At 39.9% G+C, this 288,358-nt stretch overlaps 1 protein-coding gene and 1 pseudogene across 2 annotated transcripts; one reads left to right on the plus strand and one right to left on the minus strand.

Annotated features, from left to right (window-relative positions):
• The first annotated feature begins 44,690 nt into the window (after positions 1–44,690).
• On the plus strand, positions 44,691–155,878 carry tafa5l (TAFA chemokine like family member 5, like). 2 transcript variants are annotated; one of them, XM_030140027.1, is made up of 5 exons: positions 44,691–45,849; positions 79,040–79,189; positions 105,923–106,050; positions 147,790–147,837; positions 154,561–155,878. In XM_030140027.1, the coding sequence occupies exons 1-4, from the start codon at positions 45,753–45,755 to the stop codon at positions 147,811–147,813; spliced, it is 399 nt and encodes a 132-aa protein (XP_029995887.1). In that variant the 5' UTR covers positions 44,691–45,752; the 3' UTR covers positions 147,814–147,837; positions 154,561–155,878. The 2 variants fall into 2 exon arrangements, with proteins under 2 accessions (XP_029995887.1, XP_029995886.1); XM_030140026.1 differs by having other exon boundaries at positions 147,790–147,833.
• Positions 155,879–218,544: 62,666 nt separating this feature from the next.
• LOC115422486 (uncharacterized) lies at positions 218,545–219,589 on the minus strand (annotated as a pseudogene).
• Between the last annotated feature and the right edge of the window lie 68,769 nt (positions 219,590–288,358).

A 288,358-nucleotide genomic window follows, 5' to 3' on the forward strand; every position in this document is an offset into this window, starting at 1 on the left:
ACAATAAAGCCATCTCCTATTTTTTTTGCCATCCTCCTCCAGGTTTCTTCCAGGGTTCTTGTCTACTAAATGGGTTTGAGGACAGAGTACTCAATCAGTGACTGCTACCTTCTCCTCCTCTGATGCCCCCCCCTAACAATAGAGCCAAGAGCTTTCTAATTAAACTGCAGCCTGTTCTTGTGAGTAACCAGAGTTTGAAAGCTGTGAAGTGAATATACACCTCTTGGCCATTAATTCAAATGAATATCACTGATGTGGGACTGAAACATGCCCCTAGTTTAGCTTTTATCTAGAACCTTATCGACAGTAGACTTTGTCCCAGTGTAGATCGTTGTACTTTACAAATTACCTAGCTGTTATATTCATGAACTACAAGAGAAAAATCTCTTTGAAGTAATGGCCCATTAACAAACACTCAACTAGATTAGAATGGAGACTCTGCCACTGTAGTGGTATTATGCAATCCAAAATTTGTTCAGTAAAAGAGATTCTGTTTTGAAATAAAAAAGAAATGTGCATGGTACACGCCATGCATAGCCACTTTTAATCCCACCAGAGCTTTGAACTGTAAAATAACTTTGCTCTCCTACTGTTGTCTTTACCAGCCTTTGTTTTCTTGTTACAATTATCTGAACAAACCTTTAGCTAAACTGGTTTGTTCTAAGCTGTTTATTCATTGTGGATGAATTGGCAAACTTTGCATTTTAATCTTTTCCAACAGAAAAAACCCAGTTGGACAGAAATGCATCACTATAAGTCAGAGAGAACCAGTGATTTTTCATTGTATTTGGGGCATAAGCAACAAAGCAAGCTCAGTAACAGGGTATAAAAGTCAGATGCAAAAGACTATGGACTTCATCAGGTCTGCTCATACCATCTGACTTCTAGTGTCTGTTGATTTCTACAATACAAAACCTAATCTCAAAAGCTCACATGGCTATGTTTTGCTCAGGCTTGCAGAGTACGTTTTAAATTGGGTTTGGATCACATTCCTATCACAAGGTAACATCTTTACGGTTTCTGAACAGATGGAGAGCACTGTAAAGATCATTATTTTGATCATCAACTGAGTTAGTTGTAAGATCCACATGTGCCAAAATGAACCTTAGTAAAGGTCCAGTGTAAGATTCAGAAGATGGAAGATCATGTTCACAATTACTATTCAATAGTGGATAAGCACACGAAAATGCAGTCCATGTTGCATCTACAGTAGCTCAGAATTGACGACTTCTTCTTTTTGCTGTTCTACAGCAAGGTACATGTAAAACTAAGGTTCCTGTCACATCAATATTAGAGTGTTTTATTTGATCATAGAGTTCATATCCCTTAAAAGCTGTAGGAACCCACCACCCACCTTTGATAACTGTTTCCTCTTCCTCCTCATCCAAATAAAACAAAGATAGATGACCTGTTCTTTCATGTTCCTATGGAAAAGTGAAGCAACTTCTACTAGTTTCTGTGTTGAAACAGGGTGAAACAGCAGAGCCAGATCCAGTTGTATCTCATATACTTATTCTGCAATTTGTAATTACAGATATTAGTGTGCAACAAAGGTTTGGAAATTTGTGGAGTTCATTGGATACAGACCATGCAGCTCAGACCAAATCTGAAGCTTAGTATTGAAAACCCTCAGTGTTTTTTGACCTCTGGACTGAATCTCAGCTTTGTGGTGCTGTTTCTCCACTGGGCATGGCTGCTGTTTAAAAGCTTTAAGCGCAATTTGTTGTTCTAGAGGATCTTGCCCAAAAGATAAAGTGTATGATGCAATGGAGCAACAGCTGCTGTTAGCCAGGGTGGATCTGGATCACTAAGGTGAAGAAACAAGTAAGAGTGAAGACAAATATTGTATCTCGGTCTTTATTCCGGTCTTTTTAGGCCAGTTCAACTTAAAGTGTCACAGTTTTGCAATGTCAAAACATTAAAAACATAGGTTTACATAAAAGGTTCATGAAATTGTACAGTAGGGATTCGACGTCCAATTCTTTCAGTTCGTTCATATGTTGCTAATTGATTCCCCCATGTAAAAACATCCTACAGATGTTGGCTGCAAACCTGCAGAGCTTGATCACCAAGCATTTGCTGATACCACTGCACCACTGATCATGTGAGGTCAATAAGGTCTAACCCTTAATTCTCCCTTTTCAGTCCATGTATGAATAATCTGGTTTGCTATTTACAAAACTTAATAAAGATTTTCCACTACTTTATCAACATTGTCAATAGTTAATTCTATCTATCATCTATCTCTCTCTCTCTCTCTGTCTCTCTCTCTCTCTCTCTCTCTCTCTCTCTCTCTCTCTGTCTGTCTACTTTATGTTGCTTAAAATAACTTGTGCTATGTGTTTAATAAAATTTTATTAGTGTGTTTTCTTGCAATTAAACTTTAACATTTTAAACATTACAAAAATAGTTGAGTGCAGATCGTACATGTGCTTTGTTTGTTCATGATCTAATATGGTTTCTGTCTTCTTACAGTAGGAATAGCTAGTCTTGTTCAGCAGTTCAACTGACTCAGTGATTCATGTACAATTCAGCAATTCGTTCACGATTCAGCGAGTCAGCGATTCATGAACGATACAGCAAATCAATTCAGTGACTCAGCCCTACTCTTTCATTCAGCCGTTCCCTACCTTGGCTCAGTCTTTCCTTTGCCAGCAACTAGTCTCACGATACAATTAGAGATCTTACTTGGAGACTACCTGCTGCATGGTGCACACAGCACTTCCTCCGAGTAATGAGTAATTCTGACTAGTCTATGTGATAGAAGATATAATATTGGTAAAGTGCTGCTGAATTGATTCAGTTCCATTCACAAATCAATTGAACTCCCTCACTTAAATGAATCGATTCTTTTGAATGATTTGTTCCTGAATCGCCTATCATTATTGTACAGGGTTCTAAGTTAATCTGATTTTTGTGACTGGTGTATGAACTGTAACATGGTTTTTGGGGAAGATCACTTTTTCCCCTTTTTTGCCAATAGAAATGACATTAAATGCATAAAGTACTTGACTTATCTTTAACAACATGAATAATGAGAAACTGAAAACAGATGAACAGTAACTGTTGTGAGGACAGGAACATGGATTTTTCAAAAATAATAATAGTACTGCATTTTATTTTCTGATTCAAAATATATTCCATAAAGAACAGTATTTTAGTTTTTTTACAAAGCCATTATGGAAAATTAATCGGTATATTAACATTGTATCTTTTGACCATGAGAAATGAATTCTGATCTTTGAGTGAAAGTGAGTGAAGTTTATCTGGTATTAAAATCTGAACAAACACATTACCATTGTCAAATACAGGACAAACATTAAGCCAAGGGTGTAGTCACAGTGTTTGCATATTGTGGAGGACTTTTTTCTGTGAACTATTTGCATAGGGATAAATGAACCCTGGAAGTAAAATGGCTAAAAGTATGAAGGTTGCCACCATTGTGCAACCTGAATTTTCATCAAAACTTATTGTTGCTTAAATGGAGGTTGTTGTTATTTTAGAAGGGGAGTAAATGGAGTAAATAGTGTGTGCGTGTGAGTCTGTGTGTGTGTGTGTGTGTGTGTGTGTGTGTGGGGGGGGGGGGGGGGCAGTAGCTTCAGGACCTGCCTTCTACATGATACACCCTCATAGAAAACAGGCTGAAGTAGTCCACAAGGATGCATCGCAACCCTTCCTGCCAAATAACAGGCTTTGCTCAAAGACTAGTTCTTATAATGAGACTAATATAGTCCTACCATGCTTCAGTGACAACGATCACAATGATTATTAAGGTAAATTAGTGATGAATTGTCCTCACACATAGCTGATACCTATACAATAATTTATTGTACATTTACATGATTCATGGGGATGACCATGTAGGAAATGCATGAAAACTGTGACATACAGCATCTTCCATTTGTTGGAAATTCCTCAACTTTCCACAAAGCACATCTTTGGATTTCACTTCTTACAAAGGGGAGACAAGACAAAGGAAGAATTCTTCATTGTCCTTATACATACATTTCTGAAGCCTCCTCATGAGGGTTGTGGGGTGCTGAAGCCTATCCTGGCTAACTATGAGCAAAGGTGGGGCCCACCCTGTACACATCACCAGTCCATCACATGGCTGACATATACAGACAAACAACCATTCACTCTCATATTCACACCTATGGGCAAAGGTTAACCAGTTAACCTATTAGTGTATGTCTTTATATGACTGAGAAAGCCAGAGAACCGGGGGAGAACATGCAAACACCACATCGGAATAAAACATAGGACCCTTATGCTGTTAGGTGATAGTGCTAACCACTGCACCACTGTGCCACTCTCTTCTGCATAATGCAATTTTATTTGGCTTCACCTTTACAAGCAATGCAACAAACATACAAGCTCCCCATTTTGCTCTCTCTAGTTGCTCTCTCTTTCTAGCAGGTTTTCTGTGATCCATCATTGTGTAATCTATAGTGACATCTAGCGGTGAAGTTGTTAACTGCATTCAAGTATCCGTTGTCTCACCCGCCCCTATGGTGGCCATAAGAAACCTTGCAAGTTTCTTCCTTGAGATGGTGTTTGTTTTGTCTGTTTTGGGCTCTTTTTTATGTGATAGAAAATGATGAAATTCTAGTTCATGCTCAAACATGGCAGTAACACACCTAATACTGAATGCCACCCACTTCAAAATTGAGCTTTGCATTAGTCCAAGTAGGTAGAAAGTCAATTCCTGTTTTGTTCATCATCTATTTACAATTTCAGTCGATCCTAGCCCAATCACCATGCTTTGTCATTGAGGCTGTGTCCATTTATTAGACATGCTCTGCCCCTTCGATCTCTTTCATCGCCTCAGCCTCTCCCTGCATTAAATAAAAAAATCATTCTTTAGGCATATATGTGTATCTGTTTACATATAATTTGTAATTTCAAACTGTGAAACTCTGAATCTGCAGCTCTGTGGGTGGGTTTGATTCATGTTTGCACAGATGTTCCAGAGCATCACTCAAGCAGAGACACCTCCAAATGCAAATGTGTCAGTCCTTATAGTTATAACTATATAATAGTTAAAAATTATGTAAATGTTCTGCTTGAAATGGGGAAAAAAGAAGTGTGTCCTTAGATACTGTAGAAATATGTACAAAATGGTGGACTCCATATAAACAGCTCATGTTAACATGACAAAAATCTGATTCAGTTTCTGCAACTTGATATTCCCAAGTCTTACACTCTAAACTTTTATCTGTGATCTATAGCATATTTTTATGTCTTAAGTCTATGCACCAAACTGCTTTGTAGAGTTATTCTAGACACATCCATCTGGGAATAGAGCCCAGGGGCAACTGGGCAATATTCCAATGTCCCACCTGGAATCTGACCTCAGGACATCCCTGGAGGATGTGAGGAATGGAGTTGCAGACAGAGATGGTAGAGCTGCTTTTTAGCCTGCAAAGACCTGTGCACACGTTTCAGATTGTTTGGCTGGATCATTTTGCTGGAGTGCAGGTAAATGCCATCCACTAAGAGAGTTCATTAGCCAATTAAATTTGTAAATACATGTACAATAGATGGACTTTATCTCTTTAAAGCTCAGCAGAGCCTTTGGGAAATTAAATAGAAGAAAAATTAGTGCTGTAGTTCCTTCTTTTGTCTGCCTTGTGGGCTCTTCCCAAAGGGATGCTGCTGAAAATTCCGGGCCCCATGGAAACCGCTCTCTTGGGAAACTGAAACAGTGCACATCTATAATCTTTGGCAACCCCATCTCCACATAAGACCACTGAAAACGGGTAAAAAAATATTCCCCCAAGACTAAGTAAATGGATATCAACAAATCACAGATTACTATTTAAAGAAATTTCAAATGGTGCAGCAGTTTGGGAATTGGATTAACATGCCCTAAAAATAAAAATATCCTTTTTATTCTTTCTGCGGTGTCTATCAATTCACATTTTACTTTTTGCCCTCTACAATTGAAACAATCCCTCATGGCAAAGTGTCTTCAAGGCTGGCTGCTCAGGTATAGTGGAGATATGCTGTGTGTCCTGTGACGCAGGTTTCATTTGTGCACTATGCAGCCTGGAGAAGCACTCCAGAGACAGAGACGAGAGGCACAGCAAGACAGAGGAGGGGGGGTAGCATTGACAGAAACACCCACCAAGCATGGACTGTTCCTGGCAAATGAGAATCTGTTGTGCATCTCTTTTCATCCAGATGCCAGGACTGTGGGAATCTAAATTATGGTTGTAAATTTTGCACAACTGTTTCATGCTTGATTACCCCCTGATCTGACTTTTTGCTCTTCCATTTTCATCACTGCTCCTTTTTCATTGTGTCTGTTTTACTTTGTTTCTCTTTTTTTCCTCATTCCTGGCTGCTGCTTATTATTCCTTCTGTCAATTGATGTCCTTGATTTTAACCATTTTCTGTGTACCTGTACTGTGGTCTCCTTGTTTTTTCTCTCAACTTCTTAACAGATCACCAGCAATTGCCAATTTCAAGATCAGGTGTACCATTTCAGGGTCACTGAGGTAACATTTTCAATATCTTGTAGGATATTTTCAAATGTGTTGTTATGAAGATCAGCATGTCTACCTCGTTTGTGCCGATGTTTGTAGCACAGGAGTACACAGTGTTCTTTTTATACACCTTTTTATGAGTCGTGTCTAGGCTGTCCATGTACACAACATATTTTTCATAATAATATCATCTTCATCAAATTTTCCAGCAATATTGAAAGAGAGTGTATCCCTCCTGTTTAAAATTGGGTAGCAAATTATCTGAAGTTAGAATGACCTCTGGTTAACACCTTTCGCTAAAAAATGCACTGTACAACATTCATTTCAATGTTCATGTTTGTAACGCTTAAATTGTAGCCTATATGTATCCCACAGACCTGTATGTCAACAACTGAGTTCCATCCTTATTTAATATTTTCTTTGACAAATTCCAACTGAAATGACAATGTTTTTATTGCATATCATCACAAAAAATGCTGCTTTCTGAGCTTTCAGGATAGACATCCTGATTATTTTTTTTTAAATCGCATTTAATATAAAATTATATATGTGAAATTCTGGACAAAGTTGGTCACACGATGCACATGTAATCCTATCTGTTCATGAAGTAGTCTTTCAAAGAAATTGCTTCAAAAACACCACATCATTGTCAACTGGCCACTGACTATTGTTGCTGTGAATTGTCACTACATGTCTATGGACACAAGTTTGTACATTTGTCTGCTAAGTTTTTATTAATTATGAATACGCTGGTGCTACTTTTTTTATTTTTAACTTCAGTTTGTCCCAAACAATAAATACATTCCAAAGTATCTGTGGAACATACATGCAATTTATTTAAGATAAGGTGTCTATAGGCACTATTTGATATTCTGGAAAGTGATGACTTGTTGACATCAACCCATATTTGGATTTAGAAGATGTAAATACCTGGTGTTTTTACCAAAATCCATTTCATCAATGTTAAAGGGAACACATTACAATGTAAGTTATAGTTATCCTCATAATTCTTTTTTCTGGACACAGTAAATGGTGGACAAGATCATGAAAAATAGAGAAATTTTCACAAGAACCAAAGTTCGATGTTTTCACGAGAAGCATTTTTCACCAGGTTCATTAAATTTAAAAAAGACAAATTTTCTGAATATTGGACATATTTCATTATATAATATCTGATTTTTTAATTTGAAAAATACCACCAAAAGTATTACGTTCCTTTCAATGGTCCCTCCATAACACAAAAAGAGATAGTTTTTGGCAACTAAAAATGCTGTAACTATTTACTCGTTTATATTGTCAATCTGTTTTCAGTGATATGTGGTTTACTGCTCTGCAATAAAGGGGTTTATTTTAACAACTCCTCCTGAAATGTGCTATCAATTAAATTAAGCATAACAGTTCTGTAGGAACTTTGGTACACGTGATCTGTTACATTTGAGCAGAGTATGAACTAAGTTTGGCCACATGTGAAAAAATGCAAATCAAATTAAAAATCTACATTGTTTTCACACTAAATGCTGTTTTTTTTTTCATGCAACGGATTTGTGTGTGTATATATATATATATATATATATATATATATATATATATATATATATATATATATATATATATATATAATTATTATTTATATCATGAGTGCTTTCACACAGAATGTGAATATTACACAATAGCAACAATAATGGAAAAGTGGACAAAAATGACCAAGACAAAGATCATGAAATGATCTTTGTCTTGATCTTTGACAAAGATCATGAAATGATCTTTGTCTTGATCTTTGACAAAGATCATGAAATGATCTTTGTCATTGTTTTCACACTAAATGCTGTTTTTTTTTTTCATGCAACTGATTTGTGTGCATGTATGTATGTATGTATGTATGTATGTATGTATGTATATATATATATATATATATATATATATATATATATATATATATATATATATATATATATTATTATTATTATTTATATCATGAGTGCTTTCACACAGAATGTGAATATTACACAATAGCAACAATAATGGAAAAGTGGACAAAAATGACCAAGACAAAGATCATGAAATGAAGAGCAACATGTGGAGCAGCATCAGTGAGCAAGTGGATTGAGAACATTGACATATAATGCTAACATCATATGAAGGAGTTCCAGGTAGCTCTATGTGCCTTTTTACCAGGACACTACATATAGACTGAAAATAGAACTGGAGACACTGGAGAAAACACTGGAGCTCATACAAAGTGCAGACAACAGCGCCACATATGGTTGAATCCATTATTATTGCCATGAATGTATTTGGACCTCCCCGCCTTGAATTGTCACCTTATTATGATGGAGGGATTTGAGTGCACAAATGATCCTAGGAGCTATGTTGTTGGGAGCTTGTAGCCCCTGGTAAGGTCTCCCAAGGCAAACTGGTGCTAGGTGATGAATCAGACAAAATGACCCCTATGATGTATGTAAAATCAAGGATCCGGTTAGACCTTTTATCAACAGCTGCAACAAATTTGTATCACTGCACCAACTATGCATAGTTTATTAGCAAAACTGTCTTCTTCTATTGTTTATTCATCAAGTCATATGTTTATTGATGTTAGTGTGTAAAGGCCTTCACCTTGTGTTAGTCACAGTGCACAGTTAGGGTCTATTCACACCTGAAAAGTCCTTTGGTCCGCTTATTTGATTCGGATCAAATGTGGACTTTATTTTTTTCATTTGGGTCAGATTGCATTCTCATTACACTTTTTGGTATTAGACCAAAATGCCCAAACAGAAGCACGCATGTGACGAACTGCGCTGGCATTGGACAGGGAAGTCTGGGGCTAGGTGAAGCGGAGACAGCCGGTGCAGGCCGGTGTTGATGAAAATACACGTGGATGTCCTATGTACAGTTATCATTTTCGGAAAATGTATTCTACTTTACAGACACAAATTTACGAAAGTAATGTTAACTGTCAAGAACAGCTAATTCGGAGCCAGTTTCATAATATGGGCATCTGACTAAATGTCAATAGGGCATCTGACTAAATGTCAATAAGAAGTTCAATCTCCTCATTGCTCCACGTCTGTCCATGGCTCATGGCTGCTGCTATCAGCTCTGACCACCCGTATACCTCGGCTACTTCCAGTGGCTACAGTGGCTCGTCAAAGCACAAAAAGGCGCAAGATTCTTTGGTTTGTTTTGGTTTGAGGCTGGTTATATTCACACCAGAAGTGAACCAGCCCAGACTCCATTTGGAAGCAGACCGAGACCCCACTTGTTTGATTTGAATCAGAGTTTGCATGTTTGTATTCACACCTAAAAAAAAGTCAGGACTTTCCAGGGAAACGAACTCTGGTCCGTTTTAAACAGACCAAACGAAGTAGGTGTGAATACACCCTTACATACATACAAGTTACAAACAAAAATTGCTTATTTGGTGAAGTAAAGCTGATGTGATACTTTTTATTGTCAGTAGCTCAACCTCATGTATTTTCTACAACAGGAGAGCATCCTTATTGAGTATGACACCTCTTTGTGTTCACACACAAACTGTCCTTGAACCAACAACTACAACTTCACAACTTCTCCACATCAACCACTTGTGATCTGGATTATTGTTGTCATTTGTGGACTTCTGGAGCTTTGAAATTCCATTTCTGTTATGATAAAGAACAGTAATAAAGTTTGGAGAAATGTGATTTGAACTGTAGGACTGCCTGGTAAGTCAAGGGACAAAGACCTCTGCTCCAAAGTGAAGTCAATTTGGCAGTATCTGAAAGTGTAATAGCACAAACAGCCACTAAATGCTGGCTCCAAAAGCCTTGGCTCCCATAGACTTACCTGAACTTCAGAAGTCAACATTTTTTAACAGGACTCATTCTGGTGTTGCTTATTTTGAACCTTTAACCAGTCTTTCAGTTGATTGTTATTTTTTGGCCAAATATAAGACTTCAGGTGGAAAACAGCTCTGATGTCTACCATGTCTGGTTTTGATTGACAGATTTGTATTACAGTTTACCCTGCTTGCCAAGTTAGATATTCAGTTTTTTTTCCTTCAAAATTTTTTCCAGACAGACAAGCTCCACTGTACTTGTGGTAAAGAGGTTCCACTTACAAGGCTGTGAAATGACTTTTTGATTAATTTTACTATTTTAGAGTCACTAAGCCAGTGTTTAACATTAACTCACTCAGGACCCCTCACAGATGACTCCAACCCCTCTTTGATTCTGTTCCACTTGTCCAAACATGATCACTTTTATCTCTATCTACTTAAATCGATTGTTTGCTTCCAGATATTGATTGTACTTGACAATAAATCATGTTACCACAGCCATTTGCTGCTATAGCATTCATTTCCAACAGCTGTTAATACCAATATCTTGCAAAAAAATAAATGAGCATAACATTCCTATGGCTATACATTAGCTTCGCCACACTTCTTTGCAAGCCAATGGTCAGGGTTCCATGAAAAATTGCGGATGTCAAAAGGTAGATAGATAGATAGATAGATAGATAGATAGATAGATGATAGATAGATAGATAGATAGATAGATAGACAGATAGATAGCATGTATTTTGCATGACTGATAGAAAACTCTTGCTTTTGTCTACATTTTCTGCAGGAACTTGCTTCCATAGCCTGCATGGTTTCATAAAACACTGTTGCTATCAGGAGTTTATTCATTGCCTCTGATGAGGCTATGTCACTTACACTCAGAATCTCAACATGGGCAAGATCTTGTGGCTTACCTCCCTCATCTGGTCTAAATGCTTTAATATTTCATGCAGTTCAAGGCCCTCTTTGTAATCTGCAGGCACAGCACTTTTTCCGGACAGTATTTGAAATTATGTGCCTGCCGGCCATTCTCTGATTCAAGCAGGAAGCAGGTCGTTTCCATGAAAAGAAATAGGGGTCACTTGTCATATGGTGGAACACGTTTTGCTAAATGGATGCTAAGTTAGCTCTTCTGTAAGAGGATGAGTCATTATAATCACTATGCAAAGTAAAGGAAGCAGCCATTCGACATTCAAGTGGACACTGCTGTGATTCCAGCAACAATAGAGCACAAGCTCCTGAGGGAGGGGAACTAACATGAATGGCAAATGTCCTCGGCGTTGAAATTTTCCACCACAAATTCTAATTAATCTGACTTTTTTTTTTTGGCAGAAAGGGAGGGGCGTCCATTGACTTCTTCCTCCATAAAATGTTAATATGTGCTGCTGAGAGCAAGACAACATGAGGAGAAGCTGCGGAGACAAGACTGCCTGTTCCAGGACTGTGGAGTCACTTTGCCTCCGACTGCTTGACAAGCAAACACAAACTTCCTGCTGTGGCTGTGTGTCTGGCTGGCTGCCACATTACAGTTTAACTCCATGACTGAAAATAAACAAATATAGCGGGCTGGAAGTCTACTTTTCGAGGAGAGCTGATGTTTTTTAGAAATATAATCTTCACATATCTACTTGGTAAATTGCTGATTCACAAAAGGATTAAACATACACAAAAAATCTACAAAAACTACAACAGTGAGCTGATGTCTAAAATGAGCATCATAAAGCTAGACTAATCTGTTGTGCTAAACACTGTGCTGCTATGCATTCTGATCTGCAAAGCATAACCTTGCACTTAATAGCAATGGAAACTAAGTTAACAAATAGGCCTACTTGCTTTGTTAAATGTTAGTGTAACCTTAACAGGTCAGTTCACACAAGTGACAAGAAACATAATTTTACTATAGTGCTTTCACTTCTTGTCAGCACACATTAACCTGAGCATTGATTTAGCAGTTCATGCTGCTACCTTAGATGCTTCAGCAATGCTAGTCAGCTATGCGCTGCTTTCCATTAGGGGAACATCTATATATCACTGAGCAGCTGAGTGCAATGCAAAATAAACCATGTTGTCAGGCCAATCTGACTTACATGAGCGCCTTGGCTGTAATGAAAATTTTTATTCTGATTTGAACAGAGATATTTGGATATATTTGGATTTACTATTGGGACAGCTGTAAACACATTGTGACATGTTACTTTTAACATGCTGTGAAGGATACTTGTGAAGGTTAAAGTTCAGTGTGGAATATTAATATGTCTACTGGTGACATTACAGATTTGCAGCCCACTGAATCCCCCCCCCCCCACCCTCTCTTTTGATGGTCCTAGAAATGTTTAATAGTGACCAGAAACATAGCAGTGGAACACAGTTGACTCAATGGAGATGGCCTTGTTCTTCTACATCTATAAACTTCTCATTCTAAGGAAACAAAAACACAACGCTTCTTATTTTATCATGCAAATATGACTGTGAAATTATTTTAAATTTCTGCCATTAAATCCTCCAAAACCCATCTAAGTCTTACACAGACCTTACACCAGGGCCAATTATATTAATAAATTAATAAATAACAATATTAAATAACAACTAATAAGGCTTTGAAAGATGCTTATGTGTCATTTGTCTCAGTAATACCACTATCAATCAGAGCTTGCCGGGATGACGAAGGCTCTGACATAGGCTCTGTGCCCTCCCTACGTAACTGAGTTCTCCTCATGTTCAAGGCAGGCACACATAACAATACATGAGGCGTTCAGGAACAATTAGAATGACTAGGAAATTACAAACCACTTTTCAAAATCGTCAAATATTTCAGAATATTCAAATAAACGCAAAAAAAAAAAAAGAATGGTGGTGTCTGTGAACATGTCTGGGAACCATGTATCACAATCCTACATTTTAAACTCTGTAATTATCTATATTTCCCACACTTGCCCATGCATCGCGAGTCACAACACTTTGCACCATGTGCTCAGGTAATTTTGCCGATGAGGTCTGAAGTTACATTTTGGTGCATTATGGGAAGTGAAGTTCTTCTCCTGCAAGGTTATTATCAAATCCTCCGCACTTTAAATCATATACGTTCTTGAATAAGGCCAAAAGTAGGCCTACTTGCAAATGCCTTTGTTTTTTTTTTTTTGCTTTTTTAGGTGCTTCGCTTACATTTCTGTCAGCGCCAATTGATAGGACAGTGCCCCTTCTCATAAGCTGAAGGTATTTATCAGGCTGCATGGAATTAGTTACATCACAGTCTAGGAAAAAAAATCTTATCATTATTAATCTCTCACAATCAGTACTAATTGGATATTATTATATAATAAATAGGCCTAATAATAATAAGTAGTTAGTTTTCTTCTTCGGTGATTTGACCACCACATCTTCGCGTTTTAGGGGGCCTCACTTTACTTTTCTTGCCTAGGCCCCCAGATATCTTGAAACGGCCCTGCTATCAACATATTTATATGCAGTCACTTGTTACCAGTTTTTAGACTGCTGAGGAACATTTATAAAGACTTTGAGTATACTTTAATTGTGCATAATCATGTTAAAGAAAAAGATTAAATACATTATTGAGTGTAGCTGACCTACCTAGTAGGTCACTGTTAAACCTGTACCCAGCATTTTTGCTGTTTTCTTAAATGAGGAATCCTAGCAGGTATCCATGCACTTATTAACAATTAACTACAGTTTCTGCAACTGTCTTTTGCAGGCAATGAATCTTTTTTTTTTTTTAACATTTGCTAACTCCATTTCTAATCTGACAACTGTCTCCACCATGAAGAACATGTACACTGATTTAAATGTACATGACCTCAGGTTAGACTTAGCAAAAAGTCCTTTCACTCACTTTCAGTTTCTTTAATGCCTAGCTCCATTGGCTTAGAGATGCAGTTACAGTGAATAACCAGCTACTGTAACAACAGACTTCAGCATAAGCATACAAGCACATGTAAATCTTCCATACTGAACCTTTAATATTACTGTACTGCTACCACGTAGTAGACATTTAATTTCTACCACACACAGTACATGTGTATGCATGTGTCAAGCATCAAATGAATATTTCTATAGTATTTTTGGCTACCACCTCCTCCTCCTCCTGAGAACACATGCAGCTCTCTAGGAATAAAATGCACTGCAATGTTCATCAGCTAGTGTCTAACTCTGCCATTTTGTGTTCAGGTAGCACAAAGAGGGTTTATCTGAGCTTTTAAGCTCAAGAACAGCTGTTACAACTCCAAATGTGGTTAATGAGAGTGAACCAAAACAAAGTTGCCTGGGCCATAAAACAAAACAGCAGCAAAGCTAAAAGCTTCATTTAACTGAGAGAAAGTAAAAATACTCTGTATGTCAGTACACTTACATTAGAAACAACACGGGACACAATCATTGATTCATAGCTACCATGAAATAGTAGTTGCTGCCGCTTTAAACACATCAGTTTTGTTTAATGTCACATCCAATGGACCATGAAGACTGTCACTGTGTCAGATTAGTCATGAACGACGTTATTCTAGGTAAGGCTTTTCATGACCTGTGTGATGACACAACTACACCATGAATCAAATAAAAAGTTCAACACACTTGTCTCTTTGGCAGAAGGTTCACCTCAGCTGGATTGTTATATGATATTATTATCACCTAACATTTTACACACTCAGTTATTTCATGTGCATAAATCATTGATTAAAGATGAATTGAAGTAAGAACATTAGTTATGATACATTTTAAAGATAAATAATGATAAAATATCATTTTTCCACAAAATCATCTGGCTCTGGAAACATTGCAGCCATCACTCAGATAATTCTATAGGATGTGCTCATGTTGTGACATTTTCATGGTATTACATGTTTACTCTTTATGAATTCTGTTGATAAGATATGAATTATTCACAAGTCTGAAAATATATGTGTTGTGGAATTTTACACATATTGTAATTGCGTTATTCACTTTTAGTTTGTGTCATGCACCAAATGCAAGACTCCTGTTGTTTTGCAAGATACCAAAAGACGTTGCAGTGGTCACATCTCATTTCAAAATCACAGCTTATTTTGGTCTATGCCTTAACTTCCAAGCTGGAAAATAAAATTTGCAACAAAAGGTTTCTTACCTGAGGCACAATCAGATTGTTATAATTTTCCAGCCCCAGGAAATCTACCCTAATGGAAGCCATTTATTACTCACATCCTTGTATTAAAACCAAAAATCTGTCCTCCTTTTGAGTGACATTAACTTGCTTATCTCCATGACCTTAATGATATGTATCTAATGATATGATTCATGAACACAACTGCCTTTTGTTTGAAATATCCTTCATCATTCAGTACTGCAGCTGCACTTTCCAAGACATTCAATTTATATTTTTTGTTTATACTCTGCATGAGTTGACTGTTTTGCACTATGCATGAAAAACATGTTGCTCCTCATCTCTTGGATATCACATCCTGTTCTGGAAAAATCAATGAAAAATTGTTTCAATAAAATCTCCATCTCAGCTCATTAGCCTGGGACAACCAAGTAAAGTACCCCAATTAAAAATCTTTTTAGTCAGTCTCTGATCAGATTTCTCCATAAGAGTGTTTCAGAATTGAAATATTTGACTTTTATGTCAGGTATTTGGAGGTTTTCTGTCCTAAATGTCCACTAATGACCATGACTATAATACATGGTACTGGAAGAGGAAACCTCAGAGGTATACCAACACCCACTAATAATGAGCCAAACCTGATCTGTTTCTACAAACATTAATACAGCTAGAAATAAGTTATTTTTCTTTTCTTTGTGGGTGAACTCAACCTTTAAGGTTTCACTGATACACTAATGTGCATCTTGACTTGTTTTTCCTGTTTTGAACTTTGCAGATCAGAGGTGCTGAATGCAGAGCCACAGGGTATTGTGCATCTAAATGTCATGTTTTTATACAATATAAATATTTGATACTGAGCCCGTGTACATGGCACACTAAAAACTCCATTCATTATCTGATTTCTGGAGTTATCAGATTATTCAAATGGTCATGCAATCAGAGCAATCAGATTAACACATCTGGATTTCTCCCCAAATTCCAATGTCTTCCTGCATGTGTACAAGTAATCTGATTTATTTCCTTCTTTTACATCTGCACGTGTAAACACAATGAAAATTGTAGAAAACAAAGATATGGTAGTCAAACTGGAGTGAAAGAAATAACAGGAAGTTTGAGTCTACCATCACTATTTACATATGTAGTCCGAAAGAAATCCAATAATGGACTGAAGCATCAAAACCAGGGTTTTTGATTATTGTATTCTGAAGTGCATGTAAATGCATCACATCTGATTATTATCTGATTTCTCACAGTTATCTGATTTTTATAGTCACATAAATAGGCTTAACAAATGAGAGTAGGTGGATTGATACACTCATGTCAACCCCCCCAAAAATTACCCTGGAGACATCGCACACTCTCTCACACCACACTTCTTCCTCACCACCACCTGCCCTTCTCTCTTAAGTGCAATTTCAGGAGAACAGATTAAATTACTGCCTATCATTTCAACCAGCTCTTACACAGACAGATAGCTTTTAAATTGCTGAGGAAAATCAGAAAGATCATCAGAAGTGTTTCTTGTAATTCACAGTTTTAGTGAAGAAATGATTTAGCGGGACCAATAATTTGACTTGTTACAAGAAGTCGAGAGGAGTGAGAGCTTACCTGCTGACTTCTCTGCTGCAGAGGAAATAGGTCCTGTCTTTGGCTGAAGGATATTAAAAATTGAATTTCTGTGTGACAGAGCCCACTTTCAGCATACTGAGTGACTCGAGGAACAGGGATGACACAGGTATAGGAGCTGTGACGTTTTCACTCATGACAGGGTGATGCAAAGGCTAAATACTGAAGTCATTTAATGTTCACAAAAAAACATGAAACAAAAACATTCAGTCTTGCCCCGGAAAATAGATGTTTACAAACAATAATTTGATTTAAGAGCAATCTCCATGTCAAACGCTTAGGAGAAAACCAAGAGATGTGGTTGTGTGGCTGGAAGGCTAAAAAATTACCCAGTAAGAGGCTGTGAGTTGGGATCATTTTTTCTTACCAAAATTTTTTAATAACATTATATTTTTCATACACAGTTACTTTGACTATTTGCTACACACCATTGTCAAATCAGAGCACTATTTAGCACAACAGGCTTTTAATTTCTTCACAATGGTCCTCTGCAGGGGTATCATAAAATGTTGTAAAGGTTTTTGTTTCTATGTGTTAACCATCCTCTAACTAAAACTGAGCTACACTCAAAAAGGCAGATAGATAATTTACTTTTAATTTATTTACAGATCACCTCTCAAGCCAACAGCCTATTTGAGAATTTCCAGTCAGGTTCTAGGGAAAACATAGTACAGAAGCAGCATTGGTCAAAGTTACCAATGACCATTACTAACTGCTTCAGATAAGGATCTTGTTCTATACAGATCTTATTAGACCTTAGTGCGGCATTGACAGTCAGCCATCACATTCTCCTGCAACGACTGGAACAGTCAGTTGGTATTAAAGGATCGGCATTAATGTGGTTTAAATCCTATCTAACAGATTGTTTTTAGTTTGTTATTGTTAATAGTTAGTCACGGATTTCCTCAAGGCTCAATTCTTGGACCAATACTGTTTATCTTATACATGCTTCCTTTAGATAATTTAATAAGGAAACATTTCTGTCAACTTTCATGTTACACTGATGATACCCAATTATATTAAACCTGATGAAGCCAATTAGCTAATTAAACTACAGGAGTGCATTAGGGATATTAAAGATTGGCTGACCAACAACTTTATGCTAATAAACTCAGACAAAGCTGAAGTCAGTGTGCTTGGCCCAAAAATGTTAGGGATGCAGTGTCTAGCAGAAGTGGTCACCATGGATGGAGGTACCCTGGAGCCCAAAAGCACCGTGATGGTCTCTAGGCATTATTTGTGTCAGTATTCATCAATTTAACTCACACATTTAAACTGATTTCTAGAAACTGCCTTTATTTATCTGCATAACTTTGCTAAAATCAGGCATATTTTAACATGAATGCAGAAAAAAAAATCCATGCTTTTATTACATCCAACTAGATCATTGTAACTCCTCTCAGGCTGTCCCAAAAAGTCTTTAAAGACCCTCAGCTAATCCAGAATGCTGCTGCCCTGTGGTGACTAGAACCAGTATCACACACCATATTTCCTTGTATTGGCTTCTCTGCACTGGTTCCCTGAAAAGCTAGGATAGAAGTACTTTTCTCTTACAAAGCCCTACATGGTCAGGCACCTAGTTATCTGAAAGAGGTTCAGCACTGAAAGCGCCAAGACAGCTCTGTTCAATGCAGTAGACCAGGGGTATTCAAATCCGGTCCTCGAGGGCTGGTATCCTTCATGTTTTAGGTATTTCCTCTTCCAACACACCTGGAAGCCATACATCATTATCAGGCTTCTGCAGAGCTTGATGATGAGCTGATCATTAATGAACCAGGTGTGCTAGAAGAGGGAAATATCTAAAACATGCAAGATACCAGCCCTCGAGGACCAGATTTGAATACCCCTGCAGTAGACACAATGCAGTAGAGCAAATGTGTAGCCTGAAGAAAAAAAAAAATTAGAAAAAAGTGTCTAAGCTCCCAGGTAGGAGTTGGCTCCTATCATTCACTTGACAGAGCCGGCTCCAAGAACTGTTACATTGGCGACCAACGCATCACGAATCAGAATACATGCTTTAACCTCATCTACTAACAAATGGAACTGACGGTTCAAACCTTTTGCCATTATTTTATTGAGCGACAAAAAATTCAACATGTTTTATTTTAATGTTACAAGATCACCATAATCATTCAAATTTAGAATTACATAAACATAAACTAAAATAAAATAAATTTAAATGAAATACTCATTATTCCATATTCACAAAGCCACAAGGAGACACAGCAGAGGGATGAAGAGCCACGTGTGACTCTGAAGCAAGACAAATTATGTATGTCCACTATGTATTAATATATATCAGCACATAGCTCAGTAGGTAACACTACTGGCTACGATGTGAGAGATCAGGGTATAAATCCTATCCTAGCAATAAATTTGTTAACTTCTGTCTTTTTAATGCCATGCGATCTACCCACACTACCTTCGACCCTGGTCTAAATGCATTGACCATACACTCAGTGGAAATGACACTTGTCAGAGACATGCCTGACTTTAGCAATACAGTCATGAAAAAATTTGTATGTTTGAAGGATAGACAGGTGAAATTTCCATATAAAAAACAAATAAATGAAAATACGCATGGTGCATTGGTTAGCACTCGTGCCCCACAGCAAGAAGGTCCTGGGTTCGATTCCAACTCCAGTCAGTGGGGGTGGGACCTTTCTGTGTAGAGTTTGCATGTTCTCCCCTTGTCTGCGTGGGTTCTCTCTGGGTACTCTGGCTTCCTCCCACCATCCAAAGACATGCAGTGATAGGTTAACTGGTTAATCTAAATTGCCCATAGGTGTGAATGTGAGAGTGATTGTCTCTATATGTCAGCCCTGTGATGAACTGGTGAAATGTTCAGGGTGTACCCCGCCTTCGCCCGTAAGTAGCTGGGATAGGCTCCAAGCGACCCCCGTGACCCTTGTGAAGATAAAGCGGGGTCAGAAAATGAATGAATGAATGAAAAATACATATTATGTGTTTTTATTTTTATTTAAATTAATATTTTAAAATAGTGGTGCATGTGTTTTGGTGTATCCTAGTGGTGGTATGTGGTTATGGTTTGTCTGAAAACTGACTTGCATACTGTGCCCCACCAAAAAATAATTTCACCAGTTGCCACTGGATTCCATGATTACTCCATTTTTGCTTTGGGCAGCACAGTGTGGTTACAACAATATGAATGCGGGCAAGTGGAGCAAAAAACAAACCAACATCTAAAATACCACCATTATCTTTTAAGATTTTTACACTTAAAAGTTACATCAGAGCCATGCAATACCTCCATTCAAGCTGCCACTACTCTTCAAATCCTCTGCAGAGAGAAGTTAGCTGATAGCTTTTGCATCTGCAACTTAACCATCCAAGTGGCTTTTCTTGCCTGCCCTACATTCTGCAGCCATATTGTTTTGCATTCAAAGGCAGTGCCCACACAGCTGGAGGATAAGCCAAGTCTCTCAGCAGATAAAGTACAGCGCCATTGCCTGCTGCACCCTCTTTTCATTTCCTTCTGTCTGCTGGGGTGTCAGAGGCTCCTGGCCACAGCTGGAAGATGAATAGTGCTGCACTACTCCACTTTGTCATGGTGTCCAAAAGGCTCTAAATGGCATTGAAAGACTCGCAGGCTCTCACAAATGGGATCTCTGCAGCCCTGCATAACCTTGTGTGTATGGCTTGAATCACAAAAAAAACAACATTCAAAATCAGTTGTATGTACATTTTGTTTCTTAGAAGAATGGACATAAAGCTATTTCTAAATTGTCCAGATAACTCTCATTTCAATAGAGGGTATACACCTTATGTCACAGTCACTGAAAATGCAATGTTCAGCTTCAGGATCATGTACGTCCAAAGTTTCAGAGTAGCAAAGAACCACTACTTTATTATTCTTAACTAGGTTTTCCAAGTGTCTGTGGGGTGTGGTGAAGAACTTCAAGGATGACTCCATCATAAACCACAGTCCGCTTATTTACACAACAAACCAAAATGTCACTCGGGCCTTTTGACGTGAAGTGCATTGTGGGAATGGGAATTCCACACAGCAGTAATTTTGCTGTCTCTGTGAGACAGTGTTTATGATGGAGTCATCGTCAAAGCTGAGGGAAGTGATTCAGGTGTGTAAGCATGGAAAGACTAATGGATTAGTAATAATTAGGCTGTCACTTGGGTTTACAAATTTGAAAAAAATTGTGATGAAAGCTTTCACTCAGACATTACAAATATTTGTCTTTATTTTTTTAAGTTGTTAGTTCCATCTTAAGTTGTTAGTAAATTAGTAAGTTGGATACAAATGTGTGGAAGACTGCTGTCCACATATTGTTTGTAGATGTCATTTGATTTTCATGCCTTCTATTTTTAATATTTGTGATTTTTTTGGTATTGTTCAGTGCCATAATAGCATCCCTTTGTTCTTTTGTTGCATTGCTGGCTCCCGTATTTGCCTTTTTTTTTTTTTCTAAATACTTTTGGAAACTATTGTAAAAGCACTGTGTATTGTTGTATTTCGGCTGGCTGGCTTGGATGGATGGATGGATGGATGGATGGATGGATGGATGGATGGATGGATGGATGGATGGATGGATGGATGGATGGATAGATAGATAGATAGATAGATAGATAGATAGATAGATAGATAGATGTACTTTATTGATTTTAAATTAAATTTTATCTTTTACGCTTGTAATACAAAATCCCATGTGTCTGTTAATCTATAAAATTTGCTATTTTACTAAAACTGAAACAGAAAAAAACCTTTAAATTATTAGAGGCACTGCATCCAGTTAACCCTGGCCACAGGACAATTCACAATTTAGCCTTGAAATGTCAAATAAGAAATAGTTGGCATAATATGAAGAATGAAAATGTTGACTTGAATTTCATTGAAGACAGTTTAAACACAACATAAATATTGATTCTTTCTTCACAATCATGCTACAATACATTAAAAATGAAGTTCAGATGTGAAATTTTAGAAATAATGAGTTAAAGTAATGTTATAACACTGTGATTTTAAATAGGTGACTTGAACAGGTTATTGGAAACATGATTTGGTCCAAAAGCAGTATCGAGCAAAGGTCAAGTCCTTCAGGAGCAAAGATAGGTTGAGGACCACCAATTTGTCAACAATGTATGGGGAAATTACTGAAACCTTTAAAAACAATGTTCCTTGAAAAAAAAAAAAGAAAAAAGGGATTTAAAGAGGTAAAGAGCAGATTTGAACATTTCAAGGAAGGTCAAAAAAAAAAAAAAAAAAAAAAAAAAAAAATATATATATATATATATATATATATATATATATACACAACACACACATACACACACACACACACACACCACATATATATATATATATATATATATATATATATATAATATATATATATATATATATCACACTCTTCTACAGCTCACAGAACTACATGTGCTGAGGATTACTGTTGCAAACCTTTGTCAAGCTCTACAACATGCAGTTACAGCCACAAATGCCAGTTCAAAACTTACTGAGCCAAAAGCCTGAGCCTTATGTTAACTGTGCCCAGAAGCGTTGTGGTCTCCTCTGGGCTCAGAGGCATCTGGGATGGACCAGCACTCAGTGGAAATATGGACTGTGCTCAGACCAATCAATATCCAGATCTTTACAGGAGAAATGAATGCTGTGTGATGCAGACAAAAGACAAAAACAGGACCAATGTCCCTGTATCTCACCGGCATGTTCTATTAAGAATCAATGCCAACTTCAATGTGCAAAGTTGTCAGGTTCTGCCATCATGTTTACAGTCCTAGATAGATAGATAGATTTACTTTATTAATCCCCAAGGGGAAATTCAAAATATGGTCACCACTCTACAGAAACAGTCACAACCACAGCAAAAATAAACACAGAATGTAAATAGCTAAAAAAAAAAAAAAAAAAAGTTACATTACAGAGAAAAGTAAGTTTAAAAAGACAAGGTATGTGCTCTATGTAACACATAAAACATAGAAACCCCTCCTGTGGTGTTGATGCAGGAGATCAATCTCCCAATAGAAGTGGATGGTACTTTCGCTTGAGGATAACTCAACAAATTAAATGAAAGTCCATATACTATGACTTCCTATCAGTGCTCAATATTGTGCAGTGCTATTTTCTTCTCTAACCCTTTCCATCTTATAAGCCATTAAAATATGGCCCATTATAAGTAAAGGCAAACGTTTAATATTTCAAGAACATGTCCAAAATTTAGAGATCTAAATTTCTTATAACAGTGAACAAACTTTGTAGACATTGTCCAAAGGAAGTTACATATAAATTTTAATATAAAAAAGGAGATGTTGAAATTGCTAATGACGACGCTGGACACAGCGCCTTCACAATAGTTCATGGACTATCCGGACTGTTCTCAGCAGCAAAGACAGAAGCATAGATCTGTCATGTCATGGTCAGTGTCACGTCTGTGATACAACATACATACATTGAAATTTTGGAGCTTTGAACTTTTCCAGTGATGTCCTTACACACTTGTCGCCTCTTGTCCCCAACAGAGAATGTATTAAGCACTAAGCAACCATATTGCAAATAACATATGTAAATATATATCTACAGAAAGTAATTTAATAGCTGATATACTTTTATATTTCCTGTTTCACTCTTATATGTTCTGCCTGTCTTTCTGCACTTTGTTTTCTGTATTTTGCTGCTATAAACACTGCCATGTTATAAAGTCTTATCTTATCTTATAATACCCCCAAAAAGATTTAGAGTGTCGTTACAGTTGAGAATAAAGAGTTGTGATGTTACACCAAATATGTCAGTGTATTGTACTCTGATCTTTCAGAGTCATGGAATGTGAGAAACTGATAAAAATAAAAACATTTCCATTGTTGCCACCAGTGGACACAGCTCTGTTAATGTAAAAGAATGGAGTTTGATGCTAAAGGAGCAACTTTCCTCTACATGGGTGAGTTTAATTATGAAGATTATGAAGGTGTAAAGTTACTATGCTGTGATGTTATGTTTGCTGAAATTTCATGATCCACATTTCAGACTAAACTTTTCAGACCAAACAGATCTTTAGTGCAGGCACCACAAACAGGGTGGAAAGAGGGTGATTTGTGGTTTTATTGTAGCTGTTTGCTTTAAAAAAAAAAAAAAAAAAACAGTGCTAAACTAACTGAACTTTACTGAATGAAAACTCAGTGTTATTCTGACCATCTTTTTCTCTATTGGGCATTACTCTTACGTGAGGCAACATGTGGTGCACAGAAAAAGGCTTGCCTTGAATTGCCTGCCATTCCTTTGGCTTTAGAGAGACTCCTAGCAAAGATCTTCCAGCACTGCTTCCTTTCTGTTAAATCTGGTTGTTCCTACACCAGAGGCGACAACACCTACCTGCGCTGTCTCACTGTTCTCATGGAAACACATCAAAGGAGCTGAAAGACAGACAGAAACTGAGAGCGAGAGAAGAAAAAAAACAACCCTGAGATACTTTGTTACTGTACTGTTCCACTCTTGATTGTTCCTATTGCCTCTCTCGCTGGTGACAGTAAGCTCAGTCACACATCTTTTCCCCCCTCTGTCAGAGGTGAATACCAAAGCAACACACCATGTAGGTGCTGTTTTGCTGTTTTGCAATTCAAGGCACCCAAGTCACCCACTCAACCATCACAAACTGCACATATTTGTCGGTTTCAGGGTACGCATATACATATTTCAGCAGTTTGAAGGCATTCCTCCACATTTACTTTTTCCCCTTGTGATGAAAACAGGGTTGACATAAGAGAGCCTGGGGCCAGTGGAGTTTGGAACCGAGATTAAACCAGAGACACCCGTAGGCCTACAGGCAGTGATTACAACAACCCCCATTAAAGGCAGCCTTGATGAAAATCTAAAGCGGCGTGTCTCGATGGGGAAAAGATGTGTAGAGGATGCATTCACGGCCACCTAGTAGACACAAGACAGTAAATGCCTCACTGTTAAGTGTTTGTGATAGTTGGGCAGACACATGAGTATCTGTTGTTGACTGTCACAACAGCTCCAGCAAAATGAATAGGACTCCAGATCTAAACTGGAGTTGGCAGGATGAGGCAGTTGAGTGCATAAATAATGGCCATTACCTCTGTTTAAGTTTATCAGTCTTGGTGGCAATTTCTAAGCACAAACCAGTTGTTCCTGCCAGAATTTGCAAGACTGGTGTTGATGGTTGCATGATGGATTCTTTGCCTCCACTAAAAGGATGTCAAATATTTATGAACTACTGGACAAATGCATATTCACTGCCCAGAGTAATCTTTTTTTTTTTTTTTTTTTTAAATCAGTTTGCTTCTGGGAAATTGCATTTTAGGTATTTAATCATATACCTTTTTCAATATTATTTTTGTTCATTATTTTTTAAAGCAAATTGTTTAGTTATTTATCTTTTTAACACAACTGGAAATGAATAGCTTATACAGGTGGAAATCCTCTTGTGAATCTTCTTATCATTTTTGGAACTTAGCTTAATTTAAGTTCCAAAACACAACCTCTTACCCTACATATTATATTACAGCCATCACATCCCACTGGTGAATCCAAAGGTTGAAAATTATCTTTAAAGGTATAATTTGTCGTATTTCTGCTTTCAAAGGTGGAGGTATGGAAAACATGTGGTACACTCAGTGTATGCCGTGGCTTTGTCAAACATGTAAAGCTCTGTGTATAATTTCCTGTTGGACTAAATATCTACAGTCTTGTTTAATGATCCACAGTTCAGCATTAAGGACCGTCCATACCAAGAATGATAACAGTAACTATAAAGATGAAGCTGTGAGCATCCGTGCAGCTTAACAATAACAGTCTGTAATCAGTAGTACCAAATGCTGCGCGCTGTGCACTCCAGCTGTGTTGGAGCAGTAAAATGAATATGGATTACTAGAATCTAAACTTTGAGTTAACACATTGCTTGCCATTTTTTCCATATTAAGTCCCTTTGAAGAAAAGGCAAAAAAAGTGTTTATTCATCCACTTTCTTTCATACAAAATAAACATGTTTTTATTAAATATTTAATATCAGATTGTAATAGCTATTAAGGCTATGCAAAGTAACAAGGCCCCTGGCCCTGATGGTTTTAGCGTAGAGTTCTTTAAGAAATTCCTAGATAAATTAGCCCCTCTTCTTATTTTAGTGTACAGTGAATCTCTTGAACGTGGTTCGCTACCACAGACTTTAACCCAGGCATCCATAAGCCTTCTCTTAAAGAAGGGCAAAGACCCTGAATCATGCACTTCATACAGGCCTGTGTCCTTATTGAATGTGGATGTAAAAATTTTAGCCAAGGTTTTGGCAATTCGCCTTGAAAGGATTCTGCCTTCCATCATATCAGAAGAACAGAATGGTTTCATCACAGGATGTCAGCTTTTTTACAATGTTCGTACACTTCTGAATGTAATTTTTTCCAAGGATCCCTCCCCAGTTCCTGAAGTTGTCATTTCAATCGATGCTGAAAAAGCATTTGATCGTGTCGAATGGAACTATCTTTTTGCTGCACTCCACAAATTTGGTTTTGGTGACACATTTATATCATGGCTCAAACTTCTTTATACCTCCCCCCTGGCTAGCATTCACACTAATGATATTCACTCGAGTTATTTTACGTTATCACGTGGTACTAGACAGGGTTGTCTTCTGTCCCCTTTATTATTTGCCATAGCCATTGAACCATTGTCTATTGCTCTAAAATCCCTTCCATTACTTCGTGGAATCTTTCGGTCCAATTTGGAACTTAAATTGTCTCTCTATGCTGATGACCTACTCCTATATATATCAGATCCCTTAAGCAGCATTAAGTCAATTTTGTCTTTGTTAAAGAAGTTTGGTTCCTTCTCTGGCTATAAAGTCAATCTCCTCAAGAGTGAATGTTTTCCCCATTAACTCTGCTGCTTTATCAATCAAACAATCGGATCTTCCTTTTAAACTTAGCACATTGGGTTTTAGATATTTAGGAATTAATGTGACTCGGTCTCTATCCTCTCTTTATATTGCTAATTTCGCCCCATTACTGAATCAGACCAAAGCTGATTTGCACAGGTGGAACTCCTTGCCTTTGTCACTAATAGGTAGAATTAATGCTGTTAAAATGAATATACTGCCTAAATTTATTTTCTTGTTTCAATGTCTTCCTTTATTTTTACCCAAAACATTTTTCAAGTCATTTGATCAAATTATTTCCACTTTTTTTGTGGGGTGGTAAACCTCCCAGGGTGAGATTTTCGCTTCTGCAAAAATGTAAGTTCAGTGGTGGTCTCGCCTTTACCTAATCTTCTGTTTTGTTATTGGTCAGCGCATATTCACAAATGTATTTTTTGGTGTAGATTAGAAGCGCAATCACTCTCTTCATCTTCCTTACTGGCCGTACTCTCCTCTTCTCTCCCGATGAATCCTTCCAAGTTCACAAACAATCCAGTGGTGCTTTCCACCTTTAAGATTTGGTTTCAGTTTAGGCGCCACTTTAAATTTTTGTCCACCTCCACCTTCATACCCATAACTAAAAATCATCTATTCCCCCCTTCACTTATGGACTCCACTTTTATGATTTGGCAGAACCAAGGCATTAAATGTTTCAGAGACCTCTATAAAGATGGTATCTTTTCTACATATTCTGATCTGATGTTAGATTTCAATTTACCAGCTAACCATTTGTTTCGATATTTCCAACTACGACACTGTGCCTCCACTCTTTTTACAGGTTTCCCTTCTCTTCCAGCCAAACAACCATGGGATGGTCTTCTAACTTTGAAACCCATAGAGAAATCTCTTATATCAAAAATTTACGCACATTTAATTTCATTTGATGATGATTTGATGACTAAAGCTCGAATTTCTTGGGAAGGTGAATTAGGCTTAAACCTCACAGACCAGCTATGGGATAAAGCTATCCTTAGTATACGGTCCAGCACACCATGTGCTAGATTACAACTTATTCAGTTTAAAGTGTTGCATAGAATCCATTTATCAAAATCTCGACTCTCTACAATCTATCCAAATATTGTGGACCAATGTGACAAGTGTCAAGGATCTCCCTGCAACTTAACCCATATGTTCTTTTCCTGTCCTAAGTTACTGAAATTTTGGGGTGATTACTTTATGATCATGACTAATATTCTTAGGAAAAATATCAATATTCACCCTTTTATAGCGATATTTGGGCTCCCTGTTGACTCCTGTCTTAACCAAATAGAGTCTGATATAATAGCTTTTACATCCCTCCTTGCAAGACGACGTATCTTATTTTTATGGAAGTCTCCTAAACCCCCGTCTATTTCATTTTGGCTTAGAGATGTTATGTTTTTTCTTAAATTAGAAAAGATTAGACTCTCACTACAAGGCTCCTCAACTAAATTCTTTAATAAATGGCAATCTTTTTTAGATTACTTTCAGTCTTTACAAACGTTAACTTCAGATTGATCTCTCACACCTCCACCCTACTCTGTTTTATTATTGTTTAGGTATTGTTGTTTTTTGTTGTAATTTGTTCTGTCTACCAATTATTGTCACATTTGATACATCTAGGTAATGTCTAATATTTAAAAGTAAACACAGGTATCTACAAGCTATGACTTTTTTTTTTTTTTTCTATTATTTCCATTAGCTCAATTAATATTCTTGTACACCACAGATTTGATACTGCTTGTACTTATTTGATTTTCTACTGCTCAGAGACTGTTGTGATGTTCTTGTTTCTGCTGTTGCCCCTTGTCGGAGGGCCTTGGGGTTGGATTGGGAATGGGGGAAAATGATATAAAAAGGCAATGTATAATGAATGCATTGTATTTATGCTCCTTTGTATGCTCTGTTACATTGCTCATAAAAAGATTAAAAAAATAAATAAATAAAAAAAATAAAAAATTAATATCAAAATATTGTCTCAGTTGTCCACAAAAATTCACAAAGGTCAACATAATCAACCAGGTCAGAGAACAGACTCTTTTATCAGTCCTCACTCTCACTGACTGTGCTGACTGTGTTTGCTCATTAATTTACTTGTTCATCGCTGTGGTTTTGTTGTACAGCTGTTTCCTGACTCCTCTTCCTCATATTCTTACTAATAATGATGTTAAGGAGCCACTGTTTGCATCACTTTGGGTTCAACCTAACTGTACAAATTGACATCTAAACATAGTGTACATTATTACTTTGCTTTTCCTGAATGTTTTTAACTGTTTCAATGGGAGGGACTTGAATGTGTGTGTGGTTGTGCTCACGTGGCTTTCAGGCAATAACATTGATTAGAGATGTGTTTTTCTTCAAGCTCAAACTCTGCATCCCTTCTTGGATGCATTTTTCATTTAACCCATCAAGACCTCCCATTTTGATTATTGGATCAATAGGCATTAAACATTTTTGATCAGGTTTTGGTCACCAACTGCTGTTTGGGTCTTCGAGGGTTAATCTGGCTACTGCAAATGCTTTTTCTTTGTAAGCTTTTCTTATTTTTATCTTCCTTATTAGGTGATTATTACTCTTCCTGTTACTCAGCTTTTATTTGCTGTAGAAAGACAACAAGAATCTTCTGTCAAGAGACATCTAGGATCTTACAATAAATACCTAACACAACAGATTCCAAATATCATCCTATAAATTGAATAAAATCTTGAAGCTGTACTGCTCCACATATTTAAGCTGTGAGAGGTGGTTTCTTTCATTTTGCCTTGAATGATCAAGTAGAAATGAACAAGCAGAGAAAAATGAGGAGGTGATTTAGGAGGGAGTGAATGTGACCCATGGAAAAATGCTTTTATTGCTTGCCATGGCTGGTGCTAATGGTATGTCATTGCAGGAAGGCAAATTGAGGTTAGAAGGCACTAGGTGCAGAATAATCCATGTTCATCTTTGACAATTCTAGGAAAATTAATTCTGACAGAAAAACTTGGCACATGGACTAGTGTGAATGCTTCTCTTCCAGTGCTGGTGCAAAAAAAGGAAACCAAGAGTCCCGGTACAGAACAATAGTCTGCTGGCAGCATGCCTTGTTTCAGCCTTTGAAAGCCTTTAACAGATCACTTCCTCTCTGCACTAACGATATGGTGAAGGCTATCATTTGATCCAGACTATAGAGAAAAACTATCCAGAAGAAGTCCTTCAATTTGTTTGGCAGCAAGTTCATTAAGTCCAGTTAGTATGAAGAGATAAAGAAAGGAACTGCTCTCCTACTGCAAGAAAAAAAAGAAAAGGCTGAAAATACTTTCCTGGCATTTGTCACATCATGCTGTGTTTAACTGAAAGAACAAATGCAGGCAGACAGAAGGTTTGACGTGCATTGATAGCTGAGATTGTCCTACCATTTGGCTCTGCAGGGCTACAATTTCAGTCACATTTCCTCGATAGCGATTCTTTGTGGCACTGAAAGGTGTATATGTGAAGCAGATTAGGTGTCTGCAGCTGCACAATGGTAAGAAAACCACAGGAAAAAACATGACTTTTCAGCTCCAACAGCAGCAAATATCTATTTAGAAAACAACAAAAATCTACCTGTCTTTTCCATGAACATCCAGTGTTATTATCTTCATCTGTCAAGAGCATGACATTTTAGTTGACGAGTTACTGTCATAAACATAACTGTGATTTACATTTTTCTGTTGTTTTTATTCCGCTTGTGTTACAATAGTAGTAAAAATGATGTAGTTATTTACACATACAGGAAACATTATGAAGATGAAGAAGAAACATTTGTTGGAACACATGAATTAAAATTACATTTGGTTCCTTTTAGGCTTATGAAACAAAAATTCCTATACAAAGCCTATTACTGGCATACAGTATTCAGAGGAAAAGTTATTGATAATGACAGGTTCCACTAGAAGTGACATGATTCAACATTATGTCATTAAGAGACCATCACTCAAGCCTCAAATGTTGGAAAACGATGATGAAATAGTGATGAAATATGACATCTTTGGTTCATCCCGCTGATGTTATGCAGCTAAATGGAGATAATTATCACAATTATGCAAAATAAGTGCAGCTGACTCAAATTATTACAAGAAGGTGATTATGTAATACTTGTGGCAGGCCAGCTGACTACGGGGCTATGTATTCACTCCTGTGTGTCCATCTGTCTATCAGCAGGAGCCACAGAAACTTCTGCACCTATTTTGATGAAACTCAGTGCTAGGGTGAACCCACACACCTGTGATCATCAATCCGTAGCTTGTGTCTGACATCCATCCCGTGTAGTATTTGGAAATTCACTAAATCAAGGGAGCAACAAAGGCATTCTGATATTTGTGGCATTTTTTTCTTATACTTAAGTAAACAAATGGGATAGAAACAAGTGGTGCCAGGCACAACAAACCCCGCCCCTCGCACGTATTGTAGCTTATTTTGGCATCATTATTTTGGCAGTTGTAATGTTGACTCTATTATGAATACAATTTTCTGAATGCAATGTTGAAAATCTGTATATTTGTCTTTATATAGATGTATGTATTTTTCAGACAGACAGACAGACAGACAGACAGATAGATAGATAGATAGAGCCACACAACTAACTAACCCTAACCCTAACCATGTGTCATAATTAGGTTTAGTAAAGTTGTGAAAAAGAGAGAAGAGAGGACCCCTGGCCATTGTGGAGGTCTATGCTCACTAATGAACAAAACCTAAGGATGAGCAATACAGCCCCCCCCCCCCCCCCCCCCAAAAAAAAGTGAAATTTAATAGGTTTATTTTCTGTCCACATAAACTCAAAACAGGAGTGAAAAGAGATTTCTTTATCCAAACTACACACTGTAATGTATGTGTGCAATATCATCAAACAATAACAATTGTAAGGTTGTCAGTGTGCATGATTTGTAAAGAAAATATTCAAATTTTAAGTGAAATACAGCAATAACCAGAGAGATATACTCAAAGTGAATTTTATTGCAATAAAAAAACAGGTTGCATTTTAGACCTTCATTAAGCAAGAAAGGTCTTGATTTTGCAATTTTCTCATTAATCAAAATAATTCAATATATTGCCCAGCCCTCATAGTACTTAAAGTAAAATGATGGCAAAGTTTGTGGTGGGATTGAAAGTCCCACCTATAGGAGGATTTAATTAGCGCTTTGAATGAATAACATTTCACCCATTTCTCTCTCTGTCCTTGGTAATCAGTTCTGGGCCATTAATGAGAGGATGACTATCGACTGGAAAAGCAGGCTGCTGATAATTGAATGTGGAGAGGCCATTAAACATTCCTAATCAAAACAAACACTCTAAACCCACAGTTCCTGCAGAACAATAAGATGCAACAATGGAAGCTTGTTAGTTGAAAGGCAGAGGAATAATGTGCTCTGTATCTATCTTAGGCTGTTGTTCTTTTTTCCCCTTTTGCCTATCATTGCTAACATTTCAGAATTGACAAGCCAGAAAATGAGCTGAATTTCCCGGGCATGACAACTTATTGAATTTCTCAAGTTGGTGTTTTGAGATGGGACTGACTAGAAAAACACTTTGTAATTGAAATGTTCTCTGACGCTCTATTCCTCATGCAAACAGGTCGGTAAATCACCAACAGTGACTATGGTCTTACGTTGGAAATCACTACTCTGCTATTGACTTAGCACAATTGATCTGGATTCAGTGTCACCACAGCTCATATGAAGTTAATAGCTCATTATACCTAGTTGCCAAACCAAACCAACAACCCTTTAGCTTTTGCTTGAGCTCATTGGAGACTGATGGTTGTGAACGGGATCAAATAAAATCCATTAAACAACGGGAGCAAAGTTTATTGTCAAATTTAGCAATTAAACAGTAATACACGTGATTTTACTACTATGTTTCTGTATAAAAATAAGAAGAAATCACCTGTTAATCAAATACACTCAGTGCCATTATGATATTTTGTTGATGAGTTGAGGGTTTTGTGCTTTTATGCCAGATTTAAGGTTGTCAACCATAATATCTAATTGATTCATGACATCGGCATGTCTAATTAATGATCTGATCTGCATTATTCTTATTCCCACATTACTCACACTACAATAAATATTCTAATTAATGCAAATGTTTTTATATGCAAATCTGTGGAGACCTGTTGGGCTTTTATGACATGCTGAAAATGTTATTGGCCTTGGGTGTTTGGAACAGTAAGTGTAACCGTCTCCATAAACAGCCTGTGTTGTATTTATTTGCATGACAAAAGCAGACATTTATGTGAAAATGTCATTGTTGATTTGACCTTGTTATTGTCTCATTAGCTATACACATGTAGACATATATGTAAACTGGTGTTCTCTTGAAGGCTCCCAAAGATTATCCATTCAAAGATAGTACAAACGAAGAACACTCCTCTGTGTGAATCATTATGACGAGCACGTTGCATCTTCAGTAATTGCGTGAGGGACCTTGCTGTTGCACTCGAATTTGTTTGTGTTGTTCTTTCAAGGTCCGCTGCACCTCAAAAGGACAGTCTCTCCTTTGCCTTTCTGTGGCGGCTTGACAACATGACTCCCTGTCCAGTAGAGCAGAAAAAGAGGACCTAGTCCATGTCCCTTCTGACTGGCATGTCGCTCACATTGTTCGGATGGATGGGGCCAGAGAGGAGTTACTTGTAAAAACCAGGCATACATTCATGTGGAACATGGGGAGTTATTTCAAAAGGCAGAGCCTGTGGCTACTGTAGCTCTCTTTCCACAGGTCACATTGATATAATGCTACTGGGGACCTGAACACTCAGCTGCTTTATAAAAAATATTTGTATGTTTATATACATGTAGTCACAGTATGTGTACAGGAGACCATTTTAATTTAGTGCAAAAAATTAAGTTATGGTTTACTTTCTGTCACCTAAATTACCATATTTTACCATACCTTTCTTACATCTGTGAAAGGTTGCAATTCTGCTTTTGCAGCAAACTTTCAGATAATTCAGTTAAACCTTAAAGAACCTCACTGAAAATGTCTTTGGGTACTGAACAATCTCCTGCTGGTTGAAAAGTGCATAGGTATGTTTTGGAGGATGTTCCAGTACAGTATGGCTTTCAGCATCTAGTCTGTTAACAGTGAAAAGAAATTCAACTGCTCCAACTTCTAAGATAATTGCTGCAGGAAATCCCCCTTCAACATGTCCCCAAAATTTTTATTTTGCCCCACATTGGCTATATTTTCTCAGTGTTTCCAGTGTAGTTAACTTCAATGCTAGTGTCAGGTTACTTAAACTTGGTACTTGGTACTTAAATGTCCAGTAGGTCATTTTGGGGACTACAACTTGTAGATAATGTTGTCAAATTGCATGGGATCATGGGAGTTTGATGAAAATTTATCTGATGTAACTCAGGCAGACATGATGTTTATGGATGAGTTAATGTAGCCTATGGAAAATTTATTTTTAGTGGTGTATATTCATATTAATGGTTCAGTGTGTATGATTTAAGACAGGGGTGTCAAACTAATTTTCTTTCAGGGGCCACATTCAGCCCAATTTGATCTCCAGTGGGCCGGACCAGTAAACTAATAGCATAATAACATATAAATAATGACAATTCCAAATTTTTTTAAATGCAAAAAATAACATTCAATTATGAAAACATTTACATTTTACAAACTATCCAAACAAAAAAGATGTGAATAACCTGAAAAAACAGAAAATGCTGATGCAAAATAAGAAGAAATAATACGAAAAATTTGATCAATATTCTGCCTCAACTCATGATTTCTACATGTGCATTACAGATCAGATCTACCAAGACACAAAACAGGCAGAATACTGTTAAAATTGCACTTATTTTTCTTCAGACATTTCAGGTTGGTCATATTTATTCAGGTTATTGACGTTTTATTATTAAAGGATATCAGAGTTTGATGTTCTTTGCAGTAAAACAAAGAGAAAAAAAATTGGTGTTGCCACTATTTATAGGCACAACGTCATTACTTTTTTCACATTAAACCAAGAAGAAAATTTGGAGTCATTATTTCTAGGTTATTATGCTGTTATTTTCAAGTTTGATGCCCGCCGGCCGGATTGGAACCTTTGGCGGGCCGGTTTTGGACCCCAGGCCTTATGTTTGACACCTGTGATTTAAGATGATGCATCTGCAGAAATGTGGTGTAATGTTTACTATGTTTTTGTTAGCTCTCTGAAAATGAGAATTGTTGCGTTTTTGTTCCCTCAGATTAAGTCCTCCATAGAAACAGAGAGAATGAGTGGCCTCTTCAAAAGTCGCTCAAAACAAGCTTCTTTGTCTTATTAAAGAACTCTACTATCATGTTACAGGTTTTCTCAGTTGCTTTGGTACATTTCTCGAATCATCCTCGACATTTGCAAAACAGTAAGTGCATTTCTCAAAACAATTGATTACAAATAGCAAAACACCATGGATTACCTGCGGAGGCCAGTCTCTTGCTCAAAATCCTTAGTTCATCTCTCAAAAGTAAATATCTGTGCCAATGAACATGTCAGTGCCATCAGAACGACAAGTTCTTGTGTCATTGTGTATCGATAAGACAGTCAAATTGCTTAGTCATGTCAATATAACAGTGTACTGTGGAGGGATGTTCTGATGTAAACTATGGCTAAAGTTTTGATGACAATTGTTGTAAATTGTAAGTGACACCTTAATGTATATGGGAGATTTATTCTAAGACACTGGACAAGATTCGCATTTACACTCTTGCTATTTGTTTTGTAATTTGTTGACAGACCATGTCATTGCAGAAAGGAAAAGACAGCACTGCATAGCACAAAGAAAAAAAACAAAAGTAGAAATGTGAACTTAGGACAATGTCCTTCGGGAAAACTGTATGCAGTGCTGAAGGAATTACAGTGCAGCCTTCCTACACCTCCTGACGTTCCTGGCTGTTGGGCCACAAATTCTCATCCACATCACAACAAATATGTTCTCTTTGTTAGAGAAAGTCAAGATTCACCTGGGAGCAATTTACCAACTCAGGACACATTCAGAAAAAAAAAGTCTAATGGAAATGTATTGAAATATGCCTGACATATTATGACAACTTGTTCAGCCATTTTGCATGTAAAGACTTATGTGATGAACTAATGCCTAAATGCTGTGGGGGGTGGGAATATTCAACAGAGACCCATTTTAATACATTTTGATCAACATGACAAGCAATTGATATTGAAGGAAACAGCAGAGAATTCTACCTAATCATTTACATGGATGTACCAAAGCATTTGCAACTTGTTCAAAGAAATGAGAAACTGCTTTTTCACCCTGGCGAGTCACTAGTTCATCGCAGGGCTATGACAAAAACATAAAAAAATTAAATAAAACAATCATAGCCTACTAACTAGGGTTGGGAATCTTAGTTGTAAGGCCGATACGATACACATCTCAATACAGCATCTCCGATCCGATATATTAAAGATACGTGTGTGGCATCTCACAATGCAATGCAATACGATACAATTCACACCCAAATCATGATACAGAGCAATTAAGCACATTCTGATTGAACAAATTCATTCTGGTTTAAAAAAAAATGCAGTGCAATTCAATGAGCTTGATTATTTATTTATCAAATAAGACCATGACTTTTTGCAAAGTGGCTTTAGTTCCATTTCCGAACATGTGCCTCATATTCAGTCAGGTGAAAAAGTTAGGACTTTGTTCCCAAAGTTGTTTCCCTGCATGTTTCTAACACTCAACTTCTTGCTCCGTCGCCAAATCCATTTGTAATGAAATGTATTTGTAATATAGGTAAAACAGAAAAAGGTTGTGTCACTTTAAGAGACACCTGCGCAAGGTATTCTGGGATGTGCTGTTGGATCTGTATGACACTGTTTAAGGAAATATCTCTAGTATGTCCTGCAGTATTCAGTACAGCTGATATAGTACTGTACACGTTCAGAAACCACATGTGGTCACCTCCTTCTGTGTCTGTCAGATTCACATACAGACATTACAGTATTCATCTGCGGCGCTTGTGCCCCAGGCCATCCACGGAGCTCAGATTGTGGTGTGCTGTGTACACATCAGAGAATCCACGGCACATGTTAACGTGGGTCTGAAGGAAAGAAGAACTTTACCCAAATAAATAGTAACACTTTTAAATGCAAGTAAAATATATTCTGTTGAATGGATTGAATTTTATCGATACAAACATTCAATAACCAATACATCGCAATATCATTCCAAACTTTTCATTCACTCGCAGCTTTTCTACTGGTGCACTGGGGTTGTGCATGCGCGTGTCAGCGTATCGATGCGTATTGGATAATCTTCCCATCCCTACTACTCACCAGAGATGCTCATTATTTATATACAAAATCCATCCTCCTATCTTTGTGCAAGAAAACTTCAATGACCCTGTCATAGAGGTGATCTGTGCATTTCAGTTCCATTAATAAGCTCTTTTCAATGCCATGGAGGCCAAGACTGCAAGTCGCTTCTGTCCAGTCATATTCTTGGCATAAGTTTCCATTCTCTTGAGGGCAGAGCATCGCTCAACCAACTAGGTAGTGTCAGGGTTGGCCAACCTCTCCTCACAATGTCCAGCTTTTCTGGAAAAGTCTGCCTTGAAAGTGGATTTTTAAGTATATCTGAGACCAAATCCTGTTACTTTCCTCCTTCAGCTATTGTGGGTGTAAAAATTTTACCTCAAATGTAATAATAGTTCAGTTCAATTCAATTAAATGAGATTTATTAGCATGAATCAAAAAGAATATTGCCAAAATATATCAAACAATAGTTTTGCGCTTGCCATCCAAACAGAGGAAGGATAAATACTGACAACATTGTGGGCCAGCTAGCTGGCACTGTGAGGTGAAATTGAAATCTGATTGGTTAAAGAAACAGTCCTGATACTTTACACTTTAAATTACATGGGCCAGCACTACTGATTTTGAAGGCCGAGGGCAGATTAGATTAACCCTGGCAACACATAGAGACTGAAATCTGATTGGACAAAATATCTTACATCCACATACATGTACTGGAAACAGTGCAGCCAAAAGAAACGCTTAGAAATGAAGAGAATAGTCTATCGGGAATAAATTTCCTAACATCTGAATTTCACGGTAGATTCTTTCTTCAGCTCCGTCAATTTTAGTGCATTTCCAGTTGATGAGTTTGTTGATAGTCCTGCAGACTGCAAAAACAGATTTAATCTCTCCACTAAAAAATAAGATTATAAAACAAGGGAAGCGGGCTCCCTGGTTTAACTCTCATACCTGCCAATTAAAGCAATGAATCCAATAACTTGAGAGAAAGTGGTGTTCTCAGACAAGACTTGAGTCATTGTCTTTGAGACAAAACAAGAGAAAGTGTCAGCAGTCATCTTGAATCCCTTACTTAAAAAAAATCAAGTTAGAAATCAAGGGGTAATAGTGGACTCAGACCTGAACTTCAACAGCCACATTAAATCAATAACATCATCAGCCTTTTACTGTTTCAAAAACATTGCCAGAATCAAAAGTTTATTGTCTAAACCAGACTTAGAGAGACTTATCCATGCTTTTATCTCTAGCAGGTTAGACGACTGTAACGGCCTTCTTACTGGACTCTCTAAACGAGCTCAGACAGCTGCAGCACATCCAGAATGCTGCTGCTTGGGTGCTGACTACAACCAGGAAGTACAACCATATTAGCCCTGTGCTCAGGTCTCTGCACTGGCTTCCTGTCACTCAGAGAATAGACTTTAAAACAGCTCTGCTTGTGTGTAAGTCTCTCCATGGTCTCGCACCAAAGTGCATCTCTAATATGTTGGTCCAATATGAACCATCTCGGACCCTGAGAATCTCAGGGACTGGTCTTTTGCTTTCGCCCATTATAAGAAAATGGGAAGATTTTAAAAAAATATTTAAAAAATTCTAACTTTGACTTACCTCTCCCAAAATGTAATGGCATCTATTCTGGGTCACTGACAATCTATAATCCCAATTTGGTATGAACTGAACCAATAGTTTTGCTGCTAAAGTGTTAACAAACTGAAGTGAAAACAATACCCCTTGCCTCCCCCAAAGAGGGGCAGGGTAATAACCTAAATAACTCCTCCAGAGTGTCTGTTTTAGGTCAGTTTGGCCCGGATAAAGGCTATTACTATTATGCAAATTAGGTGATGGCAAATTTTAGCAAATTCTAGTGACTAGGGCAGACAATAGATAGTTTCCTTACTCAGTCGTCTTCCCTTTAAATTCTTATTTGGACATTACATTGGGCACTTTCTTCATAGTATTTCTTGCTGTTCATATACCAACAGACAATATTTTTCAGATGCTATGCAACACCAAAGGCTTCTCTCACTACGCACGTCATGTCAGTGAGTAACAGGTGGCTGGAAGACAACGATTAAAGTTGTGGCTCTGTATGACTGTGGCTTGTCGTACTTTGATAAAAGCTAACAAATAACATTCCTGAGGTACCTTCGTATCCTAATGCTGATGCTCATAAATTTCAAGGATTCTAATTTACTTTTTGTCCCCAGTGATTTGATAAATGTTTCAAATTAACTGTAACAAATTGCCCACCTGTGCCCGTATATCCCTGTTTATGAGAGTGGGTATATTTAACCAAACAACATATTAACTGCAGCATCCAAAAGTATGTTTGGAAAGTTAGAAGCTAAATCACTCATTGCTAAAGGTGTTTCAAACCACTGCCAAAGTCCAGATATACTCTAATTACCTCTGACCTTCCCTCCTACAATACCTGTATCCAAACCTCAGTGCACCACCAGACACCCACATAATCTGTTTATATGAGATGGTATATGATAAAATATAAATATTCCATTACTGGGTTTATTTTCACATACAATGACACATGAGAAAAGATAATCCCTTAATGTGACCAGTGGCGGCTGGTAAAATTTTTGGCACGCAAGTCAGTTTTTGGATGCACTATAACCATAGATCACCACTAGGATATGCCAAAGCACATGCACCACTATTTTAAAAATTACTGATTTGAATTTAAATGAAAATAAATAGTTTGTGTTTTTAGTCAATTACTTTTTTTATTAGATACCAAACTGGAAGAAAAAACTCTGAGGCACTCTCTTTAAACAGCTTCAAGCCTTCATCAGGAAGATCAAACGTTTGACTTCTTGATGAAGGCTTGAAGTTGAAACGCGAAGAAATGTTTTTTAGATGTCTGATGTCAGCATATCAGTTGCCTCTGTATATGTGCCAAGTTTGAAGTAAATTGAAGCAAAATTGATGTTTTTATAGACATTTGAAATGCCGCCCATTATAAGTAAATGGGAGATTTTTTTTTTTTTTTTAATTCATTAAAAATTTGAACTTTGACCTATTTTTCCTCAAATGTAACCACATCAATTCTGGGTCACTGGCAATCTATAAACCTAATTTGGTATGAATTCTAGTGATGTCCCAATCTGGATTTTTTTTTGCCTCCGTTACAATCCGATTTTTTCTATGATTAGTTTTTCCGATACTGATCTGATACCGTTACTTTTTACTTTGAAATTTTGATTTAAATTTGGTGTCATTAATAGGTTATTATGCTGTTATTTTACTTGAGATAACAATTGTGCTGAATGTGGAACCTGAAGTAAAACAAGTATGACACCTTTGACTCTTAAAAACTTGAGTGTAATTTTTGCACTTTCCAAATAATGTGGGCCAAATTAGAACCTTCGGTGGGCTGGTTTAGGCCCACGGGCCGTATGTTTGCTACCCCTCCTACAGGTCAGTCCAGGGATTAGAAGGGATGCGTTTCGTGCCATATGTACCTCACAATGAGTACACGCATATCATACGACCGTACAAACTGAAAGCAAAACTTATAGATGCTTTACTAATTCACTAAAGGACCCCACAGAGTCGGGCACACTGTGTGCATACTGTGACCAGCGTGGACTCCGCAGACATTTGAGGTTTCATAGTTGAACATACCAATTTCCTACATTTGCATCATCCTACATTGTGTGACACCAAATACGTGTATACTGAATTGTAAAAACTGAGCCTTGCGTGGACGTGTCCAGCAGAGGTCATTTAGCAACTTTTAGGACAGACAACAGATACCATCCTTACTGAGGAGTTGGAAACACTGCTTGACTGTTCTGTCTGCACTGATGTCAGCTTAGTACACTTATTGTTACAGGTTGAAAACGCTGCAATCTGAACCCATGCTTCATCGTATTCTGCTTTTTCACAACAGTTCACTGTAAACGATTACTGTAGCTTCAACCATTTCTTTAAAAGAAAAATCTTCAAAACAGCTTTATAGAGGTGACTTTTCAGTGGAGAGTTGTTACTTAAAAGGAGATCCACAGGTAGTTAACAGTTCACATCCATGGAGTCAGGGGAAAGAAGAATGGTCCACAGAGAGCAGCAGCACAGACAAAAATATCTGACTTTTAGTTGGAGGTAGTTGGTCAAACTTTATGAGTCCTATACCTTCTATGATGCTACAACATTGCATCCAACTCATCAGATACATTTGTTTTCAGTTGTTATTTTCTATGTGCACATAAAAATCCCTGTGGAAACACAAAAATAAGTGCTAATGTTAGCGGCACAGCTGCCAGCTGACAAGCTAACAAACATCTGCAGCTCCTACCTATCACTGGCTGTTTCTCAATATGCGTTCTTGTCTGTTCTTTCGTTCTTGTGTTCTTGTGAAACGTCATCAGTTGCGGCCCAAGTACTGTTCCAATAGCAAGTTTGCATAAACCAAGAACGCATGGAATACCTGGATGTCGTTCTTGTAAGATAGCTAAAGCCAAGGATGCACTGGTTGGTGACTCGTGTAGACCTGGCTGAGAGATAATTCCCAAGATGCACTTCGTGCTGGCTTGGCTGGGAGCCGGGTGGTTGTGAGCCTGCTGGCTCAACTGGGACTGGCCCAAGACTGCCCCGGGGTTGGCATGTAAATACTTGTACTTGTATTCAGTCTGAAAAAAAGTGACATTGGTGCATCCCTAATTTTTACTGAAAAAATGCAAAACACAGAGGGTAATATTACAATAATGGTTATAAATCACTTCAGACAGGTTCAATTTAGAGGAAAATATCATATGGGAACAACCACAAAAGTTGCACTGGGTCTTTATGGGTTAATCCTTTACACGCATACTGCTCATTTTCTTTACATCGGGAACCCACAGAAGCATCAAGGGCTCAGTCCTTGGTAGGATTCCGACAATTAAAACAGTCCTTGAGAGAACATTGATGACATTTAGCACTATACCAATATAGCAACAAAGAACTGTTACCTCACTTGACATTGAGAGACACCAGGTGACTGTGAACAAAGTTGTGTACAATAGCAGAATAAAACAGCATACTATTAGAGTAAATAAATATACACACACAAGTTCACACACTTTGACACTGCCTTGACTTTGTTCAGATCTAAACTGTCAGGCAAGTAACATAGCAGCACCATTAATGACTGTCTTCACTACAAAGTCATAATTACATATATCAGATTTGATGCAACATATTCACTGAGTTACAGTATGAATAATTCACTAATCACAGTTTTTTTAATATATATTTTTTGTTGACCAAACTCGGCATAATGGGCTCTATATATTATTGGTAAACATGAAAATAAGCATGACAAGTAAAAATAAACTGGCAGCATTTTACAACCCTGTCATTCACATTGATGGATTATGATTAATTACACTGCAGCCCCTGCTGGGACGTCAGTCAGACCGACTGAAATGTGGTTCTTAATGCTGAGAGCCAGCTGAGTCGGGCTGCAGAAGAGAGGAGAAAACAAACCTGAACTCCCCTTGTAGCTCCTCCTCCACCACTGGCTGCACAGTTAAAGTAAGCTGCAGCAGCCTGATACAGTCATGCAGAAATCATAAAGACATGCTTTAGGCTTGCACAGCATAGGTTTAACGCTCAACAAATGCAGTGGCTCTGCAGCGAGAGGCCCAGTAATTTTTCATATATTACAGCGATGATATGACGGGCCTTGGCCTGTGCCAATACGTCATCATAAAAGCCATTCAGTGAAAGGCTGATAGCACAGCAGCGTACGGGGAGAGCTCCTCCATCTGCTAATAAAGAGCACATTTACTGGTCATGGAATTTGGTGTATATATGTGTGTAGGGGTGGTTGAATTATAGTTATGGTTCCGGGGTGGCAAGAGAACCTGTAATGGCGCTCTTTTAGAAGACAGACTAGTATCTGCAAGGCTTTAGCACACAAACACACATACGCATGCCATATACTGTATAAAAACTGGATGCAGCCACTGAGACACTGGTTATTACTGTTACTATTAAAGCATAGAGTTTGCACTCTGGCCAATGCCATGTTGGGTTTTTGGCACCAGAAGTGACCAGATTTGTATCCACTGCCAGTATGAATATGCCTTGCCTAGACTCGGCATGGCTTGGCTTAACTGCCAGCATGTAACATTTGCACCAGTTATCATAGTGATGCAGTGTAAACCTCTTGTTAACTGTTGCCACAAGTAAGGCAACATTAGAGTGCAATGAAACACAAAACTGTGAGTTACATTTTCTGAAAGGAAACGAATTAAGAATGTTTTTCATGAGAGTACATTTGTTTACACTTCAAAGATGGTGGTTGAAATAGGGGACAGAGCTAGCTGTTAGTTAACCCATAAAGACCCAAACATCCACCAGCGACCAAAAGCATCTACTAATCTAAACTGTTTCATACCTGTTGATCCACTAATCCTATCAATACATTTAAATGATTGAGGTAAAATGCAGTTCCTCATAATTTTCATGGTTATCAGATATGACCCATTTGGATATTCAGAGGCTCTGTAGTGAATGGGGAAACACCATCTTCTGCAACATTGATTTACCAGTAAAACCCATGTAGTTTGACAAATGACAGAAGTTATACTATAACTACTGTCATTTGTCAAACTATAAAATGCAAACCAGGGAAGGATGATATTATAATAAATGGTGATAAATCAGTTGGGAAAGACAAAAAATTATGTGGAGGTTGTGACAAAAATAGTTGTGCATCATTAAGGGTTTTAAGAGTGGAACAATTTACAAAAGAACCAGCAGCACATTTAATAGAGGATGAGACTAAAGCACACATGACCAGAATGATTCCCAAGAAAAAAAAAAAAAAAAAATCAATGTGTAGAGTGAAATTACTTTTTCATGGCAGACATTTGTTACCAGCATCTAGTGGTCGTCAGTGGTACTACACTTTCAGATGCTTCCACGGTTTGGATTTTTACTGGTTGGCCCTATAGGCATTTTCAGTGGTGTATATTCTTGTATGTGCACACTTGAGACTTGTTACCATGTTGGGGGGCACATAGTGGCGTAACTTCTACTTCTCTCAGGCAGTGCACATGTTAAAACTCCTGTCCTGAGGAGGAATGGACCACTCACTATTTCCCAGGATACTTGTGTGCTAAATGTTAACTGTAGTCCCCTGACCATGCAGACCTCAAGGGCACTTATGAAAAAGGGCATAAAGACGTGGAGAACAGTAACATGTCAAAATGTGGGGGAGGCTGGTGCTGCTCTGCGTCTCCCTGTGGGCTCGGATAGGACATCTTCATGAGTATAAATAAGCATCACCGTCTACAGTTTGGGATTTATAGCCCGAGAGCCCAAAGTTTTCTCTCACTTTGAGGAAGGAATTAGGACACAGTGTGTGTTCGTTCGTGCGTGCGCAGGCGCGTGTTAGTGTGTGTGTGAGGGAGGGAGGAGGGAGAGAGAGAGAGAGAGAGAGAGAGAGAGAGAGAGCAGATGGAAACATTGCAAGTGAAGGCAAGTTGGGGTGCAGCAGCAACAGCAGCAGGAGCAGTGTTTCCATCCGTGGACTGAGGTGGAGGGGGTGTCCTGCTCCTCGGCGTCGGCAGCCTGCATGCAAATAAGGCAGTCTTCACGCGCCCATCTGTAACCGGTACTTGACTTTGCGAGTCCGCGGGTCCGAAGAGCACGGCATCATTCACGGAGAAGTCTCCAGAGTATTTACCAAGGCTCATACAGGTGACAAGGCAACCGTTTACAACTTCGCCGCCTGTAGCTGTAGCGGTGCGCGCGGAGCGGTGCGCGTGGAGCGGGCAGTTTGTCTACATGAGACCTGCCGCTCATCGCTTGTTTTGACCTGACATTTTTTTCGTGCGCTGCTGTGCATATGTGGCCACATATGACGTATTTGCGCCCGTAGCTGTTTTCTAGACGAAGATTTGGACGATCGTGCGCTGCGTTTTCGGACAAGTTTCCGTGCCGATTGGTCCATTAGTCATGTCCGCCTGGTTTATTAACTTGTGCGTTTGTGTGTAGAGTCACACACACACACACACACACACACACACACACACACACACACACACACACACACACACACACACACACAGCTCAGCCGGCAGAAGTTGGTTGGGAATAATAATAATTACAGTGCGGGACGCGGGGGAGTGAAAAAGAGGGAGGCAGTGGTTGTGGTGGTCCTGAGCATCCTCAGCAGCGCCGTGAGAGGATCCCAACTGCAGGGGGGACCGCTGCTCACTCTTCCTCCCATATCTACTTTGAAAATTCACCAAACCCAGCCGGTGTGTGTGAAGCTCAGCTGTAAACCCGGCCAGACCTGCTGACATTAGAGCCGCAGTCTGTTTGTGTGCGTGTCTGCCTGAGTGGATGGATATGCGGCTCACCGAGGGAATTTGAAAACCAAAGAGGGGGATTACTATCAGTTTCCTCTCCGATTAGAACCTCAAAATGGATGCCGACGACAGGCTGCGGAGACGCCAGTGGATTAGCTTCCCCTCAGCTGATCTGCGTGACATCTGAGCGGCACCAGCGTTCAAAGTTTGGATAATCTGTCTGGAAAAGGAGAGGCTGAAGGTGTAGGATGCAGTCTGGAGTGAAGACGCTCTCCGCAGGTGGAGGTGCGTCACTCTGCTGCCTGCTGCTCCTCTGGCTCATATACTCCCATCTGCTCAGAGAGGGTAAGGACACTTCTACAGCTATTTCTTAGTTTGTCAGCAGCACCATTGTCTCTAAGGGATTCACACTGGGGATGCAGCTGCGCTTGATGCAGTCAGATCTGGTCAATCCCGAGGAGAAAACCCCTAACATGTCCAAATAGATCGCCTATGTCCATGGTCCTCAGCAGTCAGTGCATGGTGACCTTGTTGGACCTTATGGTACCACTGTAACATGGTTTGGAATCTCTGTAATAACATTCATGTAGAATGGTGACATTCTACACGAATCACCTCTGATCCTAACAGGATCAGTAATATTCCTTAGAATTTGCAAGATATTTTGGAGACATTTTGCACCTAACAATCTATGGAAGCCCGTTCCTCTAACTGTGATGGAAATAAGAACCTATAAGTTAAAATTAGAGATGGAGCAATTAATGATCAGGAGCTCAGTTAGCCCAGATAGGAGTTACAACAGTCAGTATCTGCAGATCTGGGCTGTAGTTTCCAATAGCTAATATTTTGCTTTGCAGCTGGGGTTACTGACTTTGAAGTTAAGATACTTTATAACCACACCTAGAAACACACAGTTTTTGCAGTTAGTTTGATGTTCATTTCAATATTTATCAATTAGGTTCTTTGACTTAGATGTTCCATTTAGAAGTTACCTAGTTTTTAATGAGGTCTGAGACTTAATTTCAAATACTTCTTTATGGCAGATATCATCTGACTAGTTATTGACTTTTTCCTGCTTCAAACCCAGACTTTAAAAATCCATCAATTGACCTTGACATGTCAGAATATTCAGATGCTTACATTTTTAGGTATTTGTCTGTAAAGTTCTTTGTCTGTCTGAATTACACGTCTGTAATATTCCTGTATATTCTTAAGTATCTCTTCCAGCTTTTCCTTCACCTTTTCTTCTCCACCTTGGGATTTCCAGGGAATTGTAATTTGTTGAAATTGTGAGACCACAAGCACCACACTTTGCCCATTTTGCTTCCCAGTGCAAACATAGAAATGATGGCCTAACTCCTCCCTTTGGAGGTCTCTAACTTCATTCTGGGTTGAGGCAATATCCAGTCATGCCATGCCTTCCTCTTGAATAATACATTCAGTGGTGCAATTATACCTTCACCCTGACACAGAGAAGAAAGCAAAAGGATGTTTCTCTGCACTTCCTCATTGGTCACTGTCTATGACAAAAACATTTTAGACTCCTGTGCTATCAAATAAAAAAGATGCAGAGAACAGGCTTAAAGTGCTAGAACTTGTTGGAAGATGTTGAACACTAAGTTTGCAGATTAGATCTTTTAATCAAGCATTGGCCGGCAGCATAATTACCACTGTGTAGGAGGGATAGTGCCTACATCAATGTCTTTGGCACTGGGCCGAGTACAAAAGTAGACAGTGATGTGATAAATTAACTGCCTGCGCGTTGAAATGTGCTCCCTTTGCCTCTAATTTACAGTGTTTTCCCCCCCAAAATACTGCTGTCACCAGCCTCTTATTGCAGTCCCAGAACTCCGTGTCAATTCCTTGCATAATATCCAAAGAGCTTCAGTGCCCCCCTCCCCTTCCCCTAAGCCATTTGTTATTGACTCGTTTTCAGTTGAGAATTATCTCATTATCGTGTTATTGTACACAATCGCTTAATCAATGTCTTGTGAACTTTACTACTCTTGCCATTCTGCGAGTAAACAAGGGCTCCTTGTTTGGCTTGTTAGTTCAAAAGCTGCAGTTATGATCAGAGCCTTGGCATTCTCTGCATGTTGCTCACTCCTCTTTTCCAGCCCTGAGCTGAATTTTAAGAATGAAGTGTGTAGTATTTTTTAATCCTTAGTTGTAATCTTCAAATCCTTGAAATCCTCTTTTGAAAGTTGCAGCTCTGACCAGTTACACTGTTGTAAACAGACTACTGACCATGACTGTTGTTCAGGCGTTTCATCAGATAGTAAATGCTCACTTTACAACACTGGTGGAGTGAGAGTAGCCCTCGCTTCCCACCACTAGAATGGAACTACACCTGCAATCTGTATATCTGCATCCCTGTGGGGCCCCTGGAACACAGACATGAGGGGGCGAACTGGTTGGCAGAGAAGGTGAAGCCTAGTGGTTGTGGTGGTGGTGCGCAGTAGTGTCGCCTCCGCCCTTGCCGTAGCTCATCTGTCATGGTGGTCAGGACAGGAAATCAAAGCACAGCAGACCTGCCTCCACCACGATGAATGGCCTGTCAGCCACTCTCCACGTTGCCAGTTTATTCAACGATAAATTTGGACATGTCTGGATTTCCTCACCGGACCACATTCCGGTTCAGTGGTGCAGTCAGAAAGCAGTGGCAACCCCTCTCTGCTTTGTCAACCACAAACCTCTGGGACTGTTGAGAGTATGTGTGAGTGAGAGTAAAGTAAGAGCATTTTAACCACATTAGTAAGCAGGAGGTGGACAAACAGTTGGCCTTTGCTTTAACCTCGCTCATGGAATTCTAATATAAAGAATCAATGCTGGACTGGACAAGAATTGTCCACACTTTGAAAAAAATATTGTAGGATCAAATAAAGCAAAGAGCTGCAGTCTAAAGAGGCTGCAGCTCAAACCCTAACCCTAATATTTGGTAGATTTTTGCAAACTACAATAGCTTTCTAGCCACCTAAAACATTTATGAAAAACTTAAAAAAATACCAAAATGTAAGTAAGTGTTGCTTATCACAAGTGATGAAAGCACAATTATTTAAGGCATGATTTTTTAATTTATAATTTGCATTGGTGATCTCACTTTTAAAATCAACAGCTTGGATAATATTCCAACCACTGTTTAAACTTATTACTGTTCACAATCATTTGGAGTATATTATTATGACAAAATTGTAGAGTTGACACTTTTCTAATAAAAAACATGCTTGCTAAAATTATTTTCAAATTTTCTTGAAAAAAGGCATTTGTGAATTCCTTTTTTTGTGAAGGCAAAAGGTACTTTTGAAGTGAAACTGAGTCTAAGAGGGTATTTTTGATTTGAGTTTTGATCATATTCCCTATGCATGAAGATACACATGATGCTCTCATCCCTGTCGTGTTTTTTAATCATCCCGTTCAAACAAGTTCTACCAGAGGTGATTGGTCTGTGACTGGAATTGGACAGTTTTCTGCTTTAATGGTCATGACCAGTGTTCAAGCAGTCACTTTCAGATATATGCCAATTCTGTGTCAGATTTACACGAATGAGTCAATGTGCAGTGATGCAGACGGTATTGTCCCAGCCACACACACGTAACATCTTTGAAGTCAGTCTGTGCATGAAGCCGCCATGTCACCATAAAGTGAGACTTGAGTAATTGCTTTTCTACTACGCTGTTGACGTAGCAGGTATATAGGGGTCCTGTTCAGACTCGGCATTAATGTGCATCTTTTGTCTTCCAGTGGTAAGTGGACAGCCTTAATATTGCTTTCTTGCCGACAGTATTGGCTCAGTTTGCATTTTTGGTATTTCCTCTTCATGAGAGTATAGGGACTACCATGTACAATTATATACTATTTGTACCATCCACTTCACTGAAGTTCCAAGAGAGCCAAAGTGATACTAAACATGATGTAAAATCATGCAGATCAAGATTGATGTATCCCGATTAATCGCTGCATCAGTAGGTGTATCAGTATACTGCCAAGTCAAGCTAGCCAGAAATGTCCAAAAACGTCTGAGCAAAATTTCAATTTAGCTCATGGTGAAAGATTTGAAGAATAACTACAGAAATTCTATCTTACAGTTTAAAATTTTCCGTCCTCCATCATTACCTTGCTCTTACCAGCTGTTGTGCTGAAAACAGTGTCACAATAATGTACTCTACATTGCGATGATGACCAGTGGTGCTGAAGGAGTACTGTACTTACAGTGGAAATGCAACTCGCTGGTGGCAAACCAAGTCAAACCAAGCTAATCCTTACTGAGTCATGTCAAGTCACGCTGAAAGAATGTCTGTTCAGACCTGACACTAAAATTTATTTAGATTCAGATTTTTTTATTAATCCATAATTATTTCATAAATTAATCCCAGAGGGAATTGTGTTACAGTTGCTCCATGCAAGTATAAGAAAATTAGCTGTGAAGAAATGATCAATTTTCCAAAAAATAAAATAAATATTTATATATATGTAAAGCTCTAAATCTATACATATATAACTCTAAATATATGTATCTAAATATGCACATTAAAAACTGTATTAAAACACAGTTAGAACAAGAAAATTGTACAGTAGCTAAGTAGCCTACTACACAAATATCAATGTAAGTATAAAAGGAATATAAATGAATGATCTGTCACTTTCTCAAATGACCAATCATGATTAAATCTCACTTCCTATTTTAACTTCAAATGAACAAGCTCATCCTATGATGTTGGAAAGTGCACTTTATTTTCCAGCAGACATCGTGGACTGAGCATGTATACTTTCTGCTGCTTTGTAGAAGAAAATAATTGAGGCTCCTGTGTTGCTCAAAGGCTACCTAGCAACTTCTGAGATGGAATGTTTTCTTTCATTGTGAATGAATCAATACAGCATCAATGTACATATGTCAACTCTGACCTTTCTATTCTATTGAATGACTGTAATACAGTTTCCTGATGATGAGATACTGAAGTATTGAAACATATTTACAGATTTCTGTCAGTGAACTGTGAATATTCTATTCCCTCATTTGGAGCAAAAAAAAGTGACTGAGGCAGCACTGCACCTTTGAAGTACTCATAATACATCTCTGTGGGCTTCTTCAAAATTTTACTTGTCTTTAAATCACTAAAATATGCACTTTGCTTACACAGAGGGCATCAGCTGAGTCGATGGTCCATCAGTGTGGCCCAGGACACATTCATGTTCACACTGCTAAATGAATGTGGACTTATGGAGTAGGGATGAACCAAGATATTGGCCCAAAATTGCTCTCAGCCATTGTTGGCTGATATTGGCCATTATCAGAATGATTGCAGGATATTTTATATATTAAAATATTAGCGATAATTTATAAAGTAAAAATGATATTGTTCCAAATACCATTCAAGATTTCTTTTAAATTAAGAGAGAGTAATTAATTTTTGTATGTACTAAAATGAGGAGAAATATGAAGTCTAGATGTATTTTGGTTGTGGGTGTGGAATTATAGACTGGACTTGATGAATTGAAGTTGTTCACTTCTTTGAAAAACTTTAAAAAATACTGTAAGTATAAAATCATTCAGAAAAATTAAGTTGAGATGGTAGATATGTTCTTGTTGTTGATGTTTTATGTTATAATGAGAATGCTCGATGCTGTACACATTTAATTTAATGTAAGCGGTGTATCAAGTGAAAAGGATAGGCAAAAAAAAAAGTTTTGCTGCTAGCCTGTTCCCTTTTTGGTTTTTATGTTTATTATAATTATTGTACTAAGTCCAATGATTCATGTACAAACCAAAAAAAGCATTCATTCATTCATTCATTCATTCATTCATCAATGTATAAGATGTCATTTCACAGATGGCACTGGCTGATATTTACCTGTTGTGCTTTATTAGAGGTTTAATTATGAAATTGCTATGATTGAATTAGTGCTCATTTAAAGATAATCTTATTGACATTTATTTCTTTTCCAAGCACGAAAGGGTAATAAATAACAAAATGAAGAGAAAATAATATTGCATTTTGGCCATCAATATTAATATCAGAATATTAGAACATTACAATTTTAACATCAGTATTAGTGATATACTGATAGGGACTCGTCTGATTGATTGGACCTAATTGTGTCCTCAATGTGTCTTCTTTGCCTTCACACCTAGAGCTGCTAGATCAAGTGAAATACTGCATACTGGCCAGCCTTTGATTACAGGATGAGTTCACTGTGGCATTGTTTATACAATGCCTATACAGTAAATGTTACATCAGTTATTTACATCCAGAGTTGCACTTCTTTTTGGCCAAGATCTAGTATTGATGATGGGGAGAGGTTGACTGTTGTATTAAGTCCATCCCATCCCATAGATTCTCAATGGGGTTCAGGTCTGGACTCTGTGGTGGCCAATCCATGTGTGGAAATGATGTCTCGTGCTCCTGAGCAACTGTTACACAATCTGATACTGATGAATCCTGGCATTTTCATCTTGGAAAATGTCTGTGTCATCAGAAGAGAAAAAACCCACTGATGTTCAGTCCTGGTCATTCAGCATATTCCACATATATACCTCATTTTTCTGGACACATGTTGTTGAACCACGACCTGTACGACTGAATCAACCTCAGATCATAAGACTGCCCCTACAGGCTTGTACTGTAGGCACTAGGCATGATGGGCAATCACTTCCTCCACCTCTCCTCTCACCCTGATACATCCATCACTCTGGAATAGGGTCAGTCTGGACTCATCAGGCCACACAATCTTTATCAATTGAAACACAGTCCAGTTTTGCTCACTTTATGATCTCTAGCAAATGCATACATGTATAATGTTTATTGCAGTTCATTATGAGATGAATTATAGTAGTGCAATGAATGAATGAATGAATGAATATCTATCTATCTATCTATCTATCTATCTATCTATCTATCTATCTATCTATCTATCTATCTATCTATCTATCTATCTATCTATCTATCTATCTATCTATCTATCTATCTATCTACCTACCTACCTACCTACCTACCTACCTACCTACCTACCTACCTACCTACCTACCTACCTACCTACCTACCTACCTATCTCTAGCATTTTATTTTTGAGATTAAGGTGGAGAAGGTCCTTTAACCTAATACAGTTTTGGAGAAATTTAAAAGTTATACATAGACACGATACTTATTTAGAATTGGGTTTTCTGTTAAAGAAGAGTCAGAAACATGTCTGTTTTCTCAATCATAATCCTAAGCAAAAAGAAAAGCAGAAACAGGCAGGTTAGACTTGAAAAAATCAGCCAAGAATGTTGACACAGCGCTAGTTTATAGATTAGTATGTTTTGTTTGTGGATTTCCAGTCATCAGTATTTTTCATATTTTTCCATTTTGTTACTTGATCAACTGACTGTGAAATGTCTGCGGTGGCACAAAGTGATGACACACCTGACAGTTACAGAAACTTTTTTAGCCTGTTTTGGGGACAGTGTTTTATTTTTGTGTGATATATTACTCTGTGTGCTACAATATTAGATTTATTTACACTGTTTGAGATGGTATGGCAGAATTATTAATTACATTACCAGGCATTATGGCAGAATGGGAATAATGGAAAAACAACTAGAACAGTGGTTCCCATTTTTTTTTCCTTTGAGACCCCCCTCTTTGGTTCTGAGAATAGCTGGCCCCCCTTGCCTGCACACACCGACAGAATAAAGTGAATCCAAGTCTCTATTATGTCATTAAACATTAGCATCAGTCAGAGTTTTCCCTCTTTGTCTGTGCTTCAGGGGTATAATGGTAGTTGGTGTACTTAACAGCCATTAGTGAGGACTTGTTAGTAATTACTTTCATTTCCTTATGTTCGAGCCCTTGGATGTGTAAAATACACAAAAACTTCATCTCAGAGGTTGAATTGAGTCTTTTTTCCCCCTTTAGTGGCCTGTAGTTATTGTCTATAGCCAGGAATGCAGCACACTTACCAACAGAGTTCCATCTTCAGTCAAACCTTTGTCATATTAGTGCCACAGGTTGTAAAAGAGCTTTTCACAGCACGTCACGTCATAATTAATGTGTCACGTTGAGCTGTGTGAATAAATCCAATCCGTGCTTCTGAACACAAATAACAATGTCCTGAAGATGGGGGGCATAAACAATGTATCTTGTCATCCTGCTCTGCTGTACAAGCTGTTGATGGGAGTGACAGAACATGTTTTATGAAATACGTCTACAGACTGTGTCACTAAATTTTCAAGTGACTCTCAGTGGCTTCAGCGTCACTGCAGAAGTTTCACTGATGGACTTCCAAGATTTTGTCTGACCTCGACATTGTGTGTGTCTCTGAGATTTCTTCTCCAGAGGTTGTAAAAGTACATTCATTCTGTACTAATGGAAAAAACAAGTCTGGGACTGATGAAAGTGCTTTACTTCAGTGAAAGTGAGAAAGTACAAGTAGAAATGTTCTCAAAGTGTGGAAGTAAAAAGTAAGCTTTTGGAGGGCTGTCTCAAGTATAAAACCATTGTAACTTAACCCATAAAGACCGAAACATCCACCCCGAAACTAAAGTATCTACTGATCTAAACTGTTTGATACCTGTTGATCCACTAATTCTATCAATACATATGAATAATCGAAGTAAAACGTAATTTGTCGTCTTGTCATTGTCATTAGATATGAGCAACTTAGAAATTCAGAGGCTTCAACGTGAACATGGAAACACTGCCATCTTCTGCAACATTGATACACCTGTAAAACCATGTTTGACAAATGACAGTGGATGTAGAGGCTTGTTTTTATGTTCAGATAATGATATATTTTGTTGAAAAAGTCACTTTTTCATAATTTCTTTCTGATTTAACCAAATAACCTTTGAATTTACTCTGAGCTTTTATGAACATCTACCTGATCAGTAAATTAAATATAGGAAAATACCTGATTTTCACTGAAAAATGCAAAATGCTGAGGATAATATTATAATAAATGTTGATAAAGTTGTGATAAAAATAGTTGTGGATCTTTAAGGGTTTTAAGGGTGGAGCAATTTATAAGATTAAATTATTTTGGAAAGACAAAAAAAAATCATTCAGAATATTTGGAATATATGTAGTGCTGTTTCTGTCTTATTTTACATTGTTTTTGTCATTTCATTATTATTTATGTAATTTTGCCATATTGAATCAGAACTTAGGCTATACATATTTTTTGTGTTACATGCAAAAAAATTAACAAAATGAATAAAATAAGCACAAAATCACATCTCTTATAGCACTTAGCACTACATAGAGAGAACTAACCTGTGGACCACTGGTGTGTCTCAGTGCTTTTGCTTGGGATAAGCAAAGTCTTGTTTTTTACTGAAATTTACTGACATAATTTCCCTGTTCTGATTGCAAGGGCAGGTTCACCATTTAACTACATGTAACATTTACCAAAAATGTTCTTTACTGTAGATGCCATACATATCATCTGTCTCATTTTTTAAAGATGTGGCTCTCTTGAAAGACTGAAGGTTGCTCCAAAACACTTTTATAAAGTTCACTTTATCGTCACAAGCACAGCCAGAAAAAAATATTTGATGCACATAGGAATTTTTTTTTTCCAAATCCCAGAAAAATTACAGAGCTCTCAATTCACAGAAGACTATTATTGTAACGAGACCTCTGTATTTGCTGAAATAGGATGAGTATTTTGGGATTTGCAATTTTTTTGCTTTACAAACTGCTGACATGGCTGATTCCAACAGGATCAAAACCACAGACTACCTCTACAGTTATTACAGAATACCTAATTTTTGTGCTGTTGAAAATAAGCACTAAAGCATAAAATCAGAGGCTGGAAGTGTTATGTCCTTTTGTTGCATCTGTATCATTTTTGTTTTCTTACGTCTTTTACATTTTTACCCACCCTCTGAAGGACAGGCAAGGGGTATGGTTTTTCGTTAGGTTTGTTTCTTTGTTTGTTAACACTTTAGCGGGAAAACTATTGTGTCAGTGACCCTGGATAGATCTCATTACATTTTGGGAAAAGTAGGTCAAAGTTCAAACTTTTTATGAATTTTTAAAATATGTTTTCACCCACTGACTTATAATGAATGAAATTTCAAATGTCTATTAAAACATCAATTTTATTTCAATTTACTTAAAACTTGGCACATAACTTAGCTGGATCAATACCAAAATTAGCTACAATATGTGCGAGGGGTAGGGTTTGTTGTGCATTGCACCACTTGTTTTCTTTTAGGGGTGGGTAATGTAGCCAAAAATGTCATATCAGTCCATATAACAGTTAACAAAATAAATGTCAAATCATTATTTGCTTCAAAATTAAAGGCTCGTCTTTGGTTCTTAGTGAAAAATGAATGCACCAGATGGTTATTTGCAGTTTAAAGTCTGCAAAAATATACTACAAGAAGAAAACAACATAAAAGATTCAGAGACACATAAAAACACACCTGTAGTCTCAAAGTGAGTGTTAAAATTACATAAAAGATGAGTACTTGTGGTTTTAAACTACTCCTTATGTCCAGAACACTTAACAAATAGTGGAAGATTTCAGAAATTCAGATTCAGAATACTTTAGTAATCCCAGAGGAAATATAAATATGTATGTATGTATATATAAATGTATGTATATATATAACTAGGGGTGCAACAGTACATGTCGTATGGTTGTACCGATTGGTACGCCCCTAGTGGTTCAATACGAGCATCTATTGAGCATACGAGCATGCCGATATAAAATTATACCATGATAATTATTATTGTTTTTTTCACGTAGCTCTAATTTTCCATCATGCTATATGTTGTATGTAATTTTTTTTTATCTTGTTATATCTTTAATGTTTGTTGTAAGTTATAGCTTTTGTTCCTTCCATTTAAGCTGAAATAAGACTTGATATTCAGCAGGATTCAAGATAATGTTTAAAACTGAAGTAACAGGCCTGTTTTTGTGTTAAAATGTAGAGTAAAAGTTTAAAGTTGTCAGAAAAGTAAATTCTCAAGTAAAGCACAGACATCTGAAAATTATACTTGAGTAAAGTATTTGTACTTCATTAGTTCCCACCTCTGTACCAGACTGATTTTCTGTATAAATTATTCCAGACACTATCATGGTTACTTTTTCATTTGGAACAGATCAGCCCCGGTGTGGGAACAGAGCAAGTCTTCATAGGGCATCAGCGTGATGAATTTCAAAATCTATGGCTGGTATTCTCTTTTAACTCACAGAGCAGGGCCTATCCATCCAAGCATTAAACTAATCAGAGTAAAAGAGATTTACTGACTTTTTGAAGTGAAAATGATGATTTCCATTTCAGTCTTCTTCAAGACGGCATTACGCATGCAAAGGGAGGCCCCGCTTTGATTATGACCTTGACTGTAAATTGTAAGCAAATCATCCGGGCCTTGCTTCTATAGGCTGCAGTGCTGTAAAAGTATGAGCGTCTTTATGGAACAAAATGAAAAGAATTTTTACTGCTAAATCAATTTGGCATCACACTAAGCTCATATTTCATAGTTTTGAATATGAATCTTTTCTCGCCATCAGTTTTGACCTCTCTCATGGTTGAGTATAGTGCACTGCATGGTGTGTTTGTGCATTATTTCCTCTGCAGAAAACACTGGGCCTGAAACAGCTCTATCATAGGCAGAATGGTGTAAATGATTTGAGTTATGTCCCCTTAGTGTCTTTTTCCATTTCCTGCCTGATACTGTGATCATGCTGCAGTTCATGTAATCTCGCATTGTACACAACTTATGGGGACTTAATGGTCTTGTGATACTCACCATTTTCTCTCTGTTTGCATGAAAATAGCAGGGCATCCTGGAGGGCCGCCTGAGTGAATTTAAAGTGAGTCACTGTGGCTTAACAGTCCTCTCTGCATCACAATGGGCACAGCCACAGTTTGCTTTTGCAAGACATATTGCACATTCCCTTTTTATGCCTCAAGCCTGGATTCACCCATAACCAATTGTCTGTGTACTCTACATTGTAATATCTTTGCAGCCAGGTCTGTGGTGCATCACTGCAATGATTTTAGACATAAATCCATCAGAGGACAACCCCTATCATGTGTGCTGTGTAAGAAATGTTGCAGACCAGACCTAAATTACAATGTCAGGCCCGGCAGGGGATATATTAAAGGAAATATTTCCTATTTTATGTTTATGTTTATGTTTACGCATTTGGCAGACGCTTTTTTCCAAAGTGACTTACAGGGGAAAACCAATTAAATCACTCAATCAATCAAATTTTATTTATATAGCACCAGATCACAAAAAAAGTTATCTCTTGACATTTTATATATAGAGTTGGTCAAAACCAGACTCTAAGTCAATTTACAGAAACCCAAAAGAATCCTCCAGGAGCAAACACTTGTGACTGGTGACAGTGGCGAGGAAAAACTTCCCTTTAACAGGCAGAAACCTCGAGCAGACCCAGACTCCTGGAGGATGGCCGTCTGCCTTGACCAGTTGGGGTTAAAGAGAGAGAGTAGAGAAGGGGAAAAAGAGAGAGCGATAGAGATAGAGACTGGGGGAGAGGGGGAGAAGGGGAGAAGGGGGGAGTAGGGGGAGATTTTAAAGCAGTCCTTGGCAATGTCACACAATAGCAGTTCCAAATGTTACAGCGGTAACTGCTTAAAGCTGAAGTGCAAGGAGGTAGAACTCTGGTAACTCCATACAGCATGCTCTGGCTTTCCAGCCAGAAAGGAAACAATGTAACGCTGTTGGGTTTGAGGTTTCTCCTGAGGGAGCACATTTTCACTGCTGCTATGAGAAGTTTCAATTTGTCATTCCCTGTGGGTGGAGTAGTGTACACACCTGACATCAGAATTAAATTTGGGCAAATAGAGCACATCTCTGGCGTCTCAGTCAGTGGGGGCGGATTGCTTGTCTTTCTATTCTCTGCAGCCCAACTGGGTCTGCGCATAAAAATGATGCTTGGTGCAGCTATAAAAAAATTTCGACATATGAACAAGCTTTTAGAGCTAGAAACACTATTGTCCTCTGAATGTGAGAACTGATGGTGCTACTGTGAAGAATAAATGGTGGGCCACTTATTTTGTGGTTACAGAAAATGGCAAAGACACAACATAGTCCTCATTTACTTTACTTTATTCAACATCATTCCTAACTCATGCCGATGTAACGGGCCAAAGTATATCCCCAAATGCCTAGGCCGCTTTAACCCCAGGTATATTCTAAGTGGGGGTATACTTCGGCCTGTTGCACACGGTCAGCTACAGATTAAATTGCATACTTAGATAGCATTACAGCTCCTTCAACTTCAGCAGAGAGTTGTTCATGAGCATAAATATTGATTGGAGTGCTGTAGAGTATTCAAATGGCATGTGAAATCAAGTGTTGCTATTCCCTCATAAACAAGCATATTAAGATAAGGCACATGATCTGCTTTGCTGCCCTGCTGCCTTACTCATTTAGCAGCAGAAGATCATGGTGGTGTCAGGAATCGTACAGCGTGGGGTCAGTCAAACATCTGTCTCTCTCACCTGGTGTCCTGTTACAGGCTACCTGCTGCGCTGCACGTGTCAAGTGGTGTTAAGGTAATGAGATGCATTTGGCTGTGGCTGCCTCGACCAACATATGCTCAGGTGAATAAGATTGCCGTTTGATGTCATCTTGGGTTGTTAATAACAGACAGGGCCGTGAGATCAGAACGGGCATGATGGGAACACAGCAGGTCTTAGCACTGCAGATTTACAGTCAGAGCAAGTGCTGGAGTGGAGTTTGAAATTCAGCTATATTCATTCAAGTGAACTTTCTTTGCATGACAATGTTTGTAGCAACAATTGAGAGTGAGTTAAAGCCTCTGGAAATTTGATGCAAAATGCTTTAATCCATAAAGACCCAAACATCCACAGCCAACGAAAAGCATCAACTGATCTAAAATCTTTAAAAACTGATCCTTACTAATCCAATCAATACATGTAAATAATTGGCGTAAAATGCAGTTTGTCATCTTTTCATGGTCATCAGATGTCATCAGATATGATATCTAATGACCCATTTGGACATTCAGAGGCTCTGTAGTGAACATGGAGACACTGTCATCTTTTACAACATTGAATCACCAGTAAAACCCATGTAGTTTGACAAATGACAGTGGTTATAGACCCTTGTTTTATGATCAGTTAATGATATAGTTTGTTGAAAAAGTCACTTTCCCCTCAATGTTTAAAATTTTATCTAATAACCTTTGAATTCATTTTGAGCTTTTATGAATGTCTACATGACCAGTAAATTAAATACCTGATTTTCACTGAATACAAAATGCAGAGGATAATTTTGTAATAAATGGTGATAAATCACGTGGGAAAGACAAAAAAAAACCATTTGGAAGTTGTGACAAAAATAGTTGGCTGTCTTTAAAGCAGTATATGACTTTCATCGCAAATTTTTCTTCAAATTTGTAAAACCCGAGTGATAGCCTCCTTATCACTAATCCATAAGTCTTTCCATGATTATGCACCTGAATCACTTCCCTCACAGTGAACAACTTCAAAGTGTCCGTTTATCACAAGCCGGCTATTTGTTTACATACCAAACTGAAACCAAACTGTTACTTGGGCTTTTTTGGAATTCCACGCAGTCGTAGTATGGCCGCAGCAGCAACAAACACAGAAACAGCTTCATTGCTTCTCTGCTGAAATGTGATCCTCCTTCGTGTTACCACCTCAATCTCTGCAGTAAATAACTTACTGTTTATCAGACACTCATGTTGATGTTAGCCTATTTAACAGCATATCATAGTCTTATAGAATTGTGCTCATCAATAGTTATAATGATTATTACTGATGGTCAACAAGTTGGATTTAGCACTGTGATGCTATCTATCACCATCAGAGAGCTGATGCAGGACTTGTAATTTCACACAACCTGTCATAATGATATGCATGTTCAGATGGTTTGAATAAATGAAACTGGCTTAAGCTCTTACACCAGACTGGACTGACCGGAAATGACACAACTCTAATTTTTTTACAGACACCTCATTAGCAAATACCATTAGGTAAATGTAAATATGGACTAATGGTAGGTTATTATTGTTAGCAAGCTATTAGCTGCTGGTTTACAAACCAGCAGCTAATAGCTTGCTAACAATAAGTAATAAGCCAGCAGTAGCTTGTGGATTTGTGTTGAAAAGTGACTTGGATTTAGAGTTAATAGCATAATTATTCTGACCATGTTCAGTTCAGAGTATCAGAAACTTTTCCAAAATTCTTTTGCATTTAAAAGTATTTCTGATATTTTGGGGTTTACTGTTTTGTGTGTAAGATATTGAAAATAGTGAACGTAGTTTGAAGGCTGTTGTAGATTTTGTGTTGTACATTGTTTTAGTTTTTTAGTATCTATTATGTTGTCACACTTTCGTTTTTTTTTTTACGTCATTTGTCTTTGATATTTTTTTTTTGTCTTTAAGTCATTCTCATGTCATTGGGCCTCTACATTTAGGTCCCTCCCCTCTACATTTTTCATGGCTTTGTTGAGGTCAACAATAAATTAAATTCTTCCAGAGAACACTCTTCTATATAAATTAGAAAACTACCTCATATTATTTGTATGTATTTTACTCTGAAACTCAGTGGTGCTCTGGAACCCTTTTTTGAACTAGATCGTTTGTTTCGGAAAGTCAGTTGTATTTCCAGAGGTTTCTAGGTCCATCAGTGATGGTCAAAGAAAACGAGTCTTTTCTTCACCATCGGTCAAACCAAACAAAGAACTTTTCCCATATTCCTTCTTACCCGCCTGCAGTCAATGTCCATGGGTCAGGGTTGTCCACTAATCACAGCATTGGTGGTTTGATCCAACCTCCTCTCTTCAACATGCTGAAATGTCCTTGAGCAAGACACTTAACCTTGATTTGCTCCTGATGACCAGGCAGGTTCTTCACTGCCATCGATAAGTGTGTGGGTGAACAAGAGGCCTTGCAGAGTACTTTGTTCTGCTTGGATTGAAAAGCACCACATAAATGCTGTTCATAGAAGGGTTAATTCATAAGTGATGATCAGTGGTAAATGTGTGTATTGTAGAAGTAGTTTGTAGCTGTGGTAAATTTGGGATTTGTCTTGATGCAAGTGTTTAGTCAATGCACATAACAGTTAAAAATTTGATAACTGCAGGCACTGCGAATCAATTTCTACTGATTACTTGCACCATTAATATTTATTATGTCTCACACAATGTTTTAAATCTCCCATAGAAAATCAGTTGAATTCGTATCTGATTTGCTACATGTTAATATGATTGTCATGCTCTCTAAAGCACCTCTTTGTTGGCAGCCCTACATTCTCGTCCTCAAGAACAGCACTTGTACCAAGAAAGACACATGCAATGGGATGAAGATAATCACTCAGACTTTATTATTGTATGCTAGTGTAGTGATTAGAGTCTGATTGGCTCTCTCAGGAAAACTGGATAGAGTCAGTTCCAGGAAGTTTCAGCCAAGCCAGGATGGAACAGCTCCATGGAAATATCTTGAACTTTGTCGGGAATAATACCAAATATAATGCATATTGTCATGAATGATTAACTTCACTAATTTAACAGGAATTTTTGATAAATACTGTTTGAGACAGTAGTTTGCAAAGACCTTCTTTGCCTCGAAACATTGTAAAACCAGGCTCCAATTGTTGGCGGCCAGCACTGTAATTACAATCTATAAAGGAAGATTGTTTTAATATGGAAATGGAATTCTTGTCATAGTTCATTCAGAGCAGGCTGCCATATAATTTTATGGCGAATTCCCCGAGGAAAAGCAAAGCCTCTCTCGCAGCTCTAAATTTGGTTACAGTTCTGCAGTAGCTGCAGAGGGGGCAGCTGTGATTGCCTATTCAATCTGATAATGATGTTTTATCAGTAAGGAGTAACTACTAATCCATCCACATTGTCTTAATTAAAGAAACGAATAAGAGTGAAGATAAGTTGGATTGAATTGAAGGGTTTACTGTTAAGTATAACTGTCTAAACAAGGAACATATAATTGGAATTGCTACATGTGCAGCGTTAATGAGAATGATTGGTGTAGTGTTGTTGTCTTCACAGCGTACGTTACCAGGGTCAGCCAGAGTTGTATACATACAGTTAAAAGGTTCCGAGTGTAGGAGGAAGAGGGATCTGCAAGGAGAAATTGAATGTAATATTCATAATTATGTTTTGATTAGTGTATAATCGCCTTTTTTAAAAAAAGATTCCTATATTTTTGTTCTCTCACAATAAATCACAGCTCTACAGAGGGAGTGGGTCACCTCTAAGGTGTCTACAAGGTTTCTGCTGTAGCACTGACAAATGACTTCTTCTTTCCATTTATTACAGGCAGGGTCCAGTGTTAAGGTGTGTTACCATCACCTAATATCAGTATCCCATTAAATAAAATACCAAGGTTCAGGCCAAATTTAGTTTCTAGAGAGCATTTCCTTTTTTGTTTTTAGTATCCACCATCAGGGATTGGTTGTAACATTTACGTGTGCTTGTGTTTATACTGTTTGGTTGCAATTACACACAGCATCAGTGTAAATTGTTTGTATCTGAAACATTATGTACCGATAGCACTGGACTCTGCTGTACTATTATAATGAGAATGATGTTATGCCAATAATGGTAGATGATCCCATTACTAAGCTTATGGTAACTGTTGCCGGTGCAGAGGAAGGAAGAGGGCATCAAGTACATGGCAATGAATCTAAATGCCAGCTTTTGGATTTTCACATTCAGCCCAAGTTTTGTACATAGAGAACTGTTATCTTGATTTTAACAAAAGAGAAAGTAGAGGAGTGAGGGAATCATAAAGATATGTTACAATCCATTCACACATTGGAATATCAAATAATCAATCAATCAATCAATCAAATTTTATTTATATAGCGCCAAATCTTAACAAAAGTTATCTCATGACACTTTACATATCGAGCCAGTCGAAACCAGACTCTAAGCCAATGTACAGAAACCCAACAGAATCCTCCAGGAGCAGATAAGTAGTTTCAATCTGCAACACCGGCTTATGTCCATACATGAAGTTTGCATATGTGTGTGAGAGAGGTTTTGACCAGCTCTATATCTAAATGTCATGAGATAATTTTTATGATTTAACGCTATACAAAATAAAATTTGACTGATGATTGATTAATTGGTGTCAGTGTGGTACTGTCAGCTAAATGTTTGCTAATGTCATTTCTTAAAGGTGCCCTGCCACATGTATTTCATTACTTTTGTGGTAATATTTGAAGTTCTACCATGGCCTTGGTTACCAAGTTTCAAGCTATTCCAATGTGGTATAGAAAGTTTGCTGGAAGACTCAGCTCGAATTGCACCATTTCTCATGAATGATCAACACACTAATCTGATTGACTCTGATTGGCTAACAGCTAGCCAATGAGAGCCTGGCTTTTCAGCATCTTTTACCCTGCGCAACAAGTAGAGGAACTGGTGGAAATGAAAGTGAAACTTAACATGCTTTCAACGTCTGACTCCCGGCTTCTATGCCTCTCTTGTGTGGTGGACCTTTCACAACTTCTAACCTGTATACACTGGGCCCCCCTCCACTGCTGGGCCCTGTGAATTTGTCATGTTTAACCCCACTTTATGGCTCCCCAGCTTGCTGTCACTGAACTAGATGAATTCTGTGGGTGTGGTCTCATCAGGGCGAGCTCATGAAAAGTAATGAGCTCAGGCATTAACACGTCACACTGACCAGTTTTTCTAATTGACCTGATTTCTCCGCTTATTTCTTTTCAGTGACAATAGCAGTCAGAGGAGGTAGCGGTTAATTTTCAAATTCACTATGTAACACAAACACCAATGAACCTGACATATTTGACAAAATACAAGTAAAAATGGTTTTGTGTGGCAGGGCACCTTTAACTAATCAAAGTCTTGCTTGCCTATATTCATAGTAACAGCTTTCATGGTACATGTTATACTGCTAAAGCCACCTCTTACCCCTACAATGACACTCAAGAGAATGTGGAGAAAATCAAAGCAAATGTGGACTTGGAGCAGCTTATTTCAGCACAGATATTAAGATAGATGTGCACCTGTAGTTTGGTGGTCTAAGTGCTGATATGTAGAGCGCGCAATCACATCTTTGCTCTAAGGGGTGTTTTTGAAACCCTGTGTTGCCACTTTGCACTTGTATAGTGTTGTGATTCAGTGATAAGGTCATCAGGCTGTCAGTCAGAGCGAAGAGCTAATCTTTGCGTTGTGTATTGGCATCTCGTAGCCTTCTAAATGCGGTTTGCGTTGGGATCCAGAATTTAGATGACATCAGGGCACCATCCCTCACTTGGCTGGAAGTGAGGGAAACCCACTGCAGCAGCCATATGCCCATTTCATCATGTGAAAAAGAGATGAGGCCAAATATATTCACGCTGCTGAGTGACAGAAACCTGCTGTCACATGAATTAACTCTTGGATATTTGATGGAGCGCTAGCCCTGGCTAAGGGCAATTTACAAAGCCCCCAACCACCCAACACTGCTCCCCACTTATACTCCACTCCCCTGCCTTACCATTCCTATCTTGCAGCCTTATTGCATGAAGCCTATTCATCTGCACAGTGTTGAAACATGGCATAGGGTGCTGATATCTGATGGCATCTCTATCATCTAAGCAGGGACTCGCCTCAGAAAAAATGTTAGGTGAGGGGTGGTTGATTGGTTGAGAGAGGGCAGGCAGGGCAGTATAGCATGGATAATGTTTTGAAATTTCATGTACATAGCAGTTACTAAAAGAGCTGGCTGTTTTTGTGATTCCACAGACTGCTCAAGGTAAGAATTTTATTTAAAAGCCTAAATCATAGTCAGGTGTTACTCAGAAGAGAATTTGTGAATACATGACTTTGTCGGTTATAGGGATGTAATGATTATAGGGATGTCCAATAATATCGGCCCACTGATATTATCGGCCCGATATTGGCATAAAAATGTAATATCGGTGAATATCGGTATCGGTTTTTTTGCCTATTATTAAAACCGATAAAATAATGCCTTGATTTCACCGGCATTTACCGACGCGTAAATGAAGCATTGTTTGTAGCTGAAAGAAATGTGCAGTTTTCAAAATTGTACAGTAGAGTAGCCACACTAATAGACTCATGGAGGGAGGGAGCGAAAATAAATAAAGATGGCATTTTTTCCACAACTTAACTCTTTCTCCACCAATGATGAGATTTTCCGTCACTCCGTGTTTTCACTGTTACACTTGAAGCTGTTGCGGATTGTGTGAATTACTTTCCTTAGTCCAAAAACAAACAATTAAGCAGCTTTTTCGGAAAAATGACAGACCGGGTTTAATGTTTTTGCACTGGAGTCTCCGTATCCCATGGCAACGCATCCAGCGGCAGTCACTGAATGAGGAAGTGCAGACTGTGCAGGAACCGCGTGCAGTTTCAAAAGCCTTAAAGATGATCATGGAGACAGAGTCTGACAATTCAATATATGATGGAGCCACAGAAGAAGCATTTAGAGACAGGAACGGAGAAATAGAAGGTGAGGGAGATGGACACGGAACACGGGAAACACGGAGCGGCTCAGGTCTGACACGGAGATGCGGGGGGGCACGGAGCGACACTGAGAAAATGACAGACAGGAGGAAGAGAAAAGAGACATTTATAGAGGACATTCAAGGAGAAGACAGACACACAGACATGGGACAAGACAAAGGACAGCTAGTGTTCATCTGTTAGAGTGAGTTCAGATTCAGACTGAGGACACAGAACATATTCAGCTGTAGAATGTCAGCAGGGACACAGGGAAGACACTGTTTGATTTGGCTTTAGTATAAATAAATAAATACATAAATTCATACATAGATAAATAACTAGATGTCCATATAATTATTTACAGATCAAACACAGCAGGTAGGCCAACAGGAGGATGTGGTACAGCCAAAAGGCCAGAAATCTACAGTATTTAGTAAATTTGTTTCTTTTTTTCTTGAAATGAGGAATATTGAAGTGTTTATAATCAAAAAACTAAACTACTATGTGGAAGACTTATAACTGATGTATGTAAATGTGTAAAGTTTAGAAGGAACCTGGTGCTTTAGAAGATGTTTGGTCTAAAGTTTGGTGTAGATTCCTCTAATATTTTGTGGAATGATGGGATATCTTAGAGCTGTTTGTTATTATTATTGTTGTTATTATTATTTTATTTTGTGATTTTGAATACAGTGTTACTGTTGGTAAATGAGAAAGAGTCAAAAATGTAAATAGGAAATCAATTTTATCTTGAAAATCAATATCTTTGAAAAAAAAATGCAGTTTTCTCAGTTTTTTGCTCAAAATTCAGTTTTTTTCCTGAAAATGACCAATATTCAAATCTTCATATCTCATGAACGAATAAAGATAGAATAAAATCGTTTCTTGAGTTTAAAAGTTGAAGTTCTGTTCTTTCTTTTGATGTATTCAGTGTTCACATACTCCTAACACAACATTTTCAGTCAGCCTCCAAAGATTAGTGAAAATGACCAAAAAGGCTGGCGCTGGCTACCAACTCACTGGAAAATGCTCTGGCAGGGAAAGAGTTAAGTTGAAGTATGTATTCTTTGCACAGACAGTGTTTACATTTTGAAAGCCTTGTTGCATTTGAGAATGCATCCAACGGGGCATCACAATAAAATTAGGCATGATGTGTTAATTCCATGACAGGAGATATGTGATGTTACCTAAAATTAGTTTAATATCCCACATATATCGGCAGCGATATCGGTAGATATCGGAATCGGAAATTAAGCGTTGGACAATATCGGCATATCGGTTTTTGGCAAAAAAGCCAATATCGGACATCCCTACCCAAAATCCATTTAAATAACATAACATTAGAAACTGAGTTGTCAAGATGATAAACAGAACAATGTATTATGGCAAAGTGAGCATAACATTGTCACTAATGCCCATATCTTGTTGATACATAAGCTCTCTAGGTTGAAGTAAAACAACTGTACACCTTTAGTGCTGACAGACTCTAAAGCAGTGGCTCTCAACCTTTTTTGAACAAATGCCCCCTTACCTCATCATTAGCCTCGTGCCGCCCCTCGCCCCCCCTCACCAAAAGAATGGGGGCTATTAACATGCCTAATGATGGAGATGGTAATAAGAATCTTCTTCTTCTTCTTAATAATAATAATAATAATAATAATAATAATAATAATAACAATACTAATAGTTGTCTAAGTGTTGGAAATGTTTCTGAGTATAATTATATATATGAGTATAATAATAATAATGTAGGCTATTTTTGAGGAAAGACCTCAAGTGGATATCCTAGGCTATTGTGCTGAGATGCTACCAGGTCTTTGGAACATTGTCCATGATCAAATTCAATATAAATTAATTTATTTTATGTATAGCCTACCCATTTCAGTTAAGCTGGAATGAAAATCAGTGAAGGAAAATATATATTATTACAACACTTGGAGATGGTGTGAAACTGTTGTATGTATTTGTGCATTTAAACAAATTAAGACACACATTTTTATCATCAACCAATCAAATGAACAACATGGCCCAATTGGCTAATAACATGTGTTCAGTGGCGCACTCAATTAAGCATATGTAGGCCTATGTATGATCCAGGTTTTTAAATTAACCACTATTTAACTGAAGGTGGAGAGTTGCAGGAAGAACCAGCCTCTCTCCCACTGTAAACAGTGAGCCAGACTTTATTATTAATAAAGAGATGTTGTACGAGGTCTCTAACCCAGTCTCTGTCTGGTTTACCTTCCGAGCGATCAGGTCGGAAATGCTCCGTTTCGAGTGCTTCTCCTTGAGGGCCTGGAAATGAGCCTCATCCCTAGACGCCTTTTCAGGATGTATTTTATTCAAGTGATCCTTTAAAAGTGAGGGTTTCATCACTTCACTAGAAAAAACTTGCTCGCAAAGCAGCCACATCAGAAGATGAACATTTATAGGTGAGAGAATAAAGCCAAAGTTAATGTAATCGACACTATACTGCCTGCACTTTGTCTAGCTTTCTGCCATGTTGTTTGATTAAGTTTCAGTATTAAACTTTTTATACATAACTGTGCTTGTGAATATTTTGATTGGATGTGGATGTGTTTTAACCTGTGAAGCCAGGTTTAGCTGTTGTCAGCCGTCAGGAGCCATCAACCTCTCTCTGCCCAAAGATTCTAGAGCGCTCAGCGCTTAGTCAGCGCTGCATAGGAATTTGTTTATGGGCACTGCAATAGAGATAACAACCCAGTAGTAGTAAAACGAGAGCACCAGCAGTGCTGGTATTTCTAATAATGCCCAAAATACATAGTTTTATCTCATTTCATATTCAAATGAGCCAATTTTGTTCTGATATATATACAGTGACTGGTGTTAGTCACCCCATTTGTGCCTGAGTGCCCCCCTCTCAGCTTCCTCACTCAAAATGCTCCCCCGACATTGTCCAAACGCCCCCTGGGGGTCGTACCCTACTCTAAGGAATCGCTCAAAACAGACTGAAATAGTTAATGATTCACAATGGTGAAGTGTGCACACCATGAGTAAAAAGACCTTGGCTTGGTTGTTTGTCGCAGGATGCATTATAATATATATATATAATATATAATTAAGACAAAGATTGTCTATTGGTAACTTAAACATGTTAACCTGATAGTAAAATGTAATATGAAAAAACGCTTTTGAAACATTTCTTTTTTTTGTGGTAGTCCAGTAACAAATCCATTCACTCGTATCACTGTTGAGACACATGGTCACACACGCACAGTGAAGTAAATAAATAAGCAGTTATTATATTGTAGTAGGAACTAGCAATTAATATAGTAAGTCATAATGGGTTGCCATTACCTGCTTTCCTTTTATACAGGATAGTGCTGTTGAGTCATATGAAGTAGTGAGGAGAGTTACTGAGTGAAGCTGGATGTGAGTGAGGGGCTGTCCATAAAGGCAATTTTGGATCTGGTCTAGCCACCTCCCAACTCCTTAAGAAGGCACAAAATGTATGCAGTGGGCCTATATCTGCATATGCAAGGGATAATGCAGAAGCCAGAAACTTTTACTTTCATCTTATGTTCAAATGAGTAGCTTTCTGTTCATTTGTTTAAAACAAAATGTGCCATTTTGAGGTCCAGATTCCAGTCCTAATAATACATCCAGGCTTTCTTCGCCAACTAAGCCTCCTGCCCCCCTCCCCTCCTGTAATACCATCACCTACCAACTCCAGAGACAATGGGCATTTTCACACAGTGTACTCCAGTCCGTACCTGAGTATGCTGGACCCCAAAGTCCGCTTAAATTTGTCCATGTGAGGGCAGCTGTTCTGTGCTTGAGTACTGTGCATGAGTCCAGTTGAGAAGGTAGTCCTGGGTCCGGACTGCCTGTACTTGAGTACGGTACGTTGCCGTGTGGATGCAATACATGCCCGAGTCCGGAAGTGACCTAATCACCACTCCGACAACAGAAGTGGGTTAGTCACCACTAGACCATAGATGGTGCTCCAGTTGTCACCTTAAAAAGCCTCGTATCCGTGTGGCATGGGCTCGCCTTATCAACCTAACCACTTGGTGATATATCAGGGACAACAAAGGTCGCTCTTCTTCACTTTGCCTCAAACAGGCTAACAGATAGATAAGGGTTTGTCTTCTTCTGAGTTCCACATTATACGTACGTACGAACGTATCCAAGTATGATACAGATTTGAGTACCCTGTGTGAAAACACCCTATGAAGAGGAGTATAACTGATGAGTGGACTGAGCCAATTGAGTTTAGTAACTAAGACTGTGCTCTTAGGCCAGTCTATTTTAGATATATTTCATTTTTTGTTGACAGGGTCGGGTTCAGTCTGGTTTTACACAGTTTTTTACACAGGTTATTAGCTGACATAGATAACCCAATATACTAGTGCTAGAGTGGACTGATCAGAATGATGCTATGTCCTCTGTATTTCAGAGGAAAAGGACTGTACGTTTTATTACTACATTGATCTAACACATGTATTTGCTTGATACTTTTTATACTAAGATATAGGCTATAAGATATATGTGATACACAAAATAGTAAAACAACTTTCCTTTCAAGCACTGACTAATTTATCTGTTTTTATGGTGTGTTTTTTTTGTTTTGTTTTTTTTTGAAGGGTCATTTATGGATTCTCTGTAGTATAGTCACAAGCCTTTAAAGTTAGTCATTAAAAGTTCAAGATGTGTATGAGCTAAACTAAGGCTATGTTAATAGGTAGTGGGGTATTTTTTTTAATGGATATTTCCCCCTCTCTGTTTAAAAAAAACAACATTGAGACGTGATCATTTTCGGTAAACTCTGCGTTTCTATGCCCTTGTATATCTATACCGTCAGGAGCATACCAGGCCTGTAGATGGCAGTGTAGTGGGATGAATGAGTACCATTAACCAATCAGCATCCTGAAAAGAATCACAACGAAACGTTACTTCTGCTATGAACCTATGGGTACATCCCCATCCTGGTTCCGCGTCTGAGACGTGTAACCAATACAATGCAATGCAAATGGTTTAGCCGGTGACTTAACTTACAATCACAAACTGCTTTTCTGATGTGACAGAGGGGATGAAAAAGGGTTTGAACTCTGAGTCGAACTGTGTTAGTTCTGTGGTCGTTAACAGCTGTTTTTCAGTTATGTTTTGTCTTTAGTTCATGAAATCTGCTGTCCACGGACATAAATGATGATGTAATTTACCTTCTACTGAACTGGACAGAACAGATAAAGGTTAAACAAATTAAATAAACAAAATATGAAGTATGACAATGTGGAAACACCTCATGAAAGCCTCATTTTATATCACGTAAATACACAAAGATCCTGTTAAGCAGCTGTAGTTGGTGCTACATAGCTAAGATGCTAACATTCGCTAGCAAACTTACTCATTTTCTCATTTAATCTTTGTAACTTCACTTGTTAGCTCCTCTTCCTCTGAACTGTATCGTCACATGTGAACTTGGTGGAGTATTTCCTTCATCCGTCTGAGAATCTCCGTTTTCGCGTCTCCCTGTATTTACACACAAACACGAACACGGAAATTTGCAGAAATCTCCACTTTGGCTGGAGTTATTAGAAACCTTCTTTTACTGTGCAAGTGCCCATCATTGTAGCGTAAACAATAGGCACCAACACAGACAAACATCTCTGCTTACAAAATCCCTGGCTATGTGTAAACGGCGCCTTAAACATTTGGGAGAGTCAGTGAGAAATGTGGTGACCCAGTCCAACCCAGCACAGCCACTCCTTCTCCCTGTTGAAGAAAGGCAAAAGCGGAGCAAGTGATGCAAAGTTGAAATCACCTTGACATTAGGGTAAACTATCCATAGTTTGCAGAATCGTATATCAGCACATTTTATTTTAGTGAATGGGTTATAGATTTGCTTGAAACTGTACAGGAATTCATTGTTATCATTAGTGTTGAGGAAAAGATCTGAGTTACTGATGGATGACTTCCAACAAACTCAAATATTAGTATTATCATTGTGAGTGTGTTGGCATGCAGATGTGAGCATTATACTTTAGGCATTACTGTGTCGAGACCCATAAATCCACAAGAATCTGTCTGAAAATGTTTTAGCCTTCTTTCAAAACACTAGCTGTAATACTTCCAGAGAGTCCCCATCAAAAGTCAGATATGAAAGGTGCATTTGTCTTATAGAAGCATCAGTCTTCACTTTGAATCTGACCTCTGCCTCTCAGTCTTAAAACCAACTGTCTGTCAGCAGCACACTTAGAAACCTGTCTGCCCTTGGTGGACAAACAGCAAATATTTTCTGGACTCAGAAAACAATCACTATTGTTTTTTTTTTTTTTGTTTTTTTGCAGAGGTGGGAAGTAAAGTACAATCACTTCAAAGATTCAAAGGTTCTTTAATGTCAATTCACTAGATGCATAAATATACAGAGAATTGAGATACTGTTTCTCTCTCACATTGTTCAATGTCATGAATTAAAAAAACAAAAGGTAAAAATAGAATAAGAATAAATATACAGTATAAAGAGTAAACTATAACAGGATATAAAGTATATCCTGAATAAATATACAGTATAAAGAGTAAACTATAACAGGATATAAAGTGTACATGTCAATCTATTTACAGTAGCAGCAGTAGTGCAATACAGTAATGATAATGGTTATGAGATGAGAAGGTGCATAATGGAACCAAACAGCAACAGATGTGACAATAGTGCAATGTTGATATAAAGTGCAGAAGACACTTTGTTATTGTGCTTAAAAATGCAGGATAGAAAAAGCTTGAATTTTAAAATGCACACCTCCCTTCTGCAGCTCTCATTTCTATATCCTCATCAAAAACACAGATTATATGATATTATTTCATGCTGACATGGAAAAGTAAAGCCAAAATATCACAGTTATGGGAGCTGCAGTGTGATATTTGAATTTCTGCAACATTTGCACAAAATGGTCAATGAGCACAAACCATTTCATTGTCCAAGTGTCAAAGTTCAAGGCTGCTGTGACCTGTCCATGTCTGTCCATGAGCAGGATATCCCAGAAATACCTAGAGGGATTTTTTTTCTAATTTCACACGAGCATTCACTAGGACTTGAGGATGGACTGATTGGAGCTGGGTGTCCATAACAGCTAGTAACTGAAAGAACTGCATCAACGGATGAGGATGCAAGGACAGTGGCCACAACTGACCGAATTTATGGTTCTTGTTACATTTTAGTACAAATATTAAACAAACACATTGCTTTGATTTTAAGGCATTTAAGGGATTTGCATCATTCCACGCTTTCACATCGTAAATGGATGGAACAATAGCAAACAGAAAAGACAACGATCCCTTGGTAAATCCATCACTTAATCGACAAGGAAGACATAAAAGACCAGAAAAATACAGGAAACTCGATTATGAAGAAAAGGTCTCATTATTTTCAAGATCAGTCACTGACATTAAAAACTAATTTGCACATTGTAGAAAAGATAATCATTATTTATCTAGACTGTTTCAGTATATAGATTTGTTAGAATGGCTTTATAGTCTTCAGATTATGTTAATATATGACTTGAGCTTCAGTTTACATCATACAAAAAGCCACCAGAAATGTCCTTCTGATATCTACTTTGACATTCATATTTTGAGTACATTTCAGAGTCTTTTTTTTCCACTTTTGCATGTACAAAGAAGTTGAATCTGTACTTGTGCTTTTGTCTGTCTTACACACAATTAGCTCTATTTCTCCTTGAATGAAGAACATGTGTAATTTTTCCACCACCGTTATTCTTGTTGTAGTGAAACTCTTAAGTTAATGGCTGTTAGCTTGGATCAGTCCCTCAAGATGCCTTTTATAATAATAATAAGAATAATACATCACACTTAAATAGCATTTTTTTGGACACTCAACGACGCTTTACAAACAAACAGACCAAAAAGAGAGAAAAAAGAGGCTCAAGAAAATGCAGTGAGTAGTGATTTGAAGTTTTGTATTTATAAGCTCAAAAAGCAGTCATTGAAAAGGATTTATATATTTATCATTGCACTTCACTCTTCACAAAGAGTTAAGACTGATATCAGTGCAGGGGTGATTCTAGGATCAGAGGTTTAGGGGTGTGGAACACCCAGTGTGCTATCTGGCCAGGCAAAAGAAATTTCACAGTTTTGTACATTTTAAAGCAATTTCAGACCTTCATTCCCACGTTTGTGAAAGAAAAGCAGAAAGAAAGAAAGAAGAAAGAAAGAAAGAAAGAAAGAAAGAAAGAAAGAAAGAAACAAACAAACAAACAAACATTTTTTGGGTAGGGGGAAACTCTGTGACTAAACCATTAAATCTGATAAAAGTTATTTAAATGCTGAGCCACAGTAAAAGAGGAATGGATTGAAATCATAAAAGAAATAAACAATAACCACATACAACAGCTCCTCAACATATGCATATATGAGAGAATGGGTTTAACTCCAGAGGAATATTAGTCTCAGAGCTACCAGATCTACTTCAAAACACTGTCTGCACATGACAATACATTCACTTTACAGGTTCTATCAGTGGAATTTATAAATCTGCTGTATACATGTACATAAACCAATATATATGTGTAGTAACACTTCATCATATATCTGGAAAACATCAGCAAACCAGCACTTTTGTCAATTGTTTTCCGAATAATCTGATTAAAATACGTACCCATGGGTATAAATAAAGTCACCTTGAACCTTGAACCTTGAACATTTGATCTCTGAGGCAGATAATTTCTAAAAAATTGTAGACCAGTGTATATGTTAAGTGTCTCTCTGCTCCCCTCTCTCTCTTAGTGCTTTAACTAAAAGGCAAATAACCAAACGTGTTTTATATCTAATAAGAGCTATGAACTGGTACATTTATTCAACTTAAAACATCATTGTAATGGAATATTTGGTTGCTGTGGAAAATTAGGTTAAATGAGTTGATCTTACACTCTTACCTGAATCTGGCTCTTTTGTAGAAAAAAACAATCATATGTCCATGATGAGGCTGTCTGTCTGTCTGTCTGTCTGTTTACACACACACATACACACACACACACACACACACACACACACACACACACACACACACACACACACACACACGCAATAGGAGTTAATGGGCATCCAGTCAGTTAGCCAGTTACATAAAGACAGTAACCCCTTGTCTTTAATATGAACACATGCACAAGACACAACAGCAGCTTCTCTCAGTCCAAGTTAAAACAGAGGACAGAGGTTTGACTGAACCACCTGGAACATTTCCTAGGTTGAAAAAACATCAGCTAACTCCTACCTAACAACATAAACAGTGCTATATGTTTCAATGCAGCAAAAATAGGGACTGGTGATGATAATAATGTCTTGGTATTAAGTGGTAGAAGTATAGAAATGTGTCACATGTCCTGGTTTAAACCAGGCACTAACAACACTACTGTACCCCAACTCCGGAAGGCAGCGCCAGTGTGCACTGCTCTATACAGGTGAAGCCTCAGAGTCTGAGTCATGGATCAAACCATTTTCGAGACAAGGTGGGGGGTGCTGTATTTTTGTTGTTAAAATATTACATTTCAACCATGTACTGTATATGGTTTTGACATTTTTCTAGCATGTTAAGAATGCACATAAAGTAAATAAGAAATTTCAGCAACCTTAAAATATTTTAGGGGTGCTGGGAATCAATTTAGGGGTGCTTCAGCACTCCCAAAAATCGACAAAAAACAACCATGCATCAGTATAATATATTAACCCTTTCATGCATAGTGGTCACTACAGTGGACATCTATTCTACAGCTGTTCTCTTGTATATTTGTATATTTTGTTGTTTTAGTTCCATATCAGCCAACACAGTGGACGCTTATGCATCATCCCATACACTGCAATTCATACCATTACTGTAACTTTGCTGTTCTTGATAAACCTGATCTGCACTAACATGTTTGAGAGTAAATCAAGTGCTTGTTCTTGTTATTAGACTGTAATTAACATTTTTTTTTTTTTTTTTAACAAAATGGCTTCTTTTTTGCATATTATCTCCATGAAGTGAGTAATGACCTGTATTAGTGTATGTTGAAATGTGAGAAAACATCAGATTAGCTGCATTAAAAATGTTTTTATTTCATAGTTTTCACACAGTATATCAGTAAATATGTTTCTTTGCTTCAAAAATTAAATAGCATGGTGTCCAGCTGAATGGATATTTTTGCAGCTCCATGAAAAATAGGTTCATAAAAAATGTCAATTGCATTGTTTTTTTTAATACCTAGAGGAATAAAAACACTCAGAAAAAAAAAACTTAATTAAGGTTCTCATAATTCATGCATGAAAGGGTTAAAATGGAAGCTCATCTGTTTTCTGGAGTTGAGTAAGTGGCATTAAAACGCTCTCAGTGCGGGCTGCCTTTTAGTATCTTATCAAACTTTGAAGCCTCTGCAGCCGCTGAAGTGATTTTATGTGTCATTTGTGTTGATCAACAACCTTTGTCGACCTTTGTCGTTATTACAGTCATTTCATGGTATAGAGCAGTTAGCACGTCACTTAATGAACCTTTGAGGTTCTTGGGAAGCAGTAGAAGCAGCAGTATAAAGGAGTGATGGTTTGAGAATGCCAGGGAGTGACCTTACAGGAACAGCAGCACTGCCTTGTCTCCAATCTACCTTCTCTGTGCTGATTTTATTTCAGTGAGAGCCTGAATGGCTTTCACTGGCAGCTCTCCATTCAATAAAGGGGAGAAAGAGGAAACTCATCTCCACATCACTGCAGAGTTGAAGGGGATTACCACACTTTTACTTTTTCGTATAATACTTATCAGCCCTTAGCAGATACATTTTAAGGTAGTTCTGTAAACTTTATATGCATTTGTATTATGTGCTGAGTTCAAACTGGCTCAGATTTTACTCACATTTCAGTTCATTAATATGAATTCATTCTTTACAATTTCACCTGTAACAAAACATCCATTGAATTTTAAATAATGGTGTCAATACACAAAATGTCATCTACATAAACTCAACAAGTGGTGCCAGGCACAACAAACCCTGCCCCTCACACGTATTGTAGCTTATTTTAGCATCGATCCAGCTGATGTCATCATGTCTATGTGTGTGGTGATGTCAGTATATCAATTGCCTCTATATATTTGCCAAGTTTGAAGTAAACTGAAACAAAATTGATGTTTTATAGATATTTGAAGTTTCACCCTCTATAAGTAAATGGGATTCAAAAAATTCAGAAAAAATGTGAACTTTTACCTACTTTCCCCAAAATGTAACCACATCTATTCTGGGTCACTGGTAATCTCAAAACCCAATTTGGTATGAATTAAACAAATAGTTTTGCTGCTACAGGCATTTTAAATTTTGCTCATCATGAGTACATGGGGAAAAAAAAAAAGATTAAAAGAGTTAATTAAAAATTTAAACTTTGACTTGCTTTTCCCAAAATGTAATGATATCTATTCTGGGTCACTGGCAATCTATAAATACAATTTGGTATGAATTCAACAAAAAGTTTTGCTGCTACAGATATTTGAAATTTTGCCCATTATAAGCAAATTCTTCAAAATTTGATCCTTGACCTAGTGTTCCCAAAATGTAATCAGATCTATTCTGGATCACTGGCAATCTCTAAACCAAATTTGGTATGAATTCAACCACTAGTTTTGCTGCTAGAGTGTGAACAAAGAAACAAACAGACCAAACCAAAAACAATACCCCTTGCCTGCCCTTTGGGATGTGGGGTAAATATTTATTCTTCCATTTGTTTTTGAAAGCGACAGAAATCCCAAAGCAATTTACTCGATAAAAATTTGTTTATCTACAAAACACAAGACTATTAAGTGTGAGTCCCTCAAATAGACCAAGACAGTCTGAATAAAAGTCAATTAAATATGTTGCCTAAAGATTTCAAAAGAGTATGAGAAAATAAATCTGCTGGTGCAACATTCAATGCTCAATGAGACTCACAAGGCCGTACAGGAAGTTCATCTAAGAAATCAAAACATCAGAAACATCAGTGATACTGTTCTTTTGTTTGGCAATAGCTGTTGGGAAATTTCAACTCACCTCTGTCCAAAACTCAGGAGGTCAACCTTGAGAAGAGTTGACAAGATTACAGGCTTATTGTTTTTGTACTCAGTGCCAGCTACAAAGTAATCTCTTGCTGCTAAAATTACTGGCTTAAATAAATTAATTGAATCATACTAAATATTTTAAGGGATTACAATTAGAATCATGTTCATTTGATCATGTGACTAAAAATGTTCATTAAAAAGTTTTGAAACTGTTTTATCAACTTTGTTATCTCCCCTGATGTTAAAGAATTACAATGATGAAGAAAATGTAGTCCTAGATATTTTAAGAGGGGAAAAAAATATTGCCCATTTTATGCTAAAGTACTCCTGTATCTCCGGTTTGTGTAACTAATTAAGAGATCACATTTTTAACAAACTTTAAAAACTGCTTAACCACAGGTCTCTACTGTGAGAGCCATCCATCAATTTGTAATGCCTGGAGAGCTCTGAAGTAATTTTCTGTGCTTGGACAGAGGCTTAAGAATAGCATACGCACAGAGATTTCTGAGCAAGGTGATCATGAGTTTAAGACATGCTGTCCATTTGCAGACTCAGTAGAGCTGAACTTTCTGGGATTGAAAATTGAACACTTGTAGGAGTGCAGGCAATGGCATCTCACCAAATCATCTGATAAACTGGAGCCAGTGGTCCATATTTCACTGAATAATTCAGTATTCAAATCCAAAATCTGGAGAGGCTGTTGAGCAGAGTGTTTAAGAGTTAAGAGGAGCAAAAGAATGGGACCAAAATAAGTGCACACAACTACTACCAAATTAACAAATGAATGACCATGCAACAAGCTTGCTCAATTTTGTTTCATCCATCCATCCATCCATCCATCCATCCATCCATCCATCCATCCATCCATCCATAAACATAACTGAACAGGGAGTTTTAAAACTGAATTTGTTTGCTATTTTCTATTCCAGACTGTAACTTGAGAGTATTAAACTGTTCAGTGTTTCACTCTGTGCTTTCCAAACCCAGTTGCTCCTTTGTAATGTGTTCATTACAGTCTCATTATGCTCAAATGATGTACTTTGTTCCTCATCACTGTGTTTGGCAGGCCAGTTGGCGGTGGGAACCTGTGAAATAGTGATGCTCAACAGAGACAGCAGTGTCCCTAGACGAACCATCGCTAGGCAGACGGCCCGCTGCGCCTGCCGGAGAGGCCAGATCGCTGGGACCACCAGAGCAAGGCCGGCATGTGTAGATGGTGAGTTCAATGAGCATTTCATCTTTTGTTTCCAAGAACATGAAAAGGGAGGGCTACAGTTGGTCCCACAGAGTTTAATTTAGTTCATAAAAGCATAAATCTTCCCACTAAAGACAATATTCTCTCACCTGGACAACACCACTCTGGCAGTGGGTCAAACCCTCATACTGGGGTTTTTAGTCTACCATTTGTCTGCACATTGTCAATTTAATAATTTCCTGTCTCAGACTACTTTATTATTCACCCAGGAGAAGTGTTTTAACTAGACTTCTGCACTGTACATTTATTTTGTGTGAAACAAGATCTCTTTTTAATATACACAATGTGAGCTCAGGGATTTTTGCTTGTGCAATCTAAACTCATAACTCAAAGTCTGATGCAGTGGTAAATAAAAAGTTGATCATCCACCCTGGATAAACAAGCAGTAAAACAGTTGCTATTAACATTCAGTTTAACTTAAATGTAGCTGTACCAAGGGTACTGAATTGTTTTTTGTTTGTTAGTGACAAAGTAGGTAATCTGGTAAACAGTGCTAGTTCAATTATATTTGGTCTCAATATTATTATAATATATAAAGGATTGTTATGTGTTTATTTTTCATGACACACAGTTATATCTGGTATTAGTAAGTATTGTTTACCTTCTCATGTGCATACATTAAGGTTGCCTTGGAGACTTTTCAGCTCTGGGTGTTGATTGTTTGTTGACGATAGCATTTCCCAGGTAACATTAGCCAAATGTTGTCCATATAGGGCCAAATCTACAGAGAATGGATTGCACCCACTTACTGAACAGGGAACTTTATTTTAGACATGCCTGCAATTTGCTCCATTTTAGGGGCCTGTTCACAAAAGATTTGATGCTTATCATATGCTGGCAAAATATGTCCATAAACATTTTTTTGTGTCAGAGATTCCTCTGCTTTTCAGCCACAGATCCATCATGACAACTAGTGAAACTGTAAAAACCCTCAAATTGTGAAGAGACGTGCAGACAGAGCTCTCCACAGTCAGTCCAATGCATAATCAACTGAAATGTCCAATGAAATAGGCATCAGCTATTAATATAGTTCAGGTCTGAAACATGTTTGATTAATGTATGACTATTACGTGTCACTGACTATATCTTTGATTTTTTCAGAAATGTTACGGATATTCTGTTTGGTATTACAGATAGATGTGTGTGGCAGTATCTCTGAACTACAAAAGAGACTGTATCCATTCACAACAGTGCAGCAGCTGTAACTTTAATGGCAGCAGACTGATTGAGGTATATTAAAATTGTGTGTTCTGCAGCTCTCAAAAGACATTAGTATGCATGTTAATTACACTGGTGCTATCTGCTTGGCAGCACAGTTTGCAGTGAATTCTAACCCTTGTGGCTGATTGTGCAATGTGCACAATAGTTTTGTCTCATTTGTACCAGTTTTGCATCTGCAAAAGACACAATCCATGAGTGCAGTTGCTCTGCACTTTTGAAATCTCAAGATTGCATTTCAGTTGTTGCTAAAACCAAACCAATCACGCTAGAGCCACATTAAGTTAGGTTGACATACACAGCACAGGTGTAAGAGCCAGCTGCAGTACACACGCTAATGTTTGGGCTGCAGCGGGAGATAAGTGTAGCTACCCGATCCGTACCCAGAAACCAGATCGGTACCCCACATCCGCGAAATTGCGTCACATCCGTCATTCAACATTATCATTTACAGCTCATTCCACATGCGCATTTCTCTCTGCTTTACGATTTATGGCACACTGCCATAGTGACAATGCATATGTAACTCTTAATATAACAATAATACAGGGTATTAAAAAAAAAAATTAACCGATTTCATGACGCATTGCTTCAGTTTTCAAGCATCGTCGTGGAATGAGTTGGTGACCATTTGAAGAAGGACTTATCTAAGTTTTGAATGGCTGCCTCGATGACCTTAAACACTGAATAACAACAGTGATCAACTCAGTGGATTGTGATTTGCTGATATGCATCTGGGAGGAATTCTCTTATTGCGTTGATGTTGCCCATGCTGCAGGTACTGGCCACATTGAACATTTGTAAGACAGGAAATAAAAGTTGATTGTGAGTAGAATACTTGGGACTTGGCTAAAGTTTTCTATTGCTTTTCCTTATTAAAATATTGCATAATGAAATCAGTTCATTCTTTTTGAATAACCCTGTATATAAAAACAATATGCCGCCACTGCATGAAATTCACGGCAGTTTCAGGAGGTTCACATGTTACATCTGTTAGTTTTAAGTTAAGAACTTGAGTGACAGTTTTTTTTCTTTTTCAGCAGAGAATGTTGTCAGTTTATAAAAATTTCTGCCCTAAGATTAATTAATGTAATAATAACAATAATAATAATAATAATAATAATAATAATAATAATTCTTATTATTAATATGTTATTCATTAATATTCTTACTTTTTAGTGGATCACTGTATCGTGGTAGTGTTGCAAAATCAATAAAAAAAAAACACTGGACAAGTTTTGTGGTTTTTTTTGATTATCAGTTTGTGTTTAAATAATCAATCGGTGTCAATGGTTCTAGGGCTATGTTGCATCTGCATTTCTCATAGCAGTCTCTTCGAACAGAATGTCTTTTCTGTTCAAGTAGGATTTTATTTCAATTCAAGGAACATCTGGAATCAGTTCAATTAAAACCACAATGTATATTTTATTAAATGTAAACATAATAACAGTAGATGTAACGTGTAGATGTGTTTCTCTGTGCTTAGTGCTTGTGGGGTACCAGTCTGCTTTCTGGGTACAGATCAGGTAGCGACAACACTGACTGTTCCCTCAGGAGAAAATGTGACTGAGAACTCTGTTTTAAATATAACCTGTTTTATTCATCTGAGACAGTTGTATAATGTTTTCTTCAGCACATCTGTCATGTTCAACCTCTGACGGAAAATAAATCATATTTAAATCAAAAATAACCTTCTGATGTCTTCACAGCTAATAGTGGTTTGATTTATATCGTGATACATATCAATATTGTCTGATATGAAGAAAATTATTGTGATATGATTTTTTTCCCATATCGCCCAGCCCTTTGTTTCACGATAATAGCCCCAGCCAGCTGATTGCTCCTCATTCACACTAACAACAGTAGCAAATATTAGGTTTGTGTCAGAGTGAACATTAAGTAGTGAAAGAGCTCCTTATGTGTGTGAGAGTAATTTAAAGCCCGGGATGAGGATGGTGGCTTCTGCTATAAAACTGGAGTTTGTTTTCAGTATTGTGTCTTTAAGGCCATTTTCCCTAATGTCAAGCTTTAACAGCAGCAACAAAGTGCAATTGCCAAAAAAAAACCCAAACTTGGACAAAACATATGGGTTTCCTCCTTCCTTCATTAAAAGCAACTGCTGATGTAATTTGGTTGTTTAACCAGGCAATCAATAATCACTTTGCGTGTCTGCCTTTTTGATGTCTTCTCAATTGGTGACTGTGTGGTTGGTTGTCTGAGTTAGGCCATCCTCCATCAGCCAGTGTGATGTCTGCAAATTGGTAATCACTTTGTGCCTCTCTGCTTGTCCTCAGGGTGTATCATGTTGAATTTTCCTCCTCCACCGGTGTTTTTAATATACTCCAGCTGAATAAAGATCACTGGTAATGGAGACAGTGTGGTGCTCAGCCACTTTGGAGATAAGATTTTATACTTTGAAGCCACTCTCTCTGTGTTATTGGACTATATCTAAGAGAGAGTGATGGGAGGGATGAGAGAACTATGGTGGCAGGGGGGTAGGGTTGGTGGGGGCGGCGTTGACACAGACCATCTGCAGTGTTGATTGGATCTCGCAATAGTACAATCACACATCAGATGCACCGATTAGTTCCATGACTCATGTTGGCCTTAATCTAATAGCCCTGCTTGGAGTCCATAGCCCTACAGTCCCTCGGCTGGTGTCACACTTCCTACACCGCTTTTAACCACCTCAGTCTCTCTGCAGTCGCCTCTCTGTAATACTCACCAGATGCTAATTAACTTAGAGAGAACTATGATTACAGCAGCAGGAAATTGATTATTACTGGCTTCCCGCTGCACCATGCCCTACACTCCATTAATAGCAAGTGCATTAAAGATGGAACCTGTTGCTCCCAGGCTCATTTAAAGGCTTTTCACTGACAGCTGAAATGATATCTATCATCACAAGCCTCAAGTGAGGTTGTTCCATATTGCATGAGATGCAAAACTTTCTTTCTGTTTACATGTGCTTTAACATAATAGAGGTGTATTGTGTAAGATTTTCAGAGATTGAGGAGTAATCTAGTTACACAAACGGCATATAATATCTCATGTGTTTTCATTAGTGAAGTTCACATTATCTTCCTCTTCAGGAAACGCATTCTCTGCATTTGACCCATCTTAGCAGGGTTAGGGCTGCATTTCCTCTAAGCCATTACCTTGAGCAAGGACACTTATTGGCATTGGATCATGTGGGAAGCCAGTAGAAAAACGTGACAAGGGAAAAACATTCACAAATTGTGACAGAAAGGCTGACCAGGAATTGAACCAAGAACCTTTTACTTGGAGAAGTATGAATCACTATGTTTTTGTTGCTCTTTATATCTACAAAGGAAATGGTCCAACACTGTTGCACTGCCATGTTTCTACAATAGCTCAGAATAGGTTCTCATTTTCCTTTACTCTGTTCTATTAGTGTGGGTGGTACCTAACATTAAGGTACTAAGCATACAGTAGCTAGTGTTGCACACATAGATAGTTTGAAAGAAGCTGTTGAAAGCTGTTTTAAAGCCTTGAGTTTGCATTTTGATTTTGGCCATATTATCTTTTAGGCTCCAGAAGTGATCATATCTGGACAGAAGGGTCAAGTTGAAGAGGGGCAAGTAATGATGAGTGAGCAAATGCTAAAAACTTAATCACTAACTAGGTGACTTATGTGAAGTCTGTCATGCAGCTCTCTCCTCTCAGTCCAAATCATTCATTCAATCATTTTCTGATCTGCTTAGTCTTCAGGAGGGTCACAGCCTAATTCCAGCTTCTAACAGGCAAAAGTGGGGTAAACCCTGGTCATCACAGTCCTGATATATACAGACAAACAACCATTCATTCTCACATTCACAACTATGGCTGATTTAGATTGACCAGTTTACCTATTAAAGTGGTTGTCTTTGGATGGTGGGAGAATGCTGAGCACCCAAAAAGAACCCATGTAAATCAGAAGACTCCACATAGACATAGATTACCTGATGCTATTTCACTGTGGTTTGGAAAAGAGACTGTTTTCCATTCTTCTGTGTTGAGCCATGGGTAAGAACAGAAGAGGAAATCTGATCAGTGGTCAGTAAATACAGCTTTCAGTAACAGTTGTAAGCTCTTGACATGTCTGAAATATACCTGTGATTAGACAAAGTCTGTGTCATCTGATAGATTTCCAACAGTCGCAGGAGCTGGATTATGTTTTTTTCTCAGACTGTTTCATTTGCAATAAGTTGAAAGGTAACTGCAATTTTCAGTATCACTAAACACTGTAACTCCAAGGACTATCATTAGTGGAGATTTGCCATGCCATGTGGAAATATGTTCAGGTATCCTCTGCGACCATTAGCTGATTCACATATTTGTTTTTGTCATGAATTCCTATTAATGGCTCCTCACTCCACACAAACCAATTTGCCTACTTATAAACATGTTTATTTGTTTGTATCTGCAGGGCTTTGGTTTGTGCTTTTTTATTTCACCAAGTTGTTATTAACCCTGTGAGGGCTCACTGTTCCCTTGGTCAGTTAAATACAATTCTCAGCAGCAGCAGCAGCAGCAGCAGACCACTGTCTTTCCCACATGTGTGTTGATAGAACAGTGACCTTTAGAGAAAATCTAGCTACTACCAACTCCAAATGTACTGATTGTACAAAAGTGGAGAAATTTATGATAATAATGTTCACTACAATTATAAGCACTGTTGTAGCCTGAACATTTCACATGCATCTAAATGCCAAAACCTGGTTTTCTTTCTAGGGAGTCGAACCGATATACTAACAGCCTTGTGCTATAATACAGGTACATAACTGTCCAACATCACGCAATAGATCCCCTTCCATTTAATAGTCATTTGTTGTTGCAAAAGCTATGTTGGTTATTTCTTTGTGTAACAAATAATGTTCTTAACATTGATATTTTTCATCATTTGGCAGCTACTTGGCATTCTTCGCACAGTATGGATGCAGGCAGCTCATTAGCATGAAGACTACACAACAGATATGGAGGAGAAGGAGTGTAACACAGATCGGAGTAGTTGTGAACAGTTTCTGAACAGGAGAATTACTCCAGCTGAGATGAAACGAGGAGTGACTTCTGTCACATGGTTTAGATACGAAGAGACCAGACAAAAAAAACATACGATATGAAATATATCACACTGCACTCCACCAGACAGACTCAGTCATTAATATTCTATATTTTGTTACATCCTCAATTGAAGATTTTCACAAAGATTATAAGTGAATGGATAAAATAGTCAAATATGTCAGATAATATCAATAAAAAAGTTTTATTTGTTGAGTATGTCATTGAAAGTGCAATAAGAAAACTTTCCAAATAGACATTTTTACATAAGTGTGTAACAATGAGCTGCGTTACCATGGTCAGCTTAGCATAAATGCTGCATAATTTATTTTTGGATGACAATGTAAGATGTTTAAAGACAACTGGTGACTCGTATGGATATATGGGTGAAGGAAAACACACGTTTTAGTTAAGGAAAAACTATTTAATAAATTATTTTTAAAAAATAATAAAATTGGGGTCGGTATGTGTCTGATGAGGGATTCGCATCCAGGTGTGGGGGCCTGGGTTTCCACTCTGTCTCTGAGCTGAGGAGAGAAGCCATGTATTAAGTGATTAGGTAATATAGTGGGTGGTTGAAATGTTGACGTGCAGCCTACCAACAGAGAAAATGATTATGATAAAAATGATAAATGCATGGTAGACGTGAGCTTACTGGTGTTGTGTTCCTGGTGGAACAGTCCATTGAGCAAAACAGTCCCCGGGGAGTCAATGGGCCAATTGTTAGTGTATGTATAAGTAGTTGCCTTGTTCCAATTGGTACAACTTCCACCACTTGAGGGAGCATTGGTATAAATACCTCACAGTTGTCTTTGGTTGGTGTATGGATGTATGGAGTTTGGTTTTAGAGTTTTGCTGACGAGTTATTGAAATAAACGAGAAAGGTAAAAACCTTAAAGTGCCCCTGACGGAATTCACTTTGTACTATTTTTGCTGCCTTGATTGCTTGGCCAGCTTGACACTGTTGAAATTATGCTATATGTTTCTTCATCTATGACTGCATCAATTCCCAGTTGGATTGCTTTCTGTGTTTAGCATGCCTGTTCTTAGACACCATGCAGTTTTCCTCCAGTGTACCCTGCAGTCAAAGGCAGTTACAGATAGGTTATGGTGGTGATGAAGATTTGCAGTTATATTAGTCCCCAAGTGCCTTCAATGGCAGCTCACTGCTCATAATGTGCTGAGGCTAATGTTAATTTCAAGTGCTGTGTGCATGTGTGAGGATGGGTAAAATACAGGGACTCGACCAACAGCAGTAATAAACAAAATAAACATTTAACGTTTTATCTGGGTATGAAATGAGTGATAAGGTAAGATGGATGGATGGATGGATGGTCTATGTGTATTGATGAGTTTAATATGCTGACTAATATTCTTCTTCAGTTTTGTGTTCTTGGCAGAGGACTGCCATCGACCGTCAGGTGACAGCATGAAACAGGTTGTTTGCAGCTGTTAGCACAAAATGGTGCAGTTTATCATGTGACTGAATACAAACAGATGTGTTAAAGAGGATTATTTAAGATGCTAATTTCAATATTTCAGTTTTCTCACCTCTAAAAGACACATTTGTCTCAAAATGGCCAAGTCCTGATATATATAAAGCATTACATCATAGAATTTGTAAGTCCATTTATGATTCTTAAGCACTAGAAGTGTTGGGTTAATCCTTTTAAAAATACATTAATTTGTGTCAAGGGTTTTGCTATGAAGTCATGACAACTGGAAAGAAGTTCAGATATTCTGGTGAAATAACTCAGATAACAGATAATGAGTGCAGGACGGTGTAGTGAAAAATCTGAGACAGATGACTGCAATAACTTAGAGAGTTTGCACTGTTGAGTACAGTATTTTAAGGAAACCCTAAATGAATCTTCATATAGTTATGTCAGGGAGACTGTCTGACTATGCAGACTTTATAAGATACAATCATACTTTCCTGCTTTCTGTAAGCTCAGTCAGCTGAATTCTGTCTTCATCAAATCTCAAACTGACATGTTCCATGCTTGCCAATCACATACGAGCTGTCAAACCTTTAAAGTGTTGCCTCATTCCACTGTCATTCAGCTGTCATTTCTTTTTCATGACTGTTCTGGAACACTCATCCAGCTCATCACCTCAGCTCTGTCATCTGGTCCTAGTTTACTTCTCTGAAGGCATTACATCCTCAGTTCCACTGTGTCTAAGTGCTAAATATTTATTCCTTTTCTTCATGATGGTTCAATATTGCACCTGCAAACTTGGTCATTTTCTCTTCATTTCACTTTAACTCTGCGCTGATTGAAATGTTCTTGTTCTAAGTCATGATGTGTTTTGTAGCGTAACACATCTTCTCGCTTCGCTGTGTACTTCATTACAAACAAGGCTTGGTACTGTCTGGTTGACTTGTTAGACATTTTTTAGTTAAATAGTACAAATGTTATTCAGTAAATATTATTTTCCCTTTTCCATTATTTCTTAATAGTCTTATATCAGGGTTGTGGAGTATATTTTCAAACTTCAACTCAGAACAAGTACATTTGCGTTATGTTTTTAACCTGTAGTCTCTTCAGTGCAATGCAAAAGAAATCAGCTTTTCTCACACATAATTTGTGACAAGCTACATAGTACTTTATCATGTACTTTGATCTTTATTTTGACATATATGTTTAACCCTTAAAGACCCAAACATCCACTGCTGACCAAAAGCATCTACTAATCTAAAATGTTTCATACCTGTTGATCCACTAATCCTATCAATACATGTAAATAATTCAGATAAAATGCAGTTCGTCATGTTTTCATGGTCATCAGATATGACTCATTTAGATGTTCAGAGGCTCTGTAGTGAACGTGGAAACACTGTCATCTTCTACAACATTGATTCACCAGGAAAACACTTGTAGTTTGACAAATGGCAGTAGTTATAGGTGCCTGATTTAGGTTTAGTTAATGAAATACTATATTTTGATGAAAAAGTCATTCTTTCCTCATTTTTTTCTGATCTGACCTAATAACCTGTGAATTTACTGAGCTTTAATGAACATCCACATGATCAGTGAATTAGATATTGGAAACTACCTGATTTTCACTGAAAAATGCAAAATTCAGAGGATAAAATTATAATAAATGTTGATAAATTGCTCAGAAAAGACAAAAAAAATCATCTAAAAGTTTTTTGCACTAGTTCTGTGTCTTTAAGGGTTAAAAATACTGTTTTGTGGCAGAACTATGAAGCCTGAATTGTGTACTTTATACTGTTACAGAGGAATTTGGGACTCATCTCCACCTGTAGCTCCATTAATTTTCCTGACTTCTAAAATATTTGGATATACATTTTGTGAATGTCCAATAAATCCTGCAGAAGACGGCTACCGTTAGAAGCAGCATTCACATTCCCCTTCTCAAGTGGGGACATAACTAAATGACACTAGTGCCCTTGTTACAGTGGGTGTAGATGATAATGTGGAGCTTGTCAGTGTCATCATGAATGTAAAGCGATGAGATCTGTCACAGGCAATGAGCCCTCTGTTGTAAATATCTGAGAATAGATTCATCTGACCTGTCCATCATTAGTCACTCCCTCCCCTGAACAACAGTTAATAAGGAATTAATTACACTCAGTTAAACTGACACTCCCACATTGTTACACCTAATCTGCATGTGAAGTACCACATGCTGTAACAGGTGCCACAGCTTGCTGTCACACTTAGATATGTTAAACCTATGGAGTGTGTCTTCAACAGTTTGCATGCGCATTAAATGGGTTAGAGAAAGTAAACTCCTCTTGGAAAGTAAACTTATTGGAAGGATAGATTACTCTATATAGTGTTGTTTTGGCAGTGATCAACTGCTGTCTCAAAGTGTTTCTCTAAAATTGTGAGTCACATGTGAAACACTGCCAGAGACCATAAAAACCTGACAATCTGTTCTGTGCAGTCCATCTTTGTTTGCGTGTAGTGCTACCAGGGCTGATGATGATGTCCAATCTGTTTTTGGATGCGAAAGCATTGAGTACCACTTTAACAAAGCTCAATTGGATCAGTGCCCGGAGAACATGCAATGTTTTACTTTTAGCTTTCAGAAAAGTACATATGCAAACGGACCACTACAGCTAAAGTGTCCAGAAATAATCAGATACTCAGCTTCTTACAATTAAACAAAAGCCATGGGGAATATTGAACAAGATGTAGTGAACTTAAAGCAATAATTTATAACATTTCCAAGTTAGAACAACCTAAAGCAAGTAGGCTTTTATTATATATGGTTTGTTGAGTTGTGTACATACATTATACCAATGTTTAAATTAAGAGAAGTCTGTTATTTCCTTCATAGTCAGGTTGCTTAATGAAATTGCAGTTAAACAATGTTTCCTCTGGGTCTATGAAAGAATACTTCTAACCTAGGAGCCCCTGGAAGTGTTTCTGTAAAATACTAACTTCCAACATATTCAACACCAATGATATAGGTGAAAGAAAGATTTCCGCACAGGCCTCACCATAAAAAAAAAAGTGTGTGTGTGTGTGTGTGTGTGTGTGTGTGTATATATATATATATATATATATATATATATATATATATATATATATATATATATATATATATGTATATATGGTTCAAGGTGACTTTGTTAATACCCATTGGTAGATTTGTTCTGCAGTCTGGCAAGGGCATCTCACACACAAAAAACATTAAAACCACAGGACACATACAGGGGACAGATTAAAAACAGCACAGATATGGACAGGTACTCCTAGCAGCTCGCTGATCAAGATTAAAACAGACTACAAATAAAAGACAGAAAACAGACTAAAATAAATAAATGTTGTCATATTGTCATTAATGTTATTCTTGAGACTCCTGAAAAGCAATATGTGTTCTTAGATGCTAATCTCATGAAGCTGTGTTTTGGGAGAAGGTTTTGAAATCTCTCATGAGCTCCTAGGCTAAAATCCTTTGTTAAGTCTGAAGAAGTCTCATGCACAATATGATGCTTTTATCCACGTGGTAATGGTAAATTTGAATAATAGCATTAAACCACCTGACTATCTATCAATCAATCAATCAATCAATCAATCAGTCAGTCAGTCAATCAAATTTTATTTATGTAGCACCAAATTATAACAAAAGTTATCTCATGACACTTTACATATCGAGTTGGTCGAAAACCAGACTCTAAGCCAATTTACAGAAACCCAACAGAATCCTCCAGGAGCAAACACTTGTGACTGGTGACAGTGGCGAGGAAAAACTTTCTTTTAACAGGCAGAAACCTCAAGTAGTCCCTGACTCCTGGAGGATGGTCATCTGCCTTGACCACACCATCAGTGTAGTTGCCCATTTCAAGTCCCATTTAGCCTTGGCACAGATTTATACTGACAGTGATATGGCTTTATTTGATACCCACTGTATAATTTTTTATTTGTGTATCATTTTGCAACAGTCTAATCAGTCTATTAGATAGATAATTTTATTATTGAAATGTATCATATTTCAATCTAGAGCGTAAATGATTAGTCGACGCAAATCATTACAATTTTCCTGAATCGAAGCTTTATTTTCTAAATTTCGCTACCACTAAACATTGCTTCCACTGTTGTGTTTCACATGGACGCATATTGTGATACACATGACACCACGATCAACACAAACAACATGGAGTGTAGCTCAGAAGAGACAAAAACAAAGTCAGAAAATGTCTAAGTGCTCACTTTTCTACATTGGAACCATCACTTACTGTTTTAAACATTTAAGCTTTCACACAAACATTAAAAATATTTGTCTTTATTTTTTCAGTAGTATGTTAGTTCCATCTTAAGTTGTCAGTAAGTTAGTTAGTTGGATCCAAATGTGTTGAAGACTGCAGTGCACATTTTACTTATAGATGTCATTTGACTTGTTTGTTGTTTATATATAAAGATTTTTTTATATATACTTTTATACTGTTGCTATTTTTTTTCCTATATGATATTTTTGTATATATCCTTTTACTTTTGTACTTTTTGTGGTTGTTGTTTCAGCTGGTTTTGTAATAAAGGACAAGTTGTCATTTTCAGACATGTCTTTTTCATATTTTTACAATTTTTTCCACCTATTCAAATAATCAGTCAATAGAATTGGATCAAAGAAAATAATCAATAGATTAATCAATTACAAAAATAATTAATACCCTTTGCTCTTAAAAGTTTGATGCAGTCATCTTAAATGAGTCTGCATCTACTTTGATAATAACAGGATTTACAGATGCCGCTTTGGGCTTTAGGAAATCTATAAACATGTATTTTTTTTTCCTTTTACTCTGTTCATAGTCAACAAATAAATAAAATGCAACTGAAACCATTACCTAGAATAATTTACTGTTTTATTAACTTAGCCTGCAGTGTATACTTTATATTATTAATTCATAGACGGATTTGGAACTCATCTTTAGTAGGTGTCCCATTTGATTAAAATTTTCTACTCATACTGAATATGCCAATAGATGAGCCCATCAATTCGGCTGTTCACCCGTCACATGCAATATCTCAGGTGCCACTGACTGGATTTCTAATGAAACTCAGAGAAATGACTCATCTTAACGCAGTGTTCTAACATTTCCATGGCCGGTAACAGTGATTGGCATGTTGGCAGGAGGGGATTACACATCAGAGCTGAAACTTCAATAAACATCCTGTCTTGCCCTGTAGGTTTGAGTGATGTGGATTTTGCTGCACATAGTATAACAGCGTTTCTTGCTTTGCAGCTCAGTTTAACAACCATCAGTTTACATTGCATTGGATTTTCCATCATCTTAAATTCCCTCAGGCTAGTGGTCATCAGCTTTACAATAACTCTGACTGTAATTAAACTGTACACTGGAATCTGATGTTTGCACTTCACAGCGTATCCAGGCAATGTTATAGTAAGATCAGGGAATATGAAAAAAATCTGCAGTCATAATCATCAGCAAAAAGCTTGCGGATTCAAACCTCTCCTCCATTTCCTGTAATGAATAGAATCTAAAACCTAAGGCTTACCCTGGATGTAACCAGTGGGACATTTTTACATTTTACAGAAGTCTGCAGCTGGTGGCTTAAGGAGACATTGGCATCCTGCTAGCACTCACAACTCGATAATAATGAAAAACCAGCGAGTATGTGAGTGTTACCTAAGACCTTTGCAGCTGATTGGTTCAAATGGTGGCTTTACCTTATGCTGTATGAAATGTTTACTCTAAACTCATGAAACAAAATCTCGCTGTGTGACAAATGCAGTGTATTTTTCTGTTTGTTAGTGTGTTCCAGTGCACATTTCAAGCTCCTCTTGCCCTCTTTTTGTGCTGCTGTGTGTCACTGTTGCGCAGGTTTGGTCTGCCCATTGTACACAGGAGGATTATGTGCTTCTTGCTTGCTTGTCTCTGTGCTCTCTCTCTTTCTAATCTGCTCCTGACTCTTTCCCTCTCCCTTCCCTTCGCTCAGCCCGTTGTTGCCATGCCACCGCATCACACTGAAGCTCGATGGCCACAATGATAAGAGCCTGCAGTCTCCAGCGGGAGCTCAATGTGTAGGTTTTCACATTCTGTGAAATGATTATTGACCAAATGCACACAAAGCAATGAGGAAAAGAGTTTCTGGGGATTCATGATGCAGATGTACCATATTTCCTCTACATATGTGCCTATGTAAACAGCTACGAGGTGGACATCTCTTTTGAGGGTCACACAGAACACAGTATTCTCTACCCAGTGCTGGCCTGTATTTGAGAACCAACTTTAATTTGTTTGTGTTGATCTTAAAAATATCTGTTCTTAGAGGTCTTTATTCAGGGAAATACTCAGTTACCACACTGGTTTAATATGTTAATTGTTGGTTTTTCCAGTTGTATAAACCTCTTTGATAATTTCTTTGGTTCTTTGAATTCCTGTTTTACTTGCTTTCTATGCTGCTGTTTTGTATTTAAAAGTGGTTTATAGGTGAAATCATATTCTATGTGAAACTTACTTGCTTCCATTTTGACCAAAACTTTGTATCTCAGTGGGACCTCTCTGCATAATTAAAGGATAAATAAAATAGATAAAAAATGATTACTCCATAAATAGCTCATCTTTAAACCATCACCTTACTGTGGTGGAGGAGTTTGAGAGGCCCTAATGACCCTAGGAGCTATGTTGTCGGGGGCTTTTTGCCCCTGGTAGGGTCACCCATAGCAGATTGGTCCTAGGCGAAGGGGTGCGAGTCTGGTCTGCGTAGCCAGCAGTAAGTCAGGCTTATTCCTGCTGAGGGTTGGATTCCACCAGGGCTGCCCTTTGTCACCTGTTCTGTTCATAACTTTTATGGACAGAATTTCTAGGCACAGCCGGGTGATGGAGGGGGTTGAGTTCATTGATGGGAGGATTTCGTCTCTGCTTTTTGCAGACAATGTGGTCCTCTTAGTTTCACTGAGCAGTAACCTCCGGCTCTCGCTGGGGAAGTTTGCAGCAGAGTGTGATGCAGCTGGGATGAAGATCAGCACCTTCAAGTCTGAGGCCATGGTCCTCAGCTGGGAAAGGGTAGAGTGCCCACTCTGGGTTGGGGGGGGGCGTCCTACCTCAGGTGGAGGTAGGGCTGCACAATTTTGGCAAAAAAAAAAATCCAGATTTTTTTCTTTTAAAAACTCAATTTTCGATTTCGATTTTTGGGTAAAACTACAAAAGACAACAGAAGTCAGCATGTCGTTTTCGTGAGCAGCCCACAATGCAAGGCACTGCTCTGACCTCAAATCTGTGATGGAACCCACAGAAGTTTATTTTTTCTTAATTAAATCTTTATTGAATGAAGTAGAGTATACAAACAATGTATACAACAAGAAAATAACATAAGTTTGCCAGGGGGAATACACTACAATGCAATGTCCAAATCAGAGCAAATACTGAATGTTTTTAGAGCCTTTTTGTTTCCAGATTTATTTAACAGCTTTAAATAAAGTTCAACATCTTTCAAAAAATAAATAATATTTGGTTTTGTGTTACAGAACTTACATTTGAGAATGAAAAATTTAGCAAACAAGAGGACTAAATTAAATAAAAAAAAAAAAAAAAGTTTTTTTTTTCTTTTTGGGGTATCTGGCCCACAGAAGTGATAGGCATCAGTCGTGCGTGCGTGCATGGACCACGTAACATGAGTGATCCCCATGGGTTCTATTTAAACTGGGGGATCCGTTCGTGGAACAGACCGACCCAGGACACACTGGAGGGATTCTATCTGTGGAGCTGGTGGATGTGTGTGGGCAGAGGGCTGTCTGGGCTCCTCTGCTGAGGCTGCTGACCCCACAACCCTGGACCCAGTTCAGAAGAAGACAGTACGGTACGGATCCGGGACAACGGAAGATGAGTGATCCACATGCAGTTATATTTCAGTTGCGGGATCCGTGCGTGAAGCCACGGCCTACATTGGTATAACTACTGCGGGCTCATTAACACATTTAAAGTCCGGTCATTACACGGACTTCTGTGACAGACCGCTGTCACTGATAGGAGGAAGCGCGCGGCCTGGAGGCACGAGAGAGATGAAATCGATTTTACGATTTCCCTTTTTTAAAAATCGTCCTTATTAAAAAATCCGATTTTGATTTACAATCGATTAATCATGCAGCCCTAGGTGGAGGAGTTTAAGTATCTCAGGATTTTGTTCATGAATGAGGGTAGGATAGAGCGGGTGATTGGCAGGTGGACTGGGGACCATCTGCTGTGATGTGGATGTTAAACTGGTCCATTGTGGCAAAGTGGGAGCTAAACCGAAAGGCGAAGCTTTTGATTTACTGGTCGTTCTACATTCCAACCCTCACCAATGGTCACAGTCTCTGGGTAATGACTGAAAGAATGAGGTTGTAAGTACAAGCGGCCGAAATTAGTTTCCTCTGCAGGGTGGCCAGGATCAGTCTTAGAGATAGGGTGAGGAGCTGGGACATCGAGGAAGGACTTAGAATAGAACCGCTGCTCCTCCGCATCAAGCGGAGCCAGTTGAGGTGGTTTGAGCATTTAGTGAGGATGCCTCCTGGACGCCTCCCTGGGGAGGTGTTTCAGGCGTGTCCAACTGGGAGGAGACCTCTGGGCTAACCGAGGACACACTGGGGAGATATTTTTCTCTGCTAAATGCCTGACCAGGGATTGGAGATGGAAACTAGCAATAGCGATAATCTCTTTATGTGAATCATCAGTTAAAACAGCTTGTTTGTAACAGGTAGAAGTTATACTATGTAATTTGCATTGTCCCTATCAAATAAACTTTATAAATATAAAATATATATGTCTCGGCTGGCCTGGGAACACCTCTGGAACGCCTCGGGATTCCCCCGAAAGAGCTGGTGGAAGTGGCTGGGAAAAGAGCAGTCTGGGCTTCTCTGCTGAGGCTGCTGCCCCCGCAACCCGGACCCGGATAAGTAGAAGATGATGAGTACTTCATTAATAGGTTGCATATAAAAAAACTAGACTTTCACTCCTGTTTTCATTTACTGGTGATGCAAACTCCAAACGTCCTCCATGTGTACATTTTCACTCAGCATGACGTACTGCATTATCAGTTCAACAGAGAACCACAGATTGAGATCAGACTCACCACTGTGCAGGCTGAGGTTTCTCCTCTAGAACTGAATTCACCAATTGTTTTCATCAACTATTATTCTTTATACTTCTTAACACACATTCCACATTAAATGCCTCAAATAAAGAACTCTATAATTTTAAACATAAACAAAGACTTTACTTTCATGCTCACTGGTAAAAAGTGACAAACTAGATTCCATTTTATACAAACATTCTTTTACTCCACTGCATATATAATAATATAATATTATTATTATAAAACAAATGCCTTTAAAATAATACTTATAATACCTTTTTCCTTTCAATTACTTATCCCATTCCTAATCCAAAGAAAACCACATATCTTCAAATGGGTTGATTTTCAAGGTTAAAAATATGATATAGTAAAGGAATAATGGTTCAGTAAGTTTGTTTTTCACTGACTTCTACACAAATGGATAGTTAGTGAAGTAGATGTAGAGAAGTAGCTGTGCATTTTCATGAAGAAAACAACCTAATTCCTCTACATATCAGCATATTACATATATATCTGATCAACTGCGAGTTATTAGTTTAGACCCACAAATTTCATGTAATTCCATGGGCATCTGTGAATCTTTTATTTTACACCTGTCTTTTCACCTTTCAGTATTCTTTCATGGGTAGAGTTTCTTTTTCCTTTCAAACTGCTCTCAGCTTTCCTGGAAAATACATTTTCAGAAAGCTGAAAACTGTGTTTTAAGTAGTAGACTTTTTAGAGATGCAGTACTATGCAAAAATCTTAGGCCATTTTTGGCTTCGTTTTTTACAGGATTTTAATGAAATTATTTATTTATTTCTCAGTCTCTTCATTAAGATCAAATGCAGGAAATATGTGCACATTATTAATACAGTGTATTAACAGAAAAAAATCTGAACTGAATGTGTTGTAAGGATAAGAGTTAGTATTTTTGTGTGACTTATTTGGACTGGGTCAACCATCTGGAAATGTTCTTAAATAAAAAATTCCGTATTCACTGTTGGCTTTAGACTTTTACACAGTCTCATATGTGGTTCTCACACAAACATATGATTATTGTAGAGAATATGATTCATTGTTGTATTATTAAATATATTATATTAACGTACCAGCAGTTTATAAAGTAGCTGAAATGAGCTTAACCTTAAATATCTACTGCAATAAATGTAACATACACATTATATACAACAGTAAAACACTGACAGAGGTCGCTTTACTGTTCAATGACTATTTCCACTTTTCCTATTTAAGCACATTTTCCTGATAAAAGTTTGCACACATAAGGTATTGAGTACAGAGGGTGAAGTAATTTCACAATGTGCTATTATTACCCAAAGGTTCAATATACAATGTTTCCTCATTTTCAGAAGCCAATACCCAATCTCTCTCTATCTCTATCGCTCTCTCTTTTTCTCCTCCTTTACTCTCTCTCTTTAACCCCAACTGGTCAAGGCAGACGGCCATCCTCCAGGAGTCTGGGTCTGCTCAAGGTTTCTGCCTGTTAAAGGGAAGTTTTTCCTCGCCACTGTCACTAGTCACAAGTGTTTGCTCCTGGAGGATTCTGTTGGGTTTCTGTAAATTGGCTTAAAGTCTGGTTTTGACCAACTCTATATGTAAAGTGTCATGAGATAACTTTTGTTATGATTTGGCGCTATATAAATAAAATTTGATTTGATTTGTTTGATAATGCTGCTGTAAAAGGTGCTGAGAGAGTAACGGGAACACAAAAATTGTAATTTTCAGATGATTATACACTAATTATCAATGATACATTCTGCTGATAGAGCCTCTTAAATCCCCCCAAAAGTAATGTACACTGGACTTTTAAGCCAAAGACAAAATGTTCCATCCCTTTTAGAAACAGTTAACACCAAGGAAGAGGGGAAATGTTTTGTACCTCAAAATGCTGCAGAAACAATTTAATTTGAAATATCAGACAAATCAATATCTTGGACAGTAAATATGCAAACAACAGCATGGAGTCATCAGAAAAAACAACATGAAATATCAGAAACATTCATCAGACATCACAGCTGTATGAATAACTCACTCAGCCAAACTCCATCAATCCTTCTGGCTTTAAAGAATATGAACCTAATACTGAATGTCTCTGATACAGAAGTTGGAATTTCTTCAATCAAAACTGCAATGCCACTTTTAAAAATAAGCCCGGTAATTCCAATAATTGAGTCATTTTGGTAGCGCAGCTGCAGGCTGTGTTGAAATGTGTGAGATGTGGGACTTTTTGTTGTTGTAATTAGAAGCGGCCGGCCATTAGGCCTGTGGTAACAGGTTGTGCTGCACAGCGGACAGAGGGCTAAGAATCTGGCTGCTTACAAACTGATCCATGACTGAAGCTTAATTAACATTATCCAGAAAGGCTGTTTAAAGCTGTCGCAGTTTCTGTTGCCAGACTAAGCTAGTTTGTTAATCTTCCTGGATACTTTGCAAAGAAGCATGAGTATAGCATCATTATTAAATTACAGGAGACATTTGAACACACTATTAATTGTTAATTTATGCCTTATTTTTCCCCAGAGGAACCCAATTTTAGTATCTTTCCTCTATCTCGTCTAACTCATCAGAATTTAAATGAGTTGCCTGTGGCTTCAGTTTAAATTTGATGTCATTTTTGACTTGTGTAGCGACAGGATTTCATCAGACGAAGTGAGCATGTAGTTATGCTTCCTGCCCCTGTTCTGAGTCCCGTCTGGTGGTGCTGTGTTGTGCTGGGCAGGGCAGGGCACGGGGGGGTGGGGGGGCAGGCAGATGGCCTTACGTGTGATCTAGCGGGAGGTCCAGAGCCATTCACCAGCAGGGACACTGGCAGCTGACAAGCCTGGCCTCGTGTCCACAGTCCCTGAGTGGAACTCCTGACAGAGACAGCAAACAGGATGGACCACCCAGGTGTAAGCCTGACCGAGAGCACTCCAGCCACCACAGCCAGATGTTTCACTGCTGCTGCACACCGCCACCATCACATGTAGGGAAACATTACACAACACAGCCCAAGTCAAACACAACAAAATGCAGACACACTGCAGAAAAAAAAAAAAAGGACCAATGGCCCTGTAGCTTACCGGCCAAATTAAAAGCGTTGGGAAATGTATCCAGATGACATTTATTATCCCCCAGTTATGTGTATTTATTATATTACAGAAATAGCCCATGTTTTGGTCATATTCCAATCAGATCTGTAAAAAATTCAAATTCCAACTTGATATCATTGACACTTACTGATTTATTGTATCAATCCACTTCCTAGCTGGGAAAATTGGAAAATGGGAAAATTTTTTCAAAGTCACACCAAATCCAGAATCAGATCCGGATCGAAATAATTTCAATACCTTGTGTTGACGTCATCATAAAGAAGCTGTATACCAGGTTTGAAGTCAATCAGACCTGTAGTTTGGGAGAAAAAGACAATTGAATTTTTTTCCCCTTAAGAGCCCATGTTAAATTTTCCGTAAGGTCCCGGATCCAGAAGAAGATCCTGATCAGCATGTGGCCATTATGTTTTGGTCATCTCCCCATCAGGGCTGTACTGTAGAAATTTCAACTTGATATCATTTATATTTACTGAGTTATTGCATCGATCCACTTCCTATCTCTTATAATGGGGAAATTTTTCAAAGTCGCACCAAATCCAGAATCAGATCCAGATCCAAATAATTTCACTAACTTTTGTTGACATCATAATAAAGAAGTTGTATACCAACTTTGAAGTCAATCGGAATTGTAGTTTTGGAGAAGAAAGTTATTGAAGTTTTTGTAACGGATGACAGACGACAGATGACGACAGATGACGACGACAGATGCCACCCGACGCCGCATGACGACAATAACTCACGGCCTGTTGGCCGGTAAGCTAAAAATTAAAGAAGCCAGATATTCTTAAATATAGATGTTTTTATCACAACTTCCAAATCATTGTTTTTCCCCAAGTGAATCACCATTATAATATTATCATTTTGCATTTTTCAATGAAATTCAGGTAGTTTCCTATATTTAATTGACTGATCATGTAGATGTTCAGGAAAGCTCAGAGTGAATTTAAAGGTTATCATATCAATAGCTGGAAAAGTGAAGAAAAAGTGACTTTTTCGGACAAAATGTATCACCAACCACTTTCATTTGTCAAACTCCATTGGTTTTACTGGTGAATCAATGTTGTTGAAGATGACGATGTTTCCACGTTCACTACAGAACCTCTTAACGGCCAAATGGATCATATCTGATGACCATGAAAAGATGACAAACTGCATTTTATCTGAATTATTTAAATGTATTGATAAGATTAGTGGATCAACAGTTAATAAACATTTTAGATCAGTAGATGCTTTTGGTCGGCCAAAAATTTGCTTACTTTTCTTAAAACTAGAATAAAACTGTATACAGCCATAATGGACCTAAAGGGAAACAATTACACATCTTGAGAAAGTTACGCCTTGTGCAAAACAACAACAAAAATCTCTTTATTTAAGACAGACCTAATATTCTTTAACTGAGAAATGGTCTCATTCTTAAAATCCAAGAAAACAATATTTTTCCTCTGATGGGAAATTATGGAAACTACTGCTTTAGTTTGTTACTACTAAAATAACACTCAGTACTGGCTGGCTGTAGTTCATATTTATTATATAGCGACACACTATCTAATCTGACCCGCTACACACTCATAACAAACTGAACATATTGGGGTATTTTAGTTACTTCCACATCTTTTTTTTTCATTATGGCAGTGTTTTCTGTTTTAAACCATTTCATTTTCTCCTTCAGTATATCTCTTTTTCACTGTAACATATTCATACAAATGACTCTTTTTTAAACAAAGACAGAAAAAGACAAGCTTTTTTGCAGTGGGCTTATATTAGAGCTGATTATTCTTGAGGGAAACTACCTGAATCAAGATTAGTGCTTCCTCATGAAATATTTTTGCTCAACAAAAAATGAAAAGCCTCTTTGTTACCTGGGCTTCTTGTAAATATGTTTCTCCAGTAATCACAAAAACACATATTGATATCCTTTTGAATGCTGCTTTTTTGTTATTGTTGCCATTTGTTGATATGGCACATAATAGAGAATGTAATTTAGATAAGAAAAATATATATTTTGAATCACTTCTTTTCATGAAATGTACACAGAGAGAAAATAAATTGATTAAATTTGTGAATTGTCCATAACAAGATTCAATTTTCAATTAGGTCTTACCATATTTCCAAGAAAGCTACAGTACTTCAAAAACAACAAATGTTTATTACAATAGCATCATTTAAAATATCCTATATGAAGATTTTCTTCCCAGATGCTTAAAGTCTGCTCTGGGTCCTGTTGTTCTGTGTGGGTGGCTGCTCCATCTAAGCTTTTAATGCCTCTGCTGTTGTGAGTGCCAGCATATTGGACAGATAGTTTTGATGAATGGTGGTATCCAGACTGCAGTGACGGCATCTTCGATGCTGCCTGTGTTATTCATGATGCCGTTGTTGATGAAGTTATCACAGCTGCGCTCTCATCCCGACCGATGCTGAGCGACCGCTTTCACGGCTTACGGCACCAGGAAATTCATCAAGTCATCATAGATCAAGTCACACTGCTGTGGATGGCATTGAAAAAGTAACAAGGGCAAGCCATCGAGTGCCTGGATACTATGGTAGCAGCTAAAAAATGCATTTATTTTCACCAACCTCCATGACTCTGGGCTGGCTACACTTATACACTCCACAGTTAGTCAGCATTCCCAGCGTTTTGCCAGCTCAGCTTTTACTCTGTGCCCTGGAAATTGAGTTTTGCTGGCCCTGTAATGTACTCAAAACTACATCTGCAACTGACTGATAAATCTACGCTTTGTTGCGCCTGACGGATGGCTATGAAAATGAAAATTCACCACGGCATGTTGTTGTGTCAGGAGCAAGGTCACTTAGGATTTTTTCCTGCTCAGTGAAGGATCCTGGCCTTGGATGAAGCCAGAATGACCGCTTTGTCTTCAAATCTCGTTGTGAGGCTTTAATATTTTCTTAAGCTTGTTTGGTTCAATGAGATGACAGGTTCCTGGATTGTTTTGTTCCACGGCTGATTCCCTGCTCCCTGACTGCAGCATGAGGGTAGATTAAAAAAGCACTGCTGTTCTTCCCATGTGTCAACAATATCTATATTATTTGCTGAGGGAGAATGACTTTATATCTCCCCAGCTGTAATTGTGTGTGTGTGTGTGTGTGTGTGTGTGTGTGCGCATGTGTGCGTCTAGTTACATACATGGGTGTGCTCTTCAGCTTGATAAATACCACAAGATGACAGATTTTTATTGCCGAGCAGCAGTCAGAGTGTGACACTCCAAAGACCAATTTCAGACTGTTAACAAGGCCTGGACCAGGAATACCTCACAGCGAAATGTCAGACGGCCTCCCTCTCCACACCTCTTTACTCCCCCACCCCTCTCTCTCTGTTACACCTTCAGCTGTCCCGTGGACATTCAACGAATTGTAGTTCCTCTCTTTCAATTTGCCGACCGTGTTACCTTGTTCCATAATGTGCTGCCCCGGAGGGGATCGTGGGTAGGCAGGAGCAGCGGCCTTGGCCAAGTCTGCAGAGAGCCCATAACCTTTCAGTGTTGCTTTAGTGTGCTGTGTAAAGAACAATCAGTGCTTATCAGCTGCGACTCTGGCCGAATGCTAATTCAGTGTCATACAGGGAAACTGCAGAAGGTGAATGACAGCCTCATGTCTGTACAGCACCACAAGAACTTTCTGAACACTTTTGTTATTACATTTCTTTTTCTGACCCCATCTTATATTTTCCAGTATTGTTGGAGAGGTTACAGTAGACAGTATCTGTTTGCAATCATTACTTCCCTCTCTATCAAATTAAACTATAATTCTATACAAGGCCATGAAGATAATAACATGTTAGTTGACAACTTATTATGATACTAATAATCCTGAATATTGATTCATCATTTTCTTTTCATTTTATGGCACTAATCTAGCACAGTCATCACAATACTTATACACATACTATGCACCTAACAAAGACAAAAGGCATTGAACACTTGCATTGGCAGCTGAATTGAGATGATTATCAACTGTATAGAAAAATAACACACTCCTTGACATAAGAAATGACAAATCACAAGTCAAAACAAATGCATCAAGTGGTTTAAAGAAGGAAATTCAAAATGTACCTTTAATTACCACAGGGTAATTCCAGGAGTGTTTTTAATGCAATTATTTTGCTTGTCAATATTTTTTTCCCCCAATAGTTGTTCAAATCATATGCTTTAACCCAGGATGTAAATTTTTTGCAGCAGAAAAGCACCATTTTCTTTTATTTCTGAGCTTTTCAAAGGCATCAGCCAGACTGTGTGAACTGGACATCATGTGATGTGGGGGGTTTGGTCGGTATCTGTTATGCATTTTCAAGGACAGAAAATAACTACATTGCAACAGCATTTAATACTTTAATAATAACATTAAATAACAAAAATAGTATCAACTGAGTCATGATATATTCAATAACACTGAATGTCTCTGGCAACACGTTTCAGGCAGTTTGTCCAAGTAGAGTTACCGTCACACATGTGCTAATGGGCAGTTGATCTGGTAGTGACAGGCAGCAGAACCAATCGCTATCACTGCAACCACTGTTCTATGTTGTAAAACCTTACAATTTATATTCAAGACTTTAATATGCATAGCCTAATGTGTAGGCCCATTATTGAATTTTTATATCAAATGTAGGGTGGGGTGGTGGTGTGGCACAGCAAAATCTTACCAGCAGAAACACTGAACATGCGCAAATTATACATACTGGATTTTTAAAGAAGAAATTGATACCATTATAGCTGAAATGATTAACTGATTCGAATTGATTTAAAAAATTATTCTATTACAATTTCCTGAATCAAAGCCTTGTTCACTTAATTTCGCTGCTCCTAAACGTTGGTCCCACTGTTGTGTTTCACATGGAAGCTTGTGGCACATGTGATGCCAGACTCAACACAAACAACATGGAGCGTTGCTCAAAAGAGATGAGGATAAGGCTGTTTCTCAATACCAAGAACGCAGAGTATGGTCTTGCAAATTCAGCGAGTATGGTCTTGGTAAGAACGGTTTCAGAGAACTTACTTCCTAAGAACTCAAGTCTGTCTGTAATTGAAATGGCTGCATACTTGTGAATTTTCCTCCCGGTCTCTGCTGTATTTCTGTCTTCGGCTCCCTAACGTATTTCCCTCAAATCACCACAATGTCACTCAATTTGATTTCAATACATTTGTACTAGTATTTACATGTCATTCATACATTTTGTTTATTTTTCAAAACTGTAATACATTTTATTGGTTCAGCCACCTGGCTCCTGGCCAAGCCGGCAGGCTCACGACCACCCAACATGAACTGCAACTTGGGAATTAATTCCCAGCCAAGTCTACATGAGTCACCAGCCAGTGCATCCTTGGTTTAAGCTAGCTGACAAGAACAACATCTGGGTATTCCATGTGTTCTTGATTTATGCAAACTTGCAACTGGAACAGTACTTGGTCCACGACTGATGACATTTCACAAGAACACGAGAACGCAAGACAACAGACGAGAACGTGTATTGAGAAATGGCCAATGTTTATATGTTTACAATTTTACATTGGACCCATCACTTGCTCCTTTAAACTTTTAAGCCTTCACACAATCATTATATTATTCATTAAAATATTTTCATAGTATAGTCAATGTTATGTTCAGTAGGATAAAGTGTATTGATATGGCACCCGTTTCTTTACCACTTGAACAACCAAGCTAAGTAAGTGCTACCTAGAGCTCTGAGCTAGCTACCCACCTCAATTCAATTCACTTTAATTCAGTTTTATTTGTAGAGTCCTATTTCACAACAAGGTTGCCTCACAGGGCTTTACAGAATTAGTTGGATATGAAAACAAACAACAGTCAAATAAATAGTAGATGAAGGAAATGGATTAATGTCCTGGGCATCCCCCATCCTTAGACCCTCCTTCTCGGCAAGGAAAAACCCCAAAAACCCAGTGGGAAAAGAGAAACCTTGGGGAGAACCACAGTGAAGGAGAGATCCATTCCCATGAACAGACAGGCTATAGATGTTCCAGGACAGATGGACATCCATTTACGGATGTAGTTCCAGTCTGTAATGATGTAGGGGCACATTAGTCAGATGAGGCAAGTCACTAACCTTCTCCAGCTATGTCCACCCCAATACAAATTTGGTTGTTACATTGTCTGTCCCCTTTTTCCTCCTTTGTCATGGTCCAGAAAATACCTGTTCCTCCTACTTCTTCAATTGAGCTCCTTTCACCTTTCAGAGGTCCTTGTCGTATTCAATACAGAGTTGTCTGTCCTTGAAGCTGAAAAGGCAGCTAACATCAAAACATGCAAGCTGTCATAGAACAACTTTATAGTGTATTGATTTCAAGTGCCAGTCACTTTAGTGCAAATTTGTTGAAGGTGCAAATTAAGAGGTGTTAAAGTAATCATAAAACTCACTTCAAAAACAATGTATTATTAAATTTTACTAATTGCTTTTCACCAAAGACTTTTCAGGACTATTAATCAGAAAGAAGAATTTTAATTAAAGAAAATGTCAGAAACAAATGGGAATCTTACTATTCCATTGCAGTGGAGAGTAATTTATGAGCTGCTAGCTGGTCTGTAAAGGTTATGACCACAGGCAATTTAGATATGGTTGACCAAGATCCTAATTTAAATATTGCAGGCTTGTGGACACACCAACATATAAAGAAGCAATAATGTTTGGTCAGCACTGTATGGAGTTTTGTTCCAGAAATGGTTGACATTTGGCGATCTCTCTATGGCTCTACAAACCTGTCTAATTTCCCTGTTTGCCCTCTTGTCTTTCACCTTCACAGCGCGGATCGTGAGGAGCCGTCAGTGGTGTGAGATGGCTCCCTGCCTGGAGGGGGAGGTCTGCAGCCTCCTGTTCAACCGATCCGGCTGGACCTGCACCAGGGGCAGCGGTCGTATCAAGACTGTTACAGTAATTTATAAGACATGACATTAATACACACCATATGCACCTGCCAGCATCATGCATACATTTTCAGCATGGGTAAACACTACAGGCTGATAGTGTTGTGCAAAGCCACAGCCCAGAGCGAGGAGCAGCACACTTAAGTCAAACAGAAGGTCAGACACAATGTCTGACACGACATAGAAGAAATTTGCAGTTTTATATTGTGTGATGTATGTTTACAATAATTTAATTTATTTAAAAAAAATAATATATAGTTAGAACTTAGCCCATAGCAGAAACATCAGAGTATAGAATGTCATCATTGGCCAACTGATAAATACAAGTACATTTTCTTAAGTTTACTGTAATTTGCTATTGAAGAACATGCTTGAAAAAATCCAGACTGATTTACCCAGAATCAAGACTATTTTTTACTTTCTGGAAATTCTCTTTTGGTTGTATAGCAAACTTAGAATGAGTAATTTCATTTTCAAATTCAGATATTCCAGCCAATACTCCGTCGTATTTAACCAGTGCTAAAGCTATTATTTACATAATATCTCCACAAAAAAACTAGGATATTTTTCTCATTTTAAGAGGGAGACAGCTGGTACTACTTCTCACATTAAGACTATAAAGTCCATCTCGAATAACAGTTTTTGTAATAAGCAAAGCCTCCTTCAATTTTTGCGTTTTTCACCATTAGGTACATTAAAATCTGGGAGAAAAAAGCCAAGCAAAATTTACTTACCCAACTAGTAACATTTCATATATTTATCAGTCAGAATCATCTTTATTTGCCAAATTCATGAACACGTACAAGGAATTATTTGCCGGTAGATGTAGTATCTCCAGTAAATTATAAATACAAGATAAAAGAAACATGTAAGAAAAGTAAAATAAGAAAAAGGAAACTCCATATACACAAGGGCACAGTGTCAAATTCTGGACAGTTATAGTGCAATTTTTTGTGCAATTGGGATATCGACGGGGAGTGTTAACTGTTAAACATGTTACATGTTAACATGAAAGTGACTGCTTTGGGGAAGAAGCTAGTCTGGTGACTAGTCTGTTGGTCCTGGTCTGGACGCTTTGAGGTGCCTACCAGATGGAAGCAGTTCTAAAAGTCGGGGTGTACAGGGTGAGTGGAGTCTTTTACGATGTTCCCTGCCCTCTTTCAAGTCCTTGAGCAGTACAAGTCCTGGATGAAGATCAGGGATGCACCCTCAGCAGTCCTCACAGTGCGCTGTAGTTGGGTTTTTCCTGTTTAGTGGCAGCTCCAAACCACACAGTGTTGGAGGTGCACAGACCAGACTCAGTGACTGCAGAGTAGGACTGCAGCAACAGGTCCTTGGCTAGTCTATGTCTTCTCAAGAGCATTTGGGGGGGGGGCTGGCTCCTAAAGTCTACTATCATCTCCATGGCCTTGAACATGTTCAGCTCCAGATTTTTCCAAAAGCCCCTGCTGATCCACTTGCTGTTAATATGCAGACTTGTCTCCATCGTGGATGAGACTGATGTTGGTGGTGTCACCTGCAAACTTCAAGAGCTTCACAGAGGGGGCCATGGAGGTACAGTCATTATTATACAGGGAGAAGAGCAGTGGGGAGAGGACACATCCCTGGGAAGCACCGGTGCTAAAGGCCCTAATGTCCAAGGTGAACTGCCCCAGCCTTATCTGCTGGCTCCTGCTAATCAGGAAGCTGTAGATCCACTTACAGATAGCAGGTGGCAGTTTGGAGCACAGGGCATGGGGAATGATGGTGATGAACGCTGAGCTGAAATCCACAAACAGGATCTGTACATTAGTCTCAGGATGATCCAGGTGCTGCAGGATGTAAACCCCATGTCTGCTGCATCATCTACTGAACTGTTAGCCAGGTAGGCAAACTGCAGGGGGTCCAGCAGGTCACTTGTGAGGGGCTTCAGGTGGACCAACACCAGACGTTTGAAAGTCCTCATAACTGCAGATATCAGTGCGACAGGTCTTTATTCATTTAGTCTTGTGTTGTTGGGTCTCTTGGGAATCGTGACGATGGTGGAGTGCTTGAAGCAGGAGGGAACCCAGCTCCAGAGATCTGTTGAAGAGCTGAGGGAAGATGGGAGTCAGCTGATCTGCACAGGCTGGCAGACAGTAGGGGGACACTCCATCTGGACTTGGAGCTTACTTGGTCTTCTGTCTGCAACAGCCGGCTCACTTCCCCTTCGCTAATTCGAAGTGTCTGTGAGCCAGGGGGGCTGGGGGGACAAGTGGTGAGGTAGGGGCTGTGGCTTTACTTTGCTTGATACAAGACCATTTGGTTAGTTTAATGTTATGTTGCTTCTTCCTATTAGTTCTGTTGTTTTCAGTGTGATTCACATATGACAAATCAGCAGCTGTGTCCGTCTCTGTGGACTGAATCTTGAAAGCATTTTAATTTCATGCCAGTTCTACTTTCCTCTTTTATTTGGTCCGTTGCCAGTATAAAGTGTCCACAAAAGCTTCACTTAGCACTAGACAGAGCTGTTAGATTAGCTATGCAACATCTATAGTACATTAGCATTAACTAAATGCATCTTAAACACTCATGGCTGCCTCTCAAGACTCATTTTGTTGTAGTATCCTACTGTTTTTTTTTTTTATTTTCGTCTTGCTTAAACACACTACACAACATCAACAAAGTGCTTTAAATTAATGCTTTAAGTACTCTCTCTCTCTCTCTCTCTCTCTCTCTCAAAAAATAGATAAATAAATAAATAAATAAATAAATAAATAAATATATATATATATATATATATATATATATATATATATGCATGCCACTGCCTACCTACCTACCTACCTACCTATCTATCTATCTATCTATCTATCTATCTATCTATCTATCTATCTATCTATCTATCTATCTATCTATCTATCTATCTATCTATCTATCTATCTATCTATCTATCTATCTATCTATCTATCTATCTATCTATCTATCTATCTATCTATCTATCTATCTATCTCTTCCTGGGGTCTTGCTTCTATTTAAGACCAGTGTAGTGTTCAAATGAGGAAAGAAATGATTTAGTTCAAATAAATAAATGACTAATAATAATAATAATAATAATATAATATGGGTTCACACCAGAGATGGAAAATAATGTGGCTGTATGATGAGTGTGTAAAATTCAACTGTCTTTAAGTGGCATCAGCTTCTTAAAAATTAAATAAAAGCAGTTCAACCACAGCAAATTAACAGGACAATGCTACTTGTGCAGGTGCTTATACTTTCAGTATTTTTGTTTCTCATGTTTTACTCAAGGCTTGAAAGATTGAACAGAAGTTTTTAGCTCTAACACACAACGATGTAGACAGTGATTCTTTTTTTATTATTATTTAAATTTTTCACTGATATAATCATTATCATATTAGGTTTCTTTGTGTGACGGTGGGGGTGGGGGTAGGGGGGTGAGATGTTAGCTAATGAAGGAAAAAGAAATATTCTGTTTATCTTAAGGTCAAATGTAAGGTTTTTGGTCATTGTGTGTGTTCAACATATATATATATATATATATATATATATATATATATATATATATATATATATATATACACACACACACACACACACACACACACATATATATATATATATGTGTGTGTGTGTGTGTGTGTGTGTGTGTGTGTGTGTGTGTGTGTATATATATATATATATATATATATATATATATATATATATATATATATATATATATATATATATATATATACACCACATACACTGCCAGAGCAGAATAAAGTCATGCATGCAATATTTTATCTGACCTTTAGGTTTGTTTACAGGATACACTTGCCGTGGTATCATTTATGCTATATAGTGCTTATGCAATGTCACAGTTAATGTGACAACATTTATTTCCATCCAGAGTTTAATAAATTTTATCCAACATCTTGTACTGATGGTGGGCGAGTTTGAACGAATGTGGCTCAGCTCTGTGGTGGCCAAGCCATGTGTGAAAATGATGCTCTCTGAACCACTCTTTCATAATTTGAGCTTGATGAATCCTGGCATTGTCAGCTTGGAATATAGCTCTGCCATCAGGGAAGAAAAACCTGGTACTCAGGTACTTGGCTGACCTCATTTTATGGACACATAATGTTGATGAACAATTCTTCAATTATGTGTTGTAGGTGCGTTTTACTCTTATTTTTGTTGTCCATGTGTCTGATGCATATACTGTGTGTGGCTGACTGATTCAAGCTGCTATTTTCTGATTAAAAAAAAAATTAACTCCTCTGCTGTTATCAGGCCAAGTCAATGAGACTTACAAGTACCACCTTTCAATTTTTTGGGAAACAGATATAGGTCTTTTTTCATAGTTACTGGACTGTTACAGACTTTTTTGGAGAGTATTTATTGTTGATATCATTTAGAATTATTATCATTAATTTTTTGATTACCTGCCCACTGATCTGTAATAATGGTTGACCCACTTATCTTGTCAATACATATAAATATTTCCGGTAAAATGCAGTTTGTCATCTGTGCATGGTTATCTGATATGACCTATCTGAATGTTCAGAGACTCCATAGTGAACGTGGAAACACCGTAATCTTCTGCAGCATTTACTTTGACAAAATGACAGTAGTTATAGACAACTTTAGTTTTTACCCTCGGCCACACTGGCCACAGGGTATTGTCATCAGTTGGTTGTCCGTCTGTCTGCCCATCCGTCCGTTTGTCCAAAAACATTGCCATGCATCGATAAGTCAGGCCACTAGAGGCAGGCCCCCAAAGAGTTGGCCAGAGTCCACCGTATACACTCCATGGATATTTGTGCATACTCCCATACTCAGACTGCACTCAATGCGAACCCAAATCAGAAGTGACAGTGCACAGTATGGTTAAGAAAGAAAGAGGGATGAATGAAAATGCCTCTGTGAACCATCATTTGGAAAAATAAACTCTGGAGTCTCAACTTACTGTCCAGCTTCACTGTGGCTTGACAGTGGTGACACGATAGAGCGGAGGAATGGATGAGAGAAATGGAACTAAACAAGAGTTACTTTGACCAGTATTTTGCTCAAGCCTGTGAAAATGACCCTAATGTTAACACAAATGTTAATAATGCTATATTAGACTCCAGCCTGGCTCTGGGTATAGGCTATACAGGCAGCTACCTAGGACACGATCTGCTGGAGGTGGTGCCAAATTACAGTCAAAAAAGTAAAATAAAATAAAATAAAATAAATAAATAGATAAACTTAAATATCTGTATAATAAACTTGAAACGCACCCTTTACACTTCTTTGACATGCTTTCTCTTAAATAAATCATAATCTAGCCTCAATATGACAATTTTTATTACACTTACACAGGACACCACAGGCCGGAGGTCGATGATCGACTTCGTTGTCGTGTCATCAGACCTCCGGCCTCGTGTTTTGGACACTCGGGTGAAGAGAGGGGCAGAGCTGTCAACTGATCACCACCTGGTGGTGAGTTGGATCCGCTGGAAAAGGAGGAAGCCGGACAGACTCAGCAGGCCCAAACGTGTTGTGAGGGTCTGCTAGGAACATCTGGCAGAGCCCAATGTCAGCGCGGTCTTCAACTCCCACCTCCGGGAGAGCTTCTCCCAGATCCCGTGGGAGGCTGGGGACATTGAGTCCGAGTGGACCATGTTCTCCACCTCCATTGTCGAAGGGGCTGCTCGGAGCTGTGGTCGCAAGGTCTCTGGTGCCTGTTGTGGCGGCAATCCCCAAACCCGGTGGTGGACCCCAGAAGTAAGGGATGCCATCAAGCTGAAGAAGGAGTCTTATCGAGCCTTGTTGGCTCGTGAGACTCCTGAGGCAGCTGATGGGTACTGGCGGGCCAAGCGTGCTGCAGCCCGAGCAGTTGTGGGGGCAAAAACTCGGGTCTGGGTGGAGTTTGGGGAGGCCATGGAGAAAGACTATTGGGAAATTCTGGTAAACCGTCCGGCGCCTCTGAATTGACAATGCAAGATATGTTCTCTTTGAAGTTTGCAGCTTTAATGTACATACTTGACATCATGCAGATTGACTGAGTGAAACTATAAAATAAAGACAAATTAAATCAATTAGTTATGTCTATTAATGATATGCATATTCATGGAGAATGCATAGATGTAATTATTATAAACTTAAATTGACTGCTAATTCAACAATCACATTGTAAATAAGTAAAGGTTAGTTCAAAGGCTGGCATATTATACCTAAACACAACCAATGAATTTACATAAACTTAGCATGAGCCTGTATAAAGAATTAGCAACCCATTTCCGACTGCTAGCATAAATGAATTAGCTTAAACATATTGTAGTGTAGGTGGAAGCTGGACAGGAAGTTAGCTCAGTGTTAAGTAAGAGCACAAGTTGTGCTTTTAATTTTGATAGGCAGGAAGAACAAAACTGGAATAATCACAGCAGGATAGCCATTGCTCTGCCAATGGCTCTCACTCAGGGTGCAACTTTACAAATTACAAAAATACAGAAAAAATAAACAAAAAGTCCAATAAGCATTGCCATACACATATTAAGTCAAAACTAGTACTAACACAATAACCCTGCTGAATTTTTGAGCATAAAAATAACACATTTACAACATAGTACCCATTACCCATAATGCACTGCCCCCACCCAGCTGGTTAGCTGTCCCCAGCAACCACAAAGTCTCTCAAATGCTGAGGAAGTCGGCGTTGGCGCCGTGCTCGTGTAGGTGGACTCCTGGGAGTCTCCGATGGCTGATGCAGGACCACTGGACCCTGTCTGGAAGTGTCTGCCTCGGGTGCAGTTGAGGCCATGGGCTGGTACGGTGCAAGCCGGTCACAGTGGAGCACCACATTCCTGTTCTTCTGAGAAAGCTGCACTCTGTAGACGACATCAGACAGTCTATCCAGCACTGTACATGGTCCCACCCAATGGGACATTAATTTTGGTGAAAATTAATTTTATAATTATAATATATAATATTATAATTTTATAAATAATTACTGCTACTCGCTCCATGGGAGCCCCCACCTGATACTGCTGCAAGGGAGCATGTGAGCGATGTGGTGGACCCTTTTGAGCAGTGCAGGTGTCACATCGATGGACATGGAGCTCCACATCTTGACGACATCCCGGCCAGTAGAATCTGGAACGTAGTCGAAGGAGGGTTTTGCTGACGCCAAAATGGCCTGACCCCACTGAACCATGAACAAGCTGGAGCACTTTGGGACGTAGGCAGTGGGGCACCAGGAGCTGGAAGATAGCTCTGTCATTCCCAGGAGACTGCCAACAACGGTAGAGGAGACCGTTGCGGCTGGAAAGGTTAGCCCACTGTGAATAGAGGGCCTTGGTCTCAGTATCCAGTGAAGTGCAGCCACCCTCAGGACTGTAGTATCCCGCTCCTCTTCACGCAGGCAATACCGACATTCCTCTTTCTCACAGGGGCGGCGGGACAGAGAATCTGCATTGGCATGGAGACGGCCAGCCCGATGGTGGATCTCAAAGTCAAACTCTTGTAACGTCTCCAGCCAACGGGCCAGCTGTCCCTCTGGGTCCCTGAAGTTGAGGAGCCAGGTCAAGGAGGCATGGTCAGTGCGCAGCAGGATTCTCCGTCCATAGAGGTATGGCCGGAAATGATGAAGACTTGCGACGACTGACAGCAATTCTCGCCGGGTGACACAGTACTTCCTCTCTGGCCGGGAGAAAGAGCGGCTGAAGTAGGCAATGACCTGCTCTCCCTGCTCCCCCTCCTGGGACAGAACTGCTCCAAGGCCCACATTGCTGGCATCAGTGTCAAGGATGAAAGGCCTCTGGAGGTCAGGATACGCCAGCACTGGAGCCCTGACAAGGGCTGCCTGGAGCTGGGTAAAGGCCTGGGCACAGTCTTCGCTCATTTTGAACACCTGCCCCTTTTGGGTTAGCTGATGCAAGGGACTGGCAATGGTAGCAAAACCGGGTATGTACCGGCGATAGTAGGAAGCTAGACCCAGGAAGCTCCGTAGCTCTTTGACATTTTGTGGTACCGGCCAGTCCCTTACTGCCGTGACCTTAGCAGGATCAGTGGATACTCCTGCTGCACTGACCACATGACCCAGGAAAGCAGTCTCTCTGCGGAAGAGATGGCACTTCTTTGGGTTGAGTCGGAGGCGGGCTTGTCGGATTGCTTGGAACACTTCCCTCAGGTTGTCTAGCGCTGCCTCAAAACCCGCAGAATGCACCAGGAGGTCATCCAGGTACACAACGCAGCGGGTCCAGGGGATGTCAGCCAACACCCTCTCCATCAAGCGTTCAAAGGTGGCAGGGGCGTTGCAGAGGCCGAATGGCATCACTTTAAACTCCCACAGTCCCTGGCCAATGGTGAAAGCTGTCTTCGGCCGGTCCTCTGGAGCCAATTCCACCTGCCAGTAGCCACTGCGGAGGTCGAGGGAGCAGAACCAACGGGAACCAGTAATATAGTCGAGGGCATCGTCGATCCTAGGCAGGGGGGTAGGAGTCTTTCCTGGTAACAGCGTTGAGGCGGCGGAAGTCAACACAGGGCCGCCATGAGAGGTCTTTCTTCTTTACCATGACCATAGGGGATGCCCAGGGACTGCAGGATGGCTCAGTGACACCTGCTGCTGCCATTTCTCTTATCTTCTCCTCAGCTGCAGCTCTTTTGACAAATGGCATGCGGTGGGGATGGAGTCGGATTGGTGGGGCATCCCCAGTGTCAATATGGTGCTGTACCAAGTTGGTATGGGTGCAATCCATGTCCCTAGCTGCAAAGATGTCGGTGAACTGGTCTAGGAGCTCTCGTAGCTGACGCTGCTGGTCTTGGTCCAACCCCACACAGCTGCGATGATACAAGTCCTCAATGGACTGCTGCGTCTCAGGAGAAGGCGCCAGTGGGGATGGTGAGCCATACTCAACTGCTGGGGGTACAACAGCAGTACTAATGGTCTCAGGAGCTCTTTTGACAAACTCTTTTGTTAGTGGAACTACCTCCCCACTGGTCACCGCTGATGTGGGGGGGTCCTGGTTGACCGCAGACATGCAGAAAGCACCTTCATTGCCGACAGTGTGGAGAGCTATTGCTTCTGAACCCAGGTATAGTGTGGCCCTGGGAACATCCACCACAGCACCCCATGCAGACAACAGGTCCAAACCAATGATGCAGTCATCTTGGATGTCAGCGAGCCAGAACTTATGACTGACATTATGGCTGGTAACAGTCACAGAGAGACTCTTCACCCCCCGCATTCTGGCATGCTGACCTGTCACTGTGACAATGGACTTCCTGGTTGTGGCCCAACCTCAAGGTTTCGGTAGGTCTGTTCCTGGCAACATCCCGGTCCGGACCAAGGAGATGGTGGATCCAGTATCCACTAAGGCTCTGCAGTTGACACCACTGATTGAACAGTCTAGATAGAGTCCTGTGGTACGGCCCAAACGACCCACTCGTGGTGTAGGGGAAGGTTCAGCTTTTGAGGATGGCAGTTCCCCTGTTATGCCACCCCACTCTAGTTTAATTGTGGCTGTGGTGCTGGACTCTTTGGGGTTGGAGCTGGACAGTAGCGTGCGATGTGGCCAGGCTCCCCACACCGATAACACCCCTCTGATGAGTGCCGTGCTGTTTGCTTGGGAGCCCACCGGGGACGCCTTGGGGACAAGACAACAGCTTGACGAGCCTCCCCCTCCTCACCACTCCCCTCACTGTCTGCAGGGTGAGACTGGCATACCCTGGCAAAGGAGTGCTCTTTTGAAGCCAGGACCAGTTCTACCCGTTCAGCTTCTCTCAACGCTGCGGACACTGTTCTGGGGGAGGCTAGTCGGATGTGCTCTTGAAGGCGCTCTGGCTGGCGTCCACGTATAAAAGCCTGGAGGGCCAGCTCTTCCTGTGCAGCAGGGTCAAACGTTGGATAGCCCTGTCGTGCGTATCGTTGTATATCAGCAAGGTAGGCACCTAACCCTTCTCCCTTTCTACGTCGACGGCTGTACAGCTTGTCTCTAGCACCCTCAGTGTCAATACAGCGGCCAAAGCGACGCTGAAGTGCCCCCTGGATGGCTAACCAGTCGAGCTGCTCTTTTGGTTGCAGATCAGTCAAGATCTGTAGGGCTTTGCCCTCCAGGGAGAGGGCCACATGTACTGCCACTTCTTCTGTGGACCAGCCATTAACTTGGGCTGCCAAACGTGCCTGGATGATGTAGGTCTCAGGTGGCTCCTCCCCATTGTACTGTGGCAGCTTTATGGTGCTTCGCTTGGTGCCCTCATTTGTCATCACGTTGGCCTGTGGTTCAGGTAACTGTGGGCCCATCCATTGACGAGGCTTTTCCTTTGGATGGATACCACTGGACCCGTCAGGCCGTCTGCTGGGCACACTGTCTCTAGCTGCTCTTTGACATTGTTTTGGGCGCGCTCCTCCAGTCATTTCCAGCTGGGTCATGAACTCCTCAATTTCTTTGATGATCTCTGCCATGTCAGGATCCCACTTCTGACACCAATGTAGCGTAGGTGGAAGCTGGACAGGAAGTTAGCTCAGTGTCAAGTAAGAGCACAAGTTGTGCTTTTAATTTTGATAGGCAGGAAGAACAAAACTGGAATAATCACAGCAGGATAGCCATTGCTCTGCCAATGGCTCTCACTCAGGGTGCAACTTTACAAATTACAAAAATACAGAAAAAATAAACAAAAAGTCCAATAAGCATTGCCATACACATATTAAGTCAAAACTAGTACTAACACAATAACCCCGCTGAATTTTTGAGCATAAAAATAACACATTTACAACATAGTACCCATTACCCATAATGCACTGCGGCAAACATGCCACAATATTAATAACACATTGTAATAAACACATCTAAAATAACATCATAAACATGTTTCTAATGGCACGTTTGCATGTCAAATTATTTAGCAAACAACAGAATGATTGATACATACAGGCGTTGCTTCTGCAGGAGTTAAACAAAGTTTGATTCAGCATTACTCGGAAAGCTTTTCTCCTCTCAGCTACGTGCACAGTTCACACAGAGCACCGGCGTATGGTTCTACAGTGCCTGTGGAGTGCCAAAATAAAAGCATGAGTTTCAAAATAAGAGTCCATATGTATAAATGAACTAAGACTTGCTTGAAAGGCAGAACGGCATTAACGGGAGAAAAAAAAATTGTCAGTGTTATTTAATGAATGCGTTAACACGGTAATAATGTGTTAACTTGCCCAGCCCTAAAATAAATAAATAAATACATACATACATCCTTGAAGGCTACACAAACTGAATACACAATAGAGTGAGCCATAAGACAAAGTGAACAACAACAGCAATCAAACAAAACATAAACAAATTCTCATACACACACACACACACCAAAAAACAAATAAACAAAAACACAAAAAACAAGAAAAAACAGTACCCATGTGATCATACTCAAGCACCTTCAATTTTATACTGTATATAGACCATCTCTTAAAACCCCTTTTTAAATTGGTTAATGTGTGGACATTCTTTGAGCTCCACATTCAATCTGTTCCATACTTTTACTCCACAAATTGAAACACAGAAACTTCTCCTTGTCATTCTCACTTTTAAAGTTTTGAAATTATGTTGTCCTCTTAATTCATAACCCCCTTTCCTTTCTATGAATAGATTTTGAATATTTCCTAGTAGTAATTTGTAATTTCCTATTTCCTATATCTGACAATACATTGGTTATTGGCCAACATATCGGATATCGGATATCGGTTCTTTTTAGTCCCCAGTATCGGCATCGGCATCGGCCCCAAAAATCCCACATCGGTTGGGCTCTACGTCAGATGTCAGAGTACCTATCACTTTGGAATGACAAAAAAAAAAAAAATCACTTGGAAGTTGTGACAAATAGTTGTGGGTCTTTAAGGATTTAAAACACCTTTGTCAGAACAACTGACCACAACTGGTTCTGATGACTTATGACTAGAATCTTAACTTTACACTGCATAATTATATCTGTGTAAACACTGCCTGGGCCTGATCAGTCGTCATGTCTAAGTCACAGTCATAATCGGCCTGACATTCTTTAAGTGTACATCTGGCTTAATCTGGCTAAAGTGTACATCTGGCTTGATCTGGCTTGATCTGGCTACATCTGGCTTAAAATACACTTTTGAGATGGAGTGCTTGGAAAATCTGCCGACACATCAGTGCCATAGCTGTGATTCAGACGTTAACAACATCAGTCTAATGCTGAGAGGGTATCTGACAACATTCTGTGACCTCCCTCTGACATTATGAGAGATGTAAATGAACACAAATCATGCTACATTTTTAAAAGGATTCAATATGGTGTCATCTGGTCCTCTGTAGGCTCCTCTCTAAGTGCACAAATGCATCCAATGCCTCAGAGCTGCCAGTGCTGCCGTGCCAACTGACATTTTGCACTGTTATTCACCCTTCTTTGATTCAGCTTAAAATATACACCTAGAGCAAAGTCACCTTACAGGATCAGTGGAAGAGAGGTGAAAGTCATTAAGTCACAGGTCAAGAAGTGCCATTAGATATGTATTTTAAGTTCTAGGTGGAAAAAATTCACATCAGGAAGCTTTCAGGACTTGTGCTCTCTCTAGGCGCCCACAGACCGGCCAACAATAGTTGCTCTCCAGGCACTACTGCTTGCCTAGTCAACGGCTGAGTCGCCATGGATACAGTTCTCACTGTCACCGTGCTGTTCACACTACACTACACTGCTCGGCAATTTCACACTATGCAATTCTATGCTTTGTGGAAAAGAGGGATTTGTGTTCTTCTACTAAAAGCACACAGGCCAGTGTTCCCACCAGGTGAACTTTTGAAAGGTAGTCAGTCATTAGGTGTTAATTATCTTGAGTGACAGCCAGTTGTGGTTGGAAAATTTCAGTAATTTTCCCTTCACAGTTCCACTTGCCTTGTACTTATACCACACACTGTTGATGATGTTTAATTATAGTTAGCACCAATGAAGTTCATTCTCTTTGACTCGACTCATGTTACCTTAAGTTTGTGCAGTAATTACTGATGTCCTCTCATTATCATTGGCTGCTGTATTACATTGTAATTTGTTGTACATACTTTTTTATTCTGTCATTTGGTTTCATTTATTTTACACACACACTCATTTATATTGTAGTTGTATTTGTAGTTGCTACTAAGGCAGAGTTTGTCTTACTTCTTTTTGAGACCAGTCTCAGATTTCTTCCACCAACATGACACAACAGAGGTGAATACTGTTTTTGGTGCTTCTCTTTGTTAAAAAAAGAAAGAAAAATCAAAAATTCAACAGAGTCAGATCTGTCCAGAGAACATCTAGCCATTCACAAAAGCAAAAATATACTTTCTGCCAAAAAGATACAAACATGAAATAATTGTTATTTTGAAACACACCTTCACTCATATGGACAAAGTACTTTGGTGCTTGAAATACTGTAGGATTACCAAAGTCTTAGTTTCACAAAAAGTAGTGGGATATATGAATAAAATAATCGGGAAGTATAGAAAACATGTTTAAAATGTAATGTTTTAATGCTGTTTTTTTGAGCATAAATGTCATTCTATTTTTACCATGTCTCTAGTGTGATAAATTACTTCATATTACATATTGAGCTTCATTAGATGTGTGCTTGTTTGTTTGTTTGTTTGTTTGTTTGTTTTTTTTGGGGGGCAGGGTATTAAATCACTTAAGAAGGGTTAAATAGAGAAAAATTTATTTGGGAACTTGCCACAAAAGTTGCATGGGATCTTTATGGGTTAAATAAAGCAACAAAGTTTTTATTCAATTTTGTTTTTTAAATATCTGGAATAACTTTGTGGTGTTAAACATGCTAGTAATAGATGTGTTTTCATTAGGTTTATGTTAGCTTGGTGAATTTCACATCTCACTCTTCAAGCTCCAACCTCTTTTTCAAATATGGCCATTTGTATTTTCAGAGAAACAGGACGGTGACCAAAATGGCAGTCGTGAGACTCCGAAACGGCAATGGGTGAAATCAGAGTTTTTATCCACTTTGTATTTACAGTGTTTGGGAATAATCAGTGGCATATTCCAGCTAATGTAAGCAAATGCAACAGCCATTTACCATTTACCATGGCTAATGTTCAGCAATAGTTACAAAGCTCATTTGAAGAATGCCTGTTGTAATTTGCAGGCTGAATGATGTTGACAGAGGAAATAAATCTGGTAAAAGAGCAGCAAATACACAGCTATCCAGATAGAGGAGCAAGAAGCAGAGATGTAACTTTCAGAGACAGATTGAGTGAGGCAGCACAATGCAGCCTGTTGATGTCAGCAAGAGATGACAAGATGGACAGCAGAAGAGACCGCCATCCTCAATGTCAGGTACGCAAGGTCAGAGGTCATCCTGAGACTTGGTCTGCTGATTTTCACTCTCTCTCTCAGTCTGTCTCTCTTTCACTTACTGTCTCTCGGTCTTTCCCAATCCTCTGTCCAGCAGCCCTGGGCAGCTGCAGCAGATTTCATGCTCGCATCCCCATCGTGCAGTAATCTCCCCTGACAGCACCGTTAGCTCATTGCTTACAGCTTTTGTAAATACATTCAAAAATGCAGATTATACGGTCCACTGCTTATTTGCAATTAGCCATTGCTGAGGAGAGTTTTATGATAGAAGTTAATGGTAAGTGATGCTTTGGTTTTTGAGGGGGCAGGAGAAGGAAGGATTTAGCAGCAGAAATAAGGAGGTATCCAGAGGTATTTGTTGTAAGACCTGAAATGGGAGGAAAGCACATTCTAGAAGATAGACGAAAATGAGAAATCCATAAAGAGGAATTGATCAGGCTAGAGTGGGTGGAGAAGGATTTGGTAGAGAGGGAGGTGCAGAGAGGGCTCATCTGCTGCTTGCTGCCTCTGCTAATATGAATTCTACTGTGAGTCCAGTATCAAATCCAAATCTTTTTTAATCCCTGTCAAATCTGTTTAGGCTGTGCTCAACATTTGAAAGAAAAGTCATGTACAAAACTTTAAGACTCGGGTGTGATCTGTTTTTAATTGGCTGAGAAGGCAGAAAAGGTGTAGTTTGAGCAGCACTCTGATGAATGTTCATAACCTGTAGCTACACAATGAGACCATGATAGTAAATACCCATGATGTTGATTAAATATCTTTCTGGCATAAAACTGCTGAAGCCACCATTTTTAAACTTACTTTTCAAAGATGTACGTTCTCTATATACCAAAGATGAAATCACTAATAATCAACTATGTAATATATTAAATATTATATAAAATGATATGCTTTGTGCAATGGCAGCTCACCATTACCTATTTGATTTATATATATTGTCAATAGCGGATTTACCTACCGGCGCCCTTGGTGGTGTGCCCCTCCATTTGAAAATCTGCAGGAAAAAGTCACCACTTTGTCCAGGATTCAAACCCCAGTCTTACTGGTGTGTGTAGATAAAGTTGACTGCATTTTCTGGCTGTTGGACATCATGTGTAATCATCTTTAAGTCTTTTGAAACTACATGCGTTTCCCACGGAGCAGACAAATTCCCATTCTTTGAGTTCGGAAACTTTACAATCAGTCATTCATTTTTCCGGAAAAGCTTCTTTCTTTGTGTTTGGATTAAGGCACATCATTCACATGATCTGCAAAAGCACAAACTACAGTATAACAGTGAAAACACGGGTTGATGGAATATCTCATCAATGGCAGGGAAAGAGTTAAGCAAGAACCTGCCACTGATACTTAAGCCTGAGATTGAGAAAGTTGAGAAATCTGCTAGAACAGATCACTGACATTGAGTGATGCGTGACTTATGCCACAACACAGCAAAATCTCCACATGTGAAATATGCCCCCTCTCTCTGTGTTACCAATCAATCCAAGGGCATAACACAGTCTGGTCAGAATGTTATTCTGCTTGAATATTTTGTTTACTAAGCTAGTGAAAATATTGGTTTATGCAGCTGGTTTTTTATTGGATGTTATATTTCTATTTGCACTAAAGTGTTACAATCAGACAATTTCTGTTTATTTTGAATATCTATCATGCTGAACCTATTGGTCTGTTTTATTTGAATTTATACTAGATTTACAGGGAAGTATACTCTTGTTTGAATGCTTACCAAGTAGTGATGAAAGTTTTCCGGTTTTTGCCGGAAATCTTTTTTTTTTTTTTTTTTCAAAAACTGAGCTTATGTTCCAGTAAATTAACTCTTTCCTTGCCATTGATGAGATATTCCGTCAATTGCTTTCCAACACTTCCCTGCCAATGACGAGTTTTTCCGTCAATCCATGTTTTCACTGTTATACTGTAGTTGAAGCTGTTGCGGATCATGTGAATTACTTTCCTTAGTCCAAAAACAAACAATTAAGCAGCTTTTTGGGAAAAATGAAGGACAGGGTGTAAAGTTTTCGCACTGGAATCACTGGTAACCCATAGCAACGCATACAGCACCAGTTGCTCTGAATGAGGAAATGCCGGCTCTGCAGGAACCACGCGCAGTTTCAAAAACCTTAAAGATGATTATGGAGACAGAGTCCAACAATTCAATATATGATGAACCTTCAGAAGAAGCTTTAGAGACAGCAACAGAGACATAGAAGGTAAAGGCATGGGAAAAGGGAGCTGCGAGGGTCCGACACGGAGGATGAGGAAGAGGGGGGCGGTTGGGGCGCGACACGGAGACAATGACAAACAGGAGGAAGAGAAAAGAGACATTTATAGTGGACATTCAAGGAGAAGACAGACACGCAGACGTGGGACAAGACAAAGTGTCCTTTGTCTTGTCCCACGTCTGTCCCTAGTCTTCATCTGTGAGACAGTGTGAGTTAAGATTCTGACTGTGGACACGGAGCAGATTCAGCTGTATAATGTCAGCGGGGACACAGGTAAGACACTGTTTTACTTGGCTTTACTATGAATTAAATAAATACATATATTCATACAAAAATAACTAGATGTCCATATAATTATTTACAGATCAAACACAGCAGGTGGTCCAAAGGGAGGACATGGTGCAGCCAAGCAAAGCCCAGAAATCTACAGTATTTAGTGCATTTGTTTCTTTTTTTTCTTGAAAATGAGGAGTATTGAAGTGTTTATATCAAAAAGCTAAACTAATAAGTGGAATACTTATAAGTGATGTATATAAATGTGTAAAGTTTATAAGGAACCTGGTGCTTTAGAAGATGTTTTGTCTAAAGTTTGGTGTGGATTCCACTAACATTTTGTGGAATGATGGGATATCTTAGAGCTATTTGTTATTATTATTGTTGTTATTTTATGTTTTGATTTTTAATACAGTATTACTGTTTGTAAATGAGAAAGAGTCAAAAATGTAAGTCGGAAATCAGTTTTATCTTGAAAATCAATATCTTTGAGAAAAAAAAACAAAACACATTTTTCTCAGTTTTTTGCTCAAAATTCATTTTTTTCCTGAAAATGGCCAATATTCAAATGTTTACATTTCACGAACGAATGAAGATAGAATAAAATTATTTTTTGTGTTTAAAAGTTGAAGTTTTGTTCTTTCCTTTGATGTATTCAGTGATCACATACTCCTAACACAACATTTTCAGTGAGCCTTCAAAGATTAGTGAATATGAGCAATCAAAACTAAGTTCAAGTGGTCCTGGCTCGAGGAAACTGATAAAAATGGCGGTTTTCTTTCACAGTACGTCCAGAAGACAAGCAAACCAGGTTTGTTACTCATTGAAGTCATTAGAAAAGTTCAGGTTTTTTTTTCTTTCCTCACTTTCATCACTAACCAAGTTACCTGTACTTGTGAACTGAGATATATTCTTTCAGGTTTTGCTACATAATGAAATGTTAAATTCCTATTTACACAAACCAAGTTGTTTTACAAAGCTGATACAGCTGCTTATTATACTGGAGTATGGTTATTTAATAAATAATTGACTACATGTATACGTTTATTTTATTTTTCAAAGTTCTGAAAGTTAAGTCAAGCCTGATGTTGCCTTTAACAAAAGAATGATGCAGTCTCTTCCACAAAGTGAGGCACAGAGTATACTAGCTAATTTAGAACTGGCATAATTATTTTTTTGTATCGGATCGGTATCGGCAGGTACAGAACTCCAGGTATTGGAATCAATATCGGAGGCCAAAAATGCAGATTGGGCCATCCCTAATTAAGTGTTTGCATATATTTAGTCATTGTATATTTATTGGTAATAGGTTTTATGTATATATTTATTTTTATATATTTAATATATCTCCTGTTAAAAAATGGATCAGGCCAGTCTTTAATGAGACGGAGTCTCTATATAAAGGGGTTGTTGCCTGTTGCTTTTCAGCTTTATGTGGGCTATCTGGTGGTGATAAAATAAAAGAGAAGGTGCTTTGTAGACATCGCCTCTGCCTCTGGTTTTCTGTAGACATTGGGAGCTTCCTGTCTGGCTGCTTGGGCCAGCTGACACTTTAATGAAAAAAAAAAAAAAATTAAATTACGTATTCAGTTTTCATGTGATTAGCTAAATCACTTCACCAGAGGAGCCAGAGGGATGTTGCCGGTGTTCAGCTCCATACAGCTCCCCTCCGATCAAAGAATATATACATGCACATACCTTTGTGTGTATATATACATGCACTTGAATATTTATTGTTATCTGAAATATGACAGTATTCCAAATTTTAAGCATATTCCCTTTGGGTATTCGAAAACCTGTCTTTTTCATGGCTTTTTTTCATGGCTTTGTGTCACAAGGTTTCCCTTGTGACACAACTCTGACTGATGCAGCTTATCTGTGGTATAATACGCTAATGTTTATCTGTCATATGAAAGCTCTGTTTTTGAGAATGTTACAGCTCAGCCATGGAATTTGACTGACTGCAGCCACACTCCATTCAGTTATGTTTTAGTATCACTGAGTGGACCTCATTCATCTGAATGTCCTGTGAACTGTCAAGGTCACAGTACAAATTAGGGACAAAACCACATGAAAAACAAAGTTAACAAACATGAAAATCAGATATTCACAATTTAAAGCTGAAGTGATTGGTAGTTTCTTGCCATCATGGGGGGAAAAAAATCAACAAGTATTCTTCATTATATAGTAATTTAACTAGTTAGAGAGGAAACAATAATTGTGCATAGCTGTCTCGATTCCATTTTTCAGGCTGTAGAAAATTTGTGACGGGAAGTATTGGCCACTGACTGGTATTTCCAGACTGTTAAGACTCCACCACTCTACTCTGTATTAATGATGGGAGAGTCACGCCACTATGATAAGACTATGTACATCCCTCAGATTCTCAATGGAGCTGGACTCTGTGGCCGTCAATCCTTGTGTGAAAAGGATGTTCCCTGTACCATTATTTTATAATTTGAATCTTATGAATCCTGGTGTTGTCATCTTGGAATATGTCTGTGTCATCAGGGAAGAAAAAAAATTGCCGGCTGAGTTAAATCCAGGTTGGGGCTTTTTTGGCCAGGCATCCCATGACACAATGAATGACCCTTCTGCTCAATATATACTGCCCGGACAAAAAAAAATCACACATGCAGTATTTCACTGTACCACCTTTGGTTTTGATTACAGGAGACATTCACTGTGACATCTTTTTTTTTTTTTTTTTTTTTAAATATACAGTATATTTATTCATTTTTGCAAAAAACAACAACACAAAACAGCCTCCCCCCTGCAACACAGTCCTGACAACAATAAATTGATATGGTACAAATTAGTAATCATGTATCAAATAAAAGAAAGAAAAGTGTATGAATGAAGAAAACAGTCACTCACATCAGTCACCTCATTGAAGAAATTTAACACAGGATCGATCAGGTTCATCAGGCTTGAGACAATCTTTTTGACATCAAAGAAATGGGAGAATTTTGTAACAGAATTATTAGGTGAGCTATTTTAAGTAAAGCCTCAGTCACAAATGCCGTTACAAATGGCTATGAACACTGTGCAAACGATTTATGGACCATTTCGTACAACCTTCTCAAGGCGGTCGCATAAGAATGGAGTGTTCATGGAGTGTTTGTGGACAGTTCCTAAGTTCGTAGCCATGTGAGCGATCTTGTCCAAGATTTTCTACGAATGCAATACAAAACCCTCTTTCACATGGCACACTAACAAATGCCTTATGAACAATGTAAGAACAACGTTCGTGGATCAGGAGGCCATTCCAGGACCCATATGTTCCTGTGGTGGCTACAGGTATTTCTCAAGAACACATGACAGTGTTATTAGGGGTCCTTCTCGGCATTCACATGAACAGACGCACAGACAGAGATTCACATGGCATTCTTAAGGTGGACGTAAGGTGTTTCAAGGTGGTAGTGTGTAATTTGTACAGCATTCATGGCATTCTTTGAGGGGGCGAATTCAGATTTTCAAGATGGAGTGAATGACTGGACTCAAATGCACAGTGCAGAAGGGAATAAAGTGTTTTATTAATGGAAAAATAAACTTGAAACAAATTTGCAGAGATAATGCACAGTCCACAGGGACAAGGATCAGGGTGATGGATGTGCGTGTTGGACAGTTAGTGTTTTTAACGTTCACTTCCCTCTGTTATTCTTGTTTATCTTTGTTTTATTCTTATACCTTCTTCTTATTATTATACTACTTCTTATGATGACTCCTAATTTCTAATATTACGGGTCCATTTTTGTGACAGCGCACGATCCCAAGCACATCAAACGCATATTCACAAAAGGCTTAATGTAAAAATAGATTAATGTAGTTTAATATCTGAAAAGAGCATCAATAATCACCAAATTATGTGTGGACATCTCTAATGCTGGAAAGGCTCCAGAGCCTCTGCAATCGTCTGGAGGATAAAGCGGTTCAGAAAATTAATGAATGAATGAATGAACAGTACTGTAAGATTAAACTATGTTAAGTTTTTTTGCAGATGTGAAAGTGGACATGACTACAGATGTCCACACAAACTTGGTGATAATTGATCACTGTTCTGGGGCATTAAACTATGTTGTGTTTTTTATTAATGCTTTAGAATGTCCGTCTTCTTCCGCTGCTGTCAGACTGAAAGAGTCTAAGATCTTCCTTCCATCAACTTGGGAGCGTGGTGACTTTCACGAAGGGCTGACGTACATTGACCTTACGACAAATAATTTGTGAAGTGGCCATAGGTCTGACGTAGGAAAGTCTCAAGGCACCCTTCCGAAGACTGTGACAACTGCATATGGTGTTCGTACAACTCAAATTCATGTCATTTTCTCATGGCGGCCTCAAGATGCTTTTACGTTTTGAACGGCAACTGTACTGACTTTGTAAGATGGCCGTAAGAAACTACTGCTCCCTCCACGAATGACTACGAATGCCTGTTCGTATGAAGCTTTGTGACTGAGGCTTTACTAAATCACCATCATTACTGCTGGCCACAGGAATACACTCACTATGGATATCACCTCATACATCCTCGCTTCAAAAAGTTGAAACTATTCCTTTAAAGGCTTCAAATGGGAAGCGAGTTTAAAGATGATTGATTCTATTATAAATATCAATGTACCTGAAGAATATTGTAATAAATGCCTCAATAAAACACCAATAGTATCCTGCCATATCGACAAAATGATAAACTGGTCTGACTGGGCTGCATTTATGCATGGACATGAGCACATTTGCACCTGTACCTCTGTCTGAGAACAGCACCCCCACCCCCAGGCCCTCCAGCCTCTCCACTGGTACTCGCCCTCCTGTGTGTGTAGCTCACAGTGCCACTAGCAGGTCACGCACTCCAGCCTAACCTGCTAATGGAGTTTGCATATGCAGCCCGCTCTCTACTGCCAGCTAGCCATTAATATGAATCACTCTCTGGAGGCCCCCCCACCCCCAGCCCCACCCAAAACAAGCTGGCAATTTGTCTTCACTAGTGAGCCACTGAAAGGTCTACATATGATATTCTCCGAGGTGGAAAGCGCTGTTCAGGAAGCATTGAGCTGCAGGGTTATGAGGCTGATTTCATACACTTGACAGGGTGGGTGTGGATGTGAATTGCAAAGTTACATAAAGAGGCCTGTGATTTGTTGAATGTGTGTGAATCTTTGGAGGGTGTTGGATATGTTGGATGTCATCAGTTGGAAATCTGACTGAGAATATATATAAAACAGGAAAATGTTGTTTTCACTATTACAGTGGTGAGATTCAGATTCAGAATACTGTATGAATTCCAGACCAAATTGTTGTGTTTGCTCCCTGCAAGTATCCAGCCAGAAAGAAATGATCAATATTTATGTTTATACTATATACATGACTAAGTCTGCAAAATATTGTGTGTGATTATGAATGTGATGATAAGGAGTAATTACACAGGGGAGGTGCATGACTTTATCCGTGCTTGGTGATAAACCAACTACTGTGAGCGATGACCTATCAAGTGATGGATTCATAATCAAACAAGGATGAACAATAGGGGTGTAACAGTACACTCATTTAACTGTTTTCAACTGTTTTGGTTTGGGGCCTTCAGTTCGGGGCCTTCAATACAATATGGAGGTGTACCGAATGAATACATGTAGCCTATATGAAGAACACAAACACTCAGGAAGAAGGGTGGCTTTAAGCAGAACCCATGTACAGGGTTTCCTCTACAGCGTGTCCCAAAAAAATGTAAATGTACTCAAAATAATTGTAAAATAGGTATTTATTAAAATTAATTTAATTTTCAAAATGTAAAAGAATTTATAAACACCATTTTATTATTTTGTCACTGCCTGTTCTCAAACTGACGTCCGTTCTGGTCCAGACACTGCTGACAACGCGAAGAAATGGAATTGCACACATCACAAAACAATTCCCTTGGTAGTTGCGTGCATTCACGTTCAATGGCTACTCTCAGTTTGGTGACTGTTGCAGGTCTCATAGCGTAGACTTTGTCTTTTAGGTATCCCCGTAAAAAAAGTCTAGTGGTGTGAGGTCTGGTGAATGCGGAGGGTATTCAACGAAACCCCTCCATCCAATTCACTTGTTTGGCAAGTTCATAATAAATAAATAAATAAACTGATTAATTGAATGAGTGAATTTTAATAAACACCTACTTTACAATTATTTAAAGTGTGTATACATTTTTTTTGGGACACTCTGTATATCAACGGTGAATTGTCAGCGCCACTGCAAAAAATCCCAAAACGTGACAGCAGAGTGTATAACAGAGGCGCAGAAGCAGGGTCAGACGTTTGAAGCATGTTAAGTTTCACTTTTGGTTTTCAGTATGTTGCAGTTTTATGGCACAAAACAGTCCACAGTTTCCTTCACAGCAAAAAAGGTTCTCAAGTTGGCAAAAAAGAAAAAAGAACCAGTCCTCTTCTTCTTCACTGTGGTTCTGCTGTGACGTTACTGTGAGGTCACGTTCACAGCACCTCAGGGAATACTGTGAGGTGTTCAAAAATGCTCAGTAAATTACAGAGTTTGCCATGAACAAACACTAAACATTAAAACCTACAAAAATACATAACATGTGGGGTGCCTGTTAATGCTTAAATGACTGAACAATATTTTGTAGATATGTCCTGTGTCCCACAGGTAGTTACAGAGCCCCACCCCACCCCACCCCACTGGCCTCCTTCAGTGTTTCGAACTAAAGAACCCTGTACCAAAAATGTACCGAACCAAATTTTTTCTGTACAGTTACACCCCCTAATGAACAAGGATTGTTTTCAATAATCTTCTCATGTATAAGTCAACGACAGTTAGTAACTGTTATAGAATCTCTGATTTGATCATATTCAGACGACAGCTTCATGTGCATGCTGACCCTTAGACCACATTCCACATTATCCAGCTAAAAAAATCCTCCTTTCACCCACACAGCAAATGCTGCTGTTCAGCTAGTGAGTGGCCTGGAGAGAAAGAGCACAGTTGCATTTTTTTCTCCTTTCCTCACCAAATGAGAGTTACAAAATGAAGCGCATACTCATAGACATACACACACAGTGCGACCCAGTAGGTCAGCGAGGCTTGCATCATGTTTTTTTTAGCATTTTCTTTTTTTCTGCTCTGGTGGTCTTCCTCCAGCTATGTGCTCTTTGTTCCAGCGTCAACCAGGGCAAAAAAAGCTAGTGGAGTATGTGTAGTCCTGCCAGTGCTCCTGTAAACATGAAGACATCATAGCTGGCTAGCTCTGCTGGCTTTTTGAAATGACACACTATCTTGATTTGAAAGCAAAAAGAACTAAAAGGTGTTCCTCTGATTAAAAATGGAGAAAAAGAAACCTTGTGTGTTTGGAGGGAGAAAAACTATAAGCAAAATGTGAAAGGGAAAACAAAGGATTTGTGGCACCACATTAGTACAAATGTTCCCAATTATGAAAGAGTTATGAAACTCTCACCTCTTATGAAAGAGGTGGGAAGACGATGTATTTCAACAGTGCCGTTATGTAACAGTCGGTTATAAAGGCTTCAGTGTCTACAGCAAACGACCAAGCAGCCAAGTCATGTGTCGCCATGGTCACTGCAGCTCTGGCAACCCATCTGACCAGAGACAGACTTCTAATGAGCGCCATCCTCAGAGGCGACGTCAAACAGTCATAGGCTGTCACAAACACAACTGTTTGTGTGCAGCGATAAATGAGATGAACAGTTGTGAAAGTGTAAAACTTGAATATCAATTTCACAGCAGAATGTATCTGTATCAAATAGTAAAAAACAGGAAGTAATTTTTATCCTTTTACTATCCCTGAGGGACAATTTGATTTACAGCCAGCAGTAAATAAATAAATATACAAACAAACAACAGCAACTTACACCACTCATCCAATGACATCAAATACAGACACAATTCCAAATTTCAGTGTCACTAGCGACATTGTACCCGTGGTGCCATAACACGGCATTGCACCCAAACGCCCTCCCGTGTCCCATGCTGCAACATCAATCGGACAGACATCAATGGGACAGACACGGGGTGGGGCCGAAATGAGCATTATATAGTAGGATTTACAAGGCTGATAGCAGAAGGGGTAAGTGACTTTCTGCACCTGTTTGTTCAGCACCGTTGTTGACTGTATCTGCATCCTAACGGAAACAGCATATATTCATACCACTGGTTGGCCAGGATCAATCACTTTCTCCAAGGACCTGGCCCTGTACAGATCATGAAAATTGTTCTTCTCTTATAGTGATGTGCATGAATAAACGATGAACTGATAAGTAAAAATAGTCAGCGTAGTAGACTTTTTTATTTGGGGTGTTGTTGGAGGGAGATGTACTGTATGTATTACTTCATAGAGACTGAACTGTTTGTCACTGTCTCTGCCTAAGTGCTGCATATGAGGTCTGGTAAAGTGTCTACAATGTTTAAAAAAAAAAATAAATAAATAAATAAAATATACTTGTGGTCTAGACCAAATTATAGCATCACAGGGTAGGTTTTGTACAGCCTGAAAACGCAGGGAGGGGATCTCATCTATATGAGCCAGTCTTTCCTTGTTGTTGTAGTAGAGATTCTTCATGTGTTTGGGAAGTTTGGCTACTTTAAAAAATTCATTTGGAAGAGCTTAAAAAAATTTAAAAAGGCAAGCATATAAGGTTATGTGTGTTTGGCTACATGAATGACGACAAAGCGCCTCGTCTCGTCAGTCAGTTACTTCGGTAGTTATTTAGTCAGAGATGTGAGCCACATCCCCCAAAGATCATATCACCCTCTGGTCTCCCTTTGAGGACCCTAAGGCTGTGACAAAGACCACAATCTTATATCTTAAGTAAATAAACTAATACACAATTACATGATGCGTGTCAAGTGTAGCTTTCCAGCTAATAGCAAAGATATTCATGCAACTCTAGTAGTTTAGTGAGACTTACAGTTGTTTCTAAGATACCTGTAGAGTTAATGTAATGCTAAGCTAATGAGCTAAATCAACAACAGTGTGCAGAAAACAGGTGAAAAATAGCTGAAAATGACATGCAACAAACATCACTGACCACATTCCAATTGTGTCTTTATCCAAACCAACAGCATGTTGCTTTAAAAAAAAATGCTACTAAAATAAAACATTGTGAATACCATTGATGCTAGACTTGAACAAATACATTAGTAAGCTAGATATGTGTTTGTTCTTGAGACGCGTTATATGTTCTATTATACGTCTGCTCTATATGTAATGAGTCATACAGTACATACCCTTTATGTACAAAACTGATATTGTATTATTTCATCCTTGAGGAGTAGCTAATCTGTAAGCTGTATTTGCTTCTTCTAACATGATAATCCCTCTGCTGGCACTAGTAAAAACATTTGTAAAAAGACTTATCAAAGCAAGTTCAGCTGAAAAGCCTGAATGCTGCTGGTTACAAGGGGTCACATCATCAGCCCCATTTATTTATGTGTGTGATTTCATTTTTATGGTCCATTTTTCCTTTTGATTGTGCCAAATTTCTATCTCAACAGCTTATCCCACTGAGAATGAAATCTCCTTTTCAAGAGGCCCTTCAGTGCTCTCTTGGCATTTAGCCTAATTCACAATTGCGTCAGCTTGTATGTGACTTGTGCACTTATGTTTTACATAATTCAAGTGTACTTTTTGTTTTATGTAAATTGTTGCTTTTTGTTCTCTTGTATTTGCCATGGCACTGCTTTCTGAACCTCTTACAAAGAGATTTGTATTCTTAGTGGGGTGCCGTCTTTAGATAAAAGTACTCTATGATAGTTAAATCACTTTCATTAGATACTGTAGCATCGTGACCAGCAACAGTCACTTAGCCTGAATAAAATACATAATGAAAAAAGTAATGTAGGCTGTTATAGACTCTTCTGAAGGCTCTGAAGTGTATGAACAGCAGTGGAAAGAATGCTGTGCCCTGACTGAAGGGATCAGTTAAACACAATCTTGTTTCTTATACAATGGGAAAATACTCATGAGGAAATAAGAACCGGAGGTCATTAGAGAAATGTTTGCAACATAAAAAACCAAGCCAGGGTATTTTCCAATATTACATATGTACACTGTACACTGTGTCCCTCAGCTGCTTTCACTGTCGTGCAGAAGAAATTCAATTCTGTGCACTAAGCAAGAAAATTCCAGCATTTGTGCACACCCAATAAATTCTGTTTAAGCAGTGTTAGTTATAAAGAGTTTTACTTCTTTTTTTTTTTTGCATATTAAAGAAACGCAAACGTGCCATTATCTTCAACTCAATCAGTTTAAAGCACCATTATATTTTTTTCACAACTATATTTCCATCAACTTCACTGACTTACCTCCAAGGTTTCATCAACACTGATCTCATGAAATCGCATTGTATGTCACGCCAGTTCTTATGGCATTTGGTGTGCTGTACATATGCATTTTTGTCCTTTTGTGTGTTATTCACCACCATTTGATTGTGTGTCAATTTACACCAAGATCTCCGGTTCACATAACCCTAACCCAAACACTGAAGGCAGTGTGTGGTATTTGACGCGCCATGAACATACGCGCGGAAAGCTTATAATGCGTACAGATAACATGGCAATTAAAAGTGGCGTGTATATTTACACAATTTCATGAAATGTTGGTTTCATCTACAGTCTGCTTTGGAAACTGGCAGTCCCCCTGTCACTGGCTCAGACAAGTGCTCTTCAATCTCTGAGGAATAACACATTGTATATAGCCAGGCAGCTTTACCTTTGGATGCACGTGCATTTCTCAAATAAGTGGTGTTCAAATAATATGTGTGCTCCCCTTGATACATACACAGAGCACACGGGGTTACTCTTGATAAGCAAATAGGCCTTCAACTTCTTTTTATTTATACATCTTCTATTTATCAAGCAGAAAAGAAAAATGCACTCCTTCAGTTTGTCCTCATCTGTTTGTCGAAAGCAGTGGCATGATCATCTGTCTTGAAGAGACAGCATGTGGAGTGAAGCAGAAAATATATTGAAATAGGTTAGATTGATAGAGATGTTCAGAAATGGAGAAATAGCTACCCTAAGCCAACCTTTGTGTATCCGCAGCCCCGTTTCCCCCATTTGTATTAATCGCAGGTTTTGAATGATGGATCGCATGCATAGGAATATTCAAGTTTGCATTTATAGGATGCTTCTTGCTGTGTTTAATCTTAGGGCTTAAAAAAAACAAGTATTTGTGTTTCTCTTTGTTTATTCTGCTTCCAACACTATCTATTAAAGAAGGTTTTTCTTCATTTTGCCCTTGCATGTTGCCCTCCTCTCTTCTCCGTTTGAGACCTGGAGTTAATGTGGTCCCTTCTGTCACTTTCAGCACGCTTTATGCTCACTCCCCCTATTTGAAGTTCTGTCAGTGCCAGGCTTTGAACTGCCATTTTTGTTTTAACTCTGCACACTGCTCGTCCCCAGAGCTTTGTCTGGTGTAAAACTGTCAGAGCTGTAGGCCACATTTCCATGCAGGGTTTTATAATAAAGTAATGCAGAAAAGCCCATCAATGAACTGGACACGTTCAAGCATGGCTGACAATATCCTATTTTCAAAGCTCTGATGCTTGCCCTATGGATTTTTTTTTATACATTTTAGCAAATTGTTTAGTACTGCTGCCAATAATGCAGCCCACCACAATCTATTATTTGTCTCCTATTTAGGATACCTTAGTTACCCTAAATACATAACCCCACAGTTTAGTTTAGTGTAATTTAGTGTAGCTTAGTTTAGTTTAGTTTTGATTTACTTTATTTCAGACACAAATATAATACAAAACATAGGACAAAAAAAACAAACGAACAAAAAAAAGAAAATGGAACTGTTGATTACGGTGGTTATACAAAGAGCAGATGCATCATGTATAGTATAAAAAACTTAAAATGAGTATAAAAATGAGTAATGCTGTATAACTGTATAACAACAAGAAATAATGGCATTCTTGTGGTTCAAACACGTTCTATGCTGTATAACAACATTCATATGCTGTATATGTGTTGATTAACTAGTATTACAAATCATGATTTATGATATCCTGGGGGAAATTCATAATTAGTACCCATAATTCTACAATAGAACATATATTAATGGTTAAAGAAATACACTTAACTAGCGCTGGGTGATAAAGTAATGTTCATAGTGGCCTTGGATCAAATTTGGTGGTGATAAGCTTTCGACATTTGTGCTCCATTTCTGAGTCCAAGTGAATAGATCAAATGGCCAATCACAGAGGAAACACAGGAATGACCCCATGCAGGGGGATGTTCTGTTTGACAGGTAAATCTTGGAAGGTTACTTAGCATATGAGTTATTAATGACAATAATTCTGCAACTAACTGACTTAAAATTAGCCATTTCACTGCAATGTGGCTAAATAAGTTAAAACTACAAACACCAAAATCATTGGACAAAAAAATTGCAGAACAATTGGAAAATACACCACATCTTTTTGCAACTCTATCCTCTTGATCCATATCAAAAGACTACATATAGAGGAGATAGAGGAGGGAGAATCATACTTAGGTCTTGTCTGACAGAATCAGTTGTAAAGAACTCTGCTGTCTCTATTTTAGTTTTATTTACAAAAGGTCCATGCACATACAGAATTGGGGACTTCATGGTGCTTTCAGGTGCACCTCATAAACTCTGAAACCTGCATCGCATTGTTGAAAGGGACCCTCTAATCAGTATTCTGGTGGTCCTTCTATAATTTATTGTTGTATTAGTAAGAATTTAGGGTCAATAGAGGACTTTTGCCTCTGTCATATTAAGCTTTGATTGACAGATGAGTATGATGCACTTTCAGATTTTGGTTCTTTTATTTATGAATAAAGCCCCCCCCCCACAGCTCAATTGCAGTTATGATTAACTTACACTAACCAGAATCTAAAATTAATTTGTTTCACAATACTTAAAGAATATTGTAAAGAATGTTATCCATGACCCTTTGCAGTCAATTCTAATCCCAAAAGGCCAACATAGTGAAGGCCAAAGTGCAAACTACTCAAAACAACAGTTCTAAACCTTTGGGTGATGTCATAGTAAACTCCATCCACTTCTTATATATAGTCTATGCCAGGGGTGTCCAATCCTGGTCCTTGAGAGCTACTATCGTGCATGGTTTAGATGATTCCCTCTTCCAGCACACCTGACAGTTGTTGTCAGGCTTCTGCAGAGCTTGATGATAGGCTTATCATTTGAATCAGGTGTGTTAGAAGAGGGATATGTCTAAAACATGCAGGATAGTAGCGGTCCAGGACCAGGATTGGACGCCCCTGGTCTATGGCACCAACAGACATTATGGTGCATTCATATACAATTTGTAATTTCAGATTTCTGTATATGAATGACGACAAAGGTTGTTAAAGAAGATTTTTCTTTCCTTTCTTATAGTTTAAATATGTAAATGAATATATCTGTTATTCAGGCTGAGAAAATGTTGGCCCATGTTAATGTTCTGTCTTAATGTTTCAGTCATTACAAGGATATTCTCTGACCATTATGATGGAAAACATTATGATCCTTTATGTATGTATGTATGTATGTGTGTATGTATGTATGTATTTATTTATTTATATTAATTAATTAATTAATTAATTAATTAATTAATTAATTAATTATTGACATATTGCACAGCCATACAATAAACTCAGGGCTGCTTGATTTGATGAAAATATAGTAATGCTATTATTGTTGTGAGTGGGATATAATCAAATATTATAAAGTTAGAGCACAAAAAAGAGAAAAAAAATTGCATATTACAGATAAGTTTGAAATGTGCATTTCACAGTGGCTCTCTCTTCTTAGTGATGCTGAACTTGAATCCCATATATCACCTGCAGAGAGGCCGCTTTTTTTCCAGCATCAGCCTGCTTTTGGGTATTCATTATCTCCTTGAGCCTGTATCATAAAACAGGATTAAAGGGTTATCAAGGTAGCAAAGGTGGTTTACTTCATAGCCAGGTAAATCACCATAGTATATTATGTTGAACACAGAGGGACAGATCTACTAAGATCCCAATTTGCATGTACTAATTTGTGTGTACGATCTAGAATTTTGTATGTCTCAATTATTTATTTTTTTCGGTCATTCCAAAAATGTTCACATGAGGTTGAAAAATGCGTTATCTGCATCTTGTTTCATCAAAAAATTCTAAAACAGATTGATTAAAGCACCAAAACATTGGACATGATCTTCTAATATTTGACAACAAGCCTAACATACCAACTGAATGGGATTTTGTTGTTTTGTTCTTATATTCATTCTTAATAGCTCCCAGATTGTTTAAACCCTTAAAGACCCACAACTATTTTTGTCACAGCTTCCAAATTATTAGTATTTTTTGTCTTTCCCAAGTGATTTTTCACCATTTATTGTATTATCAACTGCATTTTGTATTTTTTACTGAAAATCAGGAATGACCATGTAGATGTTAAAGGTTATTAGATCAAATCAGAAAAAAATGAGACAAAAGTGATGTTTTCCAAAAAATAGATCATTAACTGACCATAAAGACAAGCGTCTCCATCCACTGTCATTTATCAAACTCTGTGGGTTTACTGGTGAATCAGTGTTGTAGAAGATGACTGTGTTTCCACGTTCACAATGGAGCCTCTAAATGTCCAAATGAGTCATATCTGATGACCATGAAAAGATGACAAACTGCATTTTACCCTAATTATTTACATGTACAGTACAGGCCAAAAGTTTGGACACACCTTCTCATTCTTCACATTTTCTTTATTTTCATGACTATTTACATTGTAGATTCTCACTGAAGGCATCAAAACTATGAATGAACACATGTGGAATTATGTACTTAACAAAAAAGTGTGAAATAACTGAAAACATCTCTTATATTCTAGTTTCTTCAAAGTAGCCACCCTTAGCTCTGATGACTGCCTTGCACACCCTTGGCATTCTCTTGATAAGCATCAAGAGGTAGTCACCTGAAATGGTTTTCACTTCATAGCTGTGCCTTGTCAGGGTTACTTAGTGGAATTTCTTGCCTTATTGATGGGGTTGGGACCATCAGTTGTGTTGTGCAGAAGTCAGGTTGATGCACAGCTGACAGCCCTATTGGACAACTGTTAGAATGCATATTATGGCGAGAACCAATCAGCTAAGTAAAGACAAACGAGTGGCCATCATTACTTTAAGAAATGAAGGTCAGTCAGTCTAGAAAATTTCAAAAACTTTGAATGTGTCCCCAGGTGCAGTCGCAAAAACCATCAAGCACTCCAACGAAACTGGCTCACATGAGGACCGCCCCAGGAAAGGAAGACCAAGAGTCACCTCTGATGCTGAAGATAAGTTCATCTGAGTCACCAGCCTCAGAAATCGCAAATTAACAGCAGCTCAGATTAGAGACCAGATGAATACCACACAGAGCTCTAGCAGCAGACACATCTCTACAACAACTGTTAAGAGGAGACTGCGTGAATCAGGCCTTCATGGTCAAATAGCTGCTAGGAAACCACTGCTCAGGAGAGGCAACAAACACAAGAGATTTATTTGGGCCAAGAAACCCAAGGAATGGACATTAGACCAGTGGAAATCTGTGCTTTGGTCTGATGAGTCCAAATTTGAGATCTTTGGATCCAACCGCCGTGTCTTTGTGTGACGCAGAAAAGGTGAACGGATGGATGCTACATGCCTGGTTCCCACCGTGAAGCATGGAGGGGGAGGTGTGATGGTGTGGGGGTGCTTTGCTGGTGACGCTGTTGGGGATTTATTCAAGATTGAAGGCAACCTGAATCAGCATGGCTACCACAGCATCCTGAAGTGACATGCCATTCCATCCAGTTTGCGTTTAGTTGGACCATCATTTATGTTTCAACAGGACAATGACCCCAAACACACCTCCATGCTGTGTGAGGGATATTTGACCAAGAAGGAGAGTGATGGAGTGCTGCGCCAGATGACCTGGCCTCCACAGTCACCGGACCTGAACCCAATCGAGATGGTTTGGGGTGAGCTGGACCGCAGAGTGAAGGCAAAAGGGCCAACAAGTGCTAAGCATCTCTGGGAACTTCTTCAAGACCGTTAGGAAACCATTTCAGGTGACTACCTCTGGAAGCTCATCAAGAGAATGCCAAGAGTGTGCAAAACAGTCATCAGAGCTAAGGGTGGCTACTTTGAAGAAACTAGAATATAAGATATGTTTTCAGTTATTTCACACTTTTTTGTTAAGTACATAATTCCACATGTGTTCATTCATAGTTTTGATGCCTTCAGTGAGAATCTACAATGAAAATAGTCATGAAAATAAAGAAAATGCAAAGAATGAGAAGGTGTGTCCAAACTTTTGGCCTGTACTGTATGTGTAGTGGATCAACAGGTATTAAACATTTTAAATCAGTAGATGCTTTTGGGTGGTGGTGGATGTTTGGGTCTTTATGGGTTAATAGAACCAGCACTGAACTGAAAAAATAAAACTACAACTATTTCACACACCAAAAGAACTTGTCTAAGCCCTGCATTAAGTTCACAGAATACTAGGCTTTAATTATAGTCAGGTCCAGTAGTTCTGCAAGTAGTTCTGATCCTTCCATTGGATAATTACTGTAGTAATTAATATCTTTGAGCTTCAATAGGTTCTTTAACTGATCTAGAGAGGAGCGTCTCATTTCAACCATTAGTTTGACAGAGAGCATAAATAGTGATGCAAGGGATTACCTATTATGCCTAGTACCAACAGTTTAAGCCTGTGAGGGCAGTGTTATGATCTAAGGTTGCTTCAGTTGGTCAGGTCTAGATTCAGCAAAGTTGTGTCCAGACAATGAGGCAAAAAAGGTTTTGTGTGTGTCAAAAGGATGCGGTAGCAAATCCGTGCTGTAATTAAAGCTAGAGGTGGTCAATGAAATATTGTGATGTGGAGTGTGGGACTTCCTAGGTTTGCTAAACCAGCTTTGTGATTCAGGTCTGCACACCAGGTAATCATGTTTCTATCAACTGCACAAAGTAATCTGATTGGTCATCTCTTTTTTTTTTTCTTTTGGTTATATAATCATACAGGCTGACATCGCTATTAGCTTAATCGTGCAGCACTAAATGAAGGGGGCAGCACTCTTCACAATTTTTGATACATATGGTTACAGAGCACATTGCTGCACTTCAGACACCTCAGTATTCTTTTCCATTTCAGGCAGATATTGGGTTACATCTATGTTTAATAGTATGAAAATCAACTAAAATACTTCAGCAACCACTTTTAATTTGTGTGGTTTTAAACCGTGCCTCCCATCAAGTCTACATTCTTTTTTTTTTCTTTTTTTTATTAAGGTTAGATTGTTTTTTAGTGGTAAAGTAATGCACTTATTACACTGCATTGTTATTATGCATCAATGTATAATATGCAGGGAACAGCACAGGCTTTTGACAGACAGATTAATGTTTATAATGATGGATTATTGATTTTCATACTCAACAAAAGGAATGGAAACAAGCAGCCTGAGATGAATAGCAGCACAGTACAGTAAAATGTGCTTTCACAAATAGTCAGTAAAATATAAAGCAACTTGCTGCACTAATCATTCTCTTTGCCAGTTTTCAAAATTACAACTTCTGTAGTGTTGTGTAGTTCATCTCAGACATTAAACATTTCTGTGTAATTATTTTTGCTTTTCAGACCACATCCTCACTCACCGCTCTCAACAGCCTTGTTTCCATCAACAGGTGGATTGTTTGTATTGGAATAGCTCTGATAAACCTATTGCACATTCCTACCCAACACCAAGTTAGCAACTAGCATATGAACATAATGGAACATTTAGCTCACCAAAGGCGAGCTAAATGTTCCTGGGAAAGCCAACATCAAACCAGAGCCAAAATTAAAGCACAAAAAAAAAAAAAAAAACAGCTCCAAATGGGTGTTGCGTGTGCTGAAAAACCACATGAATTTCACACTCAAAAAATGTGCTTTTGTGGTGCAACGTGAGGCGAAATAAATTTCTATATGAAATTTATGATACTACACGTGAAACAATCTAAATAAATGTGGGACACTGGGGTTCTTTCAAGTAGCCCTGGTTACTTCTGGTTCTGGAGTGTATAGTCATGTATGTTCAAGTTACTTCATTGTACCTATATGAAATTTATGAGATATAATATGAAACCAATGTAAATTAATGTAAAATTTAGGGGCTTACATGGGATTACATGTGAAACCCACTTCACAGTTTCTTACATATCATGTGAAAGTGCACACATGCATGACTTTCACTCATTTCACCATGAAAATGTTCCAGACCCACAGGATTTCACATATCATTATGTGTAAAACATAGATATATGATGATCCATGTGTTTTTTTTTCTTTGTTTTTTTTTCTGTTCTTCAAGAGGTTTTTTTTTTTTCCTTTTATCTTGGCGGCACAGTTCTAATATAATACGAAATTAATATTGTATGCTGTCATTCACACTAAGACAATTAGACATCCCCAAACTAAAAATACCCACCTTTAATCAGCTCAGTACTACCTGTTTACATGTCTTTTACCATCAGGTTTGTTGTTTTAGTGCAGTTTCAATGAATGCACAAATGTGTTTCTCAGTTTCTGTATCAATATATGATCAACTTGAATATGCAGAAAATATGCAGCATCTCCCCCCTATCAGAAAAAATAGGGGGGAGATAAAAATATATTTCAGAAAAAATATGAATATTGTAGAAGCTACAGGAGATCATCTGGTTAGAGAAAATAATAAAAGTGTAAAGAATAACTCTGTGATGTTCTGAGGGAAGCTTGGTGTAAGACGATTTAAGAAAACGTCACTGTATTCACTTACTTTATCTTGCATCAGTCAGAACTTCAGTTGAATTATCATCTTCCTTTTATTGGTTAGAAATGGTATGGAAGAGAATGATAAAGTCAGATCAAACTGCACATGTTTCAGTGAAGCAAAACTATCCTGCCATTATACATCTGGATAAAAGATATGAAACTGACTATGACTGAGAATACTTATTTTATTACATAAAGGGTAATTTTCTTTCACTGTAAATCTTGACATGCAGATATCAAACTGAATTCAGTGTTTTGTAAACTGCAAAGGTAAAACTGATCAGGTCTGTGCCATAATATTCATAATTTCCTTTACTGTGGTACAAGTCATAATGAGAAGACAGGGAGGAAAAACAGTGCATACCAATTTCACCTTGTACCAGCCGACTTACCCTTACAAAGCAAACTAGGTCTTCTCTCACATGCCTGTATAAGTAATAGTTTATTTTTACACATATGAGGAGGAGGTTGATGCTCTACTAACCACTTCAGCAACACACCATTAAATTATACTGGTGCAGCAGAGTGAGGTATGCTGATGTGCTGGAATGTAACTCAGGTTCTACATGTCTGCAACACGTGTCAAGCATTGTTAGAAACCAGTGGCATAGGGAAACGATGGTATGGGTGTAATCACATGAATAGATCTGACACATAATATGGCAATGATTATCAGTGTTTCCAACTCCTCAGTAAGGATTGTATTGTCTGTCCTAAAAGTTGCTAGCATTTGCTAAATACATGAGTGATAGGATTCTGGCACCATGCCGGATTTCCAGCGTGTGGCGATCAGCAAGGGGGGGAAATGCAGGATATATCATGCGTTCAAAAAGATCAGAGCCAGTACAATATCAAGGGCTCTGACCAGGGCTTTGATAAACCTCTTGCTCTCAACCACTGGCTTTTGCTCCCAAGAAGTCCAATTACAGCTACTAGCCAATCAGTAGTAGAGAGAGGGCGGGTCTTTTGGAGACGAACAACCCGGTTTGGAGCCAACATCTTCAGAGCAGCCAACTGTACGTGGTGACGCTTGTAGAGATGGAAGGCAAGCAGATGAAGAGTGGTGAAGACGTCCTACAGGTTCATGGGGGACTGAAAAATAAATGGCGTTGGGCATGGATAGAGGAAATGAATGGAAAGTATTATTGCAGTTGGTGCAGATAATTTTTACAATGGGGTGTTTGTTTTTGGACATTATGCTTGCCCACATTGAAATATTCGACGAGCAGTAAAAAAGTACTTTCACTGCATGAAGCTGAGCTTAGCCTAGAGCTACTGTGCGTGTATCACATGGAGTATTATTGCCACCTTATGATCTGTTGTGATATGTCTGTAGTAGTGATGCACGGATCAGCGGGTTACCCCTCTCTCGATGAAATAAGAGAGGGGCAGTGGGGTTGCGGTTTGCAGTGTACTGCAACACTAGTACACGAAAACCATATGGACGTAAAACTGAAAATGAAATTCTTTAAGGCACTTATAAGACGGGGGTCAATATTCTCTCTCTGTCTCTCTCTCTCTCTCTGTCTCTCTCTCTTCTAGATATAGAGTATAGTTGTTCAATGTTGTTTTGGCCCCGACCTCTTATTTCTAGGGAGGTGAAAGCCCAAACCAACCTTTATTACATCACCATTGAAAGCTCAGCTCATACTTCCTAATGCTGATCCAGTGGTGGATTAATGAGCAGAGTTGCATTGTATTTGCACAATACCCAAATAAGTACTTTCCATCTGAAATTGCATGAAAAGGCACTTTAGGTGCTATAATTTTCAACATTTTCTCGGGGGAGGGCCCCGAACCCCCCTTTACATGATATATATTCAGTGTGAGTTGGATGGCTGTGGGGCCACAAGACCTTATTGCTCAGGAGCCTATGATTTCTTTATGTGCTCCTATGCAGACCTGCCCACCAACAACCTATTCCTCATGACCTGACCTGAAGACAAATTTTCAGGCTTGAGATTTTTTTTTTTTTGCTATCACCCCTGTAAATAATATCATCACCTAATTTGCATAATTGTAAATGTGCATGCAGTTGTAGTGAACAATGTAGGATAGAGGAATAACATTGTGGAAGAGACAAAAAGGTGGGTATAAAAACACCCTAAATATGTTTAGAACTACAAATGAACCTCTGTCAATTTTTTTTTTCTTTTTTTTTTACGCCCCAATTCCAACCCTCCTCCTTTATCTGGGCTTGGGGACTGGCTAAAGTGACTCAGAAAAGATACTCTGGAGGAATTACTTTGGTTATTTATTTATTTGTTTGTTTGTTTAATTTTTTGCTTCATTTCCTTCAGTTTGGCTTGGTTTTTAACATAGGAGCCCACAATAAGTCATGGTAAAACATGAACATTTTCAACCATAACATTTAAAATTTTCAGTCTACATCAACAATTTAAATGGACCAAAAAGAGACAATAAGGAACGCTGTCAATGGCAATGGAGGGATTTATATTCAGAGCAGTGATTTGTTTTAGACAAAAAACAATATGTGCTTTCATGCCAGAGTCTCAAAAAGTCTCCACTAACACCAGACAAAGTTGATAGATTCGTCACTAGTTGGTTTTTTGATCAAGAGTCTTTAGAGGGGTCTGAAATCACTAAATATACTAACAAAGTGGATAAGTTGGAGACAGACTTTTACAGCTAGGCAGACAGATGGTGTGTTTGTCTGACTGTGAAAAAGAAAATAATTTCATGTCATTTAGAAGGACAACCTGTATGTTTTAGTGTTAAATCACTTGCTAAAAGTTTCCAAACAAATTTTAAAAGTTGCTACATTTGCATTTTGAAAAAAGAAGTTGTTAGGGTTGTCGGAAAAGTTGTTAACTCTAGCAACAAATGTTGGTATCAATCAGTTGGTACTAATGATGATTATAGGAAAATAAACTGATAAATAATACTAATAAAATCAGATGAAATGCAAATATAAAAAGTCCAGTTATAAAATATTTAGTGAGGTACATGCCCCACTAACTTGAATGAGGTCAGCTTCACTGCTCTTCCAATGTAAAGCATTGTTGCTCTCCTACCTGACAGACAATGCACACTCGGTTTTGCTGTAGCTGCATCACTAGAAATACTACAGCAAGATGCTTTGTAACTAATGTTGCCTTTGGACCACTAAAAAGGCTCTTTGTCTAATGCCTTTGTACATTAGGCTCCACACTGGAGGCATAAAGCACCCATTCCAGATCTCCAGTGGGCTTTCGCTGTGCTTGTTAGGTTAATAACAACAGCAGCTGCTAGTGGCTGGTAATGACGGGGAGTGAAACTTACAAAGTCCTGTGCTGGAGCTTGGCTTATCACTTTTAGTGTCCACTTGTTAGCAAAGACCCTGGAGGGAGATTTCTTAGTTACCGCAGTGATGGTGCTGTGGTTGTCTCCATTATGGCTGGGTGGGCTGTGGGTGAGAATTGTGTAGCTTGAAGTGTCACCAGCAGGCTATGCAGTTTCTGCTCACAGCTCTGTGCAAACCAGTTGTGTCCTGTGGTGGCTTTACCTTCAGGCTGCAAAGATTTGTGGGCATTATGATACTACTTCATACGTGGATTTTATTTGTCTAATGTGAGGCATACTGTGTCATAAAAATACTTAAATCCTAAAATATGCTAATGATGATAAGGAGGGAAGTTAATTGAATCTGTTAATATTTTTGCCAATCTTTACTGGCACTCTCAAATATCGAAGCTCTGCACCTCATTTGCACATTGAAAATTTATCATGTATGCACAGCACTCAGTGTTTACAAGTGATGATGAAATGGGGGGCACCTCCAGCTCTAAGGCGAGGGCCAAATGTTTCAATTTTACCGCAACATAAGCAATTAACAAAGCACTTATTAGTGCTCTCTCTGTTCTTTCTCTCTCCCTCCTTATCTGGGAATCTGTATCATCCTTAATGCCAGCAGGAGATGAATATGTCTTCAATGTCCTTGGTTTCCTGCCTTGTACACTGAACAAAAATATAAACGCACCACTTTTGTTTTTGCTCCCATTTTTCATGAGCTGAACTCAACGATCTAAAACTTTTTCTGTGTACACACAAGGTTTATTTCTCTCAAATATTGTTCACAAATCTGTCTAAATTTGTGTTAGTGAACACTTCTTCTTTGCTGAGATAATCCATCCACCTCACAGGTGTGGCATATCAAGATGTTGATTAGACAGCAGGATTTTTGCACAGGTGTGCCTTAGGCTGGCCACAATAAAAGGCCACTCCAAAATGTGCAGTTTTATCACACAGCACAATACCACAGATGTCACAAGTTTTGAGGGAATATGCAATTGGCATGCTGACTTCAGGAATCTCCACCAGAGCTTTTGCCTGTGAATTGAATGTTCATTTCTCTACCACAAGCCATCTCCAAAGCTGTTTCAGAGAATTCATGAAGAAGACTGTGCAAGGAAAATGGTGGTCACACCAAATACTGACTGGTTTTCTGACCCCCCTGGACCACCCAATACAGTAAAACTGCGCATTTTAGAGTGGCCTTTTATTGTGGCCAGCCTAAGTCACACCTGTGCAATAATCCTGCTGTCTAATCAGCATCTTGATATGCCACACCTGTGAAGTGGATGGATTATCTCAGCAAAGGACAAAGGAGAAGTGCTCACTTACACAGATTTAGACAAATTTATGAACAATATTTGAGAGAAATAGGCCTTTTGTGTACATAGAAAAAGTATTAGATCTTTGAGTTCAGCTCATGAAAAATGGGAGCAAAAACAAAAGTGGTGCGTTTATATTTTTGTTCAGTGTAAATACCATAGGCAGTGAGCACTGCTCACCAGTTTACGTGACGGGCAAACAGCCGGCTCTGTCTCCTGCACTGTTCATCCTGTGGGGGCCAAATTCACCTTGTTACCCTTTTAATTAGTAACAGCAGTTAATAGTGCCAGCCGCTTCTGCCATCTCAGCACTCCACTCCGACTTCAAGAATCCCTCCAATCGATAGCTCACAGAGTCAGACTGAGACAGCTGGGGAGAAGACAAGGAAGGGAGTCTATTATGGCAGATGCTCAAGAAACATCCATGACAGTTTCTGGAAACGAATCAACAACATACTATTTGCTTTCATAGAACCTTCAGGGTGGGTGTGTGAATAACTTTCTTTACTTCTTGTACATTTGAAAGGATAACAGGGGATTTCTTGAGAAAATATTTCTAAGGGTTCAGTTTTTCTACATTTCCTCTCCCTCAAAAATGAATGTAATCAAAAAGTTAAGGGTTTGCCTTGCAGATTCTATTGTGCCTTTATAAGCTTTCATTCCTTCCATGCGCTCGCCCCACCGTGTTCATTTCTTTTCTTGTTTTGATTTAAAGATGCAGTGGAAGTACTTAGCATTTAGATGACATGCTGCCGGAGAGGTGTGATGGATCAGCGCCTCTTCACAGGACTGAATTTCTTTGACAACGCCGGTCGGTCATCCGACCGACCAATTGCTTGGGCAAACTGACAGACAGACAGAGCGACAGATCATGGCAACGGCAGACCAAGACACTCAGCAGAATACAAAGTCTGCTTCGCTCACTCTCTGCTGTTGCTGCAGAAAGCCTGGCACACAGCTGAGAGCAGAGCAGCGGCAGCCGGGAATGCCAATGCGCTGCCCAGACAGCCGTCTTGCCTTGGCTGCTCTGATTGGCTAAACAGACCATTAGCTTCCTGATTATGATTAGCTGAGTCATTATCTTCACAAAAGTGGCTCATTCACAAATTAAGAAGGCAAGGGAGCTGTTTTCCAGTCAAGAAGAAAACAGCATTCTCCTTAAGATGAATGTAGGAGGCAAGAAGTTGTTGTCCACAGAGAGGCAAAGTGGAACACAGTTTATTGCACTTCCTTAGAGCTAAGGTGATAAAAGTTCCTATCTGTGTGATGGAATAAAGGAAAGGTCCCTCACTCGTTAACGTGAATGATGAGGTGGCCATTACTCCCTCATATCTTCAGTGCAAGGAAAGAAGCAGTGTCCACAGAGGTCATAAAAACTGGGTGGGGGAAACAAAATAACCTTCAGCGTCCATCATCTTGCCTTAGATATAATTGGAAGGAATGCCATCTGTGCTTTTAAATAGACATATGCTGCTCTGTGTCCAAGGCCAATGTGTTTAGGGAGAGTTGAATAAAGTGCTAGTGAAGGCTAGCTCTCATGTTTCTGCCAAACTGACCTTCTACTTTCTTTTGCAGCCTTTGCCCAAGGAGCCGTCATAGGAAGCCGATGAAAACAAGAAGTACGTAAGTTTTTAATGATGTATTTTCTTCTAATATGCATGCCAACATTTTTTCTACATGTAAGCGATGACAAACATTTTAATTACAGTTGAAAAAAAATAATTTGCAAGAGCTACAAGGTGAACCGCAGAGGCCACACTTGCTTCTTGGGCTGGTTTTGTATTGTAAGCGGGACAAAAGCAGGTTGAATGAAACTCAGACCTGGAGTGAATCAGCCATTAGCATCTATTCACTGTGCATTTTCAAGTATTGCTCCCACCTCTGAGCTTAAATTAAGATCATGCAGGACTTGGAGAAAACACAATGGAGTCCTCCATCTCACACAGGGACACAGGGTTACTTTGATGTATCTGCAACAAAAGAAAGAGGAAATTCAATAGGAGATGCTGCAAGTTTTGAAATACACAAAAATGCTAACTAAAAGTCCCCACTGTGGTTACATCAAAGAGAGTGGATATTTAAAGTCATATTTTCTTTTATATTATAGAAGGATATTTTTGACAAAGAAATTTAAAAGGGTAGCTTTATTTTAAGAATCACTTTAGTTGGAGTAACACATTTCCAGAATTCTGGGAGATGGGTGGAGTGGCATATGGGCTCAAGCCCTGAATATTTCTTCGTAAACCTTGAATCTTTTGGATTTTAGGGTTTAGGTTTAGGGTTTTAGGTTTTTTTTTTTGTAATACATCTTAATTTTATGATTTTCTCTGACTAGCTGACTGCAATGGTAACCATACACCAAAGATTTGTCTGCTCTGTAACATGAACTGTAAGTTCAATCAGTAACTGTATATGATGTTTGACCACCAAAATATTTACAGTTCATACTTGTGTTCAACTGAAAATTTGTGTCACGTTTTGTTGCATTCTGTCAAACATTGAAATGAAATACTGCATTTAAACTTAATAGGGACTGACCATCTACACCCTCTTATAGAAATGCATCTTGAAAACCAAATGTATAAATATTACAGTAATATCGGAAAGGGCTGTCACTATCACCACATTTAATGCAGTACGATTGAAAAGCCAGCTGCAAAGGATGGCAAACTGTGTGGACTTGGAAATCAGTGAGTTTTGGAAAAGATAATGTTTCAAGTTATGCCAAAGGTGAAAATAATAATTATCAATCATACTGTAATTCATTTTATTCAAATAAGATAAGAAATGAGAAAGAATGAAATGAGGTCAGAGCTAAGTTGTTAGTTTGTACAGGGATTGTAGTCAAGAAATGTGACAAAGACTGGTTGTGATAAACCAATCTTAGTGTAACTGACACCGTGCTGATACTTGGGTTGTATTTTTTGTAAACTGTGACATAAATTAGCAGCATGTTAATATTCTAATATGTTTAATGCCTTTCTAGAAATGTTATAATTTACCTTTAATTCTTGTAATTATGTCCGTGTTAAATAAATCTTCATTTTACATTTTAATTCTAAGCATTTAGCTTTCATAAATGGGAAACAGATTGGACCTTGTGAGGAATCTCTGGAGCACTGAGGTTTGGGCTGACTTCCACCCCACACATTAAATTTCACCTTTATTAATAATTTGCAGGTAGAACTTAAGCTAAACTGAGTATCCTGGCAAGGTAATGTCACTTTCCAGAAACATTTGTGTTTTATCCAAAACACTCTCAAATATACTGAAGATTTAAGTGAATTCCTCTCCAGAGAACACGGCAGACTATGTGTGAAGCTTTTATATTCCACAGAACCACAGGCATTTGGAATCTGCATGCTTTATGTGTCCTAGCCAGTATTCTAAGATTGATTTTCCCTCTTCCACTGAGAAAACAAAATGAATCATGCACAATTACTAAGGACGGGGAGAAAAGGGGAATTGGGGGCGTCATAAATATTTATTTGCCAGCCCAGGGAATTTGTGCAATTCTGTGTGGATTTGCCAACTCATATTTAAGTGTCTGAATGATTTATAATGGCAGTCCAGGGTGTCAGATTTGTCCACTGTCACCCTGAATCATTTATATATTAACATTTATGGATTTATCCATATAACATATTCATGGCAGAGTTCTATTATCATTCAAATGGGTTCTTAATCAAATGATTGGCGAAATTAAGTCATTAACTGCTGAATTTCACTGGAGGTGAGATGTACTCCATGTGGAGAGAGGAATGTATTTTTAAGTATTCTCACGAACCTTTTACAGAATGTGAAAGTTTGTACAAGTTCACTTTCAGAAGACAAGGTCAGAGACCGTCATCAGATACAATCTCCTTGGTTTTATGTTCTGCTTTGTGTGTCTTTATGATATTTTGGTCAGAGATATGCAAACAGGAAGGTTTATTAAAAATGAAGCAGTGCAAAGACGGTGGTATTTGAGTTAGCAATAGAGTCCTCTTAGAACCATGTCTATTTCTGGCATGATGTCTCTATATTACTGTGAAAAACCTTCCTGCAGGAAAAAGTGGGTGCAGGGGCTCTTTTTACACACTTTGTTAGGTATTTTTATGGTGTTGCATTTCATGAGTTATTCTGCCAACAAATCACATATTCATATCTGTATCTTCCAAAATTAGTTGATTACTGAATGGTTTCCAAAATGACTTGATGGACGAATAATCATAGTATTTATATGATCATTGCTATAATTAGAGTAAACAGCAACCATCTGCCTCTAGGTCACACTTAGATTCACATAATGAGGTTCTGCACTTCACAGAAAACTGTCATTTTCAGGAGAAGCCTCTCTCTATTTGTCGAGCTGTTGGCATCAGGCTGCTGGTGATTGGCTCAGATGTTGAAGGGCTATGAGACCAATGATATGATTGGCTGATGTTATTTTATTGTGATTTGTTAATTACCACAACCTCCACTGTTAGGAAAGATACCAATTACTGTTCTTATCACACTGTTAAAAATGTAATGAAAGTATCTAAGTATTAATAGTGGAAATTTAACTATATTTCAGAAGTTTTTGATTGCTAGTCTATCAAATTCATAGACTCAAACCATTAGTGTACGATAACATCATTGTCCTGTTTTCATTTCAGAAAGAAAAACTGTTGAATTTCAAGTACAAAACAGTGTTTGTGTCAGATTACACTGGTGAGGCCAACTGTCCTAATCAATATGTAAGATATAAGAATATCAGATGTAATACTTTAGTAATCACTAACATTTTGAGTAGTGACAGTCATGTAATTACATATCTTTCTTACTCTATCTGTAACTCTAACAGATTACAATACATTTCTTTACTAATTATTTAATGCCATTAAGTGATTAATCCCTAAAACTGGCAATGGTCCATGTGGGTGTCTACAAAGTTAGTTTGCATTTATTATACTCCACCGTGGCTCAGTTGGAACAACGGGTAGTCCAGTGACCAGTGGGTCGGCAGTTTGAATCCTGGCTCCGACTGTCTACATGTCGAAGTGTCCTTTGACATTGAACCCTAAATTGCTCCCAGTAGGGCCAGGCAGCGCCTTGCATGGCAGCAGCCGCCCGCTGGTGTATGAGTGTGAATGGGTGAATGTGAGGAATTGTAAAGTGCTTTGGACACCATGAAGGTGTAGAAAATGCACTATTTAAGTTCAGTCCATTTGCCATTGCACATAATAACTGATATTTTTCCCTCATTCAATAGAAAAACATAAGATTTTTGTATACATTTTGTACAACACAAAAGTACTCAAACCAGAAAATCTTTACTTTGGAAGACAGTTTTAAAAGGCCTGAAGTAAAGGACTTTGGGCCTTGGGCCTTGTTTGGACAGAGCCTTAATTATTAATGGAGATAGAAAATTTAATATGAATCACCAGTTGTCAATAAATAATGAATATCACTCTTACCTCAAAGAAATTCCAATATAAATCTAATCATTAGTTTCAACACTTTTTAAATGGAGTTCCCTCTGTTGCCTATATTATACAACAATTGAGAACAGAATAAATAGACAATAAACCAGGATAGATTTCACTGCTGTCAACTACCCAGTCTTTTGCTCTATGTCCCTAATTCTATGAGCAGTTGTAATGGATAGGCATGCATTAGCAGTTTCCTGAACATTAAACTGAAGACAGTCCATATGTAGTGTTACTAGTTCTAAAAAAGTGTAATTTAACCCTTTCATGCATAGTGGTCCCTACAGTGGACAGTTATTCTACGTCTGTTCTCTTGTATATTTATGGGTTTTGTTGTTTTAGTTCCATATCAGCCAACACAGTGGACTCTTATGCATCATCCAAAACACTGCAATTCATACCATTACTATAACTTTGCTGTTCTTGATAAACCTGATCTGCACTAACATGTTTTACTGTACATTAATTGCTAATTGTTATAAGACCGTAATTAACAGTTTTCTTAAAAAAGTTTTAGTTGTTTTGTTTTTTTGGCATATCCTCCTGAGATTCAGCAATGCATTTTGTCCTCTATAGGGGACAAAAGTTTGACAGTTTAACTTAAAAAACACTGTCCATTACAAAGGATATTCCATTAAAAAAATCAATTAATAAAAATAATTTTTAAAATATATCTGAAAAAACTGTTGCATTATGCAGTTTCCAATCAAGACAAATTTTTAATGTAAAAAACCTAAAACTGTGAATTTCCTGGGTCTCAGGAGGATATTATCTCCATGAAATGAGTAATAACTAATATTTGAGTATGATAAAATGTGAGAAAACATCAGATTAGAGGCATTAAAAATGTTGTTATTTCATAGTTTTCACACAGTATATCACTTTCTGATGATGAGTTTTAAATACATGTTTCTTTGCTTTGAAAATTAAATGGATGGTGTCCAGCTGAGTGGACATTTTTGTAACTCCATGAAAAATAGGTTCATAGAAAAAAATTCAATTGCATTGCTTTTTTCATGCCTAAAGAGGAATAAAAACACAGGAAAAAAGTATTGACTAAGGTTCTCATAATTCATGCATGAAATGGTTAACTAATAAAGACCCAAACATCCACCCGCAACCAAAAGCATCTGTTGATCTAAAATGTTTCATACCTGTTGATCCACTAATTCTATTAATACATGTAAATAATTGGTGTAAAATGCAGTTTGTCATCTTTTCATGGTCATCAGATATGACCCATTTAGACATTCAGAGGCTCCATAGTGAACGTGGAAGCACTGTCATCTTCGACAACATTGACTCACCAGTAAAACCCATGGAGTTTGAGAAATGGCAGGCGATGGAGACAGCGATGGAGACATTTGGTTTATGTTCAGTTATTGATATATTTGCTGAAAAGGCAGTTTTCTCTGTTTTGATGTAATAATCTTTGAATTTACTCCGAGCTTTTATGAACATCTACATGATCTGTAAATTTAAATATAGGAAAATACATGACTTACACTGAAAAATGTAAAAGAGAGTGACGGATAATATATGGTGACAAATCACTTACGACAGGTTGAATAAAGAGAAAAAACAATTTGTGAGCTGCCACAAATGTAGCACTGGGTCTTTATGGGTTAAAATGATACTTTTTACATGAAAAGTCATTGTGACTAGCACTGAGGTGTTATATTTTCCACATTCACTTTGTGAGCTTAATTTCTTTAAGGATGAATATGTAAGATGTGCTTAAAGGAACTTTGTGTTGGAGTCTGTGTTGTGTTTGGATCTAGTTGTTCATGTTATCTAACTCCATTTCGAAGGTAAGAATGACTAGCAATTAGTGTACAGAATATTATGATGGATGTAGGCAATCACGACAGTTGATAGTTTAGAACTAGAGTTAGCTAACATCAACAAACATTCAGCTCCTTGTACAAAACAGATTGAGACACAAACCTCACTTGAGCAAATTTTACAAAGTGAAACTGTTGGAGCCTTAGATTTTGCCTTTACATTTCTCATTAAAAACTGTTTACCTTGCCTTGTTTGGTATCTTTTTTTCAGCACAACCTCATTTGTGTTTACATTTTTTTTCTTTATTATTTGACATACTGTATTAACACACTAAGCTTAAAATCACACAAAAACATGAAATCAGAGTAGGAAGAAGTTAGATTCTTTCCTATTTTTCACCAAAAACATGTTGAACCATTTTAGAACTCAGAATGAACATATAAATTGAAAACTTACAAATTTAGCAAATAACAAAATTATATAAAACTATTTACAATGCAGGCAATACCTCAGTTTTTTTTTTTTTTTTTTAAAGAAAACCGTATACAACTATTTATAACAACAATCAGGAGTCACAAGATGCCACACATCTGATTGGTTGATGTAGTTCACTTTTCCAACTCAGGCAACGACATGTTTTATTTTATTTTATTTTTTTTACGTACAACAGTTCACTGTAACCCACACACACACACATCACACCATGTGCATGTACAAACATGATGCAAATATGTAAATAATATTTAAGTTTTTAGTCAAATTTCTTTATTTATAAATACCAAATTTCTTTTTTTTGTCTTTATATTTTCATTTTTCACTCATTTGTGGTTTCTCTACCTGTCTTTTTCTCTGCACTTGCTTGTTGTATGTTGCTGTTGTTAACTGTGACATTTCCCCACAATGGGATAAATAAAGTCTTATCTTACCTTATCTTATCTTAAAGGGAGACCAAGCAAGGCTGCTGCTGATATGTCATCTTAAATCGGTTTGTGATCTGTATGCATGATTTGTATGAGTGCATCCAGGGAAGGGTTAAAAAGAACTTTAGGAACTCCTTTGCTTCCTGGCTTTTATCTCACCACTGTCTTTTTCCTCCATTCTTTGACAGGTTCATTAACCTCCATCCAACAAAAGGAACTGAGGCCAATAATCACCACACCAGAACATTGTGTCCATTCACCATTGAGGATCCCGAACATTACACCAGGCTCCACTTTCAAAAAAAAAAAAAAAAAAAGAAAAAATTTCCATTAACGAAGCACTTTTTTTCACACATTTTGAGAACTGCAAGAAGACTCAAAGTGACTCAAATGGCACTGAATCTCCACCTTCATCAAGACTCATCAAAGAGAACAAGTCTCTTCGAGGAATGCTCATAAATACAGCAGTGGAACATTTATCTCCATTCACTTTTAATTCTTTGTGTTAGCTACCATTAATGTGTGCAGGGGATGGCTCCTTGAAGTTTTTGTACCTCTGCAGCTTGATTTAGACTCATCAGAAGGTCTTTCAAAAGTCACCCCGTTCTTCTTCTTTACTATTGCTGCCATGAAGCCATCCAGGATTATGTACTTCAGCCAAGATTCTTTAATGACAGCTTGCTGCTAAAAAGTTGTGACTTTACTGAGGTTGAGTCAGCCCATATTGTCCATTGGAATCTAGCCTTTAACACATTTCTGTCATTTTGGCTGGGAGGAACTTTTACAAAGCCACAGCCTCTAAAACCTCTGTCTACACATGGGACAGACAACATGAAACAGCATGAAAGTGAAATGGAAAGAGACAAGAGTCAGAACTGAATTGATTGTCCCTATGGATCCAAGTCACAATGGTAAAATGTGGACATTTTGGATGACTTAGCTTATAACTTATGTTTTGTTTTTGTTTTGTTTGTTTTTTTATGTGGTGCCAATATAGACTAGATGAGTAGTTTTTTTGTCGATGAACCTCAAACATCTTGTACACACCACCGAGAGCATTTCGCAGATGTGGACCCTTGGCTTGTTTTAATGGTCTATACTTTGTGTGGATGAGTGTGTGTGTGCGCATGTTTGCATTTGCTCTTTGTCCATGCGTGAAAAAGTGTGTGTGTGCACATCCAGAGATACACTGTGAAATAAGTCATATCCAATGCATCGTTCATACTCTTGTATATTTTTTGGGATATTCCCGGACCACAGCTCACCATCTGGCAAAATAAGGATTTGTGGTTTTACAGATGTTGTTTTGAATCTTCACAGATTCAAACCCAATTCCTGGGTTTGCCTTTTTTTCTCTTTTCTTTCTTGTCTTTACTTTAATACATAGAGATATTTATATTGGGGGAAATATTATGCATAGAAACCAGGGGAAAGATGTACAATGTGTCACATAAGTTAAATTCTGTAATTAAAATTGTTTCATGTGTGATTAAATGTATTTGAGAATCCTTGTCTAAATTGCCTATATTTTGATATGAAGTGTTTTTGGGCAGCTGGAAGCACTTTTTGCTTTTGATTTCAGATGCTCAGCATATTTGGAATTATGTATATAATTGACTGATAATGTACTTTATGTTCTGTGGGTGTTACTCATAGAAGCTAAAGGGGTGGCAATAAAAGGCAAGGGACAAAAAGAATTCTCATGAGGGAAGTAGAAGAGGTGGATACAATATGACTGACTGTGGAATGTGAAATATACGATAAAATGATTAAGCAGCAACCTCTGCGGATGACAAGTGAAGCCAGTTCAGTCAGAGAATGTGCCCAAATCTGCAGTTACTCAAATCTCCACCTGATGCTGTCTCCAAAAGGGAGTCAGTCCCCATAGACCCTTAAAATGTTCAACTTTACAGCAGAAATAAATGTTTACAGCCTGTTACAAAAATGGTTTGGTCTTGTGTAGCTAATTTCAACTGTACAGGAGTGAAGTCTTTATAAGTGACTTGTTTAAATTGTATCGTTGCTCAAAGTTATACACGTTGTTGCTTTAAGTGACAGTGACAGTCTGTGTTTCTCATGCCTATTGAGTTGCACTTTCATCAATTTTCATTTTTGAACAAAATACTTTTTTTTCCTTCAGATTCAACTGCTCTACTGTAGCTGTGATTGGGAAGATACACTAACAAGACCAAGGGTTTTGTTAAATATTGAGTGGAGTTTACTGGGACTTGCAATACCTGGCCTTCCAGCATAGAATAGTTACATTAGCTAAAGTTTGCTTTAACCCCTTAAAGTGAGAACCTTTGACAAGCACTTGCTTCTGTTATCTGATTTATTACTTTCTCATTGCTATTGACCATTATGCCTGTGATAATCTCCACTTAATTTAGCATCTGCTTAAAAGCAAAAACACAAATTTATTTTGTTTGTATTTTGTTTATTTATATATAAATTCAGGTGTTGAGGGGTTAATTTTAGTACTGTGCCATAGAGAGCCAAAGAAATTTCCCTTCCATGGGAAATTGTGTCCCATGGGAATGTATTTTCAGGGGGAAAAAAATGCATTTTGGGGTTTTATGACATGCATCAGGAGTGTCAAGGGATGCAGTCTACTGAGCTGTTTAATGCAACACTAGATGCTTCTGTTCTATTTTTGCCACAAACGGTGACTTTTGGCTTGTAACTTTTTCTTTTAAATTGAAAAACATCAGATATGTAAATGGTGGCATGATTCAAGTATCGAAAAAATGTCCGCTCTCGTCATTGGGCCACAATGGAAGGGTAGGGCTTGGGCTCTTGTTAATGCTATTAAGTGATTTGAAGTGGGCATTACTCTTATCAAACACACAAGTATATGTTGACATTTATCAAAAAGATATATATATATATATATATATATATATATATATATATATATATATATATATATATATATATATATATATAAATTACCTAAAAGTTTTCCTAGTTAGTAGTGTGTTTTCAGTAAGTTAGCAGCATTGGCTTGGTGACCTTCACCCCTCACTCTTCTGCACCTCAACCTTTTTGTGCAAATATGGTCAGTTGTCTATAATGCCTAAGACCAAAATGTCAAAGTTAAGGTTTCAAAACGGTGATTGGAAAACTATCAGGTGATGTCATGAAGGCCACATCCACACAAGATACATTAACACCAACTGTGTAATTAGTTTCACTGAGGTTTTTGTTTGTTACAGGATTACTTTCTTCAGGTGTTCCTGTTAATATGTCCACCTTTATGTTGTTTTTGTTTAATGTTTTTTTATTTCTTTGTACTAAATATAATGTACATCTCTATCTTCATCTATGCATTTGAGGATATAAAGAGAGAATCTGCTCCTAGAAGCTGCAGTGTATTTGGTGTGGGCGTGTGTGTAGGTCTGTTTTCCAGGTCAACTGTTGTGTACGGAATGAGAAAATACCAATTTCCACCTGATCCCATACCTTTGATTTCATGCTGCCTTTATTTATCACGTCTTTGCGCTCACCATAAATAAATTGTCCCTTTGAATTGAGTCACTATCAGAGCAGGAAGTGCAGCAGTCACACTCAGACGAGTAATGGCAGAAAAAATTTACATTTAAGTACTTTTGAATAAGAACAGAAACAACAATATCTGCACAGCCTCTGCTTATATACTTGACAAAATCATTGTAAGATGAAATTCTGCATGTAAGTTCTGGCTTTACAAAGAAATGAAATCACTAAAAATCATCAAAATGGGCTGTGCTGGGCCATCTAAGACCCCAAGCAGAAGGAATGTCCTTAAATTGCCAGGAACATATGTCTTTTTTGTTGTCTCCTCATGTCTACACATAAAATTTCAATGTTTTTTTTGTGTCACACTTTTTTTTCTCTTTTTTTTCTGCTTTTGTTTCAAAGAAGCTCCTCTGAACTAAAAACCAATTATTTCCCACATTACAAACTACATTTGAGACAAACTGGAAGTAAAGTTTTGTTTGTGCAAACTAAAATAAAAACTTTTTTGGGTGCTGTCGTTTCACATATTTTTTTCAAAACAGAATAGTGTCTGAATACGCACTGCCAAAAGGAATATCTGACTTTTATAAACTGACTTGAATTTGAAAAATTTATCTTGAAAGATCATTTTTTAGATTTATATACTTACTGAGACTTAATCTTGTGAAGATTATTTGACTTGTTACAAAAATTTTCATCTTGAGCTCAAGATGAAAATCCCCACTGAGATATTACGACAAATTTTAAGCAATATTTATAACAAAAAAAACTACAATGTTAGGGGATGAGTATGGTAGACACAGTAACTGTTTGCCCTCAAGAAATTTGTAGTTGTTTTATGCAACATATCTATTTAGTCATTACATCTTCATAAGACCCTTATGAATATATATATACAGTACAGGCCAAAAGTTTGGACACATCTTCTCATTCTTCGCATTTTCTTTATTTTCATGACTATTTACATTGTAGATTCTCACTGAAGGCATCAAAACTATGAATGAACACATGTGGAATTATGTACTTAACAAAAAAGTGTGAAATTAACTGAAAACATCTCTTATATTCTAGTTTCTTCAAAGCAGCCACCCTTAGCTCTGATGACTGTTTCGCACACTCTTGGCATTCTCTTGATGAGCTTCAAGAGGTAGTCACCTGAAATGGTTTTCACTTCATAGCTGTGCCTTGTCAGGGTTACTTAGTGGAATTTCTTGCCTTATTGATGGGGTTGGGACCATCAGTTGTGTTGTGCAGAAGTCAGGTTGATGCACAGCTGACAGCCCTATTGGACAACTGTTAGAATGCATATAGAATATGAATATATATATATATATATATATATATATATATATATATATATATATATATATATATATATATATATATATATATATACATACACACACACACACAAATCTTAATATGAAGACTTGGACAAGCATATTCTGTTATAAGTAATAAGCATTTTAGCATTCTATAATCCTTAGATATGTTCTTATTTTAAGAAAACTCGATAAGTGCAATTTTCTTACTGCAGTGGCAGAAAATTTTCTTGAAATAAGACATTTTAACCCAATAATGAGTTTAATTTTCTTATTTTTGTACAGGCCTTTTTTGCAGTGTGTTCAAAAATCCTCTTTTTTGAGTGAGTACAACATGCTTTATGTTGCTGTGAGGGGTTGATATTTACATTTGAGATATTACGGGTTTTCATCTGTTCTGAATTGTTCATATACTGTGCTTTTAGCTGATGCTTTTGAGTCTACCCACTCAGCTCGGGTTAAGATGTTCTATCAGTGAATCCCTGGTGCTCTCTGCATTTTAAATGTCTTTTTTTTTGCTGTCATAGGGTTTGGAATGTGAGCGCTGACATCAGGATCAAGCGAATGCAATGGCAGGTTCTTGTCTTTTTGTCATATGGAACAACTCAGTATGTTTGTACATGAGGACACAGTAACATAATATGTCATGGCATAAGATTTTAATGGCACAATTGACTCACCAGCCACATTTAGAGAACTGATAATTGAAAATGGGGGCAGAGGTTCATCACTATTACCTTGTTAGGGAAATGTATTCTCTGCCTTAAACCCATTCTGGTACATGAAGAGCAGTGCCCAGGTGGCCAGGGACCAACACCAGATCTCAGGCAGTGTCTCTGTCTAGGGCAGTGACAAGAGAGTTAACCTAGCTCCTTTTCATGGTAGGGGAAAACAGAGGGGGGACATGCAAACTCCTGACAAAAAGGAACCAGCTCCAACCAAGGATTGAAACTAGGACCTTCCTGTTGTGAGGTGGTAGTGCTTAAGAACCCATATATTATGTATGACAATTACAGTTTAGGAAACCAGAAATCAGTCAGTGTTTTCAACTTCTCAGCAAGGAAGTAGCTATTGTCTGTCCAAAAAGTTGCTAGAAGTTGCTAAATGATGTCATCACTTAGTTTGCATAATTGTAGATGTCTTTTGCTTTTTGAAAACCAAGTTTCTAAGGCAGTCTGAAACAGTGGCGGCTGCTCGTCTTTCAGACATGGGAAGCTCATTGTCGGCTTACATCCAAAAAAAAAAAAAAAAAAAATCATCAAGTTATTTAAGTTATACATTGTTATATAAGTTATACTCTGTTCCTTTTAAAGAAAATGGTCAGTGACCTTATTGTACCAAGTAGGTGTCTCTTCCAGGGACTGGACCAGTGTCCTCTGAATGTCCAGCAGAGCTGGGCTGCTTAGATGGCCTTGGCCCATTGTGTTGCGGGTGTAAGACTTCAGCCTTTTTAAAGAAGAGATGCTCCTTTCACTCCAACCTAGCCGACAGTTTGATTGATTTACCTATCTACAAAACGATGTTAAACTCGAACAAGAAATGATCAAATTACGTAACTGAAACAAGAAAACGCTGAAATTATGTTAAATTGAAACAAGGAAGTACAATGAGTGTGTTTTATTTACAGTGCAAGAAATGAACGAGTAATTTTGTAGTGGTTTCTCTCTTGATTTCACAGCAGAATGTCCAACGGTATTGCACTGAACTGTGTCAGTGAAGGAGTAGATCTCAAAATAGCTGTGAATCAAACGGGATTCAGCCTTTCGACTGATTCTCCAATTAGCTCGTGGGATTCTGGCGTCCAGCCCGGCCAAGCTCCGCCCACAGCTCCATTCACCCCCAGAGACGCCTGGTGTCCAGGGGTGGAACAACATCGTGGCATTTATCCAGTTACCGTCCAGTTTTGAGGCAATGAAACAAACTGTTCCACTCAGTCCCATTGAAGCCCATAGACACCCGGGGGCCTCATGTATAAAGCGTGCGTACGCACAAAAACCTGGTGTACACCCTTTTCCACGCTCACGTTCAGATGTATAAAGAGTGAAGCGACCGTGGAAATGTGCGGTCCTTCACGCCAAGTCCACAGCTGGCGTACGCACGTTTCTAGTGCTTTGGAACCATTGGCGACACTTAGAGGTGACACTGGGAACCTGTTAATAATGTGAAAAAGGTCATTCCTCCGATTGATGTGCACATCGGAGATACACAGAAGAACAACGAACACACCGGCACGTCATCCTACTGTCAGAGCAGCACATCCACCAACAGAACCAGAACCAGAACCAATTAGACCCTGTATCCATCAATGCCAATCCTGCCCGGATGGACATTCAGCAACAGCAAAGAGACAAGGACATAAAATTCATAGGTTGATAAATATAGTGTTCATGTCTGTGAGAACATTTATTCGTCGGTCCAGTCGCTCATTGACTCCGCCGACTGTCCTCACAATGTCCTAATGTGACTTGGGTCAGCTCGGACCCATGCCGGTCGGACGGGCATCAGCAGTGGACTGTGGCGGACCGGAGGACCGGCTAACGCTGGGGAGTCAACAGAAGCCTCTGTGACAGGAGGATGGTCCTGGGTCTGACCGTCTTCTGTCTCATTGTTGGAAAATAATAAATTGAGTGATTAAACATGAGTCAAAGTCTTTGATTTCCTCTTTGATTTCCTGACATGATTACACATGAACCTTTACTTACACAAATACTAAATATATATTTATCTTGGGGGTGATCCGCATCAGCCCTGTAAGAAAAGTGTCACAATATCGGCGACTCTTTCCTCAAACAGTCTCAGTTCGTCTCTTTTCTTCTTCCGCCTGTTTCGGCCTCCGCTTCGCGTCCACCTGGACGTCATCGTCTGATCCTGCAGACAGGGGAATCCCAGAGGGAATCCCACCTGCAGACCCCGTTTATGCTGATTTGCATATTTAAATATGGGCGTGGAGAGGGAGGAGTCAGGTACTCCAACATATGCGCTCAATTCCACGCTGATTGAGATGTGTAAAGGAAACGTACTTGGATTCGGGCGTACGCACAGTTTTATACATCTGGATTTTTTGTGCGTTCGGACTTTTCTGGATTTGGGCGTACACCAGGTTTCAGTATGAAATCCACGCAAGTCTTTGTACATGAGGCCCCCGGTGTCTACGGACAAATGCACTGAGCAGAGATCGAATGAGAAAACAGCGCAACGGGAATGTATGAGAAGTGAAAAACATCGTGTCCGTTGATTTGTCATAAAGCTGATTCTGAACGAACTCGTCTGTGAGATGAACGTGTTCTAACACATTTGTAATCAATAAAATGTCAACACAACCGTACATATTTAACCATTTAATTTTCGTAATTTTAGGGGAAGCTGGGCTTCCCTTGCAGTCTATGAGAAATCGCCACTGGTCTGAAAATATGCTAAACAAAAGTGCTAAGTTGGCATCAGTGTCTTTTGGTTTTTGGGGGTCCTACATTTTTAAATTTAAGGATACAGTATATAATTTCAGATTCTTCACGATCATTGAATGTATAAATTTTAATTAATATTGACACATATGATGTTTATCAACTTAAAAAAAAATTTACAAACCAAGAAAGCTACGGTTTAAGGTAAAGATAATAAAGAAGCATCTAATTTGGAGTGAAGCATTTCAATGAACTTTGTACTCATCACATCACCAAAATGGTCACATCTGTGGCACATTTTATCTGAGTCTATGAGAGCGATTTGAAAACAGGCAGAAATCATTCCAAATGTAGTCATGTTGAAGCTACAGAGACATCCTCAGTGTCTCTGATCAGGCTATAGATAGAGACAGTTATGATGACAGCTTGTGTACGCCTTCAGTCAGTTTTACCTCAAACTCCAATTTTCTTGACTTGAAAAAATTGTCTTAAATTTCTGTCTCACCATACAGAATTTTTTCAATACAATTATCTTTCCAAAATAGAAGGGGGGACAACATAAGATGTAGTTGTGGTTTAGATCATCCCATGGATGTTTGACAGTATTGGAATAATGGAACAGAAGAGGAACTATATTTCTCAGTAGCACACCTACTCAAATGTTATTGTGTAGCTTCAGCTTGTGTCAGTGTCAGTCCTTAAGAGTGAAATCCAGTCATTCAATCTGTGCTGGTCTTTCAGTAGTGTTTTGTGTGTGTTTTTGGAAAAAAACAATTGTGTGTGTGCACTACTGGGATATCTGTCCTCTCTTCAATAACACCTTCAGGTCCTCGATGGACAAATGCTTCAGTGTTGCATCCTATTTGTTATTGTGATTTTGATTTGCCACCAAGTCATCCCTATTGTCAGGTTTAGACCACCTAAATTCAAGGAAAGACACAAGAACACACAGGAGTCAAGTATCTCTTGCTCGCGAGGAGAGTAGTTGACAGAACACTGCTCAGTCACAATGTCCCAACTAACTCTGAGGGTCCTGCCCTTGCTCTCCTCATTTATTTCATTTGGGTGTTCCCTAGTTACATGGGTGTGTTTAGTCTGAGGGTTTACATATTGATCACATTGTTAGTACATGGGTGCATGATTATTTTCCTCTTATTAAATGTCAAAACTTAATCGTCTAGACACATCTGTGTAGCCTTTGTGTGAACTTCTGCTTTCGATCAGACGACATGGGTCAACTGGTCTCCAAGGCATGGTCCCCATCCTTCGAGGTGCTTTCACTTCTGTAAAACCTGTAAAAGAACTCTAAGAGCACTTTGCCCTCATTCAACACAGCATATAATAACATCATAAGACTGGCATGAATGTGATAACTTATGTACAATTATTCTAACACCTGTACACAACCGCATCTTTGTCTGGGCATAACGAGACACAAACACACCCATGAGGCCTGGGCTGACTCGCTAAACATGGCATCATTGAATAACGCCGTAGTGTTAGCATTTATGTCCACATAAAAATCCATTTACTGATTCATTAGCTTTAGCATACTGCTAATGACTTTCTAGTGATGACTCACAAGGGACATTTGTTAGCTAGTGAATAGCCATTAAAGATATGTACTTAAAGGATGACTACTTACATGTAACAAGTGCCTAGCCTGGACTAAAGAAGCAGCAACCCTCTTTTCTCATGGGTATCACTGGTAAGTGTTCATATTATATCCTATTGTGGCTGTATGGATTTTTTTTTTTCATGTCAGCTGCTGCTCAGACACCTGCATGTTTGGCTTGAGGGAAATGAAGGTGCTGCTGTCACATGAAATCTACTGAACTATCCCTCAAGCTAATGACAATGAAGTGGTTGCTGTTAACAATTACAAGCCATCCCAGATAAACAGAGCACCAGCTGCAGAAACTCCTCATACATGGTAAGTAAGAAGTGGAATACAATCAGCAGTATCAATTTGCCAAGTCCTAATAAGAGAAATACGATTTTTTTTTAACCCTGGCTCCTGCTTTCTATTATTACAACAGACAGATGAATGTCAAACCCAGACCTGCTTAGGTGAAAGTATGCGTGCACCACACCATACCCACTTGACACCCGTGAATGTGATAAGCAGACAAGCAGCTGAATTAAATGTCATTTGCACAAACTGAGTGATTTCCAGTGACGAGGAGGAGGAGAGAGGCACAATGATATCAGCTTAATCTGGAAAGGTTTCCTCTCAGTCCAGGGTCCATTGCAGTGCTTCGGCTTGGGAGAGGAAGGGGGGCCATGAAGGTATAAAATGGTCGTTTTGCTACAGCAACACAAGCTAATTTATCATTCTCCAGGGGTCAGGCGACGCTCCCTTGGTTGTGAATTTTAATGTTGTTTTTTATGGGTCTTAATAAACTCTACTTTGCTGCGAGCGTTTATGCAGAAGAGCACAACATCCTTCACTCGGCTCATTTAGTGAGTCAAGGAGAGAGGGGGCCGGAGCCAAATTTAACCAATGGAGTCATCATTTTCTTGCGCTAATAGGACACAGTGAGGTGAAATATTGAAAGTATTGGTAATCGTATGGGAGTTATTCACGTGGTATAACCTTTAAACTGCAGTGCTGGTACTTCGTACTAAAACAACTTTCTCAGAATAAGTGATTAACACCTAAATTAATATCTCACCAGGAGTAGTAATGTACACAACATTTACAAAGAATACTCCGGCTGTTTTGCCTGGGGGCTGTTTTAGCAAAATCACAGGAAGCCAGGGGCCAGTTAATACAGACCTGATCAAAATCTTAAGACTAGTTGAAAAATAGCTAGAATTTACCTTTTGCACATTTGGATCTTAATGAGGTTTTAAGTAGAGCTACAATATACAAAAGCAAGAAGGGGGAGTGAGACAAAAAGCACTTTTAAAAAGTAATTTATTGAAAACAACAAGTAAACTGAAATAGGCTGTTTATCAGCTGATCAAAAGTTTAAGACTGCAGGCTATAAAAGCCAAAATCTGCTCAAAATTCTCATTTTCTGTCGGGCATTCACATGGTCATGCCCTCCTGATGGCTAAAGCTACGAAGCTTTCTCTTCTTGAATGTGGTCGGATCGTCAAGCTGCATAAGCAAGGCCTCTCGCAGCGTGCCATTGCAGCTGAGGTCGGACGCAGTAAGACAGTCATTCTAAATTTTTTGACAGATCCTGAGCATTATGGAAAAAAAAAGTCAAGTGGTAGACCCAAAAAAATTACACCTGCACTGAGCCAGAGAATCCGATTGACTGTCCGTCAAGACACAGGGCGGTCCTTGACCCAAATTAAGGCCCTTACTGGTGCCTGCTGCAGCGCAGTAACCATCAGATGGCATCTGCGGGAAAAGGGTTTCAAAAACAAAAAACGAATTCAAAGACCTCGTCTCCTACAACGCCACAAAACTGCCCATTTAGACTTTGCCAGGGAGCATCAAACATGGGACATTGAAAGGTGGAAAAAAGTTTTATTCTCTGATGAGAAAAAATTTAACCTTGACGGTCCAGATGGCTTCCAACGTTACTGGCATGACAAGGAGATCCCACCTGAGATGTTTTCTACCCGGCACAGTGGAGGGGGGGTGCTTTTTCATTCAGTGGAACACTGGAGCTTCAGGTGGTGCAGGGTCATCAAACGGCGGCTGGTTACGTGCAGATGTTGCAGCGGGCATCCCTCATGACTGAGGGCCCTCGTCTGTGTGGTAACAGCTGGGTTTTTCAACAGGACAACGCTGCAGTTCACAATGCTCACTTGACGAAGGACTTCTTCAGGGAGAATAACATCACTCTTTTGGACCATCCCGCATGTTCCCCTGATTCAAATCCCACAGAGAACATTTGGGGATGGATGGCAAGGGAAGTTTATAAAAATGGCCATCAGTTCCAGACAGTTGATGCCCTTCGTGAAGCCATCTTCACCACTTGGAGCAATGTTCCCATCAGCCTCCTGGAAACACTCGCATCAAGCATGCCCAAACGAATTTTTGAAGTGATTAACAAGAACGGTGGAGCTACTCATTACTGAGTCCTACTGAGAAAATTTTTTGTTCTGGTTTGGTGAGTTTTTGGTAATTTTTTGAGCGATGGTCTTAAACTTTTGATCAGCTGATAAACAGCCTATTTCAGTTTACTTGTTTTCAATAAATTACTTTTTCAAAGTGCTTTTTGTCTCACTCCCCCTTCTTGCTTTTGTATATTGTAGCTCTACTTAAAACCTCATTAAGATCCAAATGTGCAAAAGGTAAATTCTAGCTATTTTTCAACTGGTCTTAAGATTTCGATCAGGTCTGTACACATGCAATATTAAAAGATAGTCACAAATTACCAACACTCGATTTTCTTTTAACTTTTTTTTTTTTCTTTTTAATTGACTCAATTATTAACTGCAAGGTTCAATTTATAAGATTTGCACATGCTTGTGTGTTTATCATGGATCCCATTTGGACTGACCAATGAGGAGAGGGTCTCAGCTCACGGTCACAGACAGCAGGAGCAGGGTTTCTGTGCAGTGCAATGGCTCCGGGCAGCGGACAGTTTCATTTATAAGCAAAAGATAACCAGATATTTTCGTTAAGCCCAAGCTACCCAGGGCCCTTCAGAGGTCGTGGACCCCTGGGCAATTGCCCAGTTGCCCATATGGTTAATCCGGGCTTGGTAACAGTGCAACAGCAGACCTGAGACCAATTTTCAGTCATGAATATGTGAAATAATTAATAAATAAAAGGAGCATGATGAATGCATCTGACTGTAAAGGAGTAAAAGTAATTATATGTCTCAAAAAATCTGCTCAACTAAGTAGAAACTATATTGCATTAAACTACTCTGACAGATGTAAAATTTATTAAAAAATGTACCTTTTTACACGTAATGGGGCTAATGTAACTTGTTAATTAATTAATTAATTAATTAATTTGTAGCTAAGGATATCTCACCTCGAAAATCTTATTATAAATTAAAAGATAATGACTAAATTCTGGCAAATTTAATGAACTCTGTGTGGAGTTGTGGAGTGTAATGTAATGTCAACCCATATATTTTTTAAACTGCAAGTAAAGATATACCTTGTAGTCTTATAACAATGATATCTTTCAAACTAATGTAATATGCTCTCTAAAACTTGCGTGAAAAAAACAAGAATGCTCTCCTTGACGTGCCCTAACAGCGTGTTTCTGCAAGGATGTTATTGCCATGGGGCACTTTAGTGTAGTGTTATATTGTTTTACAAAGTCACAGCTTGCCATGGAGTAAAAAAATACAGCAGTTTCTCTCGACATTTCTCTCGTCTTCGTCCTCTCCTCTGGTACAGCTGAGTGAGGGTAGGAGGTGGTGCTGCACTTCACTGGTCTGTGTGTTTGTGTGTGAGGGGGAGGGGCCAGGCATTTGGGCAGAGTGCAACACAAACACAGGAACAGAGCAACAGAATCTCTGTGCAGCAAAAAAGTTAATACATTGGTTACATATTGATTAATCAGTGATACAGTATAAATGGGCTGATTAATTATGGCCTGATTAATTGGCAGGCCGATTAAATGGTCAGGGCTCTATTTGATATTGCATTGGCAGTATTACTCATAACAAATGAGTCTATTATATTTAATTATTATATTTTGTGACCAAATATGTCAGAGATATGGTGCTATGTATTCATCTTTTTTTTCTATGTATTTTTTTTCTATTTTCTATTTTTTGACCTGATTTCAATTCAGTTCAAAGTAACACCTTCCCAATGATGCTGACAATTTAAAAAGACAAGCATAAATGCAGAGCACATAACACCTAAACAAACTATAACCATATTCAGATCATTTCCAGCAATATACTGGATGTGTATGGGGTACACGGCTTGTTGTGCCTTACTGTCCTTCACCTTTGTCATGTTTCAAATTTGTTGCTGAAATAAACGAAAGTGTTCTTTATATTTTATTACAGTGGAAAGACATGTCCTCTACAGTGGGTGGCAAAGAAGAACACCAGGAGTTAAAAGGCTGTTAACCATGCGCACACGCGCGCGCACACACACACTGTTTAATTCAAATTATGGTCAAATTTTGCTCAAATTGTATTTTCGCAATGTTGTGATGTGTTTTGCAGGGCATTAAAAAAATTCCATAAACCCAAAGCCTTTAAGACTCTCAGTGTATGTACCGTGTGTAACTGTGTTCACTACTGAACCCTCTTCTTTTGAATCATTGTACGTGCATATTGTATTATGCACACATAATTCCAGATGGCATTGGGTGAAGGAAGGGTATACAAAATGAATGTATAATATAATGTAATATATATTAATAAATATGATAATACTAAAATTATTATATGTCCATGGTACACCCTGCGTAAGTCACCAGTTCATTGCAGGTTTTTCTTCTTTTTTTAACCGATGTGGTTTTACTGAAGTGAGCAATAAATTCTGGGTTGTCCCACAAAAACATGGGGGTGCCGAAATTCAGAGAAGTGTGTATATAATGCCAGGAGCATTAAAATCTGTTTTATCTTCTTTTTTATTGAAAAAATATCATAAAAAGCTACACAAATATCTTATTAGCTCAGATAACTACACAATGTAAAGAATAAATAAATAACATACTGTACATGCCACTTGATTTTTTCTTGGTTTGTAAAACCAACAATTTTATACCAGGAAAGTCCAAGAAAATCCTTTTTATGTTTTTTTATTGAAAGATTATCACTAATAGTTACAGCTCAGCTCAGATAACTAGATAATGTAATGTAATGTAATAATAAGTAAAATAACACAGCACTTGGTTTCATCTGCAGCGTCCTTAGCAATTATTAGCATTACAACAGCAGGTTTTTGACCTGACGAAAGGTTAATTGGCACACCCTTTGTAGGTGACTCCAGGTCTGTCAACCTGTCAGAATTATCTTTTACTCCAATAAAAATAAAACAACAAAAAAACCTTAGTCTTCTGCTTAACCTGAATCATAACTGAATGGGTATGTTTTATGCATAATGTTTGTAGCCTGAATTTGATTTCAAACAAACTGAATGGACCATGATAGTACTTTATAGGCTGAAAAAAGTACTTTATAGGTGGCATTAACACTGCAAACACCATAAAACTGTGGTTGATTGTCTTATTAATGTGTTTTTTTGTTTTTTGTTTTTTTTTTTGAGCAAGCAATAATTTCCAGGTTGTCTCACAAAAGAAAGTGAGTCCCAAATTCCAAAGAACATATATATAATCTCCAGGGCACTAAAATCTGTTTTATGTTGTTTTTTTATTGAACGGATATCATCAACAGTTACACATCAGCACAATGTAACGAATAAATACGAAAACTAACACGGTACTTGGTTTCGTTTGTGGCAGCATCCTTAGCAACCAGCGTAGCAACAGCAAAAAACATAACACTGTAAGAATTTTATGCTGAGACTTGAAATATTCATCGTAATAACAAATAAACCAAAGAATATTTACAAGAATGAATATTGTTAAATTTTTATGTGTATTTCTCACTAGAAATATCCTCAAAATGCTTTTTTATGTCCAAACAATCTTGAAATAATACATTTTCCACTGAGAATGAAAAGAATGGCTGCCATGTTTTTATTTTGAGAAGCCTTGCTGCCAACAGTCATGTGATCTGTTGGCCGGCCAATGGAAAAGAATAGGATAAACATTAATAACAAACATGAATAACATTTTACAATTTTCAGACCCCTAATTGACAAACGTAGCTATTTCACAAACGTAGCTATTTCACATTTTGATATGAGACTGTGTTAAAACTGCTCTGCTCGTGTATAAGTCTCTCCATGGTCTAAGGGATGGGAATTGAGAACCGGTTCTTTTTTGAGAACCGGTTCCCAGTAGCTCAATTCCTTGGAATCATTTGCCTGCCTGCTTAACAATTCTGCTTATCGATTCCGCCTTCATTGTGCATGTGCAATGACGTCACACATACACTGCATTGTTTTGGTCAGAACGTAGCCAACATGGCGTTGAGGCAGAAACGGTCTAAAAAGATGACACCGGGTCCACTTACTTGGAACACTTGCAAAGCTTCCATGCCTTTAAAAGGGTGGAATCCCTCCAATATCCTCAAACATTTGTCCACAGCATGTGAATCATTTACAGGAATGTCACGTATTTGATACTCAGCGGCGCTTGTGAATGTAGCGGCAGAGTGAACGCCAGGCTGGTTCCGGTTCCAGTGTGGGCAACAAACGTCGTAACTCCTCAAATACAAGTTTCCGAAGATAAGAAGGGAAAGGAAATGAGGTACACAACAACGGGAGACAAACCGAGCCGGGTCGAACCGGTTCCACGTAGTAGAAATGCGGCAATAGAGGAATTACCAAAGAGTCTTTCGTTTCACTTTCACTGTACCCCCCACCCCCACCCCTGAAACTGACATCCGTTATTATTTGTACATACTATATATGTTATATTTTCTGTGCAGAGATGGAAATATAAAAGACAGTTAATGCAAACACATGCGTTTGTACTCTTTTATTCCCTCACCCAATGAGAATCGATAAGAGAATCGATAAGGAATCAGATCGATAAGCAATATCGATAATGGAATCGGAATCGTTAAATTCTTAACGATTCCCATCCCTACCATGTGTGAAAGGCTAAGTACAAAGGCTGAACCCAAAAGCAAGACCACCAATAACCAGTAAGGTTTAGTGTTTTTATTAAACACTTTAACAGGGAATAATATACAACACAGAGATAATGCAACTTCTGTGAAGCCTCCGATTCCGGGGATAAACATCTGGGCTGCGGGTGAATACGGCAGATGACCGGCCTGGCCGAGCCGGGAAAACCCCAACGGAATCCCCACTAGGGACAAACAGAGGGTGGTCAAAAAACAAGCCAGGTCATACACGGATAAGCAGTCAAACAAGCTACGGTACATGGGGGACAGGCAGACTCACGGTAGTAATCCAGGCGGAGGTCGAAGCACAGGTAGTCGGTGGAGGCTGAGGTATTTAAAGGGAGCAGGCAGAGACAGAGTCGGGTACACGAACCAGGTCGAGAACAAGCAGGCAGGATAGGAACAGGCTGAATCGGTGGTCGAAGGACGAAAACAGGTCAAACACGGCAGACAAACGAACAGGATCCAAGAAACGCTGGTTAGTGAACACAAACGAGTTGTAGAGCACAAACTGGCAACTAAACAGGGGAAGACTGAGGGTTTAAATACACAGGAGGGCGGGAAGACAATGAGACACAGGTGGAGATAATCAGGGAGGAGTCAGGTAATCAGGGAAAAGGTGAACACGGTCAGGGAGAGGAAGTAAAGACAACAGACAAGACACATGAGGGAAACTTAACAAAATAAAACAGGAAATGACAAACAAAACAGAAAAGACAGACAAAGTCCAAACGCCGACATGACACCATGGTGTAGCATCAAAATAGATCTCTGACATGTTGGACTCTGAGAACAGGTCTTTTTCTGGAGCCCAGAGTCAGGACAAAACATGGTGGAGCTGCGTTTCAGTTCCATGCTCTGGAACAGTTTTCCTGACGACATGAGACAGGCCTCTACTCTGACAGTGTTTAAGTCCAAGCTGAAAATGGTTCTGTTCAACTGTGCATGTAACAACTGAGAGTATTTTTTATCTGCGCTCTTCTCTTTTACTTTATTTTAATTGATTATTATGCTATTTATGTTTTAATTGTGATTGTGTGTTTTTTACTTGTCTCTTTTACATTTTTGTAAACCACTGTGAATTGCCCTGTGCAGAGACCTGAGCACAGGACTAATATGGTTATACTTCCTGGTTCTAGTCAGGACCCAAGCAACAGCGTTCTGGATGTACATTTGTGCTATACAAATAAATTTGCCTTGCCTTGACTTGCCATGTGGGCGTTCCATGACATCTTGTTATCAATTATTACTCCAATGAATTCATATTCAGTAACACTTTCTAATTGAACCCCATCTATCTTTATTTGCCATTCTGGGCTACTTTTATGATAACCAAATATTGATACTTTTGTTTTATTTACACATTTAGAGTTCATTTATTATGATCCATCCATTTTTTTTATTTTATTGAGTTCTCCATTGACTGTACTCACAAGTTCGTTATAATTGTTGCTACTGTAGAATACATTTGTGTCATCTGCAAACAACACTAGTTTTAGTAATTTAAATATGTTGAATAAATCAGTCGAATCTCTTGTACAGAGTCATGCTTGACTGGTAACTTTAGGTGTGGTAAATAGCCTATATAAAGGCAGCAAAGAAAACGCAGAAATGTTTTTGCCAGCTCAAAAGCCACGACATACTATACAAGAGAGAATGTGCCATTGGCATGTTACAAGCAGGTCTGAGCCATGGTGAAGTCGCTCACCGTCTGAGCTGAGTGCCGGATCGGATTAGATCCCTCAGAACAAGATAGTGAAACTTGTCAGTTCCATGCGTCGTTGCTGCACTGCTTGTTTAGAAGCCAGAGGTGGACACACCCAATATTGAATGATGACACTTTCAATTTCTGAGTACCTGTATTCAATGAACTGAATAAATGTGTTAAGTTGATCACAATTTGTCCACAATTCATTCTCTAAAGTCCAATGTTTCCCTCTTTAATATGAAGGTAACCCCAAACCAGTTAATTTAATATATCTCCAAATATACATATTATTCTGACCTGCGCATTTTTAATGGAGCTAAGTGCAAAGTTGGACAGTTGAGGACCCAACACTGACCCCTGTGGGACATCACAAGCAGCACCAACTTTCTCAGATATACGCTCTGCCATTTTTACATATTGTGTTTTTAACTGTTAAGTAGCTTTTTAACCAATTCCCAGCTGTTCCTCTGATTCTGCATTTCTCCAGTTTATTGATTAAATTGAAGTGATTTATTGTATCAAATGCTTTTTTGAGGTCCATAAATATTAGGCCTGTAATGGTACGCATACTGAACCGAACCGTTTCGGTATGCACCTGTTCGGCTTGGTACATAGCTGTACTGAAACAGCACAGTATGTTGAGAACAAGAAAAACGAATGAAAGACGTCATTTGATGCGGAACTTTAAATCTGTGCAGTTCCACACAGACATATTGAGGGAGCACACATTGACCCGAAATACGAAATAGCAGCTGCTATAAGGTAAAAAAAAACAAACAAAAGCAAATATGATGTCAACCTGGAAGGAAGAGATTGAAGACCCTCTGCCATCATTACAGTCCTGTTTGGGATCACTTCAGGTTCCTGATGAAAGAACACGACGGGGAAAGAGACGTTAATAAGACGAACATTGTTTGCCACCTATGCACAGTAGTTCTCAAACACTTAAACTTGCTCTCTCTGTCTGTCTCTCTCCCACACACACACGCTGTATAACAGAGGAATAGAATCCGGGAGTTGGACGTTGAATGTATGTAAAGTTTCACTTTCGTTTTACGCCAGCGTTAGTTACGTTAGCTATGGACCACACCCCCACGTCTATTACTGCCACCCCCACACACACACACAAAAACAAAAACATTCCCCCACTGTGTTTTTGACAAATCGCACCCTGCACAAACACACACACACGCACGCACGCACGCACGCACGCACACACAAATACATGAACTGGCCTAAACAGTTTGTTAGCTGTCCTAAATAAATAATTTGGTTAATTTTGTTGTCAGTGTTGCTCTTAAGTTTATTAACAGAGAATACGAGTTTGCCCTCTTCTTAATGTTGCACTTCATGTAGAATTTTTTTGTTATTTTTATGCAGAATGTGAACTGACAGAACTGTGATTTGATTTTTGTTGTTTGTTCAAAACTACCTTTCAGGGTAAAGTGCAATACTAATGTTTAAAATGCATTTATTAATATTTTATTTATTTTATTTTCTATTTGACTTAAAGCAGCAGAATTATATTACTCCTGTTTTTCTATATTCTGTTGTCACCAAAAATTGGGGGAAAAATGTTCAAAAATTCATAATAAATGCATTAAAGACATTTTGAGGGGTTTTCTTTCTTCCCGTACCGAACCGAAAAAAACAAAAAACAAAACGAACCGTGGCTTTCAAAATCGAAAACGTAGTGAACCGAAAATTTTGAGTACCGTTACAGGCCAAATAAATATTACGACTGCACGTTTCTTTTTATCCAGTGCATTTGTTATTTCTTCCACTGCTTTGATTAATGCCATTGATGTGGTCCTTTTGGTTCTAAAGTCATATTGAGCTTCATTTATTATATGATATTTTTCTAAAAATTTAACTAAACGAGAACTGAAGAACTTTTCAAGAATTTTTGAAAACTGAGGCAGCCAGGAAATTGGCCAATAATTTGCAAAATTCTGCTTATTTTCATTTTTGCATGATGGAATAATTTTTCCATTTTTTTTTTGGGGGGGGGGGTGCAGCCAGTTTTGAATGACAAATCACCGATAACAATTTTTTATTAATGTCATATCTATATCCTGACAGTCTGTGGATCATTTACTTCTACATTTATGAACAATATCTATTATCTCTTGCTCAAAAGTTGCTGTTAAAAACATTAAAGTGAGGATTTGCATGTACAACATCATTACACTGAATAGTTCGTTGATCTGGAATTTGAGCAGCCAACTCCGGGCCATCATTCACAAAAAATGTATTGGAGCTGTTTACGAGACTTTTCATGTCATAATTTGGGCCATGCATATCTTTAAATTACTCTAGATAAATTGTCTTAGGAGATCCATGTTTTATTTAGGTGTTCAGAACATCTCAGGTTCCTTTTATATTATTTTTGTTTTCATGTACATTTTTTTTTTATATAATACAATTGCTTGCTCATTTTGATTATATGCATTAACTTATTTTTATATGCTTGTACCTTTTTTCTGCTTCATTAGTCTTTAGTTTGACAAACATTTATACAAGTTATTTTTCTTTTTGAAAGCATTTTGTATTCCTTTTGTTACCCAAGGGCAATTTGCATATTTTTTGTGGGTTTTTTTTCAAAGAACAGAAGTTCTGAAAATCCGACTCAGCACGCTAGCTGTCACTCTAATGTTGCGTTTCCACTACGTGGTACCGGCTCAACTCAACTTGACTCGACTCAGCCTTTTTGCACTGCGCTGGGTTGTGGACCTGTTTATTTCTGATACAATGCTGGATATTTAAACATGGTGGTCTACGGTGACTGACTCCCTTTTGGAGGCAGCTTCAAGTGGCCATTCAAGGAGCTGCAGGTCGTGGTACTTTCCCATTGATTTAATCTTTTAGTTCTGGAGGTTGCTGCTTTGTACTTACATGAAGTTTATGCCTGTTGTTTATTGATGCTGACAACTCCATTTCTATTATTACTTCTACAGAAATCCTACATTCATTATAAAGGGTCTATGTACTGACTTCTATGTAGAGGACATGGGTTGTTTTGGGGTTTTTTCCCCAGATAATCTTTACACTCACAAAGGTCTTCTTCAGTGTCTCTCTTCTGCTCCTCAAATGCCTAAAACCTTCTACCATTAGTTTACCAATGCAGTTAGCCAACATCAATAAATGACAAAATATACTCCAACACAAATTTCACATAACTGCTTGAGCACGCCCGAATGCTTTGTATGAAACCTCTCACTTTTAACTTTTAATAAATTCATCTGGTATGGTTCACCTTGAGGCAAGGTCTGTGCAATAGATAAATCACATATTTCACTGCATTTCTTAAACCCACTTTTAATACATTTCAATAAATATGAAGGAACTGTGATTAAAAACTCAATTTCTTAGAAAGGAGACTGTCTTACTGATAAATTAATAATAATAAGAAAAAAAATAAATAAAAAAAATAAAAATAAAATAATAATAATAATAGATTAGATTTCTGTTGCACTTTTCTGGGCACCCAAAGCGCTTTACATTATTGACCCATTATTCTTTTTTTTTTAACCTTTATTTAAGTGACACCAAGTGACATTATGTACAGTATTATACAATATTTACATTACATCATCATATTGGGGGGGGGGGGGGGGTGTTAAGATATATGGCATGTAATATACAAAAGAAACACATGCCAGTCAGTAGTATAGATCAATGTCCTGTCTTGGTTGTGTAAATGTTCTGTGTGTAGCGTAGTGTGTAAGATGTGTATGTGGTGTGACTGTTGTGATGTGGACTTCTCAAGAAGAAAAAATTTTAAAAAGTAATAGTGATAATAATAAAATAATAATAAATAAAAATCAGATTAAGTCAAACCAAATCAAATAAAGAAAAGGAAAGAAATAAAAGAAAATAAAAGTCAGGGATATGACCAAATACAATCAATAGGTAGCTGAAGCTGAGTGAGATGAGGAGAAAGGAAAAGGAGATAGATAGATAGATAGATAGATAGATAGATAGATAGATAGATAGATAGATAGATAGATAGATAGATAGATAGATAGATAGATAGATAGATAGACAGAGAGAGAGAGAGAGAGAGAGAGAGAGAGAGAGAGAGAGAGAAGAAAAGAAAAGAAAAAGAAAAAATAGGGGGAAAAAAAGGAAAACGGGGGGTTAATAAAATAAAATAAATAAGTAAATAAATGAAAATGGCCAAATGTGATTCAAAGTACAATTTATCAACATTCGATGCTATTGCCCCTGCTGCTTCACCTCGCCATCACAGCACTACTGCAGCTTTAGTTATTTAGCCTATTTATTTATTTATTTTTAAATTGTATTAATATATTTATGTTTTGCTTTTTCAATGGTGAAAATAAACTCCCAGCCTATGTTGGGAAATGTTTGTATGACAGTGTCTGTACTGTGTATTAAAAACACAGAAGGTTGTTTGTTCTCACTCCTTGCCTAGTCTCCCTCCTCATTGTGTGTGTATTGTTTTTCGCTACATGTATGTGTGCCATTTATTTATCACCATTAAAAAACATTGCACCTATTGGTGTAAAATGAATCGAATTTACAGAAACTAGGGTTGAATGTGGGAATAAGGGGCAGAACCAGGTATATGATGGCAATAGGGGCGACAGCAGCAACAACAACACCAATACCCATAGTACACTAACAACATGTAACTATTGTATTAATACTATAATATATTAAGGATGAGAATAAAGAGAATGGAAAGAAGAAAGAGAGGAAACAGAAATACATGAGGAAAAAGAGAAAAAAGAGAAAGAGAAAAAAAAGGATGAAAAAGAGAGGAAAAGATCAATACACAAGAAGAAAATTTAGAAGGAACGAAAGAGACAGGAAAGGAGAAAAATTAAAATTAAAAATAAAAATGGAAGAAAAAGAGTAATAATAATAATTTGAGCATATGTGTGTATGTAAGTGTGTGTGAAGATTATAAGAATTTGAAATTGTGAGTGGCATATGTAATTTTAATGAATAAATGATAGATATTGACTTAAGGCTTAATGATAGCAATTATGTTATTGGTGTTGAGAAGTGATTGAGGTTAATGTTGTAGTGGTTAATGAATGGTAACCAGGAATCTGTGAAGGATGTTATGTCATCATCGTTATGGCAAGCTGTTATTAGTGAGGATGTTATGTATTGGGTAATAGAATTGGTCCAATGATTGATATTAATTGAGTATTTTGATTTCCAGTTTTGCAGAATTGTTTTCTTGGCGATGGTTAGAGATGTCAGTAGGCTGCTCTTGTGTCTGGACGGCGTGGTAGCTGTTGTGGTGAGACCAAGTAAACAGAGAGAGGGGAGAAGGGGGACTCTGCAGCTCAGGATATCTGTGAGTTTCTGAGTGATGGTGTTCCAGAAAACCTGTGCAGGAGTGCATTCCCAAAGTGCATGTAGGCAAGTGTCAGTGACTCCCATGGTGCATTGTGAGCAAGTGGCTGTGTCAGTTAGTCTCATTTTTTGCATCTTGTATTGTATGACATGTGTCCTGTGAATAACTTTATATTGAATGAGTTCCAGATTGGTGTTGGATGTCACAGAAAAAATGTTTTTGCAGATTTCTGTCCAGTGTTCATCTGTGAGTGTTGTGTCGAGGTCCATGTTCCATTTTTCTACTGGTGTGTGTATTGTATTGTCTGAGCTAATGTGTCTGTATAATTTGGAGGTGAGTTTTTTTCAGTTCTTTAAAGCTCTTTATATTTTCTAACAGTTGGGGTGGGTTCAATGTATTATGGGTTATGTTAATTTTACTTTGGATTATAGATTTAATTTGTAGATATTGGAAGCTGTTCTTACTGTCAAGTTTGTATTGTTCTGTGAGCTGTCTAAATGTGATGAATTTGTGATTACTGAATAAGTGTTGCAGGTGAGTGATGCCTTTTAGCTCCCATGTATGATAGTGAAGAGGTGTGGTGTTAATATGAAAGTCTGGGTTATCCCAAATAGGGGTGTATTTACATGGTGATGTTGAAGAGTTGGTTAGTTTTAATGTTTTCCACCAGGCTGTCAGAGCTGTTGAGATGACTGTGTTTTTAAAAGCAGCAATGTTTTTTTTTAGTGTTGTGCTTAAAGATGGTGTATCTGCCAAAGAAAGGTTTATGAAGTATGACTGTTCCAGTTGAATCCATGTGTCATTGTGCGTTGCTTTTGTCCATTTAACTAAGTACTGTAATTGATCAGCCAGAGAGTAGTGGATGAAATGTGGTGCGTCTAGTCTGCCTTGACCTTTATTTTTCTGTAAAGTAGTGAGTTTGATTTTTGCTTTTTTGTTCTTCCAATAAAAGTGTATGCACAATGAGTTGAGTTTATTGAACCATTTGTCAGGAGGTGTAACCGGGATATTGGAAAATAGATAATTTAGTTTTGGGAGGATTTTCATTTTTACTGATGCTATGTGTCCAATGGGTGTGAGTGGTAAATTTGTCCAGCGTTCCAGATCCAGGGGGTTGTGATTAAGTGAAAACAACTCTGACAGCCTGGGGGAAATGTTAATACCCAGATACCTAATATTGCCAAAGTGCATTTCAGGAAGTGAGTTGAGCTGTAGAGTCCCAAGCATCATTTGAGAGTGGGAGTATTGTTGATTGTTTTGTTCTGACGCACCTGGGTTTTGTTAATTCTTACTTTACACTTTTGGGTGATTATTGCTCTCTCTTATGTTTTTTGCCTTGATAACACTTTTGTAAAATATTACGTATTTAGTGTGTTTCTTTAATAGATGGCCAATTGGTTTTCCCGCTGGCAAAGCCTATAAATTGAACCGGTGCTGGGCTCTCTCTCTCTCACCTCCTATCCTCTCCACCTCCTCCAGTGATGCCAGCGTCTGGAGCGCGCACATCGAGGCGCGCATCCGCTCCACTCCACTCCATGCAAGTTGCTGCACACCAGCGGGGCTTTTGTTAGCCTTTGTTAGATTTTCTCTTTTTGTTTGGCCAGGTAGATCTGGACGTCTTGCTTTCGCTTTTCTTTCGTTAGGGCTTATTTTGTGGTTTGATTTTTTTGATAGGGTAGCGGTGCGCTGGCAGCTTCTACGGCCCTGTATAGGGTTGGCCTGTCCAGCGCACCGTCCTTATGTTTATTTTGCCAGTCCACTCTGGTCTTTTCTTTTGTTACTTTGGGCATGGGGTTTACAAGGGGTTTTGGTTCTGCTCAATTAAAATCAGCTTGTTTTCAACAAAAGAAGAGAATCGACGAAGAACGAAAATAAATGCAATACAATAAAATATGTTCTTTCGAATTATACTCCTTGACTCCTGGTGTCCTTTGTAAATATGTTTCACCTTTTGGGTTGTAACATATTTATAGGGGCTGAGTCCAATTAGAACCCTAGGTTTGAGTCATTTGTAACCCTTTTGATAAGTTATCTTTTGTGTCTTTGATAACTTTGGGTTGTGTCACTTAGTTTTTTTCGTGACTTAATTTGTACATTTGGTATGTTTTGGACTGTTTGTGTTTCGAGTTGGAGCTTCTGTTTTGGCGTGACTGTGAGCACTTAAGAGGTCCAGCTCTTGATTTTGTGGGTATTGCTTATTTGTGTGTTAGCCTTATTGTTCTCTGGCTGCATAGATTCTAGGGTAATCATGTCTTTTAACCTAGATGAGTTTGTAGAAGCACCCACTTTGGAGGCATTTAATACATGTTAAAAGGGAAACCTTATAGCTGTTGCTGAGCATTTCAAGATAGCAGTCTCAAAACCAGTAAAAAAGGCAGTTATTAAGGCAGAACTGTTAGAGGCTTTGGTTCAGCGTGGAGTGTTCCCTACTGGCGTTATACCTAAAACTCCTCCACGTTCCCCCTCATCGCTTAATGCAGAGGAGGCATTTCGTTTAAAGGAACTTGAATTAGAATTAAAAAGGCTTTCTTTAAGGGAAAAGGAGTTAGAATATTCAAGTATTCTGGAACAGAAAAGGTTGGACCAGGAGACTCAAATTTGCCTTCACGAGGTGGACCGTGGTATTGTTCCATGACAGGCTGAGTTCGATGTGAGTAGGAATATTCGTTTGGTTCCCCCTTTCAACAAAAAAGATGTGGACAAATATTTTGTCTTATTTGAAAGGGTGGCCACTTCACTTAAAGGGCCAAGGGACGTGCGGGCATTATTGTTACAGTGTGTGCTAGTGGGCAAGGCTCAGGAAGCTTATGCTTCATTGTCAGCAGATGATAGTCTGGATTTTGACAAAATTAAAGCCGTTATTTTACGGGCCTATGAATTGGTGCCAGAGGCTTATCGCCAGAAATTTCGGAGATTGAGGAAAGATTATAATCAGACCTATGTTGAATTCGTTCAAGAAAAGGTCATTTGTTTGATAGGTGGTGCTCCTCACAAGGCGTTAAAGATTTTAATAAGCTTTGGCAGGTTATATTAATGGAGGAGTTTAAAAACTGTCTCCCGGAGAAAGTTGTCATGTATTTGAATGAAAAGAAAGTTTATGACGTGAGTAAAGCAGCCGTGCTTGTTGATGAGTATGTTTTAACGCAGAAATTGGGTTCTGAGCGCTTCAACAGATTTGATCGATCTGACACTAATGGTAGAGATTTTGTGAAAAATGTATCTACACCTGTTGAGCCTATCACAAGCTCCACAGGTGAAGTTAAACCTGACACAGTTGAATCCAAATTTTATGACAATGTGACATGCCATTACTGTAAGAAAAAGGGGCACATTGTTTCCAGTTGTCCAGTGCTTAAGAAAAAGAACAGCAAGCCTGTCGCTCTGATTAAATCATTGAGCCAGGGTAGCGAGTCTCATTTTGGTGAAAAACCCTGTGAGTATGCTGACTTCAGACCATTTATTATGGATGGGTTTGCGTCAGTGTCTGGTATGGGTGAGAGAGTTCCGGTGAAGATTTTACGGGATACAGCAGCTTCTCAATCCTTCATTCTCCAGGGGGTTTTACCTTTAAGTGAGTGCACTGCATTTGGTTTGGATGTGCCTGTGCGGGGCTTTAATATGAGTGTTATCGGGGTTCCCCTGCTCAGGATTGTGGTACAGTCCGGCCTGTGGTCCGGTGATGCTATTGTGTTTGTGCATCCTGGGTTTCCCATACCGGGAGTTTCTATGATAATGGGGAATGATTTGGCAGGAGGCGAGTGTTAGTTACACCTGAGGTGACGCCTGTCCCTGTTGTGAGTGACTGCCCTGATAAGCTTGCACAGGAATTCCTTGATGTTTTCACATCCTGCGCTGTTATGCGTGCCGCTGCTAAGCGTGAGAAGCAGCAGAAGAATAATGATATTGATTTGAGTGACATGTTTTTGACTGGTGCTTATGTTAATGGTGGAGTTTTGGGTAATGATGTAGAAGTTTCGTCTAAGGACGTGTCCAATGCTGAGCATCTCACAATGTCACGACAGGACATGTGAATAACATAATGAACAAAAGAAAGATGTTACTTTGTCCTCATTATTTGAAAAGCTGATGAGTGTCGAAGCCATAAAGTCTATGTCTACTGCTTATTTTCTGAGTGATGGTGTTCTGCTGCGTAAATGGCTGCCTAAACATGTGTCCACAGAGGACGAGTGGTGTAATGTGATGCAGATTGTCATTCCAGTGCCATACCGATCACAAGAATTGTCTCTGGCACATGACAGTCCTTTTTCTGGTCATTTGGAGGTTCGTAAGACATATGACCGCATTCTGCGCCATTTCTTTTGGCCGGATGTAAAGAGAGATGTGTCATGTCATGTACGGTCATGTCATGTGTGCCAAATGGTGGGAAAACCCAACCAGACCATACTGCCGGCTCCGCTGTATCCCATCCCCGTTGTTGGTGAGCCGTTTGAGCAGGTTTTGGTAGATTGTGTGGGTCCTCTTCCCCGTACAAAATCCGGTAATAAGTTCCTATTGTCGATCATGTGTGCATCAACCCGTTTTCCAGAGGTATTTCCCCTGCACAAAATCACTACTCCAGCCATAGTAAAAGCGCTGACAAAGTTTTTTTTCATTGTTTGGTATGCCGAAAGTGATCCAAACGGACCAGGGTAGTAACTTTATGTCTCATTGTTTTGTCCAAGTGTTAAAGCAGCTAAACATCAAACGTGTTTTCCAGCACGTATCATCCCGACAGCCAGGGCGCACTTGAACACATCCACCAGACACTTAAGTCGATGTTGTGCACCTACTGCTTTGAGTGTGCAAAGGGATTGGGATGATGGTGTTCCTATGTTGATGTTTGCTGTTACAGAAGTGGCCCAAGAGTCACTAGGCTTTAGTCCATGTGATCTCGTTTTTGTGCACACTGTGCACTGGTTAAGTGGAGAGAAAAAACAAAATCTTCTGGATTTTGTTAGTTTGTTTCGTTCCGGGTTGCACCGCGCATGTGAGCTTGCTAAAGAAAATCTTGAGAATGCACAAGCAAACATGAAAGGGTGGTTTGACAGACAGGCTAAAAGCAGGGAGTTTAAGCCTGGTGACAAAGTGTTAGTCCTGTTACCGATCCCTGGGTCCTGCTTGCAGGTGCGTTATAGTGGCCCTTATGTGGTGAAAAACAAAGTGGGTGAAAGGGACTATGTAATTTTCACCCCAGGCCAATGCCGTGCAATGCGTCTTTGTCATATTAATATGCTAAAGCCTCACTTTGAGCGGGAGGGGTCATCTCCTGCACTGTGCACCAGTAATGTAGAGGAATCCTTCTGTTCAGTTAGCGCTGAGGGGCCTGAGTCTGAAGTGTTTGTCCAGGCGCTGTCTAATAGCTGTGGTGCTGAACGCTCTCTGTCAGGTAACAGCTTTGACATTGGGATGTGGGAGCTGTCCACTTCAGCACCACCTGACAATAACAGCGTGTCGGTGGCTTTGACTCAGGGAAAGTTTTCGAACTCGGTGGTGCTGCAGAACTTGCCTGTGTTGCTTGCTCATCTTTCCGAGTCTGAGCAGGCAGACATTGTTGAGATGATCCAGTCTTATAAGTCACTGTTTGCTGATGTCCCGTCTCAGACGCATGTGCTCAGTCATGATATTGACATGGGTGACTCGAGACCAATTAAACAACATCCATATTGTTTTAATCCCGACAAAAGACGTCGTTTAAAAGTTCAGGTAGACTACATGCTACAGCATGACATAGCTGAGACAAGTTGCAGTGCGTGGAGTTTGCCATGCCTGTTGACAATAAAAGCCAATGGTGAGGACCGACTTTGCATGGATTTCAGGAGAGTCAATGGGGTAACTAAGCCTGATTGTTATCCACTGCCAAGGATGGAGGACTACGTGGATCATGTGGGCGCAGCGAAATATGTCACTAAATTAAACTTGCTAAAGGGATATTGGCAGGTCCCTCTGACAGAGCGCGCCAAAGAAATATCTGTGTTTGTTACACCTAATGACTTCCTTCAGTATGAGCTCATGGCTTTTGGCATGTGCAATGTGCCAGCCACTTTTCAGAGGCTTATGCATGTTGTTTTATGTGGTTTGTCTTTTTGTGAACATTTGAACATGTCTTTATGCGTCTGAGAGAGGCTGGGTTGAAGTGGATTTATACTAGTAATTTATTTTACCCATATTCTTATATTCATCCATACTTTGTTATATGTGAACTCTGCACACACTTTGTCTCTGTACAAGGTTCATGCAAGTTGTGAAGAGCCATCTTACTGGGGCAAGGCTTCTTCCAGGATGCAGTGGCACCAGCTGAGATACGACTTATCTAGCATTTCCGTAAACATGTACAAGTAAGAGCTCGGCGGTCTCCTTGAAAAAGGCTGGTCACAAAGAGGTTTCTCTGTATTATTCCAGCCACTGACAGCTGTGAGTGTTTGTTTTTACCCCGTGTGCCAAATAAAATCCTTTTTTGAGACGATCCCTTTGTTTCACTTGATTTTTGTGACACCGGCATTGACAGTGAACCTTTCAAAATGTGAATTTGGCCAAGCCACCGTAACATATCTTGGAAAATGGGTGGGGGGGAGGTCAAGTGCTAAAGCTAAAGTCGAGGCCATCCTCGCTGTCCCTGCTCCCACCAATCGTACTGAGCTTCACCGGTATTTAGCAATGGTGGGCTACTACAGGGGCTTTTGTAAAAACTTTTCGTCTGTGGCGGCCCCGTTGACTGACCTCTTGAGCCCTAAAGTTGATTTTTGTTGGACTGATGCCTGTCAGTCTGCATTTGACCACACTAAATCTCTTCTGGTGAATGCTCCTTTACTCGCAGCACCTTGCTTTACTAAACTGTCTAAGCTGGCTGTTGACGCATGTGACGCAGGCGTAGGCGCCGTTCTCCTGCAAGAACATGCAGACGGGGTAGAGCATCCAGTGTCTTACTTCTCTGAAAAGCTTGACAAACATCAGAAGTGGTATTCCACCATTGAAAAACAGGCGTTAGCTTTGGTTATGTCCCTGGAGCATTTTGAAGTGTATGTTGGCAGCTACAATGTGCCTGTCCTCGTTTATATGGACCATAACCCTTTAGCGTTTTAGACTGCATGCGAAATAAAAATCCCAGGCTGATGCATTGGTCTCTTCGGCTCCTGCCATTTAACATTAGTGTTAAATACATCCATGGTAAGGACAACGTTATTGCTGACGCACTGTCACGCCTGCAAAAGTAAGTAACCAACGAACAAAGGCTTTGCACTGAAAAGTTTGATTGGTGGGATCTTTTCCCCTTTTTTGTAGGTTGTATCATCACACATTTTCATTGACTCTGGGTGGGGGTGTTATGTTCTGACGCACCTTTATTTTTCCACCCTTTGTGTTTTGTGGGTTTTGTTAATTCTTACTTTACACTTTTGGGTGATTATTGCTCTCTCTTATGTTTTTTGCCTTGATAACACTTTTGTAAAATATTACATATTTAGTGTGTTTCTTTAATTGACGGTCAAATGGTTTTCCCGCCGGCAAAGCCTATAAATTGGACCGGCGCTGGGCTCTCGCTCTCTCACCTCCTGCTCTCTCCACCTTCTCCAGCGATGCTGGCATCTGGAGCGTGCACGTCGAGGCGCGCATTCGCTCCACTCCACTCCATGCAAGTTGCTACACGCCAGCGGGGCTTTTGTTAGCTTTTCTCCTTTTGTTTGGCCAGGTGGATCCAGACATCCAGTTTTTGCTTTTCTTTCGTTAGGGCTTATTTTGTGGTTTGATTTTTTTGATAGGGTAGCGGTGCGCTGGGAGCTTCTACGGCCCTGTATAGGGTGTGCCTGTCCAGCGCACTGTTCTTACGTTTATTTTGCCGGTCCACTCTGGTCTTTTCTTTTGTTACTTTGGGCACGGGGTTTATACAAGGGGTTTTGATTCTGCTCAATTAAAATCAGCTTGTTTTAAAGAAAAGAAGAGAATCGACGAAGAACGAAAATAAATGCAATACAATAAAATATGCTCTTTCGAATTATACTCCTTGACTACCGGTGTCCTTTGTAAATATGTTTCACCTTTTGGGTTGTAACATTGATTTGTTCCAGTTGATGCTATAATCAGATATGGATGAGAATGTGTTAATGATTTTGAATGTTTCCTGCAGTGATTGTTGGGGAGTTTGTAAGTAAAGAAGAATATCATCTGTGTATAAACTGATTTTGTGTTGTGTACCTGAGACGTTGATTCCTTTTATGCTGTTAGTCTGATGTATTGCATTTGCAAGGGGTTCTATGAAAAGTGCGAATAGGGAGGGAGAGAATGGGCATCCTTGTTGTTTGCCCCTATACAGTGTGAATGTGGGAGAGGTGATACCGTTAGTAGAGACTGTGGCTTTTGGTGATGTGTAAAGTGTATTAATCCAGTGAATGAATGATTCCCCGAAGCCAAATTAATGAAGTATATGAAGTAAGAATGTCCAGTTTACCTTGTCAAATGCTTTTTCTGCATCAAGTGACGTTATGATGGTGTTGACATTTGATTGTTGAGAGATGTTACTGAGGTTGAATAGTCTACGGAGATTGTCGGATGAGTTTCTGTTTTTGATGAATCCAATCTGATCTGGGTGAATTAATACCGGAGTAACCTTTTCTAGCCTGGAAGCGAGTGCTTTTGTGATGATTTTTAAGTCAGTATTAATTAGTGAGAGGGGCCTGTAGCTAGTGGCTTGAGTTGGGTCCTTATCCGGTTTGAGTAATAATGTTATAGCTGCTGTGTTCATATGGGGTGGAATTTGGGAGGTGTTCTTGATTTCAGTTACTGTTCGGATGAAAAGTGGGGATAATAGAGACCAAAACTGTTTATAAAATTCAGGAGAATAACCATCAGGACCGGGGGCTTTGTTATTTGGCATCAGAAGGAGGGCTTTGTGTAGGTCTTGCAATGATAAGGGTGAGTCTAAGAAGTTTACCATGTCTGTGGAAAGTTGCGGTAGATTAATGGTTCTGAAGAATGCTTGTATGTTGGTTGGGTTGGGTTCATTTTCTGAAGAATATAAGTTTTCATAAAATAAGCGGAATGTATTATTGATTTCATGTTGGTTGTGTGTGAATTGATTTCCTGAGGTCTGTATTGATGCTATCATTGATTTATCTTTTTTTCGGTGCAGTAAGTTTGAAAGGTACTTAGCAGATATGTTATTTTTTTCCACAAGCTCGTACTTAAGTTTTTGTAAAATAAAGTTGTTTTTTTCCTGTAGGATTTTATCTAGTTGCAGATGGACATTTTTTATTTCATTTGCATTGTCTTCTGTGTTTTCTGATAGGATTTGGATTTTTTCTTGTAGTTGTTGCTCTAATTTTGTTTGGTTTTTCTTTTTATAACTTGAGTATGAGATAATTTTCCCTCTTATGTATACTTTGGCTGTTTCCCATAATGTTATTGCTGTGGTCTCTGGGGAATCATTCAGCTCCATGAAGGAGGCCCACCCTCTCTCTGTCATCTGATTGAACACTGGGTCTTTAAGAGGTGTTAAGACGCCATCTAAAGGAAGGTTTGGTATTGTATTGAAACTGAAGTGTGAGGCTAACTGGTGCATGATCGCTGATGGAAATGGGGTGAATTTTGGTGTCTTTTACATTTGATAGAAGAGTATTACTCAAAAGTATATTGTCAATTCGTGAGGAGGAGTTGTGTACCTGTGAGAAATGTGTGTATTGTTTTGTGTATGGATGTGACACTCTTCAACCATCGCCAAGCCCGAATTCCTGCATGTATTGTTTTATTATGTTAGTGGAGTGCCAGTGTCTGTTACTTCCAGTGGTATGTGAACGGTCAAGGTTAGGGTCTAATACTGTATTAAAATCTCCTGCTAAAATTATATTGGATGTTTCATTTATTTTGGAAAATATGTTATGAAAAAAAGACGGATTGTCATTATTAGGTCCATATATGTTAATTATTGTCATGTTGTGATTGGATAGGTTGCCATTGATGATAACATAACGCCCCTCCGGATCAATTATGGTTGAGAGATGCTTGTATAGTAGTCTATTATGTATTAAAATTGATACTCCTCGCTTTCTGCTATTAAAGGTGGATGAGTATATATTGATGAAATCTTTAGATTGTAGATGGTTTAAATCTGTATTCGTTAAGTGTGTTTCTTGTAGAAAGCATATGTCCGGTTTTAAGTGATGAATATACTTAAATATTTTGTTTCTTTTTGTGTCCTAATGCCACGCACATTCCATGTGACAAGTGTTAATGAATTTTGTGTTTGTGTGTGCATGTGTTTGTGTGATATGGGATGAAATAAGCATGACCAGGACAAGAAGACGGAGTCAACTAAAATAGAACAGATAAACCAGTTAGAATGTACATTACAAAGGAGTGATATTGAGATAAAGTGATTGGGGGGATTAGGGGGACAGTGAAGAATGGGGTTATAGTCCATGTTCGGGAGGGGTGGCGTTGATAGGAGACTGGAGCAAATTTCGTCAAATTAAACTTTTTTTTTTCCAGAAAAATAAATATTACTACGGTTGGTGAAACCAATCATGATGCAGTAATACTGTATAAATAAAAAAATCAAAAATAGATTTGCACCCTTCAACACAAGTAGTTTAGAAATATTGTGTGCATGTTGTGTACCTGAATTGCTGGGTGATGGTAGTTGATCAGAGCTGGAGTCTACAGATCTGTTGCTCAGTTGGGGCTGATGATGTGTTGGTTGGGGTTGACTGATGAATGAACTGCTAGTGGTTGGTTCTTTGTCATCTGGTTCTTCCTCTTGACCCTGTGCTCCTCCTTGCACATATTTCAGCATTGATCCAGCATATTCTTTGCAAATACAAAGAAAGGGGATTAGCATAGAGAGAGAAACATTCCCAAACATTAAGAATTTTAAAAAATATAATACAGTTTAAACATTTAAAACTGGAGTCATGTAGCTCTCCAACCCCTTACCACAGCATGTCTTGATCTTTAAACATGGACTTCTTCTGAAAGCACTATATGCTACTGTTTAAATGGAAAGCTGCAGGTTGGGGGTGGGCGGGGTGCGGTACCTGGGCCCTGGGATCCGGGTGCTGCCCCTCCCGGGGTGGGGGGGGAACCCGGCATGCGCCGGGGTGTCTGGGCTGGCCTGGACTTGCCGCTGCGGGGGTGGGCGGGTGCGTGCCCCGGTGTCTGGCTGGTGCATGGGAGTCCTGGGGTGGGGGAGTGTGTATGTGTGTGCGTGTGTGTGTGTGTGTGGGTGTGTGTGTGTGTGTGGGTGTGTGTGTGTGTGTGTGAGAGAGAGAGAGAGAGAGAGAGAATGTGTGTGAGTGTGTGTGTGTGCACGCGTTTGTTTGTAGGGGTGGGTGGGTCGGTGTGTGTGAACGAGTGCTCATGCGTGCATTAGAGTATGAATGAGGGATTGTGTGTGCAAGTCTGTGTGTGCGGGTGTGTGGGGGAGCTGATGGAGCAGGTGTGTGGGTGTGGATGTACATGTATGTTAGGTGAATGAGAGAGGGTTGTGGTGTGGTGGCGGTGGGGGAGGGGGACTGCAGGTGTGCCTGGGGGGTTGTGGGGGGTGGGGGGCGTCGCTGGGGGTTCTCTCGGGGTGCAGTGGTGGGGTGCAGCCGTGGTGGCGATTGGGACCTGGGGCGGGCGCGCTGGTCGCTGGGTCTCGTGCTGCGGGGTGGCACTGTGCCGGTGATCGCTGCATCCCTACTGCATGTAAGACTGGGGAGGTGTGGAGTGTGGTGGGTCCCTGCGCCTGTTTGAGGGGCTTTGGGGTGGCTAATCCCAGGTCCGTGCTCCCTCGACTGCATAGGATGATTGAGTGCGTGAGTGGCCTCTGGGGGGGGGGGGGGGGGGGGGGGCGGGCTTTCTGGCTGCGGTCGTTGGGTGCCCGGGGTCTCTGGGCTACCCCACTCCTTGGCGGCCCCTGCCTGGGGACGGGTACTGGGGAACGGGGGTGCTGAATGCCGGCTGGCTCGTCTTCTGGGAGGAAACTTCCTCCCAGTCATACTATCCCCAACCCCTCGCCTCCCCACCCCCCTCACGCAAAGCACGTAGGGTCTTGGGGAGGGTGCACATCCTGAGGGGGTACGGCAGGGGGGGTCACTAAAACGGCCTCCCTCTGTGGTACCCTGGGGTGGCTAACTCTTCAATTTTAATTACACCCACCCACAACACAACACACAGAAACACTAACACCACACATTCACTTTTGGGGGGCGGGCTGCATGGCGCCTGGTGGGCGGTGCCACGCCGGTGGGTGAGGCTGCCTGTGTGGTGTCGCCCTCAGTGGTGCGCAGTTATGCTCCTCAGTTTTAATTGGTTGCATACACACCTCACACTTCAAAACACTGATAGGTGGGGAGGCGAGGGGGAGGGGGGGTCTTCCCACTCCCCTGTTTCCTGGATGCCGTCTGGGGCGGGGGGCCCCGGGGGAGGGGGGCTGGAACATTGGCTTGGGGCTCACCTGGCTGCATTGCTTGGGGGTTGCCGCCCTCTGATGAATGATGTGTGCGCATGGGAATTGTGGTCGGGGGGGGGGGGGGGGGGGGGCGCTGGGCTAGCCGCTCTCTTGCCCGCCGCAGGTCATGTTGGGACCGGGAAAGATGTGTGTTGGGCATCGGGGGTGTGGCGGTTGCTGGCGGGGTGGTGGACCGCGGTGGGGTTCCTGGCGGCTGGTGTTGCCGCCCTGGGCTGCGGTTGGTGCTGGGGCTGCGCTCGGGTGCCGCGCCTTGGGGGGACTCACAGCGGTGCTGCTCGCTGCTGGGGGGAGCGGCACTCCGGATACGCGTGTCTGGTGTGTGCAGGTGGGTGGGAGGGGCTGTTGATGGATGTGGGTACATGTGTGGGTATGTGTGTACATGTAGATGTGTACGTGTGGGCGTGCATGTGGGTAGGTGGGTGTATGGGCATGGGTGGAGGTGTTTGTGGGTGTGCGTGTGTGTGTGTGTGTGTGTGTGTGTGTGTGTGTGTGTGTGTGAATGGTCGAACATGTGGGATGGGTGGTGTGTATGTCTGGGAGTCAGTGGGTGTGTGTGTGCATATGCTTGTGTGGGTGAGTGGGGGACTGGGGTGTGTGTGTGGTTTGGGGGTTGGGCTTGGTGGGATGGGGAGGTGGGCCTCCGGGCCCCCGGGGCGCTTGGCTGTGGCATCGGGGTGCGCACTGGCCTGCAGTGGGTGGCGGTCTGGGCCGGCCTGGCCGCCCAGTGTGCTGGGTGGGACCCCTGCCCGGGGAGATGGGGCTGGGGTCCCTGGGCTCGTGTGGCTCGGGGGCCGGTGCCTTGCCTGCCCCTGGGTGGCTGGCCCCCGGCAGGGGGGTGGCGGCTGGCGTCCCTGGCGTCCTGGGGCCTGTGCTCGGCTGCTGTGGGGCCTCTGGTGGGTGGGTGGGGGGGGGGGGTGGGGGGGGCTGGATCCCCCCTCTCTGTGGTGTCTGCTGGATGGTCGGGCCTTGGGGCCCACTTGGTCGGTCCCTGATCCTTGGAGGGAGTGCGGTTGCGGTTGCATGTGTGTGTTCTTCACCTCAGTCTGTTTGCCTGGTTCACTCTGTCACAGCAGATGAATGTGAACAATTGATGTCGTGTGGATTTGTTTCTGGTATTATTTGTTATAGGTATTATTTGTACGAATGTGGTATACGACATTTTGTTCATGCTTTGTTATATTCTTCATTTCATAGGTCTTATGTATCTCATTGTTGTGTTTTTTTTGGGTTTTTTTGTAGTTTTGTTTCTTTTGTTTTGTTTTATTTTTTCTCTCTCTCTTCTGCCCAGTTTACGCAGTTCTGGTTGTAGTTATTGTCACCATTATAATTGTCTCCATGGTTGTTGCTGTTTGTATTGTTGATACTTTCTTGTGAGGGTCTTCTCCACCTTCTTCTTTCTTGTTCTCTCCCCTTCTTCTACCCCCCCCACCCCCACCCCCCATGTCAGGTCCGGCATCAAAATGTGGTTCAACAAAACTCATAATAAACACAGTAGAATGTCAAAGGGCGCTTCATATACTTTATGAAGTTACCCTTGGCAAAGCAAATTTGTTCAGCACCAAAAGGAACCGGACTACTATTCTACTGTTAGAATGCTGGACAAGACAAGTAGGAAAAAAAAAAAAAAAAAGTAGTGTGAGATACTCCCTGGTAAAATGTCCAAATAAAAGAGGATGCACAAGCAAAGGTGTTAGAAAAATGGGCAATGATGACTGGGAGTACAGTTGGTGTCGGCTGCTGCCTTATCGGTACAGACAGCTGCCTGTCAGCCAGCTGAGCCCAATTAGAGAAAAAAGAAAGAGAAAAAGAAGAAAAAAAAAAAAAAAAAAAAAAAAAATGGAAAGCTGCAGTTTGTTGTAGTGGAAGGAATGCAGTTGAATCTAATCTATTTAAATTTTACTTAATCTAATGTAAATCATATTATAATTAGTCCAATTATTGGTTCGGGATACATACTGTATTCCATCATAACATCATTCTTAATCTATTCTGATATAAAAATGTAGAGGAGTCAGCCAAAGCAAAAATTACATATCAGTGTTAAAAATATTTTATCAATGAATGTTTAATGCAAACCTAATGCTAACAAGTTGCCCTCAGAACTTCATAGTTTTTTTTTTGTTTTGTTTTGTTTTATTATTGCCCTTGCCACAGCATTTGCAGAGTGATAGTGACGATTCCATCTCCTAGTTCATCATATCACATTTATTAACATGTAGCCTTCACACAGCATTGTCAAAAGTTCATAAAATATGTTCTCAAATAACAGCCGCTGTGCTAGTAAACTTTGATTAATCAATGCCTGGTGAAACACTGATGGCTTTGTCACTGCAAGGTAGATATGTTTGGTCTGAAGCAGAGGGAACAGCTATGCCCATTTTATGGAAGCCACCACCGCTGCCGCCGCCGCCCCCTGAGAACACCAGACTGCTACGCCAGCCACCATGCTGGTTTGTTTACATCTAGCTACCACAATTCCTTGCATTCAGGCAGTTTGGCTTGACTTGCCTGGAGCATTACAAAGTCATGAGTCGTGGTTTGAAGTCGTGACTTACGGGCTAAAAAACCGTCCTGGAACGCAGCATATGTGTCGCTCTCTACTTCCCACCCTTCTCCCCCCTCCCCCAATCTCTCTGTCTCTCTCTGTCTCTCTCTCTCTTCCTTTACCCTCTCTCTGTAACCCTCTCTGTAACCTCTCTAACCCTAACCCTAACTGGCAGATGACCATCCTCCAGGAGTTGGGGTCTGCCTGAGGTTTCTACCTGTTAAAAGGAAGCTTTTCCTCACCACTGTCACCAAGTGTGAGGATTCTGTTGGGTTTCTGTAAATTGGCTTGAAAGTCTGGTTTCAACCAGCTTTATATGTAAAGTGTCATGAGATAATTTTTGTTATGATTTGGTGCAATATAAATACAATTTTATTGATTGCTTGATTATCAATAAATTACATCAGTTTTATTGCTTGTATGAGCAGCTGAGAGCAGTAGCTTTCATACAATCACATAATGATGAACTGTCCCTTTAAGTGACCACACCATTCTTAAAGGGGAAGTCAGGGGTCACATTTTGCCATTGACCCATTTAAGCTGGAGGAAGTTCAGTGTGATGAGGGTATAGATTTCCATGCAGGCCTACTGACTTGTTCATCGAATTTTAAAAGCTTAAGTGGCACCATTTAACACCGGGGTTAACTTGTCACATGACACTTCTTGCCTCTTCTGTCTCACTCATCCCCAAGCTTTTATCCACACAGACAATTAACACCCATCGCTAAGAGTATTTATCTGCCTTTAGACACAACAGCAGCTACGTGTCCCTGGGACATAAACAAAGAGGACACTCAGAGAGCATGCTGAATACTCATATAAGGAAAAGGACAAATGTATATTTTATTCGGGCACCTGATGTAATAGGCCTGAAGTCAAGAGCAAACCTGCTTTAGACATCAATAAGAATACTGTAGTCTAGGCTGGCCTTCAATCAGATGCATTTGTTTTGATAGAATAAAACACAATAGGTGCATTTTAAAAGGGGAAATAAACAGGAGTTGAGCTGCTGCACACTGATTGTGTGATTGTCTTATTTTGTGATGAAGTGCAGGGAAACTCATTAATAATGCAGGAGCACTGTAGCTTATTTTCTGTCTTGCATGCACTGTATTGGTGACCCCATTTACTCGGGGTTGAGTGTCACCCATAGGGTGTAACACTCTCTGCAATGAATAAGAAAATGTGGAGACAAACTGCAGTTAGTTTCTCTGTTTTAATTGGATTTAAAAAGAATTGTTGCATGAGACCATCCTTTTTTTTTTTTTACTGTTTTCCCAGGTGTAAGCACCATTTTATTAAGCTGATAATAATTTCATTATTGTGTTTATTTTGTATTATTTCATGTTTGTATGTTTGCTTAACAGGAGCAAATTTATTATATGGTCATTTAGGGAAGCACAAAGATTTATATATATGTTTGGACACAAGGGGGCTACATGCACATGATTTGTTTGAAGAATACCTGTTCCATCATTTCCTTTGACTATGCTAATAAAGAAGATGGATGTCGGAGCAACATAGTCGTTTCAATGTGTGCAGCGAGGTAAAAGCAAGAATTAGGAAACCAAAAGAACAGCAAAGACTTGCCTCTACATTAAGTAAAGTGACTCTGCTCAATGAGAAGACAAAGCTTCAAGTGCAACGGAAGAAGGAAGCTACAGCTGTGGTAACTAATGAAAATAAGATAAGAGAGGAGAGATAAGATAAGTTGCGATGTTGTAGATCTTTTTAAGATGGCACCGATTTAGAAAGCAATGCATGCTTTGTGTTATGGAGTACTTTGTCGGAGCTGTTGTTGAGTTATAAGCTACGGTAAAATGAACAAGATGGCGGATGACGACATGCTGGAGATGGACGGTGCATGCAGTGTTGGTGACAGCCACAAGAGGGCACCAAAGTACATGGAAAAGGGCTGGAAACGCATTTACACAGGCAAATCAATATAAGAAGAGCAAAGCTTTCCCAAGTAACTGGAAAAATGAACAAAATAAGTGCTCAAATGGAACATAAAGTACCACCAGATATTGTTGATGAGCATTTGAATGAGTTTTCAAAACTTCAGAATGACTTTGTCCTGTCAAATGATGAAGGGCTGAAACTTCTGTCAGAAGCTGAGAAAGAGGCTAATCAGACCTACTGGTTCCTTCCAAAAAAAGAAACTTTTCAGTAGTTTTGTTATTGTTGTTGAAAAATGGACTATTATGGCAAGGCAGCAGTACCAGAACAAGAGGGACAGAACGACATGGGACCGGACAATGCGGGACAGAACGATGTGGGACAGAACATCGTGGGACTGGATGACGTGGGACCAGATGACAGCGCATCGATGACAACTGGATCAATCCCGAGGCGATCAGGTTCCTGTTTGACCCAAAGGAGTCACAGCAGCTGTTTGTCGTCTACATCATCAGCACGTCACAAGGAACAAGCGGAAAGAGCTGCTTTACTTGCACAAGCAGCAATGTTAAAACAGAAACAAGCATTGGAAATGGAAGAATTAAGGCTGAAGGCTAAGAAACAGCAGTTAGAACTTGATATGGCTATTGCTGCATCTACTACAAAGATAAAGGTATTGGAGGAGTGTGAGTATGCACAAAGTGAAAAGTCAAGTGTAATGCATCAAAGCACAGGTTCACACAGTAGTTACAAGCAACATGGTTTATCAACAGTTGTAACTCATGAACCACTTAACACTCAACAGTTTAGTACGTCACAATGCCATATTAAAGAACCCCCTACACTACAACAAGACAAGGACACCACAGTTAATCTGCGTGAAGTAATGTTATAACAAAATGATATTACAGAGATGTTAGTTAAAAAAACAAAGACTTTCAAACTCACCTCAAAGAGATGTTCCCATTTTTAATGGTGGCCCTTTAGAGTTCAAACCATTTCTTAGAGCCTTTGAGAATACAGTTATTAATAATACTGATAATTACAGTGACCGAATCTATTATCTTGAACAGTTTACACGAGGTGATACAAGAGACAGTAGACAGCATAACGCGCAAGTCTGTAAAATCAAAAGTGGTAAAATACATTCATTCATTTTCTGAACCCGCTTTATCCTCACTAGGGTCACGGGGGTCGCTTGGAGCCTATCCCAGCTACATAGGGGCGAAGGCGGGGTACACCCTGGACAAGTCGCCAGTTCATCGCAGGGCTGACATATAGAGACAAACAATCACTCTCACATTCACACCTATAGGCAATTTAGATTAACCAATTAACAGTGCATGTCTTTGGATGGTGGGAGGAAGCCGGAGTACCCGGAGAGAACCCACGCAGACACGGGGAGAACATGCAAACTCCACACAGAAAGGTCCCACCCCCTGTCGACTGGTGTTGGAATCGAACCCAGGACCTTCTTGCTGTGAGGCACGAGTGCTAACCACTGCACCACCGTGTCGCCCCAATATGTATACATATATATATATATATATATATATATATATATATATATATATATATATATATATATATATGTATATATAAAAATGAAAGTGCTAACACTGAGGTAAAAATCCAACTGAACACAGAAAAAGTAAAGGGCTGACAAAAAAATCAATAAATAAATAAAAAAAAATCAGTCCTGAGTGAGTGGGGAAGCCCCACCTCCACTTCTTTGTGGCGCATGCTTTAAATGCTCTGAAGCATGTGTCCTTATGAAGTCCTCAGTTGCCGTGTTATCAAATTGCATGACTCCATCTGCACAAGTAGAAAAAGACAAATGACTAGAAATATGCAAAGGCAAACTGTAGTCATACGCCAAGTCCAGTGGCGGCTGCTCGTCTTTCAGAAAGGGGAAGCTCATTGTCGGCTTACAACAAAAAAAAAAAAAAGAAAAAAAAAGTCAAGTTATTTAAACATACATTCGGCCCTCCGTTCCTTTTTAAGAAAATGGTCAGTGACCTTATCGTACCAAGTAGGCGTCTTTTCCAGGGACTGGACCAGTGTCCTCTCTGCTTAGATTTCCTTGGCCCATTGTGTTGTGGGTGTAAGACTTCAGCCTTTTTAAACTAGAGATGCTCCTTTCACTCCAACCTAGCCGATAGTATGATTGATTTAACTATCTACAAAACGATATTAAACTCAAACAAGAAATTATTAAATTATGTAACTGAAACAAGAAAACAGTGAAATTATGTTAAATTGAAACAAGGAAGTCCAATGAGTGTGTTTTATTTACAATGCAAGAAATGAACGAGTAATTTCGTAGTGGTTTCTCTCTTGATTTCACAGCAGAATGTGCGACGGTATTAAACTGAACTGTGTCAGTGAAGGAGTAGATCTGAAAACAGCTGTCAATCAAACGGGGTTCAGCCTTTCGACTGATCCTCCAATCAGCATGTGGGATTCTGGCATCCAGCCTGGCCGAGCTCCGCCCACAGCTCCATTCACCCCCAGAGACGCCCGGCGTCCGGGGGCGGGACAACATCGTGGCATTTATCCAATTACTGTCCAGCTTTGAGGCAATGAAAAAAACTGTTCTACTCAGACCCATTGAAGCACATATACGCCCACAGTCTATGGGCAAATGCACTGAGCAGAGATGTATGAGAAAACAGCACAACGGGGATGTATGAGAAGTGAACAACATCGCGTCCGTTGATTTGTGATAAAGCTGATTTGAACGAACTCATCTTTAAGATGAACGTGTTCTAACACATTTGTAGTCAATAAAATGTCAACACAACCGAACAAGTTTAACCATTTAATTTTCGTAATTCTAGGGGAAGCTGGGCCTCCCTTGCAGTCTATGAGAAATCGCCACTGGCCAAGTCCACATATCTGTAAGCAAAAATATGTTGCCTATATGCATCAACTACCAATTTTGTATTAATACAAAATCAGCCATGGTAGGCAGTTGGCATTGTATTTTAAATGTCAACAGGGAAGGAAATGTTTTGTCCAATCAAGTCATTATTTAGAGATTGGCAGGAACAAAATTTTCTTCCCTTCAACATGAAATATGGGCTTACCTTGTATTGCTCTGTAAACCTTTGTTTTTTCCAAAGGTTTTTTGCCCTTTTTCCCCTTGCCCTTCATGTTGAAATTTGCCATCAGGGCATTAGTGAAGAGTCTAAAGAAAAATAAATTACATCTATAAATCAATTTGAATGATATGTAGGAATAACAGTGTAATGTCGCCTTGACATCGGAAAAACACCACGAAAACAACGTACTGAACAAGAGCTGGTGGTTTATTACCATAAAGTCAGAGAAGAATGTTGAAAATTACATGTGCACGTCTCGCGATGGCACATGGTGCATTCAAAGACCGCCTAGTGTCGGAAATCACATTCACCATTCATTACAAACAGGAATAGCACAAGTCATAAACCCTTCATAATACATTGATCAAGAACAGCTAGTCTATACAATGCATTGTGTTGTGAACTTGTAATTTTCACCTGTTATCGCATACTCAATAGGGACACTGCTAATGAAAACATGCAGTCTGGTCCACACCCAGAAAAAAATGTTCAGACATTGAAAAATGACATACCACCCAAACATTAAACACAAAATTATTACTGTATGTAGAAACATACTTGTCAAGGACTTTGTGGACACAGTCCTTGGTGTTCTTCCCACTGATTTTTGCAATTTTCAGCACCTGTTGAAAGTCCATGATAAAGTTGACTGACAGTCCCCAGAGGAACCTAACAGTGTGCGAGTGCACTGGTTCTGTATTCCAGACTTGTAAAACCTACCAGGGTATCAAATGCTTGTTTATCACATAGGCGTTGCTCCTCTTTCTCAAAATCCTCTATGGTCTCCATCCTTTCAATGTGGATGGCTGAAGAGGCAGGTTGTGCTTGCTTATAGTGATTGTGGAGGTCAACCAGTAAACTTAAGACCTTCCTCTGGTACACTGAAATAAATGAGCACATTTGTTAATTACAAAGGTTACCTCCAATTTGAATAGCTAGGCTAGCTAGCTGGTTCACAATTGTTTTTGTAATCAGCTTCAATGTTTGTCATTAATACAAGTATAGCGTTGGAAAAAGTAAAAAAAAAAAAAAAAAAAAAAAAAAAAAAGTTCAAATGTTATCTGACATGATAAAAAGAAACAACCCTATAACTGATGGTAGAAAATGAAGCCACTCATATAATTGAAAAGCAGAGTGAACAGTAGAGGGAGATAAGGTGGTAGTTTTAAAAGTGTCTCTCCCTTGCTCAGAGTCCTGTCGTCCACATTACACTACACACTTGCCATCCCAAGGCAATGGGAATGTCCACTTTCCACTCTCAGTCACTGCATCTGCACCACAGAAAGTATGTTTTAGAAATTACCAAATGACAAAACTGTCGACAGATTTGGGCCACATTTAAAGAGAAATAATAAATCTGTAATATTCTAACGAATAGGAGTGCATCGATGCTACTGACTGAAGTGTTTTGATGAAAATTGCGGTCTTTAGACAACTCACTATGCCTTGGTGTGTGATGGGGGGGGGGGGGGGGGGGGGTTGATCACCGTGCTGTGATCTTTTATCACGTCTGGACCTGGCAGGGGCCCTGGAGACATCACTGTGGCTGTGGGATCTGTGGTAATGTCTTGAGTCATCACTGCGCTGAGACCCATCACGCCTGGACCTGACAGTGTGTCTTGAGGCATCACTACGCTGAGACCCAGCACTCATGGACCTGACGGTGTGTCTTGAGGCATCACTGTTGCTGCGGGATCTGTGGTAATGTCTGGAGGTATCACTGTTGCTGTAGGATCTATAGTAATGTCTCAAGTCATCACTGCGGTGAGACCCATCACCCCTGGACCTGACGGTGTGTCTTGAGGCATCACTGCGCTGAGACCCATTACGCCTGGACCCAACAGTGTGTCTTGAGGCATCACTGCGCTGGGACTTGGACCTGGACCTGTATCGGGAGACATTGTTGCATTGGTACCTGATACTGGATCCACCACTAAACGTAGTTCCATTTAAATTTTAATCACGTGGCAATTTTATAACTGACATAACATATCATGTCATGCCTTATCTTGTTGCTTTACCTAGAGCGATACCCATCCATGGCATGACCTCTCGCTGCATGTCGAGAGCCTGAAAAACACAAAGAATGTTCTTACATTTCACAAGGCCTGATAAAATAGCAAAGTGCTTAGTGAATACTTACTGGGTGTTAACAGGTCAGAGCATAAAAAAGACAAAGAATGTTCAGAGATGTAAAATTATCTTAATGTAAACAAAAAGGTGAGCATTACTTCTGATAAATACTTACTGGGTGTTGATGTTTCCCTTCCCCCAGACTCACTGGCACGCTCCACCAGACCAGACAAGTCTGAAACATATGACTGAGCCTGTAACTACTGTCTTGTGTGTAAAGAATATGTGTATAGTGAATATTGCAAAGGGAGAAGTAAATACTAATGAGGAGTGGACATTTCACTGCCCTGAGAACTGTCTGCAGGCTCCGCTTGTACAGGCACGCCTTCATCTCCAGAGGGTGAAACATCCAAATCAGCCTGTAAGTATCATGCTGTCTATACAACACATTACCATGCTTCATAAGATGTCATCAGTACTCACAAGCATTGTCTAAGATAGCTGTGCCCTGAATGGGCTGCAACTTCTTCGGTGGAGCAGGGTAGTTGGGCAGCTTGACACCTAGAGGTCAGTAAAGGAAAAAAATAAGCATATCCATCCCCAACATTTTTATCAAATTTAAGAATAAATTCATTGTAGAAAATCATTACCCCTGACACTCTGCCCCTCCTCATCTGAATCTGTTAATACTGCAAAAAATGGTTAGAAACATTGATGTGTGAAATTAGAGGCCCAATTTCTGTAAACAGATTTGATATTGCAAATTTATTAATTACTTCAGAATGCGAAAACAAAAAAATCTGGAAATGCTTTTTTAGTGCGGTTCCTGGATCTCATCACCACCTCCTCCTCCTCATCATCCTCCTCCTCTCCCTGACTGGTCATGTTGTAGTTCTCATATTCTCTACAGACAGCTAAGACAATTAACAATTAACTTTAAAAAAAAAAAACATTCAAGTAACCTTCAAGTATATTTTGACTTGGATATATGTCATTTTCTATTCATCATAACAATACTTGCCTGTCATTTTTATCTTTACTAGAGGGAACGTCATCCAGTCATCCTGGGGGTTCATTTTTTCCTTTATAGCCCTTTCTGTTTTGGTCACTGCATGAACAGTGGGGTTTTCGTTGGTTAACGTCCCTGTAAATTGCTGTGGAACTTCAAATTAATGCCTACTGGTGGGAATTTGAAGTCACCACAGAAAATTCTCTCTAACTGCCGGGAATTGCCGTGAATTCCCCCCTCTGGTTAGAGAGCCTTGGCAATAACCCCTCCCCAGCCCCTTGGGCTATGTGAGGTTTTCGTATGTAAATGGTCCTGCTGTGAGGTATACAAATGCAAATGGAGTTGTACATGACACAGCAGTTTACAGTGGAGGTGAGACAACAACTCACTGACTTGAACCAGGCAGACACTGCTGGATGACCCACCAGACTGTGGACAAGAACCAGAAAAAGGCTTGTGCACAAACCAAAAATTGTGGTAAGTATATATTCAATTAATTATTAGATGTGTGCTATTTGGGTGGGAATTTTATCTTAGTGTGACTTTCTGAGTTAATTGCACAGTGTATGATAGTGTGGTTTGACTTGTGGAACTGATTAAAGTAATGAATCTGTCACATTGACCTGCTTGAACCTGGAGGTGTTTGTTCCTCAAAGTGACTTAGTCTTGTATTTTTTTAGGAAGGTGTGCACCGTCTGCAAAACAGTGAAGGAAACAACAGACGTATGAACCAGAGCAAGGGTAAGATTTTAAAGAGCCTGGATCCATTCTGCTCTATAGAAGTAAATGTATGCCTTTAATGTATGCTTTTTCTGAACTATTTCTATTTGGTTTTCAGACTGAGCTCACCCACAGTGAAGCAGTGACTGCTCATTTAATGGCAGCTCCAGCTGCAAGTCCAGGCTTGAATGGAGTAGAAAGTGGAGTCCTGTTGATTAAGTAACTTTAATAGTTTGTTGTGTTTTGTTTCTCTATTGTTCTAATCCTATGCATCTATTTTTTTACTCTTCCTAACTTGTATATTTTAATTCCAGTGGCCTGTAAGATATAAAGAAACAGTCCGATGGAACTCCACATACAGCCAACCAGATCTAACAGTCCGCGCAGAAGCCATGAACATTTCAGCCCACAGCAGAGAAGAAAGACGGTAAGATTTAGAAGAATATGTGTTTAATCTGAATCTGACACAAACACCACATTCTACTACTGTTAGCCTCACAGTGCAGCACTGATGGTACTTCTGTCTGAACAGCAGCTGGAGGCAAAAGAAGGTGAACTGGACAACAAGGAGGAGATTTATGGAGGGGGATCACAATGGATATGAGGTCTGATGAAGAAGATGGCACTGCTGATGGGACATCTGGGTTGACTGTAAGGCCTCCATCCTTCCAGAGTCTGGAGCTCTAACCTTTGAGCTGCACTCCAACACACACTACAGCAGAACCAACACATGTTCTACCACCATAGACACTACAGCAGAACCAACACATGTTCTACCACCACAGACACTATAGCAGAACCAACACATGTTCTACCACCACCGAAGACTGGACTGGACCACCCTCAGAGAAGATGGCACCAACACTTGTCTGATGTGATGTTTCTAGGTCAAAGATCAAACTTATTTCATAAGTTGTATAAATTACTTTCATAAGTTACAATAAGTTGATAATAGATAAATCGGTTAAAATCTGTTAAAATGCAGTTGGCGTAAGAATTGATAGGAGTGAGATGTCGCCTCCTTAAGGATCTTTGTGTTTGCTGTGCGCTAAGGTTGTATACAGAGTGAGCACTCTTTTGCTAGAGATGATCTTTGACGTATATTTCCCGTTCGCTATTTTCTCTGCAGTTAAAGTTCAGAAAAACTCATGTTCGTTACGTGTGCTCTACTACTGTGTGTCTTGGAAAATTTTCTTCTTGTAAGTGTATATATCCAAAAACAACATTAGGGTCTAGACGTTGGTTGATTGAAACTGTTCTGAACGTGTAATGAAGCTAATGTTTATGCTATTCAAGCTAGCAGTGTGAGTGCATTACGTGTGTAACGTAATTACTAAGAACTGTCTGTTAGTAATTTAAGTTGGATGTATTTTATATGTTGCAGTTACAAAAACGTTAAAGAAAACGTCAAGTAAAGGAGAAGCTCCAGCTCAGAACAGAAAGCCTTGTTTGGACTCTACTGTGTTGTTGTTTGTGGCTGTAGCTGCACAGTCATATGTTGTGAGGACAGCACATCTGACTGAACTGACTGTGGACATTCTAAGTTTGTTTTAATTTGAGAGTGTTGGCACTGTTTTCTTAAATATGTAAGTGTGCTTTTTGCATTCTGCATTTTATTAAAGCTTGTCTTTATTTTTTAACATGATCTTGGCAGTCGTGTCCTTTCTTAATTGATATTGGTGGTAATGTTTTCAGTATGTGAACTATTACCCTGCAACAATAAATAAATATGTAAATAAATATCTGAATAATAAACATAATAATAATAAAAACAACAATAATAATAATATTTTTAATGGGTGGGGCATATTATAATGCTGCACAGATGACCAATCACATGTGAGCTGTCCTTTGTGGTAACATCCAATGGGATGCTATAAAAAGAAAAAAAAGAAAAATTAAAGCCGCAAGCGGCATCTAAAGGCCCTCGCCAAGGGCACGTCCAGTAGAAGTATGGCCATCGTTCAGCAGGTGGCGCTCTAGCACCAAATTTCAATGTCTTCTGATGAATGGCTGTAGGCCTGGGAGATTGACAATTGACTCAAATTTGAGACAAATCAGTGTTCGTATGTCCGAACTGAACAAATTTTTGTATAAATAAATCTGTAGGGGGCGTTATGGAGCCAAAATTCAATTTGTTCCATTGAATGGGTGTAGGCCTGCGAGATGTACCACTGAGTCAAATTTGAGCCAAATTGGTATTTGTATGTCTGAAGTAAAGTAATTTTCGTAAAGGTAAAATTGTAGGGGGCGCTATAGCGCCAAATTACAATTTTTTCTGATATATGGGTGTAGGCCTGAGAGATCGACATCTGAGTCAAATTTGAGCCAAATTGGTGTTCGTATGTCGACACTGAAGCAATGTTACTAAAAAAAAAATTTTAAAAAACTTGTAGGGGGCGCTGTATTGCGAAATTTCAGTTTCTTTTGACAAATAGGTGTAGGCCTGGGAGACAGATGTCTGAGTCAAATGTGAGCCAAATTGGTGTTCGTATCTCCGAACTGATGTCATTTTTTAAAATGTACACTTGTAGGAGGCGCTATAGTGCGAAATTTCAATTTTTTTTTATAAAATGGGTGTAGGCCTTGGAGATGGACGTCTGAGTCAAATTTGAGCCAAATCGGTGTTTGTACGTCTGAGCTGAAGCAATTTTTGTAATGGTAAATTTGCGAAGAAACTTTGCAAAGTTTGCGACGTCGTCACACAAAAACGGTGACACCAATCCAAAAAATAACTTTTGATGCCCCACTTCTCTAGATACTGATTCTGATGAATGGGCGTAGGCCTGGGAGCTTGACAACTGATTCAAATTTGAGACAAATCAGTGTTCGTATGTCCAAACTAGAGAAATTGTTGTATAAGTAAATCTGTAGGGGGCGCTATGCAGCTAAAATTAAATTTCTTCCGTTGAATGGTTGTAGGCCTGCGAGATGTACCACTGAGTCAAATTTGAGCCAAATCAGTGTTCATATGTCTGAATTAATGCAATTTTCGTGAAGGTAAATTTGTAGGGGGCGCTACTGAGCGACATGGCAATTTCTTCTGATAAATGGGTTTAGGCCTGGGAGATTGACAACTGATTCAAATTTGAGCCAAATTGGTGTTCGTATATCTGAAGTGAAGTAATTTTCGTAAAGGTAAATTTGTAGGGGGCGCTATGGCACCAAATTTAAAATTTTTCTGATAAATGGGTGTAGGCCTGGGAGATAGACATCTGAGTCAAATCTGAGCCAAATCGGTGTTCGTATGTCCGAACTGAAGCAATTTTAATAAAAAAATATAAAAAATTTTTGTAGGGGGCGCTGTAGTGCGAAATTTCAATTTCTTTTAATAAATGGGTGTAGGCCTGGGAGATGGACGTCTGAGTCAAATTTCAGCCAAATCGGTGTTTGTATGTCTGAGCTGAAGCAATTTTTGTGATGGTAAATTTTCGAAAAAACTTCGCAAAGTTTGCAACCTTGTCGCACAAAAACGGTGACACCGATTCAAAAAATTCGGCTAACTTTTGATGCTCCACTTGTCTAGATACTGCACACCGATTTTGAGCTCATTTGGCCAAACGGCTTAGTAGGAGATAGTTAAAATACAACGTCAGCGAAAACGCTGACTCAGCATTTTGGAAATTTCAATCCAATATGGCCGACTAAGGGTGGGTTTAGGGGTGTGGCCATAATAATATTTTTTGTTTGTCTCCTCATGATGAATCTGTGTACCGATTTTCGTGGCTCTATGACAAACTTTATGTTGGACGTGCTCCCATTGGCGCAATGCATTTTCACTTTTCAAGGGGGTGCTGCAGCAACATTTCTTTACCGACATCTACGAAACCTATATGTAAATTCAATTTCTCGCACTCCTGAATTTTCGGCAAAATTTGCTGAGTTTTCATCAATGTTCAGGAGGTCAAAATTGAGCTCAAAGAGCAGGAGAAGAAAAATAAATTAAAAAATAAATTAATTAATAAAGAAAAATAAGAATCTGAGCAAGAACAATTTAGCCGTTTCTATGGCAACCACGTATTTGGCCTTATGTCAAAGCTCTCGAGGTCCCCCACATGTCTGTGGGGTCAGATGTCACATGTCGTGCACTTACACCCACATGACTGACCGCGACTGGGCGTGTCCCATTGACTCCCATTCATTCTGAGCAGGTGTAAATATGCGATTTGTGCACATGTCATGTACATCGTTGGAAAGGTCTCAGTGCTGTGAATGTGAATATGTGTGAGAGTGGCGACAGTGGCGAAAGGCAACCGCGTCACTGGCGATTTCGTCCCCATGCGCCCACTGCAGTGTCAATAGGCCCTGCGCCGGCTTTACTCGGCTCGGGCCTAAAAAAAACATCCAATGGCTGTCTCTGTTTCCAGACATGGCAGGCACCAGTGACATTCAAATATAAATTAGGGTCATTCACACCTCCGTGAGCTGTTAACCCCCGCCCCCGCTCGCCCTGCCCCTGCCCCTGCCCCCGCCCCCCCTCCCCCGTTGGCTCCGTTTGCGGCACAGCTGAACTTTTCTGTAAACTCACGATAATTGCCGGGAATCTTTGAAGTTGGCGGGCGTTTACGGGGTCGATAATCTGGTTTTTCATGCAGTGGGTGGTGCTCATCCGTGGCCATGTAACAATTCTTTTGGTCCTGTTGATCCAAGTCTCTGGAACTACACCGTCCTCTTCAATTTCACCCTCTTTCCAAACTGCCCTCGCGTACATGACCTGGAAAGGACAGCATATGCATGTTACTTTAAGTAAACATTTTTATTTAGCCTAAGCATTGAGTAGACCAGTGGTTCTCAAACTTTAATTTTTTAATATTTGATAATAATATTTTATTTTTTTTAATAAACCCTAATAACACTGAATGTACAACTGAACCCCAATGGACCCTCACAGTTCCACAGGGTTCTACACTATATTGCCAAATATAGACAAAATTCACAACATCAGGACGAATTGGAGCCTTGAACGCAGCAGGCATGATGACATTTTTGCCTTGACTCGCATATGAATTTAAGTGACATCCCATTCCTAGTCTATGGGGTTCAATATGACATCGGTTCACCCTTTGCAGGTATAACAGCTTCAACTCTTCTGGGAAGGCTGTCCACAAGGTCTAGGAGTGTGTTCATGGGAATTTTTGACTATTCTTCCAGAGGCGCATTTGTGAGATCACACACTGATGTTGGACGAGAAGGCCTGGCTCTCAGTCTCCGCTCTAATTCATCCCAAAGGTGTTCTATCGGGTTGAGGTCAGGACTCAACCCTGTGCAGGCCAGTCAAGTTCATCCACACCAGACTCTGTCATCCATGTCTTTATGGACCTTGCTTTGTGCACTGGTGCTCAGTCATGTTGGAAGAGGAAGGGGCCAGCTCCAAACTGTTCCCACAAAGTTGGGAGCATGGAATTGTCCAAAATGTCTTGGTATGCTGAAGCATTCACAGTTCCTTTCACTGGAACTAAGGGGCCAAACCCAGCTCCTGAAAAACAACCCCACACCATAATCCCCCCTTCACCAAACTTTACACTTGGCACAATGCAGTCCGACAGGTATCATTCTCCTGGCGACCACCAAACCCAGACCCGTCCATCAGATTGCCAGATGGAGAAGCGCGGTTGGTCACTCCAGAGAACGCGCCTCCACTGCTCTAGAGTCCAGTGGCGGCGTGCTTTACACCACTGCATCTGGCGCTTTGCATTGCACTTGGTGATGTTTGGCTTGGATACAGCTGCTCGGCCATGGAAACCCATTCCATGAAGCTCTCTGCGCACTGTTCTTGAGCTAATCTGAAGGCCACATGAAGTTTGGAAGTCTGTAGCGACTGACTCTGCAGAAAGTTGGCGACCTCTTCGCACTATGTGCCTCAGCATCTGCTGACCCTGCTCCGTCAGTTTATGTGGCCTACCACTTCATGGCTGAGTTGCTGTCGTTCCCAAACACTTCCACTTTCTTATAATACAGCTGACAGTTGACTGTGGAATATTTAGGAGCGAGGAAATTTCACCACTGGATTTGTTGCACAGGTGGCATCCTATCACAGTTCCACGCTGGAATTCACTGAGCTCCTGAGAGTGACCCATTCTTTCACAAATGTTTGTAAAAGCAGTCTGCATGCCTTGCTTGATTTTATACACCTGCAGCCATTGAAGTGATTGGAATACCTGATTCTGATTATTTGGATGGGTGAGTGAATACTTTCGGCAATATAGTGTATTTGTACACTCTAAAGTTACAGATCTGTGAGAATCAAATTTCGAACTGAAGGGTCTCTGGAATCCATTTTAAGAACCACTGTAGCAGACATCTAAATACGAACTGAATTGCAGATGCAAGACGATACAAAATGACATGAACCCTATTCCAACAAATCACCAAATGCCATGTTAGAAGAGACAACTCAGAGCTGCAAGTGGCAGAAATGAATATACAACAATTCTCATTAGGAAAGAAAAGATTACCAACAAGTAAATGGCACCCAGTTAAGTTAGTGGATAAGGCAAGAGAGTTGAGGTTGAGAGGGTTTGGACATGTGTGGAGGAGGGATGAGGGTTACACTGGGAGAAGGATGTTTTGGCAAGAGGAGAGAGAGGCCAGAGCAGGTTTATGGATGCATTGAGAAAGGACATGCAGGTGGCAGGATTATCAAAGAAGATTCATAAAACTAACAAGTGGATGGGATAAAGCTTAAAAAAATATGATTATAACCTTTAATATTTGTGTTCCAGACCATGGCGAAGGGGTATGAGCACAGAACCACCAGATTCTTGTGGGAGGCAGGCCACCTTGTGGAACAGATCCTTTTCACGCAGCAGTCCATTTTTCATCCTGACCTGACCATTTCCTATGCACACTATATTTACAAGTCCAGAGCTACATGGTTGGTGAAATAATGGTGAGGTGTGACGCTGGTGCAGGATTTCACAAGCCAAGGTACCGTCAGCAATTTTTTTGTCGAACAAAAGCAAATCTTTCGTCTTTCAAGAGAAAACAACAGTCTCGTTCTTCAACAGAAACAAACACTTTAGGGTGCATTTTGTTCTTGTTCACTTCTCAATGTTCGATTTCTGATAAACGCCTGGTGACTTGTTCTAGAGGATTTCTCTCACTCTTCACGTGTTTCTTGATTTGTTGTAGGTAGTTTTCAAATGGAAAACAGGAAATGTCATGTAAGGAGCAGTTGAACTGGCTGGCATCTTCATGGAGATGAGTTAGTCCATGTACATTGTATACAGGAAAGGTCTTGCCATACAGGACAGCACAGCTGGTGACAAAGTGTTTGATGAGTTCATGAGCATATTGGAGATAGGCATTTCGAATCCTGTCATCTGCCTTCAGCATTATCAACATGGCTACTGTCAAAGACAAGAAATGCTTGTACTTCTCAGGGGACAGCACAGTTTTTAATACCACAGGTCCTGTGTATAGCAGAAACTGCCGAAATTCAGTGGCTTTCCACCTATCCATTTCATGTAGACCACGCGGTTGCCGAGCAAATTCACTCAGCATCCTCTCCCTCAGTGCAATTAGTTTTTGAGAAATTGCATCCTTTTGCCTCACAGATAAACGACAGATTTTTGGGCCACGAGTCAAGTAAATTAACAGGCGTCTAACTACTCCCAAGCAGACCATATGCATGTAACCTAACACAAATGAACTAACACAAGGAATTCCTCCAGCAATGAAGGGGCTGACATCAGTTTGGTGGTTCCTGTACTCCACTCTAGAGAAACAGTCATCTGTTCCAGAAGTGCATTCCTGCTCACTAAATACCATTCTTCCCTCCACACGAGTACCTCTAATTATACATCTCTCACAACATTCATAGGAAGTATGACCCTTAATACATTTGATATATGCCCTTGCTGGCGCATCACAGATGACAGCATCAATATTAACAGTGTAGGTCTGGCCTTTATAAACTATACCATTGTCTTTGAGATGTTTGTACTCGGTCAAAAAGTCTTTCAGATACTCCTCAAGTGGACTTGGCTTACTTTTTCCACTAAACATTGCTGCAATAAAGGGATCAAAATGGCCACACTTCACCAGTATTGGCCAGAATTGGACTCCACTACTTTTGAAAAGTGGGATGCCATCGATGTTTACAGTGAGGTGCTCATCATTATTGTCCATCTCACTGAAGTAACGACAGATCCCCTTTTCTAAGCCATAATACTTGTGGTGCCCTCCACATTTAGGCTCTGCTGTGTTTTGTTGTGGTGTAGTGAGGAGTGTCCAGCAATCCACAGGCAATAGGTGCCCTTGCTTTCTTAATGTGGACAATAACCCGTCAAGTGCTCTGTGTGTCACTTTGTGCTCTAAGCCCACCGTCTCAGGTCATCTTCAAAGCTGCTGATCACTTCAGCTTCATCATCATTTGGTTCATATTCAGAGTCAGTAGACAAATTGTCCATATCAGTGTCAAAATCAAAACTATCTGATGTCCTAGGAACACTGTCACTGGTTAAACTACATGGGGTCCCAGGCACACTATCTCTATTATCTTCAATGTTCTGATGTTCATCAACGGTGTCAGAATAACATAGAAGTTTATCCATATCTCTTTGGCGTTTTCGCCATTCTCTTATTTTCATAGCCATCTGTAGACATAGATGGAGTCTAAGTTATTTTAGTTTTACAATTTATTTGACTGGGACATGTGCAAATGGAAGGAGCACCTTGTTTAGGTGACTTGTCTCCAAAGGGCAGGACACCTCACTCCACGTTCAAAAGAGGACCTCACACCACCTGATAAAAGGATAAGACTGGCTTAGAAACATCCAACTAAAGCTGTACAATACTCACTACTCCATTGCACTAAATTGTTATGCATTTGGCTGCGAACCCCCACCTGAAAATATTCAGCAAACCACACTGTGAAATTTGTGAAATGTTCAAAAATTATCCCAAAACATTTTTTGTGTTTTTAATAGCAGCTATGTATGCTATTTTTTTTAATTGAAGCAGAGGGTGTTAAAACCATGGACCCATAACTATGACAACGTACAAATGAACCAAATGGACCCTTGTGAGTCCATTTGGTTCCATTTGTACATGCAATGGTGTGCTCCTAACTAGGACTGGGTGGTATGATCAAAGTTCCATATCACGATTTTTCAAAATCATATTGGTTTCACAGTCTCTCATAGCGTTAACAGCATTTCACTATCTCTCATCTCTGTCATAGCCACGTGGGGGCTGCTAGCTTGTTCCTTTCGCTAGCTTTATAAATTTGGCTTAGGGAAGCTACTAGCCTCGCTCTGATAGTGATTAGAGATTTAGCAACTGAACAATGTTTTTTGCAGTGTTCACGTTAAAGCTTCCGTAAAGGTTTAGGCACTGTGGTCATGTTCAAAAGCTAACGTTAGATAATAGGAAGAGAAGCAGTGCTAATTGTAGTGACAACAGGTTTAAAGTAGATTAATACAACAAAGCTAAAACTGCAAACACTATAAATGCGTAAATGAATACCCAATTAACTAGGCGGTCTATGGGCTGACTGAACTTACCTGCAATTTAGTGGATGATGATTTAGGATGGCTGCAGGTTGTTGTAGAAGTCGTATAGCCTACGGTGCACAGAGCCGAGTGGCCATTTTCTTCCACAGTAGAGAAACACCCGGGCCAATTGGAGTGGCTACGATGTACGTTGTGATGATGCAATGCCTCAGCCAATCAATGGCGTTGACCGGTTGTTTTTTTTTCCCAATACACCTTTATTCAATTTGTTGTATTAAACAGAATAACACATTGTTATTTTAGAAAGGAAAAACAGGAAAAGGTAAACAAAGTATTACTTTTGTTAAAAAAAATGTTTAATCACAAATAATCATGTTAATAATAAGAATAAGAATAAGATTAATAAGAATAATAGTCACATTAATCATGTTGGTAACAACGATGTTGGTATTTTACATTCATGTATATATATATATATATATATATATATATATATATATATTTTTTTTTTTTTTTTTTTTTTTTTTTTTTTCTTTTTTTGTGTGTGTTGTTGTAAGGCTCCTGTACTCATGTCTTGTAAGTCCATGAGGGCTGGGCACCTTTGGTGTATGACACTGTGATAATAAAAAAACTAACTCACTCACTCACTCCAGCTTAGACATCCACTTGACGTCCAAAAAAGTTACCTAGCCGACATTCAAATGTTGAATGGCATATTGACGTCCAAGTGGGGTCATGGTTAGACGTCCAAATAGCGGACCTAATTTGCACATTGTGCAGATGTCCAGAATTGGTCTTGGACCGACATACGCGATATAGACATGGTCTGCACGTCCATCAGACGTCTAATGTTTAGTGGGTAAGAGCGCCAACAGTTGGCCAGTGTCACCATTAATATCAATGGGCATCCACAATGATGCAGAAGTCAAGGTAATGAGTGTTAATGTTGATGTTATGAAAACTGATCCAATGAGCAAACTCATTCATTACTACTCAGACTGGCACAGATTAAAAAAGGCTATTGCATGGATGTTAAGACTAAAACACCTGCTTCAAAGATGGTGTCATGAGTGCAAAATACATGGCAATATTAGTCAGCGTAGCAAGAAAAGAGGTGATGTTTCAAACAAAGTCCAAAGATTCAAGTCAACCCCAAATGTATCTCATTTAACAGTTACAGAGCTAGAAAATGCAGAGATGGAGCTAATCAAGTTTTGTCAAGGTCAAAGTTTTAAAGATGGGATAACAACACTGCAGAACGGAGAAAGGCTTAAAAGAACAAGTCACATTGTCAAACTTGATCCTGTCATAGATAATGGGGTTTTGAGAGTGGGTGGAAGGTTACACCAATCTGCATTACCTTTAGATCTCAAACATCCTGTCATTCTTCATCAAAACCACCATGTGTCTATTTTGATTCTCAGACACATTCAAAAACAAACAGGACATAGTGGAAGAAACTTAATGTTGTCTAAACTGAGAGAAAAATATTGGATTCCCAAAGCAGATGCAGCTTTGAGAAAAATATTGTGAAAATGTGTACAATGCAGAATGTTGTCAAGTAAACCAGGTGAACAAAGAATGGCTAATTTGCCACAAGAACGTCTTGTTTCAGATAACCCTCTTACAAATGTGGGGATCGACTATTTCGGACCTTTTCAGGTTAAATGCGGAAGGAGTCTTGTTAAAAGATATGGCGTTTTATTTACATGCCTTACCACACGAGCAATTCATTTAGAGGTTGCTCATTCACTTGACACTGACTCTTGCATAAACACATTTAGACGGTTTGTGGCTAGAAGAGGCCAAGTTTCTGTCATGAGATCAGACAATGGTACCAATTTAGTAGGAGCGGAAAAAGAAATGCATGAAGCAATTAAAGCTTGGAATCGTGCTAAAATCTCCGAGTCACTCCTACAAAAGGGAATTACATGGACATTCAATCCACCTTCTAGATCCCATTTTGGTTGGATTTGGGAAAGACAAATATGGTCTGTAAGGTGGATACTAACCAAGTTATTGAGACAGCAGACACTTGATGACGAGTGTCTCCATACTTTGTTTTGTGAGGTGGACTCAATTGTCAATGCTCGACCAATTACTAGAGTCCGAATGATATTGAAGCATTAACACCAAATAATTTGCTTCTTATGAAAAGGCAGTCAGTACTGCCACCTGGACTGTTTCAAAAAGAGGACTTGTACACAAAGAGACAGTGGCATCAACAATGCATAGTTTTAAAATGCATGTTTGTTTACAAAGTGAATCTGAAACTGTCGCTTTATGTTATTTTGATAATTGTTATGCCCCAGCAGTAACAATTAGGGGCTGGAATATAAGCACCATTTTATTAAGCTGACAATAATTTCATTATTGTGTTTATTTTGCATTATTTCATGTTTGTATGTTTTTTTAACAGGAGCAAATATATTATATGATTGTTTAGGGAAGCATAAGGATTTATATATATGTTTGGACACCAGGGGGTGTAGTCCTGCTATGTGCACATGATTTGCTTGAAGAAAACCTGTTCCATCGTTCTCTTTGACTATGCTAATAAAGAAGATGGACGTCAGAGCAACACAGTTGTTTCGCTGTGTGCGGCCACGATGTTGTCCAGCGTGTAAAAACATTCTTTGACGTCCATTTATTTTAGAAGAGGTAAAAGCAAGAATTAGGAAACCAAAAGAACAACTAAGATTTGCCTCTACACCAGGTTTAGGTTATGCACAGTAAAATCCAGCAACTGTATTACCTTTTGTGAATATTTATAGCTAAATCCATTATTTAATTCTACATGGTGTCACTCTCATCCCACTTACACTTGAAATTCATATCTTGAAAAACTGCTCTGAATTTACAAAGACTGTTAACATGCACAAAATATGCCAGGTTTTGCCCTTATTCCAAAGAAGGCATTACTCCTAATTACTTGTTTAGGTGGATAACGAAAATGCATATTGCACTAAATTTACTGTTTACATACAGCTATGTATACCCCGAAAAATGATACGTATTTAAATATGAAAATACGTAATGTATTTTCATATTTCATTATATGGAAATGTGGCTGAAGCTGTTTCGACTGTTGTGTCGAAACAGAATTATTAAAAAGCTCCCCACTGGTGGCTGATTCTTTAATTCCTTCAACCACCTTTTTGAAAAGGTTGGTGTTAAAATGTGTAGGCTTGTCTAAAAACCTGTTGAAATCCAAGTCTTTCTTAATATTTACAAGTAGATGTGTTTCTCCCACTGACAAGAAATGTACGTTTTGTTTTTTTTTTTCCAGTCAATGTATCTCTACTTCAGTCTGAAAAACTAACCAGTTATTTGGTTTGCGCACAAGATGTGAAGCTGATGATAAACAGGCAAGAGGCCATTTTATACAGTTTCAAAAGAAATGTATATTCTGACTGTGTATATAGGTCCAACTCAAATCAAATCAAAACAAATTTTATTTATATAGCACCAAATCATAACAAAAATTATCTCATGACACTTTACATATAGAGTTGGTCCAGACCAGATTCTAAGCCAATTTACAGAAACCCAACAGAATCCTCTAGGAGCAAACACTTGTGACTGGTGACAGTGGCGAGGAAAAACTTCCCTTTAACAGGCAGAAACCTCGAGTAGACCCAGACTCCTGGAGGCTGTCTGCCTTGACCAGTTGGGGTTAAAGAGAGAGAGTAAAGGAGGAGAAAAAAAAGAGAGTGATAGAGAGAGATTGGGGGAGAGGGGGACAAAGGGGGAAGTAGGGGGAGACACATGGATGCAGTTGATGCACAGATAACTGAACTAGAACACCTAGGGAGCAATATAATAAACACTATCATAACTATATGGATAAGTGTGTGATGATGATGAAGGCAGGAGAGAGGCAGGACCACAGCAGCAGGTCCAGAGATGATCCTGGGAAAACCTGTGAGGCGATAAAGCACAGAGACTCCAGGGAAGAAGTCAAGTCCGTATCATGAATTCACTGGGGCATAAACAGAAGAGAAAATTAGGAGAGGAAAGGTCAGGGAGAAAGAGGAGCAGAGAGGATGTCATAGAGAAGGAGGAACAGAGAAGAGCTCAGTGTATCCAGATGAGTCTCCCAGCAGTCTAAGCCTATAGCAGCATAACTAAGAGCAGCCTGAGCTGCCCTAACTATAAAATTCATCAAACAGGAACGTTTTTAACCTACTTTTAAACATAGAGAGGGTGTCTGCCTCCCAGACCGAGGCAGGGAGGTGGTTCCACAATCGTGGAGCTTGATAGCTGAAGGCTCTGGCCCCCATCCTACTTTTGGAGATTCTAGAGACCACCAGTAAACCTGCATGTTGAGAGCGTAGTGTTCTAGATGGATTGTATGGAACTAAAAGCTCTTTCAGATAAGTAGGTGCCTGGCCATGAAGGGCTTTGTAAGTGAGGAGGAGTATTTTGAAGTCTATCCTAGCTTTTACAGGGAGCCAGCGTACAGAAGAACAGAACACTGAAATATGGTCTCTGATACTGGTTCTAGTCAGTACACGGGCAGCAGCATTTTGGATTAGCTGAAGGGTTTGTAAGGACTTTTAGGGACAGTCTGAGAGAAGTGAGTTACAATAATCTAGTCTGGATGTAATAAAAGCATGGACTAATTTTTCTGCATCGTTCTGTGTTAAAATATGCCTAATTTTAGTAATATTACGCAGATGAAAGAAAGCAGTTCTAGAAATCTGTTTTATGTGAGAGTTAAACGATACATCCTGATTGAAAATAATGCCTAGATTCCTCACAGTTGGTTTTGGGATCCGGGGTAACACCATCCATGGTGACTACTTCAGGCATCCCTAACAGTTTTTGGGCCAAACACAATGACTTCAGTTTTGTTAGAGTTTAACAGCAGAAAATTGTTTATCATCCAACCTTTAATATCTTTAATGCACTCCTGTAGTTTGGCTAGCTGGTTGGCCTCATCGGGTTTAATGGATAAATATAATTGGGTATCATCAGCGTAGCAATGACAGTTGATGCAATGCTTTCTTATTAAGTTACCTAAAGGAAGCTTGTATAGGATAAACAGTAGTGGTCCAAGAACCGAGCCTTGAGGTACTCCATAACTAACTGTAGTGCACTGAGAGGATTCATTATTAATGTTAACAAAGTGAGAGCGATCTGTTAGATAGGATTTGAACCACGTTAATGCCGATCCTTTGATACCAATTGATTGTTCCAATCGTTGCAGAAGGATGTGATGGTCAAGTGTCGAAAGCCGCACTAAGGTCTAATAAAACCAGTATAGAAACCAGACCCTTATCTGAAGCAGTGAGAAGGTCACTGGCAACTTTGACCAGTGCCGTTTGTGTACTATGATGTTCCCTAAAACCTGACTGGAAGCTCTCAAATAAACTGTCGGCTTGAAGGAAATCACATAACTGATTGGCTACTATTTTCTCCAGAATCTTAGATATGAATGGAAGGTTCGATATGGGTCTATGGTTAGCTAAAACTGCAGGGCCAAGGCTGGGTTTTTTAAGAAGAGGTTTGATTACATCTACTTTAAAGGACCGTGGTACATAGCCTGTTGATAATGACATGTTAATCATATCAAGGAGGTGGCTGCTAAGTAAAGGTAAAGCATCTTTGATGAGCTTTGTTGGAACTGGGTCTAAGAGACAGGTAGACGATTTAGATGAAGAGACTATCAAAGTTAGCTGACTGATCTCTACAGGAGAAAAGCAATCCATAAAACCAGATGGCTCAATTGTCAACTCTGTGGTTTCTGGGTCTGAAGGATTTAAGGGTGGACTATACTTTGTAGAGGATAAAAGACCATTTATTTGATCTCTGATGAGCAAGATCTTATTGAAGAAGTTCATAAAATCATTGCTATGGAGGGTAGCAGGAATAATAGACTCTGCACTGTGGTTCTTTGTCAGTCTGGCTACAGTACTGAACAAAAACCTGTGATTGTTCTTGTTGTCCTCTATTAATGATGAAAAATCGGCTGCTCTAGCAGAATGAAGTGCCTTCCTGCATTTATTTAGACTGTCCCGCCAGGCTGAAAGGTGTTCTGTTAATTTAGTAGAATGCCACTTTCTCTCAAGTTTTTGGGTATTCTGCTTTAATTGACGAGTATGGGAACCAAGGAGCACGCCTCCCTTGTTTTATAATCTTATTTATTACCGGAGCGATTACATCTAATATTTTTTGCAGAGAGTCTGCTGTATTATCAACAAACTAATCAATTTAAAATGCATTAAGATTGACTGAATTGGGGGAAGAATCCGCTGTGTAATTCAGATGCGGGATTAGACTGAGAGCTGCTGGGATTTCCTCCTTAAATTTAGATATAGCATGGTCTGATAAATGCCTAGTATAAATATTTTTGGCAGGGAGGGAGTCACTGAGTAACATAAATTCAAAGGTTATTCAGCAGTGGTCAGAGAGGAGAGGATTTAGTGGAAAGACTACTAAGTCTTCAAGCTCCACACCGTAAGTCAGGACTAAGTCAAGGGTGGTGAGTGGGTTTATGTACACATTGACTAAAGCCTATTGAGTCTAATAATGCCATAAATGCATTACTGAGACTGTCGCTTTCGTTGTCCACATGAACACAGAAATCTCCCACAATAATGATTTATCTGTTTTAAGGACTAGACTGGCTTGGAACTCGGTGAACTCTGATAGAAATTCAGTGTACGGACCAGGAGGATGATACACCATAGTAAATAGTATAGGCTGGAGCGGTTAATGGATTGGGTTGGATAGGCTAAGACTAAGACTTTCAAATGAGTTAAAGTTAGGCTTAAGTTCGGGATTTATTTCTAGACATGAATTAAAAATAGCTGCGACTCCTCCTCCTTGGCCTGAGCCTCAAGGAATCTGATTATTACGGTGAGTAGGAGGAGTAGCTTCATTTAGGGACACATACTCCTCCTCACAAAGCCAGGTTTCTGTCAGACAGAATAAATCTATATGATGATCTAATATGATATCATGAATTAATAAAGCTTTGGAAGACAAAGATCTAATATTAAGGAGGCCACATTTTACTTTCTTGTGCTTAGGAACTGTGGTAGTATTAGTGTTGATTTTTATTAGATTTTGCTGTGCGGGTGTTTTTCTATTTACTTTAACTTTACAGGTTCGGGGGACAGACACAGTCTCTATATGGTTTACAGTGGGCACCTGCTCAGGAAGTGCAGAGAAGTGTTTAAGACTGCAACTCTGCATCCTGGTCTCAACTCTGGGTCAGGGTTTTGGGTCAGTAATAAACCTAGCCAGGTTTTCACTAAGAGCAGCGTCATTCCAAGTCAGATGTATGCCGTCTCTTCTAATAAGACAAGGTTTTCCACAAAATATTGGCCAATTGTCCACAAACTGTATGTCATTTGCAGGACACCACCTAGACAGCCAGCTATGGAGTGAAGACATGCGGCTAAACATGACATCACTGGTCAGATTAAGTAGGGGACCAGAGAAAACTATGGAGTCCGACATACTTTTGGCACGTGCACACCGACTCAGCATTAATTTTAGTGACCTCCGATTAGCGTAATCGGGTGTCATTACTGCTGACGTGAATTACAATCTTTCGGTATTTGCGTTTATCCTTGGCCAGCAGTTTTAAATAGGATTCTATGTCACCTGCCCTGGCCCCCGGAATGCATTTGACTATGGTCGCGAGTGTCTCTAGCTTCACGTTTTGTACTACAGAGCTGCCAATGACTAAAGTTTCATTCTCAGCGGGTGTGTCGCTGAGTGGGGAAAACTTATTTGAAACGTCTAGTGGTTGGTGGCGTACCTCAGGCTTTCGCCTGCCACTATGCTTCTTTCGAACAGTCACCCACTGTTTCTGTTCTCCTGGCTGCTCGGGAGCTGCTGGGGAACGGCTAACCTGGGCTGGCGGGTTCGCTCCAGCTAAAGGGGGCTGGCTAGCTGTCACAGCTAACATTTTGTTCATAGAGCAGACCTGAGCTTCCAATTGGCTAAGCCTCGCTTCCATGGCCGCAAGGATGCAGGCGTTAAACTAAGCATCTGACAGACCGAGCAAGACAGAAGGGAAGGAGAACAGGAAGGAGAAAGGGAAGCCATATTAGCCGCTAAGCTACAGTAGATTAGCTACCAGGACTAAACTGACTAAACGAATCAAAAGAGGTTACCGTTTGTGTGGAAATAGATAACAGATGAATGGTGGAACACTGAGCACTTTTTGTCCTGTCTTTTTGTCCTGTCTGTAAGTGTGATCAAGTGCCTGTCTTGCATGTTCAATGTATGTGTTGTTGTAATGCCAAGGCAATCACCTAGACTGCAAAACAAATCTTCCTACAGGTATAAATAAAGTAACCTTGACCTTCGCTATCTAATTAATTCTCTAACAACTGACGATTTTCCAACGCACTGGCAGTCTAGAACGGCACCAGATATGAGCAGTGATTCTACTGAAACTACGGAGTTTGCCGCAGCAAACACTCAACAAGAAACAGGAAATGATGTAAGACGCTTACCTCAGAGTCCTCCTAAAATAAGATTAACACTGTGTGTGGTTTAACAGTCCAGTCAACACTTTATTTTCATTAGTGTGTAATCACCTTAAAAATATAACAATTTATAGACTAGGTTTCTGCAGTATCTCAAAATTGACTCTTTCTTTCTTTATCTTTTTTTTTTTTTTTTTTTTTTCATCTCATGGTAGGGGGCATTCATTGCAGAGGTGCATTCAGTTCTGGAACACACACATTACCTCAACTGTGCATGATATTACCTTACGATTTGCATTTCAGCAGCCATGTTAACAGGTTAGAGCGGCCTCATGGGTTGCTTGAAAAGAGGATGTCAAAGTCATCTAGAAAATAGAAGATGTGGTGATTTTTCATGCATGATGTAAGCAGCTTGCAGCCAAACAGACAGTTAAAAGCTCTGCTGCTAGTCAAATTGACACCACAGTTGTAATATTTAACCTAACTGATAACTTTCACTACATTTAAATGTAGAAACCATACATGCAATATGACATATATAACAACTATAGAAAACATGAAAAAATGTTCAGTGTTTGTCCTCTCTCTTTTCTGTCAGTCTGGGGTTCGGAATGAATGACCAATGTGTGACCTCTTAAAAACTTCAGTGTTCTTTAATGAATAAATTAAATGTGTGAGAAAATCAAATCCTATCGACAAACCTTTTCTAGGGGAAACTCCTGCTGGGCTGACAGTAGCAGCACTAACATGTTGCAAGTGTGAATAAATACATGCAAGCAACACACAACTGTGCAGAAATGCATTGTGTCCTAGGTGTTTAGCATTTTCCAGTGGCAAAGATTTCAGAAGGATGGGGTTCCTCTGTTTAATGAGTAGAATTTGTCTTATGTCTCCTACAACAACCTTTTTCTCTTCAGCTTTCAACTCAGTTTGAGAGGTTTACCCTTTATTGTTTAAATGTTTAATTACTTGCGTGGTTTTTGTTAATTATTTCATGTGTTTTCTTTGTTCTTATGTCTGTGGACTAAACTTTGACCAGCTGTGTTGTTTTTAAAGTGCTTTATAAATAAAAATTGAGTTGACTTATTTAGTATAAAACCTTGTTGTGGTCTCTGACAATGGTTAAAAGTGCTGCAGTATGCTTTGCATATGCCACAAATGCAAGATTTCCTTTATCATTTCAAAATAAAACCATTCTAAGTGTAGAAAGCATTCATTGCTTATCAGTGTGTGTGTGGGGGGGGTTATTTAGGGAAAATTTTCAGATTCAACTTTAGCCCTGATTTTCTGATGCAACAAGATGTTCTAAGCACTCCTGTGTCATTTTTTTTTTAAATTTTCGCCCAACCCCCCCACCCCACCCCCACCCCGAAAATTACTTTTTCAACCCTGAAAATTGGCAACTTTCAAACTTTCAAACCTTCTTCACTTTTGATAAAGTACTATGTAACAATATGCTCATGCTGGGCCCTTAAATATTTCTTGTGAGACATGTCATGTCTTAAGAGTGCTTTGCACAACAAAAGGTGTAGTGTCAAGGTCAAATTATAGGTCAAAGGTCACCCAAATGGTCAAAAATGCATATTTCATGGAATTAAGCTGTTAATGTGGGTTCTTCCAAATGTTCAGCTCAGGTTCTCTCCTCATAACACATCCATTGACCACAAACAACTTCCATTCAATAAGACACACTAAGCAGAACTATTTACTCAATGTATTATCCATATAAACATGTCAGAAATAACAAACGGTAGTTTCACATGACTTTGCAGTTTACATGTATATGTCCCGACACAGTGGTGCAGTGGATAGCACAGGTGCCTAACAGACAGAAGGTCCTGGGTTCGATTCCAACACCAGTCGATGGGGGTGGGACCTTTCTGTGTGGAGTTTGCATGTTCTCCCCGTGTCTGAGTGGGTTCTCTCCGGGTACTCCGGCTTCCTCCCACCATCCAAACACATACACTATTAGGTTAACTGGTTAATCTAAATTGCCCATAGGTGTAAATCTGAGAGTGATTGTTTGTCTCTATATGTCAGCCCTGTGATGAACTGGCGAAATGTCCAGGTTGAACCCCACCTTCGCCCGTAAGTGGGCGAATGTGTCTTTGAAAGGGCCAAAGGCCTTGGGGGATCCCACCAGGAAACCAGAGAGAAGAGAACTTAGGACATATTTGATAAAATGTAGGAATGGCATGAATTTTTGAAAAAACTAGGCATTTTGGTGACCTTTAACTTACAACATGACCTTGACATTAGACTTTTCATGGTACAAAGTACTCTTATGATACAATATGGCACTTACAAGATCATTAAATGGCCCATCATGAACATATTTATACATTGCACTGGACAAAAGAGAGGAGAAGCTGTGAAAGTTGTGATTTTCGGAGTTTAAAAAATAATTTTCGGGGTGTGGGGGGGTTTGGATGAAAATTTTTTTTAAAAATTACAGAGGAGTGCTTAGAACATCTTGTTGCATCAGAAAATCAGGGCTAATGTGGTATTTGATATTAAGCCCCCCCCCCCCCCCCCTTTAACAGAGCTGACTTTGTGTAAACATTGCCTTCCTGTAGCAGACGTAAGTGCATACAAATAATAATTTTTGCTGAAAATGTGAGACACACACCTGCAGTGACTGGAAGCTGAAAATAATACTCTAAATGGGTGGTCTAGAATAGCAAAGTGTTAAAAGTAGATGCATGGCATTGCTAAATATATTAAAGTCAAATGGTAAAAGTCTACAGTACATTGTTCTGGGTAGCACATTATGACACACGGGTTAAGTTTATCCAAATTAGTGAGTGACAGAGTTATAGAATTTTTCAATCAATATCTACAATAGTATAGGGGTGAAATGATTCCTCGAGTTATTCGAATACCTCGATTACAAAAAATGATCAAGGAATTTTCTCTGCCTCGAGGAATCACTTATTTAGTTGTAAAGCTCAAAGCATGACATTTTGCACAGATTACTTAGTGGGGCACAACACGCTTACATTACTCATGCAAAGGAAGATGATGGAGGATGCGGAAGTGTTTGGATGAAGCAGCAGGAAGATGGAAGAGGCGAGCATAGACAGGCGAGTGAATACAGCAATGATGCCGAAAGACAAAAAAAAACAATAAAAAAGACAGAAAATGTCGGAAGTGTGGAAGCATTTCAGACTGAACAGCAAGGTGAATGCCATGACGTGTCCGTTGTAACACGGCCCTTCCATACCACAACAGCACATCTCTGATGTAGCATCATCTCATAAGACGCCCAGAATGGAGCAGAGGACCCGAGACAAAATAAATTTAACATAGCGCAAATCCATGAGATTAACATTAATGTAACTTACTAACATAACATTAGCCCTGCGGAGGGCTAGGTTTCTGTTCATTATGGCTACTGTTGAATGTGTGGCTAGTTTATTACGATTGTGACATGCACAGATTTAGGCAGTGAGCCGTGCACCCATGATTTGCGTGGCTAATTTCCCAAAAGCACGGCCAAAATGGTGCACGGCTTCCTGACAGTTTTCTCTTACCTTGTCATGGCCTAATTTTGGTAAAATCCAACTACTTTCGCAAAAATGAAGCGAATCACCAATTAACTGGACGTATGTATGTGTGTGTGTGTGTGTGTGTGTGTTTGGGGGGTGTTATAGGTTATGAGACAAACAGACAAATAAGGTGGGGTGGCCATTGCGTTGATTCTCCTGAATATAGCAGAAATGTGTAAAACTGTTCATACATGGACTCGTTCCAAGTTCCCGTTCAAAAGTTCTTGCCTCTTATATGCCATAATGCATTCCTGTGATGGCACAACAATGGAACAGCAAAAAGGCAATGTTTATGCCTTTTTAAAAATGTATTAATGCCTTATATTTTTGACACTTAGAAGAAATACTAAGTTGAAAGTAATTAAATTTTTATTTATTTTCATTTATGTTTTATTTATTTTTATTTGTGTTTGCAATGGCCTCTCTGGGAATGTTTCTAGTCAAGAAATTACATTTTGTTGTATATGCACAATATGAATGTAAGAAATAAAACTGTTAATTAAATAAAAAAAAGGTATATTTATAATTGCTCTTTAACCAAGCAAAAATAAATTTTATCCGATTACTCGATTAATCAAAGGAATTTTCAGTAGTATACTTGAATACTAAAATATTCGATAGCTGCAGCTCTACAATAGTATAACTATAAACTATAAATCAGTCTGTTCTATAAGGAGCTGCAGCTTTTTTGGAGGCTTGTTAGCACTGAATTAATAAGAATGACCTGCATAGACAGTTCTTGTAGCTTTGCTTTAGACATTTATAGGGCTTATGCGAAGCTGTGTAGGCAAATAAATATTTGACTGTGTTCCAGAATATCGGAGAGCACTGTATATTTTGTTTATTTATGTTCTCCTTTACATAAATCAAGATGTCTCCAATATGATGCCATAAAACAATTAATAAAATTCACCAGAATGTAGTAAATGGTGTTGAATGCTCAAAATTTCATGAGGGAGGACACCTACACCCTGAGAGGTCCACTCCAATGTTCAAATAAAACCTATGCACATATCATTACCTATTCTGCTCTTATCTCCGCAACAAAAAAACCAAAACAAAACAGAATAGATGAGACAAACAGTGACTCTGAAAAAGGCTTTACACATTTTTGTGGTTGCCTTATGGGAGGGTGACAGAGGTTCACATGGTTGTGATCTGAATCTTCACTGACAAATACCTCTCAGTATCACATGTTCAGTGTTTAAAAAGACACTCCATGGTTTCAAAGCCTACCCTTTACTTGACCCATATTAGATGTAGAATACTGTCATATTTGTAATAATACATGATATTCATTGTGGTGACCTCAGCCTTGTAATATTAGTAACTGAACCCTTAATGTATTTTGTGAGAATATTGTTTAAAGCTAACATCTCTGACCTGTGACACAGGTAAAATATTTCCTTCCATATTGGCATAAATGCAGTTCATAATACAAATCTCAATTGCCTGTGTAATTTCTGTCAGTAAATCTTGCTGAGTAACCTAAAGCTGTCTATCCTTTCAAACTGGTTCCTCCACCCATTGACGGGTGATTAAACACGATCCATATTTGCCCACCAGGACAAGCTCCCTTCAATGCCTCCAACCAAAGAAATAAGATACCCTCAACTGTGAAATATGTAAAAGTGTGTGTGTGTGTGTGTGGGGGGGGGAGGTCTGTCATTGTAGGCAGTCTGTCATTGCCAGTCTTGATTAGCTCAAACTCTGCTGAGCACAGTGTACTGTCCCAGCCCTCCTGACTCCAAGACAAGGTCCTCTGTGTTTTAGCTGTGACAGATTGAGGGTGTCAGGAGGGACTCCCAAGGGTGTGTGTGTGTTTTGTGGACTATGTAGACATGTGTGCAGTAGCCCTTTTAGTGTGTGCATTTGCTTCTGTGCATCGATGTCTGAATGTGTGTCCATTTGCGTATGCTCTTGTTTGCCCTCATACTGTAGAGTCCACACACACACACACACACACACACACACACACACACACACACACACGTGTGTGTTTGCAGCCTTTGTATGTGTGTGTGTGTGTGTGTGTGTGTGTGTGTGGTTGGAGGATGTGTGTACCAGGGCCAAGATCTCGTCTGTGAATCACATGTCTCCCATCGGTCTGACAGCATTAAGGCAAGCCCAATCAATATCCCAAGGGCCTCAAACCCCTGCTACCAAACAACACACTGACAGACACACAAGACGGTGACGCAGAGAAAGGGTGAGTGTGGGAGACAAAGAAAGTGAGATGGAAAAATGACTTGTGAAGGAAGGCCACAGCTAGTTGTTGCATTGCTTGTTTCTATACTTATTCAGGCTGCACGAGTACTCTCAAAAAAAGCAACATGGGCGTCTGTTTTAACAACATAAGTATGTCATGTAATCTCTGTTATATTAATTCATGTTTAGTGGTTAAACATTTTTAAATCATGTAGCTCTAATATGACATGCTACAAGACTGCTTTATATCAACACAACCTATTGGGTTTGGGTAGGAATCCTATTGCAATACCCCTCCAGAGCAGAAGGTGGCATCACTTACCCTATCCTTGCCCTAATTCTAAGTCTCCGGCTTATGGGCATCATTTAGTCTAACTTGGATCCAACCTTAACTTTAACCCTAAACCTACGATTAAAGCACCAATGTAATCTAGATCTGTTAGAGAATAATCAAGCCAAATACTTAATAAGGATTCCCACACCAGAATGAGCAAGGCAGCATTGACTCATGATGTTTCAAAATGGCTGCAATATGCAGTATCGTGCTGATCCATCCTGCTTATGTTACACAAATACATACATTAAGAATGTCACACATCACGTTTTAAATCAACAGTTTTCTAATAATAAGCATTTTTATAAAGAAATAACAATTCTATATTGTTATTTACTCTTTAGTATGATGATAAACTATACAATAAATAATTTTGATACAAGTTTTTGCACAGGGATCATTTCTGGAAACAGTGACATGGCTGCCGATCATCAGTATGATGGAATTCGTAACAACCATATCACATCCGTCCACTGCCACATTTTGTGTTTTTGTTAAGCTGTTATTGTTTTAGATCCACAATACTAACATTTATGAATAAGAGGATAATTAGCAATAGTAAGTATATAAGTTTATTACTAATAAAGTACTGGTACTGACCAGATCATCATGGGTAATGTCACGTCTGTCCACCAGCAAAAGTTTTCACATACACGTGCTATTCAAAATCCAATATTTGTGAAAATATAGCTTCCACTGTCAAGTAATATCAGTAGTCTGTGCATAAATGTATTAGCATTTAATAAGTAAATTTTAGCCGACATATATGTAATGTATATATATATATATATATATATATATATATATATATATATATATATATATATATATATATATATATATATGTATACAGGGTGGGGAAGCAAAATTTACAATATTTTGAGGCAGGGATTGAAAGACAGTGTATGACCAATTAGTTTATTGAAAGTCGTGAGAATTTAAATCTTCAAATCATATTTTACTGCATTTCTAACAGTCTTGTTGTCTACCTCAAGTTCAATTGCCATTTTTCTCATGGATTTGGTTGGATCCTTTAGGATTTTGGATTTGAGAGCTTTAATAAAAGCTTTGGTACGTTTTTTGTTGCTTCCTCCACTTCCAGACTTTCTCGTAATAGTTTTGCTCATAGTCATTCTCTTCTTTACATTATAAACAGTCTTTATGGACACTCCAACTATTTTTGAAATCTCCTTTGGTGTGACGAGTGCATTCAGCAAATCACACACTCTTTGAAGTTTGCTTTCCTGATTACTCATATGGGTAAAAGTTTCTGAAAAGGTATGGATAATAGTGTTAGGTATGATTATGACATCAATATATGTTTGGTTTCAAAACAATTGACATAGTGCCTGCTGAGAAAAAACAACTAAATGTTCATTGTAAATTTTGCTTCCCCACCCTGTATGTATGTATGTATATATATATATATATATATATATATATATATATATATATATATAGTTTATTCGTAAATTATTATTCATTCATTTATTTGTGTAGGGCCATCTATATAAGTATGTACATTTTCATTTTCATCAGTACTTTTGTGTTTTCATTTCTGACATTTGAAATGCCCTATGTGTTATTTTGTCTATCTGTTCACTTATTTTTATTTTTTTTAAAAAGTGTATCATTCCTATTTTATATATTGCATTGGTTTATAAGTGTGAAGGACACTCAATAAAAAAACCTGAAAAAAAAAAGAAGTTGAACCCATACATTTCAAATGAGTAATGAGAACACCAATACTTTATGTTTATTCATACTTACAATTAGTTGGTTCAACAAAATTGTGTCTCGCTAGATAAAAGCATTTTAATTAGGTGGAAATTCTTTCCATTATTTTATTACGTTCATCCAACAAATTGTTTCTTTGAGTGGATGGCACTATGTGGTGCGATATACTAGCAGATTCTTGAAGGGGCCCTGCCACACGTATTTCATTACTTCTGTGGTAATGTCTGAAGTTTTACCATGTAAAACCTGCCGGAAGACTCAGCTCGATTTATGCCAGTTCTCATGAATATCGACATGCTACTTTACTTGACTCTGGCTAACAGCTAGCCAATGAGAGCCTGGCTTTTCAGCCCTGTGCAAGAAGTAGAGGAACTAGTGGAAACCAAAAGTGAAACTTAACATGCTTTGAACGTCCAACTCCCAGCTTCTATGCCTCTCTTGTACGGCAGGCCTTACACAGAATTTTCACAACTTCTGACCTGTATCCACTGGGCCCCCTCCACTGCTCCATGGACCACCCAGGAATGCTGGGCCCCACGAATTATCATGCCCCCCCCCCCCCCCCCAGCTTCCTGTATACTAAAACTGTCACTGAACTAGATGAATTCTGTGGGCGTGGTCTCACCCAGGTGAGCTCATGAATAGTAATGAGTATTAACACATCACACTGACTAGCTTTTCTAATTGACCTGATTTCTCTGCTCATTTCTTTTTAGTGGCAATAACAGTCAGAGGAGGTAGCAGTTCATTTTCAAATTCACTACATAACACTAACACCTATGGACCTATTTCAGAAGATAAAAGTAAAAATGGCCTTGTGCGGCAGGGCACCTTTAACCCACAGGTTAAACACAGGTTGTTTATTTATTTAAAGATTCAGTATGGAAGATTTAATTGTGTTCATGCATTTATATGAAATTTGTGTAAACACATGAACCTTCTGTATTGTCCTAGCAGCTGGGTGCCGTTTGACATTAGCTAGCTCAATTTTTAAGCCAACTATAGTTGGTGTTGCATACTATTAGAGCTGTAGTGGAGAAAGTGAAGAATTGGGGAGGGAATGTCAACATTCTCAGAAACAAACAAAAGATGTACAGGCTATGGGTGTAGGCAGCCATGATGGTAATTCATTTATACTGCTTTTCCACTTAAAATATCAGCTTGGCATGGCTGAGAGCAGGGAAGTTGTTGCTGTTTTTCTTCTCTGGAAAAGAAAAGCAAAAAAAAAAAACCCAAAAAAACAAAACAAAACAAATTAGTAGAGGAGTAGAGACCTGCCTCTATGCCTCATTAGCCCAAATCTCAGACAAAATGTCATAAAGTGTCACTTCGTAAAGTCTAAATATAGGGGAGGAGGTGAACAAGTCCTGCTGAAACAGTACTTTGGATCTTTTCCCTAATGACACCAGGACAGAGGATGTAGACACCCCTAATAGATAGATAGATAGATAGATAGATAGATAGATAGATAGATAGATAGATAGATAGATAGATAGATAGACAGTGCAAGGCAGACAGATCAAGCATGTTTTGCTTAGTGTCCCCTGGGGGGTCATGTCCAGATGGTTCATTGGTAAGTATCCTCCCCCCTTCATCCACAAGAGTCCTGTCTCCAATGCAACCCAGAAGGGCTTTTTTTATTCCTCACTGTCTCACATTCATCTCTAATCTTCATGAAACCTCACAGATTTCATACATTTTTCAACTCCTCAGTTTGAACTTTTGTGAACATTACGTTATTATATTAATGCTTTCTTTCAGCAGCAACTACAGAACTGTGGTGTGTTAACTTGTAAAATGATATATTTGAGTGTAAGTATGTTCCCTAAAAATGTTTATGTTTCATCTCAAAATATGCAAGTTTATTTTTTTGCAAATGATGAGAAGGAATATCCATTGGTTGCATCACAAATGGCTGTATAATTTTTGTGTTTACTATCAAGAGGCCCATGCTTGAGATGACAATTTATATTCTCTTTGTTCTCTGATTTAAAAAAAAGCTGCAGTCAGCAGTGGGGTTTAACGTGTACTTCTTTGGCATGCAAATCAATGAGTTAGCAAAGCGGTGATTGGAATTCCACACATGTGGGCATTTGATTGGAATTTGCACCAAGATCCATGGGGCAAGTCGATCAAGGGTAATTCACTATGAAATATCCAGAGTTACGCTTCGCCAGGCGCATCTGGCCCCCGCCATTCATTTTGTTTAGCCATTCCAATGTGGCAATCAAAATGAATTAGCATGACAATTTTATTTCTGAAAAGGCTTAGGGCGGCCCATTTTTATTGATGAATTTCAATCAAGACTTGACAAAAGGTCTTTTGAAATTGTCTGCCCCCCCACCCCCCCTCCACTTGACCTTCAGGTATCTGTGTCTGTTCTGTGTACGGATGTGGGCACCTTAAATGTCCATATCAGCCGTAATCATTTTATATCTCTGTCCAGAGCTGTATTAGTGCAGGTATGAAAAGGTAAGCACCCGGAGTGATGAAAAGGGCTGCGCAGATGATGATGATAGTCATAAATCTCCCCATGTGTTGTTTGAAAGCCATACTGCTCATTCTAATCTTTCTCTCAATTTGTCTTCAGGTTTAATATATTGTAATTTGAATGATAAATGGCTAGTTTTCGACATTATTAAAGGTGATACAGAATATAATTTTATGTTATTTTGTAAGATTTAGTATGTACTGAAGTGGATAAGTAGAGGGTCCGACTAAATTTGAACTTTTGAACTTATTATTACTGCCTTAGTAAAGTGGCTCAAAATGTTTTATATGCTGTATTCACCAATATCTTAGCCAAAGGCTGAAATACTGTGATGTGGAAAATTTTTCTCCACCCACTCAGACACACACGTCATTCTCCAGTTCCTTACAAAATGAGCCTTTTGTACAGAAATTATTAATATTAACAGATTCCAACCAGCTATAAAGCAATTACTATTAAATAACAATTATTAAAATAGTTATTAGATTCAGAGAGTTTTAGAAGGAGTTCTAAAATGCAATATAATATTCCTAATTATGTTTTCGCATTGAGGGTAATCACTTGGCTCTGATCTGCAAATTTGCCACTAGATGTCAGTAATTTTGAGACACTGAACGCAAGTTAACCACTGAAGTGTTAAAAGTTACTCAACAAAGAAAAGGCAAATAAACTACTTGGTTAAAGCAGCGTCACCATATTCGTATTCACCTGAAAGCAGTGGTACGAGCTGTAAGGGTAACACACATAGTTAAAGCCTCAGTCACAAAGCTTCTTACGAATGATGGGTCATATGAATCTTCCGGTTCGTACGAAATCTAGAGTTTGTAGACATTCGTGGAGGGAGCAGTAGTTTCTTAAAGCTCTGTTATGAAGTTGGTATGGCTGCCATTCAAAACGCAAGAGCAACTTGAGGCCTCCATGAGTGGGACCTCACTACAGCCACTTCATCAATTATTTTGTCCTAAGGTGGATGTACGACATATTGGAGTGTCGTTTCTGTTTCTTTTGAAGACCTTCTCGTGTTAAGTATCTTGTATCTTGATCTCGAATCTAGTTCCATGTGTTATCTGCCTCAGGCTTTTTAGTTTAATATAGAGTACTTTGTACTTCCTCTTTTTGTTCATTAGGTGTTTTTTTAGGTTAATTGTAGAGCACGTTGTCCTTCATCTTTTTGTTCATCCTTTTTTGAACATTAGAATTTTTGTTAAATAAATCCCTTAAACCACTGAACCAAAGAGTCTCGTTGCATTTGGGTCCACGCCGTGTGTTGTGCCGTAACAACTTGTGCATTCTTAAGTTGATGGTAGGAAGATCTTACGCTGTTTCACAATGTTTAGATTGATATAAAAACAGTGTCTGTCCAGTGTCATGATCATCGCATTCAAGATGGCAATAATGTCCACAAGACTGAAACTTCTACAGATGCAAGACAAAGAAAAAGAAGATCAAGCGGTTGTGACCGCTGTTTTGGTCCGACAGCAGCAGAGGAAGAGGGACATTCTAAAACACTTAATGTAAAAAAAAAAAAAAAAAAAAAGAAAGCCTAACGTAATTTAATGCCCCAGAAAAGTGATTAAGCATCACCAGAGTTTGTTTCGACATCTGTTTTCAATTCAGTTCAATTCAATTTTATTTGTACAACCCAATATCACAACAAGGTTGCCTCACAGGGCTTTACAGAATTTGTTGAATATGAAAATAAACAACAGTCAAATAAACAGTCATGTCCACTTTCACCTCTGCAAAAATCTAAACGAAAACCCCAGAATTATGGATGTTGTCCAAGTTAAGCCTTTTCCTCTCCCTAGGCACAAAAAAACCCAAAAAACTTAACATAGTTTAATCTTAGAGTATTGTTTTTTTTATTAATTCCTTCATTTTCTGAATTGCTTTATCCTTGAGACCGTCGTAGGGGTGCTGGAGTCTATCCCAGCATCAGCGATGTCCACGCATAATTTGGTGATGATTGATGCTCTTTTCAGACATTAAGCTTTGTTACTGTTGTTGTTTGTTGACTAAGCTACATTAAGCTTTTTCACATTAAGCATTTGAGAATGTGAATGTGCGTTTTATGTGTTTGGGATTGTGCGCTGTCCATGGTGCTGAATCACACATTACTGCAGGAAAACTGACCTGCACTGTTAGAAATTAGAAGTCATAATTAGACATCAAATGAAGAAATTTTAAGTCGAAGGTAAAGGAATAAAATAAAGATACACAAGAATAATAGAGGGAATTGAACATTAAAAACATAAACCATCTGTCACCGAGTGCCAAATCCTAACTGTCCGTCATGCACATCCATCCCCCTAATCCTCGTCACCCAGGTACTGTGGAAGTTCACCTTGAGAAGGTCATACAAAATGGTCCATTCGCATGGTGTTCGTAGCTGTTTGTAACAGCTTTTGTGACTGAGAGATAACTTATAAAAACCTGTTAATTTGTTAGCAAAAAAAAAAAAAAAGTTTTCGTGGAGAAATACCAACATCAGTATCTGTTTCTTTGACTTTTCAAGAGACTATATGTAAGTGCAATCCTAATGTTCCAGGTAGCTTTTTGCAGGATGATGATATCACAACTCATTGTCTACAGTTTTGGCCGCATATCTTAAACAAGTACAGACCTTCTTAAAGGTCTTGTGAGGACTTTCTATGTGATCTTGAAAAAGTCTCAATGTTATATATATGCCTGATTGTAGTCTGTAATTTAAAATGAGATTATCAGCACCAAAATAATTTATTTCCAAATGCTATTTCTCAGCTTCCCTAGTCGGGTCAGACAGGACCAGACTGATTTATGGCAGACTCTATGACAACACCACGTCGACTGGCAAAGTTTAGCAGTGAGAAGTAAGCTGAACGAATAAAAAGTAAGATCTGTCCTTTTTCCTAAAGAAAGGGATTTCTTGGATTTATTTTGTTGTAATGATGGATACTGGAACTGGAGCAGAACTTGCAAAAAGAAAAAGGACAGAAGAGCAGAAGAAAGCTAAACGGAAGAGTGATAGAACACAGGCTAAAACATGGGTTCAACTGATGGAGAGAACTAAGAGTTAAAAGGAACGAAAACAGAAAAAAGGGTTGGCCCTCTTCCTTCTCGACAGGTATAGAATGCTTCTTTTCTTTATACATATAACATTGTATTTTACTATAGTGGCTGTTGTTTGCTCAGTGAAACAGTTAGTAAATACTTTTTTGTTAGCCGCAGGGCTAGCTCTCTGGCATCGGTAATATGTTTTATTTTGAGCATTGTTTCAGTCACAAACTAAGGGCTTCGTAAGGTGAGACTGAAATGGTTATGTATGGAGTTTAATGTTCATATCGGGGCCTGGATACTAAACTGCCCTTTGGTAACAAGACAATTATAAAAGTAGAATAGTCATTTCTGAACAAATTGCGCTATGAATGCAGAAGGCTGAAGCAGCTTGTGCTGAACTACTAATACAGAATGCTGAAGATGTTAAATGACTGAAGTAATTTATGAAAATGCTTGAATACTTTGTGGAAAAACTAGTGTAAATTTATATTATTGGGACACGTCTTAGAGCACAGGTCTGTGAGTAACACTAAACAGATAGTCTGCTCACCTTCCGGACACTAAACTCTGGGGCACCGTAAAAGGGGGGTGAACATGATAAATTCATGGGGCCCAGTGGATAGAGGTTGGAAGCTGTGAACATTTTGTGTAAGCTCCGAGGTAAAAGAGAGGCATAGAAGCTGTGAATCAGACGTCCAAAGTTATGTTTCATTTTTGGTTTTGCCAGTTACTAAACGACGCTACAAATGGAATTTATGAAGTTTGCTTGTTATCTCGTTTCAAATGTTGCTTTGCACCCTGCAAGTTGTTTACTTAGTCTGTTCATCAATATTCACCCTGTGTCCCTATTCCCCACTCCCCTCTGGGGGAGTGGCTAGCAAAGTGTTACATGTAGTTAGCCTTGTACTCTCTCTAAAAAAAGTCGGGATAAACTTGAACCAGGTTGAGATAATTCATTAGTGTCTGAACCCTATGTTTATGTGCTTATGAATCTTGTGTTGTTGTTAAATGATTAATTACTGTGTGTGTGTGTGTGTGTGTGTGTGTGTGTGTGTAATGTTTGATAGCTGCTTGGTGCAAGTTAATGTGGTGTTAAACAGGTGGTAAACCAGCAGAAATTTATGCGAGTTTGTTAAATTCTTAAAGTGGTGTTTTTCACTGTCATAAACAGTAAAACTGATGTAAATAGGTTACAGTATGACCTGTACGCTAAGGGAACGTAGTGTAACCGAGTTCTGCAGGTCCACTGGATGTATGTGGTTGTGATAAATAAAACACAATCAACACCGGGTGTAACTCCAACGTGAGTCCTATTTTACTTCTTTTCTCACTTTTCTTTTTTATAACACCAATATACTTTTTGGCAGTTCACCCGCATGTTCCAAGGGAAAAAGTTATCAAAGCAAACGAGCATAGAACTGTGTGTTACATACATCCCTGTCCCACAAAGAAACATCCTCGTTTCTGCTAGAAAACAAACAAACAAAAAAAAAAACCAACAATAACCCATCAAAGGAATCTGCAATAGTCAAATACAAACATTACAAGAACCCACAGAAAGGATACACCCCCCCGTCACACCCCCAACATTGGTTAACCAATGGCCCCTCTAAACAAAACAATAAAGGCAGGACACAAAACAAAGTCCTGAAGATGAAGAGGTGGGCACAATGTATGACCAGTGCACGAATGCACCAACTCTGGCTGTGACAAGCACCCAGGGTCTGGATGCTCAACAGCAATGTGTACCTCTTTAGCCTGTCATAATGCACCACTTGTGCCCTGTCCGATGGGTCAAGAGGACTGACAATGCGATATGTCAAGGCAGACTCATCCCCTGATGGGAGAGTCTGTACAACCCTATATGGGCCCTTCCTACGTGGCACAAGCTTTGTTCAGCTCTCGGTGGGGTTATTCAATCACAGGAGCGGAGCTCCCCCACTTTATACGCCTGGTGCCTTACCATCCCATCATAATACAGCTTTTGTCTCTCATGAGCTTCCATGGAGTGCAGCCTGGCTGCTCCTAAGGCCAGCTCAAGTTTCCCCAGCATGGTGGATGCATACTCTGGGAGAGGTTCAGCACCTGAAAAACCCACATCGGGGTTGGGCACCAGGATATCGGCAGGGACCCGAGTTTCTCCCCATGCATGAGAAAGAATGGTGTGAACCGTGTGCTAGCATGGCAGGTGGTGTTCTAAGCAAAAGCGATCTGCTTCACATAAGTATCCCACTCCCCACCATGGGCGAGCAACATCTTGGCTAATTGGTCAGTTACAGTCCGATTATGGTGCTCCACCATGCCATCTGACTTTGGATTGTAGGCTGTAGTACATGTATTTTTAACCCCCAAGAGAAGGCAGGGGCGCTGAATCACCCCAGCCTCAAACTGACACCCCTGATCACTATGCAGCATCTCAGAGACCCCATATACTAACACATAATCCTCAAAAAGGCACCTGGCAACAGTGTGAACAGTCTGATTAGGTAGAGCATAAAGATTCACAAATTTAGTGAAATAGTCTTTTACCACTAATATGTACCTATTCCCCTGAGATGTAATAGGGAGCTCCAAGATATCAGCGGCAACCCGCTGCAATAGACAGTCCATGTAAGACCCCCCCCCCCCCCCCCCCCCATCAGAGCCCTCTGCTTAGGAATGGGGGACCTGCGAGTCTGGCAGGCCCGGCATTGTTCACACCACTTCCTAATGTCCCTCAGCATGAAGGGCCAGTAGGAGGTTTGTTGGGCTCTGTCCCAAACCCACTCCGCAGAAAAGTGAGCAGCTGTTGTCCGCCCCCCCCCCATGTAGCTGCCAAAGGAGCTCTGGTACCATGGCTGATGGAACTACCACCTGAACCTGTCTCTCCCCAGTGGCGGATGAGAGAGTTGACCAGCACAAAACTCCATTGATAACTGACAGACGGCTGATTTCCGTCCACAATTTCTTGAGGCCGGCTGACGGCACTCCTAAACTCCTGCGAGATGGATGAGTGGAGCTTTGTGCCAGCCAACCCAGCACCACGCTAATATCAGGATCATCTCCCTGTAATGTCAGTAGTTCTGCATCGCCACTGGAGAGGGAGTGAGCCAGGGGCGAAGGCATGCCAACCTCCCCCAAGAGGGGAGAGGAGTCTACCACATCCACTGCATGCACATCTGACTGATGACTGATGGTGGCAGGGGTTTCACTCTGAACTGGCCTACGGGACAGGGAATCTGCATTTTTGTGACATGACCCACTCTTATGAACAATGGTCCAATTGAATGGGTCCAACTCCTATATCCATCGGCTCCTCCTGCCAGTCTGGTCACCGTCGATAATCAGATGCTTAAGACCCAACAGGGGACAGTGATCTGTGATGATTGTGAAGACCGCCATCCCCACAGTGTCTAAATTCACGCACAGCCCACACGATGGCCCACAGCTCCCTATCTAATGTGGACCACCGCCTCTGTGTGTGTGTCAGAGCCTGGCTGGCATAGGCCACCACTCACTCAAGTCCATCCACCTCCTGTGCCAATACTGCACCCACTGAGTCCTTGGATGCGTCAGTATAGACCTTAAACAGGAGGGCAAAGTTGGGCAATGTCACCACTGGGGCGGAGGTAAGGACTTGTTTAAGGCACATAAAAGCAGCATCACAGTCATCAGTCCATTCAAAGGCCACATTTTTTCCAGCAAGATTGTTCAAAGGCGCCACCAGTTGTGAAAAGCTCCTCACAAAACGCTGGTAATAGAAACAGAGGCCCAAAAATGCCCTAACTTCTGAGGGTGTGCTAGGAGTGGGCCAGTCCTTTACCTTTTGTGGGTTTCTCATATCCGGTTGAAGACCTTGTCTGGAAACCACATGACACAGAAACACTACATGGTCTCGGCCAAAATGGCATTTACCTGGATTAAGTTTAAGGCCAGCTGCCTGAATTCGGCCCAGAATCTCCTCTAAATGGCTGAGATGGTCTTCCAAAGTGCGGCTATATACCAGTATGTCATCCAGGTAAACCAGACAAGTTTTCCATGGCAGACCCCTGAGAACCAGCTCCATCATCCACTGGAAGGTGGCAGGTGAGTTTGTCAGGCCCATTGGCATGGCGTGCCACTGGTACAGGCCTCTGCTCGTCTTGAAAGCTGTTTTCTCGATGTCCTCCTAGGCCACTTCCACCTGCCAGTAGCCATTACAGAAGTCGAGAGTGCTAAACCATAATGACCCAGCCAGAGTGTCCAGGCTATCATTGACACACAGGAGGGGGTGGGAATCTTTTACAGTCACAGAGTTGAGTCGTCTGTAATCAATACAGAACCTCCACTGGCCCCCTTTCTTTTTAACTAGCACCACTGGTGAGGACCAGGGGCTGCAGCTTTCCTCCACTAGCCCATCAGCTAATAGACCAGCTACCTGATGCTCAATCTCTGCCTGCTTTTCAGAAGATGCTCGATAGGCCCGCTGTTTGACAGGTGGGTGGTCACCTTTTCTAATACAGCGTTGGATTAGCGGACATTTGCCAGTGTTGCGGTCAGTGACACTGACGACCCCACCAAACCTCTCCAGCAGCTGCGCTGACTCCTCCCTCTGTTGTGATGAGAGGTGGTCCCCATTGAGAGAAAAAGGGAGTTTGGAAGGAGATACCTGAGCCGCAGTGCTATCTGGAGATGCGTGAAGTGGCTATACGTCAGCCGCCCCAATGGGGTAAAACTCACCTAGGTCCAACCCTGGGTGCAGCTCGACAGCCCTATCAGTGGGGTTGAGGACGTGGGCTACCGTGACACCATCATACACCCCAGCCACTGTGTGGGCCACCACTAGACCCATAGACTCCAGAGCGTTAGGCTCCAAATTTACCTTACCACCTCCAAACTTGGAGGTGGTAAGGCCAACACCAGACACCTTCACTGGCACCAAAGCCTCATACAGTGGGGGAATGACCATAGTTTCTGCTGGGGACACATTACAGCATTCAGGGATGAGGTCGCCCCCACGTAGCAAAGGCACACAATCACCCCCTAACCTTAACGCATCTTGTCTTTAGTCCAGTAATGCCCCATGTTCTGTAAGAAAGTCCAAGCCGAGTAAAACCGATTGAGTAGACCCTCTCAGGACCTGGAATCGATGCTGCCAATTGGTAGCACCCAGGTGGAAAGTCACTGCTGTGGTACCCAGCGTGTCCAATAACTGTCCCGATGAACCACCCGAGCCGATGTAGTCCCTCCTCAAGGGCTGGGTTTGTAAGGCAGGAACAGCATTTCAAAAGTCCTCACTAATCAATGACACTGTGGCCCCTGAGTCTATCAAAATGGACACCTCAACGCCTTCCACCAGACCCCTCACGTATGATGTATGGTGTCCAGCATCGTCCTTGTCCACAACATTCATGTAATCAACAAGTCCATGGTTAGAGGGGCCTTAAGCCATCACACTGACAGAAGCCATTTTAGTCATTTTCTATGATTTTTTTTTTCTTTTCTTTTTTTTTTTTTTAAATATCGACAGAACCATTAGGGTCTTTTAGTGTTTTAGTCTACATTGGTATTTATTGATTATTTATTGTTGATTATTTAAATGCATTTATTAGGGACTGAGCCGAAAGGTAAGGCCCTCTCACACAGTGAGAGGCCTTGCCTGCAAGCAAGGCCCTGTTGTTATTCGTTCGTTTTTATATTTTCCTGACGCCACTTTGACCTGGATTTTGACCCCCTAAACATGCTCAAAAACTCACCAAATTTGGCACACATGTCAGGTCTGGCGAAAAATTTGATAAAATGTAAAATTTATACCCATAGGTACCAAAATGAGCTCTCTAGCACCCCCTAGAAACACAAAAACGGCCCTAGCGGCCAGTAGGAATGTCGTAGAAACATGAAACAAATGTCAAAATTTTTGTCTCATCAAGCCCGACAAATCACACACTGACACTCATGACCTAAGTCAAATAGGAAGTTCAGAATTTGCCTTTCAAAATAAAATGCTCAAATTGCTAACTTCCAGTAGGAATGTCGTAGAAACACGAAACCAACGCCAAAACTTTCGTTTAATCAAGCCCAACAAATCACGTGCTGACACCTATGAGCTAGCTCCAACAGGAAGTTCGCAATATGCCTTTCAAAATAAAATTTCTAAAACTATCTCCGATGACACCGTTTGCCGTATTGACTTCTAAATAGTGCCAAAAGATAGAGTGAACCCTCCTCAAAAAAGTGATCTTATACCTTTTCCAGAACTGTCTTAGTTTTTTTTTGTTTTTTATGAGCCCGCAAAGTTGAGATGTTTGGAACTCATTTTTTACTTTTTTTCCCCACATGTGACATATCTATCCGTTCACAGGACTCAGCACAACTCTCACATGCAAAAATTTTTGAGATATGATGTACGGTTGTTGATTTATAACAATTTCTTTGTTTTCATACTTTTTCCATTTAGACTGCCATTTGACCCTTTTAACATGCTCCAAAACTCACCAAATTTGCCATGTATGTCATGGCTGGTGAACACTTTCATACAATATCAAAATTAACCCCTTGGATGCCAAAATGAACTATGTAGCGCCACCTTTGTACTAAAAAACACACAAAATCTGCCCTAGCAGCCAGTAGGAATGTCACAGAAACATGAAACAAATGCCAAAATGTTGGTCTGATTGAGCCCAACAAATCATAGACTGACACTCATGAGCTAACTCCAACAGGAATTTGGCAATCTGCCTTTGAAAGTTACTCTAAGTTTCTGCAATTACTGCTTATTCATTTCAGACTTTTGACAAAAAAGTTATACCTCATTAAATTCCCACAAGTCTGCAGAATCCAAAAGTGAAAGAATTTTTCAGATACGACCTACGGTTATGGAATAATGGCGATTTTTTTGAAGAGTATGTTTAGTTTCACTTTTCAAAATTACAAAATCCCTATATAAAGCTGAATACTGCAAACAAGCATGTGTCTGATAATACACCAGTGGTAAGAGCTGTGGTCTATTATACAGGAGTCCTGAGTTCAAGCCCCAGCCAATGCATTGATTTTAAATTTTTTTTCCCTCCTCCCCCCCTCACATTTTAACAGGTTTTGCTGCATTGTATTGTGGATACTGGACATTTTGCACACATTACAAAGTACACGGAGTAAATGTTTTCAAAATACAACCCTTATTAAAAAACATAAAAAATATCTATTACATAACTTCTTTTCATTTTATGACCAAACGCTCAACTGTTTGTACAGTGTTTCTTCATTCAAAGTACTCTTTCTCACAGACACACATGCTCACACAATAGGGTTTTTCCAAAATAGCCTTAAATGTGATAAATCATCACTTTTATGCTCAGTTATTCATACAATTTCAATTCATTTTTCAAACGGATTCTTTCTCTCACATACAGAACAAATGCACATACACACAGTAGGGTTTCCAAAATAAAAGTCTCATTTAAAGGTGATGGTGGTTTCAGCAGAGGGTCGCTGGTGTTCTGTAGAGATGTAAGGAGGACAGACACTAAAGGGTGGGAACTGGTATCGGGATGGAAAGGTGTGAGTGGAGCTGAGGTGTAGACGGTCACGGGAGGCGGATCGCGGGGGAGGCGGAACGCTTGGTGCGAGGTCCCGCCCAATGCTGCTTGCAGCTTTAATTCATAGTTTCTTTCAATAGTCATGTATTTGTGGACTGATTTATTTATGTTTGTCACATTGCACTTTGGATGTGGGCTGATGTCTGGGCTGATGTCTGTGGTAAGCTGCAAATAAATTGCCCATATGGGATAAGTTTTCTGAAGTTTTCTAAAGTTTTCTGAATCTGACGGACAGGCTAGTGTTTGGGCCATAACACCAGCCGCTGACCATTTCCCTGATGACCATCATTGGTGCTGTGCTGAGATGGCAGGAAACAGATGCCCCGCCTCCTAGGTTCGTTCTCCGTTCCAGCACACCATTCCAGGCTTGGGCTCCTGCGCCTGACAGTAGGAGGTGGTGTGGCATCTCGACGGCAACTGTCTGCCCTGTAGCCCCTCTGTTCCACAAGGTGGGCCGGATGAGCGGCCCCAGTAGTTACCCCAGGAACCCCTTGACTGGCAGCCAGCTTCATCACAGGAGCAGGCACGGCACCCCCCGATGTCGAGTAGAACCGGTGGTCCCTCCTGTGGTCACTCCATGCCACCAGTCTTTTATTATTGTTGCTGAGCACTCAGGATCTCTTCCGTCAGTCGGTCCACCGCCCTCTGCAGGCCATCAGACATCGACACCGACTGGACCGACGATGCTCCTACTGGCAGGTGGGAATTCGTAAAGCCACCCACACACTTTCTCTGAAGGGCAGCCCTGGCATTCTCACAACGCCCAATGATTGTCAAAGCTTCATCTAGATCCATGGCCCCCTGCTCCAGGCACTTCACCCTCAACGCTGGGTCCAGGCCAGCAAGGAAACGCCTGAACATCTCTTCCTTCTGTGCTGCCAGCCCATACTCAGGAAACGCTTCCAGCACCAGCCTATTCACATCTGCTGCATAAACTTCCAAGCTCTCACCTGGTGCCTGAAAGCAAGCAGAAAGGCTGGCACTAAATTGGTCCATAATCTGTCGCTGTCCAAACACTGCAGCCATCCTCTCTTTAACAGCAGTAAAATCCATTTTAACTTTGTCTGGGAGGCTGTCCCACAATAGGAAGGCTGACTTGCATAGACGAGTGGGCAAAATCCTTACTAGTTCATCTCTATAATCGCCACCGTCCCCCACTGCTGCGCGAACGGCAACCTCCAACTGCTTCACCCAGCCAAGAAAATTTTGACTTCCATTACCAGCAAAGGGAGCGGGTAAATCCACCCTTATATCTTTGCAGAGTGAGCGACCAAGAAACGAACACGCCTCGGACTTGAAAGGGTCCTCCATTCCACGCCACATGATGTACCGAAGTTGACAGCTAGCTAAACTGTGAAGCTACACTAAGAGAAGGGGAAAACAAGATAAACCCGGCGTCACGTTAACGAACATAAAAAAACAAGGAACGTCGGAGAACATCACCGCTACCACCAATGTAACAGAGTCCTGCAGGTCCACTGGATATACGTGGTTGTGATAAATAAAACACAATCAACACCAGGTGTAACTCCAACGTGAGTCCTGTTTTACTTCTTCTCTCACCTTTCTTTGTTACAACACCAACATACTTTTTGCCTTGATAACTTTGTCCCTTGGGACAAAGTTTGTCCCTTTGGGACAAAGTTATCCCTTGGGACAAAGTTATCAAAGCAAACGAGCATAGAACTGTGTGTTACAGTAGTTTATTTTGAAGTGTTTATGTGAATTCATGTTCTGTGTACTGTGAGCAGGATGTTTATTAAGAATTCATATTAAAAAGGAGTAAAATGGACACTGTAAAGTAGTAACTTTATTTAAATATATCAAAATGGACCGTGATTATGGACTAAATGAATAATTATTTGCATAGCTGTGTAGGCAGTTTTTTTTGTTTGGAGCCCTTCGATTGGGTCCTCAGTTCCTCTACCGTCTTCTGCTGTCAGCCATCTGCATCTTCATCCTGGTTGCTACTCATCTTCGGAAAAGGAGCCATTCCACACCTACATCTCCATATTCTCACCCATCGCCATACTCACCTTGGACATTCACTGTGGGAGAGGGTGGTAGGACTTTCTGAGTGCACTCATTTAGGGCTGCAGCTATCGAATACTTTAGTATTCGAGTATTCTACTGAAAATTCCCTCGAGTAATCGAGTAATCAAATAAAACTTATTTTTGCTTAGTTAAAGAGCAATTATAAATATGCAAGAGGAAATAGGGTATTTCACTTAATAATGAAAGACCAATTGGTTTCCTTTTTTTTTTTAATAATTAACAGTTATAGTTCTTACATTCATTATTGTGCATTCGCAACAAAATGTATTTCCTTGACTAGAAACATTTCCAGAGAGGCAATTGCAAACACAAATAAAAATAAGTAAAACACAAATAAAAATAAATAAAATTTACTTTCAACTTAGCATTTCTTGTAAGTATCAAAAATATAACGCATCAGTAAATTAAAAAAAAAAAAAAAAAAGGTACAAACATCGCCTTTTTGATGTTCTAATATTTTAACACATTACATGTTCACTTTAACTCAATATATGTCATTTTTATATTATCAAATATCTCCTGGGCTTCAATCCACGTTCCTCCACCCTCTTCCCCTGCCCACCGCCTCCATAAAAATACTCAGGCACCCTGCTGGCTCTGAAGCGGCAGAGAAAGAGCGAAAGAGTGAGCTGGCATTAGTCAACATTCTCACTGAGATTTCTCCCCACTGATGCGCCACCCACTCCCATGAATGCCAAGCAGTTCCTTTATTATCTCTGCATTTACATGATTTTCAGGAGCAGCTTATGCTTTATTTCTCCTCTCCTCCCTCCTCTCCACCTTTACTTCCCCCTCTCTCTCTTTCTGCTCTATCAAAGTGCTGTATCATTTGCCTGATCCCCCTCCTCCTCTTCCTTCAAGTCCCAAGCCTCACCCTTGAAATTCTTTCAGTTTTACAGGGTGTACAAATGGGTGTGGGGTGAGGCTGGAGGGATGGGATGTCTTTTTCTTGTGCTAGTGCTGATGAAACCATATGGAGGCAGGGGCTGGTAGTGGTGGGGGTGGGTTGTAGGGAGGGAAATAGGGAGATGGGGAAAAGGAGAGGGGGGTAGGAGGGGGTAGGGGGTACATACGCCGGCGTAAATGACTTCTTAGCAGTGCAGCGAGATGTGAAGGACAGACTGACGTGTGACAGTGTGGTGAGCAAACTAATGAGCTACACATTTCACGCAGAGAAAGAAAAAGGAAAGAAGAGAGACTGAGGAGGGGGTGATGAGAAGGAAGGGGGGGGGGAGAGAGAGAGATAAAGCAGGAGGGACAAGATGATGACAGAGATAGAGAGATGGGAGGAGGGAGGAAGCAGGAGGAGACAGGAGGAGGGAGAGGAAAGAGGGACAGATATGGAGGGAAAGCAGAGCAGGAGCTAAAAGATGAGGTGCGAAGTTGGGGAAAGAGGAAGAGAATGACAAAGAGAAGGAACAGAAGGGGCAGGATAAAGAGTGACATGAAAAATGACCTTTCTTTGCTGGCTTTTCTCATTTATCCTTGCCACGACAATGAACAATAAAGTTAGCTTCAGTGAGCTATTGCATGGGTACACAATCTCACAGGCAGCCATTACCTTTCATCTTTTTTCATTATATGACTTTCACAGATTTCTATTCATTTGATCACAAAGGAAATAGTTATTTGCAACAGAAAAAAAGAAATCACCATGACTCACACTCTGTGGAGTTAGTGTGAAGCTCCCACATGGGGTTAAAGACACAAAGATGAGGCATGAGCCAGCCGGTGGAGTTCACATCTGATACCATCCAGTTTGTTTGATTACATATTTATCTTTGAATTAATCAATACTACTCTGACCTTGAACAACTTTAGTGTCCAAAGAGAGGCCTTTTCATGTTGGCAGGAGTAGAACATAACAGAAACAACTCTCATTACAGTATTCTGGAGCTCATTTGTACTCCATAGTCATTACTTGCTTAAGTTCAGTGATGAACGTTGAGTGTTTTCAAACCCAGTTGTCAGTTCTACAGGGTAAACGATACAAGTCAGTTTATTTCCTTAGATATGAAAAACAGACAATATGGCCCAGGTGATGTTACTAATGTATGGCTGTATCCCCATATTGAGTGTAACTCCTCACACTGCGTGATTCTGAAAATGACCACAATGTCAGAAAGAAGCTGAGACCAAGGTGATAAGTATGTATGACATATGACAGACAGAATCACAATATACTCATGAAAAATCATCTGAGCCTCTGAAAGGAATATTTACAAATATTCTTGCTGCTTTCTCTCACCATCACAGTCTTTTTCCACATGGAACTGAAGCCCTGAAGTGCTCTTAAAACTCCTCAAGTTCCCAGAAAAACACTGTACTTCTGAAGTTTTGTGTTTTTGTGATATTGCGGTGTTGTAAAATGTTATTTCTAGCTGACAAATAAATCAACTGATTGAGGCAGCAGTATTACAAGGCAAAATTACTGTACAATCATACTTGCAGTTATGATTGTGTCAGCTGAATTTGGTGGAAAGGGAATTGGACTGACAGGCAAGTGGATCGAACACCTCTGATTATAGGCAGTAACTTTATTTCTATTAATGCAAATTTCATGATGTAAAGTTGTACTAAAACAATACCATAAGCACGTTTCTCTATTATAAAATGTCATGAAAGCTCTAAAAGAAAGATGTGGCAAGTTAAAAAAAAAAAAAAAAAATTCAACTTGTCAACAAATGACAATTATTACATACATGTTGGCTTTTATGTCAATTATACAGCAGCACTGATGAGCTTATATTGACCCTTTGCACGTTACATCACGCTCTGTTCGCGCTGCAAATGAGCGCCATGACGGATGGCAGAAATGCCAGACTGCACACTGGATGGCAAACCGGCTAATATAGAATTTGATCTGAACGTTCTTGTTTTTGTTCATTTTTAACCCTGCTTTACAAGTACAGTGGTCGCACACAAGTTTCATCCTTCTTCAAAGACAACCATGGCTTCACCTGGGTTCCAGACAGAGCCTGACTATGATGGACCTGATATTAAACATGATTTTTGATGATTTTGATGGCGTGCTGGGGGAACATGTTAAAACATACACAGCTAGCTAGCTAATGTTAGCTGTATTGTACCATTACCATTATGAGATACATTCCTCTGCCGTGAGCGCAGTACAGCGACTTGGTCATCTAAACTGAGACTAAGAACTGGTAAGCATCCAGACTTTTGTATGCTTTTAGATCAGCACCTGTGTATGGGGACACTCCATTTAGAACAGAATGGTACAGATTGTGTGCATTAAACTCCGGTAGACTGGAGGATTTTGCTAGATCTGTAACACATCAGGAGGGAGAAGGGTCGGTAGCTAGCCCTGCTATCACTAGCTTCTCCAAATAATGTTCTCTCTGCCGTCCAGTAAGGTTAGTTACTTTGCAGGACAACTCCAAAACTTTATTTTCAGTTCTGGTAGCCATAATCCGTCACTCATTCGTTTGTTTGTTGTGTTGCTTTTGCCGCCCACCATGGCGCTGAACCCCTAGTCACGTGATAACTGTGATGTTGGTGCAAAGGGTCAATAGTCCTATGATTCTGTTTACAGCTCAAAAAACATGTTTCAGCATTTAGGATCACCTGAGGTAGTGAAAACCTTAGTTGAAACTGGTTGGGGAGGTCATGGTGTCATAGTTATAATGTTCTCATCTTATGGTTAAAAGAAATAATAATTCATGGAAAGACTTGATTACAAGGATAATTCATGATTTTCATATGTAAGGATGGCAATTCATTAGGAAGTGATAAAAAAGTTTAATAGTTCATTTGTCCTTGGTTAAGAATGTTAAAATGAGGATTTGTCATTCACTCTGTGTTGACTGCTTTTGCCTTGTTTGTATGGAAACAACAATAGAAACAGCAACCACAATTATATATAAATTAATTTTATTCTTTATTACTTTTTGTGTACAACCTTTCACCTCCCTGTTGTGAAAATGTACTTGCAAAAGCTATGTTTAACATCTAAATTGTTTTGGTTTTTTTGTCAGTCCGTGGTGGATGTCCTGCACAGCAATTGATTGTTCATGCCTGTTTCTGTGTGTGAGAGAAGCATGTGGCTAACTAAAAATATACTCTGAATGAAGGCTAACGCATTGTGTTTGTGTAGTTTTTCCAGTTTTCTTTTATCATTTTTCCCCGTTATTGGGGCGTAACATTTGGAGGCACCACTGGGATAGTGTGCAATGTGGTTAAACATCTACGAGAGCTGTTCCCAGCCATCACACATCCCTTTTAAAATAACCTGGACCGTTGGAGCCGGCCGCTGTGGGACCCCGACCATCTTCGGCTGCATGTGGTCTGAGTAGGGATGTAAACAATTAATCTACTATTGATTTACTGTTGATAACAATCTGCTCGATTAAATTAGATTACTTGTTGGTTAATTGCTCTTTTTGTTTGTGGTGTTGACAGTAGGGGGCGCCACTTCCTAAACTAGGCTTCATCGCTAAGGTTGAATATTGGGGGGAGTCGTCCATCTGTCCACACCTGTCCGAAGGTTGCTGGCTTGTTAGTGTTACGACGCCGCAGGGGATAGTCATCGAACCAGATCATGGCATTGATGAGTTAGAATCGCCTTTGGGACATGGTGGAGTGAAACCACACTCCTGCCCACATACACGCACATATGCGGGGTTGGAGCATTTTCCCTGGAGGCTGGTGTAGTCCATGATCATCTGGACTATCTGGTCAGTGAGACAGAAGTTAAAACATCCTCCAGGCTCCTGATCCAGGCCACAGTATATAAGGTATGTTGGTCACCCTGGTGGCTATGGGAAAATGGGGGGGGGGGCTGAAATCTTGCTCCATCGTGTCAGAAGAAATCAGAAATGCCCATTTCTTCTAAACTGCTCCTCTTCAGATCCATTTATTTTATTAAAATTCTCTGCAGAATTTATTTAGCTCTACTCCATAAATGTCATTGCCTCTACTGTATCCAATCGTACAATAAATCAGTCATTAAGGAATATGACATGCTTTATTCATGAAGTATATAAACACTACTTAGGTTTTTTTTCTTATAGACCCTATTGAAAGAGAAGTTCAGGTTCTAAGGAAAATTGCAGCTTATCAATTAATCGTTAATTGTTCGATAAGGTCAGTGAACTAATGATTAATGAATTAATGGATCATGTGCATCCCTAGATCTGAGGTATTGTTACATATCAGGAGAGCTACTGCTCCTGATATTAACCAGTACCACCTCGCCACTAGAACCCACTTTTTGCTAGAAGGATGGCATCTACAGAGATAGAGGAGCTACTACTCAGAGTTATCAGAGAATTGTTTGCTGCCCAGAGAAAGTTTTGTGGAGCTATTTGACTATCTAATCCACACTGGCACAAAGTTCGAGCATGTTAGCAGCAAAGGATGAATAGCTCTCATCACGTTAATTTTGGGCTACATCCAGAGAGAAGTGCTAGAGGACCTTGAGAATCAAGGTATGGCTGATTTACTCCATCGTTAAGATAAAATTTACAAGCTACATGCTGGGTGTAATGCTAGTGCAGCAAAACAAGAGGCAGAGCAGCAGAAAAAACAAGATGAAGAGGAGGAAAAAATACTAAAGGAAATCAAAGCTTTACAGCTTCAGCTAGCAAGCACACAGAAAGAGATTCAACAAAGAGAAAAGAGACACTAAAAGCAACGGTCACAACAGACAGGTAACACAACACAGCCCACAACCCTCCACCTCATCAGTAGCACAAAGACTTGTGAGCCTGATCAAAAAGGCAAATTGACTTTTTTAAGCTTAGCATGACAAATTGAACATGGTCTAAGCAAAGGGTTGCCAGAACTAGAGATTGAGGATGCAGTGATTAGAGCTATAGCACCTGCTATGCAGCTTTGCAGCTATTTGGAGGGCAAAGTGAATTTGGCATTACCAACATTGAGAAGAATCATCCGTTCACATTATCGGGAAAAAAAAGTGCAACTGATTTCTATGCACAGTTGAATTGGGTCTTCAGTATGATCTGGGGTTAGTGCAAAGAATGTTTCTTCACACTGTGTTAACTGGGCTGCAGAATGACAACATTAAGCAGGATCTTCAGCCTTATTTGGAGCAAGCTGACATCTCTGATGAACTGTTGCTTGAGAGAATGAACACAGCATGTGCCTATGAGATAGAGAGACAGATAAAAAAGAAAATGGCAGGGTAACAAATCTGTTACTCTTCACTCAGCACAGTATAGTGATGTTCCTGTTGAAAAGAATGGAAAATCAACCGCTCAGCAAAATCTGTCTGTCCTGTCGTTCTCTCCCAACTTGAGGAGATTAAATCTGACATAGGTCTACTGAAAGACTTGAAAGTTGAAGTGTCTCAAATGAGGGAGTCCATGCTACAGCCCCAGCATGTGCCCAAACCACAACCACCAGCAGGGGGTGCTGGTGGTACATCAAGGCTGCAATTCTCAGGTCAGCAGATGCAGGATTTGTTCCAGAACTAAGGGTCCAATGCAGGCCCAAGACACCAAGGTGGAATATCCCCATAACAGCAAAGATTTGCCCCACAATGCAGCTTCCCTCCATCAAATTACGGACGAATGAGGAGATGTTTTGGCTGTCAACAGAGTGGAGCTGAAGATTATTGTACCCACTGTTACAGGTGTGGCAGCAGTGAGCATTTCCTTGCTGGATGTCGAGCAAGACAGAGACAATTTGGAGGTGAGCCTTTAAATGGGGGGAGGTCACTCGCATGGGACAGGGAGTGACCAATCACACCGCAAGGTCCCAGCAATGTGCACACTGTGGACAAAGGGGAAAAGGGGTAATGCTGAAACAGTGTGCATCTTGTAAAAGTGGGCTTTATTGTTCTAGACCATGTTAAGTGGATAATAGGGCTGAACACAAAAAACATTGTAAACCTCTTTCATGTATGACTGCTAACGCTACCTCAAAAAGAAAAAAAAAAAAAAGAGGCCAAGAGGACCCCATCGGTAAGAGAGAAACACATGGTAAGCTGCTTCATTGAAGGCCAGAGGGTTCAAGCTTTACTCGAGTCAGGCTCCCATGTGACAATAATTGATGAGTTATGCAAAGAAGTGAACTTACCAGACACAAGAGACATTTCTGAAATTTTGGACATGACACTAGCCCAAGATATAAAGGCAGCAAATGGGGAGAGCATGCCATATACAGGTTGGGTTGAGATAGCTTTCAGGTTAGCTTCCTGGCTGCATCCAAAACAGAAGTAATTGTTCCCATGCTTGTATTGTGGTAAACTTGCTCAATCAAACATTGGCTCTAATGTAATTAAGGTCATTACTGACAGGGAATGATCAGACACTTCTGATGGGGGACAGCTGAGTAAAACAGTGAGGGCAGCATTCCCAGACCACACAGACACTTTTGTAAATCAAGTAGCTGCTGTTGTTGAGCAAGCCAGTGTAAAGCAAGGAAATGAGTATATAATTAAAACCGAAAGGGTGAGTATCAACATACCTAAGCACCTGTCAGTACAAGTTGTCAAGTACAAGAGTGTCCCGTCCACATGGACTCCCCACAGGAGGATGCAATACTAATCTTCGAGCCTGATGTGAATCCTCATTGGACAGAGGGACTTGAACTGTGTGACATGCTTGTAGAGGTAACCAGAGGCACAAAAAAACTCTGTATTACTGTATGTGTGCAGAACCCAACTGATCACGACACTGTTAGCAGGTTTTCTTAGGACTGTCCAGCATGTCCAGGCAGTCTACCTCACCTCTATGCTGGAGAGATCCCGCTCCCTAACATCAGTCACAACAAACCGCGTCACTACTAAAGAGGATCTAACTAATGGTTATGTCTGAGACCCACCTGTGAATCTGAGTCACCTCAGCAAACCAGAGCAGGAGATAGTTTGCCAGATGTTAAGAGAGGAGTCTGCCTTCTTTTCCAGAGCAGATAATGATATTGGCTGCATAAGAAAAATTACATATCTTTCACTCAGAGTCATGCAGAGTCTGCACTGCAGGTGGGTTAATTGCGTTAACATTTTTTTTTATCAGATTGATCATGATGATGGATCAATCCACCATAATGCATTCATTTTGACAGCCCACTGCCTATACACTTAGGCTAAAAATGACTAGACATAAGTAAATATATGAAGCTGTAACATGGACACAGAATTATCTAGACAAACAAATGTTTGAGCACAATGTAAAATAGTTGAAAGTTTATTTTTGTAATCTCTGTAAAGTTTTGTTATGCACATTCAGTTTGTTTTATAATAAATCTGCAAAAAATTCAAGTCCATTTTTCCTGTTTCTGGATCCACTTCTGTTCATTCATCTGTATTCAATCTGCTACAGTTCTGTGTTCCTGAGTCCATAAAGCACATCCAGTTGTCATTCTACCACTTCACATGTGATGATACAAACAGAGGAAGAGGATGGAGCTGATAAGTGAAGTCACAAGCCTTCAACAAATGAGAAAATAAAGAAGTTTGGTGCTGGTAAGTGTCAGCATCTTAGCTAATTAGCGCCCACAGCATCTGCTAAACCAGATCTTTGTGTGTTTACTTAATATAGAATAAGGCTTTTATGAGATGTTTCCACATCCTCATGCTTCATATTTAGTTTATCAGTCCTTTATCTGTTCTGTCCAGTTCAGTGGAAGGTAAATGAAGCAATAATTTACATCCCTGCACAGCGGTCTTTGAAAACTGTGACATCCATCCGAGATCTCCATTACCCACTGTTTATACGCAAATGAGAAAACGAAGGTTTGCAGAAATCTTCACATTGGCCAGAATTTTTTAGAAACCTTCGTTTGTTGTGTGTGTGCATTGTCGTGTAAATGATAGGCACAAACGCAGAGAAAAATCTCTCTTTTCAAAAATGCCCAGCTACCTGTAAACACACTGTTAAGGCTCATTTATGCTCACTTTACTAATGTGAATAGGTACGTCTGTTTCTAACGTTGTCATGCATCACTGCCTTCATACTTCCATGCGTCCTGAACATTGGAATGAGTGTTTCTCATACAATCCACCAGAGAGCGCTGCTCTTAATTACCATACTGGCCAAATACCAGTTAATAATAACAAACATGTTGACAACAGAGAAGGTTTTACTAATGTGGATACTAATGTTAATATTGAGAAGGGTAGTCATAAATATGTCAGTAATTTTTCTCTAACTCATACAGTTGCTCTTTGAAAAGTTATGCTATTTATGGAAATTATTCTGTCCAAACTGCCTCCACTGTTCCTGGTGGTACTGTTCCATTTCGGGTACGCATCTGCAAGCTCACGGAAAACGGAAAGAATTACGCACATAATGTACACAGGGGACGGACAGGACACTCCATTCACATTTATCTGTGTCTTTAACGTAGAGCATAAATCAGCCCTACAGGCATTTTCACACTGCGTACCCAAGTCCGTATCCGAGTACATTGAACCCCAAATGCTAACATTCCAAGTGTGAATACCGTACCCGAGTCCAGCTGAGAAGGTTGTCCTGGGCACAGACTGTGTGGACTCCAGTATGATACATTGCAGTGTGAAAGCAATCTGTGCCTGACAACGGACATGACCTAATCATCACTCCAACAATGGAAGTGACTTAATCAACACAAGACCATAGATGGTGCTCCTGTGGTCTCCTGAAAAAGCCTTGGATCTGCATGGCTTGCCTTACTGGCTGAATCACTCAGTGATATATCAGGGACAATGAAAGTCACTCTTCTTCACTTCACCTCAAATAGGCTAACAGAAAAGTATTGCCTGTCTTGCTGCCATTGTAGACAAATGAACAGAACAGTCGCTCGGTTGATGGTGTAAGGGTTTGTCTTCTTCTGATTTTCGCATTTGTTGGATAGCAACAGAATTCCTTCTACACCGCCACCTACTGTTTCGGCCCTGTAACACCCCCTCATACTCGAGCATGGGCCGTGGTACGTGCTTGTAAATGCAACATCTGTGGGAAAGGAGTGAGAGGAGTGAGTGAGTATCCAGGTACGGCACTGATCCCGATACCCAGTGTGAAAACACCCTGAATTTCCTGCTTTAATCCCTTTTCCTTGGCGTCCTGCAATGCGAGTTTCTCAGTACCTGGTGGGATGGGTGTTTGGAGTAAGCCTGTGGACCTCTGTTATAGACTGCAGGCAGACAACCAGCTCTTCTGAGTCACTTCCAGTGTTTGTTCTAGTCCAACCCACCCACCACTTCACAGTCTCTCGCCGCATCAAATTTTAAAGCACAAGACACTGATGAAATGTTGTTACAGAAAATACAGGGTTTTGCATTTGTGAGCTAAGCCTGTGGTTAATGTGAGGTAACACCAGTCCATTTCACACCTCTGGAAAACAGTGTAATGTATATTGAAATCTTGGATGTCATTTTGAAACACATAAACAACACTCCAGAAACAGTCCAACAATAAGAATATTATCAATTCTCTTTGAGGGAGAAGTTTTGGTTTAACCTTTAAAGACCAAGTACTATTTTTATCACAACTTCCAAACGATTTTTTTTTGTCTTTCCCAAGTGATTTATCATCATTTATCATAATATTATCCTTTGAATATTTATTTTTCAGTGAAAATCAGGTATTTTCCTATATTTAATTCACTGATCATGTAGATGTACATGAAAGCTCAGGGTAAATTCACATGTTATTAGATCAACTCAATTTATTAGATCAAAAAGTGTGGAAGATGTGTCTTTTTCAACAAAAAAATATTTTTAACTGAACATATAAACAAGTGTCTACAATCATTGTCATTTATCAAACTCCACTTGTTTTACTGGTGATTCAGTGTTGCAAAAGATGACAGTGTTTCCACTTCACTACGGAACCTCTGAACGTCCAAATGAGTCATCTGATTACCAAGAAAAGATGACAAACTGCATTTTACACCAATTGTTTACATGTATTGATTAGGATCAGTGGATCAACATATATTAAACAGTTTACATCAGTAGATGCTTTTGGTCAGTGGTGGATATGTGGGTATTATATATAGTTATCAGTATACTCTTTCTGGACTACTTTTTTTTTTTCACCTTATAGAGTCTTAGTGATCCCTGAGCTCATTGTGATCATTCTGAATTAATTTCTTTTATTTATTATGAGGACCTTGAAGAGCATTGAGACCTTCACTGAGACCTGTTGGGAGATAAAACAGTAATGCAATATATTTCTTTTACTACAGGAAATAAATTCCTTTTATTGAAAAATTGTGGGAAAAAAAAAAAACAAAACAAAAAACTTATGCTTTAAGGTAGTCAGATGTTAAAGGACCATTCCTTGCCAAATTGTAAACACTTCTTATACAGATGTCCTTGTTTTATTAAAGCAAGGGTAGTTCAAGTTCTGGCTCTCCTCTTGGCTCTGTTTTCAGGCTTCTGAAACTCAGCCCATGATTAGAGACAAAGGCCAACCACAGGTAATTTTAGAGAGGGGATTCCTGCTGACTGTTACACAAAGGTTTATGTCCACCCTCGTCTGGTGGGAGGGGATGGGTGGGGGGTAGTATTCTTTTAGTTTCTGTTGCTTTTGCTGATTATTGCTTACTACAGCTTTACTTTACAGTCCACATGACATTTAATTAGTTGACATGAAAATATTTGTTTTATTTGTCTTGTCTAAAACACTATCTTTACTCCATTATGGGTGAATAAAGAATGAAAAATCTTTCTTTCAAATGTGTCAAAACAGACAGACAGACAGACAGACAGATAGACAGATAGATAGATAGATAGATAGATAGATAGATAGATAGATAGATAGATAGATAGATAGATAGATTCGGTTTCCCTCTTAAATTATATCCCCCATCTCTCTTTCAGAGCAATTTCTATTCCTGTTTCTGTGTTTTGGAAGCAAGTTATATCTTGCTTTAAATATTAGCTGTGTTGTTTTAAACTGAATCTAATCTAGAAATTTTAGTATTAGTACTTTTAAAAAAGTAAATTTGCATTGTCTCTATATCCTGCATTATTTATCAGTGTAATAGCCTTTTCTGCATTTTATATATTGTTTGTATATTGGTTTTATTTGTATTTCCATACATGTCAACAGAGTACCTGATATACAGTAAAAAATAATCTCCATTATAACTTATATAGTGCTTTTTGATTGAGGATAAGCCTTAAAACAGAAACAATAAATAGACAAAGCAAATAAAAATATGAATTTAAGGTTGAGGTTTAGTTGAACTTTTTTACTGGAGTATTATCTTTGGTTCCACCACAAAGAAACAGAATATTCATAAGAGGCAAAGATAGAATTACAAAGAAACCAAAATCAACTGTAAAAATTATCCAGTTCAATAATTTAACACCTTAAAGGTAGGGTTGGAGATGTTTTCCTGGAGCAGTTTTTACTATATTTCCTAACATCCCCCTCACACCCTGATTGCAACCAATAAATTAACTGCTTTAAGACAAAAATAAAAATTTTTTAGTCACCAGTGGAACAGACAGGCCTGAAAAAGCACCATCCATTAATTTTAACCAGCCCATCAAAATGATTGAAAGGTGATATCGTCATGCCCCCCCCCCCCCCTCCCCACACACACACACACACGAACTCTTCTTTGTGCACAAATCGCATGTTCTTACAGGCTTGGCGCACTTGTACAGGAAATGATGCCGGAGCTCTTATACATGAAACAAAGCCAGAACCAGAGCTTGGCTAGCTATATTAGCTATATAAGGATGTTCACCGGCAAGCTGTTATGTCACTAACATAAATCAGTAGGGAATGAATGTAGTGGGGTGCTAGCCTGACATCAGTTTTACTGCAATCAGCTGTTCTTACTAGCCCCAGATTATTTAGAACACATATCAAAACAACAAGTGAAAAGTCCAACTTCTAATGTAATATACTGATATACAGACCTGAATTCAGAGGTATGCATGGATCCGCAGAGGGGGGGTGAATCGTAAGACATGGAGGGTGTTGGAGGAGAATGAATGAGGTATGCATGGATCTGTAGACCGGGGGGGTATAGGGTGACACCTAGCAGAATAAACTGGCTGTTTTAACAGCCACCCCCAAATCTACAAGCAGATTTGTGTTCATTTAGGCTAGCTGGGGTTGTCTTCCTCCTGAGGAAAGGCAGGCAACCTGATAAGGCGAGTCACAGGTCTAACATAGATTTTATCCTTAATTTGAACTTTTGCAGCACAAACTTTATTATCACTTCCCTGTAAGATGGTCTTGACAGTCCCAACTAGCCACAATGCTCTTGGAGATTGCGGGTCTATGAGCATGACCATTGTTCCAACCTTAAGATCGTCCATGTCCTCCATCCACTTGTGACAAGTTTGCAGAGTGGATAGATATTTCTGCGTGAAACATCTCCAAAACTGATCAGTGAGGATTTGGCTGTGTTGCCACCATTTTTTGCTGAAGAGATCAGATTCAGGCTACACTACTCATGGTAAAGCTGAGTCATGCCACCCCATTAAGAGAGTGTTAGGAGTAATGGAGTCTGGATCCACCACATCAGAGGATGCATAACCTAGAGGTTTGGAGTTAAAGGTGCGGGAGACTTTCGTCACCAATTTTTCATCAAATCTGTAAAACCCCAGTCATGGCCTAAGTATCACGAATCCATAAGTCTAACAGCTGTAATGTGGAAACAGCTGAAGCTCTGCTTCCCTCCAGTCTTTTCTGCGTTTCAGCCATTTCTTTATTGGGTTGTTGTTTGTCCACTCTAATTTTTGTCTTTATTGCACACTGTTGGGGGTATGTGGTCTATTTCTCCTCCACTCACTGAGTAGGGAGAAATTCTTCCCTCAGATAACTGATCTGCTGGAGAGGATTGTCTATCTGCTGACTGTACCTCCTCAGACGGTTCTGTTTCCTCCTCACTAAATTCCATTCTGACCTCATAGTCTCTTAGTATGGTGGAGGGCGTGTTGAACGATGGGGTCTGACTAATTTGTCTTGAGTGGGTATCTTGTAGTCTGCAGTATTCACCATCCGGCCCAAAGGATCGTGAACTGAATTGGCTGTCTATATGAATGACTTTAGCTTGATAAACCTGCAGTATGTAGGTTAGAACATAATATAGGTCCATTTGGGTAAGAATCAGGCCAGTTGTATCTTGCATCAGTTTTAATCTGTGGTTTCTGGTAACAGATACAGATACAAATATAATAAATAAACTAAAACAAATACCTCATATCAATCCGTCACTGTGCTTCATAAATAGCATTAACAGAGGAATTAGCATGTGACTCAATAGGTATCGTCATCAAATCATCAAAGTACTAATGTTATTCCATATGCACATATTTGGTTTCAATAAACATAAATACATCTGCCCAATTTATAACTTACTTGCTAATGGACGCACAGATGACACTGATCAATTTTATGAGGAGAAATACTGAACATTGGACTGTTTTCCTTGTTATTGTTAATGTGGGTCCTAGAAGGGTCCTTTTAGATGGCCGCGAACATGCCTAAACAGAATACATCCAGGTTTATTCTAGGCTTATCCTCTGAATCCACCGTGAAAACTAAACAATATATAAACATGACAAAACATGGTAAACACACACAACTAAACCCAAAATGGTAACGTGCACAATATTCAAAATTTTAAATTCTTTACAAACATTAGACAGATATACAATATAAATTACCTCGTTGGCTGCATGCTCAAGAAGGAATTAAAAGCTTATGACCTCCATCAATGCCAAGTCCTTGGTAGGCCCTGCGGCAAAGCTACAGCGAGTCACATAAGAGCAGCCCAACGGAACCTCAACTTGATTTCAAAATAAACCATTTCAAAATAAAACTAAAACCAAAACATTATTGTCTCTGAATTCCTTTATGAACATGGTTATAATTACAAACATTTACTTGTGTCATTCAGTGGTTCATTTTGGTGTAATCAGTCTGTCACTGAACGTGCTCCTGTGACTGACTAGTACGTCATGGAGTGGGTGAATGGAGCTGTCCAATATTGTCTTGATCTTGGACAGAATTCACCTCTCTGACACCAGAGAGCCCAACTCCATCCACACAACATTACTGGCCTTGCGGATCAGCTTAGTGAGTCTGTTGCCATTCCTTCAGCCTGCTGCCCCAGCATGCAACAACATAGAGGATACGCACTGGCTACAACAAGCTCATAGAAAATCCTGAGTATTGTCAGGCAGGTGTTGAATGATCTCAGCTGCCTAAGGAGGTAGAGATGGCTTTGGCCCTTCTTGTAGAGTACTGATGTGTTCATTGCTCAGTCCATTTTATTGTCAATGTGTACTCCAATGTATTTGTCATCCTCTACTATTTCCACATCAACCCTGGGGATGGAAACAGGAGTTACAGATGTCTTGGATCTTCACAATTAGCTCCTTGATCTTCATCATGTTGAGCTGTAGGTGGTTATGCTCACACCACATGACAAAGGAGTCCACACCTGCCCGGTACTCCATATCCTCACCCCCACTAATGCATCCAACTGATGCAGAGTCATCAGAAAACTTCTGAAGGTGACAGGCCTCAGTGCAGTAGCTGAAGTCCGTTGGGTAGAGGGTGAAGAGGAAAGGAAAGAGGACAGTTCCTTGTGGTGCCCCGGTATTGCTGACCACCCTGTCTGACACAGTTCTGCAGGCGCACATACTGTGGTCTTCCAGTAAGGTAAACCACCTGCATTGTCATCATTTTCTCAGGAGTGTCAGGCTGATGATATTGAATGTCCCGGGGAAGTCAAAAAACATGACCCTCACAGTACTTGCCGGCTGGTCCAATTTAGCATAGACATGATTAAGCAGGTAGATGATAGCGTCCTGAACTCTGAGATGGGGCTGGTAGACGAACTGAAGGGGGTCCAGATGTAGTCTGACTATGGGTTGCAGCAGTCCCACAATGAGTCTCTCTAATGTCTTCATGATGTGAGAAGTAAGTGCCACAGGTCTGTAAGGGACACTGGGACATGGTGTCTTAGGTACAGGAACAAGGTATTGTATCCTCCACAGCATTGGAACCCTCTGCAGATTCAGGCTCATTTTGAAGAGATGATGAAATACCCCACAAAGCTGCGGGGCACAGGCTTTAAGGAAACAGGGCCTCACCCCATCTGATCCTGCTGACTTGCCTGTGTGGAGTTTCCTCAGTTCTCTCCAAACTTGGTCATCAGTGAAGCTGAGAGCTGGGGGAGGGGTGTCAGGTATATCACTGGGGTCTGTGAGACAAAGAGGAGGTGGAGATGGAGGGAGAGAGAGTGGTATGACTGGGGGTTGTAGACTGCCCACTGACACAGTAGAACAGTGGTTCCCAACCTTTTTTGGCTCATGACCCCATTTTAACATCAAAAATTTCCAGGGACCCCAGACATTCAAAACAGAGACATTTTTTTGCTAAAATTAATTTGTTTTCGATCATGTAATACTTTGCTATACTATGTTGCAAATAAACGTTAATTTTAGAGAACATTTAGGCAATATAACCCTACAATAATGGGCGTTCTGTGTCCACCCGGTCTGTCCGTCCGGTCCGTGTCCGCTCGATGTTGCAGCACAGGAGGGCGTTTGTACGGGTTTTCCTCAGCCTTCACAGGCCGGATTGCTGCCAAACTCGCCAAATGAATAGAAACATTACCTGACTATCTACTACGCAAAATTTTATGTCTGTATTCAAATGTTGTGAGGTATTCTGGGCAATTTTATCCGTCCCGGCTCGCTCAGCCACGCACAAGAGGTGTGACGTTCGCGGATGACTCGACTCTTTTGAACGGCTCTTTTAAGTGAACAATAACAACCGATTCATTGCGAGCCGTTCCTTTACGTGCTGTTCTCATATTCAAATTGCCCACACTGCCTTCATGCTTCACCTGTGTGCCACATGAGTCTGAATTGTCCATGACATGTCTGAGTTTGAGTTTGAGTTGTCCACAGCACACCTCATTCACTTGAACACAGCTACATGCACAACTAATTTAGGGGAGGAGTTATAAGTGAGAGCCCAACTGACTGGACTGAAGACATTTACTGCTGTATCAGAGAGGAGCGACTGAAAAAACTGGAGACGTGGGATTAACTGGAGGAGCATCTTCTTCCTATAAATGCAGATACGCACTTATGTGGTGGAAAAGCCGGGCACTGGTGGACCCCAGCCGGGCCCTGGTGGACCCCAGCCTCACCACAGTTACGGTATACCTGTCTGCTGTTCTACTCTATGCACCTGGCCTGTGAAACACACTCAAAAATCAGTTTTCTTTTACATATTTGAAGGTTTTTCAAAAAAGTAATGCAATAATTACTTTCCCTGGTAATTACTTACATTTATGAAGGAGTAATTCCATTACTAATTTGATTACTTTTTTTGGAAAAGTAATTAGTAACTATAACTAATTACTTTTTCAAAATCATTTTCCCAACACTGGTGGTTATGCTGCCGTTCATAAAATTTCTACTGCTACCAGACCATGCTACAATGTGAAGGCTGCAGTTCACTACCGCTGTATGAATTTAATCATGCTTGACAGGCCAAACAAATGCATGTTCTTCCCTTCATGCCTCACGTGTTGGCTCAAATTATTACCTGCACAATATATGATATTAAATGGTAGTTTACAAATGGATAGTGGTGGCAGACAAGTTCTACTTATCATGCTATAGCACCACAGGTACAATGCCGCTAGTGTATAAAATGCACCTCTTTGGTGTCTGCTTCTCAGTTTACCAGGAAATCTTTCCATTCTCTGTTCAGTCTAGTTTTCTGACTGTGACTGTGTCTGGGCAGGTTGAAGGGTGGTAAGGCACACGGTCACATGATCAGGTCAATCAAGTTATGCCCTCTCAAATATTATGTCCTGTATTTTATTTGAACTTGATTTTTATTAAAAAAAGTGTGTGATGTTTTAATTATAATTAAATATATATTGAATCATTTAAAAAAAAAAAAAATATTAGGAATTTTTTTGTAATCAGTTACTAGAAATTTCAGGCCACCCTATTTGAATTCCAGGTGACCCCATGTGGGGTCGCAACCCCAAGGTTGAAAAACACTGCAGTAGGGGGAGGTTGGTTGTGACTAGTCGCCACTTCGTCAAATCTGTTTAAGTGCAAATTTAACTCATTAGCCCAGTCCTCACCTCCATCACTTCCTCTGCTATCTAAGTGGTCTGAACCCAGTAACGGTCCTCATGCCACTTCAGACCTTTCTCGTGTTTTTCTGCTGGAGTTTCCACTCCAGCTTTCTCCTGTAATTATCCTTTGGCTCTTTCATGCCAAATTCACTACAGAACTGGAGATGATCTCCAGGTAAGGCAGTTGACTGTCTGAATTAACTTTTTTTTTTTTACTTGTAAAACAGTGTGTGGGTTTCATGTCATGTTATCAAGGTTCACTGTTGCAAACTGGTGCCCATATAAGGACTAAACCCCCTCATAACAGCATGTTTGATTTCATAAAACATACACCTTTTAGTTGGTGTAATAATGAAATGTAATTCACAGGTGTTGATTGTCCATGTTTCTGCAGGGCCTTGTTAATGTAGGTGTAGTTGGTTCATCCTCACTAGAGGTTAAGAGGGGCTAACGGGAATAATTAGCTACTCCCTCTGCACTATGCTGATATATTATGCTATTAAAGTCTGCCTTTTCCATCTTTTAGTTGAGATTAGAGTTCATTTCCACTGCCTCTTTGCCTCTTTCATTATTGTAAAAGTCCCAATTTTCATGGCAAAGACACTGGCAAAAAAGCAAATTGGTTGTCCCGCTAATATGTTATTAGAACCTACTGGTGCGCCTACACTTCTTCAAACTCAGTCCGACACACTCATTCTTTCAGTCAATCACACACACTCCCCTTTGCTTGCCCTGTTTTCTAACCACCAACTGGGCCTTGGGTACATCAACAAAAATCATACCAAGACTCGGTCCTAAGCGGGAAACTGGTGGCATGAAAGGACCATTTCAATGTGCAATTACGCTTATGATTTTATCAGAAAATTGCATTGTCTTTAAGTGTTAATATGCTACTTTGTCTGCCTTTAACAAATCTTCTCAGATCACTCGCATGTGGTCAGTAATAATGACACTTGAGACATATCAATTATTACATTTCAGCTGTCTCTTCAGCTCCACCCACTAATTTTTCTTTTTCTTCAGAAAAACAAAAGACAAATTCTAAAATACAAATTATGCATAATAATGAATTATTACATATATATTTTTTATAACTGTATGCATATCACAAGAGCGCTGCTTGAAAGCCTAACCTTGCTTAATTCCTGTTAAACATGTCATCATACACTCAGCTTAGTTGAACATCCTACTGGTAGCTTTTATTAGTGCATCTGATGTTACACAGATTAGATTAGATTAGATTAGATTAGATTAGATTAGATTAGATTAGATTAGATTAGATTAGATTACTGGTCAAAGCAGGATAAAGTCCAAGAAAATGTACATGCATAAAGATGCAAGAAATAAATAAATAGCAGCAAGTAAAAAAACTGCAGGCTAAATACATATTTACAAGTAGAACTGCAAAATGTCTGATAGCACAGGTGGGAACTTCCTGCGCTTATTCTCTGTCTGTAGTTCAGGCCATTATATTTAGTTTATATCCAAGGCTTGTTCAGGTGCATCCAAACTGAGCAGTATCCTGCAGTTTAGGAGCCAGCAGAGCTGCTGAGTCCTGGTAGCTGCATTTAGGAGGCCACAACCTTCGCGTCTTGTTAAACTGGAGATAAATGGGTCACTTTGCAAGCTGTGCTTATAACAAACACACCACTTAATATCCACTTTGAATTGATTTAAAACATGTGATAAATACCTATGAAGTAAAGTAAGGCAGATTTACAGAAAACTAAAGCACTGCGGCCAGGCCTGTTCATCTTTAATTGTAATAATAGGATGGGAACCTGTTATTTAAGTAGTATTATGACTAAATATGCACAACTAGACAGATTTTGGTATACTCCCTGGCTGCAGAGAATTTGGTAACAATGTGGCAAACTGATGTTTATGTCGAACCGCATGTTTTCAATGGTGCATTGTTCACCAAAATTCACGTAGTGTCCGTACACCAATATACTTCCATCAATAATATCGCGTATATGCCTTATAGATATATTGTTATAACTTGTTCACAAATGTTTATTTACTCCTGTACCAGGACGACTTAGTTAAAGATCTAACAGAGATGCGACCATGTGGTTAGCGAGATTTTCATTCCAGTCTTGTAGAGTACGTACATCAAGTAGTGTCCGTAAGCCAAATCAAAATATGTGGGTCTAATTTTATTGTTTCTGTCAATATATGGAATTTTTCAGCACGCATGCTTTGGACACGACATCTATGCAATAAACAATGCATGATTATCCTGAGTGCTGAAACATTTGTATATCTTTGTAGGCATTAAATATGGAGGCTATTAGGCTGGAGTGTCTGTACACCGAATAATTTCTGATTTGACAGGGGCAAGCCTGCAAAATTTTTTGTAGACGCCATAATACAATAATATTTTGGACTTTAAAAGAGAAATATCAGACAAATATAATGGCCTGTCTGATTTTTTGATAGAGCAATATTATTTATCTATCTGTGCACCCTTCCTATTACCCTTGATTGTGATCAGGCCGTGTGCATTTTATGCTGTATGTATGTTTTAAACTGCTTGCTTTTACCTGGGAAATTATTTTTATATTTTTTGTTCTTATCTTGTAATACAAGTTTAAATATATTTATCTTGTACTTGTATAAATAAATGTGTTTCTGAGTGTACAAAATAAAGTTCCTTGCTTGCATATGCGTACTGGTGCTGGCAAACGCAAGATGCTGAGTCTTTAGAGTAGCACCCTCAAGAGCAAAATGTGCTGTTTTTGAGTACGTTTGAATTTTATATATTCATTTACAATTTTGTGACTACGTAATGTGACAACTTTAGTTATTTGTTTATGAAATTAGCTTTATTTAACCAGGTAGGTCAGTTGAGAACCAGCTCCCATTTACAATGATGACCTGACCTTGAGGTAGCATGCAGACGCAGAACAACAGAATAAGGCTTCTACTTGGGTGTGGGCCTTATGACAGTTTGTTTTTATGTTTATATGCCTGTGTATGTAGCGGTGTGTATTTGTTTTATACAATGCATCCAACTTTTTTCTGATTTTACAGTGAAACACATTGTGAATTCTTTCTGTGAAAAGTGTTTAATAAGGTAGAGCTGTAGGTATTGATCATTTTTGTTAACCATTATTTTCTTTAATTTGATTAAGTGATTATTTGAAAAGGTGGAAAAAATGTGAAAAAGAGTTGTTTGAAAGTGACAAACAACTTTTCCTTTAGTCCAGAAGCTACTGAAACAACAACCACAAAAAGTATAAAAGTAAAAAGATATATTAAAAATAGCACTCAGTGATTTTGTGTCATCTTAGACTGGTGTCTGTTGTATGGGGTCAGTGATCAGTCCATCGCAGCCCAGCTAATTGGACAATACACCAATGTTGCATCATTACCAGTGCCAGAACAGTCCGTGAAGTAGGCAACATGTCGCTGACCATACCTGACTGACAGAGCAGTGACTTAGTACTTGCGCATAATTGACAATGAACTATATCGTAAGTTACCTGACAGAACTGCTAGTATTATATCTGATCTTTTGAAGTAGCTAGCAATGAAAATTCACTACAGGTACCCTTTAAAAAATAAAGCCAAATATTTTTAGGCAATCCCTACCGCCACAGTACTGTGGCACAAATTATCGGTTTGTTTATTGCCACAGAGCCAATGAAATGCTAGCATTTGTACTGTAACAACAGGCAGTACCGACATTTTGCTACCATAGAGCCAATCATGGATACTGTTATATGAAGGGACTCCTATTTTTGGGGGCATTTCACCTGGGGGCAGGGTTACATCCTGCATCACTGATGTGTTGTGTTTAATGCAGGTTTTTGTGTTGGTGCGGTGTCATAATCTGGTTATCCCATAACCCTAACCTTAACACGTAGAATGTAACCTCATCCCCAGGCGAAATATGTAGAACATAACATGTACAAGTGCCATTACAAGAACTCAGTAGCCTCTTGCTGCCACAGTATTGTGGTGATATATGGCGTATACACCCCATACACATGACAACGAAATTATGTCAGTCCACAAAAGTTTAATATCGTTTCGGCTTTTCGTCCACATGACACCGGTGTTGTCAGTGCCCTGAAACGGTATTTTTGCAGAATGGGTCCAAGAGAGAAAAATCTCACAATGCCACCCTCACATTGCTGTATGGATAGGCAAAACACCACTTCATGGAAATGATAACAACACAACAATGGCAGAAAACAGAATTGTGTTTGTGCTGCAGGCACTGTTGTGGAAGTTTTAAGGCCGCATGTGGGAGACATCTCTTGTCTCTTTGACATTCTTCCACACTGTACTCTGGAAGTTGAATTTATGGCTCTGTACTCCTATCTAGGTAGTGCAGCTTCATTGAGTAATAGTCGCACAGAGCCTAAGACAAACTCGGAGACTGAGCAGAATTCAAGCTGCATACATTGTTTATTCATACACAAAATAAACACTGAGTTGAAATGTGCAGAAACAACTGACTTTTTCACTCTGGGAGGCCACTTTTATATCACAAAATGTAGGTTGGGTTTTACCTATAGACAATGCCCCTTTTTCCTTTTTCAATCATATTTTGAACATTATTTTACTCATGTTAGAAGCCCCCCATGTTGGCTTCGTCCCCGATCAGGTAAGTTTTTACTGGTGTCTGTCTTTATAGGGCAGCATGTATAAATATGTAACTATTTTCCAGTATTAGTTTATCATATATAAATATGTAACCACACAGAATGCATTAATTATTTCCCAGAATGTTGAAAACTTTCTATTAGCTCACATTGTGGCGAGGAAAAAGGAGAAACCAGCCAGTTGCTAGCGAGCCAACTTTATTGCTCTCCAGCCACCAGAAAAAACATGGAACTCTTTCAACACTCCTTGTGGGTGCTAAGACCCGCCCCACAAGCCACAACATCCTCTGGGTGAGAGAAACTCCATATCCTGTACACCACACAGCCCCCCCCCGAACACCCAGAAGGGAACACAACCTGCAACTCAGTGTCTCAACGGGGGCTTAATTGGCCTCCCATAGCAACTGCGCCAAACCACCGTCAAGTCAGTGTGAGGAACCTGCAAAACAAGGTGCTCATTAGAACAGTAGGCAGGAACATCATTGTCCAGTACAGGATGAGGAACACAATCAGTACTAGGAGGGAAAACTGGAGGCCTGGAAGGCGGACGGCCGTGACGAGGAACCTGGCCCAGCAACACAGGTTCGCCCGCCACAACATAGGCCGGCTTCAGGCGATCAACAGATACAAGCTCTCTGCGCCCACCCATATCCAAAACAAAACCCTTGGTATCCCGTTCAAGCACACGGAACGGACCATCATAAGGAGGCTGGAGGGGCGAGCGGTGGGCATCGTGACGTACAAAAACAAAACATGCAGATAGGAGAGCTGTAGGCATGAAAGACCCTTGGAAACAGTGGTGCATAGGGCCCGGGGCTAAAGCGCCACCGGACGAAAAGGGGTCCACTGAAGAACGGGGACTCGGTGCGGCCGACTCCAGCAAAAATTCACCTGGGACACGGAGCGACTGACCAAATACCAATTCCGCGGGGGACGCGTCAAGATCCTCCTTGGGAGCCGAGCGCAACCCAAGCAGGACCCACGGCAAACGATCCACCCAACCATCACCCACGAGCGTAGCGCGCAGAGCTGCCTTGAGCGAACGATGGAAACGTTCACACAACCCGTTAGCCTGAGGGTGGTAAGCCGTAGTACGATGCACCTGTACCCCCAAGGAATGCGCCATCCCAGACCAGAGCTCTGAAATAAACTGAGGGCCCCTGTCAGAAGTAACGTCTGACGGTACACCAAAACGGGCCACCCAAGCAGAGAGAAAGGCACCAACCACATCGGTGGACGCAGTGGAGGACAGGGGAACCACCTCGGGCCACCTGGTGGTCCGATCCACCATAGTGAGCAGATGAGTGAAACCCTTCGAAGGTGGCAGGGGCCCAACCAGATCCACGTGCACATGGTCAAAACGCCTGGCAGGAATCGGAAAAGGTTCAAGAGGGGCTTTGGTATGCCGGTGCACCTTGGCCCGCTGGCAGGCAACACAAGCAGCTGCCCACCCCTTAAGATCCTTACAAAAACTGGCCCACACAAAACGGGAACCAACCAGCTTAACCGACGCGCGCACACCCGGATGTGAAAGTGAGTGAATAGAGTCAAAAACGCGGTGCCGCCAACCTGCCGGAACCACGGGGCGAGGCCGTCCTGTGGACATGTCACACAGTAGTGAGGGACCTCCCTCTTGCAACACAACCGTCTCCAACTTCAAACCTGTACCGCCGGAGCGAAGAGCAAGGATATCCGGATCAGCAGGCTGCTTGGCGGCCATAGCCGAAAAATCCGTCCCGAGGAGCACGGGGCAAACCAGCACGCGTGAAAGACAATCCGCAACTGAATTGGACTTCCCGGCGACATGACGTATGTCAGTAGTGAACTCAGAAATGGCCGCCAAGTGACAGTGTTGACGTGCCGACCAGGGTTCTGATACTTTAGACATGGCAAACGTCAGAGGCTTATGGTCCACATAAGCCGTAAAAGAACGACCCTCCAGTAAAAACCGAAAATGCCGTGTAGCCAAAAACAGGGCCAACAACTCACGGTCAAAAACACTGTATTTACGTTCAGAGTCCCGCAACTTGCGGCTAAAAAATGCGAGAGGCTGCCATGCGTCTGCCACCCGCTGCTCCACAACAGCCCCCACAGCTAAATCAGAAGCATCGGTCGTGAGGGCGATAGGAGCATCAGGGTCAGGATGAGCCAGGAGAGCTGCATTAGCTAAGGCAGACTTAGCTCCTTCAAAAGCAACAATCCGGTCCGGAGTCCAGACAACAGTGTCAGCAGCCTTCTTGGAACGCAAGGCGTCATAAAGCGGCTGCAGGAGATGGGCGGCATGGGGAATGAACCTATTGTAGAAGTTCACCATGCCCAAAAACTCCTGTAACGACTTGACTACAACCGGGCGGGGGAAATCCGCTACAGCCTGAACCTTAACAGGCAACGGAACGGCGCCACACGCCAAAATGCGATGACCTAAAAAATCGATCACCGGCAACCCAAACTGGCATTTGGCTGGGTTGACAATCAGGCCATGAGCATCCAAGCGCCGGAAAACCTCCCTGAGGTGCGCGTGGTGCTCTTCGGGGGATGAGCTGGCCACCAAAATGTCGTCAAGATAGACGAACACGAAATCGAGGCCGCGCAACACCGAGTCCATAAGTCTCTGAAAAGTCTGGGCTGCTCCCTTGAGGCCAAATGGCATACGGAGAAACTCAAAAAGCCCGAAAGGGGTGATTACTGCTGTCTTAGGCACATCCTCTGCCCGCACTGGAACCTGATGATACCCGCGCACCAGGTCCACCTTAGAGAAAACAGAGGCCGCAGACAACCGAACGGAGAAATCCTGAATGTGAGGAATAGGATAACGATCTGGTGTCGTCACGTTGTTTAAACGGCGGAAGTCACCGCACGGGCGCCAAGACCCGTCTGCTTTAGGCACCATGTGGAGGGGCGATGCCCAGGGGCTGTTAGAGCGTCTCACGATCCCCAGCCTCTTCATGGTAGTAAACTCCTCCTTAGCGCAAGCTAGTTTTCCTGTGTCAAGACGCCGCGCGCGCGCAAAAACCGGCGGACCACTAGTGGGGATAAAATGTTCCACCCTATGTTTAGTGACTGTGGAGGAAAAGGCAGGAGTAGTCAAGGATGGGAACTCAGCCAGCAGACACTGAAAGATATCTCCAGATGCTGAAAAATTCCCGTGCGTCACCGGCCCAACTCCCCCAGCCTCACATGGAACAGTGGCGAAAGTTACAGCATCAATAAGCCTGCGGTTAGCAATTTGCCGATGACATTGCAGTGGTGGGTCTCATCTCCAACGGCAACGAGACAGTGTACAGGAAGGAGGTCCAGAGGCTCGCAAACTGGTGTTCAGCGAACAACTTGAAGCTGAACACCAGGAAAACCAAGGAGATGGTGTTGGACTGGAGGAAGAAAGGAGGTGACCCTGCTCCACTGCAGATCGACGGGGTCTGGGTGGAGAGGGTCTCCTCCTTTAAGTACTTGGGGGTGCATGTGAGTGAGGACCTGACATGGCACACTAACACAACTATAGTGGTCGGGAAAGCTCAGCAGAGATTGCACTTTCTCAGGCTGCTGAGGAAGTGCCAGGTGGAGCCAAAGCTGCTGCGGACTTTTTATCGCACCACGATAGAGAGTGTTGTGGCGTACTGTATTACGGTGTGGTACGCCAGCTGCACAGCCAGGGACAGAAAAGCCCTGCAGGGGGTCATAAAGACAGCTGAGAAAATCATTGGCGGCCCCCTGCCTTCCTTGGAAGACACTGGAACGATTAGAGGGCTAAACAGAGCAAGGAGGATTGTGAGGGATCTGTCACACCCAGGGAACAGACATTTCAATCCCCTGCCCTCTGGAAGGAGATACAGATCCCTAGGGAGCCGGACAAACCGACTGAAGAACACCTTTTATCCATGGGCTGTCCAGCTCCTAAATGCATAACCTCCCCTCCTCCTGGGCATGTGCAATAGGAACAATAGCAGTTTTTAAATGTGCAATAGGAATAATAGTAGTTTTTATATATTTATTCTTCTTTTAACTGTATTTATTGTCTTTTATGCCTTTTTATATGTTTACACTTCTTTTTTTGCACTGTGGGTGGGAAGTACTACACCAATTTCATTGCTTGCTTTTTGCACAATGACAATAAAGGCTATTCTATTCTATTCTATTCTATTTAAGGACGCGGGTGGATTAAACTGTCAGCAGGGGAAAAATAAGATAACGTCAAAAATTCGTTTGGCTCTGTACTGACCTTTTAATTTCAACAGGTGAATCCCCGACCCACACACACCGCACTCGTGCACATTCACAATTAAACTGAAACACCACAAACACACCACAAGGCAGTCATATAAAGTTTTTCCCCAACACACCACATATAACAAAAATCAATTATTATAGTGCTTTCAACAGAAACAGTTCAACCCCTCCCCACAACACCTCCCCCCTTAGTTCTCAAACGTCCGCGCACGCCAACAGGCAATGCAAAGCAGTAGTAGTGTAGTCGCAGGCTCTACTTACGGCTCCACACAACACCACCACGGTTTTGGCCCATGCTCCAGTGCTCCTTGAAAGGCAATAATCCACTTGGAATGGGGAATTCACTTTTTGCAAAAGAGGCCATAGCAACCTAATTTCAAATTGCTGTAACTCAACAACCACTGGTCCGATTTTAAAAATCAAGGTATTTCTGTAAAGGGGAGACCATAAGGAATCTAAATCTACCATTCTTTTCTGCATTTGGGTACTTTTGAGTTGGATAACTTTTTGATTTATATTTTGACCTTGAAATTGACACTGTGGGACACACCTGACCTCTTTGACACCATTATGAAAAATGTAGCCCAATGTGTCAACTACAACATATATATATATATATATATATATATATATATATATATATATATATATATACATATATATATATATACATATATATATGAAAAAAAGGTTTTCCTTTTTTATTTTCATGCAATATCATGTAGAAGCTGACATGCCCAGTCCTTCAGAGATCCATTCAGTGTCCTTTCTTTGTACTTCCATACACAGTGTCTCAAGTTGATGTATTTCAAGAAATATTGTCAATCACAAACCAAAAGTCAATGAAAATTTCTATCCCAGTCTTATGAACACTAGGTGTCTCTTCATCTTGTTTTTTAACTGTCAGAATGGCTGTAGCTGTGGCTCTTGTATAATGTTTTTGGTGATGAGTCATTATCAGAATGGAAGCTACAGTTCTCCCTGCAACAGACAAAGAGACACACAATCTAGATTCATGTCTGACATACTGTAGTTTTATTATACCTCAGCTGACTCGCACACTAATAGACATAAAAATACCTCATCAGATACAAATTATTTCAAATACAGTTATGTAAAGGTAACAAAGGCAAATTTGAATTTTTGGAAATTATACATCGTCAGTCATAAGGAAAGGGAGCACATGAAATAATCCTGCATTGGCTAACTTCAAAAGTAAAAGTCATAGTACATGTCTAAGTACTTCCTTTTCATCAATACTACAAAGTTATAGATCAATCAAAATCAATAAGTTTATGAAACTCTGGAGTACTTACATTTTTCTGAGGTATTAAAGCTATACTGTACAATCTGGCTCTTCAACACTTTTCTTTTGTAATCTTAAAATTCTCCTAATAAGCATGTGGCAAACTAAAATGAAAAAGAAATCCATCAGGTTTTGAAACTCAAAAATGTTTAATTTTCATATATTTCTGATAAAAGTCTGACCAATCATTTTATTCGGTCCGTATAAAATAATTGGCCGAGCTTCCTGTCTATCAGTCATCTGTTACCACCGTCCTGCATCAGATACCGGTGCCTCTGAATCTGACATTTCACTTGCGCTGCTCCTCCTGTCAAGGGGTGTGAATGGATAGGACTCAAATGCATGGTGCTGAAGGGAAAAAACAGTTTTCTTAACAGAAACAACAACCGAGGGGAACACACAGACAAACCGATTACAGCAGTCAGAGTCCGGTGAATGAATGATGGCAATAAAGTCTGGGAGTCGGGCGTACTTGACTCCGTAGACACGTCCATGTAAAGCTCAATATTTATGACCACATGGACTCCGTGTACACGTGCTTGGTGTCAAATAATGAAGGATGATGTAGGATGATAAAAACATCAACTATGAAACCTCAAATTTCCATGGACTGTGCGCGGAGTCCATTCACAGTACAGCACGGTACCCCCAACTTTGTGGGAGTCTTTATTGTAGGTGTTGAGGTGCAGTGAAGACAATGTTATGACCGTGGGTCATAATTTGTCTATTTGTGTTCTATGTATATATGTTCAGTTTAGAGTGTGTGTGTATTCTCCCCCGTCCTGTAGGTGTGCTTTACCCCTTTGTGTCTGTTTGTTTGCAGGAAGCGGATTGGTGGAGGGTGATTGCCCGGTCCCTTTAAAATGGCCCCGGAGCTTCCGTTCGTCCTCTCTCTTGCCTCCTGCCAGCTCTCAACCTTGTGTTCTGTGTGTGACCGTCAGTCTTCGTGCATTGCTGTGATAAAATCGATTGTATATAGTTGTAAATTGATGTTTTGTAAACTTGATCCTTTATCTGGTAGGGGAGGTCGGCTCTTTTGTTTTCCCATTTTCTCCTGTTTTTTGGTTCGGAAGTTAGGTAAGTTTTCTGTATTTTATTTCATGCTTTTATTTTTGATTAGGTAAGTTAGTTAAACTAGAAGAGATTTTGTTTGTTGTTTTAGCCGCACCCTCCCCTAACCCTTCCTTAGTTGTTGAGCAAAATACTAATAATAAATATTGTGAATTTTTAGTTTCAACCGATGTGTGTGCTTGGGAGCTGGGAGGGGACAAAAGCAGAGCATATTATGTTAGCCCTGGCGAACCCCTAGGCCGGGGCGTAACAACAATGATCCAGCACTGCATAGACCAAACCCTTAAATACACTATATTGCCAAAAGTATTTGCTCACCTGCTCACTCACATATGAATTTAAGTGACATCCCATTCCTAGTCTATGGGGTTCAACATGACGTCAGTCCACCCTTTGCAGCTATAACAGCTTCAACTCTTCTGGGAAGGCTGTCCACAAGGTTTAGGAGTGTGTTCATGGGAATTTTTGACTATTCTTGCAGAAGCGCATTTGTGAGGTCACACACTGATGTTGGACGAGAAGGCCTGGCTCTCAGTCTCCGCTCTAATTCATCCCAAAGGTGTTCTATGGGGTTGAGGTCAGGACTCTGTACAGGCCAGTCAAGTTCATCCACACCAGACTCTCATCCATTGTCTTTATGGACCTTGCTTTGTGCACTGGTGCACAGTCATGTTGGAAGAGAAAGGGGCCAGCTCCAAACTGTTCCCACAAAGTTGGGAGCATGGAATTGTCCAAAATGTCTTGGTGTGCTGAAGCATTCACAGTTCCTTTCACTGGAACTAAGGGGCCAAGCCCAGCTCCTGAAACACAACCCCACACCATAATCCCCCCTCCACCAAACTTTACACTTGGCACAATGCGGTCCAACAAGTATCGTTCTCCTGGCGACCGCCAAACCCAGACCTGTCCATCAGATTGCCAGATGGAGAAGCGCGATTCGTCGCTCCAGAGAACGCGCCTCCACTGCTCTAGAGTGGAGGCGGGTGAACTTCTGTTCTGGAGAGGACGCTGGTGTTGCGCTGTTCACCGCTTCCCCATCTGAGATTTTCTTTAAACTTTATAGTTTTCCTGTGCTTCTTTTGTTTAGCTATTCGCTCCATTCATAGTTCACATTAGTACCTTTGCTTCTACACCTTTCTGGACCCCGGATACCACTATTTTTTACATCATTTTTACCGGTGAGAGGTGCTTACCTGCAAGGCGACCTTTACTTGTCAACTTCACCCACCGTGAAAAGGACTCTGGAACCTATCACCATTGCCGGGTTGCCGACCGAAATATCGCCCCAGTCACAAACTGTTTCTGTCGTCCTGTCATGGTTTGGATTGTCTTCATCTGCCTCTCTACTCTCCATCTCTGGAACATCTGCCTGAGATTCACTGGTGGCTCTGGCCCGCAAAAAAGCGGGCTAGTGGGAAACTGGCTGCTAGCCAGCCAGTTGACGGCTAGCTGGCTGCTACCTGTCCGTGCTTCTGCTGCCACCTGTCCAGAACTCCCTGCCAGCAGCGTTGGGCCATCAGCTAGCTGGCTGCCGGGCGGCCGGCTACAAGCTAGCACTAGCACCAGACAGCCGGCTGCTGTCTGGTGCTAACGCTGCTTGGCTAGCGGTCATAGGGGCTTGGAAACATCCATCCGTGGTCAGCACGTTCAGTTCTTCCATCCTGCAACCCCACCAACTCAAACCAGCTACCACCCCTGGTGTTAACCCCCTAACCAAACCCAGACCTCCATCATCCACCTACGGCACCGTCACAGCCCCAGCCATGGCGCTACGCTACACATCCATGCAACTCCACCAGTTAAACCACCAGACGCCTCCTTCCATGGAACTCAAAGCCTCACTAAAAAGCTCCAAACTTCTTCTCCGTCCCCGCTCCATCCACCGAAGCTCATGTTGCAAGTTTAATTACCATTTCACCACGATAAACAGTATTCCCTCTCTCTGGTCCGACCGCAGCATGTACACCGGCTTCCACACTTCCGCATTACGTCATCAGAACAACTTCAGCGCAAACTCTTTCAACCTCCGCCCTATCCCCACTTCCGCATCATCGATTTCAAAACAAAAGCACCTGAAGCTCGCTCTATTCAACACACGGTCCCTTAACAATAAAAGCCTCATTCTTAATGAATTCATCACTGACAATAAACTGGATCTCCTCTGTCTCACCGAAACCTGGCAAAAACCCCTGGATTACCTTGCACTAAACCAAACCACCCCCGCTGGATATTCATACCTGGACAACCCATGCCCTGAGAGCCGTGGAGGAGGTATTGCTGCTATTTACCATCATGACCTCACTCCACGACCTCTCTCCATACCCACTGCTTCTTCTTTTGAACACCTGGCTTTTAAACTGCCTGGCCCTAAACCTCTCCTCATCGCCATCATCTACCGCCCCCCCAAACCCAACCCATCCTTCCTATCAGATCTTTCAGAATTTATCACAGTACTGTCATCAACCACACCATCTGTCCTACTGCTTGGTGATTTCAACCTCCACATTGATTCCCCTGACTGTAAAAATGCAAATGATTTCCTGGATTTACTCAAGTGCCTCAACTTCACCCAACACATAACCTTCCCCACCCACAGCTGTGGACATATCCTTGACCTGGTTTGCTCCACTGGCCTTCACATCCATAACATCTCCAGCACAGACCTCACCATTTCCGATCACCTGGCCATCACACTGGATATCAACGTACCCGCCCCCCAGCCCAAACAAGACCGCACAATACCTTCCAAAATCTTAAGTCCATCTGCTCAGCCTCTCTCTCCACCAGCATATCTAATGCTCTTTCAGACCCCACCCTCCCTGTCAACCCAACTCCCACAGACCTCATCAATATCTACAATAACACACTGTCCACTTCCCTCAACCAACTGGCCCCCAGGAAAACAAAACTGTTACTTTCACTCACTCAGCCCCCTGGAACTTCACAAACTCAAAAAACAACTCAGACAGCTTGAACGCCTTCACAACAAAACAGGACTAACCGTACACACCCTCGCCTACAAAGAATACATGCACCTGTACCAAACCTCACTTAATAAAGCCCGCTCCGCCTACAACTCCGGCATCATTCACACTGGATCCTCCAACCCCCGCTCTCTGTTTTCCACCATCAACAAACACCTCAAACCTCACAACAACATCCCATCATCTTTCACCCCTGAAAAATGCAATGACTTTCTATCATTTTTTCACTCCAAAATTGACAATATTCACGACCAGCTTGCCTCTTCCTCCGCCATCACCTCTGACCCGGAACCCATTCTTCCCACACCCACAGATAAACGGCTCTCCCTCTTCTCAACCATTACCACTAACGAACTCCCTGAAATACTCTCCAGCATGAAATCACCCACTTGCCCTCTGGATCCCATCCCCTCCCCCCTTATCAAAGCCTGTCTCACCCCTCTTGCCCCACTCATCACTGAGACCATCAACTCTTCCCTAACCACTGGTACAGTCCCCCTATCTCTCAAGACTGCCGCCATCACCCCCCTCCTTAAGAAGCCTAGATTCCAATGACCCCAAAAACTTCAGACCAATCTCCAACCTCCCATTTCTGTCAAAAATATTGGAAAGAGTTGTCGCAGCCCAACTCAAGCAATATCTCCTCTCCAACAAACTGTATGAAACATTTCAATCTGGATTCCGTTCACATCACAGCACTGAAACCGCCCTTCTCAAAGTCACCAATGACATCCTACTCTCCTCTGACTCCGGTTCCCTCACCATCCTCCTTCTCCTCGACCTCAGTGCAGCTTTCGACACCATCAATCACTCAATCCTCCTCCGCCGTCTGCACTCCATTGGAATCACTGGCTTTGCCCTTTCCTGGTTCACCTCTTACCTGTCCGACAGATTTCACTTCATCTCCATCAACAACCACAAATCACACACCACCCCTGTATCACACAGTGTCCCTGAAGACTCTGTGCTTGGCCCCATACTCTTCATCTTGTACATACTTCTGCTCGGTCATATCATCCGTCACCATGGTCTCCACTTTCACTGCTATGCCGATGACACCCAGCTATACATCTCCACTAAAGCCATCACCCCTGCCATTCTCTCCACCATCACCAACTGCCTCACCGACATTAAAACCTGGATGACCAACAACTTTCTCAAACTCAACAGCAATAAAACTGAAATCATCATTTTTGGACCAAAATCTCTTCTCCCCTCCTCCCAGAACTTCTCACTCTCCATCGATGGTCACTCAGTCACCCCCTCTCCACAGGCCAGAAACCTCGGCATCATCATGGACCCCACCTTTTCCTTCAAATCACACATCAATCATGTCACCAAAACTTCCTTCCTTCATCTTCGCAACATTGCACGCCTCCGCCCCACCCTCTCCCCCTCAGCTGTCGAAACACTCATCCATGCCTTCATCACCTCCAGACTAGATTATTGTAATAGCATTCTTTATGGCCTTCCTTCCACTGCCCTCCAAAAATTACAGTATGTTCAGAACTCAGCCGCCCGGTTACTCACCCACTCCCGCTCCAGAGATCACATCACACCCATCCTCCGTCAACTTCACTGGCTCCCTGTTCAACAACGCATTAACTTCAAGATCCTCCTCATCACCTACAAAGCCCTGCACAACCTTGCTCCCCCTTACCTGACTGATTTACTTCACCGCCACTCCCCTACTCGCCGCCTCCGCTCTGCAGATGCTAATCTTCTCGCCCCCATCACCAAGACTAAGTTCCGCACCTTGGGTGACAGGGCTTTTGCCATCGCCGCCCCCACCCTCTGGAACTCTCTACCCATTCACATCCGGAACTCCGACACAATCACCTCATTCAAAAGCCAACTCAAATCCCACCTCTTCAGATCATCATTCGAAAACTGACTGCCCGCTCAACCTCCTCCACTCTCACCTACCTTCTTTTGTGTGTTTTCTTTTGTTAGTATTTGTCTCTGTATTTGTTCTTCGATTACCATTTAGCATTAACTTTGTATCTGCTTACCCGTTGGATGTATGTTTGTCCCTTGGTTGTTTATTGTAAAGCGTCTTTGAGTACTTACAAAAGCGCTATATAAAACTGATGTATTATTATTATTATTGTTATAGAGTCCAGTGGTGGCGTGCTTTACACCACTGCATCCGGCGCTTTGCATTGCACTTGGTGATGTATGGCTTGGAGTGCAGCTGCTCGGCCATGAAAACCATTCCATGAAGCTCTATATACACGGTTCCTGTGCTAATCTGAAGGGCACATGAATTTTGGAGGTGTGTAGATATTGACCCTTCAGAAAGTTGGCGACCTCTTTGCACTATGCGCCTCAGCATCCGCTGACCCCGCTCCATCAGTTTACGTGGCCTACCACTTTGTGGCTGAGTTACTGTCATTCCCAAACACTTCCACTTATAATACAGCTGACAGTTGACTGTGGAATATTTAGGAGCAAGGAAATTTCACGACTGGATTTGTTGCACAGGTGGCATCCTATCACAGTTCCACGCTGGAATTCACTGAGCTCCTGAGAGCGACCCATTCTTTCACAAATGTTTGTAAAAGCAGTCTGCATGCCTAGGTTCTTGATTTATACACCTGTGGCCATGGAAGTGATTGGAACACCTGATTCTGATTATTTGGATGGGTGAGGGAATACTTTTGGCAATATAGTGTACTTGGTCTCTGCAGCAGGTGGATGATGGTGTGTCTGAATGCTGAGGGAGGAGTCCACAGCCATGCCAAAGCAGACTGTGACACCTCCGCCTCTACTTCTGCTTCCCACCGTGTACATCGTTGGAGGAGGGGAGCATCAGAGCACAGGCAGGGGGAAGCGGGTGGGGCTTTGGAGGGAGGTGGATTATTCATTTTCAAATTTTTACTAAGTGCTGTGCGACATGCCAGATCGGTTTGTTTGTTTATTTGTTGCCATTGGCTCAGATGATAGAGCGGGTCATCCAATAACCGAAGGGTTGGCGGTTCGAATCCCACTCTGTCCTAGTCATGCAGTTATGTCTTTGGGCAAGACACTTCACCCTCCTTGCCTCCAGTGCTGCTACTCACATTGGTGCATGAATGCATATGAATGTTTGGTGGTGGTCGGAGGGGCCGTAGGCGCAAACTGGCAGCCATGCTTCTGTCAGTCTGCCCCAGGGCAGCTGTGGCTACAAATGTAGTTTACCACCACCAGAGGGGGAATGTGAGAGTGAATGAATAATAGATCCACTGTGTGCGCTTTGAGTATGTGTTCATAGAAAAGAGCTATATAAATCTAATCCATTATTATCATTATTATTACAGAAATTAAAAACTTGGAATAGGTTCTGTATGCACATCTTCTGCACCCTTAAGACACAGAATTTACTAGGAATCTTGAGGTAGGCCTATATTCTATCCCAATTTGCTCAAGTATAAAAAAGAAAACCCCTCCAATTTTTTTATATGTTGTAGTTGATACACAGGGCTACATTTTTCATGATGGTGTCAAAGAGGTTGGGTGTATTATTTTTTAAGTTAATGGTAGGCCCTATTAAACATCGAACAGTTGAACATCCATCTTTAATGCAAATGTTTAAGGACAGGCAGATAGGTTTTACGCACCCCAAAATGTCCATCTGCTGTTTTCAACACTTCAGCTCTAAACTCAGCAGGCACCACAACCTAAAATACTGCTTCACCCACTAAATCACCTTCACATCCACTTACCAATTAACAACTCATCATGAACGAGATAACCCTGAGCACTATCTCCAATTTGGTCATCAGGCACAAACTGGTCCCACAACGCAGACAGAGGCATGTCCGATTTCTGCGCTTTAATCCACTGGTCTCTAGACACAGATGGACACAGACCACACATTGAAACTGGATCAATCAGTGCCTTATCAACATTAATTATTACAACAGGATCAGACATAATTTTACTCTGTGTGCGCGCCACTGCACAGACTGGACTGAGGTCAACAGAGCTCTGGCAGGAGTTAGAGGTTTGGCTACAACAACAGGCGGGTGTGCGGGCCAGCAGACCAAAACTGCACTCCCTCTAAAGGTAAAGCAGGGCAAACACCAAATGGAAATACACCTTTAACCAAGTCAACTAAGACCACATTATATCGGTTCCCTGTAAAACCACAAAAAAAGCAACACTGACTGAACAATGAATGATGTTAGCCCCAGTGTCCCGCGATACCATGATGTCCATGCTCACCCCGTCAGCCAAAGACACACGCATATCCCTGATAATTGACTCAGAACCTGAGCTGTCACTGCACTCAGCGCACACTGCCGTGTACTGACATGCTGTAGCACACAGCATAGCTGGAGTTGGTGGAGCCGTATCATAGCTCCTTAACATTGGTCACTGGTCTTTCTTCCTGTCCCAAAAATGATAGGCCCCTGAACTCAATGAGCCCCTTTGGTTCTGGTGAAAATTAGTGCCAGTAATGCAGGCTATAGATGTAAGAAAAGTCAATCACAACCTTCCTGTTATTTCAATTGATTTTTAATCATTAACAGGGTGTCCCACCAAGGATGAAATTCATACAGCAGAAGTAGGAAGGTAAAAACCGGGGGGGTTGACCCCACCCCCAACAAATCGCATCCTACATATAATTGTGATAGTGATCATTATATTGTTACATGGATGGTAGAGCTTTCTATTATTTGTACTAGCAGTTGCAGTAGTAGTATATCCACTGTTTATACTTGTATTTGTAGCAGTCGCATTAACAATTATGGACATTTGTTGTAGTTATTGGTAATTATACTAGTACCAGCTGTTCTACTTTTTAACTGGTCTAGTTCAGTTTGCTGTGCATCCATGTGCCCCCCCCCCCCCCCCCCCCCAAATCTCTCTCTCTCTCCCTCTTTACCCTCTCTCTGTAACCCCAACTGGTCAAGGTAGGTGACCATCCTCCAGGAGTCAGGGTCTGCTCAAGGTTTCTGGCTGTTAAAAGGAAGTTTTTTCCCCACCACTGTCACCAAGTGTTTGCTCCTTGAGGATTCTGTTGGGTTCTGTAAATTGGCTCGAGAAATTTGACTGATTGATTGATTGATTGATTCAGTTTTTTGAGCATAAATGTCATTCTATTTTCACTAAATGTCTCAAATGAGACTGGATAATGATAATAACCTGGACAATGTGAAAATGAGACAAGAGCATTATATTATGTGCTCTATGTGACCTAGTTTATTCATAACAGGGGTTTGAAAATGTCATGTGATGTTAACAGGTTAAGTGTGAATATTCAATATTACGAAGCACTCCAACACTCCAGTGGCGGCACGTCACCTAAGAAACACAAAGTGAAAGATGACTTCAAGTTTGTTCTGAACACAGCATTACAGTTCTTCTGTTCTAACCCTAAACCTTAGTAAATATTCTACGATAAAGGTGGCTGTTAAGAGTTGACATTATGCAATTCTGTAATAGCAGAACGAAAAAGGGGAAAGACGACACTTTTGTGCCAACACCTGAATCACACATATGAGTTTTCATGCACACACAAACTCTAAGCCATCGGAGGCCTATGAGAGTCTGGAGGAACTGGCAGAGCTGCTATGACTGCCCGGGGCTTAAAGTGACATCTGACAGGAGGAAGTGAAGCAGCTCATCTAATTGACTATAGACAGCGGCTCTGTTTCCAACAGCACTCAGGGCTGCTGAGGCCTCCAACACAGAGCGCTGATCTGGTAGAGAACATCGTCTGTCTCTTAACCTGCTTTCTTCATCCACCCCTTCCTTTATTCCGTGCACTTCATTTCCTTTCTATCTCTTTCATCCTGCTCTCATCCTCCTTTTCAATCTGCTAATCACTCCTTCTTTTTGTCTCCTCCGCTGCTGTTCTCTCTTTCACTCTGATCAACATAGTCTACTATGAAGGATGTGAGCCAAGCCTTTAAGACAGATGGATGGTGACGAATGGAGAGGGAAACCACATCTCACTCTCCTTCTCTTGTCTCTCTCTATCGGTGTTGCTTTTCTCTCACAGTCTTGACTTTTTTTTCTTTGATGCACTTATGAAGCTAATGAGAATGCACAATTGGAAGGATGCTGACGAGTTTCCAAATGATCTCAGCCAAAAGCTACTTCCTTGGCCATCAAACATCAATAGAACAAAGCCACTTGGACACAAACAGGGTTAAGATTGGAAAGAAGAAAGAACAGAAAGAAAGCAAAAGCATTTTCCTCAGAAGTCATTTAAGAACCCTCTTGTGTAAAACCAAGGGTATGTCGCCAACTTGTTAAGAGCTCTCACCCCTCAAGTTTCCTCACTTCCCTATGATAATGATGTGATTCTGCTTGTATCTCTATTGGATTCTTGGCATGAAGAGGATAAAGATCTGTGAGAAGTGACATGTAGCTTTTGCCTTTGAAGAAACGAAGATGGGGCCTTGTGGGAATTCCCCCCCAAGACTCAAGATGGACTCCCCCTGGTCTCAATTATACCAGACTCTGTTTGGTACTACGAGGCTTTCTCTACAGTTTCTATCTTTCTCTGCATGACATTCCTGCATCACTTGTATCACTGCAGGACAGCTCTGTCCTTCACCTTTTGATCCAGACCAGATCAAACGGCAGCTGCTCTTTGATGATAGCAGAGATGGTGGTAGTACTAAGCTTCCCAGTGCATGCAAACCCCCTCCGGTTTATCACTGGAAAACCCTAACAACCTGTAGCAACAGGCCTACAGTTTTGTTGTTGATGGCTCCAAGCAGGAGGCACCATAAATAATGACAGTCTGACTGCGGTGATGCAAGATGTGGGTGTATATTTTGTAGGCCGTTAGGCTGTCTGAGGGGTTGCTCTCCTGGGGACGCACTGGATGTAGGTCATGGAGCCAAGTACTTTATGATTCATGATGAGTGACTGGGGTTTAGTGGGGCTCATGAAAGCTCAGACAGAGGTTCAGACTACTGCAGCAGCTCTAAAATGTCCACTTCTCTTTTCAAGCACATATACACAACCCCAGCCAAAAAAACATGCCAAGAAACATTCCGCATGCAATACTTTGTTGAACCGCCCTTGATGAAAGAATCAGACCACTGCATCAAGTCTTCTGTCCTGAAGATTCTTCATGGGCTAGGTCTTGACTCTGATCCCTTTCACAATATTCACCAATATACACCCTATACAAATGTACTACTGAACAACACAGGAAACACTGATCTTGCAAAATGTGTCCAGAATAAAAGTAGTTAAACTTTACCTACTTTCAATGATTAAAAAAGAAAAAGTAGGTCACAAGCGATGGTTGGCTCAAGTTCTCAAGATACAGTAATAAGTCAAATATAGAAATTCTATATGAAGTAACAAGAGAGCAATTATTAATTGAAAGGATATTTATGTGTCTGAGCTACAAGTTCTGACTCACAACATTTATACAATGTAGAACATATTCATCTGTTTTGATAAACCATGCACTCTTTGACATAAAATACACTTTGTTACATTCCATAAACCACAACGAGCATTGATCAAAGTCATAGATAGATAGATAGATAGATAGATAGATAGATAGATAGATAGATAGATAGATAGATAGATAGATAGATAGATAGATAGATAGATAGATACTTTATTGATCCCCGGGGGGGAAATTCAAGTATTCAGCAGCTTATATACAACACACAACACAAAAGGGGTTAGTACCAGGTGACAAAAAGGTTAGTATATACACTCTAAGAGACAGTTGCTAAAGAAACTACTCTAAAACTGCTTCCTGTACAATACTGTAAAAAAAGAGACTTCTGATTGTATTCACACTTCAGGGCACTGATAAAAAAAAAAGTGAAACAGTGATATAAGTGTAGCAATGATATAAAGTGACGCAGTGATTTAATGTTCTACGGTGGTTTGGAAAGTGGGTGTAGTCAACTACATAAGGTGCTTGGTTGTTTTAAAGTCTCACTAGGTCAGTCCTAGTATGATCATGGCTGAGGCCGAGACCGAGACCCCCCATGACCACTCAGTGATGAGTTGTACAGTCTGATGGCCAGGGGGATGAAAGAGTTCCTGAGCCTATTAGTGGAGCAGGTCAGAGACAGCAGCCTGTAGCTGAACACACTCCTCTGTCTGGTCGCTGTCCTGTGCAGAGGACGCTGGGGGTTGTCCAGGATGGACAGAATCTTCTCCAGGGTCCTTCGCTCTGCTGTTGACACCAAGGAGACTAGCTCTGTGCCCACCACTGAGCCAGCTCTCTTCACCAGTCTGTCCAGTCGAGCAGCATCCCTTTTTTTAATGCTGCCTCCCCAGCAGACAACACAATAAAAGAGAACACTGGACATGACTGTCTGGTAAAACATCAGCAAGCAGTTTCTTGCAGATGTTGAAGGACCCCAGTCTCCTCAGGAAGTACAGACGACTCTGTCCTTTCCTGCAAATGTTGTCTGTACTATGTGACCAGTCCAGTTTGTTGTCCAGCTGCAGTCCCAGGTATTTGTAGGTCCTGACCACCTCCACGTCTGTGCCCCCAATGGAAAAAAGCTGGAGATGGGGTCTGTCTCTCTTGAAATCCACCACCATCTCCTTGGTCTTGGAGGTGTTTAGCTGCAGGTGGTTTTTGCTGCACCACCCCACAAAGTCCTCCACCAGGCCCCTGTACTCCCCCTCCTGTCCATCCTCGATGCATCCGACAATGACAGTGTCATCCGAGTACTTCTGCATGTGGCAGAGCGCAGACTCGTACTGGAAGTCAGATGTGTCTATCGTGAACAGAACAGGGGACAGTACAGTGCCCTGTGGTGCCCCCATACTGCTGACTACAGTGTCTGATGTGCAGCCTCCCAGCCTGACGAACTGTGGTCTTTCCGTGAGGTAGTCCCTAATCCAAGAAACTAGGTGTGAGTCCACTCCCATGCTGCACAGCTTGTTTCTCAGAAGGATGGCTGGATGGTGTTAAAGGCGCTGCTGAAGTCAAAGAACATCATTCTCACATCATTCTCCCTCTGTCCAGGTGAGAGTGAGCCTTGTGCAGCAGGTATAGGATGGCGTCCTCAACACCCACCTTTTCCTAATAGGCAAACTGGAGGGAGTCCTGGGCATGTTGAACCTGGGGTCTCAGGCGTTGGAGCAGGAGCCGTTCCAGGGTCTTCATAACGTGTGACGTCAGGGTCTGAAGTCCTCTGGTTGGCTAGGGTGCGGTTTTTTGGGGACTGGAACTATGCAGGATGTCTTCCACAGGGAGGGCACCTTCCCCTGGCGAAGGCTCATGTCAAAGATGTGCAGGAGGGGCTCCCCCAGCTCAGCAGCACAGGTCTTTAACATCTTGGGACACACACCATCCGATCCAGCTGCTTTGTTGGGTGTTAGCCGCCTCAACTCCCTGCTGACATCCTGCCTGGTGATGGTGGGGGGAGGGGATCTGTGGTATTGTCCATGACCCCACCCTGTCTTCTGGGGATAGGTGTTGAGAGGGGAACAGGGCAGTTAGGAGACACATTAGCATTACAGTGAAACCTACTGAAGAACTGGCTAAACTGGTTTGCTCTGTCTGTGTCCCCCTCTGCTGTGCTGTGGGTCTTTTTGCAACCTGTGATGGTCTTCATCCCCTCCCAGACCTCCTCTCATGCTATTTGTTGGAGTTTCTGCTCCACCTTTCTGCTGTAAGCATCCTTTGCCTCTTGCAGACGGACCTTGAGTTCCCTCTGTGCCTGCTTCCTCTCCTCCCTGTCTCCATCTCTGAACACCCTCCCCTTTCTGTTGAGGACATCCTTGATGTTGCTTGTTATCCCGGATTTTTTGCTGGGGAAGCAACGCACAGTCTTTATAGGGAGGACAGTGTCTCTGCAAAAGTTCAGGTAGTCTGTGATGCAGTGTATACCCCCTCGATGTCCTCGCTGTGCGGTTCCTGCAGTATGCTCCAGTTGGTGGTCCTCAAAACAGTCCCTCAGAGCCTCTTCTGCCTCAGGAGACCACTCCTGAAGGAGCGGGTGGTTGTAGGTTGGCTCTGAATCTTGGGAGTGTACTGGGGCTGGAGAAAAAACAGGTATGATCTGACTCCCAGTGGGGGAGGAGGGGTGGCTGTGTATGCCTCATTACAGTTAGCATAGAGGAGATCTATTGTCCTGTTCAGCCTGGTGGGACAATTCACAAACTGATAAAAATCCTGCAGTGTATTGTCCAGTGAAACATGGTTAAAATCCCCAGAAATGAAAATGAAGGCCTCAGGGTGCTGCGTTTGGAGCCTGGACACAACGGAGTGGATGATGTCACAAGCAGTGTCCGCGTGCACTCGCGGAGGAATGTAAACAATGATGGCGATAGTGTGAGAGAATTCTTTCGGCATGTAAAACAGCCGTAGACTCACCGCTAACAGTTCTGTGTCCCGGGCGCAGATCGTCTCCTTCACCGTAACATGCCCTGGGTTGCACCATCTGTTGTTGACATACAGCGCGAGTCCCCCTCCTTTCTTCTTGCCACTTTGTTTACAGTCCTGGTCCGCTCTCACAATGTGGAATCCAGGTGGCTTCACGTTAGCATCGGGTGTGCTGCTGCTCAGCCATGTCTCTGTGAGACACATAAGGCTGCACACTCTGTATGTCTGCTGGGTTCGTACGAGGGCAGCCAGCTTGTCGGTCTTGTTGGTAAGTGAGCTGAAATTCCCCATAAGTACTGAGGAAACAGCAGGCTTGTACCTCCACCGCTTTGCCCGGAGCTTAGCTTTCAGCTTATATGTAGCAGCTTTTATAATAGTGTGTGATACTTTTAGCAAATTATCTCATTTTTTTCCTAAGGAACCAGAGATGCCTTAAAACTGTGTTAACAACGCAGATAACATCTGTTAGTGGTGACGTAATATTAGCATCACAAAAGCGTAGTATAACTGCTGTTTTGAAAAAGGCATATCATCTTTGTTTTGGATGCTAAACAGCGGGACAAGAGTTGGGGCACACATTATTGTTTTAACACATGTGCAACTAATCTTCATCAGTAGATGCTTTTCCATTGATCCTCAAATTGCACAAATATAAATTGTGCATTAAAATTTGCCTAATGAAAAAATGACAATTTCGCCAAAACTCTCGTTTTTCAAATAAAAGTTTTTGCGCTGGCAAGAGGTGCTTTTTCAGGCATTGCGAAGTTGGTATATTACACAAAACTGCAATGGAAAGAACTTTTTCCCAACAACAGTCATGTGAACAAAAAAACAGATGTTGATGGATGTTACAAAAAGCAAAGAAGAGCTACAAACAAACATGGCACGGTACATGTGGACACACCAGGAAACCAAAGCATTTTTAATTAGTACATGATAGAGAAGTAACAAGCATTCTCAACTCAAAACACCAGAGAAATGCAAGCATTTACCAGGACCTAGAGGGTGCTATGAGAGAAAAAGGTTACATCTGGCAATGTAATGTACTGCCTCATCAATTGTGTGCATAAAGCCTGGAACACACCATACACACACCTGTGAACAGTGGTTCTGCTAACTCCAAGGTCTCAGCCACTACCTTGTACTCTGCGCAGATAGCCAGTTGTGAACAGCGATGGCAATGTGCTTATTGGCAGGAACTGGCTGCCTTGGATACGCTCAGTATGGTGCTACAAGCAGTCTCAGCACATCACATAATGCCTCAAAAGTTGCCTGGGTCATCCTGAAATTCTGAATCCACAGTTCCTCTGTGAAATCTTCAACTGTCACTTACCAAAAATGCCCCATTCATTGCTGCTCCCAGGTGGAAGGGGCTTGACGCGCCACCACCTCAATAAGATGGCTTTAAAGTCTAATTATGAATGCCAGAACCATTGTAGAAATGTGAATATATCTGTAAATAAACATGATATTTATGCTCGTCGCCATGTTTGTGGAGTGACTTATCGTTACATCTTGCGATAATAAATAAACAAATGATCGCATTTGTGATTTAATGGAAAAACCAACATTATGCACTTGTGTTTTTTCACATTAGTAAAGATAGGTAACACCGCATGAAAAGTAGGGTTTTTGTCAGTTAACATCACTGTAAATTGCTTTGAAACTTCAAATTAACACCTACTAGTGGGAATTTAAAGTCAGCACAGAAAATTCTTTCTAACTGCCTGGAATTGCCATGAATTCCCAACCTCTGGTTAGAGAGCTTTGCCAATAACCCCTCCCCTAGCCCCTTGGGCTATGTGAGGTTTTCATATGTAAATGGTCCTGCTGTGAGGTATACAAATGCAAACAGAGTTGTACATGACACAGCAGTTTACAGTGGAGGTGAGACAACAACTCATTGACTTGAATACCAGGCAGACACAGCTGGATGACCGACCAGACTGTGGCTGTGGACAAGAACCAAAAAAAGCCTTGTGCACAATCCAAAAATTGTGGTAAGTACATATTCAATTAGTTATTATTAGATGTGTGCTGTGTGGGTAGGAATTTTATCTTTGTGTGACTTTCTTAGTTGATTGCACAGTGTATGATAGTGTGGTTTTACTTGTAGAACTGATTAAAGTAATGAATCTGTCACACTGACCTGCTTGAACCTGGAGGCGTTTGTTCCCCAAAGTGACTTAGTTTTTGTCTTGTATTTTTTTAAGAAGGTGTGCGCCATCTGCAAAACAGTGAAAGAAACAACAGACTGTATGAATCAGAGCAAGGGTAAGATTTTAAAGAGCCTAGATCCATTCTGCTCTGTAGAAGTAAATGTATGCCTTTTCTGAACTATTTCTATTTTGTTTTCACAGACTGAGCTCGCCCCACAATGAAGCAGTGACGTCTCATTTAATGGCAGCTCGAGCTGCAAGTCCAGGCTTGAATGGAGTAGAAAGTGGAGTCCTGTTGATTAAGAAACTTTAATAGTTTTTTTGTGTTTTGCTTCTCTATTGTTATAATCTTATGCATCTATTTTTTTTTTTACTCTTCCTAACTTTTATGTTTAATTCCAGTGGCCTGTAAGACATAATGAAACAGTTTGATGGAACTACACACACAGCCAACCAGATCTTGCAGTCCAGGCAGAAGCCATGAAAATTTCAGCCCACAGCAGAGAATAAAGACAGTAAGACTTTATAAGAACCTGTGTTTAATTTTAATCATCACAAACACCACACTCAAACTATTCTGTTAGCCTCACAGTGCAGCACTGATTTAGTTCTGTCTTTACAGCAGCTAGAGGCAAAGAGGGGTGAACTGGCCAACAAGGACGGGATTTTTGGAGGGGGGTCACAATTGATATGAT

Source organism: Sphaeramia orbicularis, chromosome 7 (assembly GCF_902148855.1).
Source record: "Sphaeramia orbicularis chromosome 7, fSphaOr1.1, whole genome shotgun sequence".
In the NCBI taxonomy this organism is placed as follows: Eukaryota; Metazoa; Chordata; class Actinopteri; order Kurtiformes; family Apogonidae; genus Sphaeramia; species Sphaeramia orbicularis.

Coding starts and splice junctions, on each gene's coding strand:
- tafa5l (XM_030140027.1), top strand. CDS start 45,753: ATGCAGTCTGGAGTGAAGACGCTCTCCGCAGGTGGAGGTGCGTCACTC. Junction 45,850..79,039: donor CTCCCATCTGCTCAGAGAGG/GTAAGGACACTT, acceptor TGTGTTTGGCAG/GCCAGTTGGCGGTGGGAACC. Junction 106,051..147,789: donor GTCGTATCAAGACTGTTACA/GTAATTTATAAG, acceptor TTTCTTTTGCAG/CCTTTGCCCAAGGAGCCGTC.